The sequence below is a fragment of the Macaca nemestrina genome, chromosome 2, assembly GCF_043159975.1.
Source record: "Macaca nemestrina isolate mMacNem1 chromosome 2, mMacNem.hap1, whole genome shotgun sequence".
Classification (NCBI taxonomy): Eukaryota; Metazoa; Chordata; class Mammalia; order Primates; family Cercopithecidae; genus Macaca; species Macaca nemestrina.
Window position 1 is genome coordinate 110,382,199 of NC_092126.1, and position 221,792 is coordinate 110,603,990.

The following is a 221,792-nucleotide window of genomic DNA, read 5'->3' on the forward strand; positions in this document are numbered from 1 at the left end:
CCAGATGGAGAACGGAGATTGGCAAGAGCAGAAGTCTGGAAGGTTATGAGAACAGGGTAGGAAGGACAAGGTGTCCAGAGTGGTAAGCAAAGGGGAAGTAGATGAAAATGGAAAAATAGGCCAGACAGCTCCTGATGCTGTGGTATAAGCTTTTGACTCTACATAGTAGGGACCACTGGCTTCAAACCTTTTCCGCAACAAAGTTTAGGTGAGGCTACCTAGGGACCCTAGCCTTGGTTCCTTGCTCCTGACCTGATCTGTCTTTTCTTCCACAGGTAAGATCCTGAGGAGGCAGGAGAGGGACAGGGAAGGAGTATGGGTAGGGGCAGGGGGAGCCCTGTACCCCAATACTTCCCCTTTCCTCCTGGAGCCTCCAGTGTCTCAGGCGCATCATCCCAGTCTACTGTACCCTCCTGGCCACTGTGGTCCTCGGTCTGCTTGCCTATGTGGCCTTCAAGTGGTAGGTGGTCTGGGCACTGCCTTGTGGCACCCCCTTCCCTGTCTGGACTCCCAACCAATTCCCTGTCTTGAAGGTGGGGGCAGGTCGGTAGGTCTCCCTTTCTCCCCACAGCTGGCGCTCACATAGACAAAGACAGCAGCTGGCCAAAGCTCGAACTGCAGAGCTGGGAGGTCTCAACAAGGACCAGATGCATGGGGATAGCAGTGTCTTCCTGGACTCTCCTAGCAGTCTGGAACCCTGTGCCTCCAACCAGGGTGAGCCCCTTTCCCAGAACTGCCTCACCACCCAGCCCTTGTGTGGTCCTCATATCTCCTGCCTCAGGACCACATCCTGAGTTTGGGTGCCAACTTTACCTTGATCTCCCTCGGCAGCACCAGGAGAAAGTGGAGCGGCTGCTAGAGGTGTCAGTTGAAACTGACAAGGGCTGGCGGGGACTGGCAGACCATCTGGGCTACCAGGCTGAGGCTGTAGAAATCATGGCCCAAGGCCAGGTGCGAGCCTACACACTGCTGAGGGACTGGGCTATCCAAGAAGGCAGTGGCGCCACCCACAAGGTGCTAGAGAATGCCCTGGTTGCCATGGGCCAGGAAGATGTGGTCCAGGTCCTGGGCCCCCAAGCTGAGGGCTGCTCTGTGGCATTAGTGCTGCCTCCATAGCCTGGCTCCTCGGAGCCTGCTCTGGTGCTCCCGTACCCCCATCTCATGTATCTTTCCCTTCATGGGCTTCCTGGGGTTGCTGGGCTCAGCCTGCTCTGTTCTGGAGAAGAAAACCGAAGATCCAGCCACCATTCACTTCCCCTCACCCACCCATCCCCTCCAGAAGAGGCCCCAGGATATGGCAGGGAAGTGGGCAGTGAGGAGTGGTCCTGCCCTTTGGATCCCTACTCCACCTCCTCTTAAGCCTCAGCTGGTTTTGCTACTTATGTAACCCGTATTAAAGGTGGTTCGGACTTTTCCGCTGGCTCTATCTGGCTCCTTGGGCCTGTGAGACAGCTGGGTGGGTGGCTATGAGGGAGAGGCCCAGAAAAGGGCTGGGGGTCCCTAGGCTGTGGGAGGGCCCTCTCCAAGCAGCACCTGGGATGGCAGGGACTGTGATCCTATAGAAGATGCATGGGCTCTGGAGGCACAGATCAGAGTTCATATCCTGCGCCTACCATTTGCTGGCTTTATCCTGTTTGGAAGCTTTTTTACCTTGCTGATTATTTTACCTTGGTATTTTATCAACTTCCTTAGCTGGAGAACAGTAAGTTTAGGTGACACTTTCAGTAGTTTCCCCCACACCTAACACTCCCAGGTTGGTGCTGAGGGACCCCGGGTTCGAGATCATTTTCCTGACTTGTTCTGTGAGCAGCACCAAGGGGAGGCTGGAGGCCTGTTCCTCTAGACAGGAGGCAAGAAGCAGGCTGGTCCTGGGCAGTTAATTACCAAGGGCCTCAGGTCACCTCTAGATAAGAAAAAAGAAAACACTCTTTACAAGACCTGAACTCAGGACAAGGCATTCCAAATGTACTTCCACATCTGCTCATGTGGTTGCTGCACACACCAAGAACAGGTGGGTCTCCTGGGCAGCTCAGGACAAGGCAGGTGCAGCCAAGTCCATGCATATGCACTCCATGCATATGCCCACCCCAAAGGGTAGAGGCAGGTAGGTTGGCACAGTAAGTGCCTTTTGAAGAAGGTGCTATAAAAGACAAGCCCTGCCTAGGAAGAAACAATGCCTACTATCCTGGCATCTACCAGCATAAGTAGGCTTCAGAGGCACAGCCGTCCAAACTCAGAAGACATGGGTTCCAGTCATGGTCTAGTGGGGCCCAAGGTAGATCCTGTCCCTCTGCTGACACAAGATGCAACTGAGATTGACTACTCTGTGAGTACCAAGCTCATCAGACTGCTGCTACTGCTACCCTCAGAAATAGTTGACCAGGGCTGCTTAACACTCCGTAAATCTTACCCTTAAACTAAGGAAGAACCGGAAGTTTATAGCCACCTTCCTCCACAGATGACCTTAGGGCAATAACCCTGAAGAACCAGGAGAGGAAGCAGGGAAGATACGCACCAGCTGTTGGAGACATCATAAGCTGGAGCTTTGGGTCAAAACCATGCATTTGATTTGGTTGCAAGCAGCAGTGCATGTGGTTGTACCCCTGCACTGCAAACCCACTGAAAAGAGAAATGCCCCCTTTCAATGTGCTTAAGCACATTAACTAAAATATTCTCTGTAACAGACATAATTCCAAGACGTTAGGAGGGTTGAGCAAATTACAATCTGTGCATGTGATATAATAATATGCTTTAGCCCAGGCACGGTGGCTCGTGCCTGTAATCCCAGCACTTTGGAAGGCCAAGGGGAGTGGATCACCTGAGGTCAGGAGTTCGAGACTAGCCTGACCAACATGGAGAAACCCCGTCTCTACTAAAAATACAAAATTAGCTGGGTATGGTAGTGCATGCCTGTAATCCCAGCTACTAGGGAGGCTGAGGCAGGAGAATCGCTTGAACCTGGGAGGCAGAGGTCGCAGTGAGCCGAGATCATGCCACTGCACTCCAGCCTGGAGAACAAGAGCGAAACTCCGTCTCAAAAAAAAAAAAGCCGGGCGCGGTGGCTCAAGCCTGTAATCCCAGCACTTTGGGAGGCCGAGACGGGCGGATCACGAGGTCAGGAGATCGAGACCATCCTGGCTAACCTGGTGAAACCCCGTCTCTACTAAAAAATACAAAAAACTAGCTGGGCGAGGTGGCGGGCACCTGTAGTCCCAGCTACTTGGGAGGCTGAGGCAGGAGAATGGCGTGAACCCGGGAGGCGGAGCTTGCAGTGAGCTGAGATCCGGTCACTGCACTCCAGCCTGGGCGGCAGAGCAAGACTCCATCTCAAAAAAAAAAAAAGGAGGGGGGGGCTTAAAACAGTTTTGAAGGCTGCAGTATCATGAGAAAACAATAGCATGTCTAAGTTTAAAATAAGGATTTTCCCCTCTTTTAACACTTCCTTTAATACAAGGATATTAAAAGAGTTACTAAACCTCTCTGACCCTTAGTTTTCCTCATCATAGTGCCAATTCCTGTGCCTCAGGACTGTGACCACAACCTGAGCTCTAAGTGCTCAGCACAGTGCCTAGCAGGCAGTGACTGCTCTAATTGCTACTCACCCTGCCAAAGATTTGGCAGGCCACAACCTGACCTGACCTCAAGAACACTGCTGCAGCCGGGCGCGGTGGCTCACGCCTGTAATCCCAGCACTTTGGGAGGCCGAGGCGGGTGGATCACGAGGTCAGGAGATCGAGACCATCCTTGCTAACACGGTGAAACCCCGTCTCTACTAAAAATGCAAAAAATTAGCCGGGCGAGGCGGCAGGCGCCTGTAGTCCCAGCTACTTGGGAGTCTGAGGCAGGAGAATGGCGTGAACCCGGGAGGCGGAGCTTGCAGTGAGCCGAGATCGCGCCACTGCACTCCAGCCTGGGCGACTAAGCGAGACTCTGTCTCAAAAAAAAAAAAAAAAAAAAAAAACAACCAAAAAAATACTGCTGCAGTGGGCAGAATAACCCTGGTGAGAAACAGGCGGGACCAACCTTTTTGCAAAGATGGGCCCCAGTCTGTCCTGAAGCCCCCTGTCTTTCTCACTGCCTAGATAACTGATCCAGCAAGTAGGAGAGAGGTCTCTCAAGAAGCCCTGCATCTTCCTGGAAATGTTCACTATCATCATAACCTGTGTACTATACCTCTTTTATAGGGGTCCTATTCTGTCCTCTAGTGTCCAACCCCAGTGTTACGGAGCACAGTTGGAAGCTAGGGAACCCAAACATCAAATGAGCATTTCAAACCATGTGTCGCAACACTTTGGGATTCAAAAGCAGGAGCATTACTTGAGGCCAGGAAGTCAGACCAGCTTGGGTAACACAGCAAGACCCTGCGTCTCTACAAAAAAATTTTTTTAAATATTAGCTAGTAGTCCTAGCTACTCCAGAGGCTGAGGCAAGAAGATTGCTTGGGCCCAAGAGTTCAGGGATGCAATGAGCTATGATCACACCACTACACTCCAGCCTGGGCAACAGAGCGAGACCCTGTCTCTGCCCCCAAAAAAAGCATTCCAGTGGGCTTAGAAAAATCAAGTCCATGGGGGGAAAAGATTCAATGCTTCTCTCCACCCAGGAGAAAGTATCAAGGGAGACGATAAATTTGCCTTTCTCTTGACTGATGATTAACCAAAATAAAGAAGCCTAGTGCCAAAGATGCCCTAGATGCTGCTTCTTTTGCTCTGGAATGCATGTGCAAATTGACCCAATGCCTAAGCACAGTCATAAGATCCCAAGCCTACAAGTGTCAGTCACCTGGCAAACGTCTGCCTAAGTCAGAGTAGGACCTGTGGAGAATGAACAAGTCCTGTAATAAAATACAATCACAGGGATTAACCTTGGACTTCACACATCTAAGGCCACTATCTCTCCTTTTTCCAGTGATATCATTACACACAAATATGCTCAATTAACTTTTAGGGAACACACATGCCAATTTCTTTAATTGATTTTATTTTTTTACATAAAAAGTTCAGTAAAAATTGGATAAAGTAAAGTGATTTTAAGCAGTAAATCATTCTTATCAACATAGCACAAGGCTGGCCAAAACCACAAGGCAGCCTGCTTTGGAATATTTACATGATAACAAATTAAACCTTGCAGGAGAACTTAAACTGTCCTTACAAAGTCTTCCTGTGATCCTAGCATGTAGAGGCTAAAAGCAAAACGAAAACCAAACAAAAACCAGGAAAAAACAAATTATTTTCAATATATTCACATATACATTAAAATATAATACAGATCATCAGGGTAAAGGGTTGTGGGTGGGGATGCGCATGGGTCTGTGCGCTGACAGCACCGCCAAGGAGGAGACCCAGGTTTAAGAGTGGAGTCAGGTCTGGCCAGGGTCTTTTCTAAGCCCTTGCACCTCTGATGGCTTCTAACCACATGCCAACAGCTCACAACTAGGTAATCACTTGTAGATGGAGTTCATTTTTGTGGCCTTCGGTTGACATCTTCAGGGTTGAATTCCCCAGGGTGATGTGTCATCAGTAGCACAGTGCTGACAGGGGTGGGACAGAAAGGCCCACAGGATTTCCTCTCCCTAGAGTCTGTCTTACCTGACCACCCATCCTCCCACCCTGGCCCAACAGTCACTCTAACTCAGTGTCCTCTTTGGGTTTGTAAACAGCCCCAAACTTTTGCATGTACTTCTTAATGTACTCCTTGGTTTTGTGTTTCACATTCTCATTGCACTCCAGGTCCTCAGGATTCTTACAGTACTTCAGCTCCTTATTCATAACACCGTGAGTCAGCTGTCCAGGGCACAGGAAGAGAGACCACAGCCACCAATCAGAGCAGAAACGATTTGAGGGGGAGGACAGGGGTGGTAATCCAGCCTGCTGCTTCAGGGCCCTTCTCACCAAGACAGGAAGTTAATAAGGGGGTAGATGTTGGGGCAGACTGGTGCTAGGATCACCAGAAAGGATAAGCTGAGCTCTGAAAATTTCTTAGAGAACTACTGCTCTCATGTAAGGGTGTGCATCCCTCCCCAAACCTCCCCTCCCCGTTCCTGGGTCCCCAGCCCTGACATCTGACAAGAAAAAAAAAAAAAAACTTTCTATGATGAAAAGGGCTTCTTAGAAAGTACACAGTTTGCCCAGAACGTTGCCTGGTGGGCTACCAAAAGCAAGGGGAGTACCTTGCGAGCCAGATGTTTAAAGTCTTCAGTTGTGGTAATTCTTCCCACTTTACAGTCAGGTTTCCGGTAAGGGTTCAGGCACTGGACGATGAACTGGGACATCTGCAGGCAAAGAAAAAAGAACACATTGCTCAACAGTCCAGAGAGGGCGAGGAGTTGTACTGAGGAAATAACTAGAAAAGGTAGTGAGTAAAGCCAGCCAATCCTTTCTCCCTCAGGTTGGCTGGTCTGGACAGTGGAATACTAGTAAGCCAGTAAGATCTGAAAAAAGGATACGGGCTCAGCCTGAGAGGGAAAGAGCTCCCCTGGACGGACTAAGCAAGGCTTAAAGGAGGCTGGAGGGACTCAACAGCATGACTTCAATGTCGACTCCTTCAGCAGCCCCAGGTTTCAGCCAATGAATTTTGTGTCCTCAGCATAAAGACAGTAGCTAGGTTCTCTGGGCCCTAGAGGCAAGGCAGGGCACAGCAGGTGTTCCAGAGCTTCTGTGAGGCTTAGCAACCCCAGGAACCACAGGAATTTTGTCATTGAAGGGTACTCAGATTCTTTAAGTGGTCATACCACAGCATGTGAAGCAGATCAAGCATGATATGACAGCCAGCAAAGGAAAACCTGGGCAGAATCATTTTCATTCCACCACTTACTATGTCCTCCCTGGGCTGTCTAAGTATGGTCTGTCCTACCCAGGTGCTCCCAAACACTCTAGGAATAGGACCTTCAGAGGTATTTGTGGTGCTAAGATCACAGAGGACAAAGAGAATAAAGAGGCCAGTCACAGCTATTTCATCAGACAGCACTCTGAACAAGGTCTACCCATGACTAAAATTCAGTGAGCCTTCAGGTGTTCAAAGAACAAGGCTATATATCACAAGGGTAGGCACTAAAGAAACAGCTGCTGGTTGAATGAGCTGAAATACCAATATGTTCACAAAGGGATCATAAGAAACTGAACTTTATCCCTGGATAAGCCTTTTAACTCAAGGTTTTTCTGGGGTTTCCTGGCCTCCAAACTCTCTTCCTTCAGTCTATCCCCTCAAACACAGACAGGGATTTCATTACCCCCTGCTTAAAATCCTGCAATGGTTCCCGATAACCCACAGACACATAGTTCCTATAGGAAGAAGCACAATACCATTCCACCTCATTTTCAACAGCCCTCCCATACCTTGTGCTATAGCCCATCGGGCCACTTACAACTCCCTGGAAGGGAAGATGCTCTCTTGCCTCTCTACATTCTATTGACATAAGTTAGGTCCCCTGCTGATCCATCTGGCCAATTCCTACCCCTGATTCAAGCGCCCTTCCTGACAGCCTGGATTGTGACTCCCAGCCCTAATATGGCAAAATTTTCACACAGCTGCCGTTACTTATTTACAGGTCTGTTTCTTCCAAAACACTACAAGCCCCTTCAATGAATGAAGATTGGAGTTGAGAATCTAGATGCTATGAGGCAGACAAGTTTAGTGTCTTGAGGCTGGTAAGACACACTTCTGGTAGCATAAAGAGGAGCAGCATTCTCCCAAGCCCTGGAAAATTAGGCAGCTACCAAATGAGATATTACAGAAACAGAAGTGGACTTTGAGACAGAAGGCCTGAGTTCAAATCTTTTGTCTAGAACTTGCCTTCTCTGAACCTTGAGTTCTTTCACCTGAATAAGAGGAAAGGCAATCTGTCTTGCCTACCTCAAGGGCTGTTGTGGGGACAAAATGAGTCAATGGGTAACCAGTTGAAATGAGTCAATGCTTAACCAGTTGAAAAAGGCCACACCTCTTTCACATAACAACTAAGTCAAATCATAGAGGCAAGAGGAATACCCAAAGACAAGGCAGCCTACCACTACATACAGCTTTCTTTTGCCATAGATGCTACAGAAGGCCAACAGTCAAACAAGCAAATGTGGTCTGAGACTTGGCTCCTGTCAAGCCAAGAAAAGATGGCTGAGGAGTTTTCAGTGGGAAAAGCAGCACTTCAGCAAGGCACACACACACAAGGAACACCTTGTGTTCCTGCCTATCTTGGGGCAAGAGAGATATTCGACATACTTAGGACAAGAAAGGAAAGGGTTCAGATTTAAGCCTGAGGTGCTTAGTGCTTACATCCACCAAACCTTACCTCTTTTCTGAATACTTCTTTGCTTTTCTTTGCTAGTTCACTGGAGGTGTCTGCTTCTGCTGTCTTGGGCTTTTTCGAAGTCTAAAAATGGAGGAGAAAACACAGCAGTGCTGGTATGAGAAGTCAGTTTAGTGACGCCCTACTGTCCCAGAACCCTCCTTTCTTTCCCCTAGCAGGGATACCTGATTCTTGGTATTAGAATCCATTTAGAGGCCCTGACTCAGGTACAAGGCCTGGAGTCAACCTGGCTATTATGTTTCAAATCCTGTTATATGGTTTGGTTCTCCTTCTTATAAGTTATAAGTTAAGTTCCAATTCTCTACCCTAAGTCAAAGCTACAACTTTGATATAGCCACACATTTCAGAGTCACTCATGACCCTGTTCTGGGTTCAGCTCCCTGAACTATCAAGCGAGGCCTGCACAAAACAAGCTCCATCTCTCCCACCTCTGACATTCTAGGATTCCAGGATAGAGGCAAAACACTCTGTTCTGAAGACTCTTAAATACTCATCACCTTTCCTCCAAAGGTGAAGTTGGCTAGACTGTAGAAGACAGTCTGAGGATGCAAGAGAGGCTCCTTGCAGGTTGGTACCTTCAGTTTAGGAACAGAAAGATTAAGGAATTATCACAATATTAGGGGGCAGGTGATGAGGGTCATCAAAGCCAGTGAACAGATAAGTAGACAATGACACAGAAGATACTCTGTGTCCCCAGCTGGCAAGATAATGACAAACCCAGGAACATTCCTTCCAGCACTGCTAGAGGGAGGCTTCCAACTTCCCTCTAACTAGGTACTGCACCAGGAGGTGATGAGTTGGAAGCTCTGCTATTCAGAGTACCTGTCATGCAGGCCATCTCCCCAAACCTTTGCCCACCACTAGCCATCAGGCCCCTTCCCAGTAAATGTGCTTTTCCATTGAAAATAATTATGAGTATTCCCCTCCAAATATAAGTTACTTCATAATGGATCTAGAAGCTAGAGTTGATATTATAGGTACTTCACGCTTTTTTGTTAGGGGCACAGGGCAGAATAATTTTCCTGCTCCCCACCCATCTCCTGGTTCTGTTTCTTCCATTTCCATAAACAGTATGAAGGCTCTGGTTCTAAAGCAGCTGGACTAGCTCCAGAGAAATGTGGCACTCCCTTGGCTTTAGGTTGTTACAAATCAGCTTTCTCTGCTGTGTCATAAAAGCTTTACGTATTTTCCATTTTTCCAATTTCTTCATGTAGCTGTATGGGGAGATTAGGGGGTAGAGTAAAACGAACATAAAGATCCAATTTGTCTTTTTAAGAAAACAAAATTAAGCAAAAATAATACTATTAATATAAGTTAAGTCTATTTTCAAGTGTTTTGCTTTGGGATTTTATTTTTTTCCCAGTTGTACAGGGTATGAGTATGCTCCACAGTAAGACCTTAGGTAGTAAGGGATCAAGAATTATTTGAAACTTCAACACATCCCCAGCTGTTCTCTTGTAGCTCTCAGAGGTGAGCAGCAACAGAAATGAGTACAGAAAGCCCCTGCAGGTCTGACAGCTATCTCAAAGATCTGGGTCTTATGGAAGAAGCCAGGCTCTAAGTGAGGGTACTATGTAAATAGAAATGTCCTGTTTCACTCTGGATAGGGTATGCATTCACAAAGCTAAATGAACCCAAAGCATTGTTAATAGATTTATAATTTAATCCCTGACTTGGTGAGGTTGGCAGTGGGGTGGCCTTTAAAAACAGTTATAGAATACAATCCACTGAGCTCTGTCTAGGAGCTTTCTTGGTCCTCCTGAGTGCCGAGCAATTGGGATCGAGAAAGGAAATAAAATGAGGGGTCTCCAGACTTACATCATGGAAATCATGAACCAAAATGAAATACTCTTGAGAGTACTGAAATTCACGAAACCCTCTCTTCATGGTCTGTGGTTTGCAAATGGCATGGGAAATAATTTCAGAAACTGACTAACATTTACTCAAATCCAAGGCCAAGCAAAGTAACCAGAGTCAGAGTTGAGGATAGCACTTGTTATTGACATAAACAACCTTAGGACCCCCCACTCCAAAAAAGTCCCATTTAAAAATTTAGCAGGTAAGGCTGGGCACGGTGGCTCACGCCTGTAATCCTAGCACTTTGGGAGGCCGAGGCAGGTGTATCACGAGGTCAAGAGATCAAGACCATCCGGGCCAAAATGGAGACAGAGCGTTTCTGTCTCCAAAAAAAGAAAAAAAAATTAGCAGGTGGGGCGCAGTGACTCATGCCTGTAATCCCAGCACTTTGGGAGGCCAAGATGGGGAGATCGCTTGAGCCCAGGAATTCAAGACCAGCGTCTCCATAAAAAAATTTAAAAATTAGCTGGGCATGGTGGCTGTGCCCGTGGTCCCAGTTACTTGGGAGGTTGAGGTTGGAGAATTGTGTCAGCCTAGGAGGTTGAGGCTGCAGTGAGCTGTGATCATGCTACTGCACTCCAGCCTGGGCAACAAAGCAAAACGCTGTCTCCAAAAAGAAAAAAAGCACTTTTAAGGAAACCACCAGAGAACAGGGTGGGGGCTTTGATACATAAAAAAGCGAAGTGCTTCCAGATCCTCAGCAATAAACAATAATCAGTTTGCCTTTTCTCTATTTTGGCTTATACAGAGTATCAGGCAAAGTTTCTGGTGGAAATCTATGTGAGGCAGTGGACAGTTACGAGTACACAATGAAATGAGCAGGCAAAGGGCCTGGTAGAAAGCCAGAGCTTACTGCCTTTAGAAGATGACCCTGCTGTCAGCCTTCATCTGTGGCACATCTGGATTCCTAGGAAATCTGTTCTGATTATGACAAGGCAGGCCTGAGTACCTTTATATTACCCAAGGTGAAGCTTGAGCCCTTCTGGATTAGTTGGCAATGGCCTTAAGCTTATTGGGCAGTTCTGGTAACCAACCATACACAGGCTGTGTAACACAATAGAATCATCCTTTATTATAAATATTGACATGACTATGTCACAAAGCCCATGTGACTTGGAACCAAGAGGGTATGGCTTGAGTTGCAGAAATGAGTCCTGACAAAGGCAGAGCAGGACATACTCAGCTAATGCTTCTCTCTCTCTGTATTTAATTACTGTTTAGAGGGCCGGGCGCAGTGGCTCATGCCTGTAATCCTAGCATTTTGGGAGGTTGAGGCGGGTGGATCATGAGGTCAGGAGTTCAAGACCAGCCTGGCCAAGATGATGAAACCCCATCTCTACTAAAAAATACAAAAGTTAGCCAGGTGCGGTGGTGGGCACCTGTAATCCCAGCTACTCAGGAGGCTGCGGCAGGAGAATCGCTTTAACCTGGGAGGCGGAGTCTGTAGTGAGCCGAGATCAGGCCACTGCACTCCAGCCTGGGTGACAGAGCGATACTCCGTCTCAAAAAAAAAAAAAAAAATCTGTTTAGAACATAAAACGTAAATCATCCACTAAGGAACTACATCTTTTGTGGCAGCATGAATCCAGAAGCAGGAGAAGAAGCTGAGTCATCATAAACACTATACACACAATTCAACCTAAGCTCTGCAGCACATGAACCTGTGCATGTTACTTTTTAAAAGGTTAAGATCTTTGAAAATAGTAAAAACTTGGTACAATTGATATTCTGCATCCATAGGGCAGCCATGGATAGAAAATATTTTAAAAATACAATAAAAAATAATACAAACAAGAACTGATTATAAAAAACCCCAATACAGTATAACCATTATTTACATAGCATTTACATTGTATTGGGTATTATACGCAACACAGAGGTGATTTACAGCATATGGGAGGACGTGTGTAGGTGACATACAAACACTATGCCTTTTTATAAAGGACTTGAGCATCCTTAGACTTTGGCATCCATGATGGGATGTCTTGAAATCAATCCCCTATGGATACAGTGTGACAACTGTAATGTGTCTCAAGGTATTCTTCTTTTGGTTGATTTTACTTGGGATCCTTTAGGCTTCAGGAATCTGGATGCCTATGTCCCTCTCTCAAGATGGGAAATTTTCAACATTATTTATTTCTTAAACAAATTTTATATAGGCTGGACGTGGTGGCTCAGGCCTATAATCCCAGCACTTTGGGAGGCCAAGGTGAGCAGATCACGTGAGATCAGGAGTTCGACATCAGCCTGGCCAAAAAAGCAAAACCCCATCTCTACCAAAAATACAAAAGGGCCAGGCATGAGATGACTCACGCCTATAATCCCAGCACTTTGGGAGGCTGAGGTGCACGGATCACGAGGTCAGAAGACCAAGACCAGCCTGGCTAACACGGTGAAACTCTGTCTCTAATAAAAATATGAAAAATTAGCCAGGTATGGTGGCGGGTGCCTGTAATCCCAGCTACTCGGGAGGCTGAGGCAGCAGAATTGCTTGAACCTGGGAGGCAGAGGTTGCAGTGAGCCGAGATTGCGCCATGGCACTCCAGCCTGGGTGACAGAGTGAAACTCCTTCTCAAAACAAACAAACAAACAAATTAGCTGGGCCTGGTGGTGCACGCCTGTAATCCCAGCTAACTGGGAGGCTGAGGCATGCGAAATGCTTGAACCCAGGAGGCAAAGGCTGCATTGAGACGAGATCACACCACTGCACTCCAGCCTGGGCGACAGAGCAAGACCCTGTTTGAAAAATACATTGGCTCTTGATGCCACTTCTCTGCAACTCCCTCAATGCAACAAATACTCTAAAACTACTATTTTAACATAACATAGTTAGAGGAGATCTACTATACCTTATGACTGTTAATTAAAAGCCAGTTTATTTACTGCTGCCTCAATTGTGCAAGTAGTAATAATTCAGGTCAGAGGTGCTCAAAGGGAAGATTTGATTTTACACTTTACACTTACCACCACTTTACACTTATCTTGATGGTGAGTACAAGACAATGAAGGGAACAACAATGGACAGAAAAGAGAAAAGGAACAGTCTCACAATGTTTAGTCTCATTTTGAGATAGAGCGAGACTCCATCTCAAAAATAAAAAAAAAAAAAAAGGATTAGTGCCTGGGCTAGGAAGTAACTGCAAATGGGTATGAGAGGTCTTACTGGGAAGAGGAAAATGTTCTAAAACCAGATTATGGTAATGGCTGCATAATTTGGTAAATTTACTAAAAGCTATTAAATTGTAAATCTAAAGCAACTAGATTTTATACTAGGTTTATTGTGTCAATATTGCTGCTGCTGCTGCTGGTGTGTGTGTGTGTTTTTTTTTTTTTTTTTTTTTGAGACAGTCTCACTCTTGTTGCCCAGGCTGGAGTGCAATGGCGTGATCTTGGCTCACTGCAACCTCTGCCTCCCTGGTTCACCTCATTCTCCTGCCTCAGCCTTCCAAGTACCTGGAACTACAGGTGGCCATCGCCACGCCCAGATAATTTTTTTTTTTTTTTTTTTTTGAGATGGAGTCTCACTCTGTCGCCCAGGCTAGAGTGCAGTGGCCGGTTCTCAGCTCACTGAAAGCTCCGCCTCCCGGGTTCATGCCATTCTCCTGCCTCAGCCTCCCAAGTAGCTGGGACTACAGGTGCCCGCCACCACGCCCGGCTAGTTTTTTGTATTTTTTTTTAGTAGAGACGGGGTTTCACCGTGTTAGCCAGGATGGTCTCGATCTCCTGACCTCGTGATCCACCCGTCTCGGCCTCCCAAAGTGCTGGGATTACAGGCTTGAGCCACTGCGCCCGGCCTGTATTTTTTTTTTTGGTAGAGTCAGGGTTTCACCATGTTAGCCAGGATGCTTTTAAAAAAAAAAAAAAAAAAAAAAAAAAAAAAAAAAAGCTTGTCCAGACTTGTGCTTCTGGTCATGACAGATTAACTGTTAAATGAATTAGCCTTCTCAGAGTTAAAAATTGGAAAACTAGACAAAATACATGAAAAAGGCAGTTTGCACACACTGGACATTAAGCAGCAGTAAACTATGATCCTAAGACAAGGGACAAAATGAGGTAAGCTAACAATTCGCAGAGCTCACAGAAGGCTGGGAAACATGTGAGCTTCCACCAGCTAAAGTGAAGAGATCTCCATTAGATAACCTGTGGCATTCAATGGAGATCTCAGACAGGCGATGACTTAGGAGATACCCTACAGAAAAAATTACTCTTCACTCAACCCAACAAAGATTAAGAACAGCCTCTAGGCCGGGCACGGTGGCTCAAGCCTGTAATCCCAGCACTTTGGGAGGCCGAGACGGGTGGATCACGAGGTCAGGAGATCGAGACCATCCTGGCTAACACGGTGAAACCCCGTCTCTACTAAGAAATACAAAAAACTAGCCGGGCGAGGTGGCGGGCGCCTGTAGTCCCAGCTACTCAGGAGGCTGAGGCCGGAGAATGGCGTGAACCCGGGAGGCAGAGCTTGCAGTGAGCTGAGATCCGGCCACTGCACTCCAGCCTGGGCTACAGAGCGAGACTCCGTCTCAAAAAAAAAAAAAGAACAGCCTCTAAAAAATCAAGGTGATCCACAAGTAACTTGACTATCAGAACAAACTCAACATTCTTTAATGGAAAGTAACAAAATTTTGAAACTCAACAATGTAACAGTCACAATGTCCAGTGTTCAACTGAAAATAGCAGGCGATTATTTAAAAGTTATTATAAATCTTCACAGTTATGAAAGAAAACATGAACACAGTGAAGAAATTAAAACTACTGGGCCAAAGGGACAGACAAGCACAGGTGGCACCATGTTCCTGACTGCCCTCCCCAACCACAGTACCATTCCTGGTGGCAGTAGATTGGTCATCTGGAGAACCACTACTGGCTGAGCATGCCCTACCTGACCACGGGGCAGGAGTATGGCCACACTGCAGTGCACAGGGCAGAGGACTTTGGGGCCATGAAGACAGCCAACACTTCCAATTTCCCCTCACATAGATTTGTTGTAGACCAGCTCGACCATCTCAGTGTCACCAAGAAATGGTTCTAACCCTGAGCTATCAAACTCCCCCAAACTTTTATTTGTATTTTTCTTTTGGAGACAATGTCTCACTCTGTCACCAGGCTGGAGTGCAGTGGCATGATCTTGGCTCACTGTAGCCTCGACCTCTGGGGCTTGGGTGATTCTCCCACCTCAGCCCCCCAAACAGCTGGGACTACGCATGTGCACCAAAATGCCTGGCTAATTTTTAAAAAAATTTTTATAATAGTTTTGCTTTGGCATCCCAAGGTGTTAGGATTATGGAGGTGTGAGCCACTGCGTCCAGCTACCCTTCAATCTTGTAGATCACAGGGCTGCCCTGTCTTTATCTGGTCGTGGAACTAAAACTGTAGCTTCTATAAAAATGTAAGCCTTTGGACCAGAAACTTATTAAAACATACAAATATACAACAAAACAAAATAAAAAATAAAACACAAATATGAGTATAGTGGTCTGCATATAGAATACCTGGGACTCTAACCACTCTAATACTTAAAAATATAATCACTGTCCTATTGTGTTTCTTGTCTCTTTAACCTGACAGGAAGATACCAGGGATTTCCTGGGGGAACACATGGTATAAAATGTATTTTGAAAAAAGCTACAATAAAGCTACAAACTATGATTTGGAGGTACCTGCTTAAGTATGAGATACTTGATAGGGGCTTTATCATGCAAAGTTAGTTTGCTTAAATGCCTACACTTAAATGCAGTTTTTCAGTTAAACATATTCCTAAAAATAACATTTTATTCTGGGACTTGACTACAAAAAGCAGACATTTAAATTAAGTAAAAATGGCCGGGTGCAATGGCACACGCCTGTAATCCCAGCACTTTGGGAAGCCCAGATGGGCAGATCAATTGAGGTCAGGAGATTGAGACTAGCCTGGCCAACAGGGCAAAACCCCATAAAAATACAAAAATTAGCTGGGCTTGGTAGCAGGCGCCTGTAATCCCAGCTACTCGGGAGGCTGAGGCAGGAGAATCGCTTAAACCTGGGAAGCGGAGGTTGCAGTGAGCTGATATCGCACCACTGAACTCCAGCCTGGACAACACAGTGAGACCCTGTCTCGAAAAAAGAATAAAATAAAATGAAAAATGAAAAATACAATGAAGTGAGAGCACTGTTTAAAATAAGAAAGTAATTAAAACTATTAAAAATAAGCAAATTAAAATTTGAGAGCAGAAAAATATAACTGAAATTTAAAAATGAATCAATGGATGAGCTTAGCTAATTCAATACAGAAGGTAAATCAGTGAACTTTAAAAAGAGGGCAACAGAAACCATGCAAACTGAAGCATAGGGAGAAAAGAGCTGAAAAAAGTTTGACAGAGATGTGGTGCTCTGTGAGACAGTATCAAGCGGTTTAACAACATGTATATAATTGGAGTCCCAGGAAAAGGGACAATGGTATAAAAAGATATATTTGAAAAAATTTCCATATTTGATGAAAACTACCAATCATGAATCTAAAATGTACAAGAATCAAAGCAGATTAAACACAAAGAAAACAAAACCAAAGTATATAATAAACCACTAAAAACTGTTTATAAAAGACAAAATCAAGATATATGGGGGAAAAAGATAATTATATTTTTATTATAAACTATTATTAAAAAATGGAAACATCTTTTAAGTGTTGAAAGGAAAAAAATATAAATTTAGAATTCCATATCCACTGAAAGTATCTGTCATAATAAACCTGCACATGGATGTTTTTAATAGCTTTATTTATAATTGCCAAAAGTTGGAAGCAACCAAGATGTCCTTCAGTAAGTGAATGATAAATAAACTGCGGTACACTCAGACATTCAGTGCTAAAAGGAAATGAGCTATCAGGCCATGAAAAGACATGGTAGAAGCCTCAATGCATATTGCTAAGTGAATGAAGCCAATCTGAAAAGGCTACCTACTGTAGCTACCTACTGGAAAAAGCAAAACTATGAAGACCGTAAAGAGATCAGTGGTTGCCAGGAACCGGGAAAGAGAGATGAGGAAAGAAGGCATGATGAATAAGAAGCGGTTCAAAAGGTTTTTAGGGCAGTGAAACTATTCTGTATGTTACTATGATGCTATATAGATGACACAATACCTTTGTTAAAACCCACAAATGTACAATACCAAGAATGAATCCTAATGTAAATTATGGACTTTGGGTGGTAATAATGTGTCATAGTAGATTCATCAATTGTAACAAATGTACCACTCTGGTGCTTTGATGTTGACAGAAAGGGAAGCTTGTGCATGTGCAGGGGGTATATGGAAACTCTCCGTACTTCCTGTTCAATTTTGCTATGCCAAAATAGAACTAAAATTGCTTTAAAAATAAAGACTATGGCCGGGCACGGTGGCTCACGCCTGTAATCCCAGCACTGGGAGGCCAAGGCGGGCAGATCACGAGGTCAGGAGATCGAGACCATCCTGGCTAACACAGTGAAACCCCGTCTCTACTAAAAAATACAAAAAATTAGCCGGGTATAGTGGTGGGCGCCAGTAGTCCCAGCTACTTGGGAGGCTGAGGCAGGAGAACGGCGTGAATCCGGGAGGCGGAGCTTGCAGTGAGCCGAGATCATGCCACTGCAGTCCAGCCTGGGCAACAGAGCAAGACTCCATCTCAAAAAAAAAAAAAAAAAAAAAAAAAAAAAAAAAAACACTACTTTTTAAAAAGTGGTAAGATAAATACCTTTCTTCAGACAAAAGCTGACAAAATGCATCAACAGTAGATCTGAAATACTAGAAATGTTAAAGGAAATTCTTTAGGTTAAAGGAAAACGATTCCAGACGGAAATTCAAATCTACACGAGAGAATGAAGTGCTGGAAATGGTAAATATGTGGGTAAATACAGGACTTAATGGTAGATTGTGATAAGATAAATATGCATACTGTAAACCTTACAATACTGTTTTTCAAATGTGTACGTCTCAAGATCCCTTTATACTTTTAAAACACTGAGGACTGCAAAGAGCTTTTATTCATATGGGTTATGGCTATCAAAATTTTTCATATTAGAAATTAAGTTAAACTGAGAAAAAAATCAAGCATTATTTTAAAATAACATTAGCAAATCTATTATATAACAATAATATAATTTTTTGTGAAAAATAACTGTTTTCCAAAACTAAAGCACTTCAGTTAAGAGTGGCAGTTTTACATTTTGGAAATCACTTTTAACAACTCACTTAGAATATAGCTGAAGTCTCACTGCCTTCTGCATTAAAATATGTCATGTGCTCCCTGGAAAATTCCATGGCATATTTGTGAATGTACCAAATGTGACAGAGGAATGTAATGTTTTCATATTATTATTAAAACAGCTTTGGCCGGGCGCGGTGGCTCAAGCCTGTAATCCCAGCACTTTGGGAGGCCGAGGCAGGTGGATCACGAGGTCAGGAGATCGAGACTATCCTGGCTAACATGGTGAAACCCCGTCTCTACTAAAAATACAAAAAACTAGCCGGGCGTGGTGGCGGGCGCCTGTAGTCTCAGCTACTTGGGAGGCTGAGGCCGGAGAATGGCGTGAACCCGGGAGGCGGAGCTTGCAGTGAGCCGAGATCACGCCACTGCACTCCAGCCTGGGAGACACAGCGAGACTCCGTCTCAAAAAAAAAAAAAAAAAAAAAACAGCTTTGACCTTGTGGCTCCCTTGAAAGGGTCTTAGGAACCCTAGGGGTCCCCACACCAAACATTTTGAGAACCACTGTCTTAAAACAACCACCAAGAAGTAAAGCAGGCCAGGTGTGGTAGCTCACACCTGTAATCCCAGCACTTTGGGAGGCCACAACAGGAAAATTGCTTGACACCAGAAGTTTGAGACCAGCCTGGTCACCAACACCACGAGACCCTGTCTCTACAAAAATGTACAAAAATTAGCTACTTGGGTGGCTAAGACGGGAGGATCATGTGAGCCTGGGAGGTGGAGACTACAGTGAGCCCTGATGGTGCCACCGCACTCCAGCCTGGGAAACAGAGTGAGACCATGGCTCAAAAAAATAAAAAATAAAATAAAATAAAGAGGTATGGCTAAGTCAGTAGGAAAAAAACAAAACAAAAAAACACAGAATACTGAAATAAATTCTAAATCAATCCAAAAGAAAGCAAAGACAAATAAAAATTTAAAAACAAATAATAAGGCTGGGCACGGTGGCTCACACCTATAATCCCGGCACTTTGGGAGGCTGAGGCAGGTGGATCGCCTGAGGTCAGGAGTTTGAGACCAGCCTGGGTAACATGAAACCCAGTCTCTACTAAAAATACAAAAATTAGCCGGGCGTGGTGGCGGGTGCCTGTAATCCCAGCTACTCAGGAGGCTGAGGCAGGAAAACTGCTTGAACCCAGGAGGCAGAGATTGCAGTGAGCCAAGATCATGCCACTGCACTCCAGCCCGGGTGACAGAGCAAGAATCTGTCTCCAAAAATAAATAAATAAATAAAAACAAATAACAAGAGGGTAGATCTTAAGTCCAAACCTACTGATATGTTTAACACACCAATTAAAAGGCAGAAGACTGTCAGAGTCATGAGTAGCAAAAAGGTGTTATAAAATAACCATCCTGGCCAGGCAGGGTGGCTCACACCTGTAATCCCAGCACTTTGGGAGGCCAAGACGAGTGGATCACCTGAAGTCAGGAGTTCAAGACCAGCCTGGCCAACATGGTGAAACCCCATCTCTACTTCAAAAACAAAAATCAGCCAGGTGTGGGGGCAGGTGCCTGTAATCCCAGTTACTCAGTAGGCTGAGGCATGAGAATTGTTTGAACCCGGGAGGCAGAGGTTGCAATGAGCCGAGATCGCACCACTGCACTCCAGCCTGGGTGACAGAATGAGACTGTCTCAGAGAGGGGGAGAAAAAAAAAAAGCCATCCTTAAAGACTGAATTGCTTTGCACAAGTACTTGTCAATTCCTTTATTTACAGAATCATTTCTGAATTTTAGGGCCTACAGACATAAGCCTCGAGATAAATTTTACTAAAAAAAATTCAAAGGTTTCCCACCATACAAAGGTTCGTATTCTTTTACATTTTCTTTTACATTTTCAAATTCCCAAGGTCTATCCCCAACAATGCCCTTCCAACCTCATGCTGGATTACAAGTTTTATGATGCCTATGTTCCTCCTACAAGTAAACAGAGCTATTCCCCAAACATATCCCAAACATTCCCCTCCTTCCCTGCCTTTGCTCCAGCTTTCCTTTTAGCCTATCTTTGCTTACTGAAAAATTCCTCATCCTTTAAAGCTCAAATGCTTTAAAGGACTTTCTCACAAAGTCCTCATAACTTCCTCTGGTTGAGTTACTTCTATGTTCCCAGGATGAAAAAGCAAGACAGAGCTATAAGCAACCACTTGTACCATGCTGAGGAGGCAGGTGGTGCAGGACTGCCAGTGTAGGCAGGGACAGACTTGAAGGAGAAGTAATCTAGAAAGAGGCTGGTCTGAAGTCTAGGGGAATGTGCGTATCTCCTAAGAACTCAGCTCTTGGGTATAGAGAAATTAATCTGATTGATTCTATATGTGAATTTCTGACTGAAAACCAAGACCAAATCTTAACACTTGCACTCAAGTAACTAAAGTTATAAGCCCTGTCGTGGTTTGATCATATTCTCTCTTTTTATTTTTTTTGAGACAGAGTCTTGCTCATGTTGCCCAGGTTGGAGTGCAGTGGTGCAATCTCGGCTCACTGCAACCCCCGTCTCCGGGGTTCAAGCAATTATCTTGCCTCAGCCTTTCGAGCAGCTGGGATTACTATGTGCTCAGGCATGTGCCACCATGCCCAGCTAATTTTTCTATTTTTAGTAGAGACAGGGTTTCACCATGTGGGCCAGGCTGGTCTCAAACTCCTGACCTCAGGTGATCCACCCGCCTGGGCCTCCCAAAGTGCTGGGAATACAGGCGTGAGCCACAAGGTTTCACCATGTTGGCTAGGCTAGTCTTGAACTCCTGGGCTCAAGTGATCGGGCCACCTTGGCCTCCCAAAGTGAGCTGCCGTGCCTAGCCTGTGATGATTCTTTTTGGGAGAGAAGATCTCTACCTTTATTTGTTCACAACAGGAAATACATTTGGCAGCTTAATTCTTTGTGCACTCTCATTATTATTATTTGAATCCCAGGAGGGATTTATTTATATATACATACAGTGGCAGAAAAGAATAAAAGGGCCTCTCCAATCTTCTCTAACAACTGTGAAGCTGACACCTTTGAATCTCCATTAGAAGTACTACTCTATAACCCCCCGAGGCAGTTAAGAGCTAGTATTAGGAGGAATGTTTTCTCTTTATAATCTCCCGTTCCCTTTCATTTTTATACATATACCTCCCCCAACAAACATGAACACATCAATATATCAGAATTAATTGTGAATTAAGTGTTAGATTTAGTTTAGTGCTCTTTTCCTTCCTAGGATAGACTATATTTTCTTTTGCAGGCCTCTAAAGTCCTTGTTTGTTGTCTACAAAAATTTTTAAAAATTAGCCAGGCATGGTGGCATGCATCTATAGTCCTGGCTACTCAGGAGGCTGAGACGAAAGGATTACTTGAGCCGGGGAGTTCGAGGTTACGGTAAGCTATACTTGCACCACTGTACTCCAGCCTGGGCTACAGAGTGAGGGAGACCCTGCCTCTAAAAACAAATCAAAGCAAACCAAACGACAAAATAAATAAATCCCTCAGTTTACCACTTAACCACATAATACTGTACATTTTCAAACCTTACCTTCCTATGACCCCTGGGAGCAATAACCTTGCCTTATACTCCTTTTGTATTCCCAGGTCTAGGCATGGCATTTGTGTGGAATAGGAACTCAAATGTCTGATAAATAACCAAAATGTAAAAGAGTGAGATTAAGTTCAGATCTGTGTGATTTAAAATGTGTATTTAGAGATCCAAAGTTCCAAGCTAGTGGATTGTAATTCAGGCATTGCCTTTTGGATATAATACTTCCAACAGCCTACTCTCCAGGCACACATGCACCTATGGTAACAGAGGAGTAAAGATCAAACATAACCTGACAAATACACTCACTCTGGGTGGTTGGATATAGTAAAGTTTTATGATCATACTTCTCTAACAGTCAATCACAAACAATACTGCCAATTATTTAGACTTGAATGTGTAATTACCTTGGGACCTTGTATCACTTCAGATTCTGATCTAGCAGGTCTGGGAAAGGGAGTGACAGTCTGCGTTTTTAACAGGTGGTGCCTGGTGCCGTTGGGTGCTGAGTAGACCTAACTATTACAATAAGCTCATTGCAAAGGTGCCAGCTCTATAGTCAACCCCTCCAGTCCATCTCCAGCAGACAGCCTTGTAAAAGGCAAATGTCACTGCTCAAATCACTTTAAAGGGTTCCCTTTCTCACCAGCTAGCCAGAGAATGAAGGTCTAATTATGTAGCATGGCACATAAGCTGCCCTTTTACTTGGCTCCTACTTCTCAGCTCCTACTTTATGCTTGGCTAGTTTGATGACCTGGATTTCCTAATACAGGTCTTCATATAAGAAAGGCAATTCCTTGAGCATTAAATAAGCAGCAGTGAACTTCATGCCCATTCCTCATTTGTTTTGAAAGGCCTAATTTAATATGCATATACTAGACCAAAAGACTGCATTAAGATTAATAGTTACGGTGTCCATGAACTTGGGCTTACAAGAAGGGTAAGGCCTCCAACATGCTTTATAAACTTGGCCCCAGAACTCAGCTATATTGCTGCACCAGATCTTTTCTTAATCCCTTTGTTTATTTTTCAAAAGATGTAACTAACACAGTACAGAAGTCTGGAAATGGGAGTTGTGATTTTTGTTTGTATTTAAGCTTACATATAATTTAAATGGCAAGTGCTTAGCAGGCTTGGGCATATTCCTAAATGATTCAGGAAAACAAGACAGCACAACAGCTAGAGTGAAGTGGCTACGTGATTTATGTGATTCATTTGAAATTTAGCAGACTCCACATGGATTGAACTTAAGTGTGTATCTTTTGCAAATGCCAAACACATGTGAAAAGAGAAAAACATTTCCTCCAAAAGTGAATAAAATATAAACAGAAGAATGAATTCATTTCTACTTTAATCCCTTCTCACTCCAGCTCTTTGTCTTCCCTCTTCCTTCTTCCACCTATTCCCAATAATTTAACCAGTCAAGTACTTAATTATTTTCAAAATTAAAAAAATATTATTCAGGTTTGAGAACATAAAAATATGATATCTGATTTCATTCAAGACACTTCATATGGTCAGCTGTGGTGGCTCATGCCTATAATCCCAACACTTTGGGAGGCTGAAACAGCCAGATTGCTTGAGGTCAGGAGTACAAGGCCAGCCTGGGCAACATGACGAAATCTCATCTCTACTAAAAATACAAACGTTAGCCGGGCATGGAGTGCACATCCATAGTCCCAGCTACTCGGGAGGTTAAGGCAGGAGAATTGCTTGAACCCAGGAGGCAGAGGTTACAGTGAGCTGAGAGTGTGCCACTGCACTCCAGCCTGGGCAACAGAGTGAGACTCCGTCTCATTTAAAAAAAAGAAAAAAAAAGGCAGAGAGAGAGAACAAGAGAGGCCCTGAAGCAATCATAGTAAGGGGTGTTCAAAACACCCCTTGGCCATATTTGGCCATATATCTCCCTCAAAAGAGTAAGTAGTTAGCATGCATTTGAGTCTCTGAATGTCTAAAAAAGACCATTCTTTCCCCCTGACTTCATCTCTACACCTTGATACATGCATGGTCACTCACTTATTTTTCAGAATAAGGAAAAAAGAATCCCAAGACCATGTGACTACTGGCCTTATAGAATGACAGAACAAAGACTCCCAAATGATCAGGAAATACATGTGTAAGCCACACTCACCTTCATGGGGTTTTCATCATATGTTGGAGTTCCCAGGTCCATCTCAGCTTCATGCTCAAGGCTGGCATCATCTCCTGGACTTTCCCAAGTAGGAGGATCCCACTGAGTCTGCCTAGAAAGAGAAAAAATAGCCATGCTGTCAGGGCTAGGAAACAGAATCCTGACATAAACATCACTGTTCATACATACATAAAACACAACATACAATAAGACATAGAATAAGTCAGCTCCATGAGTTAGAGACAAACTTTTTCTATCTTCCTAACAGCAATGACTTCAGCACAGAGACATGCCCCTCCTCATTGTCCCTATTTCTGTGGGCAATGATGTGGCAACACTGACTGGATGTCAAAAAGAGCCGTAAATCCGAACATCCTGTCTCTCACCTGACTCTTAATGTCATGCAAATAAGACTCGGCAAAGCCTAAAATGTACAAGAAATAGGTCCCTGCCTATGTCACCCCTCTGTAGATGAAGAGGTAAACAGTGACTACCTAGCATATAATTGGAGCAAAATAAATCATGTAATACCTCTCGCAATCCTTGACCATGTGAGAAAATTATCCCTTGCTTCAGGAGTTTTCTTTTTAATAGTTCTGCCCCTTTGGTTTAATGACTGACAAGAAAAATACGTACAGGTTAAAAACTTGTACCCTTGGCCAGGCATGGTGGCTCATGCCTGTACTCCCAGCACTTTGGGAGGCTGAGGCAGGTGGATTACCTGAGGTCAGGAGTTCGAGACCAGCCTGGCCAACACGGTGAAACCCCATCTCTACTAAAAATACAAAAAATTAGCCAGTCGTGGTGGCAGGCGCCTGTAATCCCAGCTACTCAGGAGGCTGAGTCAGTAGAGTATCTTCAACCTGGGAGGCAGAGGTTGCAGTGAGCCGAGATTGTGCCATTGCACTCCAGCCTGGGCAACAAGAGTGAAACTCCATCTTAAAAAACAAACAAAAACACAAAAACCTGTACTCTCTGCTAAAAATATTCTCGACTAACTGCAAAAAGAAGGTTTCAGCCATGTTAACTCATTAAATGTTTACAGTCATTTTGAAAATAAGCAGGCAAAGATTTTTCTTTTTAAAAAAAGATCTGTAGGATAAAAAGTGGAAGTAAGGATATTCACGTTCAGGAGTCTGAAGCCAGCTGTAACAGAGAATGTTATGAGGACAGTGACTTAAAATGTCAAAAGCCTCAAAGGATCTAACAAATCTGGCAGGTCAATCTTGTCACTATAGTCTTCTGCTTTACCACCACATCAATCTTTAGTCAACAATATAACAACATTAAAGACACTTAAGATAAATCTGTGTGTGTGTGTGTGTGTGTGTGTGTGTGTGTGTGTGTGTGTGTGTGTGTGTGTGTATGTATATAGTTGTAAAAATAGGCTTACCTCTGACCTATGGAACTCATTTATTTTAAAAGGCTCAACATTTCTATCACAATAAAAGAACCACAAACAGCTAAGGGTGTTATCATAGAAATTGAACAAATATATATATATATGTCTGTTCTTAGCTACCAGATAAAACCTAGAAAAGACAGGAAAGGTACACATATAAATAAGAAATACAAACTTTTTTTTTTTTTTGATTCTGAGATAGAGTCTCACTCTGTCGCCCAGGCTGGAGTGCAATGGCATGATCTCAGCTCACTGCAACCTCTGCCTCCTGGGTTCAAGCGATTCTCCTGCGTCAGCCTCCTGAGCAGCTAGGATTACAGGCGCATGCCACCACGCCTGGCTAGTTTTTGTATTTTTAGTAGAGGCAGGGTTTCACCATGTTGGTCAGGCTGATTTCGAACTCCTGACCTCATGATCTGCATGCCTCAGCCTCCCAAAGTGCTGGGATTACAGGCGTGAGCCACCATGTCCGGCCCAAACGATTTTTATTTTTGGAAGATTGATAGAATATTAAGAAGCTTGTTTTGGTGTTAAAAAACAAAGTTCTGGCCAGGCGTGGTGGCTCACACCTGTAATCCCAGCACTTTGGGAGGCTGAGGCGTGCAGATCATGAGGTCAGGAGTTCGAAACCAGCCTGATGAGGCGGGTGGATCACCTGAGGTCAGGAGTTTGAGACCAGCCTGGCCAACATGGTTAAACGCTGTCTCTACTGAAAATACCAAAAAAAAAAAAAAAAAAAAATTAGTTGGGCATGGTGGCAGGCACCTATAATCCCTGCTACTCAGGAAGCTGAGAGGCAGGAGAATTACTTGAACCCTGGAGGCAGAGGTTGCAGCGAGCCTAGATCGTGCCACTGCACTCCAGTGTGGGCAACAAGAGTGAAAACTCTTTCTCAAAAAAAAAAAAAAACTTCTGGTTAAACCACACATAGTTTTTAAAATCATTACACATTCAATTAGCAACATAATGAGGGCTCATTTTATAAAAGCCTTTTTGTTTTTTGAGACAGAGTTTCACTCTGTCACCCAGGCTGGAGTACAGTGGTGCAATCTTGGCTCACTGCAACCTCTGCCTCTAGGGTTCAAGTAATTCTCCTGCCTCTCAGCTTCCCAAGTAGCAGGGATTTACAGGCACCTGCCACCACACCCAACTAATTTTTATATCTGGAGTAGAGACGGGGTTTCACCATGTTGGCCAGGTTGGTCTTGAACTCCTGAAATCAGGTGATCTGCACGTCCTGGCCTCCCAGAGTGCTGGGATTACAGGCGTGAGCCACTGCACCCAGCCTATAGAAGCATTTTAATGCAAATAAGGAAGGCCCTTCTAAGCAGAAAGCATATAGGGAAAATATATGAAAATTTTAAACTTCTTTATGTCATAAGACATCAGAAACAAAAACATCTGCAATACTCTTGATAAAGAAATCTAACACTGGACAGAAAATGGGTAGATGTCCCAAACAAATTAACTCACAAAAGATACAAATGACCAACAATCCAACGAAGACATCCCATCTCAATAGTAAAATAACTGAAAATAAAAATATTTCCCACCTGTTAGACTTGCAAGGTTAAAAGAGAGGACATGATGGAAAAGGATTTTTTTTTTTTTTTTGGAGACAAGGTCTTGCTCTGTCACCCAGCCCAGAATGCAGTGGCACAATCATGGCTCACTACAGATCTGACCTCCTGCCTCAAGTGATCCTCTTGCCTCAGTCTCCCAACTAGTTGTGACTACAGGTGCACACCACCATGCCCAGCTAATTTTGTACTTTTTGTAGAGATGGGGTTTCACTATGGTGCCCAAGCTGGTCTCAAACTCTTGGGCTCAAGCGATCCTCCTGCCCCAGCCTCCCAAAGCATCAGGATTACAGGCATGAGCTGCTGTACGTGACTAAAAGGAACTTATACACTTTTTTTTTTGTGAGAGTCCAAATTGATACAAACTATTGTTTAATGGTAAGCTGACAATATTTCTCAATTTAAAACGTGTACCTGTTTTGCCCAACAATTCCACTTCTAGGTACCCTCTTGAAGAAGCAGTAAGATTAGTGTCCCTAAGGATGTCCAGGGTTATAGTTACATATAAAATAGTGAAGACCTCTCAATCAGAGTGAGTTAAATACAATTTGATATAGCTATACAATAGAGCAGGGGTTGGCAAACTTTCTCTGTAAATGATTAGATGATAAATATTTTGACCTGTGAGCCATATGGTTTCTATCACAACTACTCTGTCATTGTAGTGTGAAAGCAACCGTAGACAATTTGTAAGCAAATGTGCATGGTTGTGTTCCAATAAAACTTTATTTGCCAAAACAAGTGGCCTGTGGGCATAGTTTGCCAGCCCTGCAACAAAGTATAAACAATTACTAAAACTAACAGTTGTAGCTGGGTGTGGTGCCTCACGCCTGTCATCCCAGCATTTTGGGAGGCTTAGGTGGGAGGATCGCTTGAAGCCACGAGTTCGTGAAGATCAGTCTGGGCAACAAAGCAAGACTCTGTCTCTACAAAAAAAAGAAAAAAAAATTTTTTTAAAGAAAAAATTCCATAGTTCTATGTTAACTGATAAAGCTCTATAAAACAGATTAGTAAATAAAGCAGACTACAAAAACATGTATCTTAACAATTTACGTAAGAGTATAGAGATGAGTGTATATATATACACACACACACACACACACACAAAGTACATATACCTACATAAAGCTATCTGTCTAAAAGGTATTTTAAAAACATTAGTTATCTCTGAGTAGTGGCAGCTCCAGTAATTATACTTCCTTTTTAGTACTTTTCTACTATATTTGCTTTCTATAACAAGCGTAAATAATATGTGTCAAGGATAAACAATCTAGCTATTTAATCTGGAAATAGAAGAGTGCTGTCAGTAAAAAAATTCAACAGCAGAGTTGAGTAGCTATGATACAGACTGCTTGGCTGGCAAAACCTAAAATATTTATTTTCTGGCCTTTTACAGAAAAGATGTCTGTGACCCCTGATACTTTACAATATTAGATGAAGAAACATTTAAAAAATCTCCTTAGCTTTCTCCAAGAGTCTTGTGGATTAAAAATACACCAAAACTGGCGGATGCGGTGGCTCAATCCCAACACTTTAGGAGGCCAAGGCAGGTGGATCACCTGAGGTCAGGAGTTCGAGACCAGCCTGACCAACAAGGTGAAATCCCATCTCCGCTAAGAACACAAAAATTAGCCAGGCATGGTGGTATATGCCTGAAATCCCAGCTACTGGGGGAGGCTGAGGCATGAGAATCACTTGACCACGGGAGACAGAGGTTGCAGTGAGTCGAGATCACACCACTGTACTCCAGCCTGCGTGACAAAATAAATAAAATAAAAATACACTAAAACGGCCGGGCGCGGTGGCTCAAGCCTGTAATCCCAGCACTTTGGGAGGCCGAGACGGGCGGATCACGAGGTCAGGAGATCGAGACCATCCTGGCTAACATGGTGAAACCCCGTCTCTACTAAAAAATACAAAAAAAAAAAAAAACTAGCCGGGCGAGGTGGCGGGCGCCTGTAGTCCCAGCTACTCGGGAGGCTGAGGCAGGAGAATGGCGTAAACCCGGGAGGCGGAGCTTGCAGTGAGCTGAGATCCGGCCACTGCACTCCAGCCTGGGAGAGAGAGCCAAACTCCGCCTCAAAAAAAAAAAAAACCACTAAAACAAATAAAAAAAGAACCAAAGTCTAAGGTCTAAAATACATTTAAGATGTAATTCTGGAAATCCAGCGCCTTCAAGTGCAGTGAACAGCTAATGACAAGAAGTTTACAACTGTAAAACTCCCCTTATAGTGGCAACTTCTTTGATCAAGTAAAAGTAGACATGGGAATGCCCATACAGCTCTTCTTACCTTGTGATCACATGGTAGTAATAAATCTTCCCTTCTGGATCTCGGGCTGTCTTCCAATTGGGAGGTAAGACAATGGTTTTTGGTTTGGGTGGAGAGGGGGGCGGCAGATCCAAGAGATTATTTGTCACAACCATTTCAGACTACAAAGAAAACACACACATTTTTGATCAGTGATATCTCTCTTAATCTGGCTGAATAGGACAAAATAGTCCACTTAAATATGCAAAAATGGGCCGGGCGCGGTGGCTCAAGCCTGTAATCCCAGCACTTTGGGAGGCCGAGACGGGCGGATCACGAGGTCAGGAGATCGAGACCATGCTGGCTAACACGGTGAAACCCTGTCTCTACTAAAAATACAAAAAACTAGCCGGGCGAGGTGGCGGGCGCCTGTAGTCCCAGCTACTCGGGAGGCTGAGGCCGGAGAATGGCGTGAACCCGGGAGGCGGAGCTTGCAGTGAGCTGAGATCCGGCCACTGCACTCCAACCTGGGCGGCAGAGCGAGACTCCGCCTCAAAAAAAAAAAAAAAAAAAAAAAAAAAAAAGCAAAAATGTACATCTACCTCCTCTTAAAAAAAGGATAAAGGAAAGGTACAATCTAGGAAATAAGGGACAGTATATATAAAGAGTTTTACAGAGTTATCAGAAAATTGACAGTTGGCTCTAAGTTTACCATCCAAAATACCATATTAAAAAACAGCCAGCAGTTTATCATATAGAGCAGCATTTTTCAGCTTTAAAACACCAATTCTAAGGCACATCAACTGCTGGATGCCAATTAACTAAATGGGCTCCAGAAATATCTTTATCTGAAAAAAAAAAAAAAAAAAGAAAAACCAAAAAAACCCCTGAGAAGCAAATATGACAGAATGTTAACATTTATCCATTATATTTTTTCTGTACTTGAAACCTCAAAACTATAAAATATTAGTGCCACATTCTGAAAAACATAAAACCCTCAAAATCACTTATGGACTGATTTTTGTTTCCCCAAAACATGTATGTTGAAGCCCTAATCCTGCTGTGACTGTTATTGGGACACAGGGCCTGTAAAGAGCTAATTAAGATTAATGAAGTCATAAGAGTGAGGACTTTATCTAATAGGATGGTGTCCTTATTAGAAGAGAAGTCGGCCGGGCACGGTGGCTCACGCCTGTAATCCCAGCACTTTGGGAGGCCGAGGTGGGCGGATCACGAGGTCAGGAGATCAAGACCATCCTGGCTAACACAGTGAAACCCCGTCTCTACTAAAAATACAAAAAAAAATTAGCCGGGCGTGGTGGTGGGCGCCTGTAGTCCCAGCTACTCAGGAGGCTGAGGCAGGAGAATGGGGTGAACCCAGGAGGCGGAGCTTGCAGTGAGCAGAGATCGCGCCACTGCACTCCAGCCTGGGTGACAGAGCGAGACTCCTTCTTAAAAAAAAAAAAAAAAAAAAAAGAAGAGAAGTGACACCAGAGGACACTCGCAGAGAAAAGCCATATACAGCAAGAAGGTAGCCATTTACAAGCCAAGGAGATAGGCCTCAGGAGAAACCAACACTGCTGACACCTTGATCTTGGACTTCCAGCCTCAAGAACTGTGAGAAAATTTCTGTTATTTAATCCACTCACTCTGTGGTATTTTGCTACAGCAGCCCTAGCAGACTAGCAATCACAAGAATATATACTCGTTCCTTCTTTCAAGCCTATTAATGAAGAATACTTTTTTCAGCTTTACCTTTACTTGCATAGTTAAAGAGGAACCTGAAGACCCCAGGCTCAGATAAAATGTGTTCACTTTTTAAGCAAATATGGGTCTTTGAGCATTCTTGCTTTGTGTATACTCTTCTTTACTCTTATTTCACCTAGCTGGGGTTTTTTGGCCCAGCTTAAGTTTCAATTCCTCCATTAACCCATCCTTTAGCTTATAAAGTGACCTCTTTTCCCCAAGCTTCTGTGTCACTTAATATTCTAAACCATTTATATCTTAATAGTTTAAGGCAAAAAAGAAAAAAATATATATTCCAAACCATTTAGTACTTATTCCCAACACAAAACTCTATTTTTAGTGTAGTCATCATTTTCTCTTGTGACCATCATCTCTCTCTTATTTGAAAGATCAGCTTTAAGAATACAAATGGAAACTTATTTATGTTTGTATTAAAAATGCCTAGTCAGCCGAGCACAGTGGCTCATGCAGTCAGGAGTTTGAGACCATCCTGGCCAACATGGTGAAACCCTGTCTCTACTAAAAATACAAAAATATTAGCCGGGTGTGGTGGTGTGCACTTGTAATCCCAGCTATTCAGGAGGCTGAGGCAGGAGAATTGCCTGAACCTGGGAGGCGGAGGTTGCAGTGAGCTGAGATCAAACCACTGCACTTCCTCCTGGGCAACAAAGCAAGACTCCATCTCAAAAAAAAAAAAAAAGCCTAGAAGGGCTCAACTCATAACAACTACTCAAACATCTGCTCTAAGTACGCATTATCTTATTGTCCTGTTGTTTCACATACAGTATTTTTAGTCCATCTTCACTAATCCTGTCTAAAGCCACCATCAATTGCTAGATTGCTATGAGAGCTTTCTCCAGAACTGTCAGTGTTCTAAAGTGCTGATTTGACCATGCTATTCTGTTTAGTTTTTCAATTGTTTCCCATGCCAACCTCTTATTTTCCACTTTATCTGAAAACAACAACACCACTTTGAGATTTCACCATATCCTCCTACATATGTTGCAGAATACCAAAAGCTTATCTTAATATTAAACATTGTATAAAATTTTTTTTAAAAACATTGTACAACATGTATAGTGAAGTATATCACACAATTCTACATGCCTAGTCCATGGTGACTAGTACAGTATCATATTCTAGTACAGGTTAAGCAGCCCTAATACAAAAATACAAAACATCTTGAGTGCTGACATGACACTCAAAGGCCATGTTCAAAGGAAATGCTTATTGGAACATTTCAAGTTACAGATTTTCAAATTAGGGATGCTCAAGCGATAATTATAATGCAGATATTCCAGAATCCATAAAATTCTGAAATGTGAAATACTTCTGGTCCCCTGAAGCTCAGATAAGGGATACTCAACCTGTAAGTGGTAAATACTAATAGATAGCTGGTCTAGAAAATTATTACTTCGGCCAGGTGCGATGGCTCACGCCTGTGATCCCAACACCTTTTGGGAGGCCTATGCGGGAGGATCATGAGGTCAGGAGTTTGAGACCAGCCCGGCCAACATGGTAAAACCCCGTATCTAAAAATACAAATATTAAGGTCGGGCGCAGTGACTCACGCCTGTAATCCCAGAACTTTGGGAGGCCAAGGTGGGCAGATCATGAGGTCAGGAGATTGAGACCATCCTGGCTAACACAGTGAAACCCCGTCTCTACTAAAAATACAAAAATTAGCCGGGCGTGGTGACAGGCACCTGTAGTCCCAGCTACTCGGGAGGCTGAGGCCGGAGAATGGTGTGAACCCAGGAGGCAGCGCTTGCAGTGAGCCGAGATCGTGCCACTGCACTCCAGCCTGGGTGACAGAGCAAGACTCCGTCTCTTAAAAAAAAAAAAAAAAAAATTAGCTGGGCACAGTGATGCACACCTGTAGTTCCAGCTACTCAGGAGGCTGAGGCAGGAGACTCACTCAAACCCAAGATCGTGTCACTGCACTCCAGCCTAGGCGACAGAGTAAACAACAACAACAAAAAAAGAAAATTATTACTTCAAAAATTCATAGCAAAATATAAAAATACAAGGTCAGGGTAAACAACAAATAAAAAGGATCCTAGGAGCTTTTTTTTTTTTTTTTGAGACACAGTCTCTCTCTGTCGCCCAGGCTGGAGTACAGTGGTGCGATCTCAGCTCACTGCAAGCTCCACCTCCCACGTTCACGCCATTCTCCTGTCTCAGCCTCCTGAGTAGCTGGGACTACAGGTGCGAAGCAAAATATATATTAACAGAACTATATATTCCACAGAATTAAAAATTTTTTTTTTTTTTTTACAAAATGGTTAAGTTCATGCCCTCAGGGTGCTCAGGTGAATTTGGTGGCTATCCAAATTTAAAAACGGGCCGGGTGTGGTGGCTCATGCCTATAATCCCAGCACTTTGGGAAGCCGAGGTGGGTGGATCACCTGAGATCAGGAGTTCAAGACCAGCCTGGTCAACACTGGAAACTCTGTCTCTACCAAAAATACAAAATTAGCCGAGCGTGGTGGCGCGCACCTGTAATCCCAGCTACTCAAGTGGCTGAGGCAGGAGAAACGCTTTAACCCAGGAGGTGGAGGCTGCAGTGAGCCAAGACTGTGCCATTGAACTCCAGCCTGGGTGACAGAGCGAGACTCTGTCTCAAAATAAGTAAATAAACAAACAAAATAAAAAAAATTTTTATTTATAAATAAACAAACAAAGAACATGTGAAAAAGAACCCAAAAATAAAACCCGAAACCAAACCAAACCAAAAAGAAAACCTTCTAAAGACAAAGTAGACAGTCAATGAGTTTTAACAACTGGAAATATTTCTTACTGGCTGCAAGGGCTGAGGCTGTCCTGGTGCAACTATTGTAGTCACTGCTGCGGCTGGCTGTACCACTACTCCTTGTGGATGAGCTGTGAAAATCTGTTGCCCCTGGATATACTGAAGACTTGGCTGGGCATAACTCTAAAAGATAAAATGAAGAAATCAATAATTTAAACTTTTGTCACTTTAATAAACAGACTGACTTCCAAGATGGCACAATCTTAAAGATATACCCATAACATTTTTAAATTTTTTAAATATATATTTGGACATAAATGTGTAAAACAATTTTTTTGTTTCAAACACCAAGGTTTCTGTTTTGACTAATTCCCTCTTCATTTACTTAGATTTTACTTTATCATAAGAAAATAAAAAACTTTTTTTTTCTTTTTATTGTTCATAGAAAGTCTCCAATTGTTTAGCTTTCAATGACATTGGAATGACATTGAAAATTAAACAGACAGTTTCTATAAGCAAAAAACAATGAAGTGTTGCTCCTGGGACATACAAGAAACAATGCCACACTGCTCTGAAGGAAGTCTTTTGCTACCAACTTGTAATAACAGGTTGTTTGGACCAGAAAAGGTCAAAGGGTGTGAATCATTGTAAATAAGATGATCAAATTTTAAGCTACCTTTTGTGTTAGCTTTTTGTAGTCTTCTATAATAAAACTCCTTGGCAGAAAGACAGCAGAATCAATGCATCTGAAATTCTCACCACACACTAACTTATACAGTATTCTATAATACAAGAAGCCCCTTAACATACATCATCTCATTTAGTGCTGACCACCATCAAAACCAAGTACTGCCTATACCTGGAGTTTCATAAGAAATAAGTACTATACTAGGGCTTATACCTACTCTGTAATTATTTCTCAAGCATAGAAAATCTGCTTAAAGAAGAAGAGGTGGCTAACCCGGTGAAACCTCATCTCTACTAAAAAATACAAAAAAAACTAGCCGGGTGAGGTGGCGGGCGCCTGTAGTCCCAGCTACTCGGGAGGCTGAGGCCGGAGAATGGCGTAAACCAGGAAGGCGGAGCTTGCAGTGAGCTGAGATCCGGCCACTGCACTCCAGCCTGGGACACAGAGCGAGACTCCGTCTCAAAAAAAAAAGAAGAGGTGACAAGAAGACTGAAAAATAGCCTTGCTGTCCTAAGAGGTGGTGACTGCTAAGGAATTGAATAGACATGTATCCTGTACTTAAGGAGAGATTTTGCTCCTATGGACTGAGATTCTAGCAGGTAAAATGATTCTGAAACATTAAACGGTAAGTACTCAAAATATAAAATATAACTCCAAATGATACCAGTAAAAACTCAAGTAGTCTGAACAGGCAATGCAGCTACCTAGCAGGTTTCTGGATGAGTAATTACTGACAGGACACAGGAAAAAGGAAAAGAATACCTAATCTGGTATTCTGGATCAGCTTAATCTACTCAGATAATAAACCAGACTGAAAAACGTTAATTGTTAAGGCAGAATTATCATCAGAATAGTATCACAAAGCCTGAGAGGAAAATGTACAGTCATGTACTGCTTAACAAGGGGGTACTTTCTGAGAAATGCATTGTTAGGAGATTTCATTGTTGTGGTAACATCATAAAATGTACTTTCACAAACCTACTAAGTGTATGAGGTACTTACATATCATACAGTGTACTTCACAAATCTATTAGATACCTGGGCTTATATGGTATAGCCTGTTGTTCCTAGGCTACAAACCTGTACAGCACGTTTCTGTAATAAAGACTTGTAAGCAATTATAACGTAACAGTATCTATGTGTCTAAACACATTTAAACATGGAAAAGGTACAGTAAAAATACAGTATAAAAATTTTTTAAGCCGGGCACAGGGGCTTACGCCTGTAATCCCAGCACTTTGGGAGGCCAAGGTGGGCAGATCACGAGGTCAGATCATCGAGACCAGCCTGGCTAACACGGTGAAATCCCATCTCTACCAAAAATACAAAAAATTAGCCAGGCATGGTGGCAGGTGCCTGTAGTCCCAGCTCCTCAGGAGGCTGAGGCAGAAGAATCACTTGAACCCGGGGTGCGGAGGTTGCAGTGAACCAAGATGGCGCCATTGCACTCCAGCCTGGATGACAAAGCGAGACTCCATCTCAAAAAAAAAAAAAAAAAAAATTTAAATGGTACACCTGTATAGGACACTAACCATAAACAAAGCTTGCAGGACTGGAAGTTGCTTTGAGTAAGTGAGTGGTGAGTGAGTGAATACGAAGGCCTAGGACATTACCGTACACTACTATAGACTATAAACACTGGGCTATATAAAGTTAGGTTACACTAAGTTTATTTATAAAACGTTTTTCTTTCTTAATAAATTAACTGTAACTTATTATAACTATTTTACTTTATAAACTTAAATTTTTTCAACTTTTTAACTCTTTTGTAACACTTATCTTAAAATACAAACACATTCTACAGCTATATAAACAACCTCTTCCCTGGTTCATGCAATTCTAGAAGGAATCTTGCTCTGTCGCCAGGCTGGAATGCAGTGGTGCAATCTTGGCTCACTGCAACCTCCACCTCCTGGGTTCAAGCGATTCTCCTGCCTCAGCCTCCCGAGTACCTGGGACTACAGGTGCATGCCACCACGCTCAACTAATTTTTTGTATTTTAATAGAGACGGGGTTTCACCATGTTGGCCAGGATGGTCTGGATCTCCTGACCTTGTGATCCGCCCACCTTGGCCTCCCAAAGTGCTGGGATTACAGGTGTGAGCCGCCACGCCCGGCCTATATATTTTTTTAAATAGAGTCTCGTTCTGTCACCCAGGCTAGAACGCAGTAGTGTGATCATAGCTTACTGTAGCCTTGAACTCCTGGACTGAAGCAATCCTCCCATCTCAGCCTCCCAAGTATGTGCTACCATGCCCAGCTAATTAAAAACAAATTTGTAGAAACAGGGTTTCGTTATGTTGTCTAGGCTGGTCTTGAACTCTTGTGTTCCAGTGATTCTCCTGCCTTGGCCTCCCAGACTGTTGGGATTACAGATGTGAGACAACACACTGGGCCAAATATTTTCTTTACTTTTTTTTTTTTTGAGACAGAGTCTTACTTTGTCACCCAGGCTGGAGTGCAATGGCGTGATCTCGGCTCACTGCAATGCAAGCTCCTCCATTCTCCTGCCTCAGTCTCCGAGTAGCTGGGACTACAGGCACGCACCACTACGTCCGGCTAATTTTTTGTATTTTTAGTAGAGACAGGGTTTCACCGTGTTAGCCAGGATGGTCTCAATCTCCTGACTTCGTGATCCGCCCGCCTCGGCCTCCTAAAGTGCTGGGATTACAGGCGTGAGCCACCACGCCCGGCCCAAATATTTTCTTTGTATCCTTATTTTTATTCTATAAGTTTTTTCTAAATATATATATATATATATATATATACTTACATATATAAACTTATAAGTTTATATATTTTTACATCTATTTATAAGCTTTTCTTATATATATAAACTTACTCTATAAGTTTTTCCCATATATATATATGGGAAAAACATACAGTTTGATAGAGGAAACAGGACCAAGTATTTGATAGATCAATAAGGTATCTATACTTTACAATAATCTTTTTTTTTTTTTTGAGACAGAGTTTCGCTCTTTTTGCCCAGGCTGGAGTGCAATGGCGCGATCTCGGCTCACCACAACCTCCGCCTCCCGGGTTCAAGCGATTCTCCTGCCTCAGCCTCCTGAGTAGCTGGGATTACAGGCATGTGCCACCACCCCGGCTAATTTTGTATTTTTAGTAGAGACGGGGTTTCTCCATGTTGGTCAGGCTGGTCTTGAACTCCCGACCTCAGGTGATCCACCTGCCTCGGCCTCCCAAAGTGCTGGGATTATAAGCGTGAGCCACCGCACCCGGCATATACTTTACAATAATCTTATTGTATATTTCAAAACAGCTAGAAGAGAATAATTGAATGTTTCTAGCATAAAGACAAATATTTATGGTGATGGATATCTCAATACACTGATTTTTACTAATTATATGATTATCACATGTACCCTGAAAATATGCACACCTATTTGTATCAACATAAAAAAACAAAAACTAAGACATAAACACACACATTACCCTACGCTTACACAAAGTCAGGATCATCAAGATGTCACAAGGCCAGAAGAATTTTTCACCTCCATAATAATTTTACGAGGATCACTGTCATAAATGCCATCTGTTGTTGTCCAAAATGCCATTGCCTGGTACATGATTGTATTTATGTACAGGTTGAGCATAGACATTTCTGATTTCCCTAATCAGAAATCCTAAATGCTATAAAATATGAAACTTTTTGAGTGTCCACATGGTGCTCAAAGGAAATACTCACTGGAATACTTTGGATTTTGGCTTAGGGATGCTCAATCACTAAGTATATATAATGTAAGTATTCCCAAATCTGAAAAAATCCAAAATACAAAACACTTCAGGTCCGAAGCATTACAGATAAGGGATACTCAACCTGTACACATTTTCTCTCTCTCTTTTTTTTTTTTTTGAGACAGAGTCTCGCTCTGTCACCCAGGCTGAAGTGCAGTGGTGCGATCTCAACTCATTGTAACCTCTGCCGCCTGGGTTCAAGCAATTCTCCTGCCTCAGCCTCCTGAGTAGCTGGGATTACAGGCGTGCACCACCAAGCCCACCTAATTTTTTTGTATTTTTAGTAGAGACAAGGTTTCACCATGTTGGCCAGGCTGGTCTTGAACTCCTGACTTCAAGTGATCCCCACACCTCGGCTTCCCAAACTGCTGGGATTATAGATGTGAGCCACTGTACCTGGCCTATTTTCTTATCCCTCTACTCATACCATGTGCAAGTGACCATATTCTCTTGCCATGACCATTATTTGTCTCCCTACTTTTTTTTTTTTTTTCTGTGACAAGGTCTCACTCTGTTACCGAGGCTGGAATGCAGTGTTGCCATCGAGGCTCACAACAGCCTTGACCTCGTGGGCTCAGATGATCCTCCTGCCTCAGCCTCCTGAGTAGCTGGGACTACAGGAGCATGCTACCACATCCAACTAATTTTTCTATTTTTTGTAAAGATGAGGTTTTGCCATGTTACCCAGGCTGATCTCAAACTACTAGGCTCAAGTAATCCTCCCACCTCGGCCTCCCAAAGTGCTTAGATTATAGGCATGAGCCACCATGCCTGGCCAGTCTCCTACTTTTGCCCTTGACTCCTGCAATCTCTTTTACCCAGAGCAGCCAGTAATCCTCTCAAAACATCTCAGATCATGCTTTATTCACTTCTAACTACTTCAGTGGATTTCCACATTACTCAGTCTAACAGCCAAAAATCCTCTTAAAGCTCCTCCTAAGACCCTATTGTAACTTCTTTGACTTCATTTCCTACTACTGGTACCTTCACTTACTTGGAATAGAATAGATTTCATAATTACCTCACATATTCCGAGTGTGAACATTTAATATTCTGATATTCTGATTTTATAAAACAAGAAAAAAGCTAGTTCAAACTCTAATTTTGGGGGAAAAAAAAAAATTCACCACGATAAAACATGTTATTTCTAGAGTCACCAGGAAGTCAATCATCCAAATGTACAATAGAAAACTGCTACTATTTTGGAGGACAAAATTTCTTTGGCCATCATTGACAATATATTCATGAATAATTTTTCTGACAAGATTGGATGTTTAAGTAAGGCTCATTATGCAGACACTAGTATTTGATTCATATGGAATAAAGCTGTGGTTTAGAAGACCACTTCCAAATGCTGGCTGGGAGATAACAACAGCAGTATCTACTTATTTTTTAAAAAAAGACTTCTAGGCTTTTAACAGTATGAATTTGGTTTCTATAAACCAAGAAGGGAAAGCGATTTGCAGTATGACTGGAATAATGCAGAAGATATACACGTTTGTGAGACATGTACATATTATCATGTGACTTATCTATTTGCTAAGGAAAAAACTACATGAGATTTTTGTTTTATTTTTTCTGAATCACAGAAAAACATGAATGTTTGTTTTTCTGTACCCAGGCTGGAGTGCAATGGCACAATCTTGGCTTACTGCAGCCTCAACCTCCTGTATTTAAGCAATCTTTCCACCTCAGCCCTCCCAAATAGCTAGGACCACAGGCATGTGCCACCACACTCGGCTAATTTTGTTTACTTTTTGTAGAGACAGGGTCTCACTATGTTACCCAAGCTGGTTTCAAACTCCTGGGTTCAAGTGATCTTCCTGCTGCAGCCTCTCAAAGTGCTGGGATTACAGATGTGAGCCACCACGCCCGGCTGAAAAACCTGTATGAGATTTGAAGAGCACGCTCATTCAAATGACTTAAAATTACACAAATGAGGCCAGGCATGGTGGTTCAAGCCTGTAATCCCAGCACTTCGGGAGGCCGAGGCAGGAGGATCACCTGAGGTCAGGAATTCGAGACCAGCCTGACCAACATGGCAAAACCCTGTCTCTACTAAAAATACAAAAAATTAGCTGGGAGTGGTAGTGCACACCTGTAATCCCAGCTACTAGTGAGGCTCAGGCAGGAGAATCTCTTGAACCTGGGAGGCAGAGGTTGCAGTGAGCCGAGATTGCGCCACTGCACTCTAGCCTGGGTGATAAGAGTCAGACACTATCTTGAGCCGAGATTGCGCCACTGCACTCTAGCCTGGGTGATAAGAGTCAGACACTATCTCCAAAAAAAAAAAAAAAAAAAAAAAAAGAAGAAGAAGAAAAAATTTTACAAAAATGCTAGTTTCTCAAATATATATCCGCTAGAAGTATCTTTCAACTGTGACTTTTTTGGGGGACGGAGTCTCGCTCTGTCTCCCAGGCTAGAGTTCAATGGTGCAATCTTGGTTCACTGCAACCTCTGCCTCCCAGGTTTCAAATGATTCTCCTGCCTCAGCCTCCCCAGTGGCCGGGATTACAGACACCCGCCATCATGCCCAGCTAATTTTTGCAGAGATGGGGTTTCACCACATTGGCCAGGCTGGTCTTGAACTCCTGACCTCAGATGATCCGCCCACCTTGGCCTTCAAAAGTGCTGGCATTACAGAAGTGAGCCACCATGCTGGGCCTAAAATGTGCTTTTTTTTTTTTTTTTTTTTTTTTTGAGACAGAGTCTTGCTCTGTCGCCCAGCCTGGTGTGCAGTGGCGTGATCTCAGCACACACAAGCTCCGCTTCCCGGGTTCTTGCCATTCTCCTGCCTCAGCCTCCTGAGTAGGTGGGACTACAGGGGCCCGCCATCATGCCCGGCTAATTTTTTTTGTATTTCTAGTAGAGATGGGGTTTCACCACGTTAGCCAGGATGGTCTCGATCTCCTGACCTCGTGATCCACCCGCTTTGGCCTCCCAAAGTGCTGGGATTACAGGCATGAGCCACTGCGCCCAGCTAAAATGTGATTTCTTTTTTTTTTTTTTTTTTTTTTTTTTTTTTTTTTTTTTTGAGACGGAGTCTCACGCTGTTGCCCAGGCTGGAGTGCAGTGGCGCGATCTCGGCTCACTGCAAGCTCCGCCTCCTGGGTTCACGCCATTCTCCTGCCTCAGCCTCCTGAGTAGCTGGGACTACAGGCGCCCGCCACCGCGCCCGGCTAATTTGTTGTATTTTTAGTAGAGACGGGGTTTCACTGTGGTCTCGATCTCCTGACCTTGTGATCCGCCCACCTCGGCCTCCCAAAGTGCTGGGATTACAGGCTTGAGCCACCGCGCCCGGCCTAAAATGTGATTTCTAATGGGAATTACAGAATAAATCTAAGAAGGTCCAATAGGTTTTAGAGGGAAAAATACAATTTTTCTGTCACCACTTCTAGAAGAATAAAAAATCATTAAATTACTTTATATCTGAATCACTTCACTTTATATTAGGTCAGTACAAAAGTAGTTTTCACCATTTTTCACAGTAAAAGCCATGACTATTTTTGAACCAACCTAAAATGAAAAATTACAGTCTAAGCACTCAAACTCTTGAGATGTAATTTAGAATAACTCTGTGAGAATAAGTCACTTATTAGTGTCACAAGACCACTACAAATTACATGACCTCTGTTAAAATTGAGCTTTTCTGTTTAGTATGCAGTTGTGTAAAAAAAATCAGTCACCTCTGATAACACAATTGCTCCAAATATTAAAGATACCGAATATGTAGATACACAGACATAAATGTATATTATATCATGTTACATATTACTTCACCACCAAGGTTATCACAGCTTGTGAACTCTGAGTAGCCATGCTGTATGGTTAACACTACACTGGGCTTCAACAACACAGACTTCAAGGCTCCTAGAGGTCAGATTTTTAGGGCCAGACACCAGAAGGATGAACATGACCATATGTTATTTCTTTTTTTTTTTTTTTTTTGAGACGGAGTCTCGCTCTGTAGCCCAGGCTGGAGTGCAGTGGCCGGATCTCAGCTCACTGCAAGCTCCGCCTCCCGGGTTCACGCCATTCTCCGGCCTCAGCCTCCCGAGTAGCTGGGACTACAGGCGCTGCCACCTCGCCGGGCTATTTTTTGTATTTCTTAGTAGAGACGGGGTTTCACCGTGTTAGCCAGGATGGTCTCGATCTCCTGACCTCGTGATCCGCCCATCTCGGCCTCCCAAAGTGCTGGGATTACAGGCTTGAGCCACCGCGCCCGGCCGACCATATGTTATTTCATAGCCCATTACTGTCAATAATTTCCCCTCAATACTATTAAGGTAACTATGTGTATAACTGTAAGTAACCATCAAGGTATATGGTGCTTTGAATCTATCATTATTAATATCCCTTATCTTATGCAAATCAAAACCATCCTGAGGCATTCTGTTCATTTTATAGATGAGAAAACAAGGACTCAAGAATATTAATGCCTGTTTCTAGGATGCACAGTAAACGATAAACCAGGACTCGAAACACACACTAACAATATATTCTATGATTCTCAATACCCCAAAGCCCAATATCATCTGATCAACTAATCTCACACAGGAGGAATGGAAAGATAGTTGAACCATCACAGCCCATTTACCTACTACTTAAATACACACAAAGTAGATTAGGGAATCAGTAAGTACTTCTTGATAGGGACAGACTGAAAGACTAGAAGCGAGTAAATTGTGATGCTTGGCTCTTATGACTAACAAATAAACCCAAAATAATTTTTTTTTCTCATTGGGAAGGAATAAATGGATTTAATTTTATAATAAAAACCATATGACCAGTGAGCTCTTTACTGTCTTTAATGGATACCTTTCATTGCTGTTGCTTAGACTCTAGTGCTAAGACAGGACATATTTCAGGATAGGAATAAGGAGAGATGTAAACCATTTTTACGGTATCCCTGACACATATTTTTAGGGAAAAACTCAAAACTAATGGCTTGGCCAAGAAAGAATATGGCTCATATCCAAGTCAAATTGACAGTAAAACAAAACCAAAACCCAAAACATTCTGTAGGAGGCAGAATTAAACATACCCTCTCCCTACACACACACCCCCACAAAATTCATACCTGATGACCAATAACGCCCATATTTTCACTAGCCTTCTATAACAATGTAACAGTCATTTTAAACCAAACAACAAACAAAAAGCAGAAAAAAACTATAAGCATGTTTAATGGAATGCTATTTATAATTATGAAAAATAATTTTCCATTTAAATGACTACCCCCAGTGAAGTGGATGACTATATAATAGGGTATTATACCCATTAAAACATTTATGTATGTGTATATATATGTACACACACATATAGTACAATAGTAAATAATTTGAAAAAGTGGTTACGAATCATTTTAAGGAATTGAGTCAAATCTCTTTCCCCTACTCCAAGATCCCACCACAGTGGTCCCCATACTTATCCCCTCTGGCTCCTCTTAAATAAAGTCTGACTTACTATCTTAAAAAAAAAAATCATTTTAAGTAGGAAAACGTGATATAAAAAACCTCAAGTCAAGACAAATATATAAAATATATAAAACGTGCTTTAAAGGATCATAAAAAATGAAAGTAGTTAAAACAGTTAGGGTTTTAGTAATTAAAGCAGGATACCTTGTCATGGCCATTTTAACAAATGTTTTAAATACAGCTTCATTATGAAAACATGAACAGAAGTAAAAATTACTGTTTAATACTACGTATTATGTGCCGGAAACATTGTTGGGAGTCTTTAACATCCACAATACTTCATTTTTAAGTGGCAACAAGGAGTGCTGGGAGAGAGACAGAAATGCGGTGATGATAATGCTTTGAACATTTTTGTGTCTACAGCTTTAAATGTACTGCTGGCCAGGCGCAGTGGCTCATGCCCGTAATCTCAACACTTTGGGAGGGCCAAGGTAGGAGAACTGCTCTAGGCCAGAAGTTCAAGACCAGCCTGGGCAACACAGTGAGACCCCATCTCTTTAAAAAAAATTAGCAGGGTACAGTGATGCACATGTGTAGTCCCAGCTATTCGGGAGGTGGGAAGATCACTTGAGCCCAGGAGTTTAAGGCTGTAGTCAGCTATGATCACATCACTGTACTCCAGCCTGGGTGGCAGAGCAAGACCTAATCTCTTAAAAAAAAAAAAAAAAAAAAAAAAAAGTTCTGCCGGCCAGGCGCAGTGCCTCACGACTGTAATCCCAACACTTTTGGGAGGCCGAGGTGGGTGGATCACGAGGTCAGGAGATGGAGACCATCCTGGCTAACACGGTGAAACCCCATCTCTACTAAAAATACAAAAAAATTAGCCAGGCATGGTGGCGGGCACCTGTAGTCCCAGCTACTTGGGAGGCTGAGGCAGGAGAATAACATGAACCCAGGAGGTGGAGCTTGCAGTGAGCGGAGATCACGCCACTGCACTCCAGCCTGGGCGACAGAGGAGACTCCATCTCAAAAAAAAAAAAAAAAAAAAAAAAAAAAGTTTTGCCTTGTATAATTAAAAAAAAAAAACAAAACTTGATTTTATTTATTTTTTGAGATGGCATCTCGCCCTGTTGTCTAGACTGGAGTACAGTGACACTATCTTGGGTCACTGCAACCTCTGCCTCCCGGGTTCAAGTGATTCTCCTGCCTCAGCCTACCAAGTAGCTGGGATTACAGGCATGAGCCACCATTGCCAGCTAATTTTTTGTATTTTTTAGTAGAGACGGGGTTTCACCATGTTGGCCTGGCTGATCTCAAACTCCTGACTTCAGGTGATCTGTCCACCTCGGCCTCCCAAAGTGCTGAGATTGCAGGTGTAAGCTACCACGGCCTGGCCTGACCATGATTTTAGAAAACACAAAAATATTACCATGATGAAGGGTTCTCCCTTGGCAGAAATAGAGGCCTGCTAACAACGGTGTGAGTAAGTTGGAAAGTGAATCCTCTATATCTAGTTCAGCCTTCAGATGATTGCAGCCATGACTAACGGCTTGACTGTAATTTCATGGAAAACCCTGAGCCAGATCCACCCTGCTAAGCTGCTTCTGAGTTACTGACCCATGGTAACTGTGAGAAAATACTTACCTATTGTCTTAGCTGCCAAGTTTTGGCAATATTTCACACAATAGATAACCAATACATATAAAGTTCATCAACATATGCAAGTAGTCCATGGTAGGACTTCCTCCCCTGTACCAGATTTAACTAACATCCCATGAACAGACCATAAAGCAGAAAAGCGAAGTTTCAGAATTAGTTACCTGTACAATTGGTGGAGTTGTCTGTGAATAAGGTGATGTCACACCATAGACTGCTGGACATGTCTGTCCTTGATAATATATGGTTGCTTGAGACTGTGCAGGAGAGTACTGCTGCTGTACACTGACAGACTGCTGGTTTGAATCCCAGACACTGTAATTCTGTCCCTGAACTGGGCCGGGGGCCGGCACTGGCAAGACAGCAACGCTGGAGTCTTGGTGTACTACACCTTCACTCTGGGCCACATACTGGGAACTGGAAACTTCCACAGAAGCTGCCACATGTGGCACCACTGGTACTGGTGGTGGGGCAGAAAGGGGTTCTGTAGAATGTCCCACCATGGGCTGAGCATGATCATAAGGAGCTGGAGAACACACTGGGTCCATGCTGGGTGTGGGCAGGAGCACCTTTCCAGCATTAGGGTTGCTGGGATCCACATAGGCCTGCATGGGATAACCTGGTGGGTAACCAGCAAAGGGATGATGTGGGGCATTATAACCAAGAGAGTCATAGGGCAGTGGTGATGTCATTCCCAGGTTCTGCATCTGTTGCTGTTGTTTCTGAGCCTCCCGTTGAGCCACCTCTTGCTCAAACAACTTCCGGCGTTCCTCTGTAGAAAGTTTATTGCGGTCTTTAATTCGTACTTTCTTTTTAGAAGTTGGTGTATCATATCTAGAAAGAAAATAAGGACCACAAAAAGTTTCTCCCTAAATCACAGACATAATCAGAGCACTAGTAAGTATTATGTCACTCATAACTAAACCACTAACCACACCAAACCCTATTTGGCAGTAGTTTAAAACTATACTCAAAATTACTCAGCTTGTCTTGCAGACAGAACAGAATCTCAAGGAACTGATAATGAGATGAAAATAATTTCATCTCTTTCCTTAGGTTTCTAGAATTTTAAGATTATAGATAGATATAGCAACCTATTCTTTATAGCTGGGGACACTGCTATAATCACAAATTCTAAAATTAAAAAGCAGAATAAGTGTCATAAATCAAGAAATAATCCAATACTCAATCCAATTTATTGTCCCTAAATTCCACAGTATGGTCAAGCAGGAGATCAGATTTGAAGAGAAATACTTGAAAAGTAACCTTCAAATTCAAAAGTCTAATGAATTCCAACTAGGAAAAGAAAAAGAAATCCTCATAAAAACATACAGTAGAAAGCCATATACAAAGAGAACATCTTAAAAGTAGACCAAGAGAAAAGCCAGATTAGAGAAGGATGAAAATTAGACCAAGTCTCACAAAACCAGTTAAGGGAAGCCAGAAAACTGAAGAATAGAGTCAGAATGTTGAGAGAAACTATTTCCCCCAAAAAACTTTCTTTCAAATATGAGCGAGAGGCCAGGCATGATGAGGCGGGCAGATCAACTGAGGTCAGGAATTCAAGACCAGCCTGGCCAACATGGTGAAACCCTGTCTCTACTAAAAATACAAAAATTAGCTGGGTGTGATGGCGTGTGCCTGTAATCCCAGCTATGCAGGAGGCTGAGGCAGGAGAATCGCTTGAACCCGGGAGGCAGAGGTGGGAGTGATCTGAGATTGTGCCACTGCACTCCAGCCTGGGCAACAGGGCAAGACTCCGTCTCAAAAAGAAAAACGGAGAATATTCACATAAGACTTGTACATAGCAACAATATTCACAACAGTCAAATGTCTCTGAAATTATGAATTTATAAACTATGGTACATGAATACAATGGACTACTCAGCAATAAAAAAAAAAAACCATTGAGACACATAATAACACAGATGAATGAATCTAAAATGCAATATGACAAGTGAAAGAAGGCAGATTCAAATGCTATATACTATATACCACTTTTTTGACATTATGGAGAAGACAAAATGAGAGGGTCAGAAAGCAGATCAGTGGTTGCCAGCAGTTAGGGATGTGGAAGGGACTGACTACAAAGGGGCACAAGGGAATTTTTTTTTTTTTTTTTTTTTTTGAGACAGTCTTGCTCTGTTGCCCAGGCTGGAGTGCAGTAACATGATTTCTGCTCACTGCAAGCTCCACCCCCAGGTTCACGCCATTCTCCTGCCTCAGCCTCCTGAGTAGCTGGGACTACAGGCGCCCACCACCACGCCCAGCAAAATTTTTTTTTTTTTTTTGTATTTTTAGTAGAGACAGGGTTTCACAGTGTTAGCCAGGTTGGTCTCAATCTCCTGACCTCGTGATCTGCCCGCTTTGGCCTCCCAAAATTCTGGGATTACAGGCGTAAGCCACCGCGCCTGGCCTTTTTTTTTTTTTTTTTTTTTTTTTGAGAAGGAGTCTCGTTCTTGTCACCCAGACTGGTGCACAATGGTGTGATATCGGCTCACTGCAACCTCCACCTCCCAGGTTCAAGTGCTTCACCTGCCTTAATCTCCCCAGTAACTGGGATTACAGGGGCGCATCACCATGCCTGGCTAATTTTTGCATTCTCAGTAGAGACAGGTTTCACCATGGTGGTCAGGCTGGTCTCGAACTCCTGACCTCAAGTTATCCACCTGCCTCAGTCTCTCAAAGTGCTGGGATTGCAGGCGTAAGTCACTGCGGTTGGCCAGGAATTTTTTTTTTTTTTTTTTTTTGAGATGGAGTCTTGCTCTGTCACCCAGGCTGGAGTGCAGCGGCGTAATCTCAGCTCACTGCAGCCTCCGCCTCTCGGGTTCAAATGATTCTCCTGCCTCAGACTCCTGAGTAGCTGGGACTACAGGCACGCGCCACCACACCTGGGTAAGTTTTGTATTTTTGGTAGAGATGGGGTTTCACCATATTGGCCAGGTTGGTCTCAAACTCCTGACCTCATGAGTCACCCACCTTGGCCTCCCAAAGTACTGGGATTACAGGTATGAGCCACCATGCCTGGCCGGGAATTTTTTAAGGTGATGGAAGTGCTCTGTATCATGCTTGTGGTGGTGGTTACAAAACTGTATGCATTTTATTTATTTATTTTTTCAGACAGTCTTGCTCTGTCACCCAGGCTGGAGTGCATGGTGTGTTCTCAGCTCACTGCAACCTCCGCCTCCTGGGTTCAAGCGACTCTCATGCCTCAGCTTCTCAAGTAGCTGGGATTACAGGCGTGAGACACCACGCCCGGCTAATTTTTTGTATTTTTAATAGAGACAGGGTTTCACCATGTTGGCCAGACTGGTCTTGAACTCCTGACCTTAGGTGATCCGACACCTGACCTTAGGTGATCTGACAGCCTCGAGACCCAGGAATTCAAGACCAGCCTGGGCAAAATGGCAAAATTCCGTCTCCACAAAAAAACAAACAAAAAAATCGGGTGTCATGGTGCTTCCTTGTAGTCCCACCTACTGGATGGGGGCTGAAGTGGGAGGATTGCCTGAGCTGGTGCAGGTAAAGCAAGGCTGCAGTGAGCCATGATCATGCCACTGCACTCAAGCCTGGACAACAGAGTAAGACCCTGTCTCAAAAGAGACCTAATTAGACAGAGATAAGCATACCCAAAATTGTATCAATGTTAAGTCGCTACAGAATCATCTCTTTGGTGGGTAGGGTTCTAAGGAAGCAGATTCTAAAGAAGAATAAAAGTCTGAGAAAAGACAAGATTTCCCAGAGGAAAACCAAGAAAGGGGTAGTGTTTTGCTATGAAAACCTAATGGAAGCTACAGTCATCATGAGCCCCAGAAAAAGGTCTTCCCATATATGAAAATTTGTGGGAGAGAGGCAGCACTGCAGACAAGTGAAAAGGATGGGTTTTCCAGTAAATGGTGCTGGGACAACTGGGTATTAGAGAAAAATAAAACTGAATCCCTCCCTTATAATATATACAAAAATTAATTCCATATGGATTAAGGATTTAATTCTCTTAAAATACAAAAAAAATCTCCTCCTCAAGGGTAGGGAAGGATTTCTTAAGACACAATAAGCAAAAACCATAAAGAAAATATACCACATATGATACATTCAGCTAAATCATAAAATTCTATTTATCAAAAGGTACAAAAAGAGTCAAAATACAAGCAGAAAACTGGGAGAAGATACTTGCAACAATTATCACCAAGACAAAACTATATTTAGAATATAAAGGACGTATACAACTAAAAAAGACAAATAATTAAATGAATGAACAACACATATAAGATAGTTCACAGAACAGCCGAGTGCGGTGACTCATGCCTGTAATCCCAGCACTTTGGGAGGATAAGGCGGGCGGATCACAAGGTCAGGAGATTGAGACCATCCTGGTTAAAACAGTGAAACCCCGTCTCTACTAAAAATACAACAAATTAGCCGGGCATGGTGGCGGGCGCCTGTAGTCCCAGCTACTCGGGAGGCTGAGGTAGGAGAATGGCGTGAACCCAGGAGGCAGAGCTTGCAGTGAGCCAAGATCGCGCCACTGCACTTCAGCCTGGGCAACAGAGCAAGTCTCCGTCTCATTAAAAAAAAAAAAAAAAAAAAAAAAACTTCACAGAACAGGAAACAGAAATGGCCAATACAAAGCTATAGTAACCAAAACAACATGGTACTGGCATAAAAACAGACACATAGATCAACAGAACAGAACAGAGAATGCAGATATAAATCCATCCATGCCGGGCGCGGTGGCTCAAGCCTGTAATCCCAGCACTTTGGGAGGCCGAGGCAGGCGCATCACGAGGTCAGGAGATCGACACCATCCTGGCTAACACGGTGAAACCCCGTCTCTACTAAGAAATACAAAAAACTAGCCGGGCGAGGTGGCGGGCGCCTGTAGTCCCAGCTACTCGGGAGGCTGAGGCAGGAGAATGGCGTAAACCCGGGAGGCGGAGCTTGCAGTGAGCTGAGATCTGGCCACTGCACTCCAGCCTGGGCGACAGAGCGAGACTCCGTCTCAAAAAAAAAGAAAAAGAAAAAGAAAAATAAATCCATCCATTTACAAACCAACTGATCTTCAACAAAGGCACCAAGAACTTATAGTGGGGAAAGGACAGACTTTTCAATAAATGGTGCTGAGAAAACTGGTTAACTACATGCAAAAGAAAGAAATGGACAATAAATATATGACAAGATGTTCAATCTATTTAGTAATCAGGGGAATGCAAATAAAAATCACATTACATACCCAGATAGTTTAAAACTAAAAAATTCTGCCAACTGCAGTGTATAAATGCTTTATCTCAATTTTTTAAAAAGCAAATTTAATTTAAAAGGAACTTCTCTGGGATAAATGTTTTCTAGCCTCCAGTAAATGATTACATAGTTTGTTTTTCTACCAGCATAACAAGAGAGCTTCTGACTAGATTAAAAATCAGCATTTTAATTAGTATGGCACAAAACTCACAAGAAAACAAAGTTCTGGCCTTTAAAGAATCACCATTATCTCTGAATACTTATCTCCTACCAACCCCCATTGCACTTGAAAGAACAAATCTTTGGCTCCCAAAATGACATTTAAATATTATCAAATAGGAACCATTCAAGAACCAAAACCTATTAATCTTCACAGCTACTACTACTGTCAACAGAGAATCTATCTTAAGATTTATCAGTAAAGTTGTATACTCACTCATCAAAATGTAAATACTAATTCCAAAAGTCCTTGGTGTTCAAAATCAGCAGTATATGACTTGGGTACTTTTTAACTTGCTCAAAACAAAAACAAAAACAAAAAAACTCACACAGGCCATTTACCTGTCATCTGGCCTTTTTGTTCCCCGCTCATAGGCAGAAGGTGGTGGTGAGAGGGAGCCTCTTCGTTTCCTTTTCTCTTTATTTTGAGTTTGCTTCTCTGGGTCTCTCTCTCTTGACCTATTAGGAGTCTTTGGGGCAGGTGTTTGATCTCTGAAGCCAACAGCATCCCTTCCTCGTTCAGCTGCTAAGAGAAAAGGTTGTTTTTGTTGTTGTTTTTAAGTTTATTTGGTGGACTTTTCTCCATCATGACAATATATCAACTGTATAATAAAACTTCTATCCAACAAATGTATCTATGGACTCCTCCCTCATATACCCAGTCCTGAATTTGAATGAGATACAAGGTCTTATGTCTGTGTTTACTCTATTCACTAAAAGTCTCTTTCAGAAATGCCCTTTTTGTCTCTTTCCCACCAAAGACTCAGTCTAAGCTGTTAACATTTCTAAAAGTTCTGTGGGCACATGCATGCAAGATATTCCCATTACATTTAGCAAGGCAGTTTACTTGTCAGTTAAAAAATGTAAAAGCCTTCAACTACCCTATAACTCTTCATATTTATAATCTACAGAAAAGCAGCTCGATGTCCTAAGCATAAGAACCTCAATGAGAAAAGTCTAATTTTTTTTTTTTTTTTTTTTTTAAAGGTACGCATGGTGGCTGTAGTCCCAGCTACTTAGGAGACTGAGGTGGGAGGATCGCTTAAGCCCAGGAATTCAAGGCAGCAGTGAGCTATGATTGCACCACTGCAGTCAAGCCTGGGCAAACAAAGCAAGACCCCATTTCTTAAAATTAAAAGAGTGGATTACCAAGCAACATTTTAATGAACTACAGTTATCTCTCGGTATAAATTGGAGACTGGTTCCAGGAACCCCCTTCCCTCCACACCAGAATCTGTGTATACTCATGTCCCACAACCCACCTCACAGAACTCACATATACAAAAAGCTGCCCCTCCTTATAGGCTGGTTTCATATCTTATGAATACTATATTTTCTATGCAGATTTGGTTGACAAAAAAATCCACTGTATATGTGGACTTGTGTTGTTCAAGAGTCAAAGGTATAACTATAAAAGAAAAATATCTCAAACTCAGGTGATAACTTTGGAAGTCATCTAAAGCCAGAGAGCCACATCTTAAAAAAACATAATACCAGGCTGGGCATGGTGGCACACACCTGTAGTCCCAGCTACTTGCAAGAGGCTGAGGCAGGAAGACTGCTTCAGCCCAGGCATTCTAGGATGTAATGAACTCTGTTTACACCACTGCACTTCAGCCTGGGCAACAGAGCAAGATCCTGTCTCTTAGAAAAACAAACCAACAAACCAAAAAATCAGATGCCAGCTTCCTATTCAAAGATGGTATTAATAACCTTCTTAATTTACAGTGTCTCTCTTTACCTAGAATGGTTCTTAATCTCACTGTTTTCACTTACCCAATTCCGTTCCGGTGCTCTCCAAAGCTGTCCTAAGTACTACTTTTCACTGATCACACCTCCTAGTTTCTCATCTCCTTAAGAAGTCTAAATCTCGGCCGGGCGCTGTGGCTCACACTTGTAATCCCAGCACTTTGGAAGGCCAAGGCGGGCAGATCATGAGATTAGGAGTTCGAGACCAGCCTGGCCAACACAGTAAAACCCCACCTCTACTAAAAATACAAAAATTAGCTGGGCATGGTGGCAGGTGCCTGTAATCCTAGCTATTTAGGAGGCTGAGCAGGAGAATGGCTTGAACCCAAGAGGCAGAGGTTGCAGTGAGCCAAGATGGTGCCACTGCACTCCAGCCTGGGTAACACAGCTAGACTCCATCTCAGGAGGAAAAAAAAACCAACTAAATCTCACCACTAAACATTTCAGTATCAGTTGACTGGCATAATATGTTGTTGCTTTGTGTATGTTAGTATTGCTCTCTTATTGAGAATTTCTCTCATAGGACAAGGAAGAGTCTCAATAAACATTTACTGCTTTTTCTTTTTCTCATCTCATAAAAATGTGCTATGGGTTGTTTTACTCCCTCAGCAACTGAGTTAGGTTTCATAAGCCTTTCTCACAATTCTCCTTTGAGGTAGCCCAAAACCCCAAGTATTTGCAACATGGTTACTAATCTATAGCCAGGCATGAACATCTGTCAATGAGAAGCTAACATAACTCATTTGTACCACATGCTGGTAGAAAATGCAGTATAATTAAATTAACTGCTCCAGCTCACAAGGTATTAGCACTACATCCTTTTATGAGGTACCATTATACAGTTGCATCTGGATCTACCCATGTCTATCTTGTTTTCTCCTGCAAACCCAGGATTCTTACCTAGTATAAATTTCCTTAAAATGAGACTCTTTCTTCACTATACCCTGATAAAACAAAAAAGGAATCATACCAACAGTTCATATTCTGACTCTGCATCTTAGAATATGTGACGCAGACAAGTCATTCCATTTATTCAGGCTGATTTCCTAATATTATAAAAATGAGGGTAAAGTTAGACTACATATTTCCTGAAGTGTTTCACAATCCTTCTGAATTTTTTTTCTTTTTTTTTTTTTTTTGAGACAGAGTCTCACTCTGTCGCCCAGGCTGGAGTGCAGTGGCGCAATTTCAGCTCACTGCAAGCTCCGCCTTCCCAGGTTCATGCCATTCTCCTGCCTCAGCCTCCCGAGTAGCTGGGACTACAGGCGCCCGCCACCACGCCTAGCTAATTTTTTCTTTTTTTGTATTTTTAGTAGAGACAGCGTTTCACTGTGTTAGCTAGGATGGTCTCGATCTCTTGACCTCGTGATCCGCCTGCCTCGGCCTCCCAAAGTGCTGGGATTACAGGCGTGAGCCACCACGCCTGGCAATCCTTCTGAATTTTAAAGGTTCTAAGCTTTAATTGTTTGACATTAAGAAGTGGAAACCAGGCATGCATATATATATATATAATATATTATATATAAAATTATATTATATATTTTATATATATAATTATAAACCTTATATATTATAAGCATTTTCTTATTCTAGAAACCTGAGACTAAGATGGAGGGTTCCACATGTGAAAGAGAGACTAAGGTCGGCAGAAAAGAGGCTACTCTCTGAAAAGATATAACTGTTCATTACAGATCATCCTCTGCATCTCATGGATGCAAAATATTGTGGAGAAATGCCCATAGGTATTTAAGCTTTGCTTGTGCTGCTACTAATAGTTTTAACTCAGTGATCCCAGAAAGCTAGCTTCTGATAATCAATCCTATAGTGGTGCCACTGGTTTTGCCAACCACTATTGCCCAGTCCTGCCTTCTTTTTTATAGGAAGAGTTCTTTGCAGCCTTAAGTAGAATGTGCAGCTATGAAGAGACTAAACCAGAGAGTGGAACTAAAAATACTCGAAAGATAAACAGTGGTGCAAAGGATATCTCACAGGTCTTTAACCAAAAAGACTAAGATTATATAAAAAGTTATGCACACCAAAAATAAAAAGACAAAAAAAAATTGTCACACTGGCTTCTTCATTCTATTTATAGTGGGTCAGTGGTGGAGGTACTCATGAAATCAATAACCACAATAAGTGATCCCATTCCTTGAATCTCTAAGTAAGTTTGCTGGAGGAAAGGAAAGAAATTCTTAAGGCTGGGCATAGTGGCTTACATCTGTGATCCCAGCACTTTGGGAGGCTAAAACAGGAGGAGCACTTAAGGACAGGAGTTCAAGCCTAGCCTGGGTAACATAGCAAGACTCTGTCTCTACACCAGGCATGGTGGCACACACCTATAGTCTCAGCTACTCAAGAGGCAAGAGGATTGCCTGAGCCCAGGCGTTCGAGGCTGCAGTGAGAACTACGATGGTGTCACCGTGCTTCAGCCTGCATGACAGAGTAAGACACTGTCTCTAAAAAACAAATCAATAAATAAGTTTGTTGGAAATGTAACTAAGTGGTAAAGTCCAGAAACCAGACTCCCATGGCCTTCCTGCTATCCATTCTGAAACAATGATTCTAACCTTTTCAGGGGTGACTGAGAATCTGATCAAAGTTTTGAACTTGCCTCAGAAAAGCAAATACACTCAATCCTTGAACAACATGAGTTTGAACTGCATGAAAGTCCACTTATATGTGGATTTTTTTCTGCCTGTGCCACCCAAGACAGCAAGACTAATCCCTCGTCTTCCTCCTCAGTCTGCTCAAGGTGAAGATAAGGATGAAGACCTTTATGATGATCTATTTCCACTTAATGAAGAGTAAATATATTTCCTCTTATGATTTTCTTAATAACATTTTTATCTAGCTTACTTTAAGAATATAGTACACAATACACACAACATATAAAATATGGGGAGTTAAAAGTTATGTGGAATTTTGACTGCACAGGGTCAGTATCTGTATCCCGTGTTGTTCAAGGGTCAACTGTGTACATACAGAATTTTACACGTAAACATCTTTTTTCCTTTTGGAGACAGGGCCTCACTTTGTTGCTCAGGCTGGAGTACAGTGGCACGATCATGGCTCACTGCAGCCTCAATTTCCTAGGCTCAGGTGATCCTCTTACCTCAACCTCCTGGTAATTAGGATTACAGGAACATGCCACTATACCTGGCTAATATTTTTGTATTTTTTGTAGAGACAGGGTATCACCATGTTGCCCAGGCTGGTCTCGAACTCTTGGGCTCAAGCAATCCACCTGCTTCAACTTCCCAAAGTGCTAGGATTACAGGTGTGAGCCACCCTGCCCAGCTGCATATAAACATCTTGAGGTAAAGACCCTCCCAAAGACATCTAGAAGTATAGATTTAAGAATGTCTGCTCTATCTGGTGTGAAGGAAAAAAAAAAAATCAAAATCACAATAATAAAAGAAAAAAAGACTAAATAAAAAAATAAAGAATGTCTGCTCTAGAGGACAAACGAATAGAAAAAAAAACTAGTAAAGACTGAGTTCAAGGAAGTGACAACAAAACAGTGTAAGAGACAGTTCCTTCGGCAAAACGTCATTAAGAATAAAAGCACAAGTTTCCAAACTTTTACACCAAATATTTCATTTGCCCAGTTATATATTCTCTAGTTTCAAAAACAAAAACACTCAAGTTCTTATCAGTTACCTCTGCACATAACAAAAGAATATTTGTAAAGCCATCAACACAGAGTATCTCTGAATACCTACTTGTGTTCTCCTTTTCAGTTTGACTTTTCTTTGGAATTCGATATACCTCCTGCAAAAAATAAACCAGAGGGAGGGTTATTAGTGAGGGTGGAAATGGTGATTGCTTTGAAACTGATTGTTTTCACATGACAATAAAGAAATGGAAAGGAACAAGCTGGCACTTATTCTCTAAAATTTAACTTATATCTGGGCTTTAAGTAAGAATATATCCTAGCCCCTTAAAAACAAGTAAAAAATATATAGCACAAATATATATATTTACATCTATCCGGCTTGTACGATCTCACTAGCAAAGTAGTGTACTAAGTGACTGGGCAAGAATACGCTTCCTGGCAATCTTTTTTTTTTTTGAGATAGGGTCTCGCTCTGTCACCCAGGCCGAAGGACGCTGTCATGATCTCGGCTCACTGCAACCTCTGCCTCCCAGGCACAAGCAATCCTTCCACCTCAGCCTGCCAAGTAGCTGGGACCACAGGTGGATGCCACCATGCCCAGCTAATTTTTTCTAATTTTGTAGAGATGGGGTTTCATCATATTGCCCAGGCTGGTCTCAAACTCCTGGGCTCAAGCAATCTGCTCAGCCTTCCAAAGTGGTGGGATTACAGGCGTAAGCCACCATCCATGCCTGGCCAAGTATTCATAATTCTAATGTGCACTTGCCATCTCAACTTACAGAAAGAAAAGGTTAGTAACTACCCAGTTATATAAAAACACTTCAGAAAAATTGTGTGTGTAAAGACAACTCCTACTATTCAGTGTATTTTTCTAAAAATGCAAAACCAACATGACTAATGGCCAATGTAACATCTACTTTTACATAGTGATTGTTATAAAAAATATACAGGTAAGACCGGGCGCGGTGGCTCAAGCCTGTAATCCCAGCACTTTGGGAGGCCGAGGCAGGCGGATCACAAGGTCAGGAGATTGAGACCATCCTGGCTAACACGGCGAAACCCCGTCTCTACTAAAAACACAAAAAATTAGCCGGGCGAGGTGGCGGCGCCTGTGGTCCCAGCTACTCAGGAGGCTGAGGCAGGAGAATGGCGGGAACCCGGGAGGCGGAGCTTGCAGTGAGCTGAGATCTGGCCACTGCACTCCAGCCTGGGCGACAGAGCGAGACTCCGTCTCAAAAAAAAAAAAAAAAAAAAAAAAATATATATATATATATATATATATATATATATACACACATACAGGTTAAGCATTAGTTCACTGCTCCTCTTGATCACTGTACTAAAATTGATCCTGAGAAATGTGAACTGTTTTAAAGGCTTTTAAGTACCTTTTCTTGTTGTGTTATCTAAGGCCTAGAACCTATTTTGTTTTTTAACAGTTCTTCACTATTCCATAGTCCATCGAGTAACTATTGGGCACAATACTTTCTTATCCAGTCATCTTAAGTGGGCCAGTAACAAGCCCACACACTCTCAATGGTACATAAGGTGGTATCTTCCCTTCAGAGGAATCTCATAATATTAACCACACCTGTGTGGCCTCCTCTCCACAATTGTTGCTTCTAACAATATTTGTGAAAAATAATAAGCCACGTCACACAACTGAGGAAAGGTCATGATGTAATATTCAGTTGCCATTAAAAATTATCAATGTGGACTGCACAGATCCAGGGAAATCTATATAAATGAAAAAAATTTTTAAGCCTCCAATACTATATGCATGCTGACAAATTAATAAAGATGATGATTATAATTAATTATGCACTTATACTGTGTGCCAGGTATCATGCTGAACATTTCAAATAGACTTTTTTTTTTTTTTTGAGATGGAGTCTTGCTCTGTCACCCAGGCTGAGGTAAAGTGGCACAATCTCAGCTCACTGCAACCTCTGCCTCCTGGGTTCAAGCAATTCTCCTGCCTCAGCCTCCTGAGTAGCAGGGATTACAGGCACACACCACCATGCCCAGCTAATTTTTGTATTTTAGTAGAGACACGGTTTCACCATGTTAGCCAGGCTGGTCTCAAACTCCTGACCTCATGATCTGGCCTCTCAAAGTTCTGGGATTACAGGTGTAAGCCACCATGCCCAGACTATCTTTTTGTTTTGTTTTTTGAACGGCAGTCTCTGTTGCCCAGGCTGGAGTGCAGTGGTGTGATCTCAGCTCATTGCAACCTCTGCCTCCCAGGTTCAAGTGATTCTTCTTAGCCTCCCCAGTAACTGGGATTACAGGCACGTGCCACCATGCCTGGCTAATTTTTGTATTTTTAGTAGAGATGGGGTTTCATCATGTTGGCCAGACTGGTCTCAAACTCCTGACCTCATGATCTGCCCACCTTGGCCTCCCAAAGTTCTGGGATTACAAATGTGAGCCACTGCACCCGGCCCTTCAAATATATTATCTTATTTGAGCTTCAAAACAACCCTATGAGGTAAGTACTATTACCTCAATTTTCCAAAAAGAAAACTTATTTAAAAAGCTTAGCAACCTGCCCAAGGTTATGATGCTACCAGACAGTCTAACTCCAGAGTACTTTTATCTTCTGTGCTAGATGACACAGGACGTGCCTAACAACATTATTTTGAGAAGGAGTACCATTTTGAGATTTATGTACAAATGTAGGTGACATCCTCCATCCCCTTAACCTCTCCTATGTAGAAGGACTTTCATTAGAGCTGTGATTCTCTACCCACCCTGGTTGTACAATTAAACCACCCAAGAAGCTTTCATGGAAATACCACCCAAGACAAAGTGAATCTAAATCTCTTTGATTTAGTGGGTGCCAGATATGCCCTTTTTTTTTTTTGAGGCAGAGTCTTACTCTGTCGCCCAGGCTGGAGTGCAGTGGCGCAATCTCGGCTCACTGCAAGCTCTGCATCCTGGGTTCACGCCATTCTCCTGCCTCAGCCTCCCGAGTAGCTGGGACTACAGGCGCCCGCCACCACGCCAGGCTAATTTTTTGTATTTTTAGTAGAGACAGGGTTTCACCGTGTTAGCCAGGATGGTCTCGATCTCCTGACCTCGTGATCCGCCTGCCTCGGCCTCCCAAAGTGCTGGGATTACAGGCGTGAGCCACCGCGCCCGGCAGATATGCATATTTTTTAAAAGCTCCTCAGATGATTCTGATACACAGAGAAGGTTGAGAACTACTGAACTACTGGCTATTCTTAACATCCTCACTCACCCCTTCCCACAAGAGAGAATCTGGGAGAAAAAACTAGGTAGGTCTGCCCTCAGCTAACAGACATCTGGGCTCTCTTTTCTCTTGATCTGCTTTTGCCTCTAGAGAGGGGATACATTCCCATCTGCTACTATGAGGGACATCTGAAGTTACTGAGTTGTCAATTTTAGCTGCGGGTAATACTGAAACAGGAATAAAGAAAGGAAGGAGCAAGCTGGCACTCTTAGTTCTGTGTGTCTTACTCCTCTATCTGCCTCTTAGAGGGGTTACCAGACAGGAAAAAGTAAGAATGCCACCTATTACCATCTACACACACTATAAGGGAAAAAAGGTATTCTGCTAATCTTAAGAAGCTTGGAAACAGTATTTGCATTAGGTAATCTGTAAACCTAGGCACTCCAAAAGACAGCAGGTTCATTCACAAAAGGTACTTAGAACTGATGTATTGAGGGTCCAACTAAGAATAACACAATTTTGACCTAGTTTATTTTGCATAGTATCTTGGCATCATAAGCATTCATTACAAACATTTAAAGTAATTTATTACATAGGCCTCAAGCTGGGGACCCACTCTGTAGTGGCAGTTAATGTACCACCAGAAACGCTTCTCAAAGATAAATTCTTAGTTACATTCAAAAGTTTAGATCCACTACTAAGTTGAAAATGTATTCTGATGTTCACAAAATGATTACTACTGACTAATGACCAGGAGCTACTATTTACTGTGTGCCTAATCATATGAGAAACAATTTCTATCAATACGTACCCAAGCACTTGGAGTCCCTAACTTGATCCTCCCTCTTTATAGTCAAGGCTACATACAAAATTTAAGCTGGCAACTCAGATTACTCAACTAACACACACTCTCTCCTCCTTATTTTATATATTAAGAGTGGGATCCTGGCCGGGCGCGGTGGCTCACGCCTGTAATCCCAGCACTTTGGGAGGCCGAGACGGGCGGATCACGAGGTCAGGAGATTGAGACCACCCTGGCTAACACGGTGAAACCCCGCTCTACTAAAAATACAAAAATTAGCCAGGCGCGGTAGCAGGCGCCTGCAGTCCCGGCTACTCGGGAGGCTGAGGCAGGAGAATGGCGTGAACCCGGGAGGCGGAGCTTGCAGTGAGCTGAGATCTGGCCACTGCACTCCAGCCTGGGCGACAGAGTGAGACTCTGTCTCAAAAAAAAAAAAAAAAAAAAGAGTGGGATCCTGAAAATACAACTGAAGTTTTCCGAAGTCCCACAATATTGAAAGCTGAGAAGGAAGCAGCCACTTGAGGATAACTTTGACATTTCTTAAGATCATTCTGTCTTGTGAATAAATAGTATTAGTCTCAGTGATACTTGAGTCTGTCTGGAATAATGTCACTTCCACAGGCCACAGAGTCTGTTACAGAAACTGTTTGTCTAAATTGGCTTCATTCATGTTAACCCTTAATGTAAAATCACCTTACTTTGTTAATATTCCACTCAAGAGACTCACATACTATAAGAGAACATTTCAAATGATAATTATATTATCTGCCAAACAAAGGAGAATAGGATAAGGACATTTTTCAGATCTATAAGGTCTCAAAATTTTATTTACCGTTAAAGAATACTGAAGACAATGACTGTGGATGTTCTAAGATTTAATATTGTGTGTGTATGTGTGTGTATAGAGATGGGGTCTTGCTGTGTTGCCCAGGCTGGTCTCAAACTCCTGGCCTCAAGTGATCCTCCTGTCTTAGCCTCCCAAAGTGCTGGAAGCCATCATGTCCAGTGCAGTGGTGTGATCATAGCCCACTGCACCCTCAAACTCCCATGCTCAAGGGATGCTTCGATCTCAGCTTCCCAAGTAGCTGGCCTACAGGTACGTGCCACTATGCCTGGTATGTTTGATATTCTGTAAGTTAGGAAACTATGGTTCTAGGACTGATCTTGCCCTCAGATAGTCTAAAAGAATCTGCTTCCACACTCCATCTGATATTCCTTACATATTATCCTCTTATTTCTTTAGTGTCTAGGTGCAAATCTCAACACACACAATTCACACACACTCAAGCTATAATTATTATGGGCCCTTACTGTCTTATTCTTTGCTATATCTCTAGCACCAAGAACAGTGTCTGGAACATAATCAGCACTCAATTCCTTTCTGAATGGACCAACAAGTGAAATTCTACTTTTAATTTATAGAAATCGTCTACACAGTGCTACATAAACTCAAAGTACTGCATATACCCTATGCTTTTTATCACTATACCATCAATCACTTTTATCCCTGGAAAGAACTACTGTTCAAAGGCCTCACCTACAGCCCAAAACATTTTGTATTTCCAGCGTCAGAGTGATAAATATACATCTGAAATTCAGGAAACAGGCTAAAGCAAAAGATCACAATTTGGGGAAATTTAAGAAACAATTAAGAAACAATAACATATAGTGATACTGCTGGAGATTGCCAAGACAGAAAACATACATAAAAAAATAAGCAAATAAAAGTAAAAGGTAGAGTCTTTAACTTGAAATAGTCATGTTCCATATAGTATGTTTTCTATTAATAAACACTTGAACAAGTTACCTACTACTACCAGGTCACATGGCTTATTTTACAATGTTTTCTTACAAAAGGCTCAAAAAGTACTCATTGGAAGCAATGCAGCACTTCATTAATACATCCCAAATAAACTCTAAAAATATACTATAGAAACAGGATTAAAATTATTAAATAATTTATAAGAAATCTTTTTCTGACAAGAAAAAAAAAGTTACCACTGGTTTAGACTGTTCCTGAGCTAAACAACACTTACAAGAACAAAATAATTCGCCAGGCACGGTGGCTCACGCCTGTAATCCCAGTACTTTGGGAGGCCAAGGCAGGCGGATCACGATGTCAGGAGATCAAGACCATCCTGGCTAACATGGTGAAACCTCCTCTCTACTAAAAATACAAAAAATTAGCCAGGCATGGTGGCAGGTGCCTGTAGTCCCAGCTACTTGGAAGGCTGAGTCAGGAGAATGGTGTGAATCTGGGAGGCGGAGCTTGCAATGAGCTGAGATCACGCCACTGCACTTCAGCCAGGGCGACAGAGCGAGACTCCGTCTTAAAAAAAAAAAAAAAAAAAAAAAAAACCCCAAAATAATTTACAAGAGTAAGATTTCCACCTTTTGTCATATAGATCAGATTATCTGTTCTGTAATAACAGATTTATTTTTGAAAACTAAGACTAGATTTACTTATTCCTTGTTAACAAGTACAGATCAAATCTCGTATAGGCCAACCAAACCTTTTTTCCTAAACATTTTCCCAAATGACAGCAATACTGAGAAAGAGAAAAAAAGACTATGAACAAGGCTGGGTGCAGAGGCTCACACCTGTAATCCCAACACTTTGGGAGGCCAAGGCAGGCAGATCGCTTGAGCCCAGGAGCCTGTGCAATATAGCAAGACCTCGTCTACAGAAAAATGAAAACATTAGGGCCGGGCACGGTGGCTCACGCCTGTAATCCCAGCACTTCGGGAGGCTGAGGCGGGCGTATCACGAGGTCAAGAGATAGAGACCATCCTGGCTAACACGGTGAAACCCTGTCTCTACTAAAAAATACAAGAAATCAGCAGGGCATGGTAGCGGGTGTCTAAGCAGTCCCAGCTACTTGGGAGGCTGAGGCAGGAGAATGGCGTGAACCCGGAAGGCGGAGCTTGCAGTGAGCCGAGATCTTGCCACTGCACTCCAGCCTGGGCAACAGAGCAAGACTCTGTCTCAAAAAAAAAAAAAAAGGAAAAATGAAAAAATTAACTGGGCATGGCAGCCCATGCCTATAGTCCCAGCCACTCAGGAGGCTGACGCAGGAGGAGCTCTTGAGCCCAGGAGTTTGAGGTTCCAGTAAGCTAAGATAGCACCACTGCACTCTAGCCTGGGTAACAGACTGACATTCCATCTCAAAAACAAAACAAAACAAAAACAAAAACAAAAAAAACACAAATACTGTGAGTAAACTGCCACTTTCACAGCTAAAAGAACAGACAAAACGCAGCAGGAATGGATAAAAAGAAAATAGAAAAGCAAAGCTATGGAGCCCAGAAGTTCAGGTGCCAACTTCAGGTAAAAGGCATTCTAGGAAAGAAGAAAATATTTTACAAAATTAAGCAGATAAATTTTCCAGAATTAAAGAAATATGAAATACTACTGAGAGATAAGGCTAAGAGGGCCAAAGGGAAAACAGAAGGATTATGACCTAGCAAATATGCACCTGAGTAGAGGGGGAGCTCAAGTAGGTCAAAGAGATTTGATTGGAAAAACCGGAAAGAAAACTTAGAAGATACTAGACATGTCTGGAGGGTTTCATAAAATCACATACATGAGTGGGAAAGAGGAAGAAAGAGTGAGAGGGAAAGAAGAAAAGGGGAATGAAATAATTTTGTTTATTCTTTTAAACCCCTGAAGAAACACTCTAACGTTTAATAGCAGGGCTCCCAAGAAATGAAAGGTAACAAGATCTGTTCAGTTTTCAGCCACTAAGAAAAATGAGTGAAGAATATGAACCAAGTTCTTAAAGTAGGAAATACAAACAGAAAGATGTTCAATACCTAATACATTAACAGAAAAATTAAATCAAAACTGCAATATTCCATTTTTGCCTATCAGTCTGACCAAGATAAAACTTGACAGTACTTGTGCTGCCCAGGGGTAGTGAAATTCTCATTCTTACGCATATACACTGCCAATGAGAGTTGAATGGATATAATAACTATGAAAAGCAATTTGGCCATACTTATCAAAATTACAAGTAACACAGACTATAGCTCAACAATACTAATTTTTAGTAACATAGCCAACATGCATATTCCTACGTGTCAATGTGTGAAATGACTTCGGTAAAAATTACTTGCTGCTAAGGCAAAGCAAGCAATCAACCTAAATGGCTATAATAGGAGAATGATTTAAAAAATTATGGTGTATCTATACAGTAAAATAATATGTAGTTCTGAAAAATTCTTTATAAACTGATATCAAGTAATCTTCACATTATATTAAAAAGGAGCTGAATAATGCTGCCAATTTTATTTTAAAAAGTAAAATATATGCATAATATGCATAACTTATCTCTGGAAAGCTACACAAGAAACTGATTGCCTCCAGGAAATCAGATGGAAGCCAAGGGTAGGGAGGAAACATTTCATCGTATGTCTTTCATACTTTGCCTCATGTGCAGAAATGGCCTGTTTTTAAAACTAAAAAAGAAGAAAAAAAGATAAAATGCCTCTGAAAAAGTCCTAAGCATAGTACCAAAGACTCTTGTGCATTATGGGTGTATTCTTGGTGAAGACCATAGCTATTCACGAGGCAACTTCTAAATGTTGTTCTTCAGTAAGTGCCATACCTAAAATGTCCCCCCAGTTCACTGCCTCTTTTTAAATTTGGTCCCCCAACCACCCTCTTTTCTAGCCTTACCCATCCTTCACTACCAAGCTAAGAGTAGGAGCCCTCCTGATATTCAAATCATCTAGAAAACACTTTTTGAACCACAGTTCATTCCTTTCTCAACCCACATATATATATATGCCTGTTAGAGAAACTGCTCATATTTATGGACCCTTACCCCAGAAATGCTATAGTCTCACATGTAATTTTAGAGGTTCTAAAAATCTCCTGAAGTTCAATTATGTATCGCAGATTAAAAATCTCTGCAGTAGGCTGGGCGCAGTGGCTCATGCCTGTAATCCCAGCACTTTGGGAGGCTGAGGCGGGCGGATCACGAGGTCAGGAGATCGAGACCATCCTGGCTAACACAGTGAAATCCCGTCTCTACTAAAAATACAAAAATGGTGGTGGGTGCCTGTAGTCCCAGCTATTCAGGAGGCTGAGGCAGGAGAATGGTGTGAACCCAGGAGGCGGACCTTGCAATGAGCCAAGATTGCGCCACTGCACTCCAGCCTGGGCGACAGAGTGAGACTCCATCTCTTTTAACAAAAAAAAAAAAAAAAAAAAATTCTCTGCAGTATTAAAGGAAAAAAGATACTTGAACAAAACACTAAAATGGTTTTTATGATATTAGAATGAATTCAGTATTATAGTTTCTAAATCAGAAGCAGATTAAGAATAAAAAGTATTTGCCAAAGATATACAATTGCATGAACTGCCTAGAAAAGACAGAGAAATAGTTATTTTTTGGACCAGAAAAGGGAGTGGAAGAAGAATGCAGCATTTAAATCAGAAGACATGAGTCAATTGTCAGCTGTCATTTAAAAGCTAAGTTACAACCTCATGGGCCTGATTCCATTTTACAGCTGATAAAAACCCCATCACTTAACTTCACAGGGTTGAAAAGATTACAATGTGCTCATGAAAATATTTTCTGACCATCTATCAAATAAAAAATATGTTCCAAGGATTCGAGAAGCAGTATGAAAGAAAGCATGAAGGTACCACAGAGAAAGATTGACTTTCTTCATATTTTCATTCACATATTTATGAAATGTCAAACTACATTACCAAGCTCTTCACAGGACACTGGGAAGACCCAAGTGACCAAGACATAAGCAGTCTCTTCCTTCATTCAATGTACCACTATAAAATATTATCTGCCTTTGACTGGAAAAGATGTTGTGAGAGCCTATACAAAGGGCAAAACAAACACTCTATCTTGGAGAAACAGGAAAGACTTTCCGGGGGGAAAAGGAAGAAATTTAAATGAGAAGAGATATCCAAAACAAAAGAGTTTTCAGGAATGAGTGTATGTGTGTGAATATTAGCAGCAGAGGTCTACTGCCTGACTAGAATGGCTTGAGAGGAGACCGCAGAAATAAATGCAGACCACACCATGCCAGGCATGCGAGCCAAGTTAAGAAAAATGAACTTAATTTTAACAGTGTAATGGTAAACTATTTGCAAATTTTAATAGGAAACTGAGATGAAGGGATTTGTATTTCCAAAAGATCGCTCTAGCTACTGAATGTAGCACAGATTATAGGGGGCACACAGTAGTCACTCACTATTAGTAAGAAGTAATTTATAATAACCATTATTCCCAAGATGCCATAACAAAAGTAACTCTTACTACAAAGATTAAAAAATTGCGCATGCCTTTGAAGAAAGCAATTCCATGGTCTAGTGAGAGGAAACAAGCATCTACACAGGACATTTCAGTAATCAGTTAAGATTATTACAGTTGTATAGAAGTACAGAAAAGGACAAAGCATGAACTGCAACTCATTCAGAAAAACAAAACAAAACAAAACAAAACGGTATTCCAAGCAAGGAGAACAGTATGTTCAAGGACATAAAGAGGTGAATATGTATGAGAAGACTGATGTGCCTCATGCACTGAGTATGTAAAGAGAAACTGCCTGCTAGGCAAGAAGTTGAGACAGACATGGAATTACTTTCTCTATCATACACTAAAGGCTCTGTTCTTGGAGTAATGGAGTCTCTGAGATGTTACTAGAGGTTCCTGTTAATCACATCTGTGTTTTTAAAATACTGTAGCATAATGAAGGATAACATGAAAGGCGAAAAGAATGACAGCAAGAAGGATAAATGTTGTGAAAGTGTAAGAAATAGCAGGAGACTGAATTAAAAGTAGCAAAGAAGAGATGTTGTGCCTTATTTATTTTTTAGAGACAGAATCTCACTGTGTCACCCAGGCTGGAGTGCAATGGTGCGATCTCAGCTCACTGCAACCCCTACCTCCGGGGTTCAAGCAATTTCCCCTCCTCAGCCTCCCCAATAGCTGGGATTACAGGCACTGCCATCATGAGCAGCTAATTTTTGTATTTTTGTAGAGACAGGGTTTTACCATGTTGGCCAGGCTGGTCTTGAACTGTTGACCTCAGGTGATCCACCTGCCTCGGCCTCCCAAAGTGCTGGGATTACAAGTGTGAGCCACCACGCCCGGCCTGCTGTGCCCTATTTAACATGGAGAACAAAATAAATCTCAGGTGCCCCAAGAAATACAACTTTTTAAGGGATAGGCAAAAGAAAAACGAACAATGAGAATTACAGAATGAATCTCAAAAGATTCAAAGGAGGGTATGGTGTCAGATTAACAGATGGAAACAAATGATAGATTAGAGTGGTGAAGTACATTGTGTGTACATACATGTTAATTGATACACACACACAGAGGCATATTTTATACAATCTGCTGACGGGTCCTAGAAACAATGTCCCAGTATCGACAACTTCATCTAGAATCCAGATATTGGTTTTAAAAACATTTCCCAACACGAGGAACAAGAGCTTCTTGATAAAATGACCAATTCTAGGGCTAGAGAAGGGATAGTACAAGATGAGCCTGGAACAGCATATTGTAGCCAAAAGGTAAGAGAAAATAATGGAGATATGTCAGAATGACACAAAAGCCAACATGAAAGGGCTTCTACTAGCCAAATATGGGACAATGAAGGCATCAAGTAAATAATGAAGTTAATAGATCATAATCAATTGGGTAAAATAAGAATCTATGAGTAAAACAGTATATATCAATGAATGAACAAATAGGAGAATAAGTAAACTTGCTTACAAAAGAATGTCCAATAAACAAAGTAAAAAGAATAACGAATTAGAAAATCACCATTTGGCAACCACCATAGTAGTAAGTAATTCAAGCAAATCACTGGATGCTAAATCTAATGGATACATTTTATGAAAAACAGGATATTTACATATTTCCAAAGTTGCTCATATGTGATGCTTTTTAATTATAAAGGGAAAGATCGTAACTTTGCCCTGGAGAAGTCTGGCAGACTACGGCTTAATCGGCTTAATCGAGTGATCAAAGTTGACAATGCTAGTAATGGGAAAATTCAGTACCATGTGAAGAACACTACTGTAATATTCCTGACAAAAAAAAATGTATACCTGAATCCAAACAAAGGAAAGTTTCAGACAAACCCAACTGAGGGATATTCTACAAAAATTCAAAAATACTTTAAAATGTGAACTTTAAAAAAAATAAAGGCAGACTGAAGAACTATTTCAGAGTAAAGGGTACTAAGGAGACATACAACTCAATGTAATGCTTGCTCCCATATTAGATTCTCAGCCTTTTATTTATTTATTTATTTATTTTGCTGTAAAGGCCATTATGTGATATGTGAACAACTGGCAAAATCTGAAAGAGGTCTGATGATTAGATCATAGTATTTTATCACTGTAATTTGCTGACTTTGATAAGTACACTAAAGTTACACAGAAGAATACCCTTGGTTTTAGGAAATACACAATATCCAGGGGCATCATATCTATAACTTAGTTGTTGTTGTTTTGTTGTTTTCTTTTACTTTTTTTTCCGACAAAGTCTCACTCTGTCATCCAGGCCGGACTGCAGTGGCACCATCATGGATTACTGCAGCCTCAACCTCCTGGGCTCAAGCAGTCCTCCCACCTCAGCCTCCCAAGTGGCTGGGACTACAGGCACGTGCCACCACGCCTGGTTAATTTTTTAGTTTTTGTAGAGATGGGGTTTTGCTATGTTGCCCAGGCTGGTCTTGAATTCCTGGGCTCAAACAATCTGACCGCCTCTGCTGTAACTTACTTTTTTAAAGTTCAGAAACAGAAAACAATAAAAAAAAAATTATGGTAAAATGTTAACACTGGGGAATCTCAGTGAAAAGTTTAGAGGAATTTTTCAATGAATTTTCTCTAGACTTGTCACTAGAATATGTACAGAATATTATTCTTGCAGTTTTTCATTAAGCCTGAAATTATATCATAATTAAAAGTTTAAAATATCAAGAAGGAAAATGTATGTTTTCATTATGGTTACTATAAGACTTATACTACCTACATCTATACTAAATCAGTCTCAAGTTTCTGACTGACTTGGTCACAGTCCTAAGGGAATAACAATATTCCTTAATGATCACTTCTAGCTTGGAAATTCTATAACATATACACCCTCCCACCTCTCAAGATAGTTGTACATCCAAATCACTTCCTAAACAGCATCAAGACTTCTTTTAAAAAACTAATTTCATGGGCAGCAATAGAAACATGATCATTATGTCTTTAGGGAAACAGAATTAAGAGCTCACCCAAAAGAGTAAAGTGAAAATGACTTCATTCAAAACCAGAATGTTTAGAGCAGCCAGATTCTGCACTTTATCTTTTAGATCAGGTGTTGGCAAACTTTTTCTGTAAAGGACAAGATAGTAAATATTTTAGGGTTTGTGGGCCATCCAGTCTCTGTCACAACTACTCAACTCTACCACTGTAGTACAAAAGCAGCCATAGATGATAATACATAAACGAATGAACATGGCTGTGTTTCAAAGAAAATTTTATTTACAAAAACAAACAGTGGGGCAGATTTGGCCAACCCTTGATTTAGATGAAAGTATTTGTTTAAAAAATGGACCACTAATAAATTTTTGCCTTTTACCAAACGAGACATTTATTTAAAAATTTTAATGTAGATGTAGCTAAAACAGTATTCTTTAGGGGCAATTGTAATTTTGTTAAAGGATAAGTAATATTAATCTTTATGGATACAGAATAATCTTACTCTAGTAAGAATTCAAAAGTTATCACAGAAATCCAGGACACATAATTTCATGTTCAAATGTTGCACAGCAGATTTCACATAAAATATTAGTGATGGAGTGAAAATCCAAGCAGTGACTCAAAACTTCTCAGTTTAGGCAACTCTATGTTTTATTTTAACTTTTCATAGAGAGTTTTAATATGTAGCTTTCTAGGGAAATACTTGATTTGCTAAATTAAAGATAATGTCTTGAGATAAAGATGAAATAAGAGAAGAATAAGAGTAGTCATTAGAAAGAGTTCAACTTATCACATGTAGGTAATTTTGTCCCTAAATCATCTAAATCCAGATGCAAATGGAAATACCCAGACTTCATTTTAAGGAGAGATGCACATCCTATCATCTAAGTGTTTATAAGAGAGGCTCTGGAATCACTAACCATCACAATCTCTTGGTGTTTAATGGCAACTGAAATTGCCAAGTTCACAGGAACCTTACCTCCTCTTCTTATGATCCAAATGAATGAAGACATTCCAGTCAAGTTACACTTAGTCACCACTGGTAACCAGCTGTTTTGCCCTATGAAGTCTAGGGTATATTTTCAGCATGAGGGGTGATATGCAACAATTTCTTTTGCAAACAGAAATATATGCACATATCCCTGCTGAAAATGTAGCCTAGTAAATTTTCACATGAAAACAAATACATGCTCTCAAGTGGCAATGTGCTAGGTGATGTTTCTGGTTGAGGTCTACTTTAGGAGTCAAAATGTGTAAGCCTTGTGGAATCAAGGCAGTGGTCCTGTGTATATAGGTATAGAAAAAGTAGCTCACTTAATCCTTTCTCGCCAGTAGGGATTTTCCCGGAACGACATCCATTGTCGGCAATGGACGCACCAAAATAACGCCGGCGCCAGTGAGTTAACCACCTCTGTCCTCTTTTCACCTATTATATTTTTCATGCATCATCCAACTTCCCAACCATCTTCCTGTTTCTTCACAGAATGCACGCTAGGTTCTCGTTTTTCTTCAGCACGAAGTTGGAAATGGAGTTGAGAAAAGGAGACACATGGTCAGCTGGTGATGTTAACAAGCTCCTTGCTGCCCTGAGAAGCTAGATGGAAATGGTTCAAGTTACAAGGGGGATCATCATCAGATCTGGGAGGACAAAGAGTAATTCACGAAGCTTCATTCCCTTCCCTCCCACCCTCTTTCATTTACTGATGATTCCTATAGTCTGCCATCACAGCAAAACCAAGATTAAGGAATCTGAAGCAATCCCTTTCTGTTCCTCACTCCATCCAGTGTGTAGAAAAGCCAAGCGAAACACATGTCCGCCAATGTTATGGTGGCTCCCAGTTGGTCAGGGAGACTTGAAATGGCCATAACCACATAACCACAATCTTACACCAATGCTTTTTAGTATGATCTTGGAATTAAAGATCAGCAACTAACACAGTGTTTGACAATAGGTGCCTTTATTAATAAAGGAAGGTTGAATAAGACATTTTCTTTTCAGTTAATGTCTACTCGAACACATAGGTGGAAGTCAGACAGAAGTAGTTAACTCTTTCAATGCCGGGATCGTATAGATATATAGTAATCACATCAAGTCAATGTGTTTTTCTAAAACATGTTCAAATTATGGATTCCTGATTTCAGACTTCTGGTTAAATGCTATCTCTGTTTGTCTGGTTTTTCTAAGAACCACCATAATCAGAGTTTTGAAATCAGAGCCATAGTAAATGTTAATTAGAATGATGGATGAATTAAGAACCCCAGCACCAATGTGTAACAAAACATCACAGTTCACAGTCAAGTAAAAACATTTCTCAGTAATACAATTCTAGATGGGTAATGATTCCAGAGCAAACTAAAGTTTGAAGAAGAGAGAAGAATTTTACTTAATGGCTCCCTTGACACTAAGAATCAGGAAAAATCCAAAGTATGAAGGATAAGAAGTATATATTTTAAGTACAAATAAAGTTTTAAACCTCAAATCAAGAGGATCATCAAGCCACATAGTATTATAAAATTGCTTTGATGTTTCAGATAGCAGTGGGGAAGATAAGAAAAAGGGGAAGAAATAATTTTGTAGGACTCAAATGTGTGTCCAGAGTGTGAGTTTAAATTACCACGGTTACATCTAATTGGGTTAAGTATATCCTAGAGAGTAATTCATACCATTACAATTACAGAAACCAACTATCATACAGAGAAACAAGAATATTTACTTTTTCCAGATTTTAAGACAGCTTTACAATGATTACATCTTAGCAGTTTTAAAAAATAACGTCAACCAGAGACTTCTCCAGCAAAAGTAAACTACTGGTCTATAACCCTACTTATTCTCCTTCCATAAAACTACAGCTGTAAAGGCCTTTTTTGTGTCCATCTGTGTACTTGTCTTCATCTCCACCTTCTTAATTGAGCTTCTTTACAGGCTCCAACTAGCAGCCTCCAAACACAAGAGGGACTCCTTTTAGGGACTCCTGTGCTGTCACAAAGCAGGCCTTAAATAAAATCCATCAAGTGACTATCCCAACACTTCTTTCAATTAACTGCAATTCTGATTCCTGCAGTTCACATACTGACTTCATAAGCAGATTTACTATGAACCCTTCCTTTTATATTTAGAAAAAGGCCTGTAAGGCTGAGTTTATACTGAATTGTAAGTGATGAAAGTAACATGAGTAAGAGCTCAAATGGGTAAACACAGCTGAAACCACAACATACTTAAAGAAGGGTCTCAACACAGCAAATGAGGAAGCACAGTACACAACCACCAACTACTCATTTTGCTCAGTGTTTAAGGCCAGTTTCATTGGGTCAAAATACAGGATTTAATGGAGGGAGCTTTGTCATCATAATTAGGGGCAGGGAGGATTCAGGTGTTCATCTTGCTGCAAATAAGTCAAGATTGTTGGTTTATTTGGTTGCTTCATCTCTGGCAGAAGAAAGGAGGAACAGAAAAATAGAAGCTAGTAAGTAACCTGTTCCCACAGGGTCCTCAAGACATGGATCCCAAGTCCAGATCACTTACAAATGAAATGTACCATACCTCTCCTACGTTTATCCTGTTATTCATTCTAGTGTTTATCCAAGACTCAGTCTGGGTTTTCTGCAAAGCAAACCCTGCACACATCTTGCTACACTCTTCAACAAGAGATTATGTGTATAATAGGCATAAGAATTCCAGATCTATTTTTCCTCTTTTGTCCAAAGAAATAGGCATTTAAAAGCAGGCCCATTTCAGAAACAATATTAGAAGTGAATACCAACTAGTTCCATAAAGTTGTTTTTCTTTTTCTTTTTTTTTCTTTCTTTTTTTTGGAGACGGAGTCTCGCTCTGCCGCCCAGGTTGGAGTACAGTGGCCGGATCTCAGCTCACTGCAAGCTCCGCCTCCCAGGTTTACGCCATTCTCCTGCCTCAGTCTCCCGAGTAGCTGGGACTACAGGCGCCCGCCACCTCGCCCGGCTAGTTTTTTTTTTTTGTATTTTTAGTAGAGACGGGGTTTCACCATGTTAGCCAGGATGGTCTCGATCTCCTGACCTCGTGATCCGCCCGTCTCGGCCTCCCAAAGTGCTGGGATTACAGGCTTGAGCCACCGCGCCCGGCCCATAAAGTTGTTTTTCTAAAATACAAATTTACATTCAATCATTTTTAATAAGCTGCTAAGTTACCTTAGTTTTCCAATTTATTTTTAATTTTCCATTAATACAACTGATTTCCAATAAATTTAAACACTAATTTTTTCTCATTACAAATAGAATCCTAAGTTTGCTACTCAAATGATTTTTGTTTTTAATGTGAAGAGCACTTAAATGACTGAACTCACTATTATGATACACTTTTCTAAGTGAGAGAAAAGAAGACATTTGTATATTAGTTTGGCTAATACGACTCTTGCCACGGTTTAGAGGATGTTTGAGACACACAGTAAGAGAGACATTATTCCATTTTTCAGAAATATGCATGGCTAAAAAAGTAGTTAATTTTGCTTAGTTTTGTAGAACTCTAAACCTGAGTAATTCAAGTTGAAATGAACAAAAGATGCTTCCTTACCTTTAGATCTTTCCAACTGTCCAGGAGTTTGGTGGCCAAATCACTTATATCCACTGTTTTATCTGGCTGTTCTTGGCTCCTTTCACTCTCCACATCAGACACACCCTCTTCTTCATCTTGGGATGGTGTTTCTTCATTAATAGGTTCTTCTAGTTTTGTGCCATTGCTCTCTTTGGGCTCTATTTCAGTGTCAGCTTCTGGTTCAGACGTAGGTAGCTTACTAGCTTCTATGTTGGTTTCACTCTCAACTTTGCATTCAGGCAGCTGTTGTGGTAGTAGCTGTTGTGACTGCAACTCTTCCTCTTCCTCTACAGGAACATTTTCTAATTGATCAAGATCCTCTTTGCCATCCTTGCCTTCTAGCTCACTGGTTGCATCAGAGATTGCACTGTCCATGCTATTTTCACTTATAATTTTCAGTCTGCGAAACATTAGTTTCTTGGGAGTGTCTGTGTCAGCTTCTGTGCTCAGCTTGGTGGAAGGATCAGGTGTGTTGAGTGGTGTGTGAGCACGCGATGTATTCTCACTAGAATACCCATCTCCTTCACTCAACGGAGGGACAGCAGTCTTAGTCTGAGACCAGCGTTGAATAATTGGAAGTACTTTGCTTTCCTCCAACATATTTTTAGTAGGAATGGGCAAGTGTTCCAAAGTCTTTATAATCTGATTAAACATAAAAAAAAAAATTACATCACTTTGTACAGTTGACTTTTTTTTTTTTTGCAGACAGAGTCTCACTCTGTCGCCCAGGCTGGAATGCAATGGCACGATCTTGGCTCACTGCAACCTCCGCCTCCTGGGTTCAAGCAATTCTCCTGTCTCAGCCTACCAAGTAGCTGGGAGTACAGGTGCTCGCCGCTACACCTGGCTAATCTTTTGTATTTTTAGTAGAGACAGGGTTTCACCATGTTGGCCAGGCTGGTCTCAAACTCCTGACCTCAAGTGATCCACCCACCTTGGCCTCCCAAAATGCTGGGATTACCAGCATGAGCCACTGCACCTGGCTACAGCTGACTTTGCTTTTGTTTTTGTTTTTTTTTGAGACAGAGTTTCGCTCTTGTTGCCCAAGCTGGGGTGCAATGATGTGATCTTGACTCACTGCAATCTCTGGCTCCCTGGTTCAAGCGATTCTCCTGTCTCAGCCTCCCAAGGAGCTGGGATTACAGGGATGCACCAACATGCACAGCTAATTTTTTTTGCTTTTTTTTTTTTTTTTAGTAGAGACGGTGTTTCTCCATGTTGGTCAGGCTGGTCTTGAATTCCTGACCTTAGATGATCTGCCCGCCTCAGCTTCCCAAAGTGCTGGGATTACAGGCGTGAGCCACAGCGCCCGGCCTACAGTTGACTTTTTCAATCTCTAGATGGAACTCAGATTATTTCTGCAAAGGTAGTGCAGTTTTGCTACTGCTTTACTAAGACCTACATCTCTGTAAACACAAGCATACTTAAAAATCATAATATTGCTTTCTTTAAGAAAGAAAAACTTTTAATAAGACTGATCAGCAAGAATAAAATGTGGAGCAACATCACAACATCAAATAGGACTGATCAATATCCTCTACCAGTAGTTCTTAAACCTGGGTAGCTTTTTAAACATATATACTACTGGACCAATCCTGGGTATTTTTTCTTAAAAAGTTCACCAAGTGCCTGCGATATAGACTTGGGAGCTATGTAATAACATATTTAAATGATGTCTGTCATACACACAAAAATGCAGACATCTCTTTAGCTTTTGATAAATAGCTATCTAGCAAAGAGAGACCCTCTCCTCATTCTCAGACAACCTCACCCCTTCTGAAATCCAAGAATTTTTTCTGAAGTATTCTTCAATGTAGTTCCACAGAAACCCCAAGGTTTCCTCAATTTCCTCAAGTCAAATCTCCTGGGAGAAGGATGGAGGCAAGAACAAGTACTTATCTGCCCATTCCTTTTTGTTTGTTTTTAAAAGTCTTTTATTAAATAAAAGACTTTGGGATTATATTACAAATTAGAAAGTTAGAAAATATTATTAATTTCATAGAAAGGTAAAGATATCATTACTCCACTAACAATGCTGTCAATGAACCTTTACTTAGATCTTTTAAAACACTTATTTAAAAGATTCCTCAAAATGTTCATACTCTTGTTATGCAGAATTCAGATCTTTACCAATTCTTTAGGCCCCACAGTTCAAATTTTATATAACTTCCCATCTTTTTAAAACTCTGGTTTTAACAACAAACTGGATCTTTCACTTAACTATGTTGTTGTTGTGATTATATCTTGCTCTTGTAGTTCCCTGTTATGTAGTACCAACCTTAAAAAGATACTATAGGAAAACCATGGGACAAACTACTAACAAGGTGAATGTACGGTTAGATAGTTAAAGGAATGATACTGAGATGAAAAAATTATTTGATTATTTAATACCACTGATACAGTGCTAAATTCATAATTACTGATATTATCACATACCCACAACCTAGGCAATCAATATAGTGGTTTTAAGAAACAAGCAAGCTAAATGTGAACTGACCTCTTCCTGAAGCTTCTGGTTACTTTCCCGGCCGTCACCTAGCTCTGCCATCCAGATCCACAACAAAGACAGCCCATGACGTTCCAGAAAGGACTTCAGGCAGGACTGTGAGTGTGTGTTCTTTCATGGGGGAAGGGAGACAGGATGTAGAGTATTGGGAGGCAATACCAGAATATTACAAAGAGCCCGAGGAGAGTTCATGTATATATTACACACTATAGAGTTCACTTACATTCACAAAAACAACCTAGAAACTCTGTTTTCATTAGCCTAAATGGAACTCTACAACAAATGCTTTAAACAGATTATAATCTTCTCTGATACACAAAATATAGCCAGTCAACTGGGATTTTACTAACGTAGAAAATTACATAAATATTAATAAGTCATTTATAATGAAAATTCTGAACTAAGAAAAAATTGCATGTACCTTTTTAAATAAAACAAAACCATAAAAATTAATCATTAAATAATTCTTTCTTCTCTCCCTTTCAGATGATTGTTGAAAAGACCTCTTTTTCCTGTTTTGTTTTTTAATCATCATGGTTTTTTTAAACTGTGGCTTATGACTATAATCCCAGCAATTTGGAAGGTGGAAGAGGGAGGGACTGGTTGAGGCCAGGAGTTCAAGACCAGCCTGGGCAAAATAGCAAGACCCTTATCTCTACAAAAATATAAAAATAAAAATTAGCTAGATGTGGTGGTGTGTGCCTGTAGTCCTAGCTACCAGGCAACTGAGGCAGGAGGATCACTTGAGCCCAGGAGTTCCAAGGCTGCAGTGAGCTATGATTGCGCAACTGTGTTCCAGCCTGGGCAACAAAGCAAGACCCTAAAAAAAAAAAATCATTTTGTGTTATCTAACATCTTGTGGCATACTTAATAAACTGGTGTAAAAAAGAGTACTGTTAAAATTTCATGCTTTGAGATCATGTAGTACAAATGGCTTTGGCATGCTAATAATTGGAGGTTTTAGGCTATGACAAGTGTGATGAATTATTACATTTAAAAAAAAAACAAAAAACGCCACCACATTCTTTGAATATAGACAGAAAGCAAACCAGGTCTACTAATGCCATGGTCCCCAACCTTTTTGGAACCAGGAACCAGTTTCATGGAAGATAATTTTTCAACGAACTGGGTGGGGGATGGATTCAGGATGAAACTGTTCCACCTCAAATCATCAGGCATTAGATTCTCATAAGGAGTGTACAACCTAGATCTCTCGCATGTGCAGTTGACAACAGGGTTCATGCTCCTATGAGAATCGAATGCCGCTGCTAATCTGACAACAGGTGGAGTTCAGGCAGTAATGCTCATTCAACTCCTCCTGTGTGGCCCCGTTCCTAACCAGCCCATGGCCTGGGGATTAGGAATCCTTGTACTAATAGATAAAATGATACTGAACCCTTTTAGTCATTTTAAATAATATGGTACAAGCTTTGAAAGTCATATACAACTCACACATCCATTTAAAAAATAAGATTGGCCGGCCAAGGTGGCTCACGCCTGTAATCCCAGCATTTTGGGAGGACGAGACAGGTGGATCATCTGAGGTCAGGATTTCGACACCAGCCTGGCCAACACAGTGAAATCCCATCTCTAACAAGAAAATACAAAAATTAGCTGGACGTGGTGGCTGGTGCCTGTAATCCCATCTACTTAGGACGCTGGGGCAGGAGAATTGCTTGCACCCAGGAGACACAGGTTGCAGTGAACTGAAACTGCACCACTGTACTCCAGCCTGGATGACATAACAAGACTCCATCTAAACAAACAAACAAACAAATAAGACTAACTCTTATCAGAATTATTCCTTCTTCATTCATCTTCATTCATTCATTCCCACTCCAAAACCAGAAATAAAAAATAAACATTAAAGTGTTCACCTGTATGAGTTCCAGACAGGTAAGTTTCTGCTCCAAAGTTTCAATTCTAACCATTAGCCGGCATAAGCTGAGCACCTGGTTTTTATCAGAGAGACCCTCACCATTTTCCATCAGAGCTTCTAGCTCTCCATCCACCTACCACAGCAAATAAAAATACCTTTTTATAAAACAACAACAACAACAACGACAAAAAACTAAAAAACCCAAAAAGTTGCTCAACCTTATCAATTATCAGGAAAACACAAATTAAGACCAAACTGGGAAACCATGGTATTAGACTGAGGGAAAAAATTAAGAAGGCTGATAATATTAAGTCTACTGTTGATGAAAGTATAAAGTGGTATAATATATTTGAAATGCATTTCATTCACTCATCAAATACGTATCAAGAACTTATTATGAGTCAAGTATAATTCTAGGTGGAGATGTGCAATGAGCCAAAACAGAAAAACCTGCCCTTATGGGAGACCATAAACAAATTATATTAAACTAAAAGGACTTCAGAGATCCTTTATGGTTCATAAATATGATGGTTGGGTTTTCACACTGCTGTGTGAGATGTATCTCCCTCAAACTTAAATAAGCTATACATTTTAATATATAATGATCCTTTTATGATGTCAGCATATGAATGACCCAGCTGATGGGGCAGAGTGCTTCAGAAAAAAATAAAGCATTAGCCTGAAAAATAGTTGTATCCCCATGCACAGAAATTCTACCTATCAGAACAAACTGTAGAGAAATTCTGCACATGTGTACCTGAAGATTCCTAAGAATGTTCATTGAAGCAACACTTATACTAGCAAAAAATTGCCAACAACCCAAATATCTGTACAAGTTTGATAACCAGCCATGTTCATGCCATGAAATATAATACCACAGTGAAAGGAATCAAGTACAGCCAAATGCAACAACATCCATCAATCTTAAAAATATGTCATTAAGAAAAAGCAAGTTCCAAAGAATTACATGCTATATGAATCCATTTTTATGTACCTCAAAGCTGAACTTTTTAGGGATACATATGTGAAAAACTGCTTTTAAACAGGCAAGGATAACCAGGCATGATGGCTCACACTTGTAATCCCAGCACTTTGAAAGGCTGAGGCAGGAGGATCACTGGAGCTCAGGAGTTTAAGACCAGCCTGGGCAACACAGCCAGACTTCATCTCTACTAAAAATAAAAAAAAATTAGCCAGGTATGGTAGCATGTGCATATAGTCTTAGCTATTCAGGAGGCTGGGGCAGAAGGATCACATGAACCTGGGAGACTGAGGTTACAGTGAGTTATAATTTTGCCACTGCACTCCAGCCTGGGTGACACAGTGAAATCCTGTCTCAAAAAAAAAGGCAAGGAAGTAAGACCCACAATGTACAACAGTGGTAACCTCCAGGTAGGGAGAAGGAAGTAGAGAAGCACTAACAAGGATTTTATAATTATGCTTTGTAACATATATATTCTTTGAGTGTTTTAAATATTAAATGTAAATAATGGGGGGTTGGGAATCAACCTACCAAAGGTTATTTCCAGTCCTGCATTATGGCAGTTACAGGATATAAAGATGCCTTCAAAGAATTTATTATGGGGGAGATTAAATTAATTCATATGAAACCAAACAAGGAAGCATTAACTGTAAATGTTACGTAGACCTAAGAGGTCTACGTAAGGGAGTAATTAGAATGAGTCACTAAAATAAGATTAGAAATAGATAAGATAAAGACAAGAAGAAAAGGTAAGCAAAGTAGTGAGGAAAGTGTGAACAAAGGAAAATAAGAAATCATAACAGTGCATAGGTCAACAAAGCTCAAACAGGTAAGGCATGGTGAGGGACTGAGAAAAACCATACCAAATAAAAGATTGGGCCAGATGCAGTAGCTCATGTCTGCAATCCTAGAACTTTGAAAGGCTGAGGCGGGTGGATCACCTGAGGTCAGGAGTTCAAGACCAGCCTGGCCAACATAGTGAAACCCCGTTCCTAATAAAAATACAAAAATTAGCTGGGCGGCGTGGCGGGAGCCTGTAGTACCAGCTACCCGGGAGGCTGAGGCAGGAGAATAGCCTGAGGTTGCAGTGAACCGAGATTGTGCCACTGTACTCTAGCCTGGGTGACAGAGTGAGGCTCCTTCTCAAAAACAAACAAACAAAAAAAGACCGGTGTTAGATTAGAAGATCTCAATGTAACATAAAATAACTTGAATTTGATAAAACCTGAACAGAATTCTGAACAAGGGAATAATATGATCAAAGTGGATTTTTTTTTTTTTTTTTTTTTAAGATGGAGTTTCGCTCTGTCACCTAGACTGGAGTGCAGTGGCGCAATCTCAGCTCACTGCAACCTCCACCTCCCAGATTCAAGTGATTCTCCTGCCTCAGCCTCCTGAGAAGCTGGGACTACAGGCACGTGCCACCACACCCGGCTAATTTTTTGTATTTTTAGTAGAGACAGGGTTTCACCGTGTTAGCCAGGATGGTCTCGATCTCCTGACCTTGTGATCTGCACGCCTCAGCTTCCCAAAGTGCTAGGATTATAGGCGTGAGCCACCGTGCCCAGCCCAAAGTGGAATTTGAGAATAATTTGTGCGGCAATAACAGAATCAAATTTAGACAAGCTAGAGACTAAGGAGAAGACATACAGATAGCATTAAAACTTAGCAGGAAATGATAAAAGTCTACAATGAAATGATTCAGAGAAAAGCAAAACTAAAAGGAAAGAATCTTAAGAAAATTTTCTATTACTTTTTCTTTTACTTAACTAGCTATTTATACCTTACTGTAATTTCAGGCAAGGCACGGAACATTTTTATTTCATACTGTACTCGAAAATTCTGGTAAAGAATAAGAATGAGAAAATATAAAGTGCTACCTGAGAGAGGCTGTGGAAACTCAAAACCATTTTTCTTTCTAAAATGTACATTTAAGGCTCATTCTTTTTCATTTCCAATACCATTTAAGTTTCTGAGTAAATACATGAACAGAAAAACCAATTTAAAGTTGTCCTAATCCAAGAAAGACAATTTCATTAAAGATATCTTTTCCTTGCATATCCTAAAAGTAAGCTTTCCTGGGTCCCAAATTCTATGGTATTAGAAGAGTTCAAGGGATTTAAAATTCTACTTTCCCCCTCAACTGTAACAGCCACAACACTGCTTTTGACAGAGTTTTGAGATGTAAATAAAACAGGACTAAAAAACGAGGTATTTTTAGCCAGGCACAGTGGCTCACACCTGTAATCCCAGCATTTGGGAGGTCAGGGCAGGCAGATCATCTGAGGCCAGGAGTTTGGGACCAGCATGGCAAACATGGTAAAACCCCATCTCTACTAAAAATGCAAAAATTAGGCCAGGCACGGTGGCTCACGCCTGTAATCCCAGCACTTTGGGAGGCCGAGGTGGGTGGATCACCTGAGGTCAGGAGTTCAAGACCAGCCTGGCCAACATGGTGAAACCCAGTCTCTACTAAAAATACAAAAATTAGCCAGGCATGATGGCAGGTGCCTATAATCACAGCTACTTGGGAGGCTGTGGCAGGAGAATCACTTGAACGCGGAAGGTAGAGGTTGCAGTAAGCCAAGATCATGCCACCACACTCTAGCCTGGGCAACAGAGCAAGACTTGTCATCATAAATAAATAAAATAAAATAAAATAAAAATTAGCCAGCTGTGGTGATGCACACCTGTAATCCCAGCTGTTCAGATGGCTGAGACAAGAGAATCACTTGAACTTGGGAGGCGGATGTTGCAATGAGCTAAGATCATGCCACAGCACTCCAGCCTGGGCAACAGAACAAAATACTCTGTCTTTAGGAAAAAAAAAAAAAAAAAAAAAGATGTATTTTCTTTTTAAAATTAGGTATGTTATGACTGTTTAAAACTCTGAGATAAAGCTAAATTATGTTACTTACATTCATTCAATAACATTTATTGAATAGATATTGTAATAAGGCATTTCCAGGATATAAAGAAAATAACGTTCTAACTAAAGAAAAAAAAAACAGTAAAAATGCAGAAACTGCAGTATAAATTAATTTTTGCAAACAAAATAAAGACGAATAACCCTTGAACAGCCATCAGTGGTTGTACTATACCACACATACATATAAATGCATGCCAATTCCAGTGGTGATAATACAGCTCCCCTAATTTTGGGTGCTCAAGCATAGCAATCAATTGTGCAGTAACTTTTAGGGTACCTGGGAGAGACAGGTGGGAAGACTGAGTTTGTCTCCCTTCCTTTCAATTAAATTACATTTACTAAAAGTACTAGATTTTATGTATGGGTCAACATCATCCAAGAATATGAGGTAAGTAACTAAAAGTAAACATAAATGTAAGAATGATTAGGGTATATTTTTAAAATATTGATAATTGGAAAATTATATCTTAAATATATATGTTTAAATATAATTAATTTATATAGAGTAAATATGTATTTACTCTATATAGTGCATATATATGCACAATTCTACAGTACTTGAAAATTTATTGAGTACCTAATCATTGCAAAATATTATTTTTTACTACTTGAATATTTTTGGCACTAAGAGGTCTAAGTAGCATTTTAAATACTTCTTGATGGAATACAACATACAGTATGCAGTATACATATATATACAGAAAAATATATAAACAATTAGTAAACAGGTTTAATAAACAGGTGAGCAACACCCATATAGCCACCATCCAGGTAAATTTAAAAACAGAATACTGCCAACATTCCTGCAGTGCCCCATGTACCTACCCCTTCCTAGTTATAACAGCAACTCTTCCTGTGCTTTAGAGATAACTTATCCTAATATTTTAAGAAATGGGCCTTCAATTTTCTTGATAGGTTTACTATCCACATGCAAATTCCTAAATATTAAAATTTCTTTTTTTTTTTTTTTAGTGATGGAAGCTAACTTTATTTGAAATGAAAGGTTCACTCTTGTCCTTGCTTCCTTATTACTTTAATTTTACCTTAAGTTCTGGGATACATGTGCAAGAACACACAGGTTTGTTACATAGGTATATAAAATTGTATCTATTTTTCATCTTTATAGAAATGAAATCATACTGGACAAAATATTTTGTCATGCTTCTTTCACTCAAACTTACATTTTAAGAGTTATCCATGTTATTGTATGCAGCCAGTTTATTTTCATGACTATTTCTTTTATAATTTATCCTTTTTTTTTTTTGAGACTGAGCCTCACTCTGTTGCCCAGGCTGGGGTGCAGTGGCATCATGTCAGCTCACTGCAACCTCCGTCTCCTGGGTTCAAGCAATTCTCCTGCCTCAGCCTCCCGAGTAGCTGGAATTACAGGCACCCACCACCACACATGGTTAATTTTTATATTTGTAGTAGAGACGGGGTTTCATCATGTTGGCCAGGCTGGTCTCAAACTCCTGACCTCAGATGACCCGCCTGCCTTGGCCTCCCAAAGTGCTGGGATTACAGGCATGAGCCATCGCCCCTGGCTCATTCTTATGTTAATAGATATCTGAGTAATTTCTACTTTTTGATATTATAAGCAATGCTGTTGTGACTTCTAATATACATTATAGCTAGGCTCTCTGCTTATACACCCAGGAACTGCTGGCTCATATGGCATATGTTCTTTCAACTTCAGTAAATAATGTTAAAGCATTTTCAAAAGTGGTTGTCCCCCATTTACACTCCCCACTGACAGTGTATGAGATCTGTTGTTCTTATGTATCATGGAACTTAATTTTTATCAATCTGGTGAGAGTAATTTTAATTTGCACTCCCAGATTACTAATAAGGTTGAACAGCTTTCCATGTTTATTGGCTATTTGAATTAGTAAAGTGTCTCTGGAAGTTGTCTATTTTTCTTTTGTGCTGGCTGTTCTTTTCTTATTAATAGGATACTGGTTACACTCATTATGCATATTCTGGATAGTAGTATTCATTTGTTATGAGTTGAAAGTAAGTATTTCCTCTCACTCAGGTGGCTTTTCACCCTCTTTATTACATAAATCATTATTAATTTATTTCAAAAACTCAAACAATAGAGACTAAGGGAAGTTTCAGACTATTTTCTGTTCGTATCATAAACTACAAATAACATCAGGTCATAGTAGGGACTCATTATACTTCCATCAAGTAAGTAAGTACCAAGTGTGTGACATAGCCAAAGAAGATAATCACCTGTCCTGGAAGAGCTTATAGTTTCGTTAAGGAGATAAGCTATATTCAGATGCAATCATAAGAACAAGGATAAAAAATGTTTAGCAATCAAGGGGTAGCATGAGGGATGTGGATTACAGTGCAATCATTATTAACATCTTCTTGTCAACAGTTTATACATGCAAAACTGCATTCTGAACTGCTAGCTACCTTGTCCTTTCCATGGCATCCTTTACCCAAAGAAATTCCCAAGGCTCAATCTTGTGAGTTCAAACAGTTGAATTCTGTGATTCTGCTTCTGTAATTCTGCTCAACTGTAACTGACCAAAACTCAGAATCTAGGCATGCAAAAAAGGAATTTCCGCAGGAGATAACCCAAGTGAAATTAAAAGTAGAGTTAACCTCTGCATTAGAGTCAAGGGCAAATGATCTTTCACATCATTCTAGGAACCTAGGTTCATTCTGGGTCATTCTGGGTTTATCTGGGCAAAGTTTCATGTAAAACATCATTGTTCCAGAATAACTTCAAATTTGTATCTGGAGCAACCAATGACTGTAGCCTACGGAATGACTTGATACAAGTTACCTCTAATTCAGTCAGTAGGCACCAAGACCTATCCTGAAATTGACACACTATTACCTGAATACAAACAATCAACCAATGACAGAAATATCTAGTCCTTAGTTCCTCGGAGTTATCCTTAAATCTTCTCAGAAAGGTAAAAAGTCACCTAACGGAAGTATGATACAGATATAATACCACCTCTTAATCTATAATAAGGTCCCTTCTCATCAATAAATTAATTTTAAAATGTGTTTATTCTATAAGTTTTGAAAATAGGAAATAGCCATTGGAAAGTTTTTTTTTTTTTTTTTTAGATGGAGTTTTGCTCTGTAGCCTAGGCTGGAGTGCAGTGGTGTGATCTTGGCTCACTGCAACCTCTGCCTCCTAGGTTCAAGCAATTCTCCTGCCTCAGCCTCCAGAGTAGCTGGGACTACAGGTACCCACCACCACGCCCAGCAAATTTTTTATTTTTAGTAGAGACAGGGTTTCACCATGTTGGCCAGGCTAGTCTTGAACTCTTGACCTTGTGATCCTCCTGGCTCAGCCTCCCAAATCCCACGCCTGTTGGGATTACAGGCGTGAGCCACCACGCCTGGCCTGGAAAGTTTTTATGGAGATACTAGTTTAGGTCAACATGTTTAATAACTATTTTGTGGTTGCTCTGGTAAACCACCAATTATATGAAACAAGAGTTAACAACAAAAGCAATTTAATGGAGTTTAAAGAAAAATGTCCTGTAGTCAAGTAAAGAAAGCTAACAGACTAGGTATGACCCAGTGACTACACTTCCATAGATAAATCTTAAAGAAACATGTGCAAAAGAGACATGTGCAAAGATATTAACTTTGAAATTAAGAGCAAAGGCCGGGTGGCTCACACCTGTAATCCCAGCACTTTGGGAGGCCGGGCTGATCATGAGGTCAGGAGATCAAGACCATCCTGGCTAACATGGTGAAACCCTGTCTCTACTAAAAAACACAAAAAAATTAGCCGGGCATGGTGGCAGTTGCCTGTAGTCCCAGCTACTCGAGAGGCTGAGGCAGGAGGATGGCGTGAACCCGGGAGGTGGAGCTTGCAGTGAGCCAAGATCATGCCACTGCACTCTAGCCTGGGCTACAGAGCGAGACTCCGTCTCAAAAAAAAAAAAAAAAAAAAAAGATATTGAAAGAGCAAAAATTGGAAACATATAAGTATTCATATTCATCAGTAGGAAAATATGTCAATAAACTGCTATATGATGAAAAAATTTCAAATGACCATCATGCAGAAGTTGAGAAAAAAAAAGAAAAACATTACAGCAGTTAGAAACAAATGTTCATCTACATATATGAATTCAGATCAAATTAAAAAATAAGGGTAAAAAAATGCACACAAATACATATATACTATATCGTTTCTTCTTCTTTCTTTTTTTCTTAATAGAGATGAGGTCTTGCTATATTGCCTAGGCTGGTCTCGCACTCCTGGGCTCAAGGTATCCTGCTGCCTCGGCCTCCCAAAGTGCTGGGATTATAAGCAAGAGCCACCATGCCCAGACATATTTTACCATTTATAAAAACTTTTAAAATGTTACACGAAACAATTCAATATGTTCCAAAACACAGAAGCATTTATTGTTATGGCCATAGTTGCCTCAGAGGTAGGAGGGGACTGCACTCTACAGTTTGACTGTAGTTTAACACAATGGTTAAGAGCAGAGACAAGATGCTGGATTGGAGTTCATTTCCATCACCTAGTTGGGTGACACTATAATCTCTCTGTGCCTTAGCGTGTTCTTATCTGTAACAAAGGAAAAATCATTACCTAATTTATAAGCTTATTGTGAGAATACATCTCACTTAAGCTTATATGTGATGTGAGCTAATACATCAAGTGCTTAGAAAAGTGCTTGGCATAAAGTTACACTATATATGCTAAATAAAAAGAGGGCTGAAGGCTGGGTGTGGTAGCTCATGTCTGTAATCCCAGCACTTTGGGAGGCCAAGGCGAGAGGATCACTTGAGCCCGGGAGTTTGAAGCTGCAGTGAGCTATGAATGCATCACTGAATTCCAGCCTAAGCAACAGAGTGAGACTTTGCCTCAAAAAAAAGAAAGGAAAAAAAAGGGCTGGCACTGTGGCTCATGCCTGTAATCCCAGCACTTTGGGAGACCAAGGTGGGAGGATCACTTGAGCCAGGAGTTCGAGGCTGCAGTAAGCTGTGATCACTCTACTGTACTCTGGCCTGTGGAACAGTGCGAGACCTTGTCTCAAAAAAACCAAAGCCAAACCATTTGAAAATGTATACAGTTTTTAAAAGAGAGAGAAAGAGAGAAAGAAAGAGCTAAAGAACACATGACATTCTAATGCATTTGTTCATGATGGGTGGTGCAAATATAGGTGTTTGTTATATAAACTGTCCTTTTCTGCTTTTTCTAAATGGACCTTTCCAATGCTTTTTATTATCTGTATCTTCTTACAGTTTCAGATTCTTAATACTTAATTCCCTCAAATTAATTTGTGCTTAACTGATGTTACCTTTTAACCATTATACTCTTATCACCTCCCTCATGTCTTCTTCTATCTCCCCATCTAAACAGAAAAATTGCTGTCATCTATAGTTCTCATGAGTACTAAGTTCCTGAAAAGTCCAGGAATAAGCTAACTGCAAAAGAATCACAAGGGGATTTTCTCAGCCCTTCCACTAAGATTCACAGGTCTAGGGTCTGGCCCAAAAATGTGCATTTTTACTATGGATCCAGCCAAGTGGTTCTAAAGAAAGTGATCCGAGGATCACACTTTTGAAAAACAGTGCTCTAGCAAAGGGATCCTCAAAAAAGGGAGGAGAATATTTTTTTAAACACAAAGTCCTTTTCGCAGTTGATAGCCCCCTTAGTAACAGGATACTCCCCACCAAGAACCCCATCCCCATCCCAGGAGTAACTCAGGCAAGACGGGGTACAAAATAAAGCTATCAACTGCTGTTTCATTAAATAAAAAGAGCATCTGTGACTACTCCTGTTTCAGCCTTAGGTTACCTATTTCCTCTCAAAACTTTTCTCACACTCAAAAGAGGGTTTTCAGAGATTTGAAGAACACTCAAAGTTTAGAGTACCAAACAAAGACAAACCAATAACAAGGGATTAGAAATGTACAGCAGACATAGTGAGCTATCAGGGAGAAAAGATATGTTTTACTTGTACTTAGGAGTTTTAAAGAATCTGAAAAACTATTAGTCCAGGTGTTTTCAATAATACTTTAATAGTTCTCAGTACCCAATTCCAATCTCTATGAATCTGAAATAAAAATAGCAACTGCATCTCTTCTGGTAACAACTCATCTGATCTTGGATTTCTCTGGTGGCTGGTGGCAGTAGTATGACTTTATAACCTTCAATCAGAAAAGCCACCTCGCTTTTTAAATTTTTTAATGTGAAAATTGAAAGAAGAATGCAAACTTACTGAATCCTTCTTACGGGATCGTTCCTTCTTCATTTTCCCTCCTGCTGCTCTGATGCTGACTCTGTTTTCTCCTCCCAGGTAACCCCGGCAATTGGCTGATCCACAGAAACATTTCTGGGCTTCTTTTCTGTTCAAAGAGCATAGGAAAGAAGTCAGCTATGTGGAAGTAAACCATACAAAACTATTGGCAATAAAACAATTACACACAAAAGTCATACCAGTCTAAAGGAAATCAAAACAAAACAAAAACCATAACTTGAAGAGATTCCAACAAGTCTGCTATTACTAATACAAATGTCTGAAAACTCCTTTTTAAAAATATTCATTATTTTTCCAATCATCTTTCTTTGGGAGGACAAAACTAGCCAAGAAATAAACAATCTTTCCATTTTATGAGAATACCTACTAATATGAAAATAAGAGATCATATACATACATGGATTAAGAACAAAATTGCTTCAATAGTTCAGAGAACTATTACTTATATGTAAATGTTTAACTGGCACATAGAACAAACATGCATTAGTATAAGCAGATATAAAATTATTAATATAGGATACTTAAAAGGAAACATTTGATTATTAAAAGATGGCTAGGCACAGTGGCTCACAACTGTAATCCCAGTACTTTGGGAGGCAGGAGTTTGAGACCAGCCTGGTCAACATGGTGAAACCTCATCTCTACTAGAAATTAAAAAATTAGCCAGGCATTGTGGCACATGGCTGTAATCCCAGCAACTCAGGAGGCTGAGGCAAGAAAATCGCTTGAACCTGGGAGGCAAAGGTTGCAGCAAGCCCAAATCATGCCACCACACTCCAGCCTGGGCAACACGGCAAGACCCTGTCTCAAAAAAAAAAAAAAGTAATCATCACGTAAGGATGAGGCACTATAATAACAAATACAGAAAAAAATAAATGTAGCCATGGAGGTAAGGAAGAATGGTGGGAAAGAATACAGGCCTAAGTTTACAGGGGCCTGGAAGAAACCACGTCTGGCATTTATCAGTGATCAGAGCTACCTGAGGAAAACATTGAGTATTCTAGGCCGAGCACAGTGGCTCATGTCTGTAATCCCAGCACTTTAGGAGGCCAAGGCGGGTAGATCACTTGAGGCCAGGAGTTTGAGACCAGCCTGGCCAACATGGTGAAACCCCATTTCTATTAAAAACACAAAAATTAGTTGGGCGTGGTGGCGCACACCTGTAATCCCAGCTACTCAAGAGGCTGAGGCACGAGAATTGTTTGAATCCAGGAGGCAGAGGTTGCAGTGAGCGGAGATTGCACCACCATACTCCAGCCTGGGCGACAGAGTGAGACGCTGTCTCAAAAAAAAAAAAAAAAAAAAAAAATTGAGTATTCTAATAGTAAACTGATAGATTTAGGATGTGATAGTAGCAATTAGAGGGATAAAAATGAATTGTTCAATAAGTAGAGCAGGAATTCCCAAACAGCACTTGATTTCCACTTTTCTTTCCCTCAGAGAGAACAATACAAGCACAGAGGCAAAAACATGGAGCCCAACACAGAACCTGGTCTGCATTCATGCCCTGAATATCTGACAAGAGAAGCAGACAGAATCGGAAACAACCATCTGGCATTTGTCCTAGATTATAATCAGATCATCAGTTTCAGAGTTCACTATGTTTAAGACATGAAGCATGTATGAAACAATGTGAAGGAGTATGTAAAAGACCTTCATTGCCAGAAGTCTGGTAACTGTCACCAGACTGAACAGTGTACAGCAATTAAAACCTCATTATATGGTAGCATTAAAAGAATTAAAATATTCAGGGAACTCTGCAGCTGTGTGCTTTTCTAGCATAAACACCAAAAGCTACTAATTGATATAGGTATAATCTGAAAAAAATAAAATAAAAACTTTTAGGGTTTTGTGCCTTACTTACATTTTCCAATATTTTAACTGTACTGGTTTCTTAATAATCAGAAAGTATCTTGTATAGGTCACTGGTCCTCAAGACCCAAAGAAGATAGATTGTTTCAAAGGTAATGTTGTGTTCTTTCATTATGAGGCACGCATTAGTTGTCTTTTTCTGATATTAGTGGCCACTAATGACCACTGTTTAAGACCCATACCTTACTAAGTGTTGCAAAATGGTGATATTTTTACTACTTAATTTAGTTTTATGTTTTTGTTTTTTGAGACAGGGTCTTGAGCTATGGCCCAGGCTGGAGTGTAGTAGCAAGGTCATGCCTCCCTGCAGCCTCCATGTCCTAGGCTCAAGTGATCCTCCCACCTCACCCTCCTGAGTAGCTGGGACTATAAGTGTGCACCACCACAGCTCACCCTACTACTACATTTATTAACTGGAATACCTGTACAAAGAATAACTTCCTCTCATCAACTATTTGGTTTAACCTAAAGCGGAAGTCACTTGAGAAAAGCAGAATACATGTTTAAATGCTTAATTTTTTTTCCTTTTCTAAACTAGTCTTCAAAGTCATGAATTGGTTGACTAATATAGCTTTTTTTGTTGTTTTGTTTTTTGTTTTTTTTTTTTCAAAACAGAGTCTTGCTCTGTTGCCCAGGCTGGAGTGCAGTGGCACGATCTCAAGCAATTCTCTTGCCTCAGCCTCCGGAGTAGCTAGGATTACAGGCATGTGCCACCACACCCAGCTACTTTTTATATTCTTAGTAGAGACGGGTTTCACCATGTGGCTAGGCTGGTCTCGAACTCCCGACCTCATGATCTGCTCGCCTCGGCCTCTCAAAGTGCTGGGATTACAGGCGTGAGCCACTACACCCAGCCCTAATGTAATTTTTGGGGTTTTGTTTGTTTGTTTTTCTTTTTTTAAGACGGAATCACTCTGTCACCCAGGCTGGAGTGCAACAGTGCGATTTCGGCTCATTGCAACCTCCACCTCCCAGGTTCAAACTATCCCAGAGTAGCTGGGATTATAAGTGTGCGCCCAGCTAAATTTTGTATTTTCAGTACAGATGGAATTTCACCATGTTGGCCAGGCTCAAACTCCTGACCTCGTGATCTGCCCGCCTCAGCCTACCAAAGTGCTGAGATTACAGGCATAACCCACCGCAACCAGCCTGTAGTTTTATTTTTAAATAGTCATTGGAACACATGGATTTTACATAATATACTTCAAACCTCCTCAGTATCTTTATTAATGCTTCAGTGTTAATAAGAACTCCCACACTTTTTGTTTAGGCAGTCTTTGCTATTGCATCGGTTACTGTTTTTAGGAAACAGAACTAGGTAACCAATTATATTTAAGAGTACAAAATGGTACAGATGAAATAGACTGGTTATGAGTTGATAACTTTTAATGCTGACTAATGGATACAGAGTAATTTATAATACTGTACTACTCTCTTCAGACACACAGAGTTGGCATGTCTATAATAAAGTTTTTCAGAATTACATAAGAAATATAATTATACAAGTAGATAGTATGAGGCTGAGGAGAAAATTATATAGTTCCTGTACAACATCCCTTAAGGGTCAGAAGTGTCATACATTAGAAAAACACACAAAACCAAAACAATATCTTATAGATAAGAGTTGAGAGTAAATATAACTTTTAAGTAATTCATATTAAAGTTTTATATCCTTATATCTGAACAGCCTATTTCCCCAACAGAAGCAGCAAAACTAGTAGAAACAATACTTACCCATATCTCTGGAACTGATAGTCAAATGTTAACTCTGAGCCTGAAGGAACCAGTTTGGTGGTAAAAAACCCAACCCTCAGTTGTCCGTTCACAGTCCACTGAGATGATGTTTGAAAACAAAAGAAATTAGTAACTTATTAGTGTGTGTGTGTGCATGTATATAAAGATCATCATCATCTGCCTTAATTATGCAAATGGGTCTTTAGGCAATGAAGGTTTTCCCAAATAGCACACGGAGAATTTTTTCTTTAAAAGAACTAAAATATTTAAGTGTAACTCTCATTTAATGGACTACCAGATTGGATATATCTCTAACGTGTCTCTAATAAAAAAGAAAAAACGTAATTGCTATTTTATCTTAACATTTCCATACAGTAAAGATTCACTTGTACTAAAAACTGGCAAATAGAGGATGCTTGTGTCACTGAGTATCAAAGCCAAGTCTATATTAACATATGTTAAAAGTAACCATGTTGTAAGATAAGATGAGATATAGAAACTAGGAAACACTGATCCCAAACGTTGAAGCGGTGGTCATCTGGCTGAGTATAGTGAAAGGGACATCAGAACAGATGTCCCATAAGACTCAAGAATTAAAATGGGGGCAGATACACAGGAGGCAGATCTTTTAGTTCCAAAACATGTAAGCAAGTCAAGGACTGTGGAGTGCTGATCCAGACAATTTGCACATGTTATTAATGAAAACTCCAGACTTGCAGAGATTAAGGGACACTGTACAGTGGGATTCTCACAGCTAGACATGAGCTCTGGCAGAACTATAACCAAAACCTAGGTTGAATGATTCCACAGTAGGTTCCCCTTTTTGTTATACAACTTGGCTCTTAGAAGAGCCATGCATAAAATCTATTAGTGTATACATCAAAGGGCAAAAAATACCCAAGACTCAAAAGCACTATTTCAACATGAGAGGAAATCAATGACATACATTTGCAGAGTGGGTTCATAGCTTTAACCTAAAAAAGTTACAATCCCAGCTGGGCGCGGAGGCTCATGCCTGTAATCTCAGCACTTTGGGAGGCCGACAGGGGTGGATCGCTTGAGGCCAGGAGTTCGAGACCAGCCTGGCCAACATGGCAAAACCCCATCTCTACTAAAAAATACTAAAAAAATTAGCTGGACGTGATGGCACGCACGTGTAAATCCCAGCTACTTGGGAGGCTGAGACAGAAGAATCACGTGAATCCAGGAGGCGGAGGTTGCAGTGAGCCGAGATCATGTCACTGCGCTCCAGCCTGGGCGAAAAAAAAAAACAAAGATACAATCCCTCTCAATGTCAGTCGTTCAGTCCCTCATGAGTGTTACTAAAAGTCAAATATTGCACCTAGATAAGACCTGATAAAGAATCCAAATACACACTGAACTTTCAAAATTAAAATTTAGTTTTGTATTTTGGCACCATTAAAATAATATCTAAAATAATTACGGGCAAGGAGAGGTTACAACTAAATGCAATGCGAGTTCTTGGATTGGATCTTGGACCAGAAAAACAACAGCTGTCAAAATTTGAATAAGGTCTTTATGTTACTTAATAGTATTCCCTGGATCTGATCCTTTTATTATGGTTACATATGATGTTAACATTGGGAAAGCTAGGTGAAGACTGATATGGGTGTAGTCAATACTATTTTTCCAACATTCCTAGAAATCTAAACTTATTTCAAAATAAAATCTTAAATAATAAAACAGAATAGGAAAAAGGTACTAAAAAATTCATGAGTACCTTAGATATGAGATCTAAAATTAATGGTCAGAACAATAATCGTGAACAAATACCTCAAACTCTAAATCCACCTCAACTTACTTTTTGGGTTTCACAGTTTGGTTCACAGCTGTGATTCATGAAACGAGAGCAATTTCCTTTTTGAGTGGCATCTATTATCTGGGAGAAGAGGATCATTTAAGAATTAAAAAAATTACCTTAAATATTCATGCAATTACCCCCAAAACTACATACATGTGTTATGCATCAATTAAAAAAAAAGATTGGGCTGCAAAACCTAACCAGTTAAGGCAGGGCAGTGAGGCCTCCTGACTACTAGCTTCATAGTCTTTCCATGTAAACAGCTCAGTTTCCATTATTTCTAACTGAAGACAGATGACACTGTAAATTAAATCAACCCATTGAATCAAAAAAAATTTACACATTTTACAAAGGAAAAGCATTAAGACAAATGTAAGATACATGCAATGCACACGCACACACACATACACACTCCCTTACCCCCACTTTGCCCTTGCTTCAGAGAATTGTCACACTACTTCACATTTCAAAGCGACAAATACCTAACTAATGCTTTTGGAAGATCTGCTAATTATAAACTTTGGCCCATAGGCAAAATTATCTTTATCAATGTCTCTCCCATTTATCCTTAGCCATTTCTCATATTCTATTACATCCCAATCTCACTGCATGGTATAATACTTCACTTTAAAGTGTGGGCTTGTCACAATGCCCTAGGTCTCAACCTTGAGTGTGTATCCAAATCCCATGGAGAGTTTGTTAAAACTTGCTGAACCCACCCCTAGGGTTAAACTAAATAGCTCTAGGGTTAGATCCCTAGAATTTACATTTCCACACTGAATATAGAGGCAGATATATGAGAATCAAACTGAATTCTATTAAGCCAGACATTAAAAAGATTTATAAAAATGTAAAGCGATGCAACTCTTTTCCCTTAAAAAAAAAAAAAAAAAAATTTAAATAATTATTTTCCAAGGCCAGGCACAGTGGTTTATGCCTGTAATCCCAGCGCTTTGGGAAGTTGAGGCAGGAGGACTGCTTCAGGTCAGAAGTTTGAGACCAGCCTGGGCAACACAGCAAGACCCTGTCTCTAAAAAAATTTAAAAATAAGCCAGGCATAGTGGCATGCGCCTGTAGTTCCAGCACCTCAGAAGACTGAGTGGGGGGACTGCTTGAGCCCAGCAGTTCAAGGCTGCAGTGAGCTATCATCATGCCACCAATCCCCAGGCTGGGCTGTAACAGAGCAAGACCCTGACTTTAAAAAAAAAAAAAAAAAAAGGCCGGGCACGGTGGCTCAAGCCTGTAATCCCAGCACTTTGGGAGGCCGAGACGGGCGGATCACGAGGTCAGGAGATCGAGACCATCCCAACATGGGCTAACATGGTGAAACCCCGTCTCCACTAAAAAATACAAAAAACTAGCCAGGCGAGGTGGCGGGCGCCTGTAGTCCCAGCTACTCGGGAGGCTGAGGCAGGAGAATGGCGCGAACCCGGGAGGTGGAGCTTGCAGTGAGCTGAGATCCAGCCACTGCACTCCAGCCTGGGCGACAGAGCGAGACTCCGTCTCAAAAAAAAAAAAAAAAAAAGTTATTTTTTTATAATACCATGTTATTTGTATCGATAAGTAATGGGCTTACTATTATTACAGTTAAGTTCCCACTTAAAGTCATCAACAGGTTCTTTGAAACTGCAACTTACAAAAGCAAAACAACATATAAGAAAACCAATTTTACCATAGGCTAATTGATATTAAACAATAGTTAAGTTCCTATGGCATATTTCTGGCCACAAAACATCAACAAACTTCTCAATAAAGACCAAAATGGGCTGGGTTTAGTGGCTCACGCCTGTAATCTCAACGCTCTGGGAGGCCAATCTGGGCCAACACTCAAGTGATCCTCTGTTTCAGCCTTCGGTCTGAGCCTTTGGAGCAGCTGGAACTAGATGCATGCAAAACCATGCCTGGTTAATTTTTTCTTAGTTTTTGTAGAGATGAGGTCTCACTATGTTGCCCAGGTTGGCCTCTCTTGGCCTCAAATGATTCTCTCACTTGGCCCTAATGTAGTTTTAAATAGACATTCTAAATTTCTCAGTTGTAATTTGTAATATGATTAAATATAAGTAATTATAACCCACATAACCTATATAAGCAAAAGCACTTTGGGGCCAGGCATGGTGGCTCACACCTATAATACCAGTACTTTGGGAGGCTGAGGCACGTGGATTGCTTGAGTCCAGGAGTTCAAGACCAGCCTGGCCAACATGGCAAAACCCCGTCTCTACTAAAAATACAAAAATTAGCTGGGCATGATGGTGTATGCCTGTAGTCCCAGCTACTCAGAAGACTGAGGCACAAGAATCTCTTGAACCCACGAGGTAGAGGTTGCAATGAGCCAAGATGGCACCACCACACTCCAGCCCGGGTAATTCAGCAAGACACGGTCTCCCAAACAAAAAAGAAAGAAAAAGCACTCTGGGGGTCATCAATAATTTCTAAGAGTTGTAATCCAAAACACACTACGTTTATCTTTACATATATATGTAAATTCCTCTCTCTTCCATGTTTTTATTTTCTACCTTGTGATGCAACAGTAACTTCCATGCTTTTTGTAAACAAATAGAAGCTAACTATTTATACTGCTCTGCCCCTCATTTTTGTCACTTAATATATTTTAGAAATCAGTCAGCAGGACACGGTGGCTCACAACTGTAATCTCAACACTTTGGTGAGGTCAGGAGTTCAAGACCAGCCTGGCCAACGTGGTGAAACCCCGGCTCTACTAAAAATACAAAAATTAGCAAGGCGTGGTGGCGGGCGCCTGTAATCCCAGCTACTCAGGAAGCTGAGGCAGGAGAATCGCTTGAACCCAGGAGGCATGAGTTGCAGTGAGCCGAGACCTCGCCACTGCACTCCAGCCTGGGTGACAAAGTGAGACTCCGTCTCAAAAAAAAAAAAAAAAAAAAAAATCAAATCAGTCAGTATCAATGGCTCCTTCAAACCTAACAGATCTGTTTCAAGGCAAACATATCCATGCTGCTTACCTCATCATTCTTCAGGGCCATGAAATAGTAATGGATGTTTTTGTTTCGTGCATACTCCTTTACTCGAGCTTTAAACTCTTTATGATCGAGTACCTCTCCACAATATTCTAGGACAAAGGTGTTCCTGCAAACCAAAAGGAAAAAAATAGCACTTCCTGCCTAGGAGCAGTATGGAAAACATATATGCTCAGGCAAAAATAAGGAATTTAAATAAATATTGCAATGTGGATAATTTAGTTATTACATAAAATAAATTAGAAACATATGTAAAGTATCTAGCTTCTAACCAAGGTTACTTTTCTCCTTCATAGTACTTTTCAAAGAATGTTCATTCTAAGATGCTTTTATAATTTATACCTACTACCAAAATATATATCCTTTAACTAGATACTAAAACATTCAAGTCTGGCTTACGATATCAAAAAACCAGTTATTAACAGCTGGAAAACAGGTCTGAAGAAATCAAGAGACACTGAAAAGTTAGAGGATTTTTGTTCTTTAAAAAAAAAAAAAAAAAAGGGGGGGGGCAGTCGGGCACGGGGGCTCATGCCTGTAATCCCAGCACTTTGGGAGGTAGAGGCGGGTAGATCACCTGAGGTCAGAAGTTGGAGACCAGCCTGACCAATATGGTGAAACCCCAACTCTACCAAAAATACAAAAATTAGCCAGGTGTGGTGGCATGCACCTGTAGTCCCAGCTACTCGGGAGGCTGAGACAGGAGAATTGCTTGAACCTGGGAGGCAGAGGTTGCAGTAAGCCAAGATCGTGCCACTGCACTCCAGCCTGGGCAACAGAGTGAGACTCCGTCTCAAAACAAAAAAAAAAAAAAAAAAAAAAGGCAACTTAAATATAGCAGCTCTTCTGCTGTCTTTACTCTCAAAGGTCTCTAAAAACGTTAAAGATCAAATCTAACCCCCTTTATGTAATGACATTCTCTGTGAGTTCTCTTCAGAATGTTATCAGTAATTATGATTTATCTTCTTCTTTGGCATCTTTCAGTTACCCTATATCCTTGAATGTTCTTTTCTTGATTATTTACCTATTTATTCTGTATTGAAGATATTAAATTCTCAGTCTTTTCCCCTTCGCTTTATTCTCTAAAAGCTCATTCTAACCAATGACTTCAACTATTAGTTCTATGTAGACAAATGTCATACTATATTTTGCTCCTAAGTTCTGACATGAAATGGCCTGCCTGAAGGTCTTTTCTTATCCCCTCAAAATAAACATGCCCTAACTCTAACCAAAGAGATTTTTTTAATGTAAATCTTTTGTATTTGTTTACAACATACTGGCATAATCAATGTACTTATTAAAGGAGTTAACTTTGCCAACTGAAAAAAATTAAATCCTTTTACTTTAAAAAATAAAGCAATTAAAAACAAATGAGAAAAGAATACATATATTAAAAAGCAGAGCTCAAAAACAGGATTGGAGAAGTTTATAGTAGATGTATATATATATTTATATAGTAGTCCATCACAAACACATTTAGGTCTCAATAATAAAAATCTGATTATTCATGAGTAAACCTAGAAAATCAAATTATTACCTTTATAACCAATATTTGAAATGTCCTTTCTAACCCCAGAAGCTTATCATCTTGTAAATAATTTAAAATGATGACAATATTTGAGGTCCTACAATGTTGGACTCTCCACTTCTAGGATTAGTGCCCTCCCTCAAGAAAAAGAAAAGTCACTCTGGGTGGCCGAGGTGGGAGGACTGCTTTGGCTCAGGAGTTCAAGACCAGCCTGGGAAACACAGGAAGACCTCATCTTGACAAACAATAAAAAATTTAAAAATTAGCCGGCCATGGTATTACGTGCCTATAGTCCCAGTCAGTTGAAAGGCTGGCGCAGGAGAATTACTTGAGCCCTGAGTTTGAATCTACAGTGAGCTATGATCACATTACTGCACTCCAGGCTAGGTGACAGAGCAAGACCCCGTTGCATTAAAAGAAGAAAAAAAGGCTGGGCACAGTGGCTCAAGTCGGTAATCCCAGCACTTTGGGAGGCCAAGGTGGTTAGATCGCGTAAGCCTGGGAGTTTGAGACCAGCTGGGCAACGTGGCGAAACCCCGTCTCTATCAAAATTAATATTTTAAAAATGTTTAAAAACATTTTTTAAAAACTTAAAAAAGATAGAAAAAGAAAAATGACATCATAGACTGCCTTGTGAATTAAATGTGGTGACTACAAAACATAGAAAACATATATTATCCAGGATCTGGAACTGCATACATAAAAAATATTTCCAATCCCTCTCCTGCCAAAAATCTATCTTCTCTGAACTTACTCATTTAAGGCTTGATTACCTGTTTTTGAAAGGTAGTATGAAAAATAAAAATAAAGCAAACTGATGTCATCTGGCATCAATATTATGCCCATTTGACAAATAAGACAGAGTTTGGATAACGTAGGTGATCTATCCAACTTCACAAAGCTCAATCACAGCCTGGGATTCAAACTCCACCTGAATAACTATTTACCTCATTATATCATAAAGATGCTTTCTTGAATTATACTAAAATATTCAATTCTAATGATATTACTCTCAAATCACCTTATTTAGAAAAAGTTCTTAAATATCAGAGCCTGACCGGCCACTAAAATCACTCAGAGTAGAGACCCCACATCAGGAAATCTGATATACCAACACACATGGACCTGACAGTTTGAGCTTGAGGAAGCAGCTGAGAGAAGCATCTCAAAGTCCTCAGGAATTTGGGGAATGTAGGAAGAGTGGCTAGACCCTTCAGCTGCCTAACCTCCAAAAAACTAAATGAGGCTGATGTAAAAATCTATCATGCAGTCCTTAAAACTCTAAGATTTAGGTTTCTTAGAGAAGCTACATGTCTCAATTAAAAACCAAAATAAAAACAAAAACAAAGCAGAAAAACATCAAATTGCCTGGCATGCAGTGACTAAATCCCATGAAGGCAAAGGCAATGAGAAGTGTGATTCTTATGATTCTTATTAATCTTTTTCTAAGTCTGAAATTTGCTCTGGCTGAATAAAGTCACTTCATTGAACTCCTTCTCCTTAAAGCCTTTTCAGGGCAACAGGGCTCTACTATGGCAGGTGGATGAGGACAGAAACTGTCACTGTCACTGCAAAGCTATGGAAGGTTTAGGGGTTAAAGGTAATGTCTGCAACTCTCTTTAAGCTTCATCAAAAAAAAAGACTATAGATAAAAAGAGACGGGCAGACAGAGAATGTAAAATAAAGCAAACAGAACAAAATGTTAATAACTATAAAATCTAAGTGGTGCTTATACGGATGATAACTGTTCCACTCTTTCAACTTTTCTGTAAGTTTGAAACTTTTTATTAATAAAACGGCTCAGGTGTGGTGGCTCACGCCTGTAATACCAGTACTTTGGAAAGTCAAGGTGAGAGGATCACTGGAGCTCAGGAGTTCGAGACCAACCTGGGCAACACAGCAAAACCCTGTCTCTACTAAAAATACAAAAAAAATTAGCTGAGTATGGTAGTGTATACCTGTAGTCCCAGCTACTGAGGAGGTTGAGGTGGGAGGATCACCTGAGCCCAGGAGGTTGAGGTGGCAGTAAGCTGTGATCGCACCACTGCATTTGAGCCTGGGCAGCAGAGTGAGACCCTGTGTCGAAAAACAACAACAAAAAAAAGTGGAAGGGAAAGATGGCTTCTAAAAAAACATCATTTCGGCCAGGCACGGTGGCTCACCCCTGTAATTCCAGCACTTGGGAAGCCAAGCCAGGCAGATCACCTGTAGTCAGGAGTTCCAGACCAGTTGGGCCAACACAGTAAAACTTCATCTCTACTAAAAATATAAAAATTAGCTGGGCATGATGGCACACACCTGTAATCCCAGCTACTCAGGAGGCTGAGGCAGAAGAATCCCTTGAACCCAGGAAGCAGAGGTTGCAGTGAGCCGTGATCGTGCCACTGCACTCCAGCCTGGGTGACAGAGCAAGACTCCATCTAAAAAAAAGCCTCATTTGCCCAAATGTCCATCAACTAACAAAAGGATATACAAATATCGTATATCCATATAAGAGACTATTATTCAGCCATAAATAGGAATTAAATGCTGACACATGCTCCAATACAGATGAAACCTCAAAAACATAATGCTAAGCGAAAGAAGTCACACACAAAAGGCCACATACTGTATAATTTCATTTATATGAAATACCGAGAATAGATCCAACCCTCAGACACAGAAAGCAAATTAGTGGCTGCCAGGCCTGGGAGGAGGCGGGTATGAGAAGATTCTGCTTAACAGGTACAGAGTTCCCTTTTCAGATGATGAAAATGTTCTGGACATAGACAAAGGTGATGGTTGCACAAGATTATGAATGCACTAAATGGTACTGAATTGTAAACTTTAAAATGGTCAATATTATATTATGTGAATTTTACCTCAAAACCCTATCTGGTATCCAATTACATTAAATCAACCTGGACAGCCCTGCCTTCTCTTCCTACAACTGGGATATTTCCTAAAACTACAGGGGTTTTGATAGTAATCTGCTTTTTTGGTGAGGTCTGCCATGGCACTTTAACACTAACTAGCAACTTGGATCCAAATAATTTCTCATCCTGTGTAGATCTGACAATTTGTGCTTATTAAATGGTAATATTCTACCAGTTAACAACTCAAGAGTTGTGATTACTTTATGAAATTCATAACTACTGGTATTACCAACATCATGTGGAAATTATAGGAGTAGGAAGGTATGGGAAACACGGAGACATTAAGTCCTAGTATCTTTTACCAAAGCAGGGTTCTCTGTGAATAGCTGAAGAAAATGAAAGAGCTTTAGGAAGTTTTAACCCGGCATATAAACTGGAGCCACACATCCTTTCCTCCCTTCCCCAATCTCCTTTCCCCTTAATATAAGAAGAGCACTGAGCTATCAAAGAGTGTCTGTTGCAAGTAACAGAATTTAGATCAGGTTTGAAGCTGTGTGTTTTACTGCAGATACCACAAAGGACCAGTGTCCAGACAGCTCATCCACTATTGTCCCTGTTAAGAGAGGCTTGTGTCCAAACTGTGGTTACTTTAAAAAAAAAAAAAAAAAAAAACTCTCAAGAAGGCCTGGCTGGCTAGGGCAGAATGAAAGAAGGCATCTTTGAAAATGTGCGTCTGGACTAGAACTAGTGATTTTGGAAATTCAATGGGCTGCTTTGAGAGGTATTGATTTCTGTATCATTAACAGTGTTCAAAGGAAGTATAATCAATTATTTGTTTAAAATACTATAAAGAATCCAATAAATTGGATATGGGGCATATGACAATTCTGTGGGATATTTGTTTCAAATAAACAATTAAAAACCAGTTATGAGGAGCCTAGGCAACATAGTGAGGACCCCATCTCTACAAAAAATAGAAAAAAAAAGTAGCTGGGCATAGTGGCTCACACCTATAGTCTCAGCTACTCAGAAGGCTAAGGCAGGAGGATAAATTGAGCTTGGGAGGTCGAGACTGCAGTGAGCTATGACTGCGCCAGGACACTCCAGTGAGGGTGACAGGGCAAGACACTGTCTCAAAAAAATAAAAAATAATAAAAATCAGTTATGAGCCAGGATGTGTTTTTACAACACTTTAAGGAGAAGGGAAATCTATGAGGTTCCTACCAGCCCCCTTTTTGTGTAACAAAACGTGTTTTTTTTTTATTGGTTCTCAAAAGGATAGATTAATATAAACATCATTTCTTATCTTCAAAAGAAAAAAAATAAAGAACAATTTGCTTATTAAAAGATATATGAGGATTCCTGTCATAAAACTAAATTATTGCCAAGGGGAAAACAGTGAGAAAAAAAAATTACTGTCTTTATTACCTGTGTTTTGAATTCCCACAATAAACAGACTAAACCCCACCAAGTCCTGCCCCAACTCCAACTCCCATCCAAGTGTGGCCATATGCTCAGAGCGTTCTTAAAGAATAGTTATGTCTAAGCTACTAGAATCCAGCAAATGTTTTATTTCCATTTTTTAAATATATTTTTAAAATATTTCAACCATAAACACATGTAATTTGTTTATATTTTATATTTAACTTCAAAGAGGCACTTGACTTTCATTAAGAATACTTTTTTTCTTTTTTGGAGACAGTTTTGCTCTGTCGCCCAGGCTGGAATGCAGCGGCGTGATCTCGATTCACTGCAACCTCCTCCTAGTGGGTTGAAGCAAATTCTTCTGCCTCAGCCTCCCGAGTAGCTGGGATTACAGGTGTGCGCCATCATGCCTGGCTAATTTTTGGTTTGTTTTGTTTTTTGAGACAGAGTTTCATTCTTGTCGCCCAGGCTGGAGTACAATGGCGAAAACTTGGCTCACTGCAATCTTCCCTTCCCCGATTCAAGAGATTCTCCTGCCTCAGCCCCCCAAGTAGCCAGAATTATTGGCACCTGCCACCACATCCAGCTAATCTTTGTATTTTTAGTAGAGACAGAGTTTCACCACATTGGCCAGGCTGGTCTTGAACTCCTGACCTCAGGTAATCTGCTCACGACGGCCTCCCAAACTGCTGGGATTACAGGCGTGAACCACTACACCCAGCCTAATTTTGGTTTTTTTGTTTGTTTGTTTCTGAGATGGAGTCTTGCTCTGTCTCCCAGGCTAGAGTGCAGTGGCATGATATCGCCTCACTGCAACCTCCACCTCCCGAGTTCAAGCTATTCTCCTACCTCAGCCTCCTGGGTAGCTGGCATTATAGGCGTGCGCCACCACACGCATCTAATTTTTGTATTTTTAGTAGAGACGGGGTTTTGCCATGTTGGCCAAGTTGGTCTCAAACTCCCGACTTCAGGCGATCCACTCACCTTGGCTTCCCAAAGTGCTAGGATTACAAGCATGAGTCACCATGCCCGGCCAAGAATACTTTAAATATGCTCTATATAAGAAACTTAAACATTTCCAGGAAATACTGAATATGGTAGAAAATAAAGTGAACCTTTTGCTGTATTAAATTAAAAAGTTACATGAGTTAGATGGAAGGCAACATTCATTCATTCATACTTGATAATCATTAATCTATCAAGTATGTTTTAATTCTTAACCTTGATATGCTCAGGTACTCTCTTCTACTCTTTTTTTTTTTTTCTTTAAGAGACAAGAGATCATTGCCATCCCGACTGGAATGCAGTGGCATGATCACAGCTCATTGTACCCTTGAACTCCTGGGCCCAAGCAGTTCTCCCACTCAGCTTCCCATAGCACTGAGATTACAGGCATGAGCCACTGCACCTGGCCTTGTCTTCTACTCTTACCCCAACTCAATTTTATGTATACTAATGGATTCTGTCCCAACTCCTTTTTATATAGCTTCATAGAGATTCTGGGGGTCCACAGTATACACTTGGTAGTTGCTTGGAATTAAAGAAAACATAATTACTAAAAAAGAAATAAAAATTTTTTTAACAACAAACCAGCTACCAAGTGGTCATTCTACATAATGATCATCATTAAACCTCAGTGTAATACAGAAATTGTTTTCCTACAAAAACATCTAAGTTCAACAAGACAAAAATGAAGCGAAGGCCGGGCGCGACGGCTCATGCCTGTAATCTCAGCGCTTTGGGAGGCCAAGGTGGGCAGATAACTTGCGGTCAGAGTTCGAAACCAGCCTGGCCAATATGGTGAAACAATGTCTCTACCAAAAAAATACAAAAAAAATGAGCCGGGCATGGTGGCACGCACCTGTAGTCCCAGCTACTTGAGAGGCTGAGGCAGGAGAATCGCTTGAATCCGGGAGGTAGAGGTTCCAGTGAGCCAAGATTGTGCCACTGCACTCCAGCCTTGGTGACAGAGTGAGACCTCGTCTCAAAAAAAAAAAAAAAAAAAAAAAGTGAAGTGAAACAAAATTAAAACAGAACTTACGAAGGAAGGTCTTTGGCAGCTCTCAAGCCCCAGCCTTTCTTTTCTGTGAGTATGACTTCCACATCTGCATGCTGTTTTCTCTGAAACCGTCTATTGGAACAATAATCCCCATTTGGACACCGAGAAGAACTGAAATGAGAAAAGGAGGAAACTTAATTCTTTAAAGCAGCAAAAGAACCAAAGTAACTTTGAAAAAATGTGTTAGTATAACTACACGTATACATACTTTTATGGTATAATTAGCATATGTATGACTAACCCCCAACTAAGCCTTCCTTTCCTTCCATCACAAAGGGATTCCTTAGAACTGAGTATCTACATTGTTATTTAAACAGATCATACCCACAATACAGCCTTGACATCTGGTCATCACAGGAAATGTCTACCACTCTCTAGGTGTCTATAATACATTTTCAGGCTGCATGTAAGCTTTCCGTACATTGACAACTCTGCAGAACTTATTTTCTGTAAGTGCACCTTCCCTTCCTTCTACTCTAATCACTTTTCATTTTTTGAACACAGCTAACTACTTGATCTACAATTGAGAAAATCTAAAGTCATTATTAAACATATCCTTGTTCAGAGTAAACAGAATGACATGGCAAGGCTCTTCTCCCATGGATCCTAGAGTAAAAATGATAAAATCAAACACTGATTTACTTCTTAATATGTGATAGATATAAAGGTTTTTAACAATGATTAAAACTACACTAGAGGGGGCCAAGTTCGGTGGCTCATGCCTGTAATCCCAGCACTTTGGGAGGCTGAGGCAGGTGGATCACTTGAGGGAATTCAAGACCACCCTCGCCAACACAGTGAAACGCTGTCTCTCCTAAAGTTACAAAAATTAGCCAATCATGATAGTGCATGCCTGCAATCCCAGCTACTTGGGAGGCTGAGGCAGGAGAATTGCTTGAACTCAGGAGGCAGAGGTTGTAGTGAGTCAAGATCGCGCCACTACACTCTAGCCTGGGCGACAGGGGAGACTGTCTCAAAAAGAAAAAAAAAAAAGACTACTAGAAATTAACCATTTTTAATACATTATTATTTATTGCCAACCCAGCAGCAAACAACATTTTTAGCAATGGTCAAAGGATGAAGGATTTGCTCCAGAGTGAGGCAGTATAAAGGAAAGCTTTCAGGAGGGAAGAGAATTTAAGGCAGAATCTCTAATAATACATAGGATATGCATAAAGAAAGCTGGAGATACAACTGTCCCTGCCTGTGTGCAGAAATAAGAAAACAACCCCTGTTTGGACAAAGGGAAATGAAACAACTAAAGATAACTGATAAGAAAGGTGAGTTGCTGGAGGATGAAAAGACAGGCTGATGATATGCTACGAAGGGCTCTGGATACAAGGCGAAGTTTGAACCTAATCATGAGAACAACAGAGAACTACTACAGTGTGTGAATAATATGAAGAAATTTTTTTCTTCATGTATGCTTCACAAGGTTGGCAGGAAAACCCAGAAGAATGACTAGGGCAACAATATGAAGTTAGAATAATGCTAACCCTATGTCTTCTCTTCTTACATCTGTACTGTCATCTCTCTCTCTAGTTTGGATAAAGAATACCAAAAATGCTTTATCTTTATTTTTTCAAGGTATATATATTTTATTTTCACAACACTATAACATGAGCAAAACCAAAAACTGAGCTTTGAGAAGAAAACACTTCATTAATATTAAAAATAAGGTATACTTTTTCCATGTTAAAGACAAGAATATATTTTTCATCAATCAGATTGGTCAAAACAATTTTTTTGAGACAAGGTCTTGCTCTGACACCCTGGCTAGAGAACAGTGGAGTGATAGCTCACTGCAACCTCCACCTCCTGGGTTCAAGTGCTTCTCCTGCCTCAGCCTCCCGAGTAGCTGGGATTACAGGTGTGTGTCATCATGCCTGGCTAATTTTTGTATTTTTTAGTAGAGATGGGGTTTCACCGTGTTGGCCAGGCTGATCTTGAACTCCTGACCTCAAGTGATCTGCCCGCCTTGGCCTCCCAAATAGCTGGGATTACAGGCATGAGCCACTACACCTGGCCAAGATTAAATTTTTTAATGTAAAGATATTTACTATTTATAAGAACAATATAGAAGCAAATATATGTCAACAGAATAATTTTACCAGCTATGAATACATAATGCAGTCAAGAGAAAGATTTAGTCGGGTCTGTACACAGAGCTCTGGTTAGGTCTGATTAGCAAATCCAGGCAAGTATATAGAATGAGATTTTATCTGTATACATAAAAAGAGGAAAACATCTACCTATGCTAAAAAGGCATTAAAAGTTTTCTGGAAAAACGACAAAACAATGGAATCGATGTTTGGGAGAAGAAGACATTCACTTTATGCATTTCTGAAATGTTAACGGTTTTATTTCACTTTATAGTGAAAGCTTAAAAATACCAATATTTACCTCCTAGGACATTAATATTATAAGATTAAAAAAGTACTCAATAGAAATTAATACTATAGGACTACTTTACACAGCACTTAAAACATGGTGGGTACTGTAATCTAATGCACAATGCAAGGGAAATTTGTTTCCCTATTAATATCTGTTTTCTACTACACATCAAAGTGTCTACTATACTTCTTTGCTTATAGTCATCCATAGGTAGGAGAAAGGTTAAATTTTTTTCTTCATTGATAATTCAATATTTAGAGACATTTAATAGAAGTGTTGAGCAAAAGCAGAGTATTCTAATTTACTTACCATTCAATCATGAGAAGACGATTAAGACAATCTTCTCCACATGCTATTTCACCTTGAGCTCTTTCATCTTTAGAAAGAGGTGTACACTCACACTGCATTCGCTTAATATCTCGATGAGATTTATTCTTCTTTCTATTGGGTAAAATGTCATTAAAAACTGATTAAATAAATTTCCTGGTAAAGATATAACATATGTAATCAAATATGTGCTAAATCTCATTAGATTCTTTCGGGTTTTTTTAAACAGGGTCTTGTTCCATCATCCAGGCCAGGGTGCAGTGATGTGATCATGGCTCACTGCAGCCTCAACCTCCTGGATTCAAATGACCCTCCCACTTCCACCTCCTGAATAGCTGGGAACATAGCTCATGCCACCACACTTGGCTAATTTCTGTTTTTGTTTTAATATTCTGTAGAGACAGGGTCTCTTTATGTTACTCAGGCTGGTCGTGAACTCCCAGGCTCAAGAAATCCCCCTGCGTCCACTTCCCAAAGTGCTGCAATCGCAGGCAGGACCCACTACGCCTGGCTAGATTCACATTTAATGATTCCTGTAAGTCAAGCATTCAAAATAAAACATCTAATCATTAGTACTTGTGAGACTGAAAATCCTAAGACCTACGTTACCAAAAAAAAAACAAAAACAAAAACAAAACAAAACAAAAAAACATGAGAAGGGCAAACTTAACCTTGGCAAATGGGGGAAGATGAGATGAGTTCAAAACCAATCATTCTGGAACTCAGTCCTTATTTCCTAGTCCAGGTCAGCTAAGCCTTGGATTCTGAACAGTTTCAAGTGTTAAAGTCATACTAGGTTCTGGGAAAAATACGAAAACGCATGCATTTCAAATAGTGACATAGCTGGTTAAAGTTAAGTTTAAGAATCAGACCTCACGGATGAGCAAATAATAGTTGAGATATAAGATTAAGGGAGAAAAGTGGTTTCTAAAAAAATGAGTGAGTTCTAAATCCAATATTTTAGAGTATCTTTCGGTAACATCACATTTGCATAAATTTTGTTTAAAAGCAGATTGAATTTTTTAAATGAAGTGTAATTACAGAACAATCAGGTAAAAGTTTAAGAGGGCTAAACTTTCTCCATGCAGACAGATTTATTTTGGAGGAGAACATAAACTGCTAAAATTTGATTGGGTTCATAATAACCCACACCAGAGTTGCAAAGCAAAAGTGAAAATGTGATTATTTACTGGCATTTTTGCTGATGAACTAGTCTGTTACCCTGGTCTAAACAAAAACAAAAACAAAAAAATAAAGATGGTCGAAAAAGATCTGTTAAGATGTTTTTAAGATTAGGGAACTACAAGAACTATAAATCACTCTTTGACTATCAAACAGGAAACAGCATAGCTGCTCTAAATGGCTATCTCTAATCTGCTTTAATCTTCAACATATGTTCTATTCTAGTGCCAATTTTATAAAGTGCCTAAAGAGTGTTATGATAGTTTTAACTAAGTTTAGGTAAAAAGAATGATTCCTCTTGATTAAAGACATAATTCGTTAATGAGTATATGAATATGCTTAGCCTGAAGATGACTAAACAAAATTATCTATTTAGAAGTACTTAGCTACAATTTTGGAGAATCAGCAGCAGCTTTATTTTGTATTGCTCTAGAAGGCTGGAATAGGACTAATGGGCATAGATTTTGGCAGGTAAGCCCTGCTCCATTAAACATAAGAAAAATTTTTTCATTATATTCATATTATTTCTTATAAGAGTTTGCCTTCTTAGTGGCTCCTAAATGACTAGCATATAACAGGCACTTCAAAATTCTGAATATATAGGCCGGGCGTAGTAGCTCACACCTGTAATCCCAGTACTTTGGGAGGCCAAGATGGGCGGATCACTTGAGGTCAGGAGTTCGAGACCAGCCTGGCCAACATGGTGAAACCCATTTCTACTAAAAATACAAAAATTAGCTGGGCATGGTGGCGCCCAGCAGAGGTTGCAGTGAGCCAAGATTACGCCACTGCACTCCACCCTGGCCAACAAAGTGAGACTCTGTCTCAAAAAAAAAAAAATTGAATATATATAAATCCTTCCCACTGCAAAGTGGTGGAAGCCCTCTTATGCCTCTCCTAACCAAATCTATGTGCACAGTTTTATATATATGAGATTCTCAATGCTAAAGAAAAGTCAGAATTGGACTGATTAGTTTTATTTATATTCTTTTACAAAGATCTTGTAAGTTCCATTAGTCAACTCACACAATTCCTAAGGGGTACTTACTTAAAATATTGAATATTTTAAATGTAAACCTAATTTATAACTAGATATAAATGAAAGTAACTGGCCGGGCGCGGTGGCTCAAGCCTGTAATCCCAGCACTTTGGGAGGCCGAGACGGGCGGATCACGAGGTCAGGAGATCGAGACCATCCTGGCTAACACGGTGAAACCCCGTCTCTACTAAAAAATACAAAAAACTAGCCGGGCGAGGTGGCAGGCGCCTGTAGTCCCAGCTACTCGGGAGGCTGAGGCAGGAGAATGGCGTAAACCCGGGAGGCGGAGCTTGCAGTGAGCCGAGATCGCGCCACTGCACTCCAGCCTGGGTGACAGAGCCAGACTCCGTCTCAAAAAAAAAAAAAAAAAGAAAGTAACTATAAAAGGCTCTCTGTTAAAAGGTTAGTTTTCAATAGAAAAAAAAATTTCTGGTAGGACCTACCTTTAAAATTAAGTTTTTACCTTATACACAGTGGAAAACTTGATTTAATAACATTTTGATGCTTAAAGGTACAATGGTTAGGTTGATTCCCAACTAGCAGGAAAACTTCCAAAAAAGGAGAGTAAGTGGGTAGAATACTTTTTGTTTTGTTTTTTTCAGCACAAGAGGCATACATTTACATCAGGAAAAAGGAAATTATCAAGGACAGGTTAAAGTTAAAACAGACTGAGAAGCCCTGCTCTAGAGGACTATGTTTTCATTACTCGTATTCTCATTATAATTTGTTTCATGTTAGGGATTTTTTCGATAAACCACTTTATCATTTCTAAAATATTTATTACACTATTGCCAGATTTAATCTAGTAACAATAATCTAAAAAAAATGAGAGAAGAAAATTATGTTCTAGTCTAGTTCTAACTTTATAAGTATCTGATACGATTTGGCTATTTCCCCACCCAAACTCAACTTGAATTGTATCTCCCAGAATTCCCACGTGTTGTGGGAGGGTCCCAGGAGGAGGTAATTGAATCATGGGGGCCGGCCTATCCTGTGTTATTCTTGTGATGGTGAATATGTCACACAAGATCTGATGGGTTTATCAGGGGTTTTCACTTTTGCTTCTTCCTCCTTTTCTCTTGCCACCACCATGTAAGAAGTCCCTTTTGCCTCCTGCCACAATTCTGAGGCCTCCCCAGCCATGTGGAACTGCAAGTCCAATTAAACCTCTTTTTCTTCCCAGTCTCGGGTATGTCTTTATCAGCAGCATGAAAACGGACTAATACAGTACCCAAAGATACTTCATTCTGCACACTGTTGAAAATAAAATCCAATGTAACCACTTTTTTCTTCTCTAAGTACAGATTATTTTGCTGGGGTTTTATTCTATTTTTTTGGTCAACCTTTCACATGTAAAAGGAATTACAGAAAAACTGGGCTAGCCTAAATTATACCTTGAAAACCAAGTAAGTAATAAAAGAAAAAAAAATAGACATCTTTCCTGGGGGGGGGGAAATGGGGAAAGGAATCTATACTATCAAATCTAAATAGGTAAAAACACTTTTTTAGGCTTTTAAATTTACTTTATCCCACAACTCTTTCATGTGTTTAATCTCATACACACTGAATTGTTTAAAAGCTTTTTCTTTTTTTTAACAACAAAAAAGTAAGAAAATAAAAGCCAATGTAACCACTTTTCTTCTCTAAGAACAGATTATTTTGCTGGGGGTTTTATTCTTTTTTTTTTTTTTGGTCACACTTTCACATGTAAAAGGAATTACAGAAAAATTGGGCTAGCCTAAATTATACCTTGAAAATCAAATAAGTAATAAGAGAAAAAAACTAGACACCTCCTTTCCCTTTCCTGGAGTGGAAAAATGGGGAAAGCAATCTATACTATCAAATCTAAATAGGTAAAAACACTTTTTTAGGCTTTTAAATTTATTTTATCCCACAACTCTTTCATGTGTTTTATCTCATACAGTCTGAATTGTTTAAAGGCTTTTTCTTACAACAACAACAAAAAAGAGTTAAAATTTGTCAAGCAAGCATTAATTAGACTTACCTTTCTGTTAAATAAACATTTTCTTCAATAAGATCAAAGTAACAAGGCATTTTCCCTTGCTTGGCACATTCCTTCCATCGCTGTGGGTCCCTGAAGTCATCCATGACACAGGAGGGCCCAACCAGTGCTGAGCCTGGGGGCACTGATGTCTCTCCCTGCTCTACCTCCACTCTAACTTTCTTTCTGTCCTGAAGCTCACCATCACTTTCAGAATCACTCTCTATTTCCTGCCTCCTTTTTTTAAGAGGCCCTCTATCTTTGATATCATTTTTTTCTAAGTTTTTTGAAAACTCTTTCTTTTCATTCACAGCTAAAGTGTCCTTAATGGAATTGCTGCTTATTTCAGGTGCTTGCACTGACCCCTTGTCTTTCTGAAGGGATAGAAGATACTTATTGGACTGGTCTGAAAAATGGGATCCATCCTGTTGATCCCAATTCTCCTCTTCTTCACGATCATCTGTTAGGGAATCTGGTACTTGTCCTTGAGTTCGATCATACACAACCCCAGTTCCAGGAGGTCTACCTGATCTCGGATCCCAGTAACCATTGCCTTGCCAGTAATCACGTGTCCCACCATACTGTTCTGCATTTTGCTGATACTTGTGTCCACCACAAGTTCCATAGCTACTGTCAGGTTGCTGATATGTGGTAGAAGGCTTTTCTTGAGAGAAGTCCCAACCTAAGTTTCTGAGCTCTTCTGATGAGTGCAAGCCATCCACACGTGATATCTCACAAGAGGAAGAAAAACTCAATTCTGTTTTTCCCAGTCTACTATCTGGCCTGTTTTGGAAAGTGGACTGTTGCCAAGACTTATTTGGGACATCTTCAAAATCAGAAGAATAAATTGGCAGCTCCTCTTGCTGCCTAGAAGATATTTTGGCTTTCACAGTTTCCTCTGAATTTGGGTGACCCAGAGAGTCAGATTTCACATCTGTATGACTTGTACTATCAACCCCATCACTCTGAGGATGAGAAAGTTCAGGCAGGTGGTTATCTATTTGTTTTCTATTGGACTGTGTAAAAGAAATTTCTGGATTCTTCTCTGTTCCTTTATGAAGGAAAAACTTATCAGTTTGAGGACAGGCTTTATTTGCTATACTTTCAAATTTTTCCTCATATGAATGTCTCCTTGACTCCAATCTTTCATCTTCCCAATGGTCAGAATAGTGTCTATAACTTTGACTGCTCCGAGAAGAACAAGGACTTGTTTCTTCCACGGGCAAAGTAGAATTCTTTGGCACAACCACAACAGACTGGAGACGGTTTCTTGGAATACTGCTATCATCTGAATCTGTATCTTCTGAATCACTTTCATCACTTGAGCTTTCAGAAGAGTCAGAATAATCTTCATGGACAGTAGACACAATTTCTGGGGCATGACCACTACTGTCACACTTTAATGCGTAAGTTACACCATCACTGTCTTCCATGGTTAAATTCAAATCACAAGAAGAAAATACAACTTCTGAGTCATCAGAAGTATGCACACGTCCTCCTTCTCCTCTTTCATGTAAAGAGATTTCTGGTCTTCCTCTTCTATCAGGCAATATGGAATTCCCTTCTTCTTGAGCCTCTTGCAAACATTTCCCAGATAACCCATTATTACGCCTGTTCTCCCTGGAAGCAAATCCCTTTCCTGAATCAGGAAGGTCACTACCTACTTCTACTACTGTTTCTTTCCCTGCATGCTTTAAAAACTCCGAACTTTTTCTACTCTTTAGCACTGCATCCAGAACTGGAGATGTGTTCTCTCCACATTTCAAGAGAGTTAGACTGTCCACCTTTATTCCTGGTGGAAGACTCTGAAGAGATGAAGCAATATCTGAACTCCCAATAGGCTGATATAAATCATCAAAATGATTAACAGAAGCTGAACTAGTGCTACCGATGCTCTGCTTATATTCTTCACATGCAAATTTTGAGTGATCTGTCAAATTTCTACTATCACATATAACTGGTTTTGATTCCAAATGCACATTCATAAAGCTATTTGAAGAAATCTTCATAACTGAAGGCTCTATATTTTCAGCTTCGGAGTTACACAAAGAAGGGTTGTTGCTATCATTTGAAGTACAGTATATGTCTGAATCTTTGGTTTTGCAGCAAGAAACCCTTGTATCAACTGGTTCTTTAACTACAGTTTTGGAATAATCTATAGTCATAACTGGCAAAGACATGAGTTTATCTTGGTGTGGTGACACCAGAGGTTCTGTTTCTCTAAATGGGCTTTCTGACTTCTTATGCAGCATGCGTGTATCATCCAAGTCTTTTCCTTTGCATCTACTAATATTCTGAAATCCATTTGATGAAAGCATGCATGCTTTGACCAAAGGGGATACTTCCGATCCAGTCACACTATCATCAGAAGTCATTAAAACAGCATCAGTTTTAGAAGTGCAAAATGTTGCTAAATCAGATTCTGCCCCAGGAGATCCATTTATATTTAATTCTATGGGACAAAAACTTCTTAATTGATCATTCCTCACTTTAGATAAAGAGTCTAATTCCTTAATACTATCATGGCTATCATGTGTTATAAATTCAGACTTAAAAATAGGAAATTCATCTAGCTTTTTTAAAGTAGGTGAATCATTTAATCGATGTGATGGAGCTGGAGACCCAGCCTTTTCTCTTTCAGGGTTTTTATTAATCATTCTTAATTCACTACCTTTTGAACAAGGTGTCTGTAAACTAAAAGAATGAGACTGTTTGATTTCTTCATTTAATTCTGTACAACAGAAAGAATTTTTAAATTTATCAGACTTGGGTATAGGTTTTGAAAGGGTAGATTTATAACGGGAAGCACTACTGTCGTGCTTAGAATATGATGACCCTCGTCGGAATCCCAGTTCATTAGGGGGAGAACAACATCTTTTAACTGCTTCATTTTCTGAAGTCCTTTTAGATTCTCTTTCTAGTTTTGAAGAATACTTGCCTCTTCTTTCCATCTCTAAGTAAGAGGTCTCAGTTTTACAGTCCCGATCAGATTTAGAATAGGATGATGTCCTTAGGTCTCTGTAAGAAGAGGAATGAGATGAGGTACGCCTTGAGTATGTCTTCTTATACTCTTCTTCTGAGTCAGAACTCTCTCGTGCTCTGTTATCTGTGTATGGCCGAGAATAGCGTGTCCTCTCTCGATAAGGGGAGCTCCTATGGTAGCGACGATCAGAGTCATAATAATGAGATCGTTCTGACCTGGAATAGGATAAATTAGTTCTAGGGCCTCTCTCAGACCTAGAATGAGATCTGCTCCGCCGTCGCTCTCTTTCTGATCTACATCGGGAAGATACATACCGAGTATCTCTTTCAAGTTTTGAATAGCTAAAATATTTATCATCTCTCTCTGTTTTAGATCGTGAAGATTTCCCTAGATCCTCACTTTTTAAAGGTGCTGAGCTCTTTTTAAAATCTCTTTCCCTTTCAATGCTTGCTGAAAATTTTAAATCATGTGATCTTTGACTTGAAGAAGTCCGTACAGAATCTTCATCAGATTCTGAACCAAGAAAGGTGCCTTCAGATTGTGAGGATTTCTTCTTAGAACCTGTTTTTTTACAGCTCAGACTAATCTTAGAACTATCTGGAATTTCTTCATCCTTCCCAATATGGGAATCTTCTTTTTTTGAGGAAATATCTGCTTGCTCATTCAATATTTGAGTTATGTGTTCTTCTGAACTATTAGATACAGTGTCCTGCTTAGTATCTGCTTCTAAAGATTCTGGTACAATTATAATTGGTGGTTCTTTCAGAGATCTAACTGCTACATCTACTGGTAAAGGTACTGGTGCTGCCATTAGAACTGTTACTGGTGTATGTGGCAAGGCCACTGGCTCTGTTATTGGTGCTGGTGATGAGGGTGTTGTGGCTTGGGCAGGTGGAGGCGGTGGAGGTGGAGATGAGGGTGGTGAGTCTACAGTTGTTGATTCTGCTATCACTGCTGGTAGTGGTGCTGCATGAGTAGGTGGAGATGCTACTGCTGTGGTAGTAGCCAGCAATGGCCTGGATGTTACATGAAGCAGGTGTTTCTTAAAATGAATTTTGCCCAATTCCACCCTTGACTTTGGTGGGGAAGATTCTTCTGCAGTAGATAAGGTATCACCAATTTCCATTTTCATTTTAGGAGTCGAGTCTACCTGAAGAGGTACAGCTGGGGGGTTTGGAGTATCACTTTGCTTTTCATTGCCAAGTGCAGTGAGAAACCTATTCTGCAAAGTTTTCTTTGTAAGGCTGAAGCTGAATGACACCTTCTGTCGTCCCTGTTCTTCCAAATTAACTTTTGTCTTGGTGCCTTTGGGCAAAAATCGACTAGAAGCAACACCTTTGAACATTGGTCCTTTGATGAAACCTGTTTTCTGCACATTTTCAATCTTTGCCTACAAATGAACAAAATAAGCAATTACTACTACAATAAATAGTTACTTTCAAATGGACTGCACAGTTTAAAATGTGTACAGGAGAAATGAAAAGCCCTTTTTAATAACAAATAGTATGAATTTCACTAAGCTATATATATCTTTATTACGAAAATTTTCAAACACAGTCAAAGATATAGAAAATGGTACAATAAATCCCTAAGTATCCACTCCTAGCTTCAACAATTACCTAATTTTCCCATTCTTTCTCTTACATAAATTTTTTTCAGTTTTATAACTATTTTCCAGGTAGCATTTTTTAAAAAGAATTTTTTAAAAACCTGACACATGTTCAAAGGACATTTGTATAAAGGGCAATATCTAACATCTCAGTACTCAATATGGTTTGTTCTTGTGTTCTATCAGAGATGAAAAGTCGGAGGTCATCAAGACCAGTGGTCTCCTGGCATCACATTGAGTGCACAGTAAAAATACTCATCTGAGTCGAGCACGGTGGCTCACCCCTATAATCCCGGCACCTTGGGAGGCCGAGGCAGGAGGATCACTTGAGGTCAGGAGTTAGAGACCAGCCTGGCCAACATAATGAAACTCCATTTCAACTAAAAATACAAAAATTAGCAGGGTGTGGCAGCATGCGCCTGTAACCCCAACTACTTGGGAGGCTGAGGTGGGAGAATCACTGGAACCCGGGAGGCAGAGGTTGCAGTGAGCCAAGATGGCACCACAGAACTCCAACCTGGGCAATAGAGCAAGACTCTGTCTCAAAAAAATAAAAAACTTTAAAAGTAAAAAAATAATATTCATCTGTGACCCACACTCTAGGAAATATCAAATATCAACTGGAGCTATTGAGCTCTAAGATGAGGCAAGGGTTTGTTTTTTGGCGTGTTCTGAAGTTTTTGTTTTTTTTTAAAAAAAAAACAAGCAGTACAGGCAATTCTTATCAATGTCCTAGGTTTGGGAAACCACTGATATAGAGGAATTTCCCAACTTACTTGTTTTACAGATGAGGCAACCAAATGAGGACCAGGCCTTCTGCCTTCCTGGAGAGTTCTCTGCCTTGGCACACATCACTGTCTCTGCCTGGGTTCCCCCACCCTCAGGTAATAATACTGCTCTATGAGCAACAATTACAAGGTACAAACCTAAGAAGACTACTTCCTCCATGTTTGCCAAATCACCAAAGGAAATGGTGAGCTTTGGAAGTTCAAGACATAACATAGGTTGTAGAAAGAGCATCAGAAAAATCTACAGCAACAAACTCAATGCTAAATTAAAGATGGTGGTATACTTTCCATATGCAAAATTCTTCTAATTCATGTTCTTCAATCCACTTCGGCTATTTAAGAGAATAACTTCCCTTTCAACACAGTAAAATCTGAAATCAGTTTTCAAAATTACATAGTAGTCATTCAAGTTGGAAAGTAAATACTGTCACATGTATTATCATGGAGCAGTGAATTCCAAATACTTTGTTTTTTTGAGACAAGAGTCTTGCTCTGTTGCCCAGGCTGAAGCGCAGGGGCACCATCTTGGCTCACTGCAACCTCTTCCTCCCCAGTTCAAGCAATTCTCCTGCCTCAGCCTCCTGAGTAGCTGGGACTAAGCCACCACGTCTAGCTAATTTTCTTATTTTTAGTAGAGATGGGGTTTCACCATGTTGGCCAGGCTGGTCTCAAACTCCTGACCTCAAGTGATCCACCTGCCTCAGCTTCCCAGTGTTGGGATTACAGGCATGAGCCAAATACTTTTAAGAAACAGAATCCACTTTTCAAGTTAAATCTTAAATGGAAGCTCAATACATAAAAAACAAGTAAAAGATATTTTTAGAACTTCCAACTTTCTCTACCTTTCCTAAATCTCTTGAAGCTCTAAAGTTTAAAAACCATTTTTTTGAGATACACAACATCCCTCACTGGGATAAGTTACCATGGCTCTAAAAACAAAATTAAAAACTATTACTTCATTTGACATTCAAAATGATAGCTACATTTTGAGTATTTTCAGCTTTTACCCAATTTCTAAAATGTGTTTAGTGGTCAGTGTCATAATCATTGAATGACTAGTTAAATTATACTTACCTCATTTTCTTCTTCTCTATTTCCATTCAGCCAAGAAAACATGCAAAAGAATAAAAAGAAATCATAAATACTTAAAAACAATTGAAATAATAGTTATTTGTATTAAAACTTAGGATACTTACTACCTACAGGTATATTCTATATGGATTGTCCATTCCTTCAGACTCAGTTACATTTAGTTTAACACATATTTACTCAAGATAGTGCCACATACTATGCTAAGTCCTAGAGACCAAATTTGAATAAAGCAGCATCCCTGCCCTCAAAAAGTTCAGCTTCCTGTAAGTTACAAAAAAGAAACTTGTAACAAAAGTAATTCCAACATAATGGAGTAAATACAAGAATAGAAATATGTATAGTGAGGCAGCAAAGAGGATGATATGCAACTCAGTTTAGTGGGAAAATAGGAATGCAAAGAATTTTTCCTGCCCAGGTGTGGTGGCTCACATCTGTAATCCCAGCACTTCAGGAGGCTGAGGCCAGCTGATGGCTTGAGCCCAGGCGATTGAGACCAGACTGGGCAATATGGTGAAACCCTGTCTCTATAAAAAATACAAAAAAATAGCCAGGCATGGTGGCGTGCACTTGTAGTCCTAGCTACCTGGGAGGCTGAGGTGGGAGGATCACCTGACCCCAGGAAGTCGAGGCTGCAGGTAGCCATGATCACACCACTGCACTCCAGCTGTGGTGATGGCTGTCTTTAAAAAAAAAAAAAAAATTCCTGAAGAGAGGATTCGTTTTTGAAGAATACATTTGTGGGAAGATCCCAGGCAGAGTCAGAGATTAACACATAAAATAAGGCTGGGCATAGTGGCCCACGCTTGTAATCCCAACACTTTAAGAGGCTAAGTTGCGAGGATCACTTGAGTTCAGGAGTTCGAGACCATCCTGGGTAACATAGCAAAATCTCATCTCTCTTAAAAATAATTTTTAGGCCAGGTGCGGTGGCTCATGCCTGTAATCCCAGCACTTTGGGAGGCCGAGGCCAGCGGATCACCTGAGGTCAGGAGCTCAAGACCAGCCTAGCCAACATGGTGAAACCCCATCTCTACTAAAAATACAAAACTAGCCAAGCATGGTGGTGCGTGCCTGTAATCCTAGCTACTTGGGAGGCTGAGATAGGAGAATCACTTGAACCCGGGAAGTGGAGGTTGCAGTGAGCCAAGGTCGTGCCACTGTATTCCAGTCTGGGCAACAAGACCAAAACTCTTTCTCAAAAAAAATAAAAATAAAAAATAATTTTTAAAAGGAAGGCTAAGTTGGGAGGATTGCTTGAACCTGGGAGACAGAAATTGCATTGAGCCAAGATCATGCCACTGCACTCCAGTCTGAGCAACTGAGTGAAAACCCGTCACACAAACACACAAAATAACACAGAATAATATGTGTAAAGAATCTATAAACAGTTCAGTATTACCTGAATATAAGGTGTAAGGCAGAAAGAAGCCAACAATAAGATGGAGTAGGAGGCAGTGGTCAGGTTTCTCATGAGAAGAATCATATTTCATCTTATGGATCAATGCTTCTCAATCTCTTTTGGTATCTGTTCAACAGTCCCAAAGGCAAGACTATTCCACAGTACAATGCATCTGCTCCATAACACAGTGTGCAGCTCTCTGGGTTATGTTCTAACAAAGGTAACCACACTGACTAAGAGAAATCAAAAGCCACAAGTCTGGTGTACACTAGCACATCAAGGCATACTAAGGGACTGTCTACTTGGAGAAAAGGAAGCTACAAAAGGACATGACAGCGAGATTTGTATTTTCAGCTAGTCACTCATTGGGCTATGTGGCAAGACTGGAATACAACAATCTGTTTTCAATGTTCCTGAAAGGAAACATGCAAAGCCCTTTTCCCCAAATGTCGGCCTAACTTCATCATAATTCATTCCATTCACCAGTGTCTGTGGTAACCATACAAAACCAAGTAATGATCGGGGGGTGGGGGCAGTAAGCTGATAATACATGAATGAGATCTGAAGCAGTGCCAAAATTAACCATTTTTTTCTACTCCAAAACCACTAAAAACCTCATAAATGTGATGTTAGCACTACTGTACTTCATCAATTCTATGATATACATTTTGCCCACAGGATGCATGCTATCAATGGTATCACAGTTTTAACTGAAAAATTTTTTCACTTCTCAACGTTCATAAAATAATCATTTTCTTACAATCGATGGCATATTAGAACCTATGGTATCTTAGATTTAAATTAGTACCATTTGAAATTTTTTCAAGAAGACAGAAGGTACCAGGAGATGTCCAACCACAGGCTTTATCTGCATAGTAGGCACACATATGAAATGCTGGAAATACAAAGGTGACCAGAACACTTTCTTAAACTTCAGCAGTTCTATTTTGGACAGGCAGATGAAAAGAATAATCCTGACAAAATATGACAAAAATAGGCTCAGGTTATATTGTAAATTTTTGTGGAGTTGGGAGGGAAGGGAGAATAATGAAGGTCCATTTTAGAAATCAAAGAATTGTTTGACAGAAATGACAAGACGGGAGGGGGAGGTGTTTAAAAAAAAAGAAATGAAACGACATTTCCCAGAACTTGATAAAATAAAATGTTTATAATAAAAGAATATAAGCACAATCAGAAATTTGGAGGGAAATTTTCTCATCATTAAAAGCATTTAATGTTAATAGATAAAAATCAAATTACAAACACGCAAAAGGAAAAGTCCACAATCCAACTTTCCAGAGACAACTACTCTTTTTTTTTTTTTTTTTTTTGAGACGGAGTCTCGCTCTGTAGCCCAGGCTGGAGTGCAGTGGCCGGATCTCAGCTCACTGCAAGCTCCGCTTCCCGGGTTCACGCCATTCTCCGGCCTCAGCCTCCCGAGTAGCTGGGATACAGGCGCTGCCACCTCGCCCGGCTATTTTTTGTATTTCTTAGTAGAAACGGGGTTTCATCGTGTTAGCCAGGATGGTCTTGATCTCCTGACCTCGTGATCCGCCCGTCTCGGCCTCCCAAAGTGCTGGGATTACAGGCTTGAGCCACCGCGCCCGGCCGAGACAACTACTCTTAACACTTCGATCTAGAGAGCTTTCTGCACTCATTTGTGCATGCACTTGGGTGTGGTTTTTAAACAGAGATCATTGTTTTTCTTTTTAAAAACATATAAGCCATTCTGTATCTTGCTACCCTCCCTCATCATAGAGTTGGTGAGCAGACAAGTTGTTTAGATGACAGAAAAATTATGGAATCACTAAATTAGATTGAGGAAGTGATCTCAAGAGAAGGAGACACAGGCTGGGTGCAGTGGCTCAAGCCTGTAATGCCAGCACTTTGGGAGGCTGAGGCGGGCGGATCACCTGAGGTTAGGAGTTCAAGACCAGCCTGTCCAACATGGTAAAACCCCATCTCTACAAAAATACAAAAATTAGCCAGGCATGATGGCAGGTGCCTGTAATCCCAGTTACTTGGGAGGCTGAGGCAGGAGAATCGCTTGAACCTGGGAGGTTGCAGTGAGATCACGCCACTGCACTCCAGCCTGGGCGACAGAGTGAGACTCCGCCTCAATAAAAAAAAAAAAAAGAGGCCGGGCACGGTGGCTCAGGCCTGTAATCCCAGCACTTTGGGAGGCCGAGGCGGGCGGATCACAAGGTCAGGAGATCGAGACCATGGTGAAACCCCGTCTCTACTAAAAATGCAAAAAATTAGCCGGGCGCGGTGGTGGGCGCCTGTAGTCCCAGCTACTCAGGAGGCTGAGGCAGGAGAATGGCATGAACCCGGGAGGCAAAGCTTGCAGTGAGCGGAGATTGCGCCACTGCACTCCAGCCTGGGGCACACAGCGAGACTCCGTCTCAAAAAAAAAAAAAAAAAGAAAGAAAGAAAAGAAAAGAAAAGAAAAATAGAGAAGGAGCTATAGATAAGTGAAGATATATTAGTTTCAAAATAAAGCAAGCATACTCTTGGTCTCTACTTTTCTGACATAATTAGTTCCCCCAGAACTAGTTTCTTTCCCCCGAAAGCTAGGAGAAGAGACAGGGTAAAAGACAAAGAAAATTCAAGTGTAGGTAACAGAAACGGAAGTAGACTGTAATCCTCAATGTTGCTGCCCAAAGTTGGACATTACTAATTTATAATTGAGCTTATTAGCATACTTATTCTATTTTTGTTGAAGGGATTAAGCCATCAGAGGCAACAACTAGTGAATTAATCCAGCAAGATGGGCGGGACAAGAGGGGTAGAAGGCAAGAAGTTGAGAGAACTGATTTCTCAAAAATATTAAAATGACTGACCTAAAGATCCCTAAATAATAGACAGGGAGTAAAAGCTGATAAACTCAACAGGGTAGGGACAAGATACTGAGGGCTTCAAAGAGTGGATTTGGTAGAAACTAGGAAGAGAGGCAGAAGGGTCAATAAGGTGGAAGAACTGGAAATTATGGTCAGAGTATTATTTTAGAGTTGAAGTACACCATTTCCAGGAGAGTCTTCCTAGGTAGGAGACCTAGCCATGGCCAGGAAGAGTAGACTGCTGCAGCAATAAGAGGGCAGGACCTTTTTGAAGAAATTAATACAACTGTGAGACCACAATTAACAGCAAGAACTGGCTACAAATGTTTTTAACATAAGAACACTTGTTTTTGTGCTCGCTTCGGCAGCACATATACTCAAAACTGCACGTTATACACATGTACTCTACAACTTAAAGTATAATAATGAAAAATAAATTAAAAAAAATAAAATAAAATAAAAAAATAAAAAGAAAAAAGAAAAAGAAATTAAGATGAGGTTATTAGGATAGACACTAATTTAACATAACTTGTGTTCTCATAAAAAGGAAAAATTTTGACACAGAGATAAGGACAGAGGAAAGATGATGTGAAGACGGGTGGAAGTCAGCCATCTACAAGCCAAAGGGAGAGACGTGGAACAGATTTACCCTCACAGCCTTCAGATGGAACCAACCCCGCTGACACTTTGCTCTTGGACTTCTAGCCTCCAGAACTGAGAGATAATGTATTTCTGTTGCTTAAGTCATCCAATCTGTGATACTGTGTTTATGGTAGCCCTAGCAAACTAATACAGTCCCACAAAGATTTGGTTGTTGCTTTGCAAGAGAATATATACTTCCTGGTTATTCCTAGAAATAAGGACATTGACTTTATAAAGCTACAAGTATACCCCAGTAAAAAAAAAAAAAAAAAAAAAAAAAAAAAACACTTGTTTTGGTAAATAATATCAAGAGCAAAGAAGAGAGTTTTTGAAGAAAGGTTGATGAAACAAAGGTATGGAAACAAGAAGTTAAGAGTATTAAACCTCCTGTACTCCCTACCATAAAAAATAAGGAAGCATGTGAAAACAAGTATTTAACTCCACAGGATGAGATCATGCTAGAATAGCCTATTTCTTCTTCTGAAAAACTACTACAGAGGAAAAAAAAAAAGGATGTTAGCCAGTTATCTGTCACAAACATAGTAAAGTGGGCAAATCTGCAGCTTGCTGATGGAATTATATTTAAAGAATTCATATCAACATGAAGATAAATCTCTATTAGGTCACATGGTATATATGGAAAAAGACTTAGTTAAGAGTTTTAGTCATGGCAAGCTCAAGGAACCAAAGAATGACATGACTTAAAAAAAAAAACCAACCAACCAATCTCTAGGCTAGGACATTAGAAGTAAGACTTACAAAGGGAAGCCCGATAAATAAGAGCAGTTTGGCCCTATCAAGCGTATTAATAAATACAAACAAGTTGGATAGTAAAGAAATCTATTCTGGATATCATGTCACACAAGAAATGGTTAAAGCTAAATAGAAGTATTTTTATCTACCTTAGAAGAAAAAAGATTTACAGGACCATAGTGGTTTATTTCAAACTATCAGAAAGCTTAGAAGATAAAATAATCTTATTTTGTGCAATTCTGAAAGTCAGAACTGGGATCAACAAATAGAAGTTACAGAATGACAGCTTTTAACTCATTTTTAGTACATTTTATTTTATTTTATTTTTGAGACATGGTCTCATTCTATCTTCCAGGCTGGAGTCCAGTGGCGCAATCTTGGCTCACTGATGCATCCACCTTCCAAACTCAAGTGATCTTTCTGCCTCAGCCTCCTGAGTAGCTGGGACTACAGGTGTGAGCCAGCACAATGGGCTAATTTTTTTTCTGAGACAAAGTCTACTACAAAACTACAAAAACTAGCCAGGTGTGGTGGTATAGGCCTATAGTCTCAGCTACTTGGGAGGCTGAAGCAGGAGGATCCCCTGAGCCCAGGAAGTGGAAGTTACACAGTGAGCAGAGATTGTGCCACGGCACTCCAGCCTAGAAGATAGAGGGAGACTCTGTCTCAAACAAAAACAAAACTACATGTGTCAATGTACAGGATACTTAAGTTTCCTTGTCATCAAAAATATTTAAGAATCTGGATAAGAACTTAACTAAGACAAGACAGAGAGTATTTCTGTCCTCAAGGTGGACAGCCAAAAGTGAGATCCTAGGTCTTACTCCAGACCTTCCACTGAATTTCCTGACTACAAATCAGAAATAGCTTTTTACTTTATCTTGATTTTAATAAGCAAAGACTTCAAAAACTCACTCCTACCTAAAGATTTCTTACGAAAACTAAAATACAGTGTTTCTTACACTTGAGTGAAGTATAGGCCTCATTTAAAGAAAAACACTGTCAGATATAAGAATAGATCACAGTTCAAGAATTCTGACAGAAAACAAAAATTAGCCTATTAAAATTTATTTCATTTGAAAACTGTCATTGCAGAGAATTTTAAACTTAAAACTTGTCAAAATAATTTTTAAGGTCTGTAGGTTAGAAAATAATACTGTATCAATGTTAATTTCCTGAATTTGATCACTGTAATGTTTTTAGGAAATATACATTTGAGATATAGGAGTAAAGAGGCATCGTGTCTGCAAATTTCCAGCATTCCAGGAAAAAAGTAATGATGTGTATATATATGTATACAAAGAGAGAATGACAAAACAAATGCGGTAAAATGTTCTTATCTAGGGAATCTGGGTGAAGGGTATACAGGAAATCTCTGTGTTTTAAAAAATATATTTTAATATATTTTTTTGTAGACACAGGGGTCTATGTGGTCCAGGTTGGTCTCAAACTCCTGAGCTCAAGCGATCCTCCTGCCTTAGCCTCCAAAAGTGCTGGGATTACAGGCATGAGCAACTGAACCCAGTGGAAATCTCTATTTTTTAAACCATTCTGTAATTATTTTTTAAACTTAAAGATAATCAAATATGAAAAGCTGTTAAAAATTCTCACAGAGGCTGGGTGCGGTGGCTCAAGCCTGTAATCCCAGCACCTTGGGAGGCCGAGATGGGGGGATCACGAGGTCAGGAGATCAAGACCATCCTGGCTGACATGGTGAAACCCCGTCTCTACTAAAAATACAAAAAAACTAGCCAGGTGCAGCGGAGTCGCCTGTAGTCCCAGTTACTCAGGAGGCTGAGGCAGGAGAATGGCATGAGCCCGGGAGGCGGAGCTTGCAGTGAGCCTAGATCCGGCCACTGCACTCCAGCCTGGGCGACAAAGCGAGACTCCATCTCAAAAAAAAAAAAAAAAAAAAAAAAAAATCTCACAGAATCCCCAACCCTTAAGAATATGGGGGCCAGGCGTTGTGGTTCACGCCTATAATCCTAGCACTTTGGGAGGTCGAGGCAGGCAGATCACATGAGTCCAGGAGTTGGAGACCAGCCTGGCCACCATGGTGAAACCCCATCTCTACTAAAAATACAAAAATTAGCCAGGCGTGGTGGCACATGCCTATAATCCCAGCTACTCAGGAGGCTGAGGCATGAGAATCGCTTGAACCCGGGAGGCAGAGGTTGCAGTGAGCCAACATTACACCACTGCACTCCAGTCTGGGCAACAGAGAGAGACCCTGTCTCAAAAAAAAGAATATGTGGACCCTTGGAAATCCTAGAGCCTCAGATGGAAAAACATTTCTTCAAATCTTCCTAAATTTATATTCTGGTAAGCACTGACAAAAATAAGCTACATAAAAACTAGACTCTGGAGTATGAGATTACAGGGGTAACGATATTGTGAAGAGAAAACTTAAAAGACAGGAAAACTGGTAACAAAAGAAAGGAAGCCACCAATTACACACCAAAGAGTATTTCCTAACATTGCTTTTAACATATCCTAGCCCAGAGGCAGGAGAGTAGTACCCTTAACTCCCTAGAAGGAAGGTGCTTGTTGTCCCCCACCCAAAGCAAGATAGAAACAGAAATATTGGCAGGGAACTCTTCTCAATTACTAAGTGATTATCTTCACCATTAGGAAACAAGAGGAATTTCACTGCTCCTGCTGCCCCATCCTACACTGTACCTCAAGTCTTGTTTTAATTTTAGGTTTCTAAATCCTTGATCTGCTTCCCAGCAAGTACAGGTGGAAGCATCTGTTGTGGGGGAAAAAAAAGTTTGGAATGAATGAGTTAAAGTCATGCATGCTTTGACATTTACACATTTAAGCACCTATGGTGTTATATATTCAAGAGTTAAACTTCCTCCAATCTTCAGTGATCTAGAAATATGCATCAGGCAGAAATCTACAAAATTAAAACTTTTTTTTTTTAATTATACTTTAGGGAGTCTCCCTCTGTCGCCTAGGCTGGAGTGCAGTGATACGATCTCGGCTGACTGCAAGCTCTGCCTCCTGGGTTCACGCCGTTCTCCTGCCTCAGCTTCCAGAGTAGCTGGGACTACAGGCGCCAGCCACAACGCCCGGCTAATTTTTTGTATTTTTAGTAGAGACGGGGTTTCACCATGTTTGCCAGGATGGTCTTGATCTCCTGACCTTGTGATCCACCTGCCTCGGCCTCCCAAAGTGCTGGGATTACAGGCGTGAGACACCGCGCCCGGCCAGAAAATTAACTTTTATCACAAAAGGTCACATCTACCTAGCTTTCTGCTCAGACTATGGTCACACACATTTGCAAACCTCTTCTAAACACACTGAGCCACATCCTGAGCCACACTATGCCAGAGTTTTGGTAGGGAATGGACGTCCTAGCTAACTACCAACAGTGAGCAGGGCTTATGGCAAATGTGAAAACTGCATCAAAACATATCTCAGTAGCACACAACCATGCTGATGGACTGCTCAATGACTTTTTTTTTTTTTTTTTTTTTTTTTGAGACAGAGTCTCACTCTGGTACCCGGACTGGAGTTCAGTGGTGCGATCTTGGCTCACTACAATCTCCGCCTGCGGAGTTCAAGCGATTCTCCTCGCTTAGCCACTGGAGTAACTGGGATTACAGGCATGTGCCACCATGCATAGCTGATTTTTGTATTTTTAGTAGAGACAGGGTTTCACCATGTTGATAAGGCTGGTCTCAAATTCCTGACCTCTAGTGATCAACCCACCTTGATCTCCCAAAGTGCTAGGATTATAGGTGTGAGCCACCGCACCCTGCCTGAATGACATTTTAGAAAGACAACACTTAACTATAAATATCACTTCTCATATCAATCAGAGGCTATTTGTTCAATAATCATTTAAGGATCCACCTTGTAAAAGCAGTGCTAGGTCTGTAAAGGCAAAATGTTAGTTCACGGTCTCTACCCCACCAGGAATTTTATACTTACTTGAAGTAACATACCACAGAGGTACATCAAATAACTATAATACAAGGTAACAAATAATAATTGCCATGAGTAGAAAAGCTAGTAAGGTGCTTTCTTTTAAGCTTCACTTTTGGGCTCACCTGGTCGCAATTTTTCTGATTCTCTATGAAAACACACCTTTAGTATTTACTACTTTGCTTGTTAGGGTGGCTTTCTAAATTTGAGACAGGACCTGCCTGTCACCCAGGCTGGAGGCAATGGCACAATCTTGCCTCACTGCAACCTCTGCCTCCCGGGCTCAAGCTATCCTCCCACCTCAGCCTCCTGAGTAGCTGGGACTAGAGGCACACGCCACTTACGTCCAGCTAATTTTTATATTTTTTGTAGACACAGGGTTTCACCATGTTGCCCAGGCTGGTCTCAGAACTCCTAAGCTCAAACAATCTGTCCGCCTTGGCCTCCCAAGTGTTGAGATTACAGGCATGAGCCACCACGCCTGGCCTAGGGTGGCAATTTAATACAGAAAAAAAATCAAACTTTGATACCTAGGTCAGAATCCTGTCCCTGCCATTTACTAACTCTATGGCTTGTGCCACTCTGTTCCCTTACTCTCCCAGATGCCTATTTCACACATTCCCCTACCCCAAATCTCTATCACCATAATCTCCATGACCACTCTCAATTGATGATCCCACCACTTTGCTCAGTGTCCTATCCTCTTGCCTCAAGGACTTCCATTTTCTATTTATTTCCTCTCCTCTATCATCAGTCTCTCTCTCTTCTCTATTCATTCTCATTAGCCAAACAGCTTTAAATAAGTTACTAGACCGGCATCTTAAAGCTAGTGATCAATTTCTTTTTTTTTTTTTTTTTTTGAGACGGAGTCTCGCTCTGCCGCCCAGGCTGGAGTGCAGTGGCCGGATCTCAGCTCACTGCAAGCTCCGCCTCCCGGGTTCCCGCCATTCTCCTGCCTCAGCCTCCCCAGTAGCTGGGACTACAGGCGCCCGCCACCGCGCCCGGCTAGTTTTTTGTATTTTTTTAGTAGAGACGGGGTTTCACCATGTTAGCCAGGATGGTCTCGATCTCCCAACCTCGTGATCCGCCCGTCTCGGCCTCCCAAAGTGCTGGGATTACAGGCTTGAGCCACCGCGCCCGGCCTCAATTTCTTTCCTAGGCTTTCACAGACCACATTCTTCAGTTTTTCCTCCTCCCCTCACTGCTACTCCTCCTTAATTTCATTTGTTGGCTCTTCCCACCCATCCAGCTAATAGGGACTTCCTTTTTGGGTACTACTTGGATACCTCCTATTTATCTCAAATATAGCATTGTCAAAATTGAACTGATGACGATTATCCCATATACCTAATTCAGTCCTTCCCCAAGTCATTCCTATGACAGTAACACTACCATCTACCCAACTGCTCAGATCAAAACCTCATTTGTCCTTAATTTTTCCCTCTCCGCTCACAGCCCACTCCACATATCTGCTTACCCTCTTTCCGACCTTACCTCTTTCCATAGTCCCTCCTCCTCATTCTCTAGGTTTCAGTCACATTAGCCTTCTCTCTGTCCCTCAAACATTCCTAGATAATTTCTGGCTCACAGCCTTTTCACCTGCTGTTCCTTCTTGGAATACCATTCCCTCCAGATCTTCACCAGACTGCTGCTTCTCGATAATAAAATGACACCTCACACAGCCATAAAAATGAATAAAATCACGTCCTTTGCAGCAACATGCATGGAGCTGGAGGCCAGTGTCCTTAGTGAACTAACTCAGAAACAGAAGACCAAATACTACATGTTCTCACTTGTAAGTGGGAGCTAAACCATGGGTACACACGGACATAAAGATGGAAATAATTAACACTTGGGGCTCCAAAAGATGGGGCAGTGGGTTGAAAAATTACCTAATGGCCGGGTGCCATGGCTCATGCTTATAATGCCAGCACTTTGGGAGGCCAAGATAGGTGGATCACCTGAGGTCAGGAGTTCGAGACCAGCCTGGCCAACATGCCAAAACCCCGTCTCTACCAAAAATACAAAAATTAGCTAGGCACGATGGCAGATGCCTGTAATCCCACCTATTGGGAGGCTGAGGCAGAAGAATCATTTGAACCCAGGAGGCAGAGGTTGCAGTGAGCCAAGATGACACCACTGCACTCCAGCCTGGGCAACAGAGTGAGAATTCATCTAAAAAAAAAAAAGATTACCTAATGAGTACAATGTTCACTACTATTTGGGTAATGGGCACACTAGAAGCCCAATCCCTACCAACATGCAACATACCCATGTAACAAACATGCATATGTACCCCATGAATCTAAAATAACTTTTTTAAAAAGATGACACCTCAAATATTATTTCCTTTGAGATTCTCCCATCATTCTATATTGTAGTACCTTATTTTATTCCTAGCCTTTATTATTATTTTTTGAGATGGAGTCTCGCTCCGTCACCAGGCTGGAGTGCAGTGGTGTGATCTCGGTTCACTGCAAACTCTGCTTCCCAGGTTCAAGCAATTCTCCTGCCTCAGCCTCACAGGTAGCTGGGACTGCAGGCACCCGCCACCACACCCAGCTAAATTTTGCATTTTTTAGTAGAGACAGGGTTTCACCATGTTGGCCAGGATGGTCTCGATCTCTTGACCTTGTGATCCACCCGCCTGAGCCACCCACAGTGCTGGAATTACAGGTGTGAGCCACTGTGCCCAGTCTTCCTAGTGGAAGACTAGGATCCCTAATATGAGGGTTGACTGTTTATTTTTTATTTATAAATATTTTATGCAATGTCCATTTCCTCCCATTAGAATACAGCTTCTTTAGGACAGAGATTTGGTTTTATCTTGTTTACAGCTGCATTTAACTGCCAAAAACACTACTTAGAAGATAGGAAGCACTCAATAAACATTTGACATTATTATCACTTTTTTTTTTTCTGAGACAAGAGTCTTGCTGTCGCCCAGGCTGGAGTGCAATAGTGCGATCTTGGCTCACTGCAACCTCTGCCTTCCAGGTTCAAGCAATTCTCCTGCCTCAGCCTCCCAAGTAGTTGAGATTACAGGCACCCGCCACCACACCCGGCTAATTTTTTTTATTTTATTTTTTAGTAGAGATGGGGTTTTGCCATGTTGGCCAGGCTGGTCTCAAACTCCTGACCTCAGGTGATCCACCTGCCTCGGTCTCCCAAAGTACTGGGATTACAGTATCATCACTTTCTTTTTTTGAAACTAAGTCTCACTCTGTCGCCCAGGCTGGAGTACAATGGCACGATCTCAGCTCACTGCAACCTCCACCTCCTGGGTTCAAGCGAATCTCCTGCCTCAGTCTCCCATGTAGCTGGGATTACAGGTGTTAGCCACCATGCCTGGCTAATTATTATTATTATTATTATTATTATTATTATTATTATTATTTTGAGACAAAGTTTTGCTCTTGTTGCCCAGGCTGGAGTGCAATGGCGTGATCTCGGCTCACCACAACCTCCACCTCCCGGGTTCAAGTGATTCTCCTGCCTCAGCCTCCTGAGTAGCTGGGATTACAGGCATGTACCATCAAGCCTGGATAATTTTGTATTTTTAGGAGAGATGGGGTTTCTCCATGTTGTTCAGGCTGGTCTTGAACTCCCAAACTCGGGTGATTCGCCCGCCTTGGCCTCCCAAAGTGCTGGGATTACAGGCGTGAGCCACCGCGCCCGGGCAAGCCTGGCTAATTTTTGTATTTTTAGTAGAGACAGGGTTTCACCATGTTGGCCAAGCTGTTCTCAAGTGATCTGCCCACCTCGGCCTCCCAAAGTGCTGGGATTATCATTTTCCTACCTAGTTAAGCTACTTTTACAGTACTCCCCAGAAGGAATCTCAATAGCGATGGTGGTCTCTTTTAAGTTCAAATCTAGATAGTCTTGTTCAAAATCTTTCTTTCTTTCTTTTCTTTTTTTGACAGGGTCTTGCTCTGTTACCCACTGCCACCCAGAGTCTGGGCTGGAGTGCAGTAGCAAGATCATAGCTCACTGCAGCCTCGAACTCCTGGGTTCAAGAGATCCTCCCACCCAAGTCTCCTCAGTTGGCTACTTTTTTTAGCTTTTTATGGAGACCGGGACTCCCTTATCTTGCCAAAGCTATCAAATTATTTTTCGTATTGCTGTTGTTTCACCACCTTCCTCCCTCTCAGCCTCCACACCATACACATACCACATCACCCCCATATCTATCTTAATTCACTCAGGGACCACTAATGCCTTTCCTTCCTTCGACAATTATCTGAATGTCTACTAGGTACTCAGCATTATTATGCCTTTTCCTATCCTTTTCTTACCTTTCCAGATATTACTACTAAACTCCTCAACTCCTACAGCATATACTTTACAATCTAACAATCACATACAGCCTTGACCTGCATTTATTGTTCTTGTCTCCCCATATAGTTTAAATTTCAAAGAAACAAAGGCAACATCTTGTCCTTATTATATAATGTCCCCTGGGCCTAACATTCCCATTCCTATCATATGTTCTCATTACTTTTTGAATCAAAGAAACTCCTTGGCCGGGCGCGGTGGCTCAAGCCTGTAATCCCAGCACTTTGGGAGGCCGAGACGGGCGGATCATGAGGTCAGGAGATCGAGACCATCCTGGCTGACACGGTGAAACCCCGTCTCTACTAAAAAATACAAAAAACTAGCCGGGCGAGGTGGCGGGCGCCTGTAGTCCCAGATACTCGGGAGGCTGAGGCAGGAGAATGGCGTGAACCCGGGATGTGGAGCTTGCAGTGAGCCGAGATCTGGCCACTGCACTCCAGCCTGGGCGGCAGAGCGAGACTCCGTCTCAAAAAAAAAAAAAAAAAGAAACTCCTTAACAACAGTACTAGTTTTCAGCTTTCTTACTTCAAGCAATTCTTTTTTTTTTTTTTTTTTGAGACAGAGTCTCGCTCTGTCACCCAGGCTGGAGTCCAGTGGCGCAATCTCAGCTCACTGCAAGCTCCACCTCCCAGGTTCACGCAATTCTGCCTCAGTCTCCCAAGTAGCTGGGACTACAGGTGCGCCCGGCTAATTTTTTGTATTTTTAGTAGAGATGGGGTTTCACCATGTTAGCCAGATGGTCTCGATCTCCTGACCTCGTGATCTGCCCGCCTTGGCCTCCCAAAGTGCTGGGATTATAGGCGTGAGCCACCGCACCTGGCCTTTTCAAGCAATTCTTAAAGGAAAAGAGGTAAACATCTCAAAACTGCCATGTAGAAAAAGCAAAATACATAGGCCATAAAAATTTATGAAATTTGCTGCATTCTCATCTAAGAACAAGGACACATGAAGACAAGTGAATTATAAAAAAACACTGATGATAAATATATGTTATTTATGTGGTCAATAAAGCTATCAGCGATACACTGCTTTACCAAAGACACTGAAAATTCAGGTAAAGCACTTTAGGAAAAGTATGCTAACCTGAACTAGCATGAGTAGACTTGATATACAAGCACTCCTTCTCACTTGTTTAAGTCCACATCTTCAACTAGTATCTCAAACATACAGAGAATCCTACTGATCGATGTATACCAACTCAATCTAGAAAAAAATAACCTGACCATACTTATCAACTATTCTTACACCCCCAAAATAGCTGAAACTTCATTTTAACGTGGAATTACTACACAAGTGAGTAAAGCTAACTTATTTTCTTTAAATAACGTCACTTCTAACAAGAAGTGACTGTTAACAAAGCTAATCTTAAATGTGTCACCACAGAATTCCAATCAGTGAGGAAAGGTTAAGACAATAATCCCAAATGTTAACAACTGTATTTATGCCTGAAATGTTTCTCTACTTGTCTGCCAAATAGATACACTACATAAAGTGTATTATATTCACCTGTTAAAGCAATCTGCTTTTTCCAAAACCCATAAATTGGAACTACGACAGGTGACCTAACCTGAACATTTTAGAGCCCAGTGTTGAAGACTACTGTATTCAATTGAATTCGTAATTTTATTCATTACTCTGAGTTAATCTTTTAAATTATCCACTTGTTTTCCTCATTAGCAAAAAGTGAGAGAGGAAAACTCCCAATACCAAATAAGCCTCAAAAAACAAATATGAATAAAAGCTGAAATTCATCTTTAATACAAGCCAATGAATCACACAGAAAGAGTTAACTGGCTGGGTGCAGTGGTTCACACCTGTAATCCCAGCACTTTGGGAGGCCGAGGCGGGTGGATCACTTGAGGTCAGGAGTTCAAGACCAGCCTGGCCAACATGGTGAAACCCTGTCTCTATTAAAAATACAAAAATTAGCTAGGTGTGGTGGCAGTCACCTGCAATCCCGGTTACTTGGGAGGCTGAGGCATGAGAATTACTTGAACACCAGTGGGGTGGAGGTTGCAGTGAGCTGAGATCATGCCATTGCACTCCAGCCTGGGTGACAGAGTGAGACTCTGTCTCAAATAAAAATAAATAAATAAAAATTAAAAATTCTAAGTATCGAATACAAAGAAAGATAATGAGATAAGTTTCTGAGGGAGATGGCTTATTTTAATTAGACTGTAGACTGTAACTATAAACTCACTTGGTTAATATTGTTTTTTGTGAGACAGGGTCTCACTGCCCTCGCCCAGGTTGGAGTGCAGTGGCGTGATCTTGGTTCACTGCAACCTCACACCCCCAACCCCTGCCCCATTCAAGTGATCCTCCCACTTCAGCCTCCCGAGTGGCTAGGATTATAGGCACACACCACCATGCCTGGCTAATTTTTGAATTTTTAGTAGTAACAGGGTTTCACCATGTTGCCCAGGATGGTCTCAAACTGCTGGGCTCAAGCGATCTGCCTGCCTCAGCCTCCCAAAGTGCTGGGATTACAAGCATGAGCCACCACACTCGGCTGGTTAATGTTTAAACGGTACCTATTCTGTATTTTACCAAACTAAGTACTTATGTCAGCCTTCCTGTACTACTCTTGCTTAACCACATTAAATGAGAATACAAAAACAGCTCTTTCAAGTTACAGCCTTTCATGCAAATCAGCTCTGAAAAACCTACCTTCTAAATAAAAACACGAAAATAAAACCTGCGATGTGATTAAATGGAAAGACAGCATAAAGATAAGATCTCTTTTTATACATATTTCAGATTTCTTTCCATCATAAATAACTGCTTACTTTCATGTTAATATTAAAAATGCTTCTGAAAATAATTTTATTATTTCATGTTTCACAAGTAAGTTTTCTTTAGTTATAAAGAAAAAAGAAAAAATATACATGGGCCGCTTTCTATTTTAGTAACATAGCAAGTACAACAATACAAAAAGTTTCTAGCTTAAGTTACCACCCGACCAAAATCAAAACACATTAAAAAACAATTCAGTACTCTCATGGAACAAAAGTTTAAATGCAATAAAAATAGCCATCTTTTATTTTTTGGTTTTGGTAAAGAGTTTAAGCATTTTTTTTTAATTGCAATTAATGTCTGAGGTATAGAAGGAAAAGGTTTCAAGTCAACTAACACAACTACAAGTAGGGTAAAGGCTATCCATACCTTAAAAAAAAACACTTGAAACACATATTCTTACAAGGCAAAGCCAAATGATAATGTAGGATGATTGTGAATTACAATGCACTGAATGCACCACTATCCATTTCATATAGAAAAAGGTTAAAATAAACTGCAGAAGGCTATCTGTGTGCTAGTAAAAGGTTTCAACAGTGACTGAAGAACCCTGGTACATCCATTCAATGTGGTAGGTAGTATGCAGCTTCAAAAAGTTCTAATTACAAACTTTGATCTAAAAGATCATAATAATGGGCTGGACGTGGTAGCTCCCCTGTCTGTAATCCCAGCACTTTGGGAGGCTGAGGCAGTAGGGTTGTTTGAGGCTAGGAGTTCGAGACCATCCTGAGCAACATAGTGAGACCTCGCGTCTACAAAAAATAAGCAAAATTAGCCAGGTGTGATGGTGTGCACCTGTAGTCGCAGCTACTTGGGAGGCTGAGGTGAGAGGACTGCTTGAGCCCCAGAGGCCAAGGGTGCAGTGAGATGACATGGTGCCACTGCACTCCAGCCTGGGTGACAGAGTAAGAATCTAAGTTAATTAATTAATTAAAATAAAAGGTCATAGTGAAGATCTCTGTATACTGCTCCAGAATGTACTGTTAAGGAAAAACAGCAAATTTAGTATGCTACTTTGTGGCGGGGGGGAGGGGAATACTATATATATATTGCCTTTTTTTTTTTTTTTTTTTGAGACAGAGTTTTGCTCTTGTTGGCCAGGCTGGAGTGCAATGGTGCAAACTTACTCTCTGTAACCTCCGCCTCTGGGGTTCAAGCAATTCTCCTGCCTCAGCCTTCTGAGTAACTGGGATTACAGGCGCCCATCACCACCACACCCAGCTGATTTTTTGTATTTTTAGCAGAGATGGGGTTTCACCATGTTGGCCAGGCTGGTCTTGAACTCCTGACCTCAGCTGATCTGCCCCACCTCAGTCTCCCAAAGTGCTGGGATTACATGCGTGAGTCACTGCGCCTGGCTCATTGGCTTATATTTTCAAAATGGAAAAATAAAAGTTGGGGCTGGGCATGGTGGGTCACACCTGTAATCCCAGCACTTTGGGAGGCTGATGCAGGAGGATCACTTGAGCCCAGGAGCTCAAGACTAGTCCGGGCAACATAGTGAGGGCAGATTTCTACAAAAAATTTAAAAATTAGCCAGGTTTGGTGGTGCAATCCTATAGTCCCAGGTACTCAGCAGGATAAGGTAGGACCACTGCTTGAGCCCAGGACGTCAAGAATGCAGTGAGCTAAGATCTCACCACTGCATTCCACCCTGAGCAACAGAGCAAGACCTTGTCTCAAAAAACAAATAAAAAAACTTTATCGGGGAAAAAAACCTTAACAAAAGTAGATATAAAATTGTTCTGTGTTCAAGGAGACAAATACTAATATTCCGAATACTTAAATCCACTTTCCACCTACCTGTAATCTTTTAGGATAAGGCACTACAGTGCTAAATTTTCATTTCCTGCAAAAAGTATCTTTTGTGCTCTTAAGGTAAACGGAAAAATAAGGGCATTTTTTAACATCATTTTGCAGATTAGAATTGCTATCTGGTCTACTGATCTTTTTAATTTCTGTAAATTGCTCATTATTAAATACTAACAGTATATAACTGTATATTCATATAATAAAGCTAGTTGATCTATAAAACAAACTTTTATCAGAACTTTATCTATTTGTTTTATATCTCAAATGTCAAGTTACATTACACCAAAACTTTTTTTTTTTTTTGAGACAGAGTCTCTCTGTTGCCCAGGCTGGAGTGCAGTCACGCGATCTCGGCTTACTGCAAAGCTCTGCCTCCCAGGTTCACGCCATTCTCCTGCCTCAGTCTCCCGAGTAGCTGGGACTACAGGTACCCGCCACCACACCCGGCTAATTTTTTGTACTTTTAGTAGAGACGGGGTTTCACCATGTTAGCCAGGATGGTCTCAATCTCCTGACCTCGTGATCCACCGCTTCGACCTCCCAAAGTGCTGGGATTACAGGCATGAGCCACTGAGCCCAGCCACATTACACCAGAACTTAAGAAAATGCAGTTGTCCCACAGCTCTAGCTGTCAAATTTCTAGCCACTTAATCAGAGACAAAAGTTAAGTGCTATAAACAGCTCACTTGAGAAAACCAAATCTTATGCTCTATGACAAAGAACTACTCCAAGCTGACGAAGCAAATGTACACCTCACAGAAACAACATGGCAAAATATCAGAAGCCAGGTGCAGTGACTCACACCTGTAATCCCAACATTTTGGGAGGCCAAGGCGGGAGGATCACTTGAGCCCAGGAGTTCGAGACCAGCCTGGGCAACACTGTGAGACCCTGTCTCTAAAAAAATTGTAAAAATAAGTAAGTCCGGCTGGGCACGGTGGCTCACGCCTGTAATCCCAGAGGATCCTCCCTCCTCTGGGAGGCCGAGGCAGGCGAATCACGAGGTCAAGAGATAGAGACCATCCTGGCCAACATGGTGAAACCCCAACTCTACTAAAAATACAAAAATTAGCTAGGCTTGGTGGCGCATGCCTATAGTCCCAGTCTCAGCTACTCAGGAGACTGAGGCAGGAGAATGGCTTGAACCAGGGAGTCAGAGGTTGCAGTGAGACAAAATCACACCACTGCACTCCAGCCTGGTGACAGAGCGAGACCCCATCTCAAAAAAATAAATAAAAAATAAATAAGTACAGAAAAAGAAGTAAGGCCAGGCACAGTGGCTCACACCTGTAATCCCAGCACCTTGGGAGGTCAGGGCGGGTGGACCACTTGAGGCCAGTATTTCATGCCAACATGGTTAAAACCCCGTCTCTACTAAAAATACTAAAATTAGCTGGGCACACACCTGTAATCCCAGCTACTCGGGAGGCTGAGGTACAAGAATCACTTGAACCCAGGAGGCAGAAGCTGCAGTGAGCTGAGATCACACCACTGCACTCCAGCCTGGGCGACAAGTGAGACTCTGTCTCAAAAAAATCAATCAACCAATCAATCAAACAATAAATAAATATTTTAAAAATAACAGAATATGGCTTGGAATTAAATAGTAGACACTATCATATCCAAAAGTCAAAGTAGTCAGCTGGTTTTCATGCCTACATCTACAGAGGTGAGAACACTGAAATATCAAAACTGACAATGTGCAAACATCTTAACTAGAATGATGAAAAAAAAACTACAGGTTGAGTAACCCTTATTGAAAACAGGTGGGACAGTAAGTATGTCAAACTTTTTCAGATTCTGGAATATCTGCATATACATAAGATAACTTGGGGCCAGATATCTTGGACCCAAGTCTACACACCGAATTTGTTTATGTTTCATATACCCCTTACACACATGGCCTGAAGGTAATTTTATACAATATTTTAAAATAATTTTTGGACATGGAATAAACTGTGTTGTATGCCTGTGTTTTGTTTTTGTTTTCAAGAGACGGGGTCTTACTTTGTTGTCCAGGTTGGAGCAAGTACAGTAGTATAATCCCAGCTCACTGCAGCCTTGAACTCCTGGACTCAAATGATCCTCCTACCTCAGGCTCCTGAAGACCTGGGACTACAGGTGCATGCCACCATACCTGGCTTGGCTGTGTTTTGACTGCAGCCCCTCACATGAGTTCATGTGTAAAATTTCCCACTGTGGCATCATGTCACCATTAAAAAGGTTTCAACTTTTGGAGCATTTCAGATTTCACGTTTTGGAATCAGCTGGGGTCTGTATACAGTTTAAGAACTATATAACCTAAGGCCAGGCGCGGTGGCTCAAGCCTGTAATCCCAGCACTTTGGGAGGCCGAGACGGGCGGATCATGAGGTCAGGAGATCGAGACCATCCTGGCTAACAAGGTGAAACCCTGTCTCTACTAAAAATACAAAAAATTAGCCGGGCGTGGTGGCAGGCGCCTGTAGTCCCAGCTACTCGGGAGGCTGAGGCAGGAGAATGGCGTGAACCCGGGAGCTGGAGCTTGCAGTGAGCTGAGATCGCGCCACTGCACTCCAGCCTGGGCCACAGAGCCAGACTCGGTCTCAAAAAAAAAAAACAAAACAAAAAAAAAAAAAAGAACTATATAACCTAAAAGGAACTATGCAGCTGAACAAGTGTGGTGGCTTATGCCTGTAGTCTCAGCACTTTGGGAAGCCCTAACAGGAGGACCGCTTAAGACCAAGAATTTGAGACTGGCCTGGACAACACAGCGAGGCTCTGTCTCTACAAAAAATAAAAAATTAGCTGGGTACAGTGGCTCACATCTATAGTCCCAGATACTCAAGAGGCTGAGGCAGGAGGATCAGTTGAGCCCAGGAGTCCAAGGCTGCAGTGAGCTATGATGGTGTCACTGCACTTTAGCCTGGGTAACAGAGCGAGACCCTGCCTCAAAAAAAAAAAAAAAAAGTTATACAGCCTAAATTGTCTGCTATGGTCTTTCTAGTACCTCTGTCCAGAAGGCATGTGCCACTTGCTCTTATCTCCCATCCTGTACTCTCAAAATATCAGCTGGAGAAGTACCACAGTACAATGTATAAGAGCAAAAGCTCCTACATTCAGTCAACCTGAATTTGAATACTGACTCCAAAATTTTTAAACTTAAGTTACTAAAAGAAATGGAGGCCAAAGAAGCTAGCTATAAAACTGAAATAGTACCATATTTACTTTAAAAAGAGAATGAATGTCTACTTAAAATCTTTCATATAGGGTATGGTGGCTCATGCCTGTAATCCCCACACTTTGGGAGGCCGAGGCAGGTGGATCATCTGAGGTCAGGAGTTCGAGACCAGCCTGGCCAACATGGCGAAACCCCGTCTCTACTAAAAATACAAAAATTAACCAGAATGGTGGCAGGCGCCTCTAATACCAGCTACTCGGGTGGCTGAGGCAGGAGAATCACTTGAACCCAGAGGTGGAGGTTGCAGTAAGCCAAGGTCATGCCACTACTCTCCAGCCTGGGCAACACAGCAAAACTCCATCTAATTAAAAAAAAAAAAAAAATCCTTCATATAGCCCAGGCATGATGGCGCATGCCTGTAATCCCTGCACTCTGGGAGGCCAAGGCGAGATGATCGCTTGAAGCCAGGAGTTCAAAACCAGCCTCGGCAACATGGAGAGACCCTGTCTCTACAGAAAAATTTTAAAATTATCCAGGTATACTGGCATGTGCCTGTGGTCCCAGCTGCTTGGAAGGGTGAGGCAGGAGAATCACTTGAGAGTCCAGGAAGTCAAAACTGCAATGAACCAGGTTCGTATCACTAGTCCAGTCTAGGTGACAGAGTGAGACCCTGTCTTTAAAAAAAAAAAAAAAAAAAAAAAAAAATTCCTTCATATAGTGCCTGGCAGAGAGTTTATACTCAGTAAATGTAAGCTGTAACATATCTGTTCTTGTTTGTTTGAGACAGGGTCTCACTCTGTTGCCCAGGCTAAAGTGCAATGGTGCATTCTCTGCTCACTGCAACCCCCACCTCTCAAGTGATTCTCCTGCCTCAGCCTCCCAAGTAGCTGGGATTACAGGCACTCGCCACCACACCCGCTAATTTGTTTTATATTTTTAGTAGAGACGGGGTTTCACCATGTTGGCCAGGCTGGTCTCGAACTCCTGGCTTCAGGTGATCTGCCCTCCTCAGCCTCCCAAAGTGCTGGGATTACAGGCATTAGCCACCGAGTCTAGCCACTGCATGTCTTTTTTTTTTTTTTTTTTTTGAGACACAGTCTCACCCTGTCACCCAGGATGGAGTGCAGTGACGTGATCTCGGCTCACTACAACCTCTTCGGCTCACTACAACCTCTGCCTCTTCGGTTCAAACGACTCTCCTGCCTCAGCCTCCCAACTAGCTGGGACTACAGGCATGCGCCACCATGCCCGTCTAATTGTTGTATTTTTAGTAGAGACAGGGTTTCACCAGGGCTGGTCTCCTGACATCAGGTGATCCACCTGCCTCAGCCTCCCAAAATGCTGAGATTACAGGTGTGAGCCACTGTGCCCCGCCAGCATGTCATTTTTTAAGACTTTTTTTCTTTCAGCTCCTACACTTTCTGCACTCTTGTTCATAAAGGTATGCTTAGAACCCTCTTACAAAATTAAAGTATTATACTCACTGGTGGGCTAAAAGTATATTTTAGTAAACCTAGGCTTCAACTATAACATAACCAACCTGAAACTTGTTTTTTTGGTTGTGTTTTTTGTTGTTGTTGTTTTTGATAAAGCATCTCGCTCTGTCACCCAGGCTGGACTGCAGTGGCGCCATCTAGGCTCATTGCAACCTCTGCCTCCTGGGTTCAAACAATTCTGTTTCAGCCTCCCAAGTAGCTGGGATTACAGACACCCACAGCCACGCCTGGCTAATTTTTGTATTTCGCCAGGTTGCCCAGGCTGGTCCCAAACTCCTGACCTCAGGTGATCCACCCACCTCAGCCTTCCAAAGTGCTGGAATTACAGGCATGAGCCACCGTGCCTGGCCCTGAAACTTTATTGAAACAGAACAACGTTACTCCCCTCAAACTTTCTTGTAATGAAGACAAAAGATACAAAAACTAACAGGGAAATTTCAAAGTACAATCTGTGTTCACGTGTTCTCCAATTTTTTATACCTTCTACCTCTATACTATTCTAAAATGAGCACTGGTTTTTAAATGAACTTCAAATAAATGCACATTTCTGAATCAGACGATCATTAATTAGGGTCTTAAATTAATGATGTTTGACTTAGAACTGAGGTTAGAATAATAAAAATCCCATTTTCCAGTAGGAAAAACTTTATAGACATCCAATCAACTTACATACAAATTTCTTTTTTTAAAGTGGCCATGGGCCAGGCACGGTGGCTCACACCTGTAATCCCAGCACTTTGGGAGGCCGAGGCGGGCGGATCACCTGCAGGAGCTCAAGACCAGGTTGGCCAAAATGGTGAAACCTCATCTCTACTAAAAATACAAAAAAATTAGCTAGGCATGGTGGTGGGGGCCTGTAATGCCAGCTACTCGGGAGGCTGAGGCAGGAAAATTGCTTGAACCCAGGAGGCAGAGGTTGCAGTGAGCCAAGATCATACCATCGCACTCCAGCCTGGACAACAAGAATGAAACTCTGTCTTAAAAAATAAAAATAAAAATAATAAAAGTGGCCATGATTGTATATTCTCTCCTGTTAATCCATGTCTACTTTAATTTCTCTAATATTAGCTAAGAGGAAGAATATCCTTTTATGCTCCCACAAATATGTTCATTATTGCTACCTATGAACTCTGTTCCTCTGTCCAAAAACCATGAGTTAAAGTCCTAAGAGTACCCCTGAACTTAGACTTTCCCATCACCTGGACACAGTATGCAGTGATAAAAGAAAACAAAAGTGGCATAAGCAGTAATGCTTTCTCGTGTATGCATGACATGAGGAAAGCATTTAAAAAAAAAAATCCCTCTTAACAAAAGGCAAGTTACCTACGTATATGTTTCTCTTTCTGTCCCTTATTATAGGGAATAATGGTGAATGAAAGCTTGAGTTTCATATGGGATTAAGCTCATTTCCAATGAAGATTTCAGACTACTTAAGGTACCTGGACAGACAATCAGGCAGATCTGAATGGTCCCCGTATCCAGCTTACCTTCTGCTGAATGATACTCACACCAGTAATCCTCCAGCATATACATTTGCAAAATCAGAGGAAAGAACCAACTCAAATACAGAATCACCTGCACCCTCCAAATTGAACAATTATAAGCACATCAAGGTCAATTCTGAAGACCTTTAGAAAACAAGTAACTCAATACAGAAATCCAGTTGTTTATGAACGGCAGCTATTCTAAATGTTATTCTTTAACATCATTAAAAAGTTAGTTTTGGACAAATTGGTAAACGAATATTACCCAAGTTCTGATACGCCACTAAACTAGCTAGTAAGCACTATCTATACTTCTTCGCACTTCCTTTTCTTCCCTTTATAAAATTAGAGGCACTAGCTCCCCTGCCCTTTTAAAATCACAGCCATGAGAAGTCACAATGAGCAAGCTAAAGGGGAAAAAAAAAGTTGCGAGCCACAAAGATGAGGAATTATTAGATATAGTAAAAGGACTCCCTACACTAGACACCTCTTATAGCACTCAGCAATTTACACTGGGTAAAAACTGAAGGGGAAATCGGCATAGGGTTAATCCTCTCTCTGTATCCTCCCCCATAATGTGGCCCTAGAACATCCTCTACCATCTGCCTACTCCATTTTTGCCTAAGTCCTACTCTTCAAGGCTAAGTTCAGGTATTCTTCTGGGCTGCCCTTCCTGATTGCCCGCCTGATCCCCATCCCAGTCTAAGTCAGGCATCCCTGCCATAGCACATTGTGCTTATTTCTGTATCTTTATCACAAGTCTAGCATTCAACAAATGTTAGCTGAATAAACTGTCAAGAGTTCAAGAGTTCTATCTCAGCTAGTTGTTCTAAACATTAGGTTAAAAGGCTCGATATAATGAAAAGAGTTTAAATATAACATTTTTAATTGCCTCATACAGTTAGAAACTGACAGACTTAGAAAACTGAATTTTTTTGTATGCTAGGTATAAAAAGTATCAGCTGCCCTAGAGAAGAACAAAACCCTCTATTTTTAGAGTACCAAATTTTCTATCATTTTTCAGAGTCTTTTGGTATATCCAAAAATATCTTTTTTTTTTTTTTTTCCTTTGAGACGGAGTCTCGCTCCGTCGCCAGGCTGGAGTACAGTGGCGCAATCTTGACTCACTGCAACCTCCGCCTCCTGGGTTCAAGCAATTCCCCTGCCTCAGTCTCCTGAGTAGCTGGGACTCCAGGCACCCACCACCATGCCCAGCTAATTTTAATTTTTGTATTTTAGTAAAGACGGGGTTTCACCATGTTGGCCAGGATGGTCTCGATCTCCTGACCTCATGGTTCACCAACCTTGGGCTTCCAAAGTGCTGGGATTACAGGAATGAGCCACTGTGCCCAACCTCAAAAATATCCTTTGATTTACCACTGCATCTGAGGTTCCTCGCTTCCTTTTTGCCCGTAATATTTATAAAGAGAGAAATGAGATTACTGATCTGAGAAATTTGGAGAGAAAATCAACAGAACAAGAGTAAAGTGCAGTTTACCCTCAGTTTAAGGATTACCCATCCTGGAAAATACACAAGTACAAAACAACTGAAAAGGTTGGGAGAAAAAAGTGGTCTAGCATACCAACAGAAGAAGCATAAAAAGTGCTATAAGCACCAAGTCACTGCCATTAGCCCAACACATGCCACTCAATTCCCTGACCTCTGTCCTAATCTTCTAGTTATTTAAGAATGTCTGGTAATAGGCTGGGCATGATGTCTCACACCTGTAATCCCAGCACTTTGGGAGGCTGAGATAGGGAGATCGCTTGAGCCCAGGAGTTTCAGACCCTGTTGCTACAAAAAACAAATAATTAGGCATAGTGGGAGGATTTCTTGAGCCTGGGAGGTTGAGGCTGCAGTAAGCCATGATCATGCCACTCCACTTCAGCCTGGGTGACAGAGAAAGACCCTATCTTTAAAAAAAAAGAAAAAGAAAAAAGAAAAGAATGTCTTATAATAGAGGTCAGCAATTACTAACAATACTGCTGGTAATCAAGTTAGAATAATGATCGTTATAAAGAATCAGGCCAATTCAAACATTTACTAAGCATATACTACCATGTACCCAACTACTAGTTACTAGGATTCCTCCATTAAAAGAAGAACACATTCTATAATATATTCATCATGGTCCTTGAATTTTCTGATACATGAATCTACAAAATCCCTTAGGTCTTAGCAACAAAACCAAACAGGTCTAATGAGAATAGATGAATGCTAAGATAGCCAGGCTTCAATGAAATGTTAGCCTTTCTTGATACTTTGTATTAATAATCAACCAAAGCATCTTAAAAATTACAGAATTATGGTGGCAGGCGCCTGTAGTCCCAGCTACTCAGGAGGCTGAGGCAGGAGAATGGCGTGAACCCGGGAAGTGGAGCAGCTTGCAGTGAGCTGAGATTTCGCCACTGCACTCCAGCCTGGGCGACAGAGCAAGACTCCGTCTCTAAAAAAAAAAAAAATTACAGAATTATAAAAATACATATATAAAAACATATCTTTTAAAAACTTACATGTAAGAATAGCATTGATGAAAATAAAAATGCTTAAGCAATCAGTACATTTCAAAAAAGCACACAGCTAACAAAAAAAATTGTGCAGCACACATATGCACAACCGGAAAAAAAGTCCTATCACAGATTCTAACTTCTGCTCCCAATTTCCTATCCTGACACCATCACGATCTTCTCTAGTAAGAGTATGCTGCGCACAGTGGCTCCTGTCTATAATCGCAGCATTTGGGGAGGCCAAGGCGGGTGGATCACCTGAGATCAGGAGTTCGAGACCAGCCTGGCCAACATAGTGAAACTCCATCTCTACTAAAATACAAAAATTAGCCAGGCGTGGTGGCAGCCGCCTGTAATTCCAGCTACTCGGGAGGCTGAGGCAGGAAAATTGCTTGAACCCAGGAGACGGAGGTTGCAGAGAGCCAAGATCGCACCACTGCACTCCAGCCTGGGAGGCAGAGCAAGACTCTGTCTCAAAAAACTGAAAAAAAAAAAGTTTCGGGCGGATCACGAGGTCAGGAGATCGACACCATCCTGGCTAACACTGTGAAACCCCGTCTCTACTAAGAAATACAAAAAACTAGCCGGGGGAGGTGGCAGGCGCCTGTAGTCCCAGCTACTCGGGAGGCTGAGGTAGGAGAATGGCGTAAACCCGGGAGGCGGAGCTTGCAGTGAGCTGAGATCCGGCCACTGCACTCCAGCCTGGGCGACAGAGCAAGACTCCGCCTCAAAAAAAAAAAAAAAAAAAAAAAAAGAAAATAGGTAGTCAAAGAAAGAAGAGCACCAAGTATTTCTTGGGAATCTCATTATCTCCCTAATTTGTATGAGCAATACTATAATTGGGGGAACACTCTTTTTATATTCAATTACTACTGTTTCAATGTGTTCAAGGTGCTTGTATCAGCTAGTAACACTACTTCCTTACGCAAACTGCTAGGTTAATCTGCCAAAAAGTATACTATACTTTTCATAATTGTGACAACTGGTTTCCTGAATAATTGTACGACAACTAAAGTTGTTTTGTTTTTGTTCTTTAATAGAAATGGTAAGCTTAAGCTTGAAAATATACCTCTTATGGTTACCTTAAGGCAAACCTGAAGAGATTTTCACTGATTTCTAAAATGTTGTATTGTACCTCAAAGAAATTTGCCTTTACTATAGATAATTCTTAACTACATTTTCAGCCCAGAAGCAGTACCATAAAATGTGTAGCTTATGTTTTAGACTTGATATTCCAATGAAGTATTGATAAATTAATGGAAGAGTTGTATTTTTAACCAGGCAATTTTTAACCAGTCGTATTTTTAACCAGGTCTGTGTGTGCTCAAGGCCAGCATAAATGGATTTCTATAGAAAGGGTTTTTACAGTCATTTGATATAATTTATGAAAAACAGTATTTGCTCCACTTTACATTCACACAAAATTCATAAAAAATTTAAACCTTAAATTTTTAAAAATTAAACCAAGCATCTTCTGCTTCCTCAAATAGAGTATGTAATTAACTATTCATCATGAGGCGAAATATCAGACAAAAAGGCTCAAAACACAAGTTAGACCACAGATTCACAAAGAGCCTAACCATGAAGCAAATATTGTTGATTACTATAGAGTCCTCCCCAAAGAGAGGGTCCAACCACACTTGGCAGGGAAGTGGGCCACAGGAAGAACTACAATTGGAAACCACCACTTGCTCTAGGTTCTTGCAAGCCCAGAGCAGTGCTCCCAGTAAGCAGACCTCCCAGAAGCCTGCCAACACAATTGCAGTCTTATCAACACCCACATCATCCCAAGGATATTTTCACTTGCAAGATGTTAGCATTTGACAGAAAAAGCATTCTAAAATAAAAAGCAACTATGGGAATTCAGACCAATCTTAAACCTCCATTGAAATGACAATATGTTTGCTCAGCTGGAAAAGAGACTAAAGTAACCATTAGCTTGACCAAAAACACAAAAAACAGGCATGGGAGCTCATGCCTGTAATCCCAGCACTTTGGAAAACTGAGGCAGGAAGATCACTTGAGACCAACAGTTCAAGACCAGCCTGGGCAGTGAAGTGAGAGCCAGTGAAGTGAGTATCTAATTTTTAAAATTAAAAAATTAAAAAACAAAAAGACTACCAAATTAAACAAAGTAAATTTACACAAATTCCAAAGCTAAGAGACTCAAATACAACATTTTATTACACAATTTTTATTAACCAAAAATTACACAATTAACCAAAAATTATACAAGGTAATTGCCTCTCATTTGAATGAGTAGACTTCCAAATACTGTATAAGTCCAACTATGGAAAACAACAACAACAAACGTATCAAATTTTGTCTTAGCTCTGTTGGCCAGCCTCAAACCAACCATTTTCAAGAAACTCCCCACTTAAGGCCAGGCACGGGGTGCCCAGCACTATAATTCCAGGGCTTTGGGAGGCCAAAGTGGGAGGATTCCTTGAGGCCAGGAGTTTGAGACCAGCTTGGGCAACATAGTGAGACCCCTATCTCTACAAAAAAAATTTAAAAATTAGCTAAGTGTGGTGGTACATGCCTGTTGTCCCAGCTACTTGGGAGGCTGAGGCAGGAGGACTGCTTGAGCCCAAGAGTTCAAGGCTACAGTGAGCTGTGATCATACCACTGTACTCCAGCCTAGGTGACAAGGGAGGCCCTGATCCAAAAAAGAAAAAAGAAAAAGAGATCCCACTTAAATGCCTTCAGTTTTCTTTTTAAAAGAAACAAGTAACTAATCAAAATAAGGCAGGAATAAAAATGATCTGTTCAATCCATCAGTACCATATACAAATAGAAATAAGTGGCCGGGCGCGGTGGCTCAAGCCTGTAATCCCAGCACTTTGGGAGGCCGAGACGGGCGGATCACGAGGTCAGGAGATCGAGACCATCCTGGCTAACCCGGTGAAACCCCGTCTCTACTAAAAAATACAAAAAAACTAGCTGGGCGAGGTGGCGGGCGCCTGTAGTCCCAGCTACTCGGGAGGCTGAGGTAGGAGAATAGCGTAAACCCGGGAGGCGGAGCTTGCAGTGAGCTGAGATCCGGCCACTGCACTCCAGCCTGGGCCACAAAGCGAGACTCTGCCCCCCCAAAAAAAAAACAAACAAACAAATAGAAATAAGTATGAGATTTTTTAAAAAACTCTAAACAAAATCCCCCAAACACCATCATAACCAGAAAAACTCACTCTGTGGAGAAATACATTTGGAAAGAGACACCTTCCACATAGCTCAATATGTCCTAACATAATAACCAGACATCTTAAGAAAATCAAGCAACTTAGCATGGTACATCCACACTACAGAATATTGTTCAGCTGTTTAAAAAGGTAAGCACATCTTGGCCAGGTGCGGTGGCTCACACCTGTTATCCCAGGCCAAGGAGGGCAGATCACGAGGTCAAAAGATTGAGACCATCCTGGCCAACATGGTGAAACCCTGTCTCTACTAAAAATATAAAAATTAGCTGGGCATGGTGCTGCACACCTGTAGTCCCAGCTACTCAGGAGGCTGAGGCAGGAGAATCGCTTGAACCAGGGAGGCAAAGGTTGCAGTGGGCCGAGACTGCACCACTGCACTCCAGCCTGGGTGACAGAGCGAGACTCTGTCTCAAAAAAAAGAAAGAATGATAGATAAGCACATTTTATATGTAAATGGAAACAAATACAGAATGTAGGAAAAAGGCAGAAAAATACATACAGTAATATGACTCCACTTTTGTAAAAAAATAAAAACCAAACAAAAGGAAAAGATCTCAAAAAATACATTAAGTTCTTGGATGTGGTACTTGGAGATGTGGAGCAGAGAAGAGATGCTCAGGGAGGATTTTTATTTTTCTTCTATAAACATCTGTACTGTCTGACTCTTTTGCAATAAGTATTTATTGTTGTGGTAATTAAAAAACAAAACATTTTAAAACATACTATCAGACTCTGTTATTGTTTTTTAAAATATCACATTCATGGTTAGTACACAGTAATAGTAAAGTACTTCCAAACTTAAATTTAAAGTTATCCTCAGAGATTGAAAAAGACTGAGACATGACAATTAAATGCAATGTGTAATACTAGATTGAAAAAAGAACACAACTTTGGGACAACTGGCAAAATGTATAAATTATGTATCAAGTAATAGCAGGGTTACAAATGTTAAAATGTCTGAATTTGATTATTGTATATTAAGAGAATGCTTGTTCTTAGGTAATACTATGAGATATTTAGGAAAGAAAGATCATGATGCCTGCAATTTACTCTCAAGATGTTCTGCCAAAAGTAAATAAAACTTTTTTTTTAATATAGAAAGGTAATACAAACGTGGCAAAATTCCAATTACTGGTTAATCTAGTTTAAAAGTACATTATGGGAATTCACTGTGCTATTCTTACAACTTTCCTGAAAGTTTAAAATTTTTTCAAAATAAAAAGTCTTTTTTGCCAGGCGCAGTGGCTCACACCTGTAATCCCAGCACTTTGGGAGATTGAGGTGGGTGGATCACTGGAGGTCAGGAAACCAGCTTGGGCAGCATGACAAACCCCATCTCTAAAAAAAATACAAAAATTAGCCAGGTGTGGTAGTGTGCGCCTGTAGTCCTAGCTACTCAGGACACTGAGGTGGGAGGATCGCTTGAGCCTCAGAGGCAGAGGTCGCAGAGAGCCAAGATTGTGCCACTGCACTCCAGCCTGGGTGACAGAGTGAGCCCTGTCTCTCACACACACACACTGTTTTTTTTTCTGTCAGAAAAACATTCTAACCTGATTTCAGTGACTTAGGTGTATGTAAATGGCTTAGTTTCCAATATAAACTATCTCTCAGGGTTTTACAATAATAGTTCTTAGTGTATTACAAAATCAAGTACTCTACGGTTCTCTTGGAAGAATTAACATAAATGAAGCTAGTCAACTTTTTTAAGAAACTGAGCAAAGAACGATTAGCAAATTGAGCAGCCTCTTAATCAGGATAGGTTCAGAGAGGCTCTGGCAGAGCCACGTAGTAGATTTATGGACAGAAAAGCTTTTGATTCTCAAACCCAGGCTGGCCATCCTGCCTCCCTCCAAAACCTGACAATGCTCATAGAACAACAATGAATATTAGGGTTGAGAAAATTTATTACAAATGTCTATTACAGAATAAATTGTAATGTATTAAAAAAAAAATTTAATGAATAAATTAAATCAATGAGTCACTACAGTGAAAAAGGGCTGAGAAGATCTGGAAACACCAAAGTCCTGCTAAGGAAACTAGGAAAGTATGACTGATAGATAATCTTGTATGTATAAAATATGGCTTGGCAACTGGAGACAATTCTTAGGAAAACACAATTGTATCAACAGTTGCTTGATACTTTTCTAAAGACATAATGTGTCAATAAAAGGAGAATGGTATGCCTAAAATGTAGCAAAAGCAAATAGCAAAAAGGGACATGAATATTAAACAGGTACACCCTAGCCTAAGCACTAGGATAGTTCAACAGGCTCTCCATACTTACCAGCAAACCCTCCAAGGGCTATATTGGCCTCCTGTGTACCGCAGCAGCCCAAAGAAGGTAACCTGGCCTGTAGGACCATACATCCATCACTACAAACCTATCTCTCTCTTATCAGAAAAATTGATTCAACTGGCTATAAAGCTACTAAGGGTCCAGATCATATATGAAATCTGGTAACCACATGATACTTTCTCTCAGTTGGCTTCCTAAGGTACCTCTATCCTCTCCATTCTAACATGAATTATAAGAATTTGACTTGCTGGGCACGGTGGCTCACACCTGTAATTCCAGCACTTTGGGAGGCTGAGGTCAGGAGTTTGAGACCAGCCTGGGCAACACAGCAAAACCCTGTCTCTACAAAAAATAAAAAATTAGCCAGGGCCAAGTGCGGTGACTCACGACTATAATCCCAGCACTTTTGGGAAGCCGAAGCAGGCAGATCACTTGAGCTCAGGAGTTTCAGACCAGCCTGGGCAACATGGTGAAACCCCCTCTCTACAAACAAAATAAGCTGGGCATGGTGGTATGTGCCCATAGTCCCTGCTACTCAGAAGGCTGAAGTGAGAAAATCACCTGAGCCTGGGAAGTTGAAGCTGCAGTGAGCCATCATCGTGCCACTGCACTCCAGCCTGGGCAAAAGCAAAACCCTGTCTCAAAATAAAAAAATTAGCCAGGAGTGGTGGTGTGCATTTGCAGTCCTAGATATGTGGGAGAATCACTTGAGCCCAGGGGTTCAGTTACAGTGAGCTACAATCTTGTCACTGCACTCTAACCTGGACAACGAAGTCCCTAAAAAAATAAAAAATTAATAGAGAATCTGAGTATCCTGACTGCTTTATATATCATTTGAACATGCTGAAATATTCTTTCCCAGTTAAACTTTCTTTTGGCCAAATTCGCCATACTTTCGTATCATGGTGCCTTGTAAGTACCGTTCTTTCTAACCGACTCATTCCATTCAATACTAACAATAAAAGAACTGGCCGGGGACGTGGTGGCTCACGCCTGTAATCCCAGCACTTTGGGAGGCCGAGGCGGGTGGATCACCTTAAGTCAGGAGTTCGAGACCAGCCTGACCCATATGGAGAAACTCCGTCTCTACTAAAAATACAAAATTAGACACACATGGTAGCACATGCCTGTAATCCCAGCTACTCGGGAGGTTGAGGCAAGAGAACTGCTTGAATCCAGGAGGCAGAGGTTGTAGTGAGCCCAGATTGTGCCATTGCACCCCAGCCTGAGCAACAATAGCAAAACTCCGTCTCAAATTAAAAAAAAAAAAGAAAGAAAGAAACGAACACTGTCCTAATTCTTAAATTCTCATAAAACCCTCTGCAGATGATACTACCATGATCCCCACTTTATAGGTGAGGAGTGATTAAGAAACTTGCCTAGGTTCACAGAGCAATTAAGTAAAAGAGATGAGATTCTAAACCAGGAGTTCTGTCTCCAGAGCCCAGGGATTTAACTTTTTTTGTGCCCTGTACCATTTAGGAAATCTAATGAAGCTTGTGGATTCCTTCTCAGTCTAATATTTTTTAATGCATAAGATAAAGTACATATGATTGCAAAGGAAGCCAATTACATTGAGGGAAAAAAACCAATGTGTCATATTGTTTAGTATGTGCTTCTCAATCTAGTGGATTTTGACATAATGATAAACATATTTCAAGATTCTACAAAAACCACAATACAGTTTGCCTTTGAATAACATGGGCTGGAACTGCGTAGGTCCACTTATACACAGATTTTTTTCAATAAAAGTTACACACCTTGTGCCTGCCTCCAGTTCTACCTCCTCCACCTCTGTCACCCAAGACAGCAAGACTAAAACCACCTCCTCTTCTTCCTCCTCAGCCTATTCAATGTGAAGACTACAAGGATGAAGACCTTTATGATGATCCACTTCCACTTAATGAATAATATATTTTCACTTCCTTATGATTTTCTTAACATTTTTTCTCTACCTTACTTTCTTGTAAGAATACAGTATATAATACACACAACATACAATAAAATATGTGTTAGTAGACTATGTTCTCAGTAAAGTCAACAGAATCCTAGTAGCAGTTAAGTTTTGAGGCAGACAAAAGTTATATGCACATTTTTTACTGTGTTGCAGATTGGGATTGGTACCTCTAACTCCTGTGTTGGTCAAGAATCAACTGCATATTTTATTATAAAAATATCTGACTTATACACAAATCACAATTAATACTACTGTAGTTTGTTATTCACATTAGTAATTGAAAGAAATGCTAACTTCTAGTCAGAGGTTACTGAAGAGGTAATTTTCCCAAGTTCATAGATGCCATCCATGTTAAAACCCTAAACTCCACACTAAAACAGTCCTCTCTTAACACAGGCATTTAAAAAACCAATCAATCCAAGTGTGGTGGTACACATCTATAGTCCCAGCTACTCAGGAGGCTGAAGTGGGAGAACTGCTTGAGCCCAGGAGCTGAAGACCAGCCCAGGGAAAATAGTAAGATTCCATCTTTTAAAAAACAAAAATAAAAAGACCAATCTTTGGCCCTTCTCTCTATCTACCAAGAATTCCCTGGTAATCTCATCCAGCTTCATGACTTGAATACTACCTAAACCGGTGACAACAAAATTTATCTCCATTTCAGACCTTTCCCCTGAACTTCAGACTTGGTTATCAACTCAATTCAAACGTCTAACAGGCAATCTCAAACTTACCATGCCTAAAATTGAACTCCTCCTAATCTAGTCCTCAAACTTGCTTCTTTTAGTCATCACTGTCTTTGTTGACAGCAACTTTCTAACTGCTGAGACCAGAAACCCTGGAATCATCCTTGGTTCCTCTCTCACATATCACACCAACAAATCATATTAGTTCCATCTTCAAAATATATCCAGTATCCATCCATTTCTCACTACTCTTATGTTACCATCTTGGTACCGGCATCTCTTTTCTGGATTACTAGCTTCCTTACTAGTCTCCAGGCTTACCACTGTTGTTCCCTTTGCAATTCAAATGATCCTATGAAATTGAAAGCAGACTTTGTCACTCTTCTGTTCAAAACTCCTGGCAAAGTCCTTAGAATGGCTCTACAAGACTGTATAAAAGCTAAATCCTGGCCGAGAGCAGTAGCTCACACCTATAATCCCAGCCCTTTGGGAGGCCAAGGCAGGTGGATCACAAGGTCAGGAGTTCAAGACCAGCGTGGCCAAGAAAGTGAAACCCCACCTCTACTAAAAACACAAAAATTAGCCGGGTGCAGTGGCAGACACCTATAATCCCAGCTACTCAGGAGTCTGAGGCAGAAGAATCACTTAAATCCAAGAGGCAGAGACTGCAGTGAGCCAAGATCATGCCACTGCACTCCAGCCTGGGGGACAGAGTGAGACTCCATTTCAAAAAAAAAAAAAAAAAAAGCTAAACCCCATCTCACCCTAACCCAATTTACTATTACACTTTCTTGCTCATTCCATTCTAGCCATAATGGGCAAAACTCACAGGTCTGCCTCAACACCTTGAAACTCACTATTCCCTCTTATTGAAATGCCTTCACCCATTATTAACATGGCTACTTCTCCTTAAATCTTTGCCTAAATATCACTCCCTCAAGGATACTCACCCAGTATACCTCACCTTAAATTGCAACCTCTTCCTCAACAATTCTGAACCCCCCTTACTCTTCCACTTTCCAAAGCACTTACCTTTGAACATTCTATATTATTCAATTTTATTTATTTATTTTTTTTTGAGATGGAATCTCCTTCTGTCCCCCAGGCTGGAGTGCAGTGGCACAGTCTCAGCTCACTGCAACCTCCACCTCCCAGGTTCAAGCGATTCTCCTGCCTCAGCCTCCCAAGTAGCTGGAATTACAGGTGCCTGCCACCATACCCGACTAATTTTTCTTTTTTTTAATTTGTATTTTTAGTAGAGACGAGGTTTCACCATCTTGGCCAGGCTGGTCTCCAACTACTGACCTCAGGTGATCCACCCACCTCGGCCTCCAAAAGTGCTGGGACTACCGATGCAAGTCACTCCACTTGGCCAGAACATTCTGTATCATTTATTATCACCCCCATTAGGATATAAACTCCACAAGGGCAAAATTTTGTTTTGTACACCAATTACCCCTAGTGTGCCTACGTTTGGCATACAACAGACATGCATATGTTCAAAGAACTGCACCTCTATCACTGTAAGGTACTTGCCTATCTCCCTCATTAAAAGAGTTCCTTAAAGACTAACTGGATCTACTTTGCTGTGTCCTCAACACCTGTCCCCGGGCCTGCCCCATAATGGACACCTACTGCACAGATACTCAAGTGATTACAGCCATTTTCACCTGAAACACAATGTCCTATATGCTGCTGAAAAAAAAAAAGTCATCTTGCAGCTGTGTCTGATTAAAAGCATGGGTACAAGACAAACCCAGAACATCAGATGCTGTTACTTCAGTCAAACTGAAATTACATTTTTGCCTCAGTTTCTTCATATGTCTAAGTACCATTTCAAACCATCCAAAGTCTCAAAAGGGCACTTGGCCATTCCTCCCCTGAGCCATGTTGCCCACCTAATCTTTTCATCCTCAACTTAAATCCTATCTTTTAACTTTTCCCTGATGACCCCAGCTAGAAGCACTTACACGTGCCACATTCTGCGCCAAGTGCTCTTCATGCATTATCTCATTCAATCCTCCCAAAAAGCCCTAGTAAGTTGTTAACCATTATGATACCTATATAAAAGATGAAAAAAACCCAAGTTCGGAGAGATGAAGTCATCTGTCCAAGGTTAAAATAGTGTTCAGATCCAGGTCTGACTCTGAAATCCAGGTTTTTAAAATCCTATACTGCCTTTCTCTCTCCTCTGGCATTATAAACACTAACTAGCTTACTATCTCAAGGGTTTGCTGTCACTTCACTTCTCTAGGCTTCATTTTTTTCATACGCCAAACAGGTGATATTGCTCAGGATACCTACCATGATCCCCTCCAGTCTTTATAGTATTATGAAAAAAGGAAAAACACAACAAAACAACAACAACAAAAACATGTTACAATTCTTTACTCCATACAGGTTAATACACAAGAAGAGGCCTGGCACAAAGGCTCATGCCTGCAGTCCCAGCACTTTGGGAGGCCAAGGCAGGAGGCTCACTTGCGGCCAGGGATTCAAAACCAGTCTGAGTAACGTAATTTTTTTTTTTTTTTTTTCAATTAGCCGGGTGCGGTGACACATGCCTATAGTCCCAACCCAGGAGGCTGAGGCAGGAGGACTGCTTATGCCCAGAGGTTTAAGGATGCAATGAGCTATGATGACACCACTGCACTCCAGCCTGGGTGACAGAGTGGGACCCTGCCTCTAAAAAAAAAAAAAAAAAAAAGGAAAAAATACACAAGAATTAAAAAACATATAATCACTGTTAGAAATCCAAAGCAGTGCATTTCTACTACATTAAAGCAATAAAAACTCCAAAACATGTAAAACCATAAAACATTCTTGATTCCTTCCCCACTCGTGTCTACCAAAGATGCACTTCTGAGTCAATTTTCCCACATATTATGAAAAATTTTTCCCCAAGAAGTGTAAGGATGTGATCCTTAAAGCTTCTGGACTTCACCAAACAACCTGGTAAAAGGAAGTAAAAGCAGGCACTTAGCCTATTCAAAGGTTAGCATGTTACTTTGTACAGAGCAAGAGCTAAATAAGCATTTATTGAATCGTGATACAAAATTTTTTTTGAGGTTTTTTAAACTAAAAACCTATAACGTGAGCTTTGTAATTGGACTGATTGTGCAGTAAATCAAAACAATCTTACCTAACTGATCCTGCCAGTAGCAAAACAAAAAGACCAATCTAATTAAGGTAGTGTTAACCAACGGCCAAGAACCCATGAAAGGAAAAAGTCATGTTAACTTACTATTGCAAGTAAGAGTTGAGTTTTTGGAAAAGCAAAATAATGATTTATCTTGTTGTGCAGAAATGACCAACACCTCAACAGAATCCGCTGTGTTGCAATCAAAACTAAGAACTATCAATTAAGATCCAGACATTTCTGGACCAACGTGAGATGTGGCAAGGGATTCAAAAACGAGCCACAGCCAACCTAAGGTAAAATGTGTCAAAACAGCAAAGCTCTTGGAATCATCCTGGTCATAAAAGTTTGACAGTTTCATGTGAAACCCCTATCAACCGATAAGTTTAAAATGAATACTATATTCCTAGGTCTAACACCAGCAAATGGAGTTTCAAGAATGGCTTTTCAAAACAATGGTCTCGTGAGGGTTCAGGGAAAGAAGTGACTTCAGGCTTTCTGAGGTAGCAGATACAGCAGCAGATTCAGACCTCAAGAGAAATGTAAAGGTGTCCTAGACTGAAAAATTACTATTGGGCAAAACTGTGTTTCGGTTTTCCAGAACACTGTCTTCTTTAGAGAATCCTCAAACGATTCTTAGTTTTTAACCAAGTCTTCACAAGAAATAGAAAGTCATCCGTTTAGGGTAAGAGGTTCCTGTTACCGAGAAAATCGTGTCCGAAAGTGCGAAAATCTCACAATCTGCAAGAAAATGTATGCCCCTCAGGTGGCTTTCATTTTCAGGCGGAAAAACAAACTCGGTGTCACCTCAACAACGGGACCACACAAACCTCGCCATTACAAAACCCAAGTGCCAAAGGTGCAGAATGTGAAGCCGGAAGCACTGCGAGGCCAGGATCGAGTTCCCAGGAGGAAAAAATCAAACTCAGGAGTGCAGCGCGGGCCCCTCCACGGCCCGGGGGACAGGCAACCCGCGCTAGGCCCTTCCGGTCCGAGCCGCTGCCGTCGCGGGGAGGTCGGGCGACGGGTCGAGCTTCCACCCGAGCCCGGGGATTCGCGGCCTACCCTCACCGGCGCCCTCTTGCCGGGCCAGGCACCGGCAGCTCCTCCGACTATGCCCCTTGGCTAGCAGCGGGGCCCGGACGAACCGCGAGGAGCCCGCCAGGACTGCCGAGCCCCGGGCTGGCCGGGTCGCTGCGGACACGGGTAGGGACCGTGGCCGCCCCTCCCCCACCGGCCCGGCCCAACCGCCGCCTCGACGCGAGCAGCGGCGCCAACGCCGGGCCCAACCGCGGGCCTGCAGCGGCCCCAGCCAGGCAGCTCGAAGTGGCGGCGCGGGCCTGCTCCCGACACCGACCGCGCGAAGCCACCGCGGGCCCGTTACTCCTCGCGCCGGCCCGCGCCGCCACCCGTCAGGACGCACCGCCCTCGGCTGGGGCTGAGGCGGCCGACAGCAGCAGGGGGCCGCGGAGCTGATACTTACTCAGGGGTCGGGTGCTCCGGGTCGTAGAAATCCCCCATCTTCGGAGGCGGCTGCGGCTGCAGCTGCTTCATCGGGAGCGGCTGGAGGCGGCGACGAGAGCCCCCTCCCCGCGGCAGGGCGACGCGGGGGAGGGGAGGGGAGGAGGCCGCAGGTCCGACCGCGGCGGCGGCGGCGGCGGCAGGGGCAGCCCGCGTCGCTACCTCGCTCGTCGCTCCCTCCCTCCCTCGGACGCCCGCCAGCCGCTCTCTCCCTCTCACCCTCACACCGGGAGCGACGCACACCCCACCCGCCCCTCAGCTTCGCAGGCCCGGCCCCTTAAAGAGACACACACGGGCCCCCAATACGCCGCCAGTCGGCGTGCCTGCAGCTGCTGGCTTGACCCCAGGCCGGGACGGGCGGAGCGAAACACTGCCCGGCGGGCCCAGGCCGACAGTGCCTGTGGCTCTCCGGAACAATAAACCCCCGGCTCCGGTGATGTGGGCCAGACCGGACCTAGAGAGGCGGCACCGCGACCCCTCACTCAACCCGCCTGGCGGCCGGGAGCAGCGTGACCCGGCCCGCTACCGTGTTACAGCTGGCGACTGACAAACAGCAGGCGACGTCGGGAGAACTCCCCGAGACGGCCGAGACATCAGCCTTCTTGCTCCACGGCCCTGTAGGACCTGCCCGCCGGGAGCCCCGGAGTCCGCGGCAGCGCCGAGGGCCCCTCCCCCAGGTCTCTGGGCTCTGAGGTAAAGCGGCCGCGGCTGCTCCCGGCCACTCGTCCCACTCGCCCCTCTCTCTCCCCCTAGCCTCTTCATCTCGACCCCTTAGCAAGCATGGAAGCGCAGCGAGGCGGGGGATTGCTCGGAGGCCGAGCTTCCGGCAGCCTCCTCCGCCCTCCTGGCCGCTGTGCCCTCGGGGCTCCTACCTCCACCTCGGCGCGGCGTTCTGCCCGCACCCGAAGTCTCTAAGGCGGCAGCTCGGGTCTCTTGTTTGGTTCTTGGGGCCTTAGAGGCAGTGTCATGAAAAAGGTGTATTAATCACTTTCCTCCAGAAATGATAAGATGAGATTAAGTAGAATAACTTGAAAGAGTTACGAGTTGTTATTTTTGGAAGGAGGGATAGGAACGCGTAAATCCAATATCTAAACTTTCTAGACGCTGAAGAGTTTTTTGTGATAGATCATTTTGACATTGGGGGTTCATAGGGTTAGCTTTTTTTGTGGTGGTGGTGCTGTTGTTTTTCCACTAGAATTTTGAATCGGATTTTACCAGCAATTGGTTAAGGAAAGGAAAGGATGTCTCTTCCAGTTAAGAAACAGTGGTTAAAAACTGAAATGTGGGCCAGGCGCGGTGGTTCACGCCTGTAATCCCAGCACTTTGGGAGGCTGAGGCGGGCGGATCACCTGAGGTCAGGAGTTCGAGACCAGACTGGCCAACATGGCGAAACCCCATTTGTACTAAAAATACAAAAATTAGCTGGGCGTAGTGGCGCACGCCTGTAATCCCAGCTACTCGGGAGGCTGAGATAGGAGACTCGCTTGAACCCAGGAGGCGGAAGTTGCAGTGAGCCGAGATTGTGCCACTGTACTCCAGCCTGGAGACAGAGCAAGCGGAGGTTGTAGTGAGCCCAGATCACGCCACTGCACTCTAGCCTGCGCGATATAGCGAGACTCCATCTCAAAAAAAGAAAACAACAACAAAAATCTTAAATGTGATATGAGAGAATAAACATCCTTCAGTGGCTAACTTTTTAAAATAGCCTTTGTATGTATGTAGGCTAGTGTCTTTTAGTGTTTTATAATCATTGTTTTTCACTTAGGAATTATTTTGGCTTTTTTTTTTTTTTTCCTGGTACCTTTAGGGTTAGCATGGAGGTCCAGGGTCCATCTGACTCCCTAGGTTCGAATCTCCCAAGGCCATTTCTTTACACACCATTATTGTTACTAATTTCCCTGTGGTTTTTCTCATTTTTAAATGAGAATATTGCTGCCAACTGGCCTTCTCACTATTGTGAGGATTAAATAAGCTGTTTGTTAAAGCTTTAAACTTTCAGTACACGTCAGCGTTCTTTAGCCATGATAGTGCAGAGGTTAAGAGCTAGCTCTACCTGGCATTGTGTACCAGGCACTTTCTAGCCTTGTGACATTGGGATGCTTGCTTCTCATGCTTCCCGTGCCTCACCTGTAAATGGGGTATTAGCCACTGCGCAGAGAATGTTGTGAACATGCTTGCACAGTGCCTCTCATTAAGTGCCCAGTAAGTGTTGTCTTTTGGGCTTTGAAAGAATAGATTGAGGCCCTGTGCCTTAGATGCCACATAGGCAGTTGGGAGTCACTTGACCTTGGACAGGCAGGATAGGGCAATTTTAGATGGAGGTGGTTAAACAATGTAAGTGTGAGGTGGTAAGGACCTAAGCTGAGGTGAATGAGAAAAAAGCAGTCAGGTGCAGGTTTCGTATTTCCTTAATAAGAAAGTAAGCAATTCTCTTGCAGGAGGTACAGCTGGGCACTGGTCTCATGATAGCATTGGTTTTGGTCAGAACCCAATGCAATAAGCTTGTCAAGCCATGGGAATCAGTGAGAATTCTAAGCCCCAAACAGAAACAAATGAACTGGGTTTTTACAGGCAGTGCCTTCATCTATAATTGCTCTCAGAGTTATTTGGACTTATATTTTTAAGTCAAAGAGAATGCATGCTTGGGGCACATACTTGGGCCTGGCCACCTGATCAAAGGTGTGGAATAATTTGGTTTTTAGTGTTATTAAATAGTGACTGTCCCCTGCTTTCTGCACATGTTTAAAGGAAAAATGTCTAAAAAGCCCTAGCATGAAATATATGAGGCGTTCACTCCCAGAGTGCTAAAATCGTAAAAGCCTTTATAATTTCAGCCAGACGTGGTGGCTCAGGCCTGTAATCCCATCACTTTGGGAGGCTGAGGCAGGCAGATCACCTGAGGGCGGGAGTTCGAGACCAGCCTGACCAACATGGAGAAACCCCATCTCTACTAAAAATACAAAAATTAGCCGGGCGTGGCGGCGCATGTCTGTAATCCCAGCTACTAGGGAGGCTGAGACAGGAGAATCACTTGAACCTGGGAGGCAGAGGTTGCGGTGAGCTGAGATCGTGCCATTGCACACCAGCCTGGGCAACAAGAGCGAAACTCCATCTCAAAAAAAAAAAAAACCCTTTTTACTCTCTGCTACTTTACTGTCTCCTGTGGGTCAAGACCAACCCCATCCCAGGGGATCCCAGGGTTGCCAGTAGTGACCCTGAAACAAAATCATCTCTTGCCTTAGGGAAGACAGAAGGCCAAAGGTCAATCACTCTCCACAGGTAGGCTCCGGGTACCTGGTAAGGGGTAGTAGAAAGAAGAAATGTAGGCCGGGTGTGGTGGTTCATGCCTGTAATCCCAGCACTTTGAGAGGCCAAGGCAGGTGAATCACCTGAAGTCAGGAGTTCAAGACCAACCTGACCAACGTGGAGAAACCCCATCTCTACTAAAAATACAAAATTAGCTGGACGTGGTGGTGCATGCCTGTAATCCCAGCTACTCTGGAGGATGAGGCAGAAGAATCACTTGAACCTGGGGGGCAGAGGTTGCGGTGAGCCGAGATCGCGCCCCTGCACTCCAGCCTGGGCAATGAGAGCAAAACTCCATCTCAAAGAAAAAAAAGAAAGAAATGTAGGTCGGTCACAGTGACTCATGCCTGTAATCCCAGCACTTTGGGAGGCTGAGGTAGGCAGATCACTTGAGATCAGGAGTTCAAGACCAGCCTGGCCAACACGGTGAAACCCCATCTCTACTAAAAATACAAAAATTGGCTAGGCATGGTGGTGCACACCTATAATCCCAGCTACTCGGGAGGCTGAAGTGGGAGAATCGCTTGAGCCCAGGAGGTGGAGGTTGCAGTGAACAGAGATCGCATCACTACACTCCAGCCTGGGCAACAAGAGTGAGACTCCGTCTCAAACAAAAAAAATGAATAAAATAAATAAATATGTATTTTCTCCTCTGTAGCATAGAAACATTTACTATCAACATCTTAGCATTTTGGGAAGCGGAAAATGAGATAATGTCTGAAAAAGTACCTACTGCCTCTAAACTAATAGCCATACAACAAAAAATTGTCTACCTTATAAATTTAGGTAGATATATGAGGCTCAATACAATTGAAGATTTAGATTTACTCAGTATACAGAATAAAGGCAGCATAATTTAGAATAAATTACTCATTCACCTAAGTTTTGTTATACTATATTGTTATAATTGTTCTATTAGGCCGGGCGTGGTGGCTCAAGCCTGTAATCCCAGCACTTTGGGAGGCCAAGACGGGCAGATCACGAGGTCAGGAGATCGACACCATCCTGGCTAACAAGGTGAAACCCCGTCTCTACTAAAAAATACAAAAAAATAACTAGCCGAGCGAGGTGGCGGGCGTCTGTAGTCCCAGCTACTCAGGAGGCTGAGGCAGGAGAATGGCGTACACCCGGGAGGCGGAGCTTGCAGTGAGCTGAGATCCGGCCACTGCACTCCAGCCTGGGCGACAGAGCAAGACTCCATCTCAAAAAAAAAAAAAAAAAAAAAATTTCTATTAACTACTGTTAATATCTTAGTGTGCCTAATTTATAAATTAAACATCATAAGTATGTATGTATGTATAGGAAAAAACAAAGTATATTTAGGGTTCCAGGCATCCACCAGGGGTCTTGGGACCTATCCCTTGTGGATAAGGTGGGGACTGCTGTAATTACAACTTTTTTTTTTTTTTTTTTGAGATGGAGTCTCGCTCTGTCGCCCACGCTGGAGGGCAGTGGCGCAATCTCAGCTCATTGCAAGCTCCGCCTCCCAGATTCATGCCATTCTCCTGCCTCAGCCTCCTGAGGAGCTGGGACCACAGGCGCCCGCCACCAGGCCCGGCTAATTTTTTGTATATTTAGTAGAGACGGGGGTCACCTTGTTAGCGAGGATGGTCTCGATCTCCTGACCTTGTGATCCACCCACCTCAGCTTCCCAAAGTACTGGGATTATAGGCATGAGTCACTGTGCCCAGCCTAATTACAACTTATTTTTATTCCTGTTCATTCTGCACATCCCAACGCAAGGCAAGAGGAATCTAGAAAACAATGGACAACCTACAATGAGCTCCACCTCCTATAATTCCTATTACATGTTATTTGTTTCAAGTCAGCACCCTCCTACATAATATTACTATATTCTGTAGTTGTTTTTCCTATACAGATAAGCTTTCTGTTACATATTGCTTTGTTAACAGATTTTAATTACATAATATGTCTATCTTACCAACTTTATAAGTTTGTTGTAGGCAGAAGCAATCTGTCTTTCATATTTTATAGTGTTTGAGGCTGTAGGTACCAAGTGTTGAATGAATAACTACTTTGTTACTTCTGAAAACCTTACTTTTTGATTAATACTTTTCCTTTTTACCAATTCCTTTTTCTTTTTTTTCAGGCTCATTCATGGAATACCAATCCTTTTTCTTAGTGTTCACATTGGATTTTTCTGTTAAAAATAGATTGTTGGAGTTGGCTAACAAGTTGACGACTTCCAGTCAAGCACTCTCTTCTGTAAAGTCTCTTTTGTAAGCTCCTACAAGCAGCTATTTCACTGGACTTGAAAGAACTGATTAAAAAGAACCACACACTGTAACTTTCAAGCATACAGGAATATTGTTATTAGGTTGTTTTTTTTTTTTTTCTCCTCCAGTATGTTAACCTTGTCTTCCCTACAATTTTCTTTTTTTTTTTTTTTTTTTTTTTTGAGATGGAGTCTCACTCTTGCCCAGGCTGGAGTGCAGTGGCATGATCTCGGCTCACTGCAACCTCTGCTGCCAGGGTTCAAGTGATTCTCCTGCCTCAGCCTCCTGAGTAGCTGGGATTACAGGTGTGTGCCACCATACCCAGCTAATTTTTTGTGTCTTTAGTAGAGACGGGGTTTCGCCATCTTGGCCAGGCTGGTCTTGAACTCCTGACCTTGTGATCCACCCTCCTCAGCCTCCCAAAGTGCTAGGATTACAGGAGTGAGCCACGGCGCCCGACCTCCCTACAATTTTCAAACATTCAGAGAGGTGATTATGGTGTATGTTTTATTTTGTTTTGCTTTGGATCTTGGCGTTCTTCTAGAGAACTCATCTGCTCAGGAGCTTCTCCGTGCGTCTTCCCTCCCAAACTTGTCTTACCCAGTAGAGAATGAATGTACTCAAGATTACCAGTTTTGCAGATGAATAAACCACTGATTCCAGAGGTTATGGTACATATCTAGAGTCATATGACTAAGAAATGGTAAAACCAGGATTTCAGCCAGGTTATGTGATTCAAGACATTTTCAGACAAAAAAATCTGGAGTTTACCACCAACAAGAAATGATCCCAGCCTCAGCATCTAAGCCCACACTGGGAGCATTGAGTGCTGAAAAAAAATTTTTTTAATTTTAAATAGTAAATAATTTTATAAAAAAGAAATGATCCCTTATAGACTCTTGAATTACATTTTTCAATGTGTGTATTTGGTCAACAACAGGTTGCAGTGAACCGAGATCATGCCACTCCACTCAAGCCTGGGTGACAAAGCAAGACTCCATTTCAAAAAAAAAAAACTGAAAATACCAAATATTGACAAGGATTTGGAGCAAGTGGAACCCTCATGCATTGTGGATGGAAATGCAAAATTATACAGCCAATTTGGAAAAAATAACTGGGTGTGGCGGTGTACACCTATTTTTCCAACAATTTGGGAGACTAAGGTAGGAGGATCCCTTGAGCCCAGGAGTTTGAGGTTACAGTGAGCTGATGACTCCATGGCTCTCCAGCCTGGGTGACAAAACTGTCTCAAAAAAAAAAAGAAAAAATTGATGCTATAAGAAAAAAACTATATACCAATGTCCTTCATTAACATAGATACAAAATGTTTAATCAAAATTTTAGCAAATTGAATCCAACTCTCTCCCCCACCCCCACATCTATATATGTATCTATGTTTGTTTGTGTTTGTTTGTTTGTTTTGAGACAGAGTTTCACATTGCCCAGGCTGGACTGCAGTGGTGTGGTCTCGCTCACTGCAACCTCTGCCTCCCAGGATCAAGTGATTCTCCTGCCTCAGCCTCCCGAGTAGCAGGGATTACAGGCATGCCCCACCACACCCGGCTAATTTTGTATTTTTAGTAGAAACGGGGTTTCACCATGTCGGACAAGCTGGTCTCAAACTTCTGACTTCAAGTAATCCACCCACCCCAGCCTCCCAAAGTGTTGGGATTATAGGCGTGAGCCACTGCACCCAGCCTTGGGTTTTTTTTGTTTGTTTGTTTTGTTTTTGTTTTGTTTTTGAGTCAGGGTCTTGGTCTGTCACCCAGGCTCACTGTAACCTCCGCCTCCCAGGCTCAAGGAATCCCACCTCTGCCTCCTGAATAGCTGGGACTATAGGCATAAGCCACCATGCCTAGCTAGTTTTTGTTTTGTTTGATTTGGCTGGTTGTTTTTTTCTTTTGTTTTTGTTTTTGTAGAGATGGCATTTTGCCATGTTGCCCAGACTAGTATCAAACTTCTAGGCTCAAGTGATCCACCCACCTCGGCTTCCCAAAAGGCTAGGATTATAATCACATCTGTAGGCATGAGCCACCACACCTGATAAATCTAACAATACATTAAACGGAAAATACCACACTGCGTGCAGAGGCTCACATCTGTAATCCCAGCATTTTGGGAGGCCAAGGCTGGCAGATCACCTGAGGTCAGGAGTTCAAGGCCAGCCTGACCAACATGGTGAAACCCCGTCTCTACTAAAAATACAAAAATTAGCCGGGCGTGGTGGCACACGCCTGTAGTCCCAGATACTCGGGAGGCTGAGGTGGGAGAAGGGACTAGCCTTGTCTCAGATGAGTCTCTGGACTTCTGAGTTAATGCTGGAATAAGTTAAGACTCTGAGGGACTATTGGGAACACATAATTGTATTTTACAATGTGAGAGAGACATGAGATTTAGAGGGGCCAAAGGTGGAGTGATATGATTTGGGTCTGTGTCCCCACTAAATCTCATGTTGAATTGTAATCCCCAGTGTTAGAAGTGGGGCCTGGTGGGAGGTGATTAAATTATGGGGATGGTTTCTCATGAATGGCTTAGCACCATGCCCCCTTGTGAGTTCTCACAAGATCTGGTTGTTTAAAGCTAGACCTCTCTCGGTCTAGCTCCTGCCATATAAAATGCTGGCTCTTGCTTTACCTTTCACCATGAGTAAAAGCCTCCTGAGACCTTCTCAGAAGCAGATACTGCCATGCTTCCTGTACAGCCTGAAGAACTATGAGCAAATTAAGCCTCTTGTCTATAAATTACCCAGTCTCAGGTATTTGTTTATACCAATGTAAGAAAGAACTAATACAAGTGGTTTCACTTCTTACAGCCTAAAACTACATAGCATACCTTTGAAATTGCACCTGCTTTCTACTGCTTCTAATTCAGACTTGTCTTTTCATTTGTGACCAATTCCTGTTATTTCCAAACCAAAGAGTGCATGAGGGTGAATTATATTACCCTGAAGAGATGAGACAATGACTTTGACTGACCCATTCAGCTGGTCTAGGTGACTAGAGACTGTGCAGAGATGTCAGGACTGTTGCCCAGGACACAAAGCAGACTTACAGGGCATTCCTCACTAAAAGAACATTTTAGGGACACTTGCTTATCCGGAAAGGCATAAATAAGGGACTAGTAACCCTGATAACTTGAGAACCCTAATGCTACCTGGTGGTTAGAGGCAGTCTGAGACACATAAGAGAGTGATTCAGGCTGGGAGTGGTGGTTCACACCTGTAATCCCAGCACTTTGGGAGGCCAAGGTGGGCGGATTGCTTGAGGTCAGGAGTTTGAGACCAGCTGGCCAGCATGGTGAAACCCCCCTCTACTAAAAATACCAAAGTTAGCCGGGTATTGTGGCACATGCCTGTGATACCAGCTATTTGGGAGGCTGAGACACAAGAATCACTTGAACCCAGGAGGTGGAGTTTGCAGTGAGCCAAGATTATGCCACTTCTCTCCAGCCTGAGCAACACAGTGACACTCTGTCTCAAAAAAAAAAAAAATGAAAAAGATTTTGGGACCTGGACAGGTGGCCATGGTGAGACCTTTGAAGACATATGTATGTCCATAGCAGCTAGACCACCAGGGGCAGGTCAGGGCCAAACGTAGTATGTCCTCCCTGGCCCAGCTGTGTTTCCTGGCCATGCCTAGAAGGGTTGTACTTTATAGCCATCCTGGGTGCCACATGGGTACTTGGGACCCAGAATGACTGGGAAAAACATTAGAGGAGGGTAACTGTGTATATCGAAGTAATGTTATGTTAAATTATGTAATAGATAATCATAAAATGTCTGAGTCATTTCTAAGTTAAAATGCTGAGATATCAATCAATTTAATCTTAGTTTTTTGTTGTTGACTTTAGACATCTAGAAATACAAAGCATAATCAACTTAAGAATAAAAAATACGGGCTGGGTCCAGTGGCTCATGCCTATAATCCCAGCACTTTGGGAGGCCAATGCCGGCAGATCACTTGAGTCTAGGAGGCCAGCTTGGCAACATAAAGAAACCCTGTCTCTACAAAAAAATTTTAAAAATTAGCCAGGTGTAATGGTAGGTGGGTGTGGTGGTGTGCGCCTATAGCCCCAGCTATTAGGGAAGCTGAGGTTAGATGATCACTTGAGCTTGGGAGGTGTAGGTTGCAGTGAGCCAAGATTGTGTCACTGCCCTCCAGCCTGTGCAACAAAGTAAGACCCGTCTCAAAAAATAATATGCAAATAAGGACAATTATTAACAAAACAAAGTGAAATCCATATCTGAAAAGTGTTTCTGGCCAGGCGTGGTGGCTCACGCCTGTAATCCCAACATTTTGGGAGGCTGAGGTGAGTGGATCACTTGACACCAGGAGTTCAAGACCAGCCTGGCCAACATGGTGAAACCCTGTCTCTATTCAAAATACAAAAATTAGCCCGGTGTGGTAGTGCATGCCTGTAATCTCAGCTACTTCTTGGGAGGCTAAGGCAGGAAAATCACTTGAACCCAGGAGGCAGAGGCTGTAGTGAGCCGAGACTGTGCCACTGCACTCCAGCCTGGGTGACAGAGCGAGACCCTGTCTCTTTTTCTTTTTTTTTTTTTTTTTTTTTTTTGAGACGGAGTCTCGCTGTGTCTCCCAGGCTGGAGTGCAGTGGCGTGATCTCAGCTCACTGCAAGCTCCGCCTCCCGGGTTCACGCCATTCTCCCGCCTCAGCCTCCCAAGTAGCTGAGACTACAGGCGCCCGCCACCACGCCCGGCTAGTTTTTTGTATTTTTAGTAGAGACGGGGTTTCACCATGTTAGCCAGGATAGTCTCGATCTCCTGACCTCGTGATCCACCCGCCTCGGCCTCCCAAAGTGCTGGGATTACAGGCTTGAGCCACCGCGCCCGGCCGAGACCCTGTCTCAAAAAAAAAAAAAAAAAAAGAAAAGGTGTTTCTAAAGGTAACCAGGCCAGGCACAGTGGCTTGCCTAGGCTACCAGCTACAGGGCAGGTTACAGCTAGTGGCCCAAGCTCTGGGATAAAATATTAATCAATATTAATTAAACTTAGTCCTTTAAGTTTAAGCTTATATACTTTGGTATCTTACATGGTTTAACAAAGCTAAATATATTTCAATCTGTTAATAAAAGTGGAGGAAACATCTTTCTAAAAACTTATGAAGTGATTTTCATCTACAAATACTGATAAAAAATGTTCAAAATTACTTTCTAGGTTTTTCACTAGAAATTAGGTTACTAAGAGTTAAAATTATAGTAAATATATATAATTAAAACTACCAGGCTGGGCCTGGTGGCTCATGCCTGTAATCCCAGCACTTTGGGAGGCCGAGGCATGTGGAACACCCAAGGTCAGGAGTTCGAGACCAGCCTGGCCAACATGGTGAAACCCCGTCTCTACTAAAATACAAAAATTAGCTGGGAGTGGTAGCAGGTGCCTGTAATCCCGTAATCCCAGCTACTTGTGAGGCTGAGGCAGGAAAATCTCTTGAACCTAGGAGGTGGAGGCTGCAGTGAACAGAGATTGTGCCACTGCACTCCAGCCTGGGTGATAGAGCAGACTCTGTCTCAAAAACAAAAACAAAAATTCTAGATATAAGGGAAACAATTCTGTGTACACAGCATTTAAAAATCAAATGTGTCGGCCGGGCGCAGTGGCTCACATCTGTAATCCCAGCAGTTTGGGAGGCCGAGGTGGGCGGATCACGAGGTCAGGAGTTCGAGACCATTCTGGCTAACATGGTGAAACCCCATCTCTACTAAAAATACAAAAAATTAGCCGGGTGTGGCAGCGTGCACCTATAGTCCCAGCTACTCGGGAGGCTGAGGCAGAGAATGGCGGGAACCTGGGAGGCGGAGCTTGCAGTGAGCCGAGATTGTGCCACTGTACTCCAGCCTGGGAGACAGAGCGAGACTCTGTCTCAAATTTAAAAAAAAAAAAAAAAAAAATCAAATGTGTCTTTGGTAAAGAAGATTATAAAGAAGGCATGGGAATGTAGTTTTTGTTAAAGGAAAAGTACTTTTGTCTAGAGATTCTTAAAGATTCTTTTAAGTCGAAAGGATAAGAAAGAATGATAGATAAAACTAAATGGAAGCTGGGCGCGGTGGCTTACACTTGTAATCCCAGCACTTTGGGAGGCCAAGGCGGGCGGATCACCTGAGTTTGGGAGTTCAAGACCAGCCTGATCAACATGGAGAAACCCTGTCTCTGCTAAAAATACAAAATTAGCTGGGCGTGGTGGCGCATACCTGTAATCCCAGCTACTCAGGAGGCTGAGGCAGGAGAATCGCTTGAACCTGGGAGACGGAGGTTGCGGTGAGCCCAGATCGTGCCATTGCACTCCAGCCTGGGCAACAAGAGCGAAACTCCATCTCAAAAAAAAAAGAAAAAAAACTGAATGGATATAGAAAGTTGAGGAAATAAAGAGATTGGAAAAAATTGTAGGAAATTATAAAAGTCTTCTAGAAAGCTTACCTTGTGCCGTCAAAGCTGATTGAAATTGGATGGATCAGCTGGGCGCGGTGGCTCATGCCTGTAATTCCAGCACCCTGGGAAGCCAAGGTGGGCAGATCACGAGGTCAGGAGTTCAAGAGCAGCCTGGCCAACATGGTGAAACCCTGTCTCTACTAAAAATACCAAACTTAGCCGGGTATGGTGGCGGGCGCCTGTAATCCCAGCTACTCAGGAGGCTGAAGCAGGAGAATCACTTGAAGCTGGAAGGCAGGGGATGCAGTAAGCTGAGATGGTGCCACTGCACTCCAGCCTGGGTGAAAGAGCGAAACTCCATCTCAAATAAATAAATAGGATCCGCATTCCCATTGTACATATCACCCTTAGTCTTCCAGAGTGGTGGAAAACACAAATCGGATAATAAAAGAATCAACTGGCAAAGCTTATGTAAACTTTTAACTTTCCCTAGCTTAAGGCTCTTCCATTTGCTGGACTTACATTCTACCCGGTTTGGAAAATACCAGGTTTGTTTCTCCCTTTGAAATAGTAATGGGAAGGTCCATGTGCCTGGATGAAGGAGCCTATGAACCAGCTCCCCTTAAAGGTGATATTCTTTGTTTTTACTAAGGGCTTGTAAGCTTCTCACTAAAACTAAGGATTAATTAAGGATTTTTTTTTTTCAGATGGAGTGTCGCTCTGTCACCCAGGCTGGAATGTAGTAGTGTGATCTTGGCTCACTGCAACCTGCGCCTCCCAGGTTCAAGCGATTCACCTGCCTCAGCCTCCTGAATAGCTGGGATTACAGGTGCGCACCACCACACCCAGCTAATTTTTTGTATTTTTAGTAGAGATGGAGTTTCACCATGTTGGCCAGGCTGGTCTCAAACTCCTGACCTCAGGTAATCCACCTGCCTCGGTCTCCCAAAATCCTGGGATTACAGGTGCGAGCCACAAACCCAGCCTAAGGATTATTTTAACAGTGAGCTCCCAGAATATAAGACCATCAAAGATCACAGTCTCCAACCTGGAGATTTTTTAAATAGAAAAACATCAAATAGGGGACTCTTTCCAACATGTTAGCAGGAACCATATCAGGCAGTCCTGCCTCAATGGGCATCTTCAACAGCAGAGATCTTCAACACCTTATTTTTCAGAGTAGGATGAGGAACAGATAAAATATTTGTTTGGTTACATTTATTTATTTTTAAAAAATTTTTTTAGAGATAGAGACTGGCTCTGTTGCCCAGGCTGGAATGCATAGTCATGATTATAGCTCACTGTAGCCTTAAATTCCTGAGCTTGAGTGATCCTCCTGCCTCAGCCCTATGAGTAGCTGGGACTACAGGTGGATGCCACTTCACCTGGCTAATTTTTTATTTTTTTTATTATTTTTATTTATTTATTTATTTATTTATTTTGAGACAGAGTCTCGCTCTGTCACCCATGCTGGAGTGCAGTGGTGCTATCTTGGCTCACTGCGAGCTCCGCCTCCTGAGTTCACAACATTCTCTGGCCTTAGCCTTCCAAGTAGCTGGGACTACAGGCGCCTGCTACCACGCCTGGCTAATTTTGTTTTTGTATTTTTAGTAGAGATGGGGTTTCATCGTGTTAGCCAGGCTGGTCTTGATCTCCTGACCTCGTGATCCACCTGCCTCGGCCTCCCAAAGTTCTGGGATTACAGGAGTGAGCCACTGCACCTGGCCTATTTTTACTTTATAGAGATAAGATCTTTCTATGTTGCCCGGGCTGTTCTCAAACTCCTGACCTCAAGTGATCCTCCTGCCTTGGCCTCCCAAAGTTCTGGCATTATAGGCATAAGCCACTGCACCTGGCCTGGTACCTTTAGAAATAAGAACACTTTTCAGACCTGGATTTCAAATTGTTGTGTCAATAATGGTCCATATTTGCGTCATATTTTTTATTCTTAAGCTGATTATGCTTTGTATTTTTAGATATCTAAGGTCAACAACAGAAAATGAATTATGATAGCTAGATGTTTAGAAAGAATACAATATTCTGCAGCTTCCTTGTAAGTGGATGGCCTGACCAAGGTCCCATTGCTCTGTCTCTTTTTGTTGTCAATCAATTCAGCCTTAAGACCTCACTAAATTCATAAGCCATAATACCTCTCCTCTCTTCCTCTGACATGGAACAAGGTTACAACCTGGGAATGAGCCTTCCCAGCTACGTGGGAGAAGCATACATCTAAAATGTTGAACATCAATGCTTTCAGAAGAGAAAATTTTCAATCAAAAGAGGGAAATGAGAGAAAAAAAAACAACAACAGAGCAGTCTGAACTACATGAGATATGCAAAATTTATCAGGCACAAAGAGACATGAGTGGCTGGGCGCCACGGCTCACACCTGGAATCCTAGCACTTTGGAATGCTGAGGTGGGCAGATCACTTGAGCTCAGGAGTTCAAGACCAGCCTGGGCAACATGGCAAAACTCCATCTCTACAAAAAACACAAAAAAATTAGCAAGTCATGGTGGCACACACCTGTAGTCCCAGCTACTTAGGAGGCCAAGGTGGGAGGATTACTTGAGCTGGAGAGGCAAAGGTTGCAATGAGCCAACATCACGCCACTGCACTCCAGCCTGGGCAACAGACAGATCCTGTCTCAAAAAAAACAAAGACATGAATATGGGACTTCAGCCACACACCCCCACACCCATGCCTGGGGACAATTGTTTAAAGGCATTTTGTTCTTTTTTTTTTTTTTTTTTTGAGACAGAGTCTTGCTCTGTCGCTAGGCTGGAGTGCAGTGGCACGATCTTGGCTCACTGCAGCCTCCACCTCCCAGGTTCAAGCAATTGCCCTGCCTCAGCCTCCTCAGTAGCTGGGACTACAGGTGCGCACTACCACACCCGGCTAATTATTTGTATTTTAGTAGAGACGGGGTTTCACCATGTTGACCAGGATGGTCTTGATCTCCTGACCTCCTGATCCTCCCGCCTCAGCCTCCCAAAGTGCCGGAATTACAGGTGTGAGCCACCACGCCTGGCCTGTTATTTCTTTTCTTCCCTGTAGTTTCCTGACTGCCTCACCCATTATCTTTTTTTAATTTTTCTTTTGACAGGGTCTCACTGTGTCACCTAGACTGGAATGCAGTTGTGCAATCGCAGCTCACTGCAGCCTTGACCTGCTGGACTCAAGCAATCCTCCTGCCTCAGCCTCCTGAGTAGCTGAGACTACAGGCATGCACTACTGCACCTGGCTAATTTTCCTTTTGTTTTTCTGAGACGGAGTCTCACTCTGTCACCCAGGCTGGAGTGTAGTGACACCATCTCAGCTCACTGCAGCCTCCACCTCCTAGGTTCAAGCAATTCTCCTGCCTCAGCCTCCTGAGTAACTGGGACCACAGGTGCATGCCACCACACCTGGCTAATTTTTGTATTTTTGGTAGAGACGGGGTTTCACCATGTTGGCCAGGCTGGTCTCAAACTCCTGACCTCAGGTGCTGGAGTTACAGGTGTGAGCCACCATGCCCGGCCCTAATTTTTGTATTTTGTGTAGAGATGGGGTATCCCCATGTTGCCCAGGCTAGTCTCAACTCCTAGGCTCAAGTAATCTGCCTGCCTTAGCCTCCCAAAGTGCTGAAAATACAGGTGTGAACCACTACGCCCAGCCTAACCCATTATCTTCCTGTTCCTGGAATTTGTGATATAAAGAACAATGTACAGCCAATCAATAGCTTATGTTACTTTAACATAAATTTTTTTTTTTTTTTTTTGAGACAAGAGTCTCATCCTGTTGCCCAGGTTGGAGTGCCATGGTGCGTTTTTGGCTCAATGCAACCTCCGCCTCCTGGGTTCAAGCAATTATCCTGCCTCAGCCTCCTGAGTAGCTGGGATTACAGGCACATGCTACCATGCCCGGGTTTTTGTATTTTTAGTAGAGATGGGGTTTCACTCTGTTGACCAGGCTGGTCTCAAACTCCTGACCTCAGGTGATCCGTCCACCTTGGCCTCCCAAAGTGCTGAGATTACAGAGGTGAGCCACCATGCCTGGCCCTAACATAAATTCTTGATAAACAACTTAGAAATTGCCTCTTCTATATTCCTTTAAAAACCCACTTATAACTGCTGTTAATCAGAGCATATATTCAGGGCAACTTGAATCTATGCTCCTGGGTTGTAGTCCATTAACTTGGCCCAAACAGACTCTGTACTTATGTTAATTTTTCCTAATTTTTTTCCTTTTGGTTAACAGAAGAAAACAAGGAAACAACAGCAAAGGTCTAGAGGGGAGGGTGGTGGGTGGCAGAGAGTGGGAATAGAGATCAGGACATGGACTTGCTACAATATATTATTATTATTATTATTTTTTTTTTTTCCAAGACAGAGTCTTGCTCTGTCACCCAGGCTTAATGCAGTGGCATGATCTCAGCTCATTGCAACCTCCGCCTCCCGGGTTCAAGCAATTCTCCTGCCTTAGCCTCCTCTGTCAGAAACAAAAAAAAAGATTTCTGTTTTTCTTTTTTTTGATCAAGTCATAATCATGGAACAGGCTGGAACTTGGTTCCCTGACTCACATCAGCTCCAACTCCCACCTCCGTCTGGCTAATTTTTGTATTTTTAGTAGAGACAGGGTTTCACCATGTTGGCCAGGCTGGTCTCAAACTCCTGACCTCGTGATCCACCCGCCTCGGCCTCCCAAAGTGCTGGGATTACAAGCATGAGCCACCATGCCAGGCCTTACAATATATTATTTAAAATGCCCACTTTGTAACACAAAGTTACAAGATGAGCAAAAAACATGAAAGTGTATTCCATACACAGAACAAAAAAAAAAATAGGTAATAGAAACTGCCTTTGAAGAGCCCAGATGTTGACTTTAGCAGACAAATACTTTTTTTTTTTTTGAGACGGAGTCTCACTGTCACCTAGGCTAGATTGCAAAGGCATAATCTCAGCTCACTGCAACCTCTGCCTCTGGGTTCAAGCAATTCTCCTGGCTCAGCCTCCTGAGTAGCTGGGATTACAGGTGCACACCACCACACCCGGCTAATTTTGGTATTTTTAGTAGAGACGGGTTTCACCATGTTGGTCAGGCTGATCTTAAATCCCTGACCTTGAGATCTGCCCGCCTTGGCCTCCCAAAGTGCTGGGATTACAGGCATGAGTCACCGCGCCTGGCCTTTTTTTTTTTTTTTTTTTTTTTGAGAGAGTCTCACACTGTTTCCTGGGCTGCAGTGCAGTGGCACCATCGGCTCACTGCAACCTCTACCTCCTGTGTTCAAATGAATCTCATGCCTCAGCCCCCCGACTAGCTGGGATTACAGGCATGCACAACCACACCCAGCTAATTTTTGTATTTTTAGTAGAAATGGGGTTTCACCATATTGGCCAAGCTGGTCTCGAACTCTTGGCCTCGAGTGATCCACCCACCTCGGCCTCCCAAAGTGCAGGGATTATAGGCGTGAGCCCCCACACCTGGCCTAGCAGACAAATACTTCAAAGCAGCTATTATAAATATGTTCACACAACTCTTAGTTGGTTCAGGCTTCTATGACAAATTACCATAGACTGAGTGCCTTAACAGAAATGTATTTATCATGGCTATGGAGGCTAGGAAGTCTGAGATTCTGGTGCCAGCATGTTCTTGTTCTGGTGAGGGCCCTCTTCTGATTGCAGACTACTATGTTTTCACCATATCTCATATGGCAGAAACAGATGCTCTCTGGGATCCCTTTCTTATTTTTTTATTATTATTATTCTTTTTTTTTTTTTTTTTTTTGAGACGGAGTCTCGCTCTGTCGCCCAGGCTGGAGTGCAGTGGCACTATCTTGGCTGACTGCAAACTACACCTCCCCGGTTCAAGCAATCCTTCTGCCTCAGCCTCCCAAGTAGCTGGGATTACAGGTGCAGACCACCACGCCTGGTGGTGTTTTGTTTTGTTTTGTTTTTTGTATTTTTGGTAGAGAGGGGGTTTCACCATGTTGGTCAGGCTGGTCTTGAACTCCTGACCTCAGGTGATCCGCTCACCTCAGCCTCCCAAAGTGCTGTGATTACAGGCATAAGCCACCAAGCCCAGCCTCCTCTCTTTTTCTTTTCTTTTTTTTTGAGATGGAGTCTCACTCTGTCACCCAGGCTGGAGTGCAGTGGCACGATCTTGGCTCACTGCAAGCTCTGCCTCCTGGGTTCACACCATTCTCCTGCCTCAGCCTCCTGAGTAGTTGGAACTATAGGCACCCACCCACCACCACGATCTCGGCTCACTGCAAGCGCTGCCTCCTGGGTTCACACCATTCTCCGGCCTCAGCCTCCCGAGTAGCTGGGACTACAGGCACACGTTGCCATGCCCGGCTAATTTTTTGTACTTTTAGTAGAGATGGGGTTTCACCGTGTTAGCCAGGATTGTCTCGATCTCCTGACCTTGTGATCTGCCCACCTTGGCCTCCCAAAGTGCTGGGATTATAGGCATGAGCCACCACGCCTGGCCTCTTTTTTTTTTAATAATAGAGATGGGGTCTTACTGTGTTGCCCAGGCTGGTCTTGAACTGCAGCCTCAAGCAGCCCTCCCACTTCAACCTCCCAAAGTGCCAGGATTCTAGTTGTGAGCCACTGCACCTGGCCTGGGGTTCCTTTTTATTTTTTATTTATTTTCTAATTTAAAAAATTATTTCCATAGTTTATTGGGGCACAGGTGGTGTTTGGTTACATGAGTAAGTTCTTTAGTGGTGATTTGTGAGATTTTGGTGCACCCATCACCCAGACTATATACACTACACCCAATTTGCAGTCTTTTATAAGAGTTCCTTTTTAAAGGAAGGGTACTAATCCCATTCACAAGGGTTCCACCCTCATGACCCAAATACCTCCCAAAGGCCCCACTTCCTAAATACTATCACTTTGGGGATTAGGATGTCAACATATGAATTTTGAGGGGACACAAACATTTAGTCCATTGCAATGGGTAAAAGATTTGAACAGTAATTTCACCAAAGATGTGCTGATGGAAAATAAACATATAAAAAGATACTCAACATCATTAGTCATAGAGGAAATGCAAATTTAAATCAGAACAAATACCACTACACATCTATTAGAGTAGCTGAAGTTAAAAAGAGTGAGCATATTGAGTGTTTATGACAATGTCTTGTGCTTTCTTCTTGGTGGTAGAAAGTGCAAGATGCAATAATTTGTTTTTTATTTTGGAGGAAATGTCCCAGATTACTGGGACCCTAAAAATTTTACTGGGCCGGGCCTGGTGGCTCACGCCTGTAATCCCACCTCTTTGGGAGGCCAAGGCTGGTGAATCACGAGGTCAGGAGTTCGAGACTAGCCTAACCAAAATGGTGAAACTCCATCTCTACTAAAAATACAAAAATTAGCCAGACGTGGTGGTGCACACCTGTAATCCCAGCTACTCAGAAGGCTGAGGCAGTACAATCACTTGAACCCGGGAGGTGGAGGTTGCAGTGAGCTGAGATCGTGCCACTGTACTTCCAACCTGGGTGACAGAGCGAGACTCCATCTAAAAGAAAAAAAAATGTACTGATGTGGGGGGCCTCTGAATTGCCATAGGGTTTATATCCCACTCATCGTAGCATATGAGTCTTCCAAAGGACTATATCATGCTAACCTCTTATTGCTTATTTGATCCGTTTAGTATAATGTCATCAATATAGTAGACCTATAGTATTCTGAATATAGTATTCTGAAGGATAGCCAGATTATTTATATTTCTTCAGTTTATAGATTGACAGAGGCAGGAGAGGTAAGATAACTTTGGGCAACACTGAAATGTATACTGTTATCCATTGCAAGTGAATGTGAACTGTTTCTGATTCTCATATCTGGCAGGGGCAGGAAAACAATGCAGTCACCAGAATAATCTCCATATATCATCTTCCTAAGGCTGTGATAATCTGCCTGGGCCAGTATACCACATCTGGCACAGCAGCTGCATTTGGGACTACTACTTGACTGAGTTTGCAGTAGTCCAAATATCTTTCTCCAGGACCCATCTGATGTTTTGTGGGGGTCGTATTGGTTAATTAAATGGGGATATAAGGAGTACGCTATCCCTGATGTCTTTCAGATAGTTGTGTATTTTGGCTGGGCGTGGTGGCTCATTCCTGTAATACCAGCACTTTAGGAGGCCAAGGCTGGTGGATAACTTGAGGCCAGGAGTTCAAGACCAGCCTGGCCAGCATAGCAAAACCCCATCTCTACTAAAAATACAAAAAAATTAGCTGGGCATGTTGGTGCACGCCTGTAATCCCAGATACTGAAGAGGCTGAGGCAGGAGAATTGCTTGAACCTGGGAGGTGGAGGTTTCAGTGAGCCAAGATGGCGTCATTAAACTGGAGCCTGGGCAACAGAGGAAGACTCTGTCTCAAATAAATAAAATAAAATAAAAATTGTCTTTTTAACCATCTGTGCAAGTTCCCTTGGCTACCATGCTGACTTTGCCAGTCATTATGATTATACCCACCTGACTTTTAATGGTTAAGCTATCTGACATCTATGGGGGTGTGTACAATTATTATTATTCACATTGCTATTAGAGAGCCTGGATTAATGGCTTCTTCTAACTTCAATCCTGACCTACAGAGGAAAGCCACTGCTTGACTTAGTGATGCTTGGTGTCCCCTCACCAATTAATTCCTTACAGTTTTAGTAAATGGTATCTCCTTCAAGCCCTCCCATGGACTATTAGGGTATGGATTTCTCTTAGGAAAAGAACCTTTTCTGAATTCACAGATAAAATATATCTGTTTGAAATGTAGATGCCGGGCATGGTGGCTCAAGCCTGTAATCCCAGCACTTTGGGAGGCCAAGACGGGCAAATCATGAGGTCAGGAGATCGAGACCATCCTGGCTAACACGGTGAAACCCCATCTCTACTAAAAAATACAAAAAACTAGCCGGGCGAGGTGGCGGGCGCCTGTAGTCCCAGCTACTCGGGAGGCTGAAGCAGGAGAATGGAGTAAACCCGGGAGGCGGAGCTTGCAGTGACCTGAGATCCAGCCACTGCACTCCAGCCTGGGCGACAGAGCGAGACTCCGTCTCAAAAAAAAATAAAAAGAAATGTAGAATTTTCTAGTTATAACTTCTGAAGTCAAGCCCATCAAAATACAGAATATATTGCTAATGTTTTGTATATTTCCTGTGTTGTCAAATACCTGGATCTATTGTGCCTAATTTTAGCTAATACAAGATTATTAGTGTCAAACAGCAAATATAAAATTATTAGTGCTTGAGATACAAAAATGGTATATTATTTTAACTAGAAGTTGTCTAATATTTACAAACTCCATCTTTTAACCCCATTGTAACATGCACAGCTTCTGTAAATTTAGTTCATACTATTATATTTAAAACTCTACCCTATGAACATAATTCAGCATAGCCAATTCCCCCACATGTATAGACATTCTTATGTCATTTCATCCCTCTGATACTGTCCCATTTCTGCCTCCTCAGATAGCATTGACAACTATCTCTCTCTCAGAAAGAAGACTCATGTATGCTACAAGGAGGTATTATAGCACTTCCTATGCCTTTTTTTTTTTTTTTTTTTTTTTTTTTTTTGTGATGGAGTCTTGCTCTGTCACCCAGGCTGTAGTGCAGTGGCATGATCCTAGCTCACTGCAACCTCTGCCTCCTGGGTTCAAGCAATTCTCCTGCCTCAACCTCCCAAGTAGCTGAGATTACAGGCACCCACCACCACCCCCAGATAATTTTTGTATTTTTAGTAGAGACGGGGTTTTACCATGTAGGCCAGGCTGGTCTTGAACTCCTGACCTTGTGATCCACCCTCGTGATCATCCAGGCTTTTTTTTTTTTTTTTTTCTGAGATGGAGGAGTCTCTCTTTGTCACCCAGGCTGGAGTGTAGTGGCCTGATCTCGGCTCACTGCAACCTCCACCTCCTGGGTTCAAGTGATTCTTTTGCCTCAGCCTCCCAAGTAGCTGGGACTACAGGCATGTGCCACCATACCCGGCTAATTTTTTGTATTTTCAGTGGAGACAGGGTTTCACCATATTGGCCAGGCTAATCTCAAACTCCTGACCTCGTGATCCACCCGCCTCGGCCTCCCAAAGTGCTGGGATTACAGGCGTGAGCCACTGCGCCCGGCCCATCTCGGGCTTTAAAAACAAAACAAAAAAAAAAAAAAAAAAAAATTGGCCGGGCGCGGTGGCTCACGCCTGTAATCCCAGCACTTTGTGAGGTCGAGACGGGCAGATCATGAGGTCAGGAGATCGAGACCGTCCTGGCTAACATGGTGAAACCCCGTCTCTACTAAAAATACAAAAAAAATTAGCCGGGCGTGGTGGCGGGTGCCTGTAGTCCCAGCTACTCAGGAGGCTGAGGCAGGAGAATGGCGTGAACTCGGGAGGCGGAGCTTGCAGTGAGCTGAGATCGTACCACTGCACTCCAGCCTGGGCGACAGAGTGAGACTCCGTCTCAAAAAAAAATTGAGAAGATGGCTTCTATCTAGAGAACTGGTGTTCAGATCTTACTGCAAAAGGCTAATCATTACTGACTTATACAAATGTTATATTTTTCTGCTGTTTCATTTAACCCAACAACATTTCATCCCCACCATGAGAAACCTAAACAAGTTGAAATAAACCCCAAACTTGGAGTAGTAAATTAGGTTAGTAAAGTAGGTTAAATTAGTAAAGTAGATTTTTGCTTCTCCCCATGAACATCCTTTATTTTTATTTTTTGATTCCCAGTAATAGCAACTGCCAATAGAACTTTTTTGAAAGAAATGTTCCTTCTATAGCAATTTATTGAATGCTTTCTATATGCTAAACTCTATGGGTAGAAATAGAGGATACAGGCCAGGCACGGAGGCTCATGCCTGTAATCCTAGCACTTTGGGAGGCCAAGGTGGGTAGATCACGAGGTCAGAAGTTCAAGACCAGCCTGGCAAACATGGTGAAACCCCATCTCTACTAAAAATACAAAAATTAGCTGGGTGTGGTGGCACGCGCCTGTAATTCCAGCTACTCAGGAGGCTGAGGCAGGAGAATTGCTTGAGTCTGGGAGGCGAAGGTTGCGTTGAGCTGAGATCACTTCACTGCCCTCCAGCCTGGGTGACAGAATGAGACTCTGTCTCAAAAAAAAAAAAAAAGGAAAAAAAGAAAAAAATAGAGGATACAGAGATAAATGAGATAATTCCTGCCTTTGGGAAGCTCCCAGACTAACTGGAGAAACACTTCTAAACAGATAAGGAAAAGCTGGGCATGGTGGCTCATGCCTGAAGTCCCAGCACTTTGGGAGGCTGAGGAGGGAAGACTACTTGAGCCCAGGAGTTTGAAACCAGCCTGGGTGACACAGCAAGACACCAGTGCACTCCAGCCTGGGCAGCAGAGCCAGATCCTAGCTATAAAAAAAAAAAAATAAGGCCGGGCGCAGTGGCTCACGCCTGTAATCCCAGCACTTTGGGAGGCCAAGGCAGGCGGATCACAAGGTCGGGAGTTCAAGACCAGCCTGACCAAGATGGTGAAACCCCGTCTCTACTAAAAATACAGAAAGTTAGCCAGGCGTGGTGGCAGGCACCTATAATCCCAGCTACTCGGGAGGTTGAGGCAGGAGAATCGCTTGAACCCAGGAAGTGGAGGTTGCAGTGAGCTGAGACTGTGCCACTGCACTCCAGCCTGGGCAACAGAGACTCCGTCTCTAAATAAATAAATAAATAAATAAATAAATAAATAAATAAAAATAAATAAAATGAACAAGTAAGGAACACTACTGTATTGAAAATGCTGTAAAGTACTTTAAAGATGGCAACAGAGTGCTAAAGGAAGAGGAAGTACCTCTCTGCCTGGGAGAGTTGAGAAAGGCAGTGATATATAAGCTGGGCACTAAATAATTAACAGTTATTTGACAAAAAAGGAGGCAGGAATTAAAAAAAAGATTTTTAAAGAAGGGGACAGGAAAGGGCCTTTTCAGGCAGTGAACATTATTAGCTCCATTGGTGAGTTTGTTAGTAACTTTGGGGACCATACTAGAAGACAAAAGGGGTGTTCCTTCCTGTACTACAGAGAACCCAAGCAGTAGCCAATCAGCTCTATATGCTAGGTTATAAGCATCTGAATAATTTGGGGTTTTTTTTGTTTGTTTTGAGATGGAGTTTTGTTCCTGTTGCCCAGGCTGGAGTACAATGGCGCAATCTTGGCTCACTGCAACCTCCGCCTCCCAGGTTCAAGCAATTCTCCTGCCTCAGCCTCCCAAGTAACTGGGATTACAGGCATGCGCCACCACGCTTGGCTAATTTTTTGTATTTTTAGTAGAGAAGAGGTTTCTCCATGTTGGTCAGGCGGGTTTTGAACTCCAGACCTCAAGTGATCCGCCTGCCTCAGCCTCCCAAAGTGCTGGGATTACAGGCGCAAGCCACCATGCCTGGCAAGCATCCGAATATCTTAATATGGACTTAACAATAACGGAACAGCAGTTAACCAAAACAGGGTCTAAGATGAAAGACTGCTGGAAATCATTCCTAAACACATGCTCATGTGAGAATGCCTCACTTACCTGCCATTTCTGTGAGTACAAACCTGAAGTTTGTTTGGGGGGTTTTTGTTTGTTTGTTTGTTTTTTGGGACGGAGTCTCACTCTGTCACCCAGGCTGTAGTGCAGTGGCACGATCTCGACTCACTGCAACCTCCAGCTCCCAGGTTCAAGCAATTCTCTCGCCTCAGCCTCCCAAATAGCTGGGATTACAGGCTCCTGCCACCACACCGTGCTAAGTTTTGTATTTTTAGTAGAGACAGGGTTTTGCCATGTTGGCCAGGCTAGTCTCAAACTCCTGACTTCAAGTGATCTCCTGCCTTGGCCTTCCAAAGTGCTGGGATTACAGGCATGAGCCACCATGCCTGGCCTGAGGTTTGTATTATGGTGTAATATCACAGTGATCCTTGGGAAAGAGCTTCTCTCTCCCTTGGAATACATTTTCTTTTCTTTTCTTTTTTTTGAGACGGAGTCTCACTCTGTCACCCAGGCTAGAGTCCAATGGTGCCATCTCAGCTCACTACAACCTCCACCTCCAGGGTTCAAGCCATTCTTCTGCCTCAGCCTCCCAGGTAGCTGGGACTACAGGCATGCACCACCACACCCAGCTAATTTTTGTATTTTTAGTAGTGACGGGGTTTCACCATGTTGGCCAGACTGGTCTCGAACTCCTGACCTCAAGTGATCTGCCCACCTTGGCCTCCCAAAGTGCTGAGATTATAGATGTGAGCCACCACGCCCGGCCTGGAATACGTTTTCCCAGGTTCTTAAAATTTAGTCCTTTACAAATCCATGCAGAATGAGGAGGAATCCAATGACAATTTAGAGTTGGGCTCCTTGGTGGAGTGAGGACTGCTTTTTTTCACAAAGTACCCTTAACCCTTGGTTAGTTTGGGTCATCACAGTTGAACCTGTCAAGGTATAATTTTCAAAAAGTTGAAAACATGACTCATACAAATATATTATGAACATGTGTCAAATATTTATTAACTTATTATAAGGGAACCAATAAGATGGTAAGTAAAGCTGGTTCAAAGAGCATGTTGAAGAACTAAGTATTCACCGATATTTAAGAAGGAATGGCTGGATGTGATGGCTCACACCTGTAATCCTAGGACTTTGGGAGGCTGAGGCAGGAGGATCACTTGAGCTCAGTTTGAGACTAGCCTGGGTAACATGACGAAATCCCATCTCTACAAAAAATACAAAAAATTATCTGGGCATGATGGTGGGTGCCTGTAGTCCCAGCTACTCAGGAGTCTGAGGTGGGAGGATTGCTTGAGCCCAAGAGGTCAGAGCTGCAGGGAGCCAAGATGGCACCACTGCACTTCAGCCTAAACAACAGAGCCAGACTCTATCTCTAAAAAATAAAAGAAGAAGAAGTAATGTTATTAGCAGGGAAGAGGTGTTAAAGTACTAGATTAGATATAAAACTGGTTTATGTCTAAATCAGTTTATATTTAAATATATAGGGCAGTAAAATATTAGCCTTTAGGGCTATCTTTTCTATTGGATAACATGTAGCATACAACTTCAGAACCTAAGTTAATGGATAACAAATAGCAAAGTCGGGTGGGGTGCAGTGGCTCACACCTGTAATCCCAACACTTTGGGAGGCCAGGGCAGGTAGATCACTTCAGGTCAGGAGTTCAAGACCAGCCTGGCCAACATGGTGAAAGCGTGTCTCTTCTAAAAATACAACAATTAGCCAGGTGTGGGGGCGCATGCCTGTAATCCCAGCTTCTTGAGAGGCTGAGGCATGATAATTGCTTGAATCTGGGAGGTGGAGGTTGCAGAGCTGAGATGGCACCACTGCAGTCCAGCATGGGTGACAGAGCAAGACTCTGTCTCAAAAAAAAAAAAAAAAACCATCCTGGATAACTAAATTATTCTTGGATGAGATTATCATGTCTCTCAATCTCCAGTATGACATTGAAAGTACATGCCACCTACCTTTTATCTTGTTCCCATGTTTGAAATAATTTTTCTTTCTTTTTTTTTTTTTTTTTTTTTTCCTGAGACAGAGTTTAGCTCTTGTTGCCTAGGCTGGAGTGCAATGGCACGATCTCGGCTCATCACAGCCTCCACCCCCTGGGTTCAAGCGATTCTCCTGCCTCAGCCTCCTGAGTAGCTGGGATTACAGGCATGCACCACCATGCCCAGCTATTTTGTAGTTTTAGTAGAGACAGGGTTTCTCTATGTTGGTCAGGCTGGTCTTGAACTCCCTACCTCAGGTGATCCACCCGCCTCGGTCTCCCAAAGTGCTGGAATTACAGGCATGAGCCACCGCACCTGGTCTGAAATAATTTTTCTTAACATCTTTATATTTCTTCAACCAAGCATTTGAAGCCTCTGCCCCTCACCACTCATCAGCATGCCTTTATATGTCCCACTGCCTTCTATACTTTCCCTCCATGCATTTCGCACACTTACACCTCAGAATCATTGCCCCCCTGTTCTCCCCTCAACCAAGAACCCTGTGGCTCTTTGCTGAAGTCAAGGTACTACTTTTCCTCAAGGGCAATATGGTTGGCACCTCCCCCATAGAATCAGTGCTGTAACGAATCCAATCACCCTTGATCATTCTTCCAAATTACTTAATACCTATCTTTCTTAACTTGTGTAAACAAAAGGTATCTTGGGATTTCACTATTTTATTTACTTGGAATCTCTCTAGAGACAGCCTGATGAAAAAGAAAGTCTTCAACTATTAAGGCATTTGGCCCTGTTTAATTGGATTTGACTGCTTGGGCACACCTGCACAAAAACTTTCAAATGAAATGTGCATTTTTGTTGCATGGTCCTAATTTAAAACTTGACCAAGGGGACATTTTGTACAATAGCTGAGAAATTTGCAATCTCAGATTGAGACTTAAAATTACTAAATTCAGCTTTCACTGAATTTTTGATGCAAAAAAATCACGAAACCTTGAAAACTGAACCACCAAAGAAGGATGATATACAATTAACTCTGGCTATTAGCCTGTGTTACTGTCATTACAACACTTAAAAACTGTGCTAGGGTAAATTAAACCTTTTGGGTTTCAGTAATTAAGATACCCTGAGAGGAACGCAACCTGACAGATCTTGGTTTCTTGTGTTGTATAATTAAGTGGCCTTACAGGCTGGTTTGTGATGATGTCAGATAATGGGATGTGGAGCTTAACTGTTCTTGGCACTTTGCTAGGCCCTATGAGGTAGAGGAGACATTTTTCCCAATATAGATTCATGTAGCTTATATGTGGTATGGAAATAAATGAAGACCAGCCAAATAAGAACAGGCAAAAGCGATTTCATCAGAGCTTGCTATAGCAAAGGAGTCAGACATCATCACATGTTTTGGCAGAGACTCAAAGTCAGGCAAAGGACTGGGAAAGCTTTATGGTGGAAAAAAGGGAAGACTTCAGGTATGACTCAACTGGAACCCATGAGCAGTCTAATCAGAAGTGGGACATCCTATATGGATATTTGGCTTTCTTACATTGGTCCTAAATTGGAAGCAAGGACAAAAATTATGGAAGCTATCTGTTATTATTCAAGTCCTGGCTGTTTGGAGGCTGATTGTTATAGGGTTGTTGTTTGGCTTCCTGGACTGGTTGCTAAAGATAGTGGTCTGACTTCCTACAAGTCTGACTTATAGATAGTAGGCTAGTTACTGTAGATAATGGGTTGGTTTCTTGGGCTGGTGGCTGCAGATTATGTATCAGAGTTCTATTTTTATATTTGGCCTGGCTATTGTCCATTTGCATAGTCAGTCTCTGTGTTAAAACTGCTTGAATCTGGTGAAGGGGTGGCCTGCCCCTCCACACCTGTGGGTGTTTCTCGTTAGGTGGAACGAGAGACTTGAGAAAAGAAATAAGACACAGAGACAAAGTATAGAGAAAGAAAAGCTGGGGCCCAGGGGACCGGCGCTCAGCTTACAGAGGACCCACGCCGGCACCGGCCTCTGAGTTCCCTTAGTATTTATAGATAATTATCTTTACCATCTTAAAGATAAGGGAGTGGCAGGACAATAGGATCATTTTTAGGGAGGAAATTAGCAGTAAGACATAAGAACAAGGATCTCTGTGACATGAATAAGTTTAAAGGAAAATCCCGTGCCTTGAGATAAACCTTTTAGCAACGTTGTTTCATCCTATCACATGGGGATAAACCTTGGACAATACCTAGCTTTTCTAGGAACAAAGTCACACCCTGCACGCCCAAAATCCATTAAACCTTGAGTTACCACAGCACATGTCTCTTACAAGGACAAGGTTGGGGGTAGGGTCACAGATTAACAGCATCTCAAATACAGAACAAAATGGAGTCTCTTATGTCTACTTCTTTCTATATAGACACAGTAACAGGCTGATCTCTTTCTTTTCCCCACAATCTGGGACTTTTTTTTTTTTTTTAATAATAGAGTTGGGGTCTTGCTATGTTGGCCAGAGTGGTCGCAAACTCCTGGCCTCAACAGTCCTCTTGCCTCAGCCTCCCAAAATGCTAGTGTGAGCCACCATGCCTGGCCTGAATCCAGGGCTTTTTCTTTCCACTATTGAATGCTATTAGATAATATCAAGGAATTAAATAAAATATAATCAGCTTCGGCCGGGCGCGGTGGCTCAAGCCTGTAATCCCAGCACTTTGGGAGGCCAAGGCGGGTGGATCACGAGGTCAGGAGATCGAGACTATCCTGGCTAACATGGTGAAACCCCGTCTCTACTAAAAATACAAAAAAAAAAAAAACTAGCCGGGCGTGGTGGCGGGCGCCTGTAGTCTCAGCTACTTGGGAGGCTGAGGCGGGAGAATGGCGTGAACCCGGGAGGCGGAGCTTGCAGTGAGCCGAGATCACGCCACTGCACTCCAGCCTGGGAGACACAGCGAGACTCCGTCTCAAAAAAAAAAAAAAAAAAAAAAAAAAAAATATATATATATATATATATATATATATATAATCAGCTTCTCCCTTTTCTCCATCAAACACATCAGCCAACAGCTTTTTTCTTTTGTTTTCTTTTCTTTTGAGATGGGAGTCTTGCTCTGTCACCCAGGCTGGAGTACAGTGGCACGATCTCTGCTCACTGCAACCTCCGCCTCCCAGATTCAAGTGATTCTTTTGCCTCAGCCTCCCTAGTAGCTGGGATGACAGGTGTTCACCATCATGCCCAGCTAATTTTTGTATTTTAAGTAGAGACAGGGTTTCACCATGTTGGCCCAGCTGGTCTTTAACTCTTGACCTTAAGTGATCCACCTGCTTTGGGCTCCCATATTGGTGGGATTACAGGCATGAGCCACCATGCCTAGCCAATAAATCGTTTCTAATTTAGTCATAATAGGAGGTTGAATCACATCTGATGTAAGGCTTGTGGACTACAGGTGTTTAACTGCTGAGTGAGCTTAGTTACACATGTAGTATCCTCCTTTTTATATATTTCTGATGTTCTCTTTTTGCCATATTAGCATTACTTTGGGTTTTATGTGTTTATTTTTGTTGTTGTAAATAAAATATATACATATATAAAACATAAAGTTTACAATTTTAACCATTTTAAAGTATACAATTTAGTAGTATTAAGTACATTCACATTGCTATGCAGCCATAACCACTATCCAGTTCCAGAACATTTTGCTCATCCCAAACAAGAACTTTGTATTCATTACATGATAACTTCTCATACCCTCCTTTCTCTACCCTTGGCAAACACCATTCTACTTCTGTCTGACTACTCATACGGTATTTGTTCTTTTTGTCTGGCTTATTTCACTTAGCATAATGTTTTCAAGTTTCGTCCATTTGGTAGCATGTATCAGAATTTCGTTCCTTTTTAAAGGTGAACAGTACTCCATTGTATGTATATACTACATTTTGTTTACCTATTTATCTATTGTAGCGTATTTGAGTTCTTAAAATTTTTGGCTATTGTGAATAATGCTGCCATGAACATGGGTGTACAAATATCTGTTAGAATCTCTACTTTTGATTATTTGTGTATATACCTAGGAGAGGAATTACTGGATCATATGGTACTTTTTCTTTTTTCTTACCATGAGTTTGACTTTTTTTTGAGATGGAGTCTCACTCTGTTGCCCAGACTAGAGTGCAGTGATGCGATCTCGGCTCACTGCAACCTCCGTCTCCTGAGTTCAATCAATTCTCTTGCCTCAGCATCCCGAGTACCTGGGATTACAGGCGCCCACCACCATGCCCAGCTAATTTTTGCATTTTTAGTAGATGGGGTTTCATCATGTTGACCTGGCTGGTCTTGAAATCCTGACCTCAGGTGATCCGCCTGCCTCAGCCTCCCAAAGTGCTGGGATTACAAGCGTGAGCCACCACACCTGGCCTTTTTTTTTTTTTTTTCTTTTCCTTTCTCTCTTTAGACAGGGTCTGGCTCTGTCACACAGGTTGGAGTGCAGTGGCACAATCTCAGCTCACTGCAACCTCTGCTTCCTGGGCTCAAGCCAGTCTCCCACCTTAACCTCCTGAGTAGCTGGGACTATAAGCACATGCCACCATACCTGGCTTATTTTTGTATTTTTTTTTTTTTAGAGACAGGGTCTCACTGTGTTGCCCAGGCTGGTCTTGAACTCCTGAACTCAAGCAATCCACCCACCTTGGCCTCCCAAAGTACTAGGATTAGGATTATAGGCATGAGCCACTGCTCCTGGCCAACTTTTTTTTTTTTTTTTTTTTTTTCAGAGTCTTGCTGTGTCTCTCAGGCTGGAGTGCAGTGACACAATCATAGCTCACTGCAGTCTCAAATTCCTGGGCTCAAACAATCCTCCCACCTTAGCCTCCCAAGTAGCTGAGACTACAAGTGTGTGCCACTGTGCCCTGCTAATTTAAAAAAATTTTTTTAGAGAGGGGGCCTCACTATGTTGCCCAGGCTCTTAAACTCCTGGCCTCAAGTCATCCTCCCACCTTGGCCTTCCACAGCAGTAGGATTATAGGATTATAGATATGAGCCACCACACCTAGATTTAAACTTAAAAAAATTAATTAACACATAATAATTGTACATATTATGGAGTACATAGTAATGTTTTGAGATCTCTGTATATAATGTAGAGTGATCAGATCAGGATAATTATCACATCCATCATCTCAAACACTTATCATTTCTTTGTGTTAGGAACATTTAATATCCTCCTTCTAGCTATTTGAAACTATGTATTACTGTTAACTATAGTCATCCTATAGTGCTATCAAACACTACAACTTATTCTTCCTATTTAGCTATCCTTTTGTGTCTTTCAACAAATCTCTCCGTCTCCCCTTTTGCCCTACTCCTCTTTCCAGCCTCTAGTATCCTCTGTTCTACTTTTTACTTCCGAGATCAACTTTTTTTTTTTTTTTTTTTTTTTTAGACAGAGTCTCGCTCTGTCGCCCAGGCTGGAGTGCAGTGCTGCGATCTCGGCTCACTGCACACTCCGCCTCCCGGGTTCACGCCATTCTCCTGCTTCAGCCTCCCGAGTACCTGGGACTACAAGCACCCGTCACCACACCTGGCTAATTTTTTGTATTTTTAGTAGAGACGGGGTTTCACCATGTTAGCCAGGATGATCTCGATCTCCTGACCTCGTGATCCACCCACCTCGTCCTCCCAAAGTGCTGGGATTACAGGCGTGAGCCACCGCGCCCGGCCAAGATCAACTTTCTTTTAGCTTCTATATATGAGTGAGCGCATGTAATGTTTAACTTTCTGCTCTTGGCTTATTTCACTTAACATAATATCCTCTAGTTCTATCCATGTCACCACAAATGACAGAATTTCATTCTTTTTAATGGCTAGATAGTATCCTGTTGTGTATCAGTACCATATCTTTATTTCTCTGTTGTTGGACACCTAGGTTATTTCATATCTTGGCTATTATGAATATGAATACTGCTGCAATAAACATGGAAGTGTATATATCTCTTTGCTACTGTCATTAACTTTTTGGTTTTTTTTGAGACAGGGTCTTGCTCTGTCTCCCAAGCTGGAGTGCAGTGGTGTGATTACAGTTCATTGCTGCCTTGATCTCCTGGGCTCAAATGGTCCACCCCATTCAGCTTCCTGAGTAGCAAGGATACTAGAACCACAGGTGCATGCCACCATACCTAGCTAATTTTTTTTTTTTTTTTTTTTTGAAACTAAGTCTGGCTCTGTCGCCTAGGCTGGAGTGCAATGGTGTGATCTCGGCTCACTGCAACCTCTGCCTCCCAGGTTCAAACAATTCTCCTGCTCCAGCCTCCCAAGTAATTGGGACTACAGGCATGTGCTACCATGCCCAGCTAATTTTTCGTATTTTTAGTAGAGACAGGGTTTCACCATTTTGGCCAGGATGGTTTGGATCTCTTGACCTCGAGATCCGCCTGCCTTGGCCTCCCAAAATGCTGGGATTACAGGCGTGAGCCAACGTGCCTGGCCACCTAGCTAATTTTAAAATCATTTTTTGGCCAGGCACGTTGGCCCCCCTTGCCAATCCCAGCACTTTGGGAGGCTTAGGCAGGTGGATCACGAAGTAAGGAGTTTGAGACCAGCTTGGCCAACGTGGTGAAACTCCGTCTCTACTAAAAATGCAAAAATCTCACTATGTTGCCCAAGCTGGTCTCAAACTCCTGAGCTCAGGCAATCCACCTGCTTTGGCCTCCTGAAATGCTAGGATTACAGGCATGAGCCACCATGCTCAGTAGATGACGTTTTTGATGTCGTATCTAAGAATTATTTGCCCAACTCAAAGTCACAAGATATTTTCTCCAATGTTTTCTTATATAAGTAGTTTTGTTTTGTTTTGTTTGTTTATTTGTTATGTTTGAGACAGAGTCTCGCTCTGTCGTCCAGGTTAGAGTGTAGTGGCACGATCTCGGCTCACTGCAACCTCCACCTCCTGGGTTCAAGCAATTCTTTGCCTCAGCCCCCTGAGTAGCTGGGATTACAGGCACCCGCCATCATGCTCGGCTAATTTTTGTATTTTTAGTAAAGATGGGGTTTCACCATGTTGGCCAGGCTGGTCTTGAACTCCTGACCTCAAGTGATCCGCCCACCTCAGCCTCCCAAAGTGCTGGGATTACAGGCATGAGCCACTGCACCCAGCCGATTTAGCACCTTAACCAAAAATCAACTGATCAGTACTCACATTCCTGATTTCAAAATTTATTACTCCAGTCTGGGTAACCTAGTGAGACCTCATCTCTACAAAAATAAAAAGATAAATTAGCCAAGTGTGGTGGCAAGTGAGTGTAATCCTAGCTATTCAGGAGGCTGTGACAGTGGGATCGCTGAGCCTAGGAAATCAAAACTGCAGGGAGCTATGAACAGTTGTGCTACTGTATTCCAGCCTGGGTGATAGAGCAAGGCCCTGTCTCTAAAAAAAACAAAAACAAACAAATGAAACTACTGATGATCTACAGGTCACATTTGGCAGGCTTCCAAATTAACCTGCCTGGAATAGGTCTTAGGGTTCTTGGCTTACATTCTGTCACTAAATAAAAAATCTTGGCATGTCTGTAATCCCAGGACTCTGAGAGGCTGAGGCAGGCAGATCACTTAAGCCCAGGAGTTCGAGACCAGCCTGGGCAACGTGGTGAAACCCCATCTTGACACAAAATTTAAAAATTAGCTGGGTTGTGGTGGTGCCGTCTGTAGTCCCAGCTACTTGGTAGGCTGAAGTGGGAGGATTGCTTGAGCTGGAGAGTTCAAGGCTGCAGTGAACCACTGTACTCCTCCAGCCTGGGGCATAACAGAGCGAGACCCCTGTCTCAAAAAAACAAAACAAAACAAAATTATCTCTTTTTTTTTTTTTTTGAGGCAGAGTTTTGCTCTTGTTGCCCAGGCTGGAGTGCAATGGCGTCATCTCAGCTCACCACAACCTTCACCTCCCGGGTTCAAGCAATTCTCCTGCCTCAGCCTCCCGAGTAGCTGGGATTACAGGCATGTGCCACCACGTCCAGCTAATTTTTTGTATTTTTAGTACAGATGGGGTTTCTCCATGTTGGTCAGGCTGATCTCTAACTCCTGACCTCAGGTGATCCCCCACCTCGGCCTTCCAAAGTGCTGGGATTAAAGGCTTGAGCCACCATGCCCAGCCAAGAACCTTATCTCTTAACCTGAGTTCCTCAGTCTTAATGTGAGTTCCTCAAACTGTTGACATACTAATTAATATGTAACCTACTGAAACTGAAAAAGACACTAATTTCTTTCTAAATCATGAAATTTTACTGATTATCTTATATGTAAAACATTTTAGCCTATATGTTGTAATCTGTAGCCAATGATTGGCCGTCTATATTATACCCTCTAGTGGAAAAAGACAAAGATAACTCTGCCTGGTGTGGTTGTTCACGCCTGTAATCCCAAGGCTTTGGGATAAGCGTAGAATTTTTAGAGAATAATTAAAAATAATGCTGTGCCTAGGCAACATAGTGAGACCCTGTCTGTACAAAAATAATTAACCAGGCGTGGTGGCATACACCTGTACTCCCACTACTTGGGACTCTGAGGCAGGTGGATCACTTGGTCCCAGAACTGTGAGGTTACAGCAAACTATGATTTTGCCACTGCACTCCAACCTGGGTGACAGAGCAAGACCCTGTCTCTAAAAAAGAAAAAGAAAAAAAAAATGCTGGGCGCGTTGGCTCACGCCTATAATCCCAGCACTTTGGGAGGCCGAAGCAGGTGGATCACCTGAGGTCAGGAGTTCGAGACTAGCCTGGCCAACATGGCAAAACCCCGTATCTACTAATAATATAAAAAAATTGCCAGGAGCAGTGGCTCACGCCTGTAATCCCAGCACTTTGGGAGGCCGAGGCGGGTGGATCACAAGGTCAGGAGATCGACACCATCCTGGCTAACACGGTGAAACCCCGTCTCTACTAAAAATACAAAAAAAATTAGCCGGGTGTGGTGGCAGGCCCCTGTAGTCCCAGCTACTGGGGAAGCTGAAGCAGGAGATGGCGTGAATTGGGGAGGCGGAGCTTGCAGTGAGCCGAGATCGCACCACTGCACTCCAGCCTAGGCATACAGAAAGACTCCGTCTCAAAAAAAAAAAAAAAAAAGTCGCTGTGCGTGGTGGTGCATGCCTGTAATCTCAGCTAGTTGGGAGGCTGGGGGAGGAGAATCACTTGAACCAGGGAGGCAGAGGCTGCAGTGAGCCGAGATAGTGCCATTGCACTCCAGTCTGAGTGACAAGAGTGAAACTCCGTCTCAACAAAAAAAAAAAAGAGAGAGAGAAAGAGAGAAAAGACTCTGATGTGAGGAGTCCCCGTCGCTTCTCCTAAACTTTTTTTTTTTTTTTTTTGAGATGGAGTCTCGCTGTGTGGCCCAGGCTGGAGTGCAGTGGCCGGATCTCAGCTCACTGCAAGCTCCGCCTCCCGGGATTACGCCATTCTCCTGCCTCAGCCTCCCGAGTAACTGGGACTACAGGCGCCCCGGCCACCTCGCCCGGCTAGTTTTGTTTTTTTTTTTGTTTTTTTTTTTTTTTTTAGTAGAGACGGGGTTTCACCGTGTCAGCCAGGATGGTCTCGATCTCCTGACCTCATGATCCGCCCGTCTCGGCCTCCCAAAGTGCTGGGATTACAGGCTTGAGCCACTGCGCCCGGCCCTAAACTTTCTTATAAAAACATTCCAGGCCAGGCACTTTGGGAGGCCGAGGCGGGCGGATCACGAGGTGAGGAGACCAAGACCAACCTGGCTAACACGGTGAAATCCCGTCTCTACTAAAAATACAAAAAAATTAGCCGGGCGTAGTGGCGGGCGCCTGTAGTCTCAGCTACTCTGGAGGCTGAGGCAAGAGAATGGCATGAACCCGGGAAGCAGAGCTTGCAGTGAGCCGAAATCGAGCCACTGCACTCCAGCCTGGGCGACAGAGGAAGACTCCCTCTCAAAAAAAAAAAAAAAAAAAAAAAAAAAAAATCCCAGGCCGGGCGTGGCGACTCATGTCTGTAATCCTAGCATTTTGGGAGGCCAAGGCAGATGGATCACTCGAGGTCAGGAGTTTGAGACTAGCCTGGCCAACATGGTGAAACCCTGTCTGTACTAAAAATACAAAACAATTAGCTTGGTGTGGTCGTGGGAGCCTATAATCCCAGCTACTCAGGAGGCTGAGGCAGAGGAATCAATTGAACCCAGGAGGTGGACGTTGCAGTGAGCCAAGATCGCACCACTGCACTCCAGCCTGGGCGATAGAGTAGAGACTGTTTCAAAACAAAACAAAAAAAAAACCATTCCAATTTATAACAGTTTAGAAAAAACACATCCAACTTCGTTGGTGTATCTTCCTAGGTTTATCCTCACATTTGGCTTCCAATAACCTTTATCAAATTATTTCTGCCTCAGCAACCTTAATTTTGGTTGGCAAAATGGCATAGGTGGCAGAATTTCAGAGTGACCTTCCTAAACCAAAAGCAGCTTCCAGCCTTTGTGCAACAAATCCACTGTGTTCCCGAACTTGGATGTCCTGCTGGGCTACAGATGAGTTTCTACCAAAATCAGGCTGGGCACAGTGACTCACACCTGTAATTCCAGCACTTTGGGAGGCTGAGGCGGGCAGCTCACTTGACCCCAACAGTTCAAGACCAGCCTGGGCAACATGGTGAAACTCCATCTCTACAAAAAGTACAAAAATTAGCTGAGTGGGGCCGGGCACGGTGGCTCATGCCTGTAATCCCAGCACTTTTGGAGGCCGAGGTGGGCCATGAAGTCAGGAGTTCAAGACCAGCCTGGCCAACATGGTGAAACCCCATCTCTACTAAAAATACAAAAATTATCCGGACATGGTGGCACGTGCCTGTAATCCCAGCTACTTGAGTGGCTGAGGCAAGAGAATCGTTTGAACCCAGGAGGCAGAGGTTGCAGTGAGCCCAGAATGCGCCACTGCACTCCAGCCTGGTGACAGAGCGAGATTCCGTCTCAAAAAAAAAAAAAAAAAAGGCTGAGTGTAGTGGCATGGGCCTCTAGTCCCAGCTACTTGGGAGGATCTCTTGAGGCCAGGAGGTCAAGGCTGCCATGAGCTGTGATGGGGCCACTGTATTCCAGCCTGGGCAACAGAGCAAGATCTTGTTTCAAAAAACAAAACAGGCCGGGCGCGGTGGCTCAAGCCTGTAATCCCAGCACTTTGGGAGGCCGAGACGGGCGGATCACAAGGTCAGGAGATCGAGACCATCCTGGCTGACACGGTGAAACCCCTTCTCTACTAAAAAATACAAAAAACTAGCCGGGCGAGGTGGCGGGCGCCTGTAATCCCAGCTACTCGGGAGGCTGAGGCAGGAGAATGGCGTGAACCCGGGAGGCGGAGCTTGCAGTGAGCTGAGATCCGGCCACTGCACTCCAGCCTGGGCGGCAGAGCGAGACTCCGTCTCAAAAAAAAAAAAAAAAAAAAAACAAAACAAAAAAGCCAATGAATTCGTGTCTTTGGCAAAGTTCTGTTTGTTTTGTTTTGTTTTCAGACAGGGTTTCACTATGCCGTCCAGGCTGGAGTACAGTGGTACGATCTCAGTTCACTGCAACCTCTTCCTCCTAGGCTCCAGAGATCCTCCTTCCTTAGCCTCTTGTGTAGCTGGGGACCACAGGTGCATACCACCATGCCTGGCTAATTAGTCGAGGTCCTGATTTCCTCCTTTGCTAGGAGGTACAATGACTCTCTCAGAATCAGAGTTACTGCTATGAATTCAAGGCAAGAGTTTCTGTTGAATTCTAGGCCAGGATAAAATGGGAGCTCCGTAAATTGTCTCACTGGGGTTTTGGTGTGAGACAACTTTTCCTTAGCGTCCTCCTCTTTCAATTGCATGAGTGTGCTCTTGCTCCACTACATAGCTTCTTTCACTCAAAACAACCAGGATGGAAAAGGGGTCCTCTAAAACTGAAGATGCACCAGCTAGGTTTTATGAATAATGCTTATGGTCCTTCTACTTACCTAACCCAGGTTGGTTATAAAACATTGAGCAATGGCCAAAATGGGGATCTTTTGAATATGCCTAAAATAAGTTATTTGCATGCATAATTAGAAAAGCTGGTTTTAGAACCAAACAAATAGAATGGGAGACTTAATTCCAGTAACACCTAAAAGCTTTTAAGATACATTCTAAAAAAGAATTTGCCTCCTTTCAAATGGTAAACATATTTAAAATTATTTCTTACAGATGATGAAACTGAGGCAAACAAAAAAGAAAAATAGATAAAGAAAACTATTTCTAAATTGGAAAAGACTTTGGAGGTTTTCTCCCTTTTGCATCCAGCTGCTCTTCCTCCTTTGATCCCTGTGATATGAACTCATCCCTTTCTGCTGTTTCCCTTGGCTCCCATACATCTCTACGCAGACAGTTTTAGAATTTCACAATGTGCATATTTCTTTCTCTCAACAGGGTAAAATATATTTAAATTTGGAACAAAAAGAACAAACAGAACAACTACAAAACACAAAGCTGATATTCAGATCCAACAAATTTTTCTAAACTGACAAATTAATAAGAAACAAAATGATGCCAGGCGTGGTGGTTCACGTCTATAATCCTACCACTTTGAGAGGGTGAGGCAGGAGGATTGTTTGAGCTCAGGAGTTCAAGACTAACCTGGGTAACATGGTGTTTTTTGTTGTCGTTGTTTCCAAAAAAAAAAAGAAAAAGAAAAATAGCCAGGCGTGGTGGCACACACCTGTGGTCTCAGGTACTCGGGAGGCTGAGATGGGAGGATTGCTTGAGCCCCAGGAGGTCGAGGCTGTAGTAAGCAGTGATTTTGACATGTAAGCCTGGATGACAGAGTGAGACCCTGTCTCAAAAAAAAAAAAAAAAAAAAAAAAAAAAAAACTGTTTCTCTTTAAAACTTATCAGATTTATATCTAAAAACTTTAGCTTCTTAGGCCGGGCGCGGTGGCTCAAGCCTGTAATCCCAGCACTTTGGGAGGCCGAGACGGGCGGATCACGAGGTCAGGAGATCGAGACCACCCTGGCTAACACGGTGAAACCCCGTCTCTACTAAAAACTACAAAAAACTAGCCGGGCGAGGTGGCGGGCACCTGTAGTCCCAGCTACTCGGGAGGCTGAGGCAGGAGAATGGCGTGAACCCGGGAGGCGGAGCTTGCAGTGAGCTGAGATCCAGCCACTGCACTCCAGCCCGGGCGACAGAGCAAGACTCCGTCTCAAAAAAAAAAAAAAAAAAAAAAAAAATTCAGCTTCTTCTATGCTTCACTACATATGATTGACAGGTTACATACATCATTGTCTTCTGTTCCTTTTTTTCATAAAAAGGTATATCTTTTTGCTTAGCTGAGTTAACTCTCTCCTTCAACATTTTTGTGAACTTTTTGTGTAACTTTTTCTAACCCTACTGTGATGGCTAATACTAAATTGTTTATCTTGAAGGTCTAAAAAGGCAATGTTTTCCTCCAGAATAACTTGATTCTGTGTTCTAGGCTTTTCTTGATATATCTAAATTGTTCCATATAACCAAAAAACTTCCCGTGCTGTTACTAAGGCCATGTATCCCACTGCTCAAGATACTAGTTTTCTTATTTACATTCCTTTATAATTTAATATACATTTATAACCCTAGACACACTCATCCTAGGTCTGATTAATTTGAGCACCCTTTTTTGGTTTTTTTTGACAAAGTCTTGCTCTTGTTGCCCAGGCTGGAGTGCAATGGTGCCATCTCGGCTCACCGCAACATCTGCCTCCTGGGATCAAGCAATTCTCCTGCCTCAGCCTCCAGTGTAGCTGGGATCACAGGTACTCACAACCACGCCCGACTAATTTTTGTATTTTTAGTAGAGATGGGTTTCACCATGTTGGCCGGGCTGGTCTCAGACTCCTGAATTTAGGTGACCTGCCAGCCTTGGCCTCCCTAAGAGCTGGGATTATGGGATTACAGGAGTGAGCCACTATGCCTGGCCCACCCTCTTTTTTTTTTTTTTTTTTTTAAATATATTAAGTTTGACTTCCAGGTTATCTAAATGGGCTTCCCATATGGGGAAACAATTGCACTACAAGAGGTTTTTCTTTACCATTTTGGTAACTGGCCTCAAAAGCCAAATATTCTACAATTTATCAAAATAACTTCTAGGCTGGTCGCGGTGGGTCACACCTGTAATCCCAGCACTTTGGGAGACAGAGGTGGGCAGATCACTTGAGGTCAGGAGTTCGAGACCAGCCTGGTCAACATGGTGAAACCCCATCTCTACCAAAAATATAAAAAATTACCAAGTGTTGTGGAGCGCACCTGTAATTCCAGCTACTTGGGAGGCTGAGGCAGGCAAATCACTTGAACCCGGTAGACGGAGATTGTGGTGAGCTGAGATCGTGCCACTGCACTCCAGCCTGGGTAACAGAATGAGACTCTGTCTCAAAAAAACAAACAAAAAAACAACAACAAAAATAACTTCTAGGCCAGGCACCGTGGCTCATGCCTGTAATCCCAGAACTTTGGGAGACTGAAGCAGGAGGATCCCTTGAGTCTGGGAATTGGAGACCAGCCTGGGCAGCATAGGGAGACCCTGTCTCTACAAAAAATACAACAAGTAGCCAAGCATGGTGGTGTGTGCCTGTAGTCCCAGCTACTCAGGAGGCTGAGGTGGGAGGATCCTTTGAGCCCCAGGAGGCAAAGGTTGCAGTAAGCTGAGATCATGCCACTGTACTCCAGCCTGGGCAAGAGAGAGAGAGACTCCGTTTCAAAATAATAATAACAATAATAATAATTTCTGTATTATCTGTATAGGTTTTTTGTGGGTTTTGTTGTTGTTTTTATTTTATTTTATTTTTGAGACAGAGTCTGGCTTGTTACCCAGGCGGGAATACAATAACATGATCATAGCTTACTGCAGCCTCAAGCTCCTGGGCTCAAGTAATTTTCCCAGCTAAGCCTTCCAAGTAGCTGGGACCACATGTGCATGCCACCATCCCTGAGTAATTTTTGTTTAATTTTTTAAGAGATGGGGATCTCCCTATGTTGCCCAGGCTAGTCTCGAACTCCTGGGCTCAGTAATCCTGGTGCTTTGGACTCCTGAAGTAATGGGATTACAGGTGTGAGCCACCAGGCCCCAGCCACACACTTCTATCTTGATCAAGTGTTTTAAGCCTTTTGATGTCTTTTACAAATTTCTCCAAGATCGAAATCCTGAATTAAGTCTTTTTAGATTAAACAATTCAACTTGTTTTGATAAATAATACTAAATCCTCTTTTAGTTACATTTAATGGGTATGTTATTAATATAAATGTTCTAAAAATTATATAAATTCATAAAAATCTAATGCTATCAGTCATAATTTTAATTATGTTAAATATTTTCTAAAGTTACATAGATACATCATTAATATAAATATTCTAGAGGTTATATAACATTTATAAAGGTCTGAGAGTCCTGATGTGATACTGTCAGTCATAATTCTATTTTTTATGTTAAAATGCTACATATAATAAAAATGTAGCAATCGTCAATTAAAAACTTTCATCATACTCTGACCAGGGCTATTCGAAGTTTTTGTCATCCACAGCCATTATTATTATTGTTGTTATTTTTGAGACAGGGTCTCACTATGTTACCCAGGCACAGCCATTATTTTAAATTCTTCTCTAAAAACATTTACAATCAGCTATAATCCAAAATTGCTTTTCATAAAAGACTCTAACAAGTACTCCTAAACACAGGTTTCTAATAACTTTAAGATTAATAGACTAAAGAAAAATTTCAAAAACTCTAATGAAATCTAATACATTCATAAAGATTGCTAACCCAACACCAAACCAAACAAAAATTACATGAGACTAAACTGATGAAATGCTAGGATGATTTTTACAACTTTTTGACTTTTTAAAAAAATATTACTGGTTTTTTTTTTTTGTTGTTGTTGTTGTTGTTTTGAGACAAGAGTCTGGAATGCAATGGTGTAATCACGGCTCACTGCAGCCTCGACCTCCTTAGCTCAAGTGATCCTCCTATCTCAGTCTCCCAAGTAGCTGGGACCACAGGTGAAAACCACCATGCCCAGCAAATTTTTGTATTTTTTTGTAGAGACAGGGTTTTACCATGTTGTCCAGGCTAACATATACTTTTATACATGAAATTAAAACATTGGCCAGGCATGGTGGCTTGTGCCTATAATCCTAGCACTTTGAGAGGCCAAGGTAAGTGGATCGCTTGAGCCCAGGAGTTTAAGACTAGCCTGGGCAACATAGTGAACCCATGTCTCTACAAAAAATACAGAACTTAGCTGTGCGTGCTGGAGTATGCCTGTAGTCCCAACTACTTGAGAGGCCAAGGTGGGAGAATCACTGAGCCCAGGGAGGTCAAGGCTGCAGTGAGCTGTGATTGTGCCACTGCCCTCCAGCCTGAGCTACAGAGTGAGACCCTGTCTCAAAAAAAAAAAAAAAAAAATTAAAACATTTACCTTTCTTTCAACCTAAGTTCTGCAAAATTCATAAACAATCAATGGCTAAGGCCAAAATCATAGTCCCCTAGAGACTAGAGATAATTTATTATTCAAAAAATAACATATAGCCTCCCGTCATAATGGACCCCTGAGCCCCTTTTTACTAACAATCTGGCCTGCCTGAAATAACAAGGTGGTTCTTTTTTTTTTTCTACAGGGTCTTGCTCTGTTGCCCAGGCTGGAGTACAGTAGTACGATCTCGGTTCACTGCAGCCTTGATTGCCCAGGCTCAAAGGATCCTACCACCTCAGCCTCCTGGGTAGCTGGGACTACAGGTGCACACCACCACATCCAGCCAATTTTTTCTATTTTTGTAGAGACAGGGTCTCACTATATTGCCCAGGCTAGTCTCGAACTCCTGGGCTCAAGCAATCCTCCCACCTCAGCCTCCTAAAATGCTGGGATTACAGTCATGAGCCATAACATCCAGCCTGCAATAACAAGGTTCTTTCCCCAAATCAAAAGACATGACTTCCTGGAAATGAGCATTCCCAATGCTGAAAGATTAAAAAAAAAAAAAAAAAAAAACTACTACCAGGCATGGTGGTTCATGCCTGTAATTCCAGCACTTTGAGGGGCCGAGGTGGGAGGATCATTTGAGGCCAGGACTTTACTAGCCTGGTCAACATGGTGAAACCTGTTCTCTACTGAAACTACAAAAAATTAGCCGGGTGTGGTGGTGCATGCCTGCAGCCAGCTATTCTGGAGGCTGAGGCATGAGAATCTCTTGAACCCAGGATGTGGAGGTTGCAGTGAGCTGAGATCATGCCACTGCACTCCAGCCTGGACGACACAGTGAAAATCTGTCTCAAAAAAAAAAAAAAAAAAAATCACTCTAACCTTAGCAGAGATTGCTCATCAGTGCTTCCACGAGAAGATTTTTGATTGAATGGGGAAGATGATAACCTACAGGTCACATTTGATAGATTTTCAAATTAACTGTCTGGGGAAGGTCTTATGATTCGTGTCTTACATCCTGTCCTTGTATAAAAAACCATATAAGAATGAGATCTTGTCATTTGCAACAATATGGATGGAACTAGCGGTCATTCTGTTAAGTGAAATAAGCCAGGCAAACTTTGCATGTTCTCACTTATTTATGGGAGCTAAAAATTAAAATAATTGAACTCATGGAAACAGAGAGTAGATGGATGGTTACCAGACACTGGGATGTACTCTGTTGTACTAGCAAATACTAGGTATCATTCTTTCTATTTTTTTTGTACCAATTAACCATTCCCAAGACTATTTTTTTGTACCCATTAACCATTCCTGAAGTGACTATACTCAATAATATATATTTATATATACTTTTTTGGAGATGGAGTCTCACTCTGTCACCCTGGCTGGAATGCAGTGGCACAATCCCAGCTCATTGCAACCTCCACCTCCTGGGTTCAAGTGATTCTCCCGCCTCAGCATCCTGAGTAGCTGGGATTACAGGTGCCCATCACCACACCCGGCTAATGTTTTGTATTTTTAGTAGAGAGGGGTTTCACCATGTTGGTCAGGCTGGTCTTGAACTCCTGACCTCAAGTGATCCACCTGCCTAGGCCCCCCAAAGTGCTGGGATTACAGGCATGAGCTGCTGTGCCCAGCCAGTCAATAATAATTCAATTGTATATTTTCAGATAATAAAAAGAGCATACTTGGATTGTTTGTAACACAAAGGATAAATGCTTGAGGTGATAGATATCCCATTTAGCCTGATGTGATTATGCATTGCATGCCTGTATCAAAATATCTCATGTAACCCACAAATATATACACCTACTATGTATCCACAAAAATTTAAAAAAATCTTATTGTGAACCCCTCAAATCTTATCAGAAGTTCCTCCGACTTCTTTGTTGCTGTTGTTGAGACGAAGTCTCACTCTGTTGCCTAGGTTGGAGTGCAGTGGCAAGATCTTGGCTCACTGCAACCTCCGACTCCCAGATTCAAGTGATCCTCCTGCCTCAGCCCTGCTGGTAGCTGGGATTACAGGCACATGCCACCATGCCCGGCTAATTTGTGTATTTTTAGTAGTGACAGGGTTTCGCCATGTTGGCCAGGCTAATCTCAAACTCCTGACCTTAGGTGATTCACCTGCTTCATCCTCCTAAAGCGCTGGGATTACAGGCATGAGCCACCGCGCCCAGCCAAGTTCTTCAGACTTTTGATGTACTGATTAGTGTGTAACCTACCAACACTAAAAAAACCACTAATTTATTTCTAAATTATTAATATAAAGTTTTACTGATTTGTTTCTAAATCATAAAGTTTTACTGACTATCTTACATATAAAACAATTCCTGACTTTGGAACTGCAATGTTACCTCATTTAAGAGCAGTAAATGTCAGCCCTACAATCCAGTTGGTAATGCTCATCTTCTCTGTCATTCAGTCAAATCAGAATTACTTTGTTAGAACAAAAATATTTATTTTTTACTTCAAATAAATGTGTTATTTTATTTTTTTATTTTATTTATTTATTTATTTATTTATTTTTGAGATGGAGTCTCGCTCTGTCACCCAGGCTAGAGTGCAGCGGCGCAATCTTGGATCACTGCAACCTCTGCCTTCCGGGTTCAAGCGATTCTCCTGCCTCAGCCTCCCAAGTAGCTGGGACTACAGGCGCCCACCACCACACCTGGCTAATTTTTGTATTTTTAGTAGAGATGGGGTTTCGCCATATTGGCCAGGCTGGTCTTGAACTCCTGATCTTGTAATCTGCTCGCCTTGGCCTCCCAAAGCACTGGGATTACAGTCATGAGCCACTGCGCCCGGCCGTGTTAGTATTTATTTCAAGGAATGTGATTGTAACCAATAGGAAACAAATAAATCTTATAAATCAGATTACTAAAATCTATCATCAGGATTAAAATTATATAGGTCTAATTAAGTTATCAGTTTTATTTTATTAAAAACAAGGTAAAACATCAATGTACTGTTTCTCACTACTTAATTTTTTGTTTGTTTTCTGAGATGGACCCGGCCAAATTATACATTGTTTTTGAAGCAAGGAGTATATGATAAATGCATGATTTCCCTTGGTAAATTGTGCATGTGTGTATGTGTGTGTGATTCAAATTCTGGTGTGGCCAGGCGTGATGGCCCATGCCTGTAATCCCAGCATTTGAGGAGGCCAAGGCAGGCAGATAGCTTGAGCTCAGGAGTTGGAGACCAGCTTGGGCAACATGGCAAAACTCTGTCCTACAAAAAAATTAGCTGGGCATGGTGACGCATGCCTGTAGTCCCAGCTATGTGAGAGACTAAAGTGGTAGGATCACTTGAGCCTGGGGAGGTTGAGGCTGCAGTGATCCATGATCACACCACTGTACTCCGGCCTGGGCAACAGGGTGAGACCTTGTCTCTAAAACAAGCAAACAACAACAACAACAAAAATCCCACCAAATTCTAGTGTTTGGTTTTTGAAAAAAATTAAATAAAAATCAAGTAGAAAAACTACAAACAACTCCATTCTTTTCTTTTCTTTTTTGAGACAGAGTTTTGCTCTTCTTGCCCAGGCTAGCGTGCAATGGCGCAGTCTCCACTCACTGCAACCTCCACCTCCTGGGTTCAAGTGGTTCTTCTGCCTCAGCCTCCCAAGTAGCTGGGATTACAGGCATGTGCCACCACGCCTGGCTAATTTTTGTATTTTTAGTACAGACAGGGTTTCACCATCTTGGCCAGGCTGGTCTTGAACTCTTGACTTTGTGATCCACCTGCCTTGGCCTCCCAAAGTGCTGGGATTACAGGCATGAGCCACTGCACCCAGCCAACTCCATTATTTTCATTAGGTAATATTTTCCTATGTATTTAATAAAAGAGAAAGATATTTACTGCTAAAAAGTAATCAACAGAAGATAGAAAATATTTAACAATTTTTGGCCGGGCGCGGTGGCTCAAGCCTGTAATCCCAGCACTTTGGGAGGCCGAGACGGGCGGATCACGAGGTCAGGAGATCGAGACCATCCTGGCGAACACGGTGAAACCCCGTCTCTACTAAAAAAAAAATACAAAAAACTAGCCGGGCGAGGTGGCGGGCGCCTGTAGTCCCAGCTACACAGGAGGCTGAGGCAGGAGAATGGCGTAAACCCGGGAGGCGGAGCTTGCAGTGAGCTGAGATCCGGCCACTGCGCTCCAGCCCCGGTGACAGAGCGAGACTCCGTCTCAAAAAAAAAAAAAGAAAAAAGAAAATATTTAACAATTTTTAAAATAAATAAGAATTTACTATAATAATAAATATTTTATGACATGATTTGTTTAGAATGATTTTAACTACCTTACTGAATAATGAACAACAAACTAAAAGAAATCACGTAAAAGTTTCATCTGGATACTTTACACAATGTACCTGGAAAGATTTAGTAGTCCCATTAAAACATTTCAATTATATTTAAAAGAATCACTGCCAATAACTATACTCCTTTTCATTCCAGGAATGCACATTTAGAGACTTGGCTTATGTTAAACATATATAGAGAGACATTTTTAGCATCTAGAACTGAATTTTCTTTTTTTTTTTTTTTTTTTTGAGACAGAGTCTTGCTCTGTCGCCCAGGCTGGGGTGCAGTGGCTGGATCTCAGCTCACTGCAAGCTCCGCCTCCCGGGTTTAGACCATTCTCCTGCCTCAGCCTCCCGAGTAGCTGGGACTACAGGCGCCTGCCACCTCGCCCGGCTAGTTTTTTGTATTTTTTAGTAGAGACGGGGTTTCACCGTGTTAACCAGGATGGTCTCGATCTCCTGACCTCGTGATCCGCCCGTCTCGGCCTCCCAAAGTGCTGGGATTACAGGCTTGAGCCACCGCGCCCGGCCTAGAACTGAATTTTCTTACCCATACTGTCTTTGCTGACTCTTGAGTGATTCTCTAATAAGAGGTAAGCATTCTAGGGCAAGTCAAGGGATGGAAGAGGCAAAACTGTTGAACAAAAATTGTCATTTCTCCCACCACTCTGCTCTTATTTATCTGAATTCAGATCTTGGGGGCAGAGTGCTCAGGTTTTAACTTAGTTTCACTCTTTTTTTTTTTTTTTGAGATGGAGTCTCGATCTGTCGCCTAGGCTAGAGTGCAATGGTGCCATCTCGGCTCACTGCAACCTCCACCTCCAGGGTTCAAGCAATTTTTTCCTGACTCAGCCTCCCAAGCAGCTGGGATTACAGGAGGCCACCACCACCTTAGTTTCACTCTTAACAGAAATGAGCCCAAGAGAGGGAGAGATGGGAAACCCTTCCCAAGAGTGGAGAGGGGTGAGGTGTATACTTTTTTCTTATAAAGGATCTATGGGCTTTTGGTGACCCAGATCCAGATTCAGGAGACCAATGTTAGAAAAGAGAATTTATAGATGATGAGGACCTGGAAACTTCTATTGATGCCCTCAGAAGGCCTTTTCATGCCCCCAGGGGAATTCCAGACCCTGGCTTAAAGACCACCTATCCGGGTCACAGCAGAGATGGTAAAGTGATATTACCTCTTTACTCTACCAAATTAAAGAATCAGAAAAGTTCTTTGTACTGTCAAAAAAGACAGCCAGGTGCATGGCTCATGACTGTACTCAATTCCAGCACCATGTGTGAGAGGCTGAGGTAGGAAGACTGTTTGAGCCCAGGAGTTTCAGGCTGCAATGAGATACGATTGAGCCATTGCACTCCAGCCTGGACGCAGTGCAAGTCCCTGACTGAAAAAAAAGAAAAGAAAAGGTAGGGCCTATGGCCTTTTAATGAATAATAATAGTAGTACCTTTTCATACACACACACATACACACACACACACACACACACACACACACACAATTTTCACGAATAAACCATACACAGCTACTTTTATTATTTATGCCTAGTTTGCACATACACTAATTTTCATTAGTGTTGAATGCTGACATTGAAGTTGACGAGAGAGACCTTTTCATTGTATAATAGTTTAATGATTTTTTAGTTTTAATCATTTCTTTAATAGTTTTCATTTTTTTGAATAGTATAAAATCAATATTTGATTTTCCCTTTAGAGCTCTTTTTGTTTAAATATCTGTAGTCACTGGGTACGGTGACTCATGCCTGGTACCCTAGCACTTTGGGAGGCCAAGGCAGGCGGATCACCTGAGATTGGGAGTTCGAGACCAGCCTGACCAACATGGAGAAACCCTATCTCTACTAAAAATACAAAATTAGCCGGGCATGGTGGCGCAAGCCTATAATTCCAGCTACTCGGGAGGCTGAGGCAAAAGAATCGCTTGAACCTGGGAGGTGGAGGTTGCGGTGAGCTGAGATCACGCCATTGCACTCCTGATTGGGCAACAAGAGCAAAACTTCGTCTCCAAAAAGAAAAAAAAGATCTGTAGTCACTATGTGGCCTTGTTTAATTTCCTATATTGAGGCCATTGCAGAGCACTTTTTAAAGGATCAAACTGCCTAAACTCTTATACTTGGGAAATGGCTCAAAAGATAATTGTCTGGGTGCAGTGGCTCATACCTATAATCCCAGCACTTTGAGAGGCTGACACAGGAGGACTGCTTGAGCCCAGGAGTTTGAAACTAGCCTGAGCAATATAGCAAGACCATGTCTCTATTTAATTATTTTTCATTTTATAAAAAAAAAAAACAAAAAAAACACTAATTTATCAGTGTGATAGAATACCAGGCAATCTACAGAACTTGCAACGTCAAAGACAAACCATGTGGAGATGTGTATAACAGCATTTTAGGTACAAAAGCTAGAACACTGATTTCAACAAGTCAGAGTCTGTTTTGGTTTCGAGGTAAACTGGAAAAATTTGATGTATTAGGTGGGAGATATACAAGGACTGTGTTTTTCTTTTTTTTTTTTTTTTTTTTTTTTGAGACGGAGTCTCGCTCTGTCGCCCAGGCTGGAGTGCAGTGGCTCGATCTCGGCTCACTGCAAGCTCCGCCTCCTGGGTTCACGCCATTCTCCTGCCTCAGCCTCCCGAGTAGCTGGGACTACAGGCGCCCACAACTGCGCCCGGCTAATTTTTTGTATTTTTAGTAGAGACGGGGTTTCACCGTGGTCTCGATCTCCTGACCTTGTGATCCGCCCGCCTCGGCCTCCCAAAGTGCTGGGATTACAGGCTTGAGCCACCGCGCCCGGCCTGTGTTTTTCTTAAATTTTCTTCAATGTGATTAAAATATGGATTGTACAATAAGAGTATGCAGTCTGTCAAGAGCAGTGGTCATTGTTAATGAGTAAACTAAAGCACTCTTTGCAAATTAATTAGTAAATAAAAGGTCTTCAAAGGGCAAATAACTTAAATTATAAAAGGGGGGGTTAGTTATAGAAAAACCTATTTGGCAAAATGCTGCCAAAGACACTGGTAAATTTAGGAGGAACAAAGTCATAATTATTCCTGAAGAGTGCGTTCTGAAGGAAAAAGCCCTAAAACATCCCTCTAGGGGGTAACTTCAAGAAAGGCCAAAGTGGCAAGGCACAGTGGCTCATGTTTGGAATCCCAGCACTTTGGGAGGCCAAGGTGGGTGGATCACTTGAGGTCAGGAGTTCGAGACCAGCCTGGCCAACATGGCAAAACCCTGTCTCTACTAAAAATACAAAAATTAGCTGGCTGTGGTGGTGTGCACTTGCAATTCCAGCTATTCAGGAGACTGCGGCAGGAGAACCGCTTGAACCTGGGAGGTGGAGTTTTGTAGTGAGCCAAGATTGTGCCACTGCACTCCAGCTTGGGTGATAGAGGAAGACTCTGTCAAAAAAAAAAAGCCAAAGTAACAGGCTCCTGGGGCAGAGAATGAATCTGCAGAATGCAGGTCCAAGGACCTCATGCTGTTGATAAGCTTGAATGTTTTGACATTCCTTCTCATAGTGAGAAAACCAGCCAATGCTAGTGCAATGGGAAATATAGTGGGTATAAATTCAACCACCACAAATCAATTGTGTGCAAAACTCTATTTTTGAACCTGAGTAAGGAAACCTGAACAGGAAGTGTGAATGGTTCTTACTTGTTAATCTGTTCAGACCACTTGGAGTCTACCCCTGTTCTGGCACCTCACTGGGATATGCTAGTCCGTGAGGCTGACCTCAGACTCTGCTGCCTGATAGCCTTCCTTAGGCACAGGCACTCTATGGCTCAGGTCATGTTGGTCCTGATGTCACGCTGAGTCTAGTGCCATGGGGGATAGAGTACAACTGTGGTGGGAACCCCCTGTTGGATATAGCACCATATTAGTGGTGGCACCATGTTGGAGGAACACCCATGTTGGCTAGAGCACCACGTTGGCAGGGGTGACAAGTTGGAAGGGGGATGTTGGTCGGCTATTACTGAGTGCCCCACAGGCTCTCTAATGACAGCTCCAGGGAATCTAGGACGAGCTGCCCACTCTGGCACTTCTTATACTACCGCCAAAACTGTGGACCTTTATTGCATACACCATCCTCTGAAGTTCGACCCTAAAAGAGAGTATGACTAGAGCCTCTGACTTCTTTCCTCCTCCTTCTTCCAAAAAAAAATCACCCAACATCCCACTCTCCAGAGATAACTACTGATAATATTTGCAGAGTGATATTTTTTATTTGTACGTGCATATGTATTTGAGTGAAATTGAACACAATATACATAATGTTTTATTATATATTTTGCTTAATAATATAGCTATCTGATTTTCAATAACTTATTTTCATTTCTACTCTTCCATAGTATAAATGTGCAACTCATTTTGGGTTGTACCCTCCACATTTTGGGTGCTAACAATTGTTCACTCTTATATAAATAATGCTGCATATTGTTGCGGATAAATCTCAGTGCATCATCATGATGTTTTCCTTAGCCAATTCCCAGAATTAGAATTTCTGGGCCAGATATGGTGGCTCATGCCTGTAATCCCAGCACTTTGGGAGGCCAAGGCGGGCGGATCTCTTGAGCCCAGGAATTTGAGACCAACCTGGGCAACATGTTGAAACCCTGTATCTACAAAATATACAAAAATTAGCCAGGTTTTTGAATGTGGCTTTTGTTGTGGAAAAATAAAAGACTGTAATTTTTTTAAAAATTAGCTAGGCATGGTGGTGCCCACCTGTAGTCCCAGCTACTAGGGAGGCTGAGGTGGGAGGATTGCTTGAGCCCAGGAGACTGAGGCAGCAGTGAGCTGTGATTGCATCACTGCACTCCAGCCTGGGTGACAGAGCAAGACCCTATCTTTAAAAACAAAGAAACAAACAAACAAAAAACCCTAGACTAGGTGGCTTATAAACAACAGAAATTTATTTCTTACACAGAGTTTGTGAAATTCAAGATCAAGGCCCTGTCAGGATAGTGCCTGGTAAGGGCTCTCTTTATCATGGATGGCTCCTTCTCATTGTGTTCTCACATGGTAGAAAGGGTAAACACGCTCCCTCGAGCCTCATTTACAGGGGCAATGATATCATTCATGAGATGGAGCCCTCATGACCCAATGACCCCTCAAAGGCCCTACTTCTTAATACCATCTCAGTGGGGATTATGTTTCAACATATGAATTTGTGGGGGGACACAAACATTCTGACCAGAGCAATATCCTTCCAACCCTTTTTCTCTGTGCACTCACAGATATGTGTATGACACACACACTAATAAAGGATAAAATGGTGTCATACTATGCATATTGTTCCATAGTTTGCTTTTTTATAAAAACTACCATAGTTCATGAACATCTTCCCAGCCTATAGATTATAAATTTACCTTATTTAATTAAATTAATTAATTATTTTTTGATATGGAGTCTCACTCTGTTGCCCAGGCTGGAGTGCAGTGGCATAATCTTGGTTCACTGCAACCTCTGCCTCCTGGGTTCAGGCAATTTTCCTGCTTCAGCCTCCTGAGTAGCTGGGATTACAGGCACCCGCCACCACACTCAGCTAATTTTTGTATTTTTAGTAGAGACGGGGTTTCACCATGTTGGTCAGGCTGGTGTTGAACTCCTGATCTCAAGTGATCCTCCTGCCTCAGCCTCCCAAAGTCCCGGGATTACAGGCATGAGTCACCGTGCCCAGCCTAAATTTACCTCATTAAGTTGCAAAGTATTCCAGGATACAGGTGTAGCATATTTTGTGAACTGTTCCCTTATGGATAGATATTTGTCTCCAATTTTTCTCTCTTATAAATCATGTGGCAGTACACATTCTTTTTTTTTTTTTTTTTTTTTTTGAGACGGAGTCTCGCTCTGTTGCCCAGGCTGGAGTGCAGTGGCCGGATCTCAGCTCACTGCAAGCTCCGCCTCCCAGGTTTACACCATTCTCCTGCCTCAGCCTCCTGAGTAGCTGGGACTACAGACACCCGCCACCTCGCCCGGCTAGTTTTTTTTTTTTTTTTTTTTTTTGTGTGTGTGTATTTTTTAGTAGAGACGGGGTTTCACTGGCTTAGCCAGGATGGTCTCGATCTCCTGATCTCGTGATCCGCCTATCTCGGCCTCCCAAAGTGCTGGGATTACAGGCTTGAGCCACTGCGCCCGGCTGGCAGTACACATTCTTGTAGTATAACTTTGCAAGTTTGTATGAGTAATTTATTCTGTAGGATAAATTTCTTGAGGTGGATTGCTGGGTCATAGGGTGTTAGGGATGTACTGAATTTCAGTCTTAGCCTTGGTAGTCTACCAAATCTATTATTTGAATTTGACTTCAGCCAAATGGCAAAATAGCTACCTTATAATCACTTCTGGTTTTCCTGACCTTGTCATCAGTGCCCATGTGGTAGCCCAGGACATCAGCAAGTCCATCTAGTCACTTGGTGACTTTGATAGCAGAATAATGTGCCCTTCCCCTCTCATCCCCAAAGATGTCCATGTCCTAACACCTGGGATCTGTAAATATGTTAGATTACAGGGCAAAAGCAAATTAAGTTTGCAGATAGAATCAAAGTTACTAACCAACTGATTTTAAAACAGAGAGATTATCCTGGATTATGCAGATAGGGCCAATATAATCACAAGGATTCTAAAAGGTAGAAGAAGGAGGCTGAAGAGGAGAGAAAGAGAGTCAGAGGGAGACATGACTATGGAAGAATGGTCAGAGGGATGGCTTCAAGGATGAAAGAAATGGCCTATGAGCCAAGGGATGTGGCCAGCCTCTAAAAGCTGGAAAAGGCCAGAAAATGGATTCTCCCTTGTTGCCACCTTGATTTTAGCCCTACGTCAGACTTCTGACCCTAAGATAATAAATTTGTGTTGTTTTAAGCTACTAAGTTTATAATAACTTGTTATATCAACAGTGGAAAACTCATACAGTCATCAGGAGAGTTCTGGGTCTCACACAGCTAACAACAGAGTAAATCTGGTTAAGGAAATTTTTTTTTTTTTTTTTTTTTTTTTTTTTTTTTTTTTTTTTTTTTTTTTTTTGAGATGGAGTCTTGCTCTGTAGCCCGGGCTGGAGTGCAGTGGCCGGATCTCAGCTCACTGCAAGCTCCGCCTCCCGGGTTTTAGGCCATTCTCCTGCCTCAGCCTCCGGAGTAGCTGGGACTACAGGCGCCCGCCACCTCGCCTGGCTAGTTTTTTGTATTTTTAGTAGAGACGGGGTTTCACGGTGTTAGCCAGGATGGTCTCGATCTCCTGACCTCGTGATCCGCCCGTCTCGGCCTCCCAAAGTGCTGGGATTACAGGCTTGAGCCACCGCGCCCGGCCAAGGAAATATTTATAGGATGGAAAATCGGTAAACAAAACAGAACAAATGCTTGCTGAGCATCCTTGACAATGGCACACTCATGGTGAAGACCATGAGGGTTTGGGAATAATAAACATACAGTGTTTTATTTATACCCTTCAGGTGTTGTTCAGACAATTCCTTTAGCACCGCAGGGTATAACAAAATTACTAGTCAAATCAGAGAGTGAGCTGCTTTCATAATTTATTTTCAGCCAAAGGCATTATGTAACCTGCCAGAGACTTGGGGACTGGCTTGTCATACACTTACACAAGTTGCTCAAGCAAGATAAAATGGCATCCATTAGGTATTCACTACAACAACCACAAGCCTTATCACTGTAGTTTTCAGTAACTATGCCACCATAGCAGGACTTACTAACGACCAATCTCCTCTTACAACAAAAATAGTTCGCAGAAACCTGACAAATAGAACTGATACCAACATTAATTTCCTTTCCCTGGGTTAGAAAATACTAGGACCAGGAATACTTTCCTGTCCTTACATTAAATAATACTGAGAACAAGCAAAAAGAACTTAGCTATTTGCTTTAAGAAATACTCGTTCCAGGCCGGGCATGGTGGCTCATGCCTGTAATCCTAGCACTTTGGGAGGCCGAGGAAGGCGGATCACCTGAGGTCAGGAGTTCAAGACCAGCCTGGCCAACATGGTGAAACCCTGTCTCAACGAAAAATATAAAAATTAACTGAGCGTGATGGTGGGCTCCTGTAATCCAAGCTACTCTGGAGGCTGAGGCAGGAGAATTGCTTGAACCCAGGAGACGGAGGTTGCAGTCAGCTGACCTGGTGCCACTGCACCCCAGCCTGGGTGAAAGAGTGAGACTCTGTCTCAAAAAACAAAAAACGAAAAACAAACAACAACAAAAACTCGTTCCTGGAAGATAAGACTGTGAACTAGCAAAAAGAGCATATTTATAAAAACTAGAAGCTGACTAGGTGTGGTGGCTCATGCCTGTAGTCCCAGCACTTTGGGAGGCTGAGGCAGGCAGCTTGCTTGAGACCAGCCTGAGCAACATGGTGAAATCCCGTCTCTACAAAAAATACAAAAATTAGCCGGGCTTGGTGGGATGCATCTGCAGCCCCAGCTACTTGGGAGGCTGAGGTAGGAGAATCACTCAAACCCAGGATGTTGAGGCTCACACCACTGTACTCCAGCCTGGGCAAGAGTGAGACCCTGTCTCAAAAAAGCAAAAAACTAGAAGTTCAGTCACCAAGACTTGCTTAAAGACTTTTGCCTCACTGTGCCCATCAATCCAAAATTATTATCTCAGTTTCCTGCTTTGCAAGACCCTCCTGAAAATATCCAAGTTAAGGCCCTAAAATCCTAAAATTATCCTGCCAACTCTCCCCTTCTGAGAAACAATTACAACTTTCTCAAGTTGGTGTTCTCCTTGAGTTGAATAAAATTAGCTTTACTTGACAAATACGTTTTTTCAGGGGGCCTTTTGGAGAGTTAATATTCCTTTTTACTTTGTAGAAATGGAGTCTCTCTATGTTGCTCAGGCTAGGCTCGAATTCCTGGCTCAAGCTATCCTCCCACCTCAGCCTCCTGAGTAGCTAGGATCACAGGTGTGTGCCACCACATCTGGCTAATTTCTTATTTTTAAAATTTCTGGAGAGACAAGGTCTCGCTATGTTTCAGGCTAGTCTTGAACTCCTGACCTCAAACAGTCCTTCTGCCTCTGCCTCCCAAAGTGCTAGGTTCTTTTTTTTTTTTTTTTTTTTTTTTTGTAGATGGAGTCTCCCTCTGTCACGTAGGCTGGAGTGCAGTGGCATAATCTTGGCTCACTGCAACATCTGCCTCTGGGGTTCAAGCGATTCTCCTGCCTCAGCCTTCCAAGTAACTGGGATTACAGGCACATGCCACCACACCTGGCTAATTTTTTATATTTTTGGTACAGACAGAGTTTCACCATGTTGGCCAGGCTGGTCTTGACCTCCTGACCTCAAATGATCTGCCCACCTTGGCCTCCCAAAGCATTGGGATTACAAGTGTGAGCCACTGCACCCGGCCTGGGTTCTAAATAATATAAAACTATTAAAAATTTACATTTGAACAAAATGTGTTTATGAAACACCACTAGTATAGACAATTAAAAATTTTAAAGGTGGCCGGGCGCGGTGGCTCAAGCCTGTAATCCCAGCACTTTGGGAGGCCGAGACGGGCGGATCACGAGGTCAGGAGATCGAGACCATCCTGGCTAACACGGTGAAACCCCGTCTCTACTAAAAAATACAAAAAACTAGCCGGGTGAGGTGGCGGGCACCTGTAGTCCCAGCTACTAGGGAGGCTGAGGCAGGAGAATGGCGTAAACCCAGGAGGCTGAGCTTGCAGTGAGCTGAGATCCGGCCACTGCACTCCAGCCTGGGTGACAGAGCGAGACTCCGTCTCAAACAAACAAACAAACAAACAAAAACTTTAAAGGTATCGCCAAATTTTATCCAAAAAGTGTGTACTAAAGTATGTACCAATATATACATTTTTTTGGTTTTTTTTTTTTGAGACGGAGTCTTGCTATGTCACCCAGGCTGGAGTGCAGTGTCGCGATCTTGGCTCACTGCAACCTCTGCCTCCAGGTTCAAGCAATTCTCCTGCCTCAGCCCCCTGAGTAGCTGGGACTATAGACGTGTGCCACCACCCCTGGCTAATTTTTTGTATTTTTAGTAGAGATAGGGTTTCACCGTGTTAGCCAGGATGGTCTTGATCTCCTGACCTCGTGATCTGCCAGGCTCGGCCTCCCAAAGTGCTGGGATTACAGGCGTGAGCCACTGCACCAGGCCCAATATATACGTTTTCAAGCCTCTGGTGATACGCTACTTAATTGTTCTCCAGAAAACATGAACCAATTGATGCTGTCTCCAACAGTGAAAAAGAATGCCTGTGTATCTTTTATTAAAGGATAACTTGTTTCAAACAAGTTATCATCATGACTGGCATACATATGTAAAGTGAATATGTAGCAAATATTTTATTTATTATGATTTATTTATTTATTTATTTTTTAGATGGAGTCTTGCTCTGTTGCCCAGATTGGAGTGCAGTGGTGCAATCTCAGCTCACTGCAAGCTCCATCTCCTGGGTTCAAGTGATTCTCCTGCGTCAGCCTCCAGAGTAGCTGGGATTACAGGCGGCCGCCACCCCACCAGGCTAATTTTTGTATTTTTAGTAGAGATGGAGTTTCACCATGTTGGCCAGACTGGTCTCGAACTCCTGACCTCAAGTAATCCTCCCACTTCGGCCTCCCAAAGCACTGGGATTACAGGCATGAGCCACCAGCACCCAGCCAATAATTTTATTTAATTCATTAATTAGTGAAGGAATCAGTAAGATTTTACAAGTTCAAAGGAGAATTTAAAGTATCACACTTACATGATAGATGTTCGAGGTAATGAATATCCCAATTATCCTGATTGGATCACTATACATTGTACACATGTATCAAAATATCACATGTATCACACAATACATACAATTACTATATATCAATTTTAAAAATTAAAAAATAATAAAGTACCACACTTATATAGGTCGGGAATGCTGAAATGAATTTATAAATAGGTGTAAAACTGGCTTTTTTAAAAAAGGGGTTGGGTGGGGAAAGAGAATTTGAAGTCTAGGGGCAATTACATTTGCGTTTCTATCCATTATCTACAATTTACTGGACTGAAAATAACTCGAAAGACAATGAAAGGTCAGAGCCCCCTTAGAATCCCATAATTGGGCTGGGCACGGTGGCTCACTCCTGTAATCACAGCACTTTGGGATCCCAGCTGAAGCAGGAGAATCTCTTGAACCTGGGAGGCGGAGGCTGCAGTGAGGAGCCTGGGGGACAGAGTGAGACTCTATCTCAAAAAAAAAAAAAAAATTCCCATAATTGGGAAGGGGCTGCTAGATACCACCTTGTCGTCTATTGAAGACACCAGATTTCATCTTTCCATTTTAAAGTCTTTCACCGTTTTTCCCTACACTCTGGGCAAACTTATCTTCTATAAATCTTTATATTTACAGAAACCTATATTTTAAAGAAAAGAGGCCAGGCACAGTGGCTCATGCCTGTAATCCCAGCACTTTGAGAGGCCGAGACGGGCAGATCACCTGAGGTCGGGAGTTCGAGACCAGCCTGATCAACATGGAGAAACCCCGTCTCTACTAAAAATACAAAAAAATTAGCCAGGCGTGGCAGCGCGTGCCTGTAATCCCAGCTACTCAGAAGGCTGAGGCAGAAGAATCACTTGAACCCAGGAGGTAGAGGTTGCAGTAAGTCAAGACCATGTCATTGCACTCCCCTCTGGGCAACAAGAGCAAAAACTCCATCTCAAAAAAAAACAAAAAACAAAAAAACCCAAGCAACCGGAAAAACAATGACCTGCAAAAAAGTCAGGGAGCTGTTTCTGAACATCAGGCCCAATGGCTAGACAATAGCTGGATTTTACCCAGATAAACTTTTTTTTTCTTACCTAGATAAACTTCTGATCTCATTATTATTATTATTTTACCAGCCAGATGTTTTGACTCTGTTTGGAAATACACATACTTTAATCAGGATCATATCAACAATGATAAATTTGGGAAAATATTTCTTGAGAAGGCTCCACTAAGTCTGTTTAATCCCTTCATACATTTTCTACACATTACTGCTAAAGTGATTTTTTTCAATACAAAAAACTAGCTGGGCAAGGTGGCGGGTGCCTGTAGTCCCAGCTACTCGGGAGGCTGAGGCAGGAGAATGGCGTAAACCAGGGAGGTGGAGCTTGCAGTGAGCTGAGATGCGGCCACTGCACCCCAGCCTGGGCGACAGAGCAAGACTCCATCTCAAAAAAAAAATAAATGAATTTTTTTTAAAAAGTGATTTTTTTCATTTAAAATTTATTTTCAAAAATAATTTGAAAAAACCCAAATACTTAAAAATTATTTTATTGAGGTTATTATTGTACATTTTACTTCAAAATATTTAAACCTTTGACCATTTTTATACTAAATATAGCTTTTGTCAATGTGAATATTATTTTGTGGCATTTATTGCTATCAAATCTAGTTTTCTTGGGTCAAATTTTTATATTTTGATGTTGTGATGAAAATTTTATTTTTTTGTCAATTTTCAGTTAGTAACTTACTATGGTCAGTTTTAGCCATAATTGGTTTTATTTTATCTCAGTTAGGTTTACCAAGTCTGCTTTTTCCTGGGTCAGATTTGACCAAAGGTGATGTCATAGCATGATGTCAAGGTCTGAAATTTTAAATTCAGCCTTCTTCTACCCTTCCAATTATTTTGTATGCCAGACATTTACTCTCCATGCTATGCTATGTTATGGACAAAGAGCAAAGAATGTCCTCAAAGCCAAAACTTTAGGATCAAAGACATTCAGTTAGGTTTATGAGGCCTGATCTTTCTTTTTTTCTTTTTCTTTCTTTTTTTTTTTTTTTTTTTTTGAGACGGAGTCTTGCTCTGTCACCCAGGCTGGAGTATAATGGTTCTATCTCAGCTCACAGCAACCTCCACCTCCTGGGATTAAGTGATTCTCCTGCTTTAGCCTCCCAAGTAGCTGGGACTACAGGCACATGCCACCATGACTGGCTAATTTTTGTATTTTTAGTAGAGACAGGGTTTCACCATACTGGCCAGGCTGGTCACGAACTCCTGACCTCAAATGATCTACCCACCTCGGCTTCCCGAAGTGCAGGATTACAGGAATGAGCCACCCTGCCTGGCTGAGGCCTGATCTTTCATCCATTCACCCTTCCACTCACTCTTCCACTTGCCCACTCGCTCATCCACGTAGCCATTCATCTATTTTTTCACCTACTCATTCATCAACTCAACACTAATCTACCTCATCCAACCACCATTCATCAACCCATCCACCCATATAATCCATCAACTCAGCCATCCATCCATCGATCCTTCTATCCAACCACCTGTCCATCCATTCATCCATTGATCTGTTTACCTATTCATTAATCTATCCAAGTGGTTCTCAATCAGGGCAATTTTGCTCCCTAGGGATATCTGGAAATGTGTAGAGATATTTTTGACTGTCATAATGGAGAGTAAGGGGTTTGGGGGATGCTACTGGCATCTAGTGGGTAAAGGCCAGAGATGCTGCTGAACTTCCCATTTAACACATAGAACAGCACCCCTCCCCCAACAACAAATAATTATTTGGCCTAAAATGTCCATAGTACCAAGGTTGAGAACCCCTTCTCTACCTTGTACAATGATCCACCCATCTATTCATCCACAGTCATCCATCTAAATGTTTATTGAGCACCTATCGCAATGTCTCTCAATGTATACATTTAAGAGACGGGGGTCTCACTAGGTTGACCAGGCTGGTCTTGAACTTCTGGCCTCAAGTGATCCTCCTGCCTCAGCCTCTCAAAGTGTTGGGATGATAGGCATGAGCTACTGTGCCCAGCCTGTCTCTCAATATTGATTGCAAATCAGAATCGCCTGTGGAGCATGTATAACATAGCTACCACCCAGATATCATCTTTGACTATTCAGAACTTTATAATCAGAAACTATGGAAGTTTGTCAATTGAAAGTTTATAAGTAGAGAAGTTTCTGTGCTTGTTTCTAAGAGAGTACATGTTATGAAATAGTTGCTAATTGGCTGGGTGCGGTGTCTCACGCCTATAATCTCAGCACTTTGAGAGAGGCCAAGGCAGGTGGATCACCTAAGGTCGGGAGTTTGAGACCAGCCTGACCAACATGGAGAAACCCTGTCTCTACTGAAAACACAAAATTAGCCGGGCGTGGAGGCTCATGCCTGTAATCCCAGCTACTCAGGAGGCTGAGGCAGGAGAATCACTTGAACCGGGAGGCGGAGGTTGCCGTGAGTCAAGATCATGCCATTGTACTCTAGCCTGGGCAACAAAAGAGAAACTCCATCTCAAAAAAAAAAAAAAAAAAAAAAAAAGAAAGAAAGAAAGGGAAAGAAAAAAAGAAAGAAAGAAAAAGAAAAGGAATAGTTGCTAATTAAGGTTAACAGCTTATCAACATATCAATCAGGTAAACAGTGCATGCCAAAGGTGAAGAACAAATATATATACAAGTTTCCTTCTATGGAGCAGGGGGCCAAGGGTGTCTCAACTCAGTTTGCACATTAGAATCACTTGGGGAGCTTTTTTTTCTTTTTTTTTTTTTTTTTTTTTTTTTTTTTGAGACGGAGTCTCGCTCTGTCGCCCAGGCTGGAGTGCAGTGGCCGGATCTCAGCTCACTGCAAGCTCCGCCTCCCGGGTTTACGCCATTCTCCTGCCTCAGCCTCCCGAGTAGCTGGTACTACAGGCGCCCGCCACCGCGCCCGGCTAGTTTTTTGTATTTTTTAGTAGAGACGGGGTTTCATCGTGTTAGCCAGGATGGTCTCGATCTCCTGACCTCGTGATCCGCCCGTCTCGGCCTCCCAAAGTGCTGGGATTACAGGCTTGAGCCACCGCGCCCGGCCAACTTGGGGAGCTTTTAAAACATACCAAGGCTCAGGTCCCAGAGGCTCTGATTTAATTTATCTAGTATGTGGCCCAGGCATCAGTATTTTATAAAACACTCCAGTTGATCATAATATGCAGCCAGGGTTAAGAACAGCTGTCTCAGAGCTCAAAAATGCACCTCCCTTTTTCTTTGTTGTGTGTGTGTACATAACACGTTTTCTTTTTCACTTTATTCAGAGTCCAGTCTTTTTTTTTTTTTTTTTTTTTGAGACAGAGTCTTGCTCTGTTGCCCAGGCTGGAGTGCAGTGGTGCAATCTTGGCTCGTTGCAACCTCCGCCTCCCAGGTTCAAGTGATTCTCCTGCCTCAGCCTCTGGAGTAGCTGGGACTACAGGCATGAACCACCATGCCTGGCTGGTATCGAACTCCTTACCTCAAGTGATCTGCCCACTTTGACCTCACAAAGTCCTGGGATTACAGGCATGAGCCACCATGCCCGATCCAGACTCCAATCTTAAAATAAGGTCTGGCATAAGAATTTGCCCTTAGATTATTGGTTTGCCTTTTTTTTTTTTTTTTTTTTTTTTTTTTAATTTTTTGAGACAGGGTCTCACTGTTTCACCCAGGCTGGAATGCAATGGTGCAATCACAGCTCACTACTGCCTGGAGCTCCCGGGTTCAGGTGATCCTCCTACCTCTGCCTCCAGAGTAGCTGGGACCACAGGTGAGTACCATCATACCCAGCTAATTTTTTGTAAAGACGAGGTTTTGCTATGTTGCCCAGACTGGTCTTGAACTCCTGGACTCAAGCAATCCTCCCATCTCAGTCTCCCAAAGTGCTGAGATTACAGGTATGAGCCACTGTGCCCAGCCTGCCTTTTTTGTTGCTTTTAAAAAATATAGATATATAGATATAGATATAGATATTTATCGGCAGCTTCAGACATTGCAAGGTCTCATAGACCATATATTTAACACCCCTGTAGTGGGAAGGGCAAGAACAGCTGCTGCCTCTGTTTTACCTATGTAGAGATTGGGACTCGGAGAAGTAAGGCCACCCAAGGTCATAGACTCTGAGGGATGGTATCTGGATTTGCATGGTGTTCCCAGATCCTATGTTCCTTCTTTATGTACTTTAGGTTCATTTGTGGCCTCTTTCTCCATGCTCTCAGCATCTCTGGGAGCCTTTGCGACCCTCCTGCAGGAGAAGGCGAGAGAATGGTCCTGTGGCAAAGAAGTTTCCTTTCACCTCTAACAATCTCTGCCCTTGATGCAGTTTCTAAATCTAAGAGTGATGTTTTTCCATGTGGATGATAGTTGTTAAAAAAAAAAAAAAAAAAAGATGTTTGTCTACTCCACATACACTCAATTCCACCCTCCTAAGGCTTTTTACAGCTTTTCTGGAAAGAACAGATTCTCCTTCAAGAGACTTATAACAGGAAATTCCCACCTGGGTTCAGAAATCAGTTTCTTACAAGCCATTTAGTCATTGAATCATGCAATCACGGCTGGTCCTTGTGGTGTGCCTCTTCCCCACATGCAGGATTCCTCCTTTTTCCTTCCGGTCTTTGCTAATACATTTCCACAAATTGGATGCCTCTCCCTTTATTGTTGGAAAATCGAACGGATAAAAATGTCTTTCACCTGCTCATAGATTGGTTTTCTTAACAAAAAAGGTCTTCCCAAATTTTTTTGTTAATAAAAGTAATTTATATTTAATAGAGAAAAAAGAAAAACACTTAAAAGAAGGAAAAAAAACACCTCCGGTTTTACCCAGAAGCAACCACTTTTGACATTTTGGTCTGTTTAATTCATACATATGTGTG

The 221,792-nt window shown here is 41.9% G+C and overlaps 1 protein-coding gene, 1 long non-coding RNA gene and 1 pseudogene across 12 annotated transcripts; 2 read left to right on the forward strand and 1 right to left on the reverse strand.

Moving 5' to 3' along the window:
- Positions 1–5,211: 5,211 nt before the first annotated feature.
- Positions 5,212–158,188, reverse strand: LOC105480624 (SET domain containing 2, histone lysine methyltransferase). 9 transcript variants are annotated; one of them, XM_071091569.1, is made up of 21 exons: positions 158,059–158,188; positions 118,123–118,138; positions 111,672–116,041; positions 107,428–107,559; positions 104,707–104,835; positions 96,843–96,966; positions 93,862–93,939; positions 92,040–92,137; positions 88,395–88,521; positions 78,265–78,399; positions 76,379–76,498; positions 73,861–74,523; positions 56,194–56,242; positions 51,065–51,248; positions 45,430–46,099; positions 33,794–33,928; positions 29,290–29,429; positions 24,017–24,128; positions 8,282–8,362; positions 6,170–6,271; positions 5,212–5,783 (listed from the first exon to the last, which is right to left on the reverse strand). In XM_071091569.1, exons 1-21 carry the CDS (start codon positions 158,127–158,129, stop codon positions 5,622–5,624), a joined length of 7,698 nt encoding a protein of 2,565 aa, XP_070947670.1. In that variant the 5' UTR covers positions 158,130–158,188; the 3' UTR covers positions 5,212–5,621. The 9 variants fall into 9 exon arrangements, 6 of the variants coding, with proteins under 6 accessions (XP_070947670.1, XP_070947669.1, XP_070947668.1 ...); XM_071091568.1 differs by having other exon boundaries at positions 51,065–51,245; positions 118,123–118,160; positions 158,057–158,149; XM_071091567.1 differs by having other exon boundaries at positions 118,123–118,160; positions 158,057–158,149.
- On the forward strand, positions 78,771–78,910 carry LOC112426474 (small nucleolar RNA U13; annotated as a pseudogene).
- A 145-nt stretch (positions 158,189–158,333) lies between the features above and the next one.
- On the forward strand, positions 158,334–175,173 carry LOC139361956 (uncharacterized). Of its 3 annotated transcripts, XR_011620036.1 has the most exons (4): positions 158,334–158,789; positions 163,513–164,802; positions 170,733–170,854; positions 173,132–175,173. It is a non-coding gene; the product is annotated as an uncharacterized lncRNA (long non-coding RNA). The 3 variants fall into 3 exon arrangements; XR_011620035.1 differs by lacking the exon at positions 170,733–170,854 and having other exon boundaries at positions 173,132–175,168; XR_011620037.1 differs by lacking the exon at positions 173,132–175,173 and having other exon boundaries at positions 170,733–172,686.
- Positions 175,174–221,792: the final 46,619 nt, after the last annotated feature.

Bases quoted from the DNA above. Each gene is read 5' to 3' on its own strand.
- LOC105480624 (XM_071091567.1), bottom strand. From the start codon at position 158,129: ATGAAGCAGCTGCAGCCGCAGCCGCCTCCGAAGATGGGGGATTTCTAC. The intron at 51,249-56,193 runs GTAGGTATTCAG...CTTTTCTCTTAG, and splicing joins AACTGAAAAGGAGAACACAA to CAGCTGAACGAGGAAGGGAT. The intron at 46,100-51,064 runs GTAAATGGCCTG...TTTTCTTTCTAG, and splicing joins ACAAAAAGGCCAGATGACAG to ATATGATACACCAACTTCTA.